We start from the raw sequence: 212144 nt of genomic DNA, 5'->3' as shown, positions 1-212144 counted from the left end.
TGATGATCTGGAAAGATGAGGTTCTGGAGCACAGAGTTGTAGGAAGAGGTTTTAGTAAGGTGCAGCGACTGTTTCAACGTAAATCTGAAAGTCTTCATGAGAGTGAGAAGAGGCAGAGGTGGTGCTGATGTTTAAGATGCCTGTGCCCAGCCAACGGCTGCCTCTCGTAGGGTGAACCGGTTCTGGGCGACCAATGCCATACTGTCACAGCACATGTCAGAAGAATATTATGAAAACTATCAAACTCACTAGGAAACATCATACAATCACAAAAGACACAACGGATTAACGTCTCAGAACCGTCACAGAAAACAATAAATAAATTAAATGAACTTCTTCATTTACAGGGTCTATGTGTGAGAATTGGCCTGACTGTCAAATTCATTCTCCGAACAACTAGGGGGCAGCGTATAACCAGAAAGTTGGGGCGTCCACCCCTGTCATAAGAAACAAGGAAATGCACTCTTTGGTCCCTCCTCCCCCCGTCCCCTTCCCCTGCGCCGAGGTCAGACCGGCCCTCGGCCAAACCAGGACAAGTCCCGGTGGGCCGCCGCCGCGTCAGAGGACTGTCCGAAAATCCATGAAGTTTTTACCGGGCCTCTCTGCGTCCCTGTCAGTCAGTGTAGTCCGGGCCTGGGCTCACTGGCCCATCACAGCCAGGTTTCAACCCTCGCCCTCACGTTGAGCTAACGTTAGCCTGAATGAACCTGACCTCAGCACAGGGCAGCTGTTGACATGTTGCCAACCCTACCTTCCAGTCTGATTATGTAGCCGGTAGGCTGTTTCCTTTGGTTACTGTTAGTCTGACGACACCCGGTCTGCCCAGTCAGAGAACCAGGAAGATGTGGTGGTGGCAGGAGTAGCGGAGGAGCCGCGAGAGGTGGAGGAAGGCGAGGGAGAGGGAAGAGCAGCTGGAGCAGCGGCATCAGTAGCCGAGCTCGAGGAAAGACGGAGGAATGTCGCGAGAGAGGACGACTGCAACGCGGGTTTACAGTCCGCTCACAGTTACTACTTCTTCGTCCTTTCACGTTGGACTGAGGGCAGACTGGACGCTGCAGTGACTCACTATCGCCTCTTGAGGCAGAAAGTGGTATTAGGAGACGGGACGGGCCGCGGCTAGCTGCTTAGCATGCTAACTTCAGTAGATACCTCTGCACCACGGTACACAGACGTCTCTGACATAATGTCAAAAGTGTTATTTCAACACTTTTTGTTGATATTTTTAGTTGATTGTTGAATATTTTAAACTAAAATACCTACATATGGCCCCTTTAAAAAATTCTGAACATTACCCAGCCCTGTTCTGTTTTGTTTTTTAGTGGCCCACTAGCTTCTGGTCAAATTAATCTCACATTGAAAGCTTCTGGTGTGACCGGGACCTTAAACATGGTGTGGCATTTTTCAGGAATGACTGCACGCACCAATCAAACTACTCATCAAACTACATGACTTAACAAAACTTACAGAGGGCACGGTGCAGTCTGCAGGTTCCTGAACTCTTTTTAAAAAAAATTTTCACAACATTTTTTAGATACAAATTCAAGCTTGGATTTAATCTAAACTGATATTACTGGAATAGCTTTGAAGCAGTTATTCTAATCTTATTAATAATACAGGGCAACTAGAGAATGGCTATGGATAAGGTTAGACTCATTAAAATACTTTGTTAATGCTTAGAGAAAGAGATGCAAAATATTAGCACTGGGAATGTACGGCATGTAGTTCAGAGACCCCAGATCACGCTTCATGTTTGGCTGCTAGTTTTCCAGTGGGGTCCTCGCCGCCCTGCTGGATCGTCCCACTACAGGGGCAAGAGGACGGGCTCTCTGTAGCAGACGGGATGGGCGGCCTTGCAGCAGTCCTCGTCACTCCACCCAAAGTCCTCGCCACTTCCCAGACTCATGATGGCACACTGGCCGTCGTGCACTGTGCCGGGCTCCCCCTCCTCCCAGTTGGTGTCGGTGACTGGGTCGTTGTTCAGCCAGTACCATTCTCCGGTCTGGGCGCTCCGGCGCATGCCGATCCACACCTCCTGCACACTGTCGTTCTTGGCCTGGATAATTTTTTTGTAGACCTGTGTCCCGTGTTGGGCCTCGGAGATGCTGATCAGCTCCAGGTTCTTGTCTTTGCAGTACTTCAGAGATTCACGCCAGCCGCCCGCCACTTCTCCGATTTCTACGACCTCTGGAGTCAAGGCGCAACCCCTTGAATCTGTGAAACAGATGGGAGACAATCTGAAATTAGCTTTGTTTTGATAAGTAACAATTCTTGGAAATCAGCGCTTTCGTTGTGTTTTGTGCTGGTGGGCTGGTAACAACAACTTGCCAAACCGCTTAACAATCAGGGCTGAGCAACCATAACTAGGCATGGCGGAGTTCAAGCTCGGGGTTTCTCCGCATGTTGCAGCAGTGTGCATGAGGCTCTAGGCTAACGCTTTATTTAAGCCCCCTTATTTAGCTTTTATAAGCAGTAGACAAAGATTCAGTCAATTCTTTATAACAGACTCGTAAGCAGATATAAGGGCATTTTAAGTGTTTATTAATGTTCAGTATTTGTTCTATATTCTATTATTCCAGCTGTTGTTCATTATCTGTTTATCCAGCAGCCCCGGGTGGACAGCGGGCATACAAAGTACACCAGAGACCAGGTTCGCATCCAGAGTTTACGCAACAAAAGCGTTTTGGTTCAGGTTCAGGAAAGATGGCGGTTTTTCCTTAAACGTAAATAAACAGGTTGTGTCTGAAGTCACTGAACTTTTTCTGTATTAAACCAGACCCGGATCTTTCCCGAACCTGAACCAGGTGCCCGAGAGTCTGAACAGAACCGTAAATCAATTTAATGATGCCGGAGTCACTACAGGTGGATGTTGTTCTGCGGGATCAGATTGTCTATGAACATTTTACTGAAATGTTTAGTATCAACGTATTTGTGACTTGCCATGTACGTCAATTAACAACTTATCTTCATGATGTTATGAGAAAACGAAATCCGGTCGCAATTACGTTTCCTACGAAAACGTATTTGTTGTTGCAGTTTTGTCGTATATGAACGTCATTTTTAGGAGACGGGTTTGAGCAGCCTCCACTAATGGGTGTCAGCAGGAGGAGTGAGAGTTGTTAACAAACATATTTTAAGAGATTCCCATTTTAAAATGAGTCAGATTGAAACGGGAGCAGTCAGCTGCAGACGGCATTTCGACCAACTCATGGAGCTAACGTTAGCTGAATTAGTTGAGCGACAGTCCTCGTTTCAGCTGCAAAATCGATAATCGCCGGTTAAAAAAAAGAGGCTGCTTTTGTAATCGAGCACTTGTTTCAAAAAATTGCCGTGAATTTTCTAAATCTGCCACCGTTATCAGCGTAAACTGTGTCTGTGCCAAGCGAGATGAGTAACTATGAGGGAGCTAGTTTTAGAGCTAAAATCCAACAACTTGTTTAAAAGTCAGAAGTGACACGGCCTTTATTTCTAGGAGTTTCTCCGGACTCGGTCAACCGCAGTTTTAAGGTGGAGGTCCGACTGTAAACACGATGTGGCTCATGTTCACGGTCAACGTATCCGCAGGTTTGAAAAGTCTCTAAACTTCAGTTCCCTCCAAAAAAGGCCTTAGAGGGTATTAAATCAATGAAATTTCATTGACAAAGGTCTTGAATAGTTTTTGTGACCAGACGAAGACAGTTTCAATTTTAGCAAAGCCCAAAATGAACAAATCAATTTTTTATTTTTGAATTGTTTAATCCATCCATCAATTTTCTGCTGCTTATCTGGGACCAGGTATGGACTGTTTATGAGATTTATAAAAAAAGGTGCTGAATTACATTCTATACAGTGTTAAATAAAAAATAGTTGCAGGTCCATACCTGGGGCTTTACTGATGATGGGTGCTGGGTTCCCAAACAGAGCCTCTCCCTTGTTTCCCCCAAAGTAGACAGCCATTTTAAAGGAAGTGTGCCAGACGACGTTCTTTTCCAGAACCACATCCACTCTGGTTGAGACGTACTCGGTCCCTTTCAGTTCCTGCCACTCTGGACTCTGCAGAGGAAGATTTCCAATCCGAACCCCGTCAGTGAAATCCTTGTGGACTATGATCACAGCAAAGCTCTGCATATGCGAGATGTGGCTGACTACAAAGCAGGAGGCGAAGTCCGTCTCTGGGATCAGAGTGAGCAGTAAGCCCGGGCGGTAGAGGATGGCTGTACCGGCTGTCTGGACCAGCGGCGAGTCTGGATCAAAAGCCTCTATTTTGGCGGATTGTTTCTCTGACAGAAGAAGAAATGTTTCCCCATGAGCATCCTTGGCCAGGACAGGAGGAATGAAGAACCTCAGCTTCTCTTCTCTGGCGGGCGGCAGCATGGCGTACAGCAGCCCACAGGTACAGTTGTGCCGGAGAGCACAAGAGTGAGCGAAGAGGACCGCCACCGGCCGGTCGGCTTTCACGGCTCGCAAGTTATCCCCTTCCTGTACCCACATCTGAACGATCTGCTGGGGCTGAAGCGTAACTTCTTTGGCCTCTGCACCTTCAACAGTCACCTTGGTTTCTTGGTCCGCACCGATGATGACAAGCTTGAACGGGCTTCCCTCATTTACATTTAACGTGACTTGGTCAGTGGTTCCTTGGATTTTGGGTATAGGCGGGATGAGGTACTCTTTGCCCAGCTTGTCAGTAGGTATCACCAGAGCAGTCTGCACACTGTTGTGTTTAAGGCTGATGGCTTGGACAGTGATATTCTTGGTGCTGGTAATTACAAGCGTTTTGTTGGAGATTTCTGCCTTCCTGAGCTCCAGGTTTGCTTCAAGAACGAACTTCCCAGACTGTCCGGCGTGCATTATCACTGTTCTTGTAGAGTACGTATGCGTTTTGATGGTGACCTTTGTGTTATCGTGCAAGGCAGTGATTTGGACCCGGTTTTGGGGCTGAACCGGATGATAATAGGCGATGTTCTCCGGAAAAGCAACAGCGAATTTCCGACCAGTGTTGTCATCTGGTAGATTGGCAGCGGATTCTGGAGAAAGAGAGAAAAAACTGCTAAAGCCAAAAAAAAAAAAAAAATCGGTCATACTTTTCAAAAGGTAAAACTGCACCAGCCATGGGGAGGAGGTCAGGCACAGGTCAGTGAGCAGCGGTCTGGAATCCATGACGACTGAATTCACGCTTTTGCTGTTCCTCACAGCGTCACTGTGTGACGAAGTTAAACAAAGTGCTTGTTCTGCCGTGACATGGACTTGAGGGTAACTAACAGATGCCGCTGTTCCTCTGCTCCGCGCAGTTGTACTGTACAGCGGGAGTTTACCCAAATACAAATACATTCAAATTTAAAAATAACTACAGACATTTTTGTGACACAAACAGAAAGTAGCTTTGCGTTACCCTTAAACTGACTGAACTGATTTAGCCAAACAGCAAAAACAGCTGCTAACTCATTAGCTTTGTAGGGCAGTTCTGGATCTGCACTTGTAACTTGTGTGGTTAGAAGAACCGTGTTTACATTTGTCTCATTTACATTTTTTGTGGCCATTAACCTCCTAAATTTGTTGTTGGGCCCCTACGGACCCCAACTACACATGTCAGTTTCATTATTTCCCCGGACGCCAACTGGTACTCTACAGCAGAAATGATAAATTGATTAAATGATTCTTCCATTGACAGAAAATTAACTGGCAACAATTTTGATCATTTATTACTCACTTAAGTCAGTTCAAGAAAAAAAATGCTCAAATTTACTGGTACCAGTTTCTCAAATGTGAATATTTGCTGTTTTTCCCACTTTTCTACGACAGTAAACTCGACATTTTCTGGTGTTTTGACTGTTGGTCAGAGAAGACAAAAACAATTGGAATAATGAGGCATTTTCCACTATTTGGTGACATTTTATACAGTGAATAATCAATAAGTTATTGAAGAAAATAACTGCCAGATGTATAGATAATGAAATAATTGTTGGTTGCAGCCTGACAGTTCGAGTGATACGACTTTACCAGAGGCTTTCTGTCTGTTAAATTACTTGACAGACAGAAGAAAATGAAGCAGTTTGATTAAAAGAAAAACAAAACACTTTACACCAAACGACCAGAATAGAAACTGAAACAGTTCAGGTCTTAAAACCAGATCCTGATTCCTTCTACAAGATGGAGGACGGACGACCTGTCAGAGTTGATGTTCTACTTCATTAGTGCAAATTTCTAACAAATTTGTGAATGATCAAAATATCTAGAGCCAAATAAGATGTAACAACCCCGGGGGCCTGGGCCCCTGAGCAGCTGCACACTTCAACCGGTTGATAATCCAGAATTGTTTGTGTCATTGGCAACAATAGAAGATTCTTTCAGAACTTTGGACGTGTTTTCAAAAACACAATAATTTCAGCATTTTACCGCCAGCAGGTGGCGTTTTCCGACTGGTGTCCAGTCCAATGGACCTTATTTTGTTTTACGAAGGTTTCTCCAGGTTTTTATGGCCTGGTTTGTTTATGTGAGTTTAAATGTGAGGCGTGAGATTAAACTGTGCTTTACCTGAGTTCAGTGCGGCCGGCAGCAGGAACAGAAGCAGAACGGGACACATGGTGACACCGGGATCCCCAGTGATGGGTCTTCTAAACTTGGAGCCAGCACCTGGAATGAACTGACTGTGTTTAAAAGGAGTCTTCATGGACTCAGATGTCTGATGCCGCTTTACGTCACCATGAGTGTGATTCTTTCGTCGACCGACGCCACCAGATGCTGCTGTGATCAAACTCTGACTGTAATGAAGTGAATGGGAAAACCCCCCAACTTCTCTCTGCACTAGGTAAAGCACTTTCTACACAAGTTCAGCTTCCAGATGAAATAAACATGGTCACTGGTCATTTTCTTTAAATAAAAAATTCAGTAATAAAAGTAAACGTTAGTGTCAGTCCCAAACACTTTGAGCCAAAAATGAAAATTCATAAATGTGAGTTTTTGCACTAAATTTAAAAGCTGTTTGACCAGAGGCTTTGTCTGTATTAAATATGATGATTCAAACTTATCAACCCTTAAAATGAGTTTCAGACTGAGTAAGTAGATCGAATTCATTCACAACACTAAATAATGTGAGCTCCACATTCAGTTTCTGAGCCATTTTCACCAAATTAGTGATCAATAATCATGTAAATAGAAGAAATGCATCTATAAAAGTAATTAAAATAAAGAATCAGACATAATCCGACATCGTGAATGAAATGGTTTTTTATTTTTTCATTTTAAAAATATCTTGTATATCTGTGCAGCTCAAAGTCTGAGGGAATCCACGTTAGGTTTTATGGAAATGAAGAGGAAGGTGTTCAGCCCAACATCTGATGCCGTTGCTTAAAGATTTCAATCTTCATCTGAGAATTTCACACAGCGTCATTTGTTTTCCTGATGCGTTGGCATCGTCCTCTATGACCCCGACGAAGCCCCCACCAGAAGTCATTCTCTGACCTGCAGCCAACATCAAAATAAATGAGCATTTTCTCATCTCTGCGGTAAAATCTCACCTGTCTCACCTGCAGTCGAGTCTTCTCCAGAGTCACGTCCTTCTCCTCTGCTTCAGACATGGAAACGCACATTTGTCAGTCAAACACGAGGCGATTTGGAAGGTGTTTGCATAAGATGCACCTCAGTGTTCGTGTGGCGGGGGCCAGAGGTGCCACAGTCTGCGTTTTCAACATGCAGGGGTCTGTTTTTTCGTTTCTGGGGGGCTTTCCAGTTGAATAAGGGACTGAAGTGAAGTACAGGTGAACTGATCTGTTGCAGGTTGGTTGTTTTGATGTTTCCTGATCTGATCTGGTGTCACTTTGACAGTCAAATTAGTTTGAGCCGCACAAACACCGAGCTCGTGTTCGTGGTTTTCGCTTTTATTTGTGTTTAAAGTGCATTTCCGTGTGAAACGTGCGAGTAAATGGTGTTTGGTTCGAAGGCAAAACGGAGCGGAATCCACGCGAGCCACAGCTTTTTTTTTTTTTGCTCACTCTTATGTGCAATGTTTCGATCAGTCGTGGATCCATTTCCGCGGGAAATATTTTCTGAGATCAGACCAAGACTTTAGAAGAACAAATGCGACATTTTGAAATCCCGGAGATTTTCTCTGAGCAGCTCTGACATTGAACGTGGATCTCACATTCCCAGATGACGTTCCAGCATTAGGACAGAATTCATTGGAGTAAATGATTTCATTAATACATCTAAATCAATACATTTCTCAAAACGCAGGCAATGAGAAACAACTATTTTTGGTTATCATTCACAGGAGTGATCGTTAGCAGCATGTGAGTGGAGTGTGTTATTTTTTGATGACCCGATCTTGGGTGAACAAGCATTTCTTCATTCATTTTTTAAGCCCACTTTGACGCCCGATGTTCAGGATTCACACCCTGAAATTCCTCTCTATATTTCAGGGTGAACGCATCCTGACTCGAGGGCCTTTACTACTACAGGACTTTTTTTTTTTACTAAAAACCAATTATGGCTGACAGGAAATGTGGAAGTGTAAACTTACAGTTATAATTTGTGTGTTAATACAAGAAGCATGAACAACATCATAGACAAAGTCATAAAAAGACGTTTAAAATAAATGTCCTCTGTCAAACCCTGTAACTCATCTGCAGGAGAAGCAGCTCAGCTCGTCTCCTCCAGCTGCTGAGATGTTGGTTTCCACATGTCAGACACAAGATGGCGCTACAGACACGGACACGGCGGTCAGCACCTCCGGTTCCCTCATTTACCACAGTGTGGGACAAAAACCTGAAAATGTTGGCTTGTATTATTAGAATTTGACATCACAAAAGAACCGATCAGCATTGAAATGTGAATGAATGCGTGACTTATGGTGTTTCTAGTCTCGCACTACATGACAAAAGTATGTGGACAGTCAGACGCCCCCTCTATATAATGTCAGGTGGAACATGTGATCTCTCGAACCCTCAGTGATCAGTCCCCTCACCACTGTCTGTTTCACACACACACACACACACACACACACACTCACACACACACGTCCTTGTTTTACTATATTCACAGGGAGCCATCATTGACATCGTGCATTCCCTAGGCCCTTACCCTGACCCTGATCTAACCTGAATCCTGGTGGGTCCAGCACTTTGGTCCCCACAAAGCCGCCGGACCACACAAGTAAATAGGAGTAAGTAATAAATGGGCTCCCGGTTTTCGGACGCCACAAATGCAGTAAAACAAGCCCCCCGACACACACACACACACACTGTAATCCTGCTCACACACCAAACCTCCGTTTATTAATTCTGGTCGTTGCAGTTGTGTAACTGTCAGAGCCAGACTTTCCAAGTAAATGTTTTAGACCACGACAGACATTTTGTAAGAAGTGAGGGCATTTTGGTACATTTTTGTTTATTATTTGATCTCGTTTTATTTTGTTTTATGTGGTTTAGACGTTTTGGAAAATTAGCAAACTTCAGTAAAGTGAGGACATTTTTTTGGGTGGCGAGGACATTTCGTAAAATTGGGACATTTTCGGAAACTAAGAACATTTTTGAGAAAGAGGCGGCATTTTGTCTGATTCTGACTTCTTTGTGTTCAGGGGTTTAAGGTTAGAATTAGACTCAGATTAGGGTCTAAGGAATGTGGGTCCTCACATTCAAGTATTGGATTTCAAATAAATGTGTGTGTGATTATTGTCCTTATTGTCAATATATATATATATACACACTGAATGTGTGTGCGTGTGTTTCTTTGTCTCCGCTAATCTTTAATCTGGCACCGGATTACAAGTCTGAAGTCTGAAATCATGACATCATTGTGCAGTCACGCAGATCGAGGACAGAGGGGGGACGGAGACAGGGGCTTGTTTTAGAGCTCAGACTCTCACACTCTTGATGTCTCTCTGGTAACAACAGTCAACAGCTGCAACATGGCAACATTCGTCTCAGTGAGTAGCTCGACTTCTGTTGTTTTTCCTCCCTCGTTTCATGTGAAAGCATCTGATGTGTTCTGTTCTGGTTTGATGGGGACCGAGAAGTGCACGTGGACTTGATTTGGAAATGCGGCAGAGAGGAGCTGATCTGCAGTGGTGGAAGAAGTACTCGCATCCCTTAGGTTAGGAAAAGGACGTAGGAATACTCCATTAAGAGTAAAAGACCTGCATGAAAATCTGAATTAAGTGAAAGGGCAAAGTGTCGTTTAAAGTAGAGCTGAAAGGGTCAGACGATTAATTGATCGGCGGATTAGTCGATCGATTAGAAGATTAATCACCAACTATTTAAATAATCAGATCGATTTTCTGAAGCAAAAATGCCAGATATTTTCTGTCTCCAGCATCTGAAATATGAGGATTTGATGTCGTATGTGACAGTAAACCGAAAACCTTCGGGTTTGGACGGTTGGTCAAACGAAACAAAGACGACACCTCTGTCCGTGGGAAAATATAACGAGCTTTCTTCACTATTTTCTGGCATTTTATAAACAAAACAAACAGAAAAAAACACTAGGAAAAACTCATTAGTCGTTTAATTTACAGGATCCAAAGTAAAAGCTCTGCAGTGACTGACAGATCATTTATACAGGATTATTACAAGATCAGATCATTGATCCTGAGTCACGGAGGGTTCAGCAGCGTTTTACTGCTGGAGCTGCTCCAGGTGGAGCTGCCTTTAGCTACGTCAGAGACAGGGAGAGGGTTTAGTCCACTGGTTCCCAACCTCAGGGTCGGGCCCCTCCACAGGGTCACCAGGTGAACCCGAGGGGTCGTCAGATGATTCATGGGAGGGAGAGGAAAGAAGAAGAAACTGATCTGTCTCACTTCTTTTAGCCTAAAAACAGACTTGTAAATGACCCCAGTCAGAGAACGTTAGAGCTGAAATGTCTCTGTTGTAGAACTGCTAACAACTCACAGGCACCTGAAATGTGAAAGGGCCCCCAGCTGCCTTTTGTCCGGGGCCAAGAGCCAAAGAGGTTGCGAACCGCTGGTTAAATCTTGGAACAGTGAATTTCATAAGCTTATCTTTGTTTTTAAAATCATATCTGAAAAGTAACTCGTAATTAAGGATCTTCAATAAATGGAGTGGAATAATACTCAAGTACTCAAAGTACAGCACTCAAGTAAATCTACTTTGTTACTTTCCACCACTGTGGGGAATATTTATCTGGTTTTAGTGTAGGATTTATTAGACAATGAAAATGAATGCAAGAAAATGTTCAGTTATCACCAGGAAACTCATGAAGGTTAAAAAGGAAACGAGTCGGTTAATTAAACGTTCAATTCTGACGGTGTTTAAATCAACTCTGTATTTGTTCACCTGCCTGATTTAAACTGGTTACCTGTTGTATCACGGTACAGGAGTGGACGTAAAGGATAGCGACACCTATAGAGTCCAATACAGCATCTCTGTGATAAACACGACCTCCGTCAAGTTTATAATGTCCACTTATTCAACCCCATATAAAGCTATCGATATCGTTGGTGTTATTTTCTCCCCCACTAGTACATCTCACAAACGCAGGCATCTCACGCAGCCTCTGTTTACCTCGTAAGCAGAGTTTCGATTATTGTGGGAAACTAAAACTTTCCACAGGGAGTCTGAAGCAAAACGATTCCAACAGTAACCAGATTAATCATCAGAAATACAACATTCGAGTGCGAAAGTTCATCCGTCACGTCTTCAGAAGTAGGAGTCTGCTCGGTATCATCATGACAAATAGGTCAAAAAGATAGTAAGTGGCCCTTGAGCCGAGATTGTTTTGTGACACAATTACAAGAAGTCAACTTATTTTGTCTGTTCTTGTGTGGACTGTCACTGAGGTTAGAAAAAAGGGGTGTTTTAGCTGGTAGCTATGGTGGTGGAAAGTAACTGAGTACATTTACTCGAGTACTGTACTTCGGAACACATTTGAGGTATTTGTACCTTACTTAAACATTTAAATTGTCTGCTACTTTTATACTTTACACTTAAGTAAACTTCCCTACAATTCAGAGGCAGACATTGTACTTTCTTCTCCCTTATTTTTATCTTTTAACTTTAGATACTTTACAGATTCTGATTTACAAAACAAAGTATAATACAATTTACAAGGTGTTATTAGAGGTTAAAATGAAACTGCCCGGCAGTAAATAAAATAATTCAAATTAGCTCCACCTTTACCTGCTGGAAAATTAAAGTGACGTGAACATTAATGCATCAATCATTATAATCCGGTAATATAATACATACCAATCTGAAATGGGTCGTTCTGCACGACGAGTACTTTTACCTGGGGTACTTTAGGTATATTTGATGCTAATACTTTTCGCCTTAATATTTCTACACGGTGGTATTACTACTTTTACTCAGGTAGATCGCCGGAATACTTCTTCCACCGCTGCCCGCTGGTTGTTAGATTAAACTTCTACTTGCGATGAGTGTGATCAAACAATCAGTTCAGTTTCCACGATCATTGATTCTGGTTTCAGAAACATCGGTGATCAACCGTGATCAAACAAACCGACATAAATAATGGATCACTTGAGATATAAGACAGAATAGAATATGCTGAACTTTAAAACGGGAGTCAGTCAGGCTCATCGGAGTCTTTCTGTGTGCAGCTGGTGCCGAAGGAGGCGGAGGTCTAATTAAAGCAGAAGTAGGTCTGTATCGGCGGCGGGGCCCCTGGGAGCCGCCCTGCAGCCAGAAAGCTCGATTTAGATTCAGCGCCCTGAACAGCTGAAGCTCCTCTGAGATCTGCTGACAGGAAACCGATTCAACGGCAGTTTGTCCTTGACTGTCTGAATATTTACTGCACGTCCTAAACCTGAGGAGCAGTCGGGAGTTATTCTGTCTTCTTCCTGTGCAGACTTAAGTAGTCCGTCTCTCAACACCTTCCCTCCTCTGTCTGTGGCTCTCAGCTCGGATCCCATTGGTTCCTGCGGAAGACGTGACTCTTTAAAATCACCTCACAAATATATAGTTTGATTTTTATAAAAGTCTCAGTGATTTTCCTCAAACAGCCGCTCACTGTAGTTGTTATCAAACAGGAGGAAACCGAGCTTTTGTTGGGGACTATTTGCAGCGGCGCATTAATCCACATTTGGTGCTGTAGTGAGTATTTGGGGCAGCAGGACGGTGTGTGTGTGTGCGTGTGTGTGCATGGTGATAAAGGAACATGTCAACCGGTGCAACAGTCTGGGTCCCTGATGTGTGGAAACGTTCCCTCACGTAAAAGTCGTATCACCATATGTCTCAGTTATTCTCCTCTGTTATTATGCCAACGGTGTTTGTGTCACTTGAAAATATCATTTAGCAGCAGAACAAACTGACCGACGCTCTGCTGAGGCAACGGTGACAGTGGGTTTTTTCTTCGTTTGACACGAGCTCCAACACAATGCGTAGAGACAGTGCGTTTGACAGAAGGCGGTATGGTACGCCCATCCCTGGTCCTGATGTCTGTTCAGTCTAACAGAAAGCATATATATAACCGCACATCCTACAACAGAGACCAAAACCGTCATCCCGTCGCCGTAAACGATCTGTGTCTCTGTGCACTCCAGCTGGCGACCTGTAACCCCTGTCCCGTCGTGTCGTCCCGTCGTGGTCTGGTCTACAGGGACTCTCTGTCGGCTCTGTCCCGGAACCTGAGGACCCCGGGGTGCCCCCATCTGCCCCTTGGCCCCCGGCTCCAGGTCCTCGGCCTCCACAGCAACCACCACTGCAGACTCACTAGGTAACATTCACTGAAAAATGAGATGAACCGTTTGTGATCAAACTGTGAACTGGTCCAGTCTGAGATGACCTGAATGAGTTTATGTTACATTGGAACCAAATGCCAACTGTATATAAAGCAGTTAAATCAGCTCCACATCCACTGGCAACAGTAAAATATCTCACATTAATGCATCGATAATAATAACGATCCAAAAAACAATGACACAGCCCTTCTACCTGCATGAGTACGTCGATACCGCATGTACATTTAGCTCATAATACTCATATACCTTTACTTAATACAACTCTGAATGCAGGACCTTTACTTATAATTGAGTACTTTTACACCGTAGCAGTATTCTACTGTTTTAATTTGACTGACTGTAAGTAAAGGATGTAAAAGCTTCCCCCAATCCTTGCAGCAGTAGACTACCAACAGAGGCAGCAGCAGTAGCTGTAGTAAAAGTAATCAGAGACATAGTTGAAGCAGGGACAGCAGTTGAACGGGGGTTGTGGTAGTCAGAGTGGTAAAGTAGTAGTAATATAGTAGTAGCAGCTGCACAAACAGAAGTACCAGCACCAAAGTAATGACATTAGCAGTAGCAGTAGCATCAGTAGTAGTAGTAGTAGTAGTAGTAGTAGTAGTAGTAGCAGTAGTAGCAGCAGTAGTAGCAGTAGCAGTAGTAGTAGTAGTAGCAGTAGTAGCAGCAGTAGCAGTAGCAGTAGTAGTAGCAGTAGCAGCAGTAGCAGTAGCAGCAGTAGCATCAGTAGTAGTAGTAGTAGTAGCATTAGTAGCAGCAGTAGCAGTAGTAGCAGTAGCAGTAGTAGTAGTAGCAGTAGCAGTAGCAGCAGTAGTAGTAGTAGCAGTAGCAGTAGTAGCAGTAGCATCAGTAGCAGTAGCAGTAATAGTAGCAGGAGTACTAATACTACTAATAGTACTACAGCAGTATTCTAGTTGCAGTATCGGTGAGTTGGTTCCCTCAGACTTGTCAGTGTCAGAAACAAACTGCTCAAATTAACATCCACATTAAACCAGGTTACTTCCACTTTTACCCTTCAACCATACAGCTCTCTTCCCTCTCCACCGCACAGACCTGACCTCCCAGAGTCCATTGCTCTGGCTCGCTCTAAGCCGTCAGGCAGCATGAAGCACGTGGTCCTGGCTCACCTGAGGAAGCTGCTGACCCTGAGCCCCGCCCAGCAGCGAGGCCTCCACCTGCCGGTCTGACTTCGGACCAGCTGCAGGGGAGTCGGCGACGACGATGGTGATGAGCTGGACCGAACTGAGAGCTGCTGGACACCAGAGGGCGAAGCAGGGTTCAGATAGACGGGAGGAGGACTCAGACTGATCCCGAGTCCAAACACAGGTTTAGAGAGAGGGTTTTTATTCTGAGGGTGAAGAGAAACACAAGCCGGAGGACTGAGGGTGGAAGGGAACTTTATTGAGGTAAATGTTCTTATATCCCCCACCGACTGTCAGCCAGACCATCATCAGACCAACATCAGTGTCGGACGTCACTGAGGCTTCTCTGAACAGGATCGGATTCCCGCAGCGGGTTCGGCATCTGCGGGACAGACTGGAGCCAGGAGCGTGGAGGCTGTTAGAGCAGAACTTTAACGTTCAAATGCCACAAGTGGCTGCAATGTTTAGCTGTCCGCATACTTTTGGCCACGTGATGTATTTTAGAAGCTTGCAATTGAAAGGAAAGAATTTTAAGCGTAGATTTATTTTACAGTCATTTAATAAAGGTTTGGATTTGAATTGACAGATTTTTAATATTTAATTCACAGTTAAATTGTATTATTTTATGAGGGCGGCACTAAACTGTAAAAAGTGTCTTTTTGATTGTTATTTTAGTGTTGATAGAAGTAAATAAGATGATTTTCTCAGCAGTTTCAATAGTAATATTATGAACAGTATTTGCAACAATATCACTAAGTTGTTTGTGATTGGAAGATAATTAGCAGAGCTGCGGTTTCTTCTGCTGCTGGTCGTATTTCATGCTTTTTTTTTTTTCTGTTCTTGTTTTACTGTAAGTTTCTTTATCCCTCGATGTTATTGCTACAGTAAATGAGCAACGTGGAACCTGAAGCCTGAAGCTTAGAGATGCAGGGCACGCTCTGCAGAAACACAACAGCTTCTCAGCTGAATCCAGCATTTTGTAGACTCACTGTATTAAAATTGGACTCCTTAGGGGTCAATAAATCAATTTAGAAAAAAACAAAGAAAGGGATTCAGTATTTCACCATCAAGAAATATTGAAAGTCACTCCCCCTAAAACCAAAACCGCCCAACCAACCAGACAAACATCCGGACTCCACCTCTGTTTTTACCACACAGGCATGAGACTGATGTGTCACTCTCAGGAAGAAGGAGAAGAAACTCCTTTAAGTTACCTGTAAAAAATGTGGAAAGCCAAACGATGAGGAATGTTGGTGCTCATGTAAACAGAAGTAAAGTGGATAAACACAGAGGACCTGGTGTAAAACAACCTGCCAGCGTCCACACACCTGACGAAGAACAGTCGGTGTGTGTGAGCGCGTGGTGACTTGAGTGGGCAAACAGCCTGAGTAGGCTGAAGAACACAGGACTGACTGGAAATGATCAGTCTCCCGCTGAACTGATGGTGAAAACGTTAAATACCGTCAAAACTCTGAAATAAATACAGAAAACCATTTCATTTGTCCCGTAAGTGACATCCGCTGGCATGTTTCCAAAGCATCATGGGAGCTGTAGTTGTTGAATATTGACAGAGTCTTGTCCCGGTTTCACACGACATTCATTGTTTGCAGTGCACTGTACACACTAGGTGCTGCTGTTAATACCAGTTTACCATTACTTTACCATTTCCTAATCGATAAAACATGTGCAGCGATGGGTGTCGCTGTGGTTCTGGAGAACATCTGCCGCACTTCTCGCCGTCCTGTACATTTAACGCTTTCTGCTTTGTGACAATGCAGTTTTTTTGGATGATGCAGTGGGTTTTTTAATTCTTTTATTTGTCTTGAGAAGTGAATATACATAGTTTCTTTCAATGTATCTGTAAGGAAATGAATCAAAGCAAGTTCTCATTGGACAGTGATAACCGCTTTTCTTTGTTTTCCTAGATCTTTGTGGAGTTGTGTCACCGCCATTCATGGTTTATTTATCTTCCTCCATTGCCAGCATGGTACGTCACATGTGACACACTCAAAATCGAGCAGATTGTTGTGAGCGTGCTTCGTTTCGTCACTTTAACTCACCACAGACTCAAAGCCTGGTTGGAATGAAGGACGCGTAGGCTGCTAACATCTTATCCGCGCTTGGAGGCGTTTTCTCGCCAGTATTTCTGGCATTGTTTTCCGGCTCCGTTCACAGGTCTGGAACCAGTCTTCTGTAAAACCGGCTTCTGCTCGTCTGCCCTTTGTTTCACTGTGTGTTTCCGGATAGAAATGTTCTCTTCCAGCCGAAACACGTTCTAAACTAATACTTATCTACAGGTGTACCTGTAAAAAATACAGCACCTCGTGAATTTTAAAAGAAGACATGTTAATTATTTTTCCAGTTTCCATCTGGCATTTTGATCAGCAGGTACAGGCCACTGCAACATCTTAATCTAGATGCTGTGGACTGAACAATAAAGTGGACGGTGTTATATAATGCACGGCAGGTCAAAGGTCACCTGAAACATTAATTAGAGAGCCGCGCAGGGCCTCGTCCCCTGCTGACGGCTCACCGTTTAATCTGCTCTGTTAATGAAAAGCAGAGCGGGTGGAGCTGTTTTTAACTTCAGATCAGCAGGAAAACACCTGAAACTCTTTTATTTACTGGTATCAACACATCACACACACATACACATCAGACCGCACACGCCCAACTTTTCCTTCATAGACAATTACTTTATTTTCTCATAATTATCAGACAATAATAAATTATAGTGGATGTTTAATTGAATGAGATAGTGATTCCTAATTGCGATTTAGTTTCTCATGATTCTGAGATTGTTTTATGTTGTAAGTCTTTCTCTCTTATAATCATTTGATACTAAGAAATACTGATGAGAAACTTTCTCAACTTTGTCAGTGGTTTCTCATAACGAATTAAAATAGAGTTTCTTGCTTGATTTGAAAATGATGCGACTGTTTCTGTCTTTCCTTCTTGTTTTTTATTAATACTTGACATCAGGTCATAATTACGACATCCTCTCATCATGAGAATCATTCTCACAAATTTGAATTTTATCTCATTTTTCTCGTAGATATGAGTTTCTCCTTGTTATAATTACTAGACATTGAGTGCTTATTATCAGAAACTAGCGAGTCATAATGAATCTTTATCGGAGGTTTGTCGTAATTACGATAAAGTTTGTCATAAATGTGAGATCCTACGTCGTAATTATGAGAATGTTTTTTGGAGCATGAGACTGTTTCTCTTTCTTACTTTCCAATAACAGTCACAAGATAATCAGTCGAAATTGTGAGATACCTTTTTATGACTTCTTCATCTTTGTAACTTTAACAAACTTCCTCTTCGGTTTCTCATGACCATGATAAAGATTTTTATGATGTGAGAGAGTGCTTCTTTCTTTCTCTCTTACTTTTCGACTTTCTTTCTGACTTAATCTGTCATAATTATAAGAGGTTTTTCCAGTTATGAGAGTTTTTGTCTCTGTTTTAGGATAAGAGACACTATCTCATAATGAGAATTTGTCTCACAACTGTTTTCTCGTGATTCATTTTCTCATAAGTGTGCGAATGTTTTCTTTCCTCCTTCCTTTTCTCTTTTCGTTACCTGGTTTTAAGTCATAATTATGAGATTTGAGCACTAATGAGATCTCATAATGGGAAACGTCATCACAATGTTTCTCATAGTTATGAGATGAGTTTCTCTTCTTTTTTTTCTCATAACAAAGGGAAAGTCATGATAATTAGGCAGTTTCTCAAAATTATGAAAGTGTTTCTTAATTTGTAATAATAGCTACAGGACACACAGCCATAATTGTGAGACTTTTGCATAATCATTAGTACATCTAGATGCAGTAATTATGTAATCGTGAGAACCTTGCCCATAATTATGAGGTGATATTTATCAAGAAAAAAAAACCAGACTACCGCACAACTACAGAACAATAACGGAAGAAGAATAAAATCCAAACCAAAATGAAAATCTGTGATTACAAATATTTTATTTCCTCCACACTTTAAAAAGTAAAAAAATGAAGACTTTTTATTAGAGATTTTAAACATTGAACGTATTCTTTCCTTCCCCTCTGTATACGTAACACCTCGGAAACACTTTGGATAAAGGACTCTGAGGGCTGCCAGAGGCTGCTTTGTGGGAACAACAATGACTTTTCTGTAATGAAATAATCTGTCAGGATTACAGCGGCCGACAGGAGCAGCAGGAGGGAAACGCCACACAAACATGAAGCTGCTAATCACAGATAAGCTCTTCAAAGGGCCACTTTACTGAGAAACTGTCAGAGCTGATCCCGTCGATTTCTTGTGGCTCCTCCAGCACGATTTAGGCAGATTTCAACAATTATAATTTTGTTTTTCACCGTCAGTTGAACTTCATCATTATAATCTCTCAGTGTTTCCCACAGGAGAAGGAGGACTGGTGCATTCATGGGCTGTCTTTCAGACTGGGAAAAATGACTTCCCTGCTGTTATTCATCTTTTTCACAATGTCTGTGTTTGTTTAGCTTTTTTTTTTCTGTCTTCCAGGTGTGATTGTCCTTTCACCCCGCCTCATCTACATCTGCTTCACTGTGTCATTCCCTATATTTATCTAGTTTACTGCGTTGTACTAGCAGGGGACCATGACACGTGTGCAATCAACAGACATCATTAAAGCGACTAAAATCAATATTTTTATAATAACACTGTATGAAATGACAAAGTGAAAGGTGACTCTGGTTGCGATGAACCTACAGAGAATTATCTGCAGCCGCCCTCGGCTTTACTGAGATTTATAATGAGTTTCAGCCAGTGGTGGAACAATTACTCGTTTCCTTTACTCGAGTAAAAGTACTCAATTACAAGCCAAAGTCCTGCATTGAAAATGTTCCTAAAGTATATATATGAAAGGTTTTTAAGTATTAAAAGTAAAAACAGCAGACAGACGCAGTCAGAGAGCAGCTGAAGAGCCAGATGTTTCCCTCAGGAGCTGGTGGAGACCAAAACCAGAGCTAAAAGAGAGGGAGTACTGGACTTAGATTCATCAGGTGGACTCAGACACCAGATGCAGATGAAGGATCATGCTGCTCTGTAACAGCTGGATGCAGTAAGAGGCAGCTGGTTGATAACAAGTTCAACATATCAACTTAAAAGGTAATGATACTGGATGTCGATGCTGTGTTCCCAACTTGTTTTTGTTGAAAACAAGTGGATAATAAAATCAGTTAGTGCAGGTTTAAAGCACCTCTGTAAGATTACAGACAGTCTCTGATCTGATGAAAACACAAATATCAACTAAAACGTATTCCGTAAAGAATTTACTGTACTTTGTCAACGGTCATTTTCTCTTTTTTCAAGTGCAGTGCGAGAGCAGTTATTTAATTTCTGTCGAGCTGCTTTGCATAGTGAGACATCAATATGCATTAAGGCCACTGTCTAAAATCCAGTGGTTTTGATCTGCATGCTGTGCGCCACTTTATTTCGTCATTTTTCTCTTCATACCTGGTGAATCAGTTTGTAATTCGAGCCCATCAGGATTTTTTAACAGAGCTGTGTCTCTTTTTGGATAAATTCGTAAGCTCTGCAGTAAATATGATATTGTGCTCAACATGTCCATGCTCACAATTCAGCACCCAGTTCATGGTTTTTGAAAAATCACACAGTACACAAAGCAAAAAGCTAACTATAGGGCTGAGCTGATCTGGAACACAGCTGCAGTTCCTCTGAAGACCACTCACTGCTGATTCACGAAAAACTGTCACTTCTATCCTCTCGCAGGATCAGGACTTAAAACTTGCCCCATAGTACATACAAGGGTGTAATGCCGGTAATTAAGATCCAGGTATTTAATGAGATTTCATGCCAATATGTAGTCCTGTTAAAAATACTACTATGTGCGCTTGTGTGTTGCTTGTTAAGACACCTTCTCCAAACATAGTTAACACAGTCACACAACTGCTGTAGGTAAATACTCAGTTTAGTTTTCTCCCGGGTACTTTTCATGCGAAAATGGCACCTCGCAGTGTTTTTAGATGAAAAGAGTGGAGCGCAACATCCGCAAAAGAAAAAGCAGGTGGACCTCCGTCCCTAAATCAGAGCGCGAGACAACATTCAACAGGCGGAGTATCGAGTGAGGAAGAGCCCTGACGCTCCAGCAACGATCCACACCACCCAGACAACGCTCGGAAACACCTGCACAGTGATATCCGTGGGTCAGCTCCCATACAACCGTCAGACGTAATAAAACTGGTAAAGACAGATACTCTGCTAGACTGTGTGGACAGTAACGCAGTTTTAAAAGCAGTTGTTCTAAATATTCACTAGAAACAGAAGCACACAATCAAAAGATGAGAATAATCACCAATTTATGATTGGTTATCTGCAGTGCTTAAATGTTTAAAACCATAATCATACATTGGTATCACGGTGAACATTCAGCGCCAGTAAATTCTGTATTGAAAGCTGTAAAAGAGCAGAAACTACGTGTCCTCTCTGGGCCTCTGTGCCCTGCTGCCTGAAGGTTAGTGGCAGATGGACGGGCTACCAGAGCAACTGGTGCTGCAGCACCTGCATCTTTATCAGCAGCAGTTAGAATACGAAAACAAAAATACAGACCGTTCACAGCCATTCCTGATGTCGAAGCAGCAGTTTCTCCACACGCCATCACATTCACCAACGAATCAAATCAGTCACTTACAGTGGTGGAAAGTAACTAAATACATTTACTCAAGTACTATACTGAAGTGCTCTGACTTTGGAGGTACTTGTACATCATTTACGTGAGTGTTTCCATTTCATGCTAATCGATACTTCTACTCCACCACATTTCAGGGAGGAATATTGTACTTTTTATTACACTACATTTTTTTAAAAGCCGTTCTTACTCATTACTTTTCAGATTATGATTTTCCATGTAAAGCATGATCAGTTAATAAAACTATGATGCACTGTCATAGATTAAACCACAAAAAAGTCTAAAAACGACTACTTTTGCTGTTGATACTTTAAGTAAATGTTAAGGCAAATGGTTTGTACTTTTACTTAAGTAACATTTCGAACTCAAGGCCTTTACATGTGATACAATATTTTTACAGCGTGGTGTTTTTCCTTTTCCTTAAGTAAATAATTTAAATTATTATTCCGCCACTGCTTATGTAATGTCTGTTTAATAGCCCCGCAAGTGCTACCGAAGCCTACAAATTATACACGATACAGTTAAACGTATGGATGTATATTAAAGGTACATATCATTGTCAAATATAACACAAAGCATAATGTATAATGCTGATTCTGAAAAAGAAAGTCACCACCTGTCATGTTTTGCCAGAAGCCCATCAGCTTCAGAGATAATCCAGTAACGCTGTTTAAAGATATGGGACTGCATCAGTTGCCCGACTCCTGCACGGACCAAAGTTCTTATTAATGGCATGTTATTTAACACATACACAAACAGTTTGTACGATGAAATGCAGCGTGCTGTCGAGGACTAAAATGGATCAGAATTCAAGATTGACAAAAGGATTTAATATCGCTGACAAAAAAAGTTAACGTAAAATGTACGTGCAGACGTCCTATACGATGTTGGTGTTGAAATCAGCGATATTTGATCCGGTATCATGGGATTAATCAGAAAGTTCTGAACCGACAGATTGAAGTGAATGAGAAAAGACTCCCATGCTTTGTTACTGCCATGACCCCGCCCATTCCGCTCTCCCGCTCGGTGATTGGTGGAAGCAAAACGGCCGCCGCCGCCGTCAACGGAGCACCGCGCTGTCAATCGCAAGGAGGCGGGCTCTACAGCTGGAGTTAATATATTCCAGGCGGTTGTGAAGAAGTGGCGGAGAGCAGCGTCCTCAGGAGAAAGCGAGCCGGCGGCGGTCAGCTCACCTCGGATGAATTATCGGCTCCGCGGGGCCAGAAAGAGGAGTTTCCGTAACGGTCGGTGGCAATGGACGAGGACCACAGCGAACAGATGAGACCGCTCCTCACATCTGTAAGTTCCCACTTTCCTCTCCGGCGTACCTGTTAGCCGGCGGCTAGCGACTCCTCCGCGGACTGCGAATTATCTCAGAAAGGGGGACCGGGAAGAAAGCGGAGGCTTTTACCTAAGACGTTGCCTGCCGTTAGGAAAAGCTCCGCGTAAACGGAATCGTTCAAAACGTCCGGGTGCTAACGGAGAAATTGGCAGCCCGGTGGGAAGCAACGGTTGGCAGCCGACTGCTTTTGTTTTTAAGAGACCACGCTTCTGGCAGGAAGTGAAGTAATGATGCGTGCCGTTTTCTCGTTAGAAGAAAAACTTTGCAGACTCCCCCTTCTGAAATGTTCCGATTCTCGGTACTGAGGGATTCCGTCAGAATCAGTGCAGGTTATACAATGGTCTGAGATATGGGTTCGACCCCGACTGAAGTGCCCTTAGGTTCGGCGTGGATCGCATCCACCCAGCTGTAAACATTTTGGTAAATTTCACCCCTTTTCATCACCGACATACACCCTCCTAGGGGTTTGTGGCGAGTAGTTCAGCCAGTGAACAAGGTTCAAATCTGTCTTGTAATGTGAGTAGGAACTCTTTTTATATGCAGAATACGAGAGTGCCTTTTAATGATTCGTCTTTCATTTTGTATGATGTATGTAGTTCTGCCCTCAGGCATAAATGCTTAAAACTGACAGTTGAACTAATAGTCTGGTGTGAACGCCGTCCCCTCTATCCCCTTGTTTAAGTGGAAGGACAGACTGGCGTTTAACCAGAAAACCTGGGCTTCAGCCACTTCGTTATTAACTTGTGGAAACGTCACTGAGCGGGACAGTGAATAAGAGCCTCCGAGGCCGTAAAACTGTTCTCAGAACACGTGGCGATCTGTGTGTTGTGGTGAGATGGGAGGCAGTGATTCATGGTACGCTTGGATGAAACCAGGACCTAGTCATCAGGGAGAGGGTGGTTTGAAGCTCAGCCTAAGGGCCCACGAGCAAGGCACAGAATCCCTACTTGTTCTAATGATGCCGTTCTGCAGCTGACCTCTGACCTCTGGCCTCGGGTGGACGTAGGATGGAGTTTGTGGTGAAGATTAGTGAAAGAGTTATTTAACACACGCACACACACACACACACACAGACCCTCAACCCGCGGAGGTGTTATTTCCTCAACACAGGAGGGTCCTCGCCGTCCCGCTGGATGCTGCTCTGCCGTTACCATGGAGACAGAATCAGTAATAAAGCTGTGTGAGGCGTTCGAATGAAAACCTCAGTGAGTGATGCCTGCTGACTGTCTGCTGGAAACCGTGAGCTCTGCAGGTTGATGCCAGCACTCTGACTGGTTTGCCCCTGTCCCGCTGGAACAGCTCGTTGATCTGTTGGATCCTTGCAGAAACGGCATTGCGAACAACAGGTCCACTTTGATTTCAGCGTCACGACATCTTCGGTGGCTTTTGGTTAGCTGAAAGTGAGGCTTCAGTTCATCCCACTGATGGAGACTGTGCAAACAGCAGTCGTGGATGGAAAGCCACCAGGACTGCTGAGGCTGTACATCTTTGCATACTCACAGCGGCGAAGAGCACTGTGTGAAAACCAGTTGTTAGAGGGAGGAACCGGGAGTGGGAGTGTCTCGACTGCCTTGCTTACACAAAGCATGGGGGTACACAGGAATGACACACTCCCTTGAACAGCTGAGTTATTTTTGTGTTTTGTTTTTCTGGAGCAGGTGTGTGTACACCGAATCCCCCTTCCCCACCATGACACTGCGGCCATCCATAGGGAACCCAGTGCACTTTTTGATGTCCCGCTCGGTCAGAGCAGAGGCAGTGGCCTCTGCCGTTTCACCGTGCAGGCCGATCAATCCCAAAAAGGTAGACGCGATTTTGTTGAGTGTCATACTGAAGTAGCGGACTACCGCACACAGTTGCTAGACAGATGTGATATCTGTGCTTTCTTGGGCAATATCCCCCTGGAGTTCTTTGAACACGCACGGTGCAACTGAACGGTCGATTAACCCTGCGTGATCAGTCCTTACAGGGTTAATCAGCGGATGTGTGGCAGGCTACGTAGGTTGCTACCTTCAGCTCACTTCTCTGCCTTGTCTCGTTTTGCTTTGAGACTTCAATGCCTGTGACCCTCATTGACAAGAACACGCTGCGTTTCTTTAATGTTTATCGGTGCCGGCGTGTTGAACAAGATCTGCGCTGAGCACGTATTTCACACTCAGAGTCTGCAAACTGCTAGACGTTACTGGTGTGACCAGAAAATTGACTTGGGCGCACATGCAGACAGGAAGCCAACATGTGAACTTGTCATAAAATTTCTGTAAGGAAGTTCACGCCTGAAAGAGAACCAGAGACAGAAAGAAGGAGGCAAGTGGAAGTGGATGTTTGGAGGTATAGCTGTTAATTTTGGCACCTGATTTTGACTTTAGTCTTTTGATGTTAACGTGTTTTGGTTTTATTCCAAATTTTTGTCATTTAATTTTTCTTAGTTTTCCTCAACAAGAACTGATGACATTTTAGTCTCATTTTTGTTCTGTATTTTTAAGCAGCTGATCATTCGGAAGCTGGTTCGCTGACCTGTTCACTACCTGGGTGTCCTTAGGAAACATCCAGAGGAAGATTTAGATGGCTGACTGTCGACATTAGCCCTTACTCATTCCTCCTGATCGCAGCCTGAAAGATATCCGATGGAAAATAACCTTAACATTACATCCACATTCAGTACTTTTACGTTAGTTTACCTTTTTATAAATGTTGGCGTGCATTTTTTCATAGTTTATATTGGCTATATTTGGAAACTTTTTTTTTCTTTGCAGCTGCTTGTCTAATTCTCAGTAGATTAATTTAATCCTTAAATCTGGTTCTTCAGAGAACGTCAGAACGTCACTGACAGAGACAGAACTTTAAGAATGTAAGATGCTTCTTATTAACAGCAGAGAAACTGGTCAAACAGATAAATCAGCTTCTGAACAACATATTATTGGCTACAAACTTTTACTAATCTGCAGCTACAGCCTGTGATTCTGCATCTCATTGAGAAGACTTTACATTAAAACAGTAATTATTTCATTTGTCCTTTTGTCCGTCTTTCACATTATCATTTAGTTTTTATTTATTGAGGAAAAATGTGATATATATTTACAGCTTTTGTTTTCAATGGTTGCTTTTTTAGTTTTAGTCTCATTTTTCGTCTTGAAAAATAGGTCATCAATGATTATTTTTTTGTCAAGGGTTTCAGTGACGAAATTAAAACTGAGGAATGGACAAATATTAGATTATAGATAGATAGTTATTGTTATGCTGTTTTTACTGTTTGCTATCATATATCTGTTTCCAGCAGAGCTCTCATGTGTGATTTATCTCTAATAACAGTGGCGAGTGTTGTCTCAGGCTGTGATAAAACGCTGGTCTGATGACCCAGGCTCCGGCAACCAGGCTCAACTTCTGCTGCAACGCAACATCCTAGGACAAGGCGCTGCACTGGCCAGTCAAATACATACAAGTGCACACTCCAGATTCCTGTTATGGTGTAACATAAACACAGTTTTTCTTTGGTTTACCTTGCAATTATCGAAACAAAAGATAAAGTAAATGCTTTCCAGAGTTGTAAAACCCTGTCTCAGAGTATTATAAACTTCCGTTCCGTTTTTTGCTTCTGATAATACTTGTGGATCTGTGTCTCGGACTGGACTTCTTGAGTCGGATCTCATGTCTCACAGGTACGTGAGGCAGCACACCCCCCCCCACCAAAACAGCCATTTGTTTTACTCTAAACCACTCAGTGGTGGAAGAAGTGCTCAGACCTTTTACTTAAGTAGAAGTAGTAATACCACAATGTAGAAATATTGTTACAAGTAAAAGTCCTGCATTCAGAACTACCCATATATCATTCTGAAATAATTCTTTTTCTTTTGGTATTTTAAGTATATTTTTTTTTTATATAAGTATAAAAGTCTAAATATGCTTAAAGTACCAAAAGCAAATTATTTTTGCAGAATGGCCCATTTCAGAATGACATTATTGGGTTAAACTCACTGATGAATTACCATTTAAGCATGACTAATGTTGCAACTGGTAAAGGTTGGACTAATCTTAACTACTTAAGCTTAATCAAGAATATTACATCGTAATTTATAAACTGATAGTACTTTGTATTGATAATATCCATCTACAAAGTAACCAGTAACTAAAGCTGTCAAATAAATGTTGTGCAGTAAAAAGTACAATATCTCCATGTGAAATGTAGTTGAGTAGAAGTATCAGAGAATGGAAATGCTAGAGTACAAGTTCCTCAAAATTGCACTTAAACAGAGTACTTGAGTAAATCTATTTACTTTCCACCACTGACTATACTTCAGTACAGTTCTGAGTTACTTTTACTTTACTTGAATATTTTAGCTTTATACTACTTATACTTAGTCGCCAGCGCTATCGGAGTCCAAAAAACTGAAAACAGATTTGTTTATGAGAACTTTGTTTCCGCCACTCTGCAGTTTGTACTTTTTATAATTAGTTTATAACATTTGGAGTCACACAAAGTTAAATAAAAAATGAAGGAGAATCTTTGACGGTATGAAAGAAAACTGTGGTTGTGCAAGATTAGAGTCTAAATTTGAGGGTGCTTGAGACACCCTCGAAGGGATTTACTACATACATTTTTTTTCCAGTTTTCTCTCTTCTGGCCTCTAACAGTTATTCAAATGAGCCAGTCTGAGGAGGAGGAGGAGGAGGAGGGGGGCTAGGAGAATTGGGGGGGGTCAGAGGGAAAAGACTGTCAAGTGGAGCTGCTCACAATTCATAAACATATGCAACGTGTTATGAGAGAACTATACACTGCTATGTTTTACAGGCCAAAAGGCCCACTCTCAACTGCAAGCATATTAGTAAGACTAAGACAGCATGACCCAGATTGGGCAGAAAAACAACAGAATTTTTCTTCTAAGCAGCTTTTGGCAGTTGCACCGAAATATTAGACCTGCACTCTGACTTGCGGCAGAGTGTTTGTGTTTCTGTGCAGGCCTCTGACTGTCCTCCTGCTTCTTGTTTGTTGGTGTTGTTGCTGCTCTGCAGTCAGTTTTATCACAAGCAGATGTGTCTCTGTGAGCAGTCAGGATTTCTCTCTAACACCACTCACTGTGTCCTAACGCTTAATCTGCTGCTTCCTGTCTGTACATGCTCCATGGAAACTGAGGTGAAACTTCTCTCTCTCTCCATTCAAATCGCCCGGAGCTGTGAACAATGTCTGCACTGCGAAGCTGTGAAGCAGACACACTGGCTGCAGAGCTCTGATTGAGCAGCTTATTGTTTGTTGCAGATGGAGGCGGAAGTGGCAGCTCCCTGAAGATTTTCGGCGCTACAATAAAACCACATTTATTAGCCTGTTTGATCCAGAGCAGCAGCAGGAGGTCAGACACGGTCCAAACAGGTGGTCCTAATGGGAACCCCGGCAGGGTTAGTGCCAGGTGAGAGGTCAGTCACGGTAAAAGTAGAGCTGAGTTGATTCAGTTGTTACAAAAATAATGAGCAGCAATTCTGATGATTTACATTTACATATACAGTGAGTTCAGAAAGTCTTCAGACCCCGTCGCTTTTTTCACATTTTGTTACCCATTTTTTCCCCTCATCAATATAAACTCAATATCCCTGAATGAAAAAAGAGAAAACAGAATTTTAGACATTTTTGCAGATTTATTAATACGGAAAAACTCAAATATCACATTGACATAAGCTCTCAGACCCTGTACTCAGTAGTTAGTTGAAGCACCTTTAGCAGTGTTTACTGCCTGGAGGCTTCTCGGGTCTGACTTGACAAGTTCTGCACATCTGGATTTGGGGACTTTCTGCCCTTCTTCTCTGCAGATCCTCTCGGGCTTTGTCAGGTTGGATGGGGACCGTCGGTAGACAGCCATTTTCAGTCAGGGTTCTGGCTGGGCCACTCAGGGACATTCACAGAGTTGTCCCAGAGTCACTCCTGTGTTGTCTTGGATCTGTGCTTAGGGTCATTGTCCTGTTGGAAGATGAACCTTCAGCCCAGTCTGAGATCCTGAGCTCTGGACCAGGTTTTCATTAAGATATCCCTGTACTTTGCTCCGTTCAGGTTTCCCTCAACCCTGACCAGTCTCCCTGTCCCTGCTGCTGAAAAAACGCCCCCACAACATGAGGCTGCCACCACCACGCTTCACTGTTGGGATGTTGTGGAACAGGTGATGATTGGGGCCTGATTCCCTCCAGATGTGACGCTTAAACAGTTCAGTCTTGCTTTCATCAGACCAGAGATCGTTATTTCTCACAGTCTGAGTCCTTTAAGTGCTTTTTTGCAGACTTGATTCTTCCGTCTTGCCACTCTGCCATAAAGTCCAGATCGGTGGAGTGCTGCAGTGTTGTTTGTCCTTCTGGGAGTTTCTTCCATCTCCTCACAAAATCTCTGGAGCTCAGCCAGAGTGACCATCGAGTTCTTGGTCTCCTCTCTTACCAGGCCCCTCTCCCACCGATTGCTCAGTTTGGCCAAGTGGCCAGTTTTAGGAAGAGTCCTGGTTGTTCGAGACTTCTTCCAATGAAGAATTATGGAGACCACTGTTCTCCTGGGAACCTCCAATGCATCAGACATTTTTTTGTAGCCTTTCCCAGATCTGTGCCTCGACACCATCCTGTCTCTGAGCTCTGCAGGCAGGTCCTTCGACCTCACGGTTTGCTTTTTGCTCCGATATGCTTTGTCAGCTGTGAGACCTATTTACATGGAAAGGTGTTTGACTTTCCACATCACGTCCAATCAGTTGAATTTACCACAGGTGGACTTTAGTCCAACAAAACTGTTTCACCACAAACTGAACATTATGACCTTTATGGAGGAGGATTTATTACAGGTCTCCTGGATTATTGCCTTAGTTTTGGCTGGCTGGACGTAATAAACTGGACACTGAGTGTGTATTCAGCCCTCACAGTGGCTCCATGCGTCATTCTGGTTCACCAGTGGAAATGTTGTCATGATGGTGATGCGAGGGGGAAGATGAGGTGGTCACCATCAGAGATCACGCTCTGAAAACCACGATCATCATGTTTAACATGCTCCTCACTCTGATCCATGAGCTCTTTGTACCCGCCCACAGTGCTGGATTGACAGATGGTCTCTAAACTGCAGAATCAGCAAATATATAGACTAAAGTAACAAGGAATGTGCTTATGCTGCTTCAACACACAGACACACACGCAGTTGCAGTGTGTACAGGTTAGTGTTGTTGCAGCATCTCTGGTGACTTGTGTTGACGTCAGCAGACTCTTCCTCCAGTGGCTCCTCGTTCTCCGGTGGGCTCTTATGCTGGATCCTGTAAGGATGGAAATCTAGTCTGCAGGGAAACGGAGGAAGAAACTGTACTGAAAGGATGGGTCTGGGTGGGTTTTCAGTTGTTTTCATTGTTGTTTTAGTGTTTTGTTTGTGTGTTTGTGTGGGGAACACTTAAACTTTAAACTTTCAGTTTTTTTCTCATGGTCAGAAACTGGAGGTGTGTCAACACTTCATCATTTTACTGCTGAAGGCTGAGTTCTGTCTGCTTGTACAGAGTCGTTCACGTTTGATTAGAGTGATATTCCTTTACTGAACATCTAGAGAGGGTCTAGATAATGGACAGATAAAACTAGGCCATGTTCAGACTGACTTTATCCCTGCATGAAAAGATACTGTTACGTACATACAATGTCATCCCGCCGTGGCCAGTCTAATACGTGCAAGCTCACATTCCCAGTGGCTTATTTTATAACATGAATGCTCTATTTCTGCTGTTTTACCTCGCGATTGTTGCAACTAAAGATAATGAACTTTCCAGTTGTAAAATCCTTCCTTTATAATTTGTGATCTGCCTTGCAGTGTTGTGGCGTCTGATAAACCTTCAAATTCAAAGATCTGTTACTCAAACTGAACCAACCAGATTGAATTTCATGTCTCACCTGTCTGGTTAGACAAGGTCTATTTAAATCTGCTCTCATTCCTGCTGATAGCCTAAAACAGTGTTACCTTAATGTTACTCTACCTTTTTATAAATGTCAGCATACTGCCTGCATGCGTCAGAGTTCCTCAGCGGTTTTGTTGCTGCTTATTGTCTCATTCTCAGTGGGATCGTAGATCAATTTAATCCATAAATCTTTTTTTCATCCCTAAAATTTCATGCACAAGAAATATCAAAATCTAATCAGGCAGTTTACCATTAAAATTTCTTATCCCATTCCTGCACCTCAGAAGATGGACCGTGAAGAACCCTTTCCTGTAGCGCCACCCTCACAAACTAAAACCACCGGTATACCCTGTTCACCCTGCTGCCTTATTGTTGCAGAGTACTTAAACTTGTACCTGTCGTTGTCTGGAACAGTGAGAGTGGTGTGAATCTGTTCTATCCTCCTGCATGTGTGTTACACTCAGTTTATCTCATGTATTCATGTGTATTTTTTAAGATATTTACAGCCGCTGCCTCAGTTAAGAGACTGAAAATGAGAAAAGACAGAAAATACACAAGAAATGCTAATTTGTGCAGGTAAGATAGATTTGTGCGGCTGAAGGCAAACGGTGAAGACAGAGAAATCACAAAGAGAAAGAGGCTGACAGTGAAAAACCAAAACCTCAGCAGGGAGAAGACTCTGGAAACAGAGTACTGGAAATATTTACTCGTTTTTCCTTACACTCCAACTTCTTTGCAAATAATCTGTGTGAAATTAATTCAGTAAGTGCAAGTATTTTAGCCGCACCTTCAGTGAAAATAACTGATTTAGCACTAAAATGTCCCCGTTATGAATGCTGGTCTGGTAGTTTTGTACTGACAGTCCTATGCCCAAATCTCAAACTGTCAAATTAGATAGACCTGAAATGAATAGTTTATTCATCGATTAGTCAATCAATGTAAGACTCTAATAATCAATTGTTTGGCATTTTTTCTTCAACCAAAATGCCCTAAGCTTTCACAGCTTCTCAAGGGTGAATTTTTGATGAGTGTTTTTCATTTTCTGTCACTTCATAGACTAAAAAAGTAATTGATTACTCAGGAAAATAATCTACAGATTAACTGACACTGACAATTATCGTGTTCAATTCATGCTTATGCAGCAAAGAAATGTGTCAAATAAAATGCTCTTGCTCCTTTTGCTTATGCAGTGATATCGGACATTTTGAGTGAAGTATGTCCAAAATAATGTCTGGTATCCATCACAAGTCAACAGAACTTAGACTTTTATATTAGGTTAATTTAGGGGTGCAACTAACAATTAGTTTCATTATTGTTTAATCTGCCACAATATTCTCAATTTATTTTTTTATCTAAAATACATCAGAGAATAGTGAAGCATTTCTATGAATCTGAATCTGCTGATATTACGTTTACTTTGACTAAATACAAACGTCTGCACATGCCACAATATCCTTTTTTTTCTCTCCATTTTTTAACTTATCGACTGACACATCTTGATAGTGTCACCAGCTTTAAACCCACCTAAAGGGCTTTGATTGGCTCAGTTGTTTCTCCAACTGGGGAAACATTCACCAGAACAACAGCAGACCTTTGAATCACTGATTATTGACAAAAGTGGAGAGGTGGGCGATGATTCAGAGGTCTGGAAACAGATTGAGTGTGTGTGTGTGTGCGCGCGTGTGTGTGTGTGTGTGCGTGTGTGTGTGCGTGCGTGCGTGCGCTGAATCACAGGAGAGGTGGTGTGTCATGTGGAGGCTGTTTGCCTGCAGCCAGCCTGCTGTATCCCGTGATCCAACACCACTGCTGTCTGATGCAGCCAGTATAAAACAGTTTTATCCTCCTGCAGTTGCCACGACGACAGAAACACAAAGATGTTGATGACAACAGCTGGACTCTAAAAAAACAAATCCCACAAAATCCAGAGGCAGAAAGTTTGCCTCTAACTGTTGCTGGAAGTAGTAGTAGTGGGGGACATGGTCTTCTTCTGTCTTATTCTGCCTCTGTTAGCGATTTCCTACAGTTCCCAGAATGCTTTTCTGCAGCCTCCACAAAAGGTTTAGAACCTGTTATAAAGAAACATACAAACATACCCCAGCAAAGGTTGCTTTAGGGGGACTTTTCCTTTCTTTCTTTGGCTGAGGTCCTCTTTTTTTGCTATTTCTTTTAGAGCTGCAACGATTGATAGAAAATTGGCAACTAGTTTGATAATCGATTTAAATGTTTCCAGGCAAAAATTGCAAAACAGTCTCCTGTTCCAGCTTCTCAAAGTTTTCTTTGCCATATATGACAGTAAATAGAATATCTTTAAAGTTTCATCCTGTTAGTCCGACAAAACAAGCACATCGAAGACGTTTCTTAGGCCATTTTTTAGCTATTTTTTGACATTTCATAGACTAAACAATCGAGAAAATATTCTGCAGAAAATAATGTAGGTTGCAGCCCTCTGAAATCTGAGTTCTGATTTCCTCCTATACAAGCCATACTGTAATAAGAGGAAGGAGAAGGAGAGGGGCCTGGTCTCATTATACATCTGATCAACATTATTTATGCATTCCTAAACAAAGACACATGTTGAAGGCTAACACAATCAGGTCATACAGTACGCCTACACTCTGTAGAACAGTTTAACTTATCTTAGCCAGCTGGAAATTTGCTCCTTTCTTTCACAAGACAATGGGCCTCATGCAAGAATTTTTTTTTTTTCCTAAAATCTTTTTACTTTTTTTTTTTTTTTTTTTTTCTTTCAAGTGTTCGAAATCAGATTCACTAAACTTCTCTGAACTGCACAAAGTTGTCTTAAGTAACTTGTTTCAGGCTGATGAATGCCACCTTTACATGAGGAGGTGTATGTTGGTGAGATGTCGTCCTTAGCGTTACCCCAACCTCCTTTTTGCCATTTAAGGCTTCCTGTTTATGGACAGAGTAAAAAGAGGAATTAAACACTGCAGAGCTTGAAGTTTCACTATCAGAAATCAGCAATCAAAAAAATGATAATTTTATCAGTGAGTGGTTGTATTAGATGATCCAAAACAATTATAAAATATTAATAATATAGCAGCTGCCAGTGACATGTCATCAGAGTAGCACTGTACTGTGTCAGAAATGAAGAGTCTGACATGAAGTTAGACGCTAAAAGCCTCTTTTTAAAGCAAAGCAGTCTCCGACTAAGATTCGAGGTCGTGTGACAGACACTGGAACATCCATCCATCCGTCCATTAGCTATGACGCTTCTCCTGTGAGGGTCACGGGGGGGGGGGGCTGGAGCCAATCCCAGCTGACATTGGGTGAGAGGTGGGGTAAACCCTGGACAGGTCACCAGTCCTTCACAGGACTGACACACAGGAGACACTCAAGAATTTAAAAGCTACTGTACTGTAGAAACTGCTGAGCCACAACATGCCAGTGAAAAGCATAAAACCAAGAAAAAGCAAAACTCAGTCACGATGACGATATGGTGAACACAATCTTAAATTTTGTTTTAGTCATATCTTTTATTTTGGATGATTTTGGTTTCATTTTTAAACTCGTGATTGGTTTAGATGAAGGCATTAGGATTTAAGGTTAGGGGAGGGTTTTTTCCCACCGCGGAGAAATCTCGACGTGTTCATGACCAGGTACGACAGGTCAGGGTTACTCGACAGAAGGGAAAATTCAAAGCACAAGAATGTTGGTGAATACCTCAGTTACTCTGAAAACACTCGCATGTGCCACTTAAGATCCAGTCTGAGACTGGGTGGGTCACCTGTGACCAGAAGTTTGAATATCAGCAGGCAAAATATTGATTTGTCGTGCCCTTGAGCAAGGCACGGTATCTCTTCTTTTTGATTGTCCAGTGTAAATAGAAAAGCACTTAGTCTTAAGACAAGAATAAAAATTTTAATGTGTTCTCTCTTTATATATTCAAATTTTAATTTGCAGCTCTATATAGTATATCCACCTGACTTGCACTAATGTACAGTGTATTATAGTATATTATATTTGCGCCAATGTACAGAATATATTCAGCACACAGTATCACTATGGGTCTATCTTCAGTCTCTCTTTTTTTTTTTTTTTTCTATTATTTATTTTTTCTATATACTTTATTTAGTCAATTTAGTTATTGTGAAGAATTTAGCCTCTAAGAGTTGGACAGGACCAGCTGATGATGAATGAATTCAAGGAGTCTTTCCTGAGGGTGGCGCTAGAGGAAATATCATGGGGTAGGGGGATAGGTTGAGAACATTTCATGAAAATCTGACCGGTAGATTTGATTTTTAGGTAAAGTCACGTGGGCCACCAAATTCACTAGGATTCAGCCTCTGGGAACCACGATCTCCTGTGTATTTGATCTCTGACTGTTGAGGTGGTAAGCGGTTTGAACTGAATGCTGAGAGCCCGTCGCTTCTTTCCGACTGTGACATCAGCCAATCAGAAGGTCTATTCTTTACAGGGACTTGACCTCTGTCTGTAACTCTGTGTGGGTGTGTGTTGGCTGGTGTGAATTTTCCCACAGTTCCCGGTGTGTTTAGTAAACGTGGCTCCAGCCCAGATGTGGTTTCATGTGGTTTTTCCTCCTAATATGGGAGCGACGGCAAAAACTGGAGAATACATCTCTCCCCTCTGGGGAGCCCTGGGAGAAAATCTGGTGTTATTGTGACTACGTGACTGGGGGGGGGGGGTTATTTCAATAATTTTAAATTCTTGTAATGGCAAATCTTGTATGCTCTGATGTACCACTTTGTCTTACGGACAACAGTCAGTAACTGTAAATATAAAAAGAATACAAGAATGAATAAAAATGGCAATTAATACACTACATACATGTAATGCACGCACAAATAAACTAGTAGTATTAAGAGTACACAGGTTAATGCCAGTGTCGCTGTTGTCATTGTCACTTGTCACCAAATTATCAGAAGCAGTGAAAGAAACGTCACCAGACACCAGAAGACGCCGTATCACGTCCACAGCCAGAAAGACGCCAGATCGCCGTCCTTTAAAATCCCGACAGCTGATGGAATAAAATGCCTCGTGTGTCTGTCAGTTCCCCTCGATGGAAGCAAATTAAACCCACTGCATAAAGGCTGCTGGGGCTCCGCTTAAATGACCTGTGTTATTTACATTATCAGGTAATCTGCTGATTCTGAAAAAAAGGCTGAACCGAATAATTCCTTATAAAACTAAATAGCAGATTAGCTTTCATTCCGTTACCTTCATATTGCATATTTGGAAGTGGGCATGTCAGTGCATCGTCTGTTTGTGATGAAGACCCAGGGGCTGAAGTGCCTCTGAGCCAAACACTGAACCCTGTCCAGCTCCGGCTCCAGCCCTCACAGGAGGTTGTTTGACGTTACAAAGAGTTTTAGATATTTACTTGCCAACTAGTCTTTTGTCGTATTGTGTTTTCACTATCTGACATCAGTCTGCCCTCTTTCACCTGTCACCTGTGGAGGTGCAGGCTGCACTTTGACATCACATCTCGTGCGGAAGTCTGTGGTTCAGGCTGCAGACTGTCGTCTTCCTGTGGTTGTTCTCTCTCTAGCGCCGGCAGCACACTGATACAAAAGATCAAAACGCGGCTACAAAACTCTCTCACCGTCGGTTGAGTTGGACACGAGCTGTCAGTGTTTGCTTTTAACTCACTGTACTCCAATCTGCACTGGGTTTGAATGTGCAGTTTATCAGACAGAGCTGTCTGCCTGAACTAGAATCTTCAAACATTATTAAACCAAACCACATAAATGTCATTCGGAAGGCTTTTTTACCTTTTCACAAACTCTGTAGCTATGACAATCCTTTGCAGCGGTGCCTGGAGTTTGAGCATTTGCTGCTTTTCTCTGTTTTATCACGGTAAATTATCAGACATTGTTCAGAGAAAATGAGCAATTTGATTTTCAGACATTTTTATAGGCCAAGAAAATTAATAAGATTAATGGATAATGAAAACAGTTGCTGGTTGCAGCCCTGTATTGTATCAAATCTGGTTTATAGTGTCAGTTAAAGTTATGTCACATTACAGAGGCTGAAGATGGTCTAATTGCCCTGTCACTTGGACTTTTAGGAACGTCCTCAAACTTGGAAGCAGGTCGCCATGTTGGGCCGTCAGGATGGATTTCCACGACCGATACAGTCTGAATTGGACTGGATGAGATGGGTCTGGTGGTGGAAAGTTTTAAAAATCTGAGTGTTTATATTGGTTTCTTGACTTTTCTGTACATCTTACTGAAGAAGGGTGACCACCACTAACCACTGCTGTGTGTTGCGAGCATTGAGCACACACGTACTTCCTCTGTAAGTTGACCTTATGTTTAGTTTCAGTTATGTGGAGTCTGTGAACTTGCTGTCAGTTTCTTTGTTGAACCCCCTCGTGCTTTTTTTTTTTTTTTTTTGTCACCTGCATAGACGTGATTTTGTTCTTTTATTTGCACCAATACAATCAAAGCAGACTACAAGAGCTCTACATGCTCCCAATATTGCATTATTAATACTGAACCGCATGAATGTCTGATTCTTCGTTCAAAACCTTGCCCTGTTCCAATGAACTCTGCAGCAGGTTGCAAAGATCCTTGTCCTCCTGCAGTGTGCACAGTGCGTCACAGTATACACAGCAACACAAGAGTGTCACTGTGTTACAGAATTATATTTTCACAGCAGCTCTGTAGTTTCTGAATCATTTAATTTTTGATCACTTTACTGTATACTTTCATGTAATACTTACTGTTCTTTTTCTGAGAAGAAATGTATTTCTCATGTATTTAGACTACTCTCTACTAGATGCCATTATAAGCTTCTTCTGTCAAACATTTACCCTGATGAAGGTGTAGTGGCTGAAACTGGGCTTCATTGTTTAATTTTATAAGATCTGCAGTGAACCTCAGTTTTCAGAAGCTTCCTTTCTTCATAGTTGAACTGCACAACCACATTGAAGTGAAAATAAAGCTGATCTTGACTTTAAACCAACAATGTTGACATACCTTTTAAGTTGATATGTGGAACTTGTTATCAGTTTGCTATTTCCACATCCAGCAGTTACAGAGCAACACGATGATCCTTCATCTGGATCTGGTGTCTAGGTTCAGTACTCCCTCTCTTTTATCTCTGGTTTTGGTCTCCACCAGCTCCTGAGGGAAATGTCTGGCTCTTTAGCTGCTAAATGCTCGACTGTGTTCACCAGCTGGTTTCTGACTGAGTCTGTCTGCTGTTTGCTGCTGAGCGGGTAGTGGGCGTCGGCTTTTTACAGCTGTTTCTCTGAAAACATCTGCTTGCTGCGGCCGAAAACGACGCTATGAGAGCGGTGAGAGTGAACCAGAGCGTAAAGCTCCGTTAAGCCGAGGGGAGCTGCGGGTTCAGCTGGTAACTCTCTGTAGGTTCATCGCTACCAGAGACTGTCACACTGTTTTTCAAATTTTCATCTCATACATGCACGTGCAGGTCGAAAGTTTTAGAACACGTCCATTTTTCCAGCTCTTATTTGAATTTGCATAATTCAAATTCAAGTCAATAAATAAAGATTTTTTGTTAGGAATCAATCATGGAGTCTTAAATCCTAAATTTAATGTAAATTGTTGACTCGTCCAGCAGCTGAACACACCCGTGATGTTTTTTCTCCAATGAAAATCAAATATTGTTCAAACATGTTTTAAATGGGGTCCAGGTCTGGAGACTGCGCTGGTCTTCCATCATGTGAAGCCTCCGTCTGGTCCTGTTCTTCTAACGTTCTGGGTCATTATCTCGTTGTAGGATGAAGCCCCGACCATCCGGTCTCGTTCTCCTCTGTTACTTGTCTTTCTCTCTCCAGTCTGACACCAGTAAACCAGTGACTGCTTCCTGCAGAACAGTGTTGACCTGATAATGTGTCAGAGGGTGTAGTAACACAGTTTGCTGCAGGGTTTGGACGTGACCAACTAAAGTTGGGGAACCAGTAGGAATTGTTTGGATCAACTTTCAAGGCTTCATTTCCTTCCACTGCTGCAGGACAAAGCTGGAAGTGAACCAGCTTCTAATCCCTGAAAATTGCCTGTTTTCTATGAATTTAACATGATTTTTAACATTTAAGGTTATACACTGGACTTGAGCTGCTGACATTTCAATAAAAACTGAAAAAATGGGGATGTCCTAAAACCTTTGACTGGCAATGTAATGTATGTATCCTTTTAAAATATCCATTTAAAGCTGCTTTAAAGAATTATGACCATGATATTTACTGACTGGGACATTTTAAAGTGTAGAAGTAAATGGAGAATTGTCTATAGTTTGTCCAACTCCCTGGAGGACAGACTGTAATGGAGACACTGTTTCTACATAAACTTAAACATGTCTTTGACACTTCTCCACTGACATTTATAGTCACAGATACCGATATATATCTGATGAGCTAATACCAGCCAATATTTTGACCTGTCCAATTAATCGGTCCAGATCTAGTTGAAAGCTCCATAAAGCTAGTAAGTGGCATTTTGAGCTAGGTTATTTTTGTTACATGTAGGATTGAAACGATTGGTTGATGAATTGATTTGCTGACTATTTTGATAATCAAATAATTGTTATGGTAATTTTTAAGCAAAAAGGATTTTAAGCTTATTTCTGATTTTTTTGTAACATTGTAAATTTAATATTTTTGAGTTTTGGATAGGGAGGAAGTAATCAAAGTGCTGCTGCTAGTGAAAATTTGATTGAATATTTGTCAGATGACATTTAAAGTTCCTCTTCTTCCTTTTTATGAGCATGTGGCACAGTCAAGTTCTGTGCCTGTATTTGGTCATTTGTTTTTGGTTTTAGTAGCCCAGAGGAGTGTGTTTGAGTCTGTGTCTCTGGTTGTGTGTGCGCTGAAAAAGAAGAAGAAATGTAAAACCATGTCTGTCATGTGTTTATATGGATTTTTGCTCTTTGCTCATGTAGCGGCTTGTTGCTGTTTCCTATTAGAATTCCTGAGCTGAGTGGAAAAGAGCTGTTATTAACTGTGAGGAACGCACACGAAGGGAAAAGGATTTCTAAAGTATTGTTGTTCCGAAATGGAAATCATCTATTGTTTACAAATGCAAAATGTAAAACTGGTTACTTTCAAATGTTTCAGCTACTCCTTCAGGCAAACATTTTAGCTCCCGTGATTTAATTCATTTATTTCTACTAGTGCTGCCGATGTGCCTCTTTGCGCAAATCGCACTAAGTCAGCATAATTCTCACACGGAGATTCTCAGTCAACAGGAGAATCAGCTTTTTTACAGCAAGATTAAAAAGCAACCATGGTGTAAGGTCAAAGGTCAGAAGACAATAGATGGAACAACAAATAGCCGAGGCTAAAAGGAAAAGAAATCCGAAGAATTAATGGACAGGTTCAGATTTTTCCGGTCCTTCTTAATACCACACCTACATGCTCATATGAACGTTGAGAGAGTTACTGGTGTCTGTAATCATTCCTCCTGTCCATACTCCTCCTGTAGCATGTCTTGAACTGGGACTTCACTTGAGACTCGTTGGTCTTGACTTGGGATTCTTGATTTAGTAGTTGTTGCTCTTGACCTGGGAATTGTTGGCTTTTGGATGGGGACTTGTTGGTCTTGACTTGGAACTTGACATTGGGCTTCACATGAGACCTGTTGGTCTTGACTTGGGACTTGACATTGGGCTTCACATGAGACCTGTTGGTCTTGACTTGGGACTTGACATTGGGCTTCACATGAGACCTGTTGCTCTTGACTTGGGACTTGACATTGGGCTTCACATGAGACCTGTTGCTCTTGACTTGGGACTTGACATTGGGCTTCACATGAGACCTGTTGCTCTTGACTTGGGACCTGTTGCTCTTGACTTGGGACCTGTTGCCCTTGACTTGGGACCTGTTGCCCTTGACTTGGGACTTGACATTGGGCTTCACATGAGACCAGTTGCTCTTGACTTGGGACCTGTTGGCCTCTGTAAACCAATACACAGCGAGTTACTGTTGATCGGAGTGGAGAAACTAAATTAACAGAAGTACCAGTGGGGAAATGGAGTTTCAGTTTGGGCTGCTCTCTTTGTCTTTTTCCTGCTCAGAAATGTGGACATCCGTCAGCAGACACCCCGCCCCGTTTTTTCTTTTTTTTCCTTTTTTTTTTCTTTTTTAATCTTGCTGTGCCTGCAGACTTCCAGGCTTGCTCTGACAGGGGCTCAGTGAAGCAACACACTCGGCTATAAATACATGAATCATAATCGAGGCTCTGCTGGCAGCACGGCATCTGAATTTACTCCTCAAACGTTGATGACTTGCAGCTCCACACGCTGCTGTTGACAGTCAGTTTGTGTCTGAGCTGCTGGATTTCTCTTTTTAAACAGCTTTTCACACTCTGGCGAGTTCACTACCAGAAAGTTTCTCGCTTGTTTTTGGAACTTTTCTGTTTTCCCCGAGTGCTTTTAGGAATCTGAGGAGTTCATTTGACAGTCGGCTGTCTTGGACAGAGCAGCTATGGGAGACTTCTGGGGAGATATTGCCAGTCAGAGGGTGGCCAGAGCCATGTCACTGGTATGTATGTGCTTTTTAGCACCGTCAAAAGCCATAGTTTGTGTCTCATGTCGTCAGATTGAAAACAGTGCATGAAGTTTTTGGTCGGGGCTCATGTGGATTCACTGCACACACAGATAGTTTCACAGAAGTGACGGATTGTTTTGACGTTGTAGCTGCACACTTTGCCCATAAAGTGACAGATGGTTTTTCAGCAGAGGATAATTGATGTGGTTGACTTCATCAGTCTCATAAAACATTTGAGGAAATGAGAGAGTTAAACAGGAAAAGAGCTCGCTGACAGATCAAAAGTGAACCCAAAGCGTGCAGTGACAGTACAAATCAGTTTTATGGCTGCAACTAACAATTATTTTCAGGCTTATTAATGGATCAATCGTTTGGTCTTTTGTGAAAAATGCCTGTCATTTTCCCAGAGCCCAAACAGTCCGAAACCTGTAGAAATTCAGGTTTACTGTCCTAGAGGATGACAGAGAAAACCAGTGAAAATTTACATTTTTCATTCTTCGTCGACAATCAGTTCAGCCCCACACAAACTTGTCGGGTGGCTTTACAGTCCATACAACATGTGACACCCTTCTCACGTTAGACCCTCGATTTCAGAAAAGGAAAAACTCCATAAAAAGTCTAATTGCTTGCAATTGTATGTGTGGTATATACAGAGCAAACAGACGTTGCGATTGTAGAATTACAATATGGAGAAACTGAACAACAGTATTAGATGAAGCACACAAAACACATAGTTAAATAATGTAAAAAGTTAAGTTTTTAAGTGTTTTGAGTATTAAAATCATTTTATATATTATCGTAAATTTCCGAGCTCCAGTGATAAACCACATTTATTTATTTATTTTCTGTATTAAATTTAAAATCCACAGTTATAAATCCACTAGTGATCAATCAACACAAGCAGTACACGGATACCCATGGAAAAATTATGTCAGTATACTATTAAATACCCCATAATACAAATTCCTTTGTAATCCTGGACCACGTTATTGCAAATCATTGTGAGTATCACATACACTCAAAAGAAGTCACACAGCAACGAGTCCACAAAGAAGCAAATAACACAGTGTCTAGAGAACAAAACAAGGAGCAAGTTTAGGTCAAAGGATTTATTCAGACCACGTGGCCCGAAACTACAGAGCACCTGGTCATATGGTAGAAAAAAAACACATAAAAACAGATCAGTAAATCGTGCACATGGATTGATAAACTGTGTATATATAAAAAAAAAAAAAAAAAGAAAAGTATTTGGGGCTCTCAGTCAACTGTTGCGTTCATGGGAACCATATTTCTGATATGGACCTCAGACCCGCAGCATTAAAAGTTAAGGCGATGTAATTAGACATTTCAGGGTATCTGTAGGTCTCGAAAAGCCTTAAAAAAATCCAAACTCAAACTTATTTGACAACTGTCTTAAATGTGGTTGTAGCCTGGCAGAGACAGCAATGTTAGTTATAAAATATATAAACTGGCTCAAAAATCCCCAGTACTGTTCTCCCTGACCTCTGACCTCATGTGAAATATGTAAAGTAATCAGTAGGTTTTTACTAGTGAATCTACCCGTTTTCTACTGCTTATCCAGGTCTTGTTTAAAGATATTATTAGTACTTTCCAGCAGCATATAACAATAATTCCCGACTAAAGTGTGGTTCAAATGTCACTTTGGTCGATATGTGGTCTGAAAAAGTCTTAAATTTAACTTGATGGACCTGCAGAAACCCGGTATTTATACCTACTGAATGGAAGCACAGATACATAAACTGTGTCAAAAAATAGAAAACTATTACACATTTGCTCTTCTGTACACTGCACATAACAGAGCGGCCATCAGGCATCAGGCACTATGAACGTCTTGATTCATTATAAGTGTTTAATTTAGATGTGAGGATAAAAGTATAATTAACTTAAATTCACACCATAACTTAAGAACTCATTCAGTGCTGGTATTAGAAGTTAGGCACCTAAAAACAGGGTTGAGGTCATAGCAAGTGAAAATAGTATCAGCTCCTACACTCGTAGCAGATGTTGCTCTTCTGCACACTGTAAATCTGAAACCAGAGCCATCATCAGATTCCTTCAAGGCGAATTTTATTTTTAGAAACCTCAAACTGAATGTTTTCACTAGATAATCTATTCTGGTCTTTTCCCCTTCACCGGTCATTACCTGCTTTGTTTTATCACACATGTAATGCTGAATGCCGTCTGCTTGAAATGTTCGGATTTCACTCCTCGCTGCAGCGCCGTCCTTGTATGTCGGTGACGTTTCCAATGTGTAACCAACCAGTTAGATGTCAGCCGTCCGTGGCGAATTCAACGCTGCATTTATAACGTAACGGGGGTATGTAATTAATTGTTTGTGACTTGACTTCACATCAGTTTCCGAGTTGTAATCGACTGCACACTTGTAAAATACACACACTCAGTTGCCAGTTTATTAGGTCCAGCCAGCTAAAACTAAGTCAGTCTGATCCAGCAGTCCTGCAGTAAATCTTCCTTCATGAAGGTTCTAATGTTCAGTTTGTGTTGAACCCGTTTCAGAGGTGTTGATTCATGATCATTTTAGAGGCTGCAGGTCGTGCTGCTGTTGAACTGTGCTGCGTTGTACTGAGAGGTGTTTCTGTTCTTTCCAAAAAAAAAAAAGTTGGCCGAAGGTCTTAAACTGCAGATCTGAAACCGAACTGTGCTGTGCGTGAAAACACACTCTGTAGTGCTGGATATTTCAGAGCTGAACTGGGAACAGTTCCCACCGTGGTCACTGAACACTGTAGCAGAAGCAGCGGAGCCCACATCTCTCCACTTCCTGTTGGCCAGCGTGGCGTTGGGTTCGTATGATAACACACATTGTGATGACAGGAAGGGAGGAATCCTCTCAGCTCTGTGTGTCCATCGGAGCGTGAAATCTATATTTAATCCTGATGGACCGGATGGATCCGTCGCCCAGAGGCAATCGCAGCTTATTTGGACTTGCGCAACACTTCAGTCATCTACACCTTCACCACATCAGCAGAAAGTGCCGGGCGGCGCTGTTTCTTCCTCGTGCGTTCTGTTCTCTGAAGACCTGCGTAAATCTTTTTGAAAGTTTGATTGCTCCTGAAGTGTGGGGAAGTAGTATACATCACACTTTCATCACAGCTGCAATAAACTAAAGACATTAAACAGTTTCGTTTGCTGTTTCTGGGCATCGGACGCTAAGTCACTTCAACTGGAAAAGTTTGCACAAAGTGTAACTAGGGCTGCAGCCAACGATTATTCTCATTATCGATTAATCTGGCAATTATTTTCTCTGTTATTCAGATGTCTATGAAGAGATTCCCAGCCCCCAAGGTGACGCCTTCAAATGTTGTTTTTCCAACCTACAGTCCAAAACTCAAAAATATTTACCACGACATAAAACAGAAATACGCGTCAAATCCTCAAACTGGAGAACCTGGAACCAGTTGATTGGCATTTCTGCTTGAAAAAGGACTAAAACAAGTATTCAAATGTCAAAATAGTTGCTGACTAATTATTTGTCGATGGAATGATCAATTCAGCCCCACGTGTAACAAAAATAATCTAGCTCAAAATGCCACTTACTAGCTTTATGGAGCTTTCAACTAGATCTGGACCGATTAATTGGACAGGTCAAAATATTGGCTGGTATTAGCTCATCAGATATATATCGGTATGTACATGTTTAAGTTTATGTAGAAACAGTGTCTCCATTACAGTCTGTCCTCCAGGGAGTTGGACAAACTATAGACAATTCTCCATTTACTTCTACACTTTAAAATGTCCCACTCAGTAAATATCACGGTCATAATTCTTTAAAGCAGCTTTAATCGATATTTTAAATGATACCTGTGTATGAGATGACAACATTTTCTGACATTTTATAGATCGAATGATTTTTAAAGTGGATATGGAAGATGACATTTCCCCAAAGTCACTGATAAAACCACTGACTGTGTGTGAGAGAAAACATGAGACAAGGTGGGTTTCCATATAGTTGTTTTTTTTTTTTTCTATGCGTTTTCAAGTTGTGTGTTATATTTAAAAAAAAAAAAAGAAAAAGAAAAATCCTCAAATATTTCAAAGGTAGAAAAGTTGGTATCGATAAAAGCAAAATGCAACAACAGAACAATAATAGAAAAACAGCCTTAGCGAACTCGCCCTCTTCTTCTGTGATGATTTAGTGGCACCATCTATTTAACAATCCATGAACCAACTTCTAATATTCAAACAGCACTACAGGAGGGAAAAACACATTCATGCACATTTTCTTTTTTTTTTTTTTTTGAAATTCAGTTCAAATTTGAGCAATATTTGAATGCAAAGTTGTCTACGATCATGTTGAATATTTAGCTGTGATGCGATTTCACCTCTGAATCACAACCAGCTGTTTCTCTGCAGTGAAGAAACCGTGTTAAATCTTTCGTCATGGTTTGTAACAATGTTAAACTGTGCAGTTCAGGGCCTAAAGTTCTCCTGACTTCCATCAGTCTCCAGAGAGTCCAGGAGTGAGATCATTGCAGATCCGAAGGGGGGAAAAAAGGGAAGGGAAGGGGCTGTTACGGGACTTAGAAATCACTCTACCAGGTGATGCAGGTCAGGTTAGGTCCCTGGAATCCAACTGACTGAAATCCATCGTAGCGACGGAGAACTTTAATCGCTGAATGCTGGTTTACATGGTTTTTGGTTTACGTGTGTGCAGTCACGGTTCCAGTGAGTGGAAGTGTTTCTTTAAGCCGTCCTCTGTGTGTGGGGGGTTTGTCAGCATGTTGCTATACAAACACACAGCAGGCTGTAAGCTCAGAGTCACCGAAGAGCTACAATCACCCAGTGTGGAGCTGCACTTCCTGCCTGACACACGCGGGGGGGGGGGGCTTGTTTCAGTGGAACATTTCCACGTGGGGGGGCGATCACTGTCATTGAATCAGCTAATTCCCCACAAAGAAAATGTCACAAACCAAATCTTCATCCAGACTTGCCAGGGGAGGAGGCTCATACACACAGTCTACATCCGATGAGTCGGGGCTAGGGAATGCATTATGTCACTGAGGGTCCTCACAAAGATAGAAAAACAAACGCGCGTGTGTGTGTGTGTGTGTCATCCTCCTCAATTTCATAGTTATAGTAAACACTCTCAGATGATCTTCACTCTGTCATGTTTGTTTAATTTATTTGCTCCTTCTGTGCAACTTCCCCCTGCGCTGTCTCAGTCCCACCGGCTGCAGGATCTGTCCCTGCTGCGACGGTCCTCGTCCAGCTATCAGACACTTCCTGTTCACATAAGCAACGGCAGTTTGACGAGTCCCAGCGGTTCCCACTGGCCCCGGGCAGTCAGACGGTGTGAGGGTGTCAACGCTTGCACAGTTTGGAAAAATAAATAACAGGAATAGCAATAGCAGGAAACATCAGTCATTTGGTGGATGCTTTTGTCCCAAGTGACACATGGGGACCAAATTTGGGGTTCGGCTCAAACTTTGACTGCACTTTGACATGTGAGCAGGAGGAGCTGGCATTGTGTTGTGCTTATTAAAGAGCAGGCAGTAGAGAGATGACGGGGAATGAGAGAGGAGAGAAAGATAAGGAGCCAAGATGCAACAAAGGTCTCTGGCCAGACTCTAGCTGGGGACGCTGAGGGTCATGGTCAGTTAAGACAACTTAAAAACTAGAATGGCACTCAGTACAGTGCATACCTCCGCCAAGGCCAATGTCAAACAACATAAACCAGACTTCAGAGAAAAAACATTCACCTTCATAGTAAATTACCCGGATCTGACCCGAAATGTAATCGGTTCTTCTCTGGGCCGGACCCCATCCCTCCAGCAAATTCGGTGCAAACCGGTTCGGTACCTTTTGCGTAATCCTGCTAAAATGGATACAAACAAACCACCAGACAGACAGACGGATGCAAACATAACCTCTTTGGTGGAGGTAATAAGTTCAATTTAGGGCAATAAGTCAATCCACAGTAAATTCATGGGCAACCATTTTGTTAATCAATTAATCATTTCATTAAGTTATTTTTAAAGCAAAATGCCCAACATTTGCTGGCTGGTTTCAGCTTCTGCAGAATTTTGAGGATTTAAATGACTGTAAACTGAATATTTTGGGTTTTGGGCTGTTGTTTGGAGACGTCACTTTAATCGGAAATGAAAATAATCATTAGTTGCAGCTCTAGTTAAATTGTAATCAAGAATATAAAGCCCTGAAAAGTGTGAAGCCAGCGGCGCTTCATCGTGTGTCCATACAATCAAAACGGCAACTCACTCATAAAAAAACTGCTCTATAGCAATACTAGTGGTTCAAAAAAAAAAGGTCCACCCCAAACCTTTAAGTTTACCACACTGGCTTCAGTTTTTCATGGTCACGAGAGGAGTGACTCTTTAACATGTTTACATGAAACACTTCGCATAGTAACGTAGTTGCTGTCACTTAACTGGATTAACGTCACGGGGACCAGAGAAATCGTGCTGTGAGCTGGAACCACAGACTGGTACCCAAACCAAAAGTTGATCACCGGCCTGGAACTTTCTCAACATGGTTTTCTCGTCTGTCTTTCCTTTTATTTTGGACAGAGCAGAGGCAAGAGACTGACGAGCCAGTTCACAAGCAGGATGCAACTTTTCTTTAACAAACTTGACATAATCTAAGACGTTGTGTGAGCGGGTCATTTACTTTTAAACATCATGGGCCACGCGCCTGAAGATGAGCCTGGCTGGACTGAAACCCGGTGGTTCCTTCTTGGGTCCTGCGTGGGTCCTGTGCGGCTAACCCTCGTCCATCTCTCTGTTGGACTCGAGAGAGCATGGACTTCAGTGTGCTGAAATCTCCCTGGGGTGGACTTTGACAGACAGCGAGGACATTACCTGAGCGCTTTTAGGATGGCCTTGACTTTAACGCCGTAAAATGATTATAAAAGTATCCGGGAGCACTTCCAATTAAAAACCTGAAAATTGTGTTGTGATGAGATATGAGCTATTACTTTCAGCAGCAACTAAATGCTTCTATTGACCATTATGATGCACATGTACATCAGCACATGCAATATTCTGGTTTTGCTGTGTTTTTTTTGTTTTTTTCCTCCTCTGCACTTTTCCTTTAATGTTGTAAAACTGTTAGATGTTACTGGCGGTCCTCAAAAGTATAGAAGGACAAATGCTGTGTGTCTGAGGACTTAGGGCCTCCTGACAAATAAAACCACTTTTGTTCTTATTGATGTGTGTGTGTGTGTGTGTGTGTGTGTGTGTGTGTGTGTGTGTGTGTGTGTGTGTGTGTGTGTGTGTGTGTGTGTGTGTGTGTGTGTGTGTGCTGCAGGGGAACGACGATGAGGCGGTGTTGGACCAGGGGAAGACCAGCTCCACCCTCCACACCAACTTTGAGAAGGAAGAACTGGAGAGTGAGTCCTCAGTGTTTACATACACAAACACACACACACACACACACACACTGTTGCAAAATAGCCTCTGTCCGTATTTACAGTCAAACAGAAAGTAGCAAAAACGACTCAACCATATTTATACATGTTTTCTGTTGCTACAGAGAGTCAGTCAGAGTTCTGCATTTTTAAGCAGGGGAAGCCAAGAGAGATTTACAGATCCAAATCTGGAACTTTGGCTTAGTTTAGACACACATCCTGTTCAGATGGCATAAATAAAGGAAAGGAAATGAAAAAGTGTCGTATTTCTAAAAGTAAAGTACTAGAAAAATGATCATTTTGCTTTTGATACTGAAACTCCTATTGGCACCAGTATGGATGTTGTTCAGAGAATACCAAAACCCTAACCCTGATCAGGACAGAGATACAGTTCAGGGTTAATACTGTCTGAGCAGACGATTCTCAGTAAGTCTAGAGCAGGTTTGTTAGGTTGTCTTTATTTTTCCCTGGACACTAAGCGCGTCTCCATCCGCATCCTTTTATGTGCATTTTCAACCTGACTGGAAACACTTGAAAATTAAAAAATAAATTAAAAAAAAAGGTAATAAAATGTCTCCTGTCGTCTCAGGTGTAAAAGTTTTGTGGATAAAAATCAAAGAGACTTAGTGAATAAACGCTGACGTCCATGAATCATGTGACTTAAACGTCACTCGTCGCCTCCAGCGAAGAGAGGAAACCATCAGGTCTGTGAGGAGCCGCGAGGAGCCTGGAACCTTCCTCACATCAACACATGGAACCAGCAGAAACGTCAGATTTCCATCATGGTTTTCCATCGTCTGAGCTCTGACTGCAGCTCTTTTAGGGACCTCGTCTCGCCGTGTCCTCTTCTTCTCTGGTGTTAAACCACCAGAGAAGAGGACAAAAATACTGGAGGTGGAGCTTATTGTCCAGTTGGCAGCGACTGGAGAATAAGCTCCACCTTTTATCCTGGATCTCTTACAGTAAAATCACTTTAGGAAATCGGTATTATAGTAGCGCTAAAAAAACGCTAAACTTTTTGACTTACGTATGTGAGTATTTTTGTTAAAACAGGTTCCGATTTTTTCAATTCTATCCTGTAGCATCAAAACTGGCTTGGGACATAATTTGAACCATACATTTTTTTGTAGATCAAAGTGTTAGAGAACTATTTCCGCACCTCCTGTTCATTTTCATATGCATGGGGAAGATGGAAAAATGAGCACTTATGGTCACTGTTTGTTTCATTTGTTTTTGATATCGTCTACATCAGAAGTTAAAGTATCAACATGCACCTGTATTTCGATGGGTTTTATGGGTTTGTTTTTTCCCCCCCCTCCCTCCGTCAGGTCACAGGGCGGTGTACGTCGGGGTTCACGTTCCTCTGGGCCGTCAGAGCCGGAGGCGACACCGTCATCGAGGACACAGACACCACCGGAAACGACGGGACCGCTCAGACCGGGAGGACGGACGAGAGTCGCCCACAAACGGTCCGGCTCCGACTCGGATACAGTACTTAACACCGAGGATGAGACGCAGAGGATACGATGATGAGTGTGTTTTGTCCCCGCAGACACGCCGTCTCAGAGAGTCCAGTTCATCCTTGGGACGGAGGACGACGATGAGGAACACATCCCCCACGACCTGTTCACCGAGCTGGATGAGCTGGCCTTCAGAGACGGAGACATCCAGGAGTGGAAGGAGACAGCCAGGCGAGGACACACTCCGAATTCTGTTTAGTTTATTGAGGACGACGCTCCAGCCTTCGTCTTATTGTATAATCCTCCAACCTTTATTTTTATTTTATGATTTGAAAACGTTATGTTTAGATGCCGATAAAATGTTGGCTCAGTTTTGTCCTACGTGATCTTTACGCCTGTTCTTCTGTTTAGAATAACACACCACTTCATCTTTATGTTCATTCACTTTTATGTTTTCTTTTCATCATAACACCTGTGTGGCCGAACTGGATTTGCACACACTTCTTTGCTCTTTATTTTTTTCACGCCTGGTCCTTTTCAGATCAGGAGCCAGGCTCCGGTGACGAGGAGAAACGTGTGAGAAACATGACCCAACGTTTCACATCGTGTTTAACCTCTAGAGTAGATAGGACCTGAAACTCCAGTCTGGAACAGCAAGTGTTGCCGAATGTAGTATACCTAAATAAATTCCCCTTTCGTCAGTCGGAACATCCGACGCAAAGGAAATCTGGCTGAAGAAGTCTCTAAAGCCTGGAAATGTCTGATTGATTCCTCAACTTTGTCCTGTACTCATTATTTAAACGTGTGTGTTGTGCGTTCAGGTGGTTGAAGTTTGAGGAGGACGTAGAGGACGGTGGCGAGCGTTGGAGTAAACCCTACGTGGCCACGCTGTCTCTGCACAGTCTGTTTGAGCTGCGTTCCTGCATCCTGAACGGCACCGTGCTGCTCGACATGAGAGCCAACACCATCGAGGAGATCGCAGGTCAGCGCGCTAACCGGCACCGGTCGCGTCTCTGAAGAGGGGCCGCATCAGCACCGAACTGCCGCAGCTGATGTGCTCCTGTGTGCGAAATGTGTAAAGAGTGCTAATGAAGTTTGTGCCATTTTTAAGACGTACCTCATCAGCTAACCTCGTGTCCCCCTCCCGTGCAGACATGGTGATCGACAGCATGCTGGCGTCGGGTCAGCTGGAGGAGGACGTTCGAGAGAAGGTGAGGGAGGCCATGTTGAGACGTCACCACCACCAGAACGAGAAGAAGCTGAGCAACCGGATCCCGCTGGTTCGATCCTTCGCAGACATAGGCAAGAAACACTCCGACCCCCATTTACTGGAACGTAATGGTGAGACCGCGGCGCTCTTGTCATTCTGAGGTTGAGTTTTTAAACACTTGCCTGCAGATGTGTAGGACGGTCTGATTCATTGACTCCCAGGTGGATGATGTCCTCCTTTCCAAGGAAGCACTCTGATGTGTCTGCTGAGCATTGTGACATATCGTGACCTTGTGATTTTCTATACACAAAAGGACAGTTCAGTCTGACTTTGTTCTAATACATAAAATCAGTGTGTTCATCGCTGCCGGGAATTAGGACGTCGCATATTTGAGCGCAAACAATGATTCAGTGACGCTTAAAAGTTCGTATTTATGCTGATTCTCTCTCTCTTTCTTCATTTTTTCTGTTTGTTACTGTCCCTCTGTCTGCTCTACGTTATGAACAGTCCCAACTCAAGTCCCACTTACTAGCTTTTACCGGGGCTTCCAACATGTTGGAGCTATAAACAGTTACAAACCCACTTAGGAGCAGGGGTAAGTTAGCATTAAGTCATTAAAAGGTTCGGTGTTAAAAAATATAAATAAATGTTAATAACTTGTAAGAATAATGTCAGGAATAACTTTTTTTGGGTCAATTTTCAGATAGAACCTGATCATTCTCAGGTCACAATATTTTCACATTTCTATGAAAACATGTAACTGATGTGTGACAATTTGTCTCCTATGATTTTGACAAATTTTCTGAAACATTTTTATGTTCCATCCAGATGTCTGGGTGCGATTTCCCTCTTTCCCACGTTGCTGTGCGTTCTGCCGTTTTTGCTTTCAAGAACTTCTTCAGTGGTATTTGTTTCAGTCATCTGTTGTCGGGCAGAGTTCAGAGTTTACTCGTCCTGATTGGTTGAGGTAACGGAGTGAAAAGAGGGCAGCTCTCTCATCGGCGCCGGGCTTCGTGTCGGCGTGCCGTCGAGCTCCTAGACCCTAGTGTTTTTGCGAATGACACGTGAAGGAGGTCGTTGATTTGAGTTTTGACCCAAACTTCATCTTCTCCGACAGTTGGTGATTAGTTTTATTGTCGTCGTTTGGTCGAATTAAATGTTTTCTAAGTAGAGAGTTGCCTGCTGCCGCTGCATGAGTGTGTTTCGGTTTTATTCCACTAAAGAAAACCTTGTGTTGTGAATGACTGTTGCAGTTCAAAAAGGAATGTGACCTGAACAGCTATCTAATAAAGGTTAATACTCACCGGGAGTCCGGAAGCCTGTCGCTGCCCTGTGCAGTACTTTGGTCTGTTTCCTGCCGGTCAGCGCTAACCTGACCCGACCTGCCGAGTCTGCGGGCTAATAACCAGCTAATGCCATGTGACACGTCAGCGTTTTAATATCTGGACTCATAGATCCTGTTTGTGAGTGAGTGATGTTTTAATTGTGCTGCTGGAGGGGATGTAACCTGGAGCTCCATCCTGTTGAAACCTGCAGGTCAGTCTGCAGAGACCAGACATGAAACCCCTCAGATAGAAGACGTGTGTGTGTGTGTGTGTGTGTGTGTGTGTGTGAGCGATATGGCAGTTAATGCTTCAGATTTCTAAATCTCTAACAGCAGTGCTTCATCGCTAACACCTGCCTGCACCTCAGGAAGTCACGACAAACGTACTTAGTTCTGTCTCAGGAAAGACTAGTTTTTCACAAGTTCCCATAAGACCCAGTAAATATCGGTGAATAACTTCACACCGTTTGATCAGAGTTCAGAGGAAATGATATGAAAAAATGGAGCCATCTGATAATGAAAAGCAGAAAGCAAATGCACAGAGGGACCTGTTTTATATGAATCCGGCAAAATTTAATTTGAAAAATCACGTTTCATTGACAAAAAAGAACACAACAGTAACAGCGCATAGACACATAGATAGACATGCACACACTGAACAGCTATCAGTTCTAAAAAAACAAATTATTAAAATAATTTACTGATTTGATTGCAGCTAAATCTGATGAAACAAGCAGAAGAAACAGTAACATTGTCAGTGTGATGTTGTCTTGTTTTTCGTTTATTATTTGACATAAACACGTAACAAAGACTTTTGATAAGGATCCGTTAAACCCGTCTTTCAAAGAATAGTGACTTGGATATTCAGTCTTTTCAGTGTGAAAATAACCTTGATCAGCGCTCTCTGGTGGACAAACTCTGTAATGAGACCTCGTACATCTTTGTCTTTTCTCTGCCGAGGTTTACTGTTACTGATCATATACACTGATATTGATACATCTGTGAGAAGGTTCAATTGTCAGGTATATCCATGGACGGATTAATGACTGGGCCAACCGGGCATAGGCCCCTGACCCTTGGGGCCCCTGGACCACAGCCTCAGTTTGGAGTTTCTGTCCATGCTTCTGGGTGGAAAGTCAAACCGCTACAAAGTGAGACATACAAAAACTACAAAGAGACGCAAAACGTCCCCAAGGTGTCATTTGTCCCTCTCAGTCTGGGGGTCTTGCTCTCATGTAGGAGGGGTTGGGGGCCTTTTGCACGTCTTTTCCCTGGGGCCCATTGTTTCATAATCGCTCCATGGGTGTATCCTCGATGATCCATCGACCAGGCTCCTATAAATAAGTGCTTGGAACTGAGTGACTGGTCCGTCAGGGGTCTCCTGAGTCTGACCGGTATCTGAATGTTGACATGAGGTTCTGGTGTATTCTCTCTGTCGGTCAGTCCGAGCATCAATCAGTCTTTCTGCTGATGTTTCTGTCCCGTCACTTTCTCCTTCCTTCTCTTCTCTTCAGGGGAGGGTCTCTCCTCCTCTCGCCTCTCCCTCTTCCGTCGCTCCTCCGTCACCTCGTGCGACACCTCCACCTCTCCTCCGTCCCCTCGTATCTCCGACCTGTTCGGACGCCTCCTCCCCAGCCTCACCTCTTCACGTCAGACCGCTTCCGCTCTGGGTGGTTACGGCCGCCACCTCTCCCAGCGCTCCCCTCGCAGCCTGACCCACTCCCTCCTCGACGCTCCTTCCCCCGGCCGCTCCGCTCCGGAGGGGGTGTGGGGAGGGATTCCTGAGGTGTGGGTTCACCCCCCTGAAGAGGAGGAAGAGAAGGCGGAAGCGTTCAGGATGGAGGACAAACGGGACCACCTCTCCAGTCAGGACCTGCTGTTTCCTCATAGTCACACAGGCAAATACCGGCATGGCGCGGCGTGAACCGCTTCCCCCCCGAGCTCCATACTAAACACTAATCTGCTGAGTCTGCACTTTGAAATGAAAGCATGTCAACTAAAATTACTCCCTTTTTGAGTGAGGTCTTGAGGAGCAGCTGGAAAACAACTACAGATGGTTTTCTTTTCCTTTTTTTTCATTTTTATGCCTCAGAAAAGCACCAAACAAACGCCGAACAACCAGAGTGAGGTTTTATAAGCACTTTTAGGAGCCAGTCAGCTGTCAACGGTTCCAGTTGTCTGTGAACTAAAACCTTCTGATTTATTAAGCCACACCGTCATGAGACGGGATGCCACGCCGCAGAGACATGAGAAAGGAGAACACAAGTTTATATCCTAACAACTTCAGGCAAAGGCGGTAACAGAACCCGCTTAACCGAGATTTATATACATGAAAAATGACAGTGCTTCGGTTTGCCTGAAGACAATAATAAAGGAATCTGGTTGCAAGGTAGTAGAACAATAACTATTCAAAGCAAAGTCTGTGCCTCCTCTGTGAAAAATGCTAATAAAACCCCCTTTTTTTATTTTTAGTAGTAGTATGATTGTTAAAATTTTGCAATGAAATAGCTGAAAAAAGGAGCATCTGTCCGGTCTAAAGGGCCCAAGTGACAGTAGCTGAAGTTACAAGGATACAGCATCGTCCTGTTTCCCAGAATCAATGCGTGTCTCCAGAAAAGCAGCAGTTTTATTGCATTCACTCCCCAGATCGACACATCTCGACTACCCTGACAAGGCAGTTTCTCATTTAGGAAACTGCTAAGAAGCCCAGAGTGACCTGTTGCATATCAGAGGTAAAGCCTTCCTTTTCATAATGGATATGGAAACCATCTGACCCGTTCTCTGCTCTGCGGATCGTCATCATCCTCCGTGCCGTAAACAGAGATGATCTTCACCTTCGGACTATTGATGATGTGTAGAGGTGAACGAAGCTGACGCGTCACTGAGTTACCGTTCATGTGAAGTTGACAGGTTTAAAAAAGTCCAAATAAAGAGGAACAACCAGCGAGTGTGATGACTAACAGAGCAGAGAGACATGCTGACTCCAGTGGAACAAGGCGAGAAGACCTCGAGAATCATTTATGTCAAGATTCAGTCAGATACCGAGAGGACAAATGCATCTCAGCAGGAAAGACCGGACGATGGAAAATGAACTGCTGGAGGCGTAAATGGGAAACGTTAAACCGAAATAAAAAACATCTAGAATGATTTTATTCCTCAGTAATTCTTTGCTAATATCGGTTTATTAACTTAATTCATTGTTCAGCCAAATCAGTAAAAGTCACATTATAACAATATTTTACTTAAACATCTTTAAAAATTGATGTTCAGAAATAAGCAGGATTTACATCTGTATGACAGTAAACCTCTCAAGTACTTTCCAGTGGTTCCATCTTTACTGCCCCACATTATTTGGACTAACCTTATTCAATAGAATAGAGTATATGCAGAATGTCACACTGTCAGACTGAGTGGGATCATTTCTACAATTAAAGATTTGAGGGGGAATTTAAGGGGAAGCTCAGAAGGTTGAAGTCAGATAGAGTTTCTGTTGGTACGCAGAGTGACATTTAGCGTTGGGTTTGGATGTCCGGACTGTTGGACTGTAACTGGAAACGCGGCTGTCTAACTGTGTGTGAGAGAAACGGTAACACGTGTCCGACGGTGTCTCCTCGGTCTCGTGTGTTCTCAGGTTCAAGTGTCGTCTGTTCTGCAGTCGTGGGCTTTCAGTCAGCAGCTTCAGCTCCGACTCCCAGCTGTGAAACCTCCTTTAACCCGGCCTCAACAATCAATCAGCCCATGTCTCTTTTAAAGCTGCACCAGGACACATTATAATAAAAAAAATCCCTGTGATGAAATTTACACTCCTGTTGTCACAATTTTATTTATAAAGGCCAAATCACAAAATTTGTCCCAGACGCATTATAACATATACAACAAAGAAACACCACAATAAAAACATTAAGGATAATTCCAGTTTATTTCAACCTCATGTATTTCCCATAAATGTCAGGCTAACTTTGAGCTCGTCACCTCCGTTTAAGAGCTTCGGGGAAACGGCGCACATCAGGGCACGCTGCACGAGCCTCCTCCAGCTCTCCACATAATCAGCACGTCGACATGAATCCTTCCAACACTCGTCTCTGAGTCTGACTGAAAGTAAACACGGAGAGCAGGCGCCGGGAGCGGCCGTTATGCCGATCTAATCACCCTGCACAACACAACGCCGACATGTCACATTCTCTTTACCACCTGGGGATAACTTTTCTAACTTTTTCTCTCTGCTACCTATAAATTCAGCTCACAGTGGTTATTGGGACAAATGGATTTTCCAGTCAATATTCAGTCCAAACACAGGATGTCCCCACCCGCAGTTCAAATGAGGACGTAAGCATACAAAACTCCAAGAAATACATTACTGACTGTCAGCCGGTCGTGGGTGAAAGAATCAGGCCTGGAGATGCCTGAAGACGACTGGGACCACCAACTGCAGGTCTCAGAGAGAGCTCAGGTGGAAGAATTTGATATAACATTGTGTGACTCCAAAACTGAAATTTATTCACTGAGGTTATCAGGATGAATGCTGGAGGCGGTCTGGCTTTTAGGAAAAGAAATATTTATTTATATTTTATATTTATATTTTCTGGGCTTGCTTTTTAATTTTCCATATCATCAAAAGATTACAAAAGAAACAAGCATTTTTGGAATAGCCGTTGATTTGCTCTATTGTCAAGTTGAATGAATAAATATTTTAAAATAGTGTCGTCACATGGAAATGGCTGCAGCCGGGCCGTCCAACAAGGACGACTGGACTGCTCTTGTTAATGAAATAAAGCGTAAGGAAAAAGGAGGCTTTAGCGTAGGACTGAACACTTTGATCAACATGTTAGAAACTGGAGAAAATTGACTGTATATACTGTATGTGGCTACAAGATGGAACTCCTTCCACACGTCCCTGAAAGACCCTTTTTCTGTAGTAGCACGGTTCCCAAGTCAACACCTTCTTACTTCCTGAAAATATCAATGAAAATGAAGTAGATAAAAACAAAGGAATGAAAGGGGGGAGCTAGAAACTCCGTGTAGATGCGTTAATGTCCGTTGTGTAAACGGACCGTGTCTCCATGTCTGGCAGGTCTGCTGGCGTCCCCTCACTCGGCTCCAGGAAACCTCGACATCAGCAAAAACGGCGAGAGTCGCATCCACAGCGGCAACGGAGGCAGCCGGGAAAACAGCACCGCGGGCTTCAGCAAGGTAACGATACAACATTTCATCAAGGGTCACTAAAAGGTCTCACTGACCGCTTATTTTACAGTTGCACAAAGGTAAAGTCAATATTGCATCTGCTGCTGAAGTGAGTTGAAAACATTACAGTACAGGCTGACGCTCACACCATGTGGTGACACTGTGTCTTAACTCCTGCCCATCTGTTTCAACAACTACAGCTCCCACGAGGCACTGCTCTCGTTGGGTTTGTTGTATTAATAAACACTATATCAATTATCTTTCCATGGGACCCGAGTTTATCGGTTGACGTGCAACATTGTCCTCCTTGCACTGTCGGCAGATTTCAGTCTGCAGGTGGAGGGTTTGTCTGACACAGTCCGGTCCAGAGTCTTGCTCCAGAGCTGCTGTTCCCTGACACAGTAAAAAGACCTTAACGAACTACTGCCACTGAATCGGAGCCGTAAAACAAGTGAAATCAGACAGGACGCTGAGGAAATCCTCTGCGGGGTAGAGCTGTTGGTGCAGCAGTAGTCCGCAGTAAGACCAAGAAGATGTACACACAGTTTTACTGTGAAGGAGCTCCAGTTAAATTTAAAATAATTGTGTTGCACTGCTGAAAGCTATTATACCTTAGAGAAAAGGGGAAAAAGCCTGATTCAGGTTTCTCTTGTTAAACCCTTCTGTGTAAGGCTGAGGAAGACAGTTCGGAAAGTAAGGTGTCTCTGTTCTCCTCTGTTAGTGGATAAATGATTTAGGCGCTAAAGAAACCCTGGGACCGGGGTTATTTAGCTTCGACCGATCAGCAGCAACTGACACATCCATCCTGTCATTTTCAGCTTTTCAGATGGACATTTCCGTTTAACTCAGTTTCCTTTATCTAACCGGGGAAACTCCCACCGAGATCCCGGATTTCCTTTTCAACAGAGACATGGCCAAAACAGCAGCATCGATACACAAAATTGAAGACAATAGAGAACACAATCTCACATTTACATTCAATTTGCATTACCGAGCAAAATAATTATGGTTAAGTAAGATAAGGAAGGCACCGGTGGAGCGGTTCTCTAGAAGCTAAGATCTCTCTAAGTTATTTTCTCCTTCAGTTTGAAATCTTTCAGAAGTTCCTCCCCAGGCAGCAGGAGCAGCAAACCTGAGCGCCTTTTTCCAGTTTTCAAGTTCAGTCTGAGTCTTTGGGACAGTGACTAGGAAAGAGTTCTGAGGTGTCCGATAACAAACTGGCCTCGTAAAGAACCACCAGTGGGATGGCAGCATCGCTCGCATGTGCACAGTGTCGCAGTGGTTTCCCGCATTAAAAGATTTCCGAGGTAAAATCCAACTTCCTGTCTGTTTTTATTTTTGACGAGGTTGTCAACAAAAGAATCTTCAGTTAAAACACCAAGGTACGTAAGAGGAAACCACTTCAAGCGACTAAAAGCTGCTGATGATGTCGAGGCTGTGACTTTTTGTAAGGGACAGCGTTTAAAGTCCGACTAAGCTCACTGAGCTCAGACTGCAGACAGTCACATGCTTCGTCTACAGTAGGAGCTGATGAGCACGTGACTTAATCACCAGCATTGAGATGACAAGTCACCTTTCGAAGTGGTTTGGCCAATTTCATTAATATGAACACTAAATAAGAGAGGCCTCAGAGATTGTTAGGAGCAGTTAACGCCACGCTTGTCACCGCTGTTATTTTTGTAAGTTGACGTGTAACAACTTCTACGGCTGCAAACATCTCATCCACGCTGGCGAGCGTTTCTGTCTCGCTGGCGCAGGAAGACCACGTCCCCGTGCTTAGTCCCGTCTACGAAGCTCAGACTGGCCAGTTGTTTTTCAACCAGGAAACGGCCGTCGGTCAGCACAACACCAGACTCATCCGGATCTCTGAACAGATCTGAGCGTGGCCAGTGATTCAGAGGTCTGGTCTGGTCCAAATCCCCAACCCTTACAAAATACAAGCCAATATAAAGTCTGGTTAGACTGTGGTTATTGGTCAGTGTGAACCTGCAGGAACCAATCAGGGGCTTTGTTTGTGTTTTGGAGGATGACCGGTTTGTCTCTCAGCAGGACTGCGACTGTGTATGTTTGCTGCCAGCGGCCGGCAGAAAACCCGCCGTAAGTCCCGTCAATCACCGGCTGTCGACCAATCAGTGGCCTGTGTTGTGACTCATCGTGGTGGTGCGCTGTGTACGTCTGTGTTTGGACTCTGTTGTTGTGGTTTTGTGGTGTTGAGTGAAGTGTTTAAGGCTGGTCTCTGACTTCAGTGTGACTCATCAGACGTATTGTTTCAGTGTTTGATGTAAAAGGTTGTCGTGTGAAGGAGAATCAGAATCCCGGTGGATGTGTTGGCTCTTGATTTTCATTTGAACGTTACTGGATAATAAAGCAAATATCGATATCAGTTTAAAAATCTGATTAGAGTGTATCAGAAATAACAAATTAATCTCACCACAAGGTCCGTTTTTAGTAGCTGTTCTGGAGTTTTAGGTCGTATCACATGGAGATGACGGACAAGTCCCTAAAGTGCCCACGGAAATAGAAATTTGAATATCTACAACTTTTAGACTTATCCTTTAAACTGAAAAAGACCAGATAAGCAGTTCTGGTGTTGTGGCTTCAATCCTGCAGGGTTAGACGCTGTTTGAGGTTAGCCCCACAGAGTGGTCAAAGTCATTCAAATGTGTTGTCAGATCCATCATCTAAACTGAACTAGAGCTGCAGTGATTCATTGATTAAAGTATCTGCAACTATTTTCATCACCAGTTAATCATCTCGGTGCCTTTTTAAGGCAAAAATACCAAATATTGTCTCGTTTTGAAACTGTGATGTGCAGCTTTCACCGTTTTCTCACATTTCATAGACAAAACAATAATAATGGATAATAAATAATGGTTAGTCACGGCTCTGGACACCAGACTGAAACAAACATGAGAGAAAATCGGTGACTTTAGTCTGATCCGATCTCCGTATCAGATCAGCAGAAACTCGCACCGAGGCTCAACCTGCTGCTGTTACCTGAAACCAAGACCCGCAGCTGCCCGCTCTTAGTAACCATAGAAACCGTTTCCAGTCCTGCTACTGCCCCCCACAGGCTGCCGTGTGCATTACAGCCACATTGTGAAAAACCAGCGTCCTGGTGACTAAATCCTGTGGCCACAGTGCGGTTGATCCTGTGTGTTGGTCTGTTTCAGGTGGACATGAACTTCATGAAGAAGATTCCTCCCGGCGCCGAGGCCTCAAACGTCCTGGTGGGTGAAGTCGACTTCCTGGAGCGACCGATCATCGCCTTCGTTCGTTTATCCCCCGCCGTGCTGCTGACCGGCCTCACCGAGGTCCCTGTACCCACCAGGTAAACGGCACACGCACAGGGGCTGGTCCTGGATCAGAACCCGTGCTCGTACGCAGGGTCAGAGGTCAAAGATCAAGGAGGGCACTCTCTTGAATAGAGACGGGGGGGTTAAGGTTCAGGTCATGTGATGCAGCTGAAGGCTCCAAATCCTCAGTGTTTGCTTATTTATTTGGATCCACATCAGCAGCTGCTTTCCCGCCAGAAAACCCCGGCGGAGCCAGTTCATTCGTATCCCTGTTCACATCTGTGCAGATGTGAACACCAACGCCCCCGACTTCTGTGGTGACAAATCACCTGATTTTTCTTTTTCAGATCTGAGAGTCGGTGGGTCTTTGGAGCGACTGTTCAGTTATGCTTCTTCACACTAATACATCTTTGTCATTTGAACACAACCGAATCTATCACACCTATGACACGAGAAACTGGAATCATATGATCTGAGAAATACGGACTAAACTAAAACAGTGTTTCACTTCCTTCCGTGGCTTTTTCCGGACTAAATACAAAATCCTGTTTCTTTGTCACTCGTAGTGCTCTGCTCTGTGAGCTTTTAAATTATAAAAGTAATAAACAAATTGTGGTCATGGACAGGGGACTTCAAAAAATCGTTGTCAGATACATAATACTCATAAGATATGATCAGACAGCGGATTCTCCAAAAACTGGTCATAAACCATGTGAATGTACTCGGTGATTTGTCCAAAAAGTATGTGAGAGGAGACTTTCACCCTGTAACTCCTCCCTGTGTGGTCTGCCTGTTTTACACACATACGAGTTTGATTTCTTTCTAAATCAGATTCCTTTCTTTGGCACAGCCAATGTTGACGAGTCTGTCTTTTCCACGTCACAGGTTTGAGAACTGAAACTTTTACACGTTGCAGTCAGATTTGGACCGTGAATGCGTATGTGTGTGTGTCTGTTCAGGTTTCTCTTCCTGCTGCTCGGCCCGTTTGGAAAAGGTCCACAGTACCACGAGATCGGACGCTCCATCGCCACTCTGATGACGGATGAGGTGAGAAGAGGGAAAAATATTTTAAACCACGAGATTCAAGGCTTCACAATCACTTTTAAGCTTCAACCTAATAAAAAAAAAAAAAGCCCTCAGACTGAAAGCTGAAGGTTTATTATGACAATTCCATGATAAGACCAAGGAGGGAAACAGGACGTGTTTGTTAGATGTTTGGAATAGACGGGTTTCCGAGCAGCGTCGTCGGTGTGATGTGTTCGCTGAAAACGACCCAAAAGGACTGAGAGCTCAGGAGGAGATCGACAAGAAAAGTTGTTTTTGTGCCTTGAACTGCACAAATGAAATTGTTCATTATCTGAAAAGCTCAGAGAGCAGAATCAGCTGTTAGCTGCCGGGATCTGCTCAGAGCTCTGCACGTTTTACGCCACTTTTAATGTCAGACAGCTTAAGGCGGATTCGCTCAGCGCTTCGGTTTGGGAATCGCTGACCGATGGCGACGTTGCGAGTTACGAGTCTCCCTTCATGATCTGTGTGGCTGATCAATAAACCTGATTAAATCCTGTTTTGACTCAGTTTGTCAGGAGTGACGCTCTGCCTGTTCATCTCCACTGTCAGCTTTTTGCTACGTATCATGTAGTTTATCTGGCAGATGTCCAGTGTCTGGCGTGTTCTGGGGAATCGGCTGGATTTTCATACAAACATAAAAACCAGAATGAGTGAGTCTGAGCTTAAGTTTTAAGTTGAACCTGCTGCTGTCAGTTGATGTGGAGTCACTGAGTGAACGACCTCGTTTAGTTGCTGTTTCTCACTGGAATATGAGCCACGTCAGTTAACCAGAGCTTGTTTTTTTGGTTTGAAAAACACAAACAAAAAGAAAAAGGGATCCCATGCAAGGATTTTCTGTCCCATACAAATTCACCTCCAAACAGTAATTCAGCGCTTTATTTCTAAATAGTGAAAATGTGCCAATATCGGCTGTAGGGACATTGTGGAGACACGTTTTCTAATCCAATGCTGCGCTAACATCCTCGACGGTGCGTAAAAAGGAAACCCGTCTATGGAGGATCCGGGACAGACCCGATATCTGTCTCTCTCTCTCTCTTTTGTAGATTTTCCACGACGTCGCCTACAAAGCGAAAGACAGGAACGACCTGCTGTCCGGGATTGACGAGTTCCTGGATCAGGTCACCGTGCTGCCTCCAGGCGAATGGGACCCCAGCATCCGCATCGAACCCCCGAAGAGCGTCCCGTCACAGGTAAGAGCTCTGCACCGACACCACGGGACCGGAACCTGCAGCCTGTCCGACAGCGACGATTTCTGATGTCCCCGTCTCTCCTGAGGTCATCTCTGCCTTCTCCTCTGTCTCTGCAGGAGAAGAGGAAGATGGCGTCTGTGCCTAATGGCTCCGCCCACAGCTCTGACACGGGGAAGGAGGCGGAGCATCACACCGGACCGGAGCTGCAGAGGACGGGGAGGTCTGTTTGACTTAACAGTGGGACTGGGTGTTGGTGCTGATTTTGAGTCACAAAATCCTGATTCAGATTGTTTCAGTTCAGTTCTGGATGGTTCATTTAGATCAGATAAAAACCAGCGTTAAATGCTTCTCAGACTTTATCCTGGGAACTCACTCTTCTTCCTTATTCCACAAGTAAGCAACACAGTTTTCTTTGAATGGAAACTAGAGTAAAGTGCAGGTTACGGGTTAAATTGTAAACACATTTTTATTTTTTATTACAACGTTTTTCATCTTCGCTGCCAACACACAAAGTCAAAACTGAGGGAAGGAGAGAAGTGTGTGTGTGTGTGTGACGGTGAATCCCTCCTCCGTCCGTCAGGATTTTCGGTGGTTTGGTGAACGACGTTCGGAGGAAAGCTCCCTTCCTGTGGAGTGACATCAGAGACGCCGTCAGTCTGCAGTGTTTGGCGTCCGTCCTCTTCCTCTACTGCGCTTGCATGTCTCCCGTCATCACGTTCGGAGGTCTGCTGGGAGAAGCCACCAAAGGAAACATAGTAAGGACCGGGCTGGTGGAGAAACCCTCACACTGATATTTTTACAGTAACCCACGGTCTGACTGCGGGAAAGTTTCGATGCGGTCTTCTTAAAGGAAACGCTCTGACAGTTTGGCAAGTCCTCGTGTTCTCCGTCGTCCCCAAAATCAGATGAGAACATAGATGATCAGTTTCATCACTTTGCCTTCAGCGGGGCTGAACTTTTTTTCATACCTCATTTAGGAAAATACATAGAAACATAATTCTTTTTTAACTAAACAAAAGAAGCCAACGTTCTCAAAACTGTCTAATAATAGTTTAAAATAAGGAAAATTGATGTAATTAGTCATCAAGGAATACATGAACACGATAGTGAATTATTAGTTGGTTTACCCTTCTGTTATCATCCATTTTATTTTATGCCCTCAAATTATAAAAAGCACGTTGTACCAGGATTTTTTTTAGCTGAAGTTAAATAAGAATTGTGGTGGATCAGTGAGGACACTGACTTCATTGTTTATTGACTATTTTTAGAAATATTTTAAATGTGGATTTTCATCTAAAAAGACGGTTGAGTAATTTTAAGGTATTAAAGAAATTATCTTTTCTGAGTCTTCAGGGTGTTTCTTGTATTTTTGGACATTTTTTCATAGTTGGGTCCTTTCAAATGAATCTCTGTCCTTGTCTCTCTCTCTCCGGTAGAGTGCCATAGAGTCTCTGTTTGGGGCGTCTCTGACAGGCGTGGCCTACTCTCTGTTTGCCGGTCAGCCTCTCACGATCCTGGGCAGCACCGGTCCAGTTCTGGTCTTTGAGAAGATCCTCTACAAGTTCTGCAGGTGAGTCAGCTCCAGGCTTTTTAATGTGGCTTACGTGAAGCCCGCAGCAGGAGGCGCTGTCTGCTGAACATTAGTCCTCTTGGTCACCACGTGAAGAAAAATTCAGCCACGGGGCTTAAGTTTGCGGACAGAGCGTCGTGTGGTTCACGCCACGTGTCTGGACGAGGTCGGTAAATTAGAAAGGAAACTGTCTAATACAGTTGATTTATTATTGCTGTTTTCAGCGTCTGTGGTTAGTTCAAGTGTCTGTAATAACAGCGGGACAGAGGAGACTGAAGTCTGAACCGTGTGGAAGTTTTTAGTTTTACTCTTGTGGACAAGTTGCAGTGACGAAGTACCGGCACTGCTGTGCTGGTAAACTCTCATGGGATCTGTAGTTTTTGGATTTTGCTAACAAATGCAATTTTGTTTTACTTCGACTTAAGATGGTTTCTGATAGTGAGGGCCATACTAGATGGACAGAAAACCCCAGGAACACGTGGTGGAACAGAAGTTAGATGAGAATTGATGTCAGGTTTCCAGCTCTCAGTGGATGAGAGCTGACAACCTTTATTAACCTTTACTACCTCAGCAGTGACGGTCAGGTGACTGTTCACCGGGTCACTAACATCGAATCTACCTGTCCCCACATTTGAGCTGAGGCCTCATGTGGACGCATGTTACTAGTGTATTTTTTGACATGTGAACAGCCGGGCAGGGACGGTATTGAATGTCAGTTTCGTGGGTTTTTTTATTTTTTTAAATCTTTACTTTTAAGCAATCAATTAACCTATAACAAGACAGTTCATCAATAAATGAAAATAAAGAGACAAACACACATTGGGACACTTTTAATCTTGGATAATTAGATCTGGAATAGCCTGTAAAAGCGGCGCCATCTCCACAGAAACATTTGTATTTTCAGCTGAAGCCTTGTTCCATGATAGACGCCATCTCAACCCTTTCTCTCTGCTGCTCAATACTTTAACCAGGAGACTTTAATCATTTTCTTTGCTATGAGGAACAAAATCCTTAATAAGTAGCATAAATTATTTTTAGTTAAGATACCAAGAATGAAAAGTGCTGGATTCAGAGTCATATCTCAGAATGAACTTAATCTCTCCTTCAATATTTTGCGGGAGTTTGGGGCACTCTCAGAATATATGAGTGCCATCGCTTCCACTCTTTAATGTGCCACTCAGCTCCAGATGGTGGCATCTCTGCCCTCACTGGGTCTGCGTATCGAGGGCTGACTCCTTTTCTGTGATCACTGACGTCATTAAGGACCCTGAATATGAGATGGATGTGCTTCTTATGAATTTAGTTAAATAACAGCTAAAGCCAGCCGATGAGCGGAATCAGGCTTCTGTGTTTAGGCTTTATTGAGCCAAAGACGTCACAGATTATCATGATTTATGGGATTTTGGATCAGCTGTGTAATTGGCTTTAGAGGGTTTGTGCATTTGAGCTTTCAGAGCGGTGGAGGAGTTTTCTATTGTCTTTTTATATATATATATATAAAAAGACACAAACACACATATATATATATATATATATATATATATATATATATATATATATTTATATATAATTTTTTTTTTTTTTTTTTTTTTTTTTTTGTCTGAGGATTAAAAAGGCTTTTTCTGATTTAAAAAAAAAAAAAAAAAAAAAAAAAAAAAATCTTTTGTAACATTTACATAAAATCCTTATTTTTTAACCTGCTCCATTTCCCAGTAGATTATATTACTGTTTTTTGGGTCTGCATTTTAAAACTCAAATACTTCCAGGAAAATTCATCAGAGACCATGACTGTAGTTATTCAAAAAAGATAATAGAAATACAATTTCTGATGTTGCTTTAAATGTTTCTCATCTGAAACAACTGGTTCATCAACAGAAAATGTATTATTTACTGTCAAAGTAAAAAATACCAAATATTCCCTTGTTTTAGCCTCACAGATGTGATTGTCTCCTACGATGGTAAACTGAAAATCTTTGGCTTTCGGACTGTTAGACAAGGAAGCTGTCAATCTGGCCTTTAGGAAACTGTAACGGGAATTTTATAGACCAAACGATTTATCGATGGACTTAGAAATAATAAGTACATTAGTCAATAATGAGAATATTTGTTAGTTTCAACCCGAATCTTATTCACTGAACATCTTTGAGTCTTTTTTCCCAACAGTGGAATCAGCTTCAGGTTTTAAATCACCAGCAAGTGAAGCAACCAGGACCGACAAGGTCAAAGGTCAAGAGAAATGAAGGGAAAAGTTCATTTCTGGTTAACTGCAGACAGCAACCAGTGAAAGTAAAAATGAGTTTTCCTGTGAAAGTCTGTAAGTGTAAGTTGTTTTGGTTTTTGGTTTTTTTCACTTCATCTGGAGATTTAAAAAGATGAGCTGGACCAACTGCAAGAAGTCAAAGAAAAATAAATCAATATTGACTGAGCTGAAAAACTTCGATTCAGATGATGATGATTGAAGGAGATTTGAGATTAACACTTAAAGCAGCAGTGTCAGGCGGGAGAGAGTCCAAAGACCAGTTCTGGTTCAGTATGGACAGATGAGCGTGGATCGTTCGGTCGCCTTCATCCTCACATGGGGAACAGCAGGAAGCCGCTGAAGGTGCTGTGGTGGTTGCTGTTGTCCCAGATCTGAGTGTTGTGCCACAGCTGCATGGAGAGAGTGTCGCCCTGCTCCAGCAGCAGGGCGGCGCCGTTGGACGCCGTGTCGCTGCCCTCGCCGGACGGCTGCTCGTGGGCGATCAGCTGGATTGCAGCGTTGTTTTTGTAAAGAACAGCGCTCATGGGGAAGTTGGTGGGAGCGTTGGCTGTGAAGCGGATGTAGTAGACTCCACGAACAGGTGCTGTGAACACACCTGGAAGAGGATGGGTAAATAAACAGAAGTATGGCAGATGAGAGGGGACAAAATAACTGAAGCACAAGAAAAACACAAGTTACGCAACACAGCTCTGTCCATTCGTATTCTGGAGAGGCTGCTGTTGTTTGCTGTTGGGTTTTTCCCTTCTATAATCTGTTACTGTGCTTTAACGCTGCATTCTTTGATTTTCTTTGGCTGCTTGACGGCAGCAGAGCAAACTGTAACCACAACATCCGACATGATCCTTCATCTGGATCTGGTGTCTGATTCCACCTCATGGATCTAGGTCCAGTTCTCCCTCTCTTTTAGCTCAGGTTTTGGTCTCCACCAGCTCCAGAGGGAAACATCTGGCTCTTTAGCTGCTAAATGCTCCACCGTGTTCCCCAGCTGGTCTCTGACTGGGTCTGTCTGCTGTTTGCTGCTGAGCAGGTGGTGGACGGTGGCTTTTTACAGCTGTTTCTCTGAAAACATCTGCCTGCTGCGGCTGCTACAAAACTAGAGCTCGAAGCTAAAAGAGGCTGAAAATGTGATAGTTCCCTGTTGGTTCATCAATACCAGAAACAACTTTTACTATCCAGTCATTTGATCTATTTCCAATGTCAAATAATTGATTAGTGCAGCTTTAAATTTAGTTTTTTTTGACAATTAACAGACTGAAACAGCATAAAACAAAAAACAGCAACAGCAAAAAAACCAAACAGCAGGTCAAATGAATGGCGGTGTTAAGGTGAAGCCGATCTGACAGGAAATTCAAACTTAATAAGGAGATGATGAACTGTGACTCAACCACTGAGACTTTTGATATTAAAATCACTGAAAAGCTGAACCAAGCCTGAACCTGGCCCCTCAACAGCTCCATGTTAAATTAGTAATCTGATCAATCATTAATATAAACGTATCGATCAGGGTAGCTTTGAATGGAAGGGATACAAGACTTCACTCACTTTTCTTTAGACCCTGCTCTATAAATTTGGTTAAAATTTGCTGTAAGTTTGTCGGATGCTTGACTTTTTAATTTGCCCCAGGTTTAAAAAGTATCCATCTGCCTAATCTAAAATCAGTTAAACTCTGAGTAAAACCTGAACCAGCTAAAGTCTCAAATTTCAAATTGCGAAGTTAAAACATAATGAAGCAGGTTTTTTCATCATATTCTTTTCTGGTTTTAAAAAAACAGTTTCGGAGTGTTTGTATACAAATATAAAGTGTTGTTAGTCCAGACAGGCACAGGTGTGATGGCTAATATGTTGGAAGGTGTGTGTCAGTTTGTGGTCACCGACCTGTCTCGGAGTTGTATGCCTGTCCGATGTTGGTCAGGATGTCTTTGTAGACGAGCGTTTTGCTTCCTGACGTCGTCTTCTGAAGACCGTTGCCTCCGAGAGACACTGCGAACGCCACCTTCGGTGCGTCTGACATAAAAAAAAACAAAGAAAGAAAGAAAATCCTTGAAGTTAAATTTAAAAAAGTAACATCCGGTTTTCACATGTTGTTGGTACCGAAATATTGAAGGGGATGTGTTTTGGAATATGCTGATTTCTAAGATGATGCTTTTTTGAAGAAGAAGAAGAAGAGGTTTGTTGTCAGTCAGCTGTTGGTAAATGTTAATGTTGATACTGTGGTTTAAAATCAGATTCTGTTGAAAAGAAGTGACTGACTTCTCATTGCCTGCAGCTCCTTCTCTGTGGCCTCCAGTCTCTCTTTCACACCTACAAACACACAGATACAGAAAGGTTTGGTTACGGATGAAAAAAATCTGAGTGTGTGAAATTCATTTATTTCTTTGCTGTTCTTCATATCATGACCTGTGACAAACGTTGTTTTAAAAAGTTCCAGATTTAGATTTGTTTAGACGTGAGGATGGCACTGTAGTTGAATCCCTTTTTGATAATGTTTTTGCATTTTCTGAATGTATTTCTGAAGCGTGGAACTGAGAAGTAAGTTACGACGGATAAAACCATCTAAAAAAGAAAAAGACTTTTTAAAAAAAATTTAAAACTAACATTGGCCTCAACCATAACAAATGGTAGAGTCTTGTTGAGCTTGACCAGTAACCAAATCCAAAACAATAATCTGTTCTTATATCGCATTGTTACGTTATTGTTGCACGGTATGTGGCAGCTGTAAGAACAGCAAACAACAGACCAGAAATATAAAGAAAAATAAAGAAGCGATCACAAAAAGCACTTCGACAAACGAGTGGAGCTTGTGTTTCAAGTGATATCGTGTGTGTGTGTGTGTGTGTTTTTAGTTACACTACTCAGCCCCAACATTTAAACCAGGTCTTAATGTTGGGGCAGATCTGTGAATAACCTTGAAGGTAAATGTGTGAAATAACCGGTGATTGAGTCTCACCCAGGTTTTCAGTCCGAAGCTCTGTCACTGAATCCTGAAGAGATTTCAGCTCAGCCTCAACGTCGAACTCTGTCGGAGGTTCGTCGACCCTTTTTAACACACACAAAAAACAAAGTCTATCTTTAAGAGTCTGTGTGGGTTTTACATGTGATAAATGTTGCTGCTGATAATGAGGAAGGGTGGAGGTAAAGATAGGAGGTCACTGTGGCTGGAATTATTTCTGGGGTGGGGGTGAAAAATTACCCACATTTACACTCCAGATGGGATTGAAATCACTGATTAGTGCAGGTAATGTTAAAATCCCCCCACGTCTCCTAGTAAACAAATTCAGTCTTAATGGTGCTCAAGAGACATCGTAGGAGTTGGAGACACTGCTCTCAGGCAGTTTACGGTTACTTTTAACAATTTCACATCATGTACTGCCCCTCTATTCTGCCGGAGTACCTCAAGACTCTGTCCCGAGTCCCCTTCTGTTTTACATCCTCCTCCTCCTCCTCCTCCTCCCACTTGGCCGAATAGTCACTACATTTCTTTTCGTTGCCGTGCAGATGTCCAGCAACCTTATAGTGTCAAGAACCACCAGCAGTCTGACACCCTTAAAAACTGTCTAGCTGACATCAAATGTTGGATGTTTTCAAAACTTCCTCCAACTCCGGTGAAGCAAAGTTTAGTGGTCTTGTTCAGTTCATTAAACTCATCACAACTGATGATAGATTTGATAACGGGGCCCCGTCAGTTAAGCCTAGAGCCAGAAATTAGGGCTTCTTTGGTCCTAATTTTGCTTTTTATTTAGGGGCTGACGGTAGTCTAATAGTGCTGTTTTCGTAGCAGTAGTGGTGGTGGAGTTGGTGCTGTTGGTGATGATGATGGTGGTTGTGGTAGAATAAACCATTTGCAATTCATCCTCACATGGGGAACAGCAGGAAGCCGCTGAAGGTGCTGTGGTGGTTGCTGTTGTCCCAGATCTGAGTGTCGTGCCACAGCACCATCTTCAGCTCGTCGCCTTGCTCCAGCAGCAGGGCGGCGGCGTTGGACGCCGTGTCGCTGCCCTCGCCGGACGGCTGCTCGTGGGCGATCAGCTGGATTGCAGCGTTGTTTTTGTACAGCACGGCGCTCATGGGGAAGTTGGTGGGAGCGTTGGCTGTGAAGCGGATGTAGTAGACTCCACGAACGGGTGCTGTGAACACACCTGGAGGGAAAACGAAGGGTAGTGAGGACAGTTAAGACGAGTAACTGAAGGTGAAGACACAGTGTCAAGTGTCCCGTTCTCCTGAAATGGAAAACAATGGACTTATCTCTACCATGAACAAAGAAGGTTTGTGTGGATAGAAACCAAATGGAAACAGACAGATGATTAGTGCAGCAAACACAAAAAGCAGACGGTGACTTTCAAAAAAGGAGAAAAGCAAACGGTAGGTCAAACGCATGAGTGTGTTAAGGTGAAGTTGATCTTAGAAGAAAATTATGTATTTTTCTAGTGCTTCGATTTCCATAAGAATGTTTGTCCCTCTTTGGGTTTATTCTGTATTGTGCTGCTTTAATGGCGTTTCCATTCCCAACAGGAGGGGATGGAAACAGGCTTTACTGTAAGTTTCACTTTCTTTTGAATTTGACTGTTGCATCTCACCTGTCGCATCATTGTAAGCCCCTCCCACGTTGGTCAGGACGTCCCTGTATATGAGGTCTTTGTTGCCGTCCGTTGTCTTCACGAGGCCGTCTCCTCCCAGCGAGGCAGCGAAGGCAACTTTAGGTGTTTCTGCACAAAAGAAATTCCTCTAGTCATCTCTTTAGGTGAATTCTAAATTCCAGAATCATTCAAAATGTGTTATTGGTATTTAGGTTTTCAGGATGTTTCATAGTCATATATATATTCTACAGATGTATGAATATTTTATCACGATCACTTTTTTCACCAAATCCAGAAAATCTGCAAAGATTTGTCCTTTTTTTTTTTTTTAACATTTAAAAAATGTGTTTGAGATGGTGACACTTAACTTTCAGTCTCCCATTTTAGCATTTATGATCAGTGTCAGGGCTGCAGTTAATGTGGATTTTCATTATCGATTTAATCTTTCTTTTCTGATTTTTAAATGAAATGTCAAAAAATGTCCATCACAACTATGCAGAGTCGTCAAATGTCTAATTTTGTTCAACCAAATGTCCAAAAAACCAAAAATATTCATCTTACAGTGACATATGACAAATAAAAGCAGGAAGTCTTCTCATTTGAGAGGCTGGCATCAGAGAATATTCGGCAGTGTGGCACTTTTTTTTTTTTCCTTGAAAATTACTGAAATAAATAATTGGTTATAAAAATAGTTGCAGATTATTTTTCTGTTTGTCAAATAATTGATTAATCAACCGATTGTTACAGTACATATAAACAGTTGAAAACACACTATAGTTCAGCTGTAAGTAGATATTAGGACATTTTTAAGTGTGTATCAATGTTCAGTGTTTGTTCTACACATTTTATATTATTCCATCCTGTGTTTCACTACGTCGTCCTTCAACTTCTTTTCATCCAGCAGCTGACACGTGTCCACAGGTGGAGTTACACATTGATAGACTCTGAGGTCTTGCATCTACATTACAGTCTCTTAGAAATCATTAACTGAATGTTTCGATAGTCTCTGTACATACTGGGTTCAGGTAAAACGTAACCTTTGTAACTTCTCACCTTGGACTCTTTTCAGTTCCCTCTCAGCCGCCTCCAGGCGCTCAGTCATCGCTGTTGACATAAAAAGAGAAGCAACATTAAAAACATAGTGGAACATAATGATAATTATCCAGCAGTCAGTGAACCTCTGCTGGGCCTTGCGGTCAAACTGCACTTAAATTGATTTACGCTTGGATCGATATGGCAACTGTGAAGCTGTGTTTTGTTCCCAACCGTAAGCTAGTGTTTTAGCAACAGTGGCCAAGGGTCATGGGTGTTGAAGTATTTAGAGCTGTCAACCAAAGTGACAGAAAAAAACCTGATTAGTCAGAACCAAAGTGTAAATTATTCAAAATGTGCGATGGTTACATGATTCATTGAGTCCATTGTTTCCATGGTCAGAACCATTGAGAATATTGGTAAAAGAGAAAATCTGAAATGCTAATACAGATATCTTTATCAGATCTCTAAAACTGGAGCTGTCCACACTTTCAAAAAAGGATGTTTCAGTTTCAGAAAAGCTCTACAAAACAGTCTGTTTCCATCAGCTTCAGCTCTGGGAATATTCTCAAGAGGCGACAGTAACTCTTCTCTTGATGGGGAAAACTAAAAGTCGACCTGGAAGCAGGTTCTGCGGCCTCACCATTTTATGAAGGAGATATTCTGTCCTTTTATTTTTTTCACGTCACCGAAGAGGAAAAACTTCCTCAGATCTTTTTTTTTTTCCTTTCACATCTAAAAATTAATACTATGCATTAAAATATAAAATAATAATAAAATAATAAATAATGAAAAACCATCTGATTCAATTATCACTATTGCTTATTACGACACTACTGTGTCCCTTGATGCCCCAAAGAGCCTTTATCACTGCCTGAAGGAGAACTGTAGGAAACTTCTTTATACTTTCGGTTTTCTGGATTTTTAATTAATGAATGTAATTATTCAGCAAAAAAATATCAGCTTCAGTCCAAAACGGTTGATCTGTTAACGGTTAATCTTTAAAGGGTTGATTTATCTAAATTACCAAAAAAATAAAAATTTGGTTTGTGGATTATCCAGGGTGGAGGGGCTGCTGTTTCTGGGAAGATGTGTTGGTGTTGAATTTTTAGTCAAACCAAAACTCTCTGCAAGGATAGTTCGAGGTTAAGTGAGAATACGTTTTATTGTAAATTGGGCAAACTGAGCCTTTAAGAATATGTTTTGCTTTTTAGTAAATTTCCAACAGATTGTTCCTGTTGGTTCATGTTGGAGAAATAAAACTCAGAGGTCATCCAGGTACGAGCAGAGATGCAGTCTTACCTCGTCTCTCGGCCTTCAGCTCCTCCAGGGCGGCCTGGACTTTCTTCAGCTCGGTCCGGCTGTCGACAGGCAGAGCCGAGCTGAACCGGGCCAGGCAGGCCAGGGCCAACAGCAGCAGGGCGGGGAGACACCGAGACATTGTGTCTGTTGAGTCAGAGCTGCAGGAGAGACAGGATGAGACAGGACGAGCTTCTTGTTATAGAGGCATCAGCTGAGGACATTGACCAGAGTGTGAACAGTTTTTCCTGAGTCAGTGTTCACTTGAGTATTGATCAGGTCAGTGTTAAACATGATTCTGCTTTCTGGTTATTTCAGTGGTCAGGACATCTTATCTGTAACCTACTAACAGAACAACAGGCACTGGACTCTCTGAAGATATTGTATAAACTGTATGTGTGATAAGGCCAATGCTAATACAGCTACATGCCCTCTAAAGTCTCCGCTCACTGAGTCCAGTTAAAAAATCTTCAGTTAAAAAGAAGCACTTTTAGAGAAAACTAGTGCAACAACAGGAAACGGAAACAGCTTTGAGGTTGATCGATCAAAAGAAATCAATTAAGTTACCAGCCTTTTGCATGTTTTATTATATTATCTTCAAATCCTGTAAACTTCATATTCCTGCTGATCATGTTCCAATTCATCCATCAGTTTTTAGATTTCATCCCCTGCAGACAACCAAGTCTGCCGCCTCCAGTCAAGGCGTAGTTCACTTTTTTTTGGTCAGTTATTTTATCATTGCATGTCATTGTAGTTGTGAGCTGGGACTGTTCTGGAAGAAACCCTCACTAGTGATGGATTAAAGCAGCGATTCCCAACCTGGGAGTCAGGATCCTCCGGGGGTTCCGGGATTGATCGGAGAGCTCATTGGATGTTGAACGGGACAGGAAAGAGAGGACAAAAAATTGTTCTGCTCCATACATTTGATTCATTTTTTTCCAACAGTTGCTTTTCTCTCGTGGAACACTGGATAGTTTTAGGACGTTGAACATTTATTCACATGAACCAGTCTGAGGGGTTTAGCGGCGAAAATGACTCTCTGGTGGAACTTCTCACAGTTCGTAGACGTACTGTATTTAATCTGTAACGAGAGGGTGCAGCTCCGAGCCCGTTGGTTCCTACTGAAGATGTAAACCTTTCAAAACTCCTCACAAATATATCGTCCCTGAAGACACCAGCAGGCAGAGTTCTGAGAACAAACCGCTCTTCACAACTCCATCACCACGTGACGACAACGGAAATGTTGCAGGCAACTTCCTGCAGTTTGATTTTTTTATTAGAAGGAAGTGAAAACAGCGGTTGCCTGGAAGGGAAGGAATCGATGTAAAAGCTAACGGACGACGGGGAAAATAACTTGTGATTGTGTTTGTAGGTAATGAGTTGATAGATTTTTAAATTACATTGATATAACCCGTCTTGTCTTCTCTGGTTGTCCCCCTCCTGTCTGTCCTCAGTGACTACGGTCTGTCCTACCTGTCTCTGAGGACCAGTATCGGGCTCTGGACGGCCTTCCTCTGCCTGCTGCTGGTCGCCACCGACGCCAGCTCTCTGGTCTGCTACATCACCCGCTTCACCGAGGAGGCTTTCGCCGCCCTCATCTGCATCATCTTCATCTACGAGGCTCTGGAGAAGCTGTTCCACCTGGCGGAAGTGTTCCCCATCAACATGCACAACCAGCTGGACAACCTCACCTTCTACACGTAAGGCAGAACCAGCACCACTGGTCCGTCCGTCAGAGGACTGAAAGACTTTAATCTTTTATTCGAGTGTTTTATTTAAATTGAGGTTATTTCGGATAAGTTAAAGCCCAGTATTGTATCGGTGATCTGTATGATATCAAACGGGATAAGATCCTACCAACAAAAATCACTAACTTATTTCTACATGAAAAGAAAGGGAAAGCTAAAACAGCGGTGTCATGAAAACCTAAAGGGTCCGATGAATCAAGTCGGCAAGAACCATCAAAATCTAAAGCGGTTGGGGATAAACGTTTCCCATCACGCTGCCTATGCTTTTACTGCGTACCTGACTCACCTGTTCTTTCTGTTTCAGGTGTCAGTGTTCTCCACCAGCCAACGCCTCCGCTAATGTCCAACAAATCTGGATCCACAAAAACTTAACCTCAGAAAACATCCAGTGGGAGCAGCTGAGCGTGAAGGTCTGACATGAATCTGCCGGGAGCTCGTTACTCTCCGGCAAACAGCATGGGTGGTGTTTATGTAGAAGCTTGGCTGATGTGGCACACGGGCCGTTTAAAAGTATTGACCTCCACCAGTTTATTATGTCAGTGTTGGGATTTCTGTGGCTTTCATCAGTAAGAAGATGCTTGTTTTATCTTTTGTCTTCTGCTACAGTGAAGTATAATATTCATACTGTCTGTACTTTAGTTACCTTCAGGTCTTATGTATTTTCTTTCCAAAGGTGATGTTTATACAGGAAAAGAATATGTGTTGTTATAATAAGGTCCACTGGCATACGATTGGCAGGTTCAGGGGGGCTTCAACGACCAAGATGTAGAGTCGTGTTAAATAGTTTGCGCCTACCCTGTAAACAAAAGTCCATTCCCACAGGAAACATTACGAGCCAAAGTTGGCAAATGTTCGATCCACAGTCAATTAACCAGCAACTGTTTTAGTAAGCGAATAACTCATTCATTTTAGAAATTTTTCAAACAAAAATAGTGGGAAAAAATGCCAAGAATTTTCCGATTCCAGGTTCTAAAATGAGAGGATTTCCTGCTTTTTAAGAAATATCGCATTAACCATTTAGGAATTTTTTTTGGTTATTTGGCTTTAGTCAAACAATCATTTTTGAAGACATCTCGGGCATTTTTTGACAGTTTTTTTGACATTTCATAACGATTAATGGAAAATGAAATTAATCATTAGTTGCTGCCTTAATAAGTCTTATCTTCTGACATTAATATAGCGATGTCTGTCCGCTGTTTTGTGGCTAAGAGAGAAAAGTGAAATGATCACAGAGGATTTTAAGATCAGAGTTTGGGTTTTTTCACTCTCCGCCGTCTTTGTCAGTCACTGGAGCCAGAAAATTCTAGTTTGAACAAAGACGTGTAGACAGGAAGTGCTGCAACCACCACTGATGACTGTAATAGGCAGAGACACCTGTCAATCAAGGGAAACATACCTTTAATTATGCTTCCATTTCACCTCAATTGAAAACGAATGCAAGCACCTTCCCTGGGGTGAACCTGGGAAGAGGCTCAGTGAATCTGCTGAGAGCTGAACTTGTGTAAAAGCGTTCCTGACGTTGTATTGGTAGCGAGACGTCGGAGGTTTTTCTCATTCACTTCAACACAGTCAGAGTTTGATCACAGCAGCATCCAGTGGACGTTAAAGGAACTGCAGCTCATCACTCTTGAGCGCCGGCATTGACGATCTCTCTCCGCCTGTCTCCAGGACTGTCTGGATTTACACGGGGAGTTCGTTGGCCCGGCTTGCGGCCACGAGGGTCCCTACGTCCCCGACGTCCTCTTCTGGTCCGTCATCCTCTTCTTCACCACCTTCTTCCTCTCCGCCTTCCTCAAACAGTTCAAGACCAAGAGATACTTCCCCACCAAGGTGCGTTCGTCTGTCCGTCCTTCACACACAGATCAGAACAACTGACGGAGATGAGACAAATACTGACAACTTCTAAACACACTTCACACTTCACGGCTTCGGCTGGTCACTGCAACGTCCATTTGCTTGTCGGATTTTGTCAAAACTTTTCTTAAGTTTTCTTTAGTGACTCACAGCCCTGTGCGGATGGTCTAGGCTCTAAAAGCCATGGATAGTTTTTATTTGCCAGTGAACGTCATCCAAAGAACAGTAAAGAGAAATAATATGCATAAAAAATGTGTTTTTAAATATTTAAACTCAAGCTTCATGTTGTGGCTGAATAATCTTGTCTACAGAATCCCAGGAATCCTGGAAGATGATTTTTTTTTTTTTTTTAATCTCATGCACACACGTTATGATCTCGAACACAAAAATAAAATTTACAGTATGTAATATTTAAATACTCGGGGGCACTTAAAAATTACAAGTTGAATCTTAAAATGCGGAAAAATGTTTTTGATATAACCTGAATTTTTATAAAATTTATTTTAGTGGTTATTTATTTTTTTATCTAAACAAAACTTTGTGGAATTAAACTACACGTGACATTTAACATCTGACATCAATTTAGAGCCACAGAAAGTAGTTGATTAATCAATCAATCGAAATAACAATTGGAGACTTCTTTGATCAAAAAAGAGGATTTGATGCTTTTTTTTTGGTCATACATGATGTTAAATTGAATATCTTCAGGTTTTGGACTGATGGTTGGAAAAAACAAGACATCACCTTTGACTCTGGGAAATTAAAAAGCAATCTTTCATTATTTTCTGGCATTTTATCTGCAAACAGGTTAATCAATAATGAAATCAATCGTTAGTTGCAGCCCACTCAAACTGCTTAAAACAGGTATCTGAAAGAAAAAGTGATTAAAAATTGTTTAAAACGTATATGACATTATCACAATGTACATTATTCTGTATCAGATTTTTAAACTTTTATTGAACCAACTTTTCTTATGGCTGAACCATTCCAGCGTATAGAAAAATGCGCTTTTCCCTGAAAGTCAGCCTAATGGTTTTTGGTCTCTTTGAAATTTCGGAGTTCGGAAAGTTCTGAGTTTGAACAACGAGTTTGTAACAAGAGGGAAGCACTGGTGGGTCCAGAAGCAACTGAAGCTCATCTGAAACAGTGTTTCAAACGTTCTTCCGTAGTTAGATTTTCACAGGAACAATCGAAATTCGCTGACGCCCAAACAAAGACCTCAGTCGGAGGGACTGGGTGGAAATGATCCCACTTTATTGGGTGAAGAAAATATGAGCACTGAAGAATGTTTTGTCTGTTGCAGGTTCGATCGACCATCAGTGACTTTGCCGTCTTCCTGACCATCATGATCATGGTGCTGGTGGATTACCTGGTGGGAGTTCCTTCACCCAAACTCAACGTACCCGACCGCTTCGAGGTAACGCCTGACTCCCATATCCACTGTGTGTTTTTATCACGGGTCAAAGTATCCTTCAGGGGGTTTCGGTTTCCCTCGGTTTGTAATCTGTTCATTGGTTTCCAGCACGTTGATGATAATCCCATTGCTGTGTCAGAACTACGAAGATGTAAAATACGAACATCAAATAATACTGCAGCTGTTCCTGTTGCACTACAAGGGTCATAATAGTAGATTTTGTTGTCTGATCACACAGTGGTTTGTTGAATGAGAAGCCTCCTTGTTGGCTCAGTGTGATAACAGGTCACAGGATGCTGCTGATCACCGGCTTTATTTGAGTTTTAGGGTTCAGTGGTGTGTGACATAACACTACTTGCTCATACCTGTAATCTGCTAAAACTTCAATCCATTCAATTGCATCCTGGTGTTTATACACTTGGATATTTTTATATAGTTCTTAACTGCCCAAATGTTAATAACCGTTTTCTCTTTTTAATCATAGTTATTCATTTTCTTTATCCACATAAATCTGCACTTTATTCTCATCTGTCAGGTCTATTTATTGTGTCTGTCTGTCTGTCTGTCTTATCAAAGACAAATCACTGACCAGACACAGACGGAGAACTGACCCGTTCCAGTTATACACGCCTCTATCAGTAGTTTATGAAAGGTCTTCTTCTCGAATTTTTAATTTGGGCTGCTGGAGATTTAAGATTCTCCCTGAAGCTTCCTGAGTTTATAATAACCGTTCAAATCAGTGAAATAAAACTGATATAAACACATGCTGCATGATTAATGCTTAGTGTAAATCAAGAAAAAAAAACTCCTCTGCAGCCACACAGGCGCCCCCATGAGGCTGTAAAGCTCATTACACAGAAAGTAGAATCACTGGGTGAATAAAAAATGGAAATGTTAAATATCAAAACCACATCAGCGAGTCTCACTGCTGCTCTGGGTGACAAGTTCCTCCATCACCATCAACACACACACACTGTGGTTTATTTTGACTCAGTCCCACACACACACACACACACACACACACACACCATCCTGCTCCTGGAAATACTCACAACAGCACCAAATGAATCCGCAGTCCCCAGCACATGCACTGTATTCTCCTGTTTGTTTGATTAAAAACTAAAGTAAGCAGCTGTATTAGCAAAATTACTGAGACGTTTTAAAAAATGAAACGATATATTTGTGACCTGTAGGTGGTGCTAAAGGAAAAGTTAAAGAAGTCATTGGCGTCTGGTAAAGATGAAGACCTTTTGACAAATTTCAGGAAAATGAATTGAACTGTTGTTGAGATGTTTCAGGCCGACAGAACACACGACATTACTGTCATTAGAGCCACACAGCTAACATTGCTATGAACAAGTCAACAACAAGTCTTGTGTCTCCTACAAGCTGAAGTCTTCATTTCAGCCACAAAATGTAACTGTTGGACAGAACAAACATACGGACTACTGCTAATAACAGAGCCAAAAATTGGCTGGTACACTGGTACCATCCTTTCGATTTGTTGGCAATAAATCTGTAATATATCTATTGTTGTTTAAATACAGACCACGATAGTAGCTAGGACTGCAATTAATGTTTATTTTCATCATTGATTAATAAGGGCACTTATTATTTGCATTGTCTATAAAATGGCACTGAATTGTGAAAAAATGCTCATTATAATTTCCCCCAGAAAAAAGTGACATCTCGAAATGTCTTGTTTTTTCTGACCAAAAGTTAAAAAAAATCAAAGATACTCAGTTTACTATCGTGTGTGACAAAGAAAAGCATGAAGTCTTCATAATTGAGACGCTAAAAAAAGGTAAATATCTGATATTAATGCTTAAAAAATCACTAAAACGATTAGAAAATAGGGGCAGATTCATTTTCTGTCTCTTGACTAATTGATTATTTGACCAATCGTCACAGCTGTAATAGCAACACGATGGATGACTGAGATAAAAGTCGGCAGTCGGCAGTGTATGATGCTGCTTGTCAGATTCTATGGATCCAGTTTCACAGGAATCACAGAAACATCTGTCGGTTGGGATGCAAATAGTAACGGAGCGACTCCACATAAATCTGGCAAAAGCCTCCGTCTTTACAAGCTTTTTTCAAAGGACCCTGTGTCTGTTTGTCCGTTCAGCCCACATCAAACACTCGAGGGTGGCTGATCTCCCCACTGGGACCCAACCCCTGGTGGACGCTGCTGGCTGCCGCCGTCCCCGCTCTGCTCTGCACCATCCTCATCTTCATGGACCAACAGATCACCGCCGTCATCGTCAACAGGAAGGAAAACAAGCTCAAGGTCAGGACGCCTGCCTGTTTGAGCTGACAGGTTTGTCTCTGACAGAGCGGCCGGATGATGAACTTCGCCTCCCTGTGTGTGTTTTGGTTGCAGAAGGGCTGTGGCTACCACCTGGACCTTCTGGTGGTGGCGGTGATGCTGGGCGTGTGCTCCATCATGGGCCTGCCGTGGTTCGTGGCAGCAACCGTGCTCTCCATCTCCCACGTCAACAGTCTGAAGCTGGAGTCGGAGTGCGCGGCGCCCGGCGAGCAGCCGAAGTTCCTGGGCATCAGAGAGCAGAGGGTCACCGGCTTCATGATCTTCGTCCTGATGGGCTGCTCCGTCTTCATGACCTCAGCCCTCAAGGTGAACATCCCACCTGGGGTCCTCACAGAGATAGGCCCCGGGTGTTCATGCTTGTCTGAGGGTCTGCTGGAGAATTCGACTGCCGCCATCACTTGCATTTCGACTAATATTACAGTATTTACACTCGAATGAACTTTTCAGCATTTGAACCTCGACTAACTTTACACTCACGTCTACTCCTTTCGTCACCTCATCTGACACTCCATAGTGTTCATACTGCACCTGAAACTTCATCTTCCTCCAGTGCTTCTTCTTAGATTGAGCCATGTAGACAGTATTAACGCTCACACCGACAGACTTCAGTTCTTTCTCGCACCTCGGCTGACACTTCAGTTTAATTCAGTGCACTTCAACTTCTTCCGTTGCTTCTTCTCCGGCTCCTACCTCAGTTCTCTGGAGAAGAGCGGAAAGATGTTTCCATCGAACTGTAAAGTACCTTTTCATGCTCGCGTTGAATTTTTCCTTCTGTCCTACAGTTCATCCCGATGCCCGTCCTGTACGGAGTCTTCCTCTACATGGGAGTGTCCTCGCTCAAAGGCATTCAGGTCCGTTTCGGTGTCTGTCCGTTTGTCCTGCTGCAGCTTCATCGCTGTGTTTCGGTGTCTTTAATCTCTCGTCCGTCTGTCCCATTTTCTGCCCCTCTGCAGCTGTTCGATAGGATCAAACTGTTCGGCATGCCGGCCAAACACCAGCCGGACCTGATCTACCTGCGCTACGTCCCGCTGTGGAAGGTCCACGTCTTCACGGTGGTGCAGCTGTCCTGCCTCATAGTCCTCTGGGCCATCAAGGCCTCAGCCGCCGCTGTCATCTTCCCCATGATGGTGAGACAAGCAAAGACTAAACAACATGTTTTATATTATTAATACATGATTAACAATTAACACCGTCATCTGCAGGTTCTGGCTCTGGTGTTCATCAGGAAACTTCTGGATTTCTGCTTCACCAAGAGAGAGCTGAGCTGGCTGGACGACCTGATACCAGAGAGCAAGAAGAAGAAGGACGATGACAAGAAGAAGGAGAAGGAGGTGAGACGCTAAAACTGGGCACTTGAAAAAAATGTAACTCGGCTTCAGGGTCTTCACTGACAATACTGTGCTTGTGTTGTTTTTGTTGTTGTTGTTGTTTTCCCCAGGACGCTCAGCGGATGCTGGAGGAGGTGGAGGACGATCCGCCATACGACGGAGGAGATGTCATCAAGTTCCCAATCAAAAACCTCAAAGGACGGTGAGTCAGTAAACAAACACCCTGATCCTTGTGAACACTGAGCTCCTGCAGCAGAGAGTAATGTGTGTTTGTGTGTGTTTTGTGCAGCATGGACCCATCGGAGGTGAACATCTCCGACGAAATGGCGAAAAGCGGCATTTGGAAATCAGTTTCCATGAACTCTGACAGCTGCAAAGCTCTGAAACGCAGCAACAGGTAAAATCACCAAGAGGAACGGTAAACCCCGAAATCGCCTGCTTAGGCTCATTGTGGTTGAAGGGAAATACACAAGACTGTTGTAAACTGTTGTGTTATGTGAAGATAAAGGGTCCAATGCGTACACCTCGTCATGATTTTTCAACAGAAAACGTCGTTGCATGCAGGAGAGGGTTCTACATCAGGAGGTCTAACTTTTTCCCTTTTTCGGGTGGTTGCTAAAAGGTGGTTGCTCGGCTCCTGGGGGGTTAGGAGGCAATTGCCCTGGGGTTTTCTGAGGGTTACCAAGGTGTTGGAGGTGGTTGATAGAGGATAACATCTGGGTTGCTAAGATGTTGAAGGTGGTTGCTAGGGGGTTAGTAGATGACTGCTACGGTATTAATGTTTGCAATGTGTTCCTTGGTGATTGTTAAGGTGGGTGGGAATTCATTACCGTGTGTGTGTTAGGCTATTGAAGGTGGTGTTGCTCTGTGGTGTTTATCTCTGATCAGTAAACCCCTAGGATGTCTAAGCCCAGTCTCCTTCTGACGATGCTTGATGATGGGGATGTTGTTGTTTTCCAGCCTGGAGAAGCTGCCGAGCGTCCAGATAAACGTGGAAAACGAGGACGGTCGGAGAGTTGTGGACGCTGAGACGTCTCTATGATCCACCGCCGCTCTCCACCACCAGGCAGCGCTACTCGGGGGCGAGGAGGGCTGCTGTTACTGATGGGACCCTGGCGCCCTCCGTCTTCTATGAACTGAGGTGAAAGGTCATTGGAGGACCAATCGGGCTTCACCCCGTCGTGCCGTACTTCTCATCCTGCGCTTTCTCGGACGAAGGTGAACGTTTTATTTTTCTCATCGTTTTATGGTGAAACATGGAGACTCCGCCAACGGGAGCAAATATGGCCGTCGCTTATGGAAACAGCTTCCTCAGGTTTCTTTGGTTGGTTTTCACTTGGGCGGTCCACTGACGCGCCGTGACTGGCTGCCGAGGCATCGAACCGAAACGCAGACTCAACGGACGCCTGATTTTTCCAGACTGATGATCTGAAAAACACCTGAAGCTTAATTTTAACAATTTTAAATTTTCTGTTTCTGCTTTCATGAAGCAGACGGGGTTCTTCACCTCCGGCAGGTCCAACGCAGGACACGGTTTTTATTTAATCATCATGCTGATTTAAGCTGTATATGTGTCAGTGAGTGTTTATTTTTATGTATCTGTGCGTGTGCGGGAGCGTGTGTGTGTGTGCGCGATCACTGTTGTACCTCACCTTGTTGCCTACAGTGGCCGACTGAATGACGTCACAGTCGCTGTCATCGTTCCTTCCTGAAGCTTTAATAAAATCAGTTTGGTGACGACGATCAGAGTCTGCCGGATCTGACGCTTTCACGAACAATAAAAACGATTTCAGGCAGTTGAGACCGCCAAAAGAATCTGTCCCAGACCGCGCTCACTTTTTGGGGTGCTCTAAGGCCAGGCCGGACCAGCGGAGTTGCGGTGGGGATCTTCCGCTCAGTTCGGCAGCTTCTTCTGTAATTGGAAGGGAAAAAGTGATTTGGGCGGGGTTTTTTTTATAATTTGAGCTACCTCTTCTATCGTTAGGTCGGTTTCCACCTATGAAAAGTTCATCTATACTACAGAGGTTTAAACTGTGAGGGAGGTAAAGAGAGTTATCATAGTTTAGCTCCTGATGAACACGATCAACGGCAGCAGCAGTGACGGTTAAGGTTTAACAGACACCACTTTAAAACCCGTAGCGCTCGATTGCTGCAAATTGTGCCGAAAGTCGGACTCATAACTCAAATCTGAACACACAGACATGATACACACATTTTTAGATTCAGTGCGACTTTCGCTTTGCCTCTCATGTCCGTCACAAATAAACGTCCGTGAACATTCTTAGAAATCATAGAGATTTGTTCCATGTAACTGCAGAACATGTTTTTAAGTTTTCTTCGGTATCTCGGTACCCGGCTGCTGGCTGTAGCCTCATATTTAGCGTGGGATCAGGAAGGGGGTTGGCATAGTTCCCATAATGTGGAAATCTTCCTTTAGACACTTCTGTCCATTGAGTCAGGGGGAAACTTGATTTCATTTAAAAAAACAAACAAAAAAAAAAACATGCAAATCAAAAAGCCTTCAAATTTATTTCAGAAATCTGCATAAAACCAGAACTAACAAGGGAAACACATGCATCAACTGCACCGGCATGAACCAGAAAAATTCACCAACTTTACTAGTAAAATAGAAAAGAAAAGCATATAATCATGAGTTAGTATCGTGTATAAATGTAACCAATAATAATTCACCGAGATATAATGTTATGAAGTCACAACACAGTGATGTTACCAAGATTAAAACCCATAAAACCACATGGTTCAGATCCTGGATCTGCAGATCTGGTCCTGGATCTGTTAAAGCACATTGAACACGAGCAGCATCAGCATCAGCAGAGCCACAGACGCTCCGGCTCTCTGTGATCCACCTGAAAACCAGCAGAAACAGTCCACTGTTAACTCTGCAACACGCCAGGTACTCTGACAAAGTAGTAGTGCTCTGATTACTGCTGCTGCTACAGAATGAACACGGGTTCTTTCATGAGTCTGAGGAAATGAAGTGTGCTCCCATATTCTGAGATAAATAAATACAGTCTTCGACAACCAATGATTCATTTGTTAATATTCAAAGGACTACAGCTCTCGTAAAGTTTTGCCAGTGCACCATCCTCTCCATGTTATCTTCCCACACTTACTTCATATAATCTTCCCAGCTCTCTAGCTGTAATCTCTACCTTCTAAAATCTTCTAATTTACCCAACAGTAAATAAGAGTAGAGCTGAAACAAAACGCTTTGGTACTTTTACATGAAAAATGGCATATTTCATGATTTGCTGCTTTTCCTTTTAATTGTTTAATTTAATTTAAATCATTTTGAGATTTGGACGGTTGGTTGGACTAAACAAGTGCTGTGAAGGTTTCACAGTTCACAGGTTTTGAGCTCTATGTACTCGTTCTCTTCCTCACCACTGTGCAGCAGCATCTTCTCGGTCACGGTCAGCGATCCGTTGTGCGGCGCCGGTTCGATCTGCAGCAGTTTGCACATCAGAGGGTAGATGTGGATGCTGTCGAACGGCTCAGACAGGAAGTTCCTCTTGAAGTCGGGTCCAAAGGCCCTGAAGATTGTTTTCATGTCCATCTCTCCGTTATGGAAGCCGTGATCGCCTTTGTTGACGTAGACGATGAATCTCTGGTGAGAAACAAAAAGAGGAAGTGGCGGAATTACAAGATGTCAGAGCTCGTCTCAGTCAGCTGCTGGTTCCTCTCATCACATCCTGCCCTCCTGACCTCTGGGCCCATATTTATCAATCTGCTCAAATTACATTTGGACTAAAGATAAAAGTAAAATAAAATAAAGTAAAAGAATAAATAAAAGTGTCTTCATGGGTGCCGCTGTGCTGACGGTAAATGGCCAGACAGTGAAAACTCACAGCAAGTCGTCCTGTTACCTCAGCACTTCCGAAATTATTCTGTGATTCGCATCACGACGCAGAGGCAACAGGTAAAAAAAAAAAAATCACCAGAATTCGAGTTTAACTTGAAATTCCCACGATGCTCATGTTGTAACCTCTTCCACTGAAGTTTAAAGGAGGTTACGTTTTAACTGTGTTTTCAGAAGATTAATAATAATAATCTGGTGGAGGGATTAGATTAATATGGACTTCTGAATTCGTTTTAAGCACTGTGCTGTGTCTGGGGTGTCTTGCGTCGTCAATCATGGGTTCGAGTCTGGTCTGGGACAGTTGTAGTGTGTCGTCCCACGTCTCTCTCTCATAAAATGCCCAGAAATCTTCTCTAAAAAAGAATCAACCTGAGAGGATGAGTGCAAAAGGTAAGAAAGTGATCTGATTAAAACTGAAGGTTTGAGGTAAAACTCACGGAGTTAAGGTTGAATCCCAGATCTGCCACGACCACGATGGGAGGCAACCGCTTGCTTTTGGCGAGATGGAAGCTCTCCGGAATCTCGTTTTTCTTGTAGACCGTCAGATTGGGTGCGTTGGACAGAGCGTCATAAACCTCTTGCTCCTTCCCTGGCCGCGGTGTCAGGATGCCGAACCCGCCGTAGTCGAGGATCTCGAAGCTGGCGAGCTTGAGTAAATTCAGGTACTTGTTGAGTATGATCTCGTCCACCTGCGGTCGCTTCTTGACGGTGGTCATGCCGTGGTCGGAGGTGATGATGACGTTCAGGCTGTGGGTCAGGTGATGCCGATCGATGGCCTCCCTCAGGTAGCCGATGGTGCGGTCGATCTGCCGGATGATCTTCTTCCTGTCTGGGTGATCCGGGCCCTTGGCGTGGCCCACGTTGTCGGGCTCGCCGTAGTACAGCGTCACCAGGTGGAAGTCCTCCTCAGAGAACCAGCTCATCACCCTGTCGATGTTCTGACGCCACTCGGTCTCGTTGTCGTCCGGGTGGTTGAACGTCTCCACCAGCACTCGATTCACTGCCTGGCCGCTGTAGTTGGCACCACCTCCCGGGTAGTAGAAGGAAGCAGTTTTCAGACCCTGGCACAACAAGAGACACAAACGGCCAAAGATCAGTTTGGTTCTTTCCTCGGCTGACATGAGGTCTGACATGGTGTTCAACTTGGGATCTATAGAGAGCCGAACCAGAACTTCCAGGTTCTGTTCCAGAAGTAAGAGAACCACATTAAAATCCAACTGAAACTTAAAGGTCTTCTTTAGTTTCTCATAAATCATCATTGGTGGATCGGTAATGTTTCCTCTGTTAAAGTCAGTTCCTCTTGTTATCAGTCGTCCTGATCGTTGACTCACCTGGTTCTGAGCCGTGATCCACAACGGCAGGGCTCCGTTGTCCCACCACTCTGATCTGGTCATTGTCTGTTTGTGAGGAACTTTTAGGTTCGTCTTGGCGTTAAACATAATGTTGTGGACGACTTCATGGTCTTCCACCCACCTGCCTAACACACAGGAAAACCTCAAAATGAACAGAAAAATTGGCAAAAAACAAAACAAAAATCGTTCTGTCAGATTTTTTCCATCACTCATACAGTCCTGTCATAGGAATTCCATTCTGATTTCTTTAGTTTTAAGATATATCGGTTTTTCCATTAAGAAGATTTCTCCAGTGATTCTTTGTCGGTGGCTTTGTCTTCCACCAGTTCCTTGCTTTTGTGTTTGCTACGGTATTTTTTAATGTTTGTCAGGTCCCATTCTACTTTCCTCAGAGAAATGCCAGAGATAAAGTACCAAACAACTCACAGGCAGCTTACTCTACATCCCAGTGTCTGTTGTAGCACCTTACACACCATTTCCCAAAACAGTTATTTTGTGATAATCCTCAGACAACATGTGAGTGGTGATATCCGAGGCCAGGTGGACGTTTGACGTCTCTTTCTCATGTTTTGCCAGTCATCTTCGGAAAGGTCAACATTAAGCTCCTTTTCCCATTTCTCTTTAGTATATCTCGTGTGTTCGATCCTCGGTATAACACTGAAATTATTCTGTAGGTACTTTCCTTATATTCTTTGAGTATGATTTGAAAAACAGTGTAGCATTCCTGTGTCCCCACATCTAAGATAGAAGAAGTAATAGAAGTTACGGTATCCGATTACATATACTATTATAACTACAGACATGTAGTAAAGGGGGTTTCAGGTCTGTGTACCAGTCCTGACCAGGAAAGGTGCACTTTGTACTAAGGGGTATCTACCTCCACCTGTGAGGGTGAATATATTCTATGTAAAGTTAATCATTTTTAATATCCAAGGACAATCCTGCATCATAATGTAGAGCAGATATCATTAGGAAGATTGTGGAAGGAAATGACGGCCATAAAGATTTTAATTATGTACACTAATGAACAGCACTGAAGTCTTCAGGTGCTTTTTACCGCGCTACATTTATCTAACAGTTGTAGCCACGAGTTACTTTATTTTGCGTCAAACACACGAAGAGTTTATAAAATATGACACAACCAACCAACAGTAAATGAAAGTAGAGCTGAAACAATTAGATGATTGACATCGATCCCTGGAGTCTTTTTTCATGTAAAAATCCCAAATATTTCATGACTTCAGTTTCTCAAATGTGAGGCTTTGCTGCGTTTCCTTGTGATATTTTTAATCATTTTGGATTTTGGACCGTCGGTAGGACGAGGTGTCCCTTTGGGTTCTGGGTAATTGTGAGGACATGTCTCGCTGTTTCCAAAATTTTCACCAACCAAACAGTCGGTCGATTAAATTGAGAAAACAGTCAGGACATGAATCCATAATGAACATAATCAGTAGTTTCAGCTCCACACATCCAGCTGCAACGTGAAACGCTGTTTATGAGATAACGTAGAAGAGTGTAACTGTCACAGGGGACATTTTTCTGCATGGAGGACGTAACGGAGTATTTTTATAGAGCGGTATTAGTACTTTTACCTGAGTAAAAGTCTGAGTACTTTCTCCACCAGTTGTCGTAGTGCTACTGCCTATGCTACTGTTACTACAGCGCTACCAGGGATTGACTTGTAGCATGTAGTGAACTGCAGGTGCAGCAGGTGTAGCTTCAACAACAATAATAAAGTTGTAATAGTAATAATGATGCAGTCGCGTGTTACCGGTGATGGTGGTGAAGTGGGATGGGGAGGTCATGGTCAGCATTGGGGGGGTGATGTATTCGGCCTTGACCCCGTCCACAGCCAGCTGGTCCAGGTTCGGCGTGTCCACGTCCTGGTCGTAGTCCCACCTGAAGCCATCGAAGGAGATGAGCAGCAGCTTGTTCCCGGACGCCGCCTTGCTCAGCGGCTTGCCGGCAGAGCAGGTCAACGCCGTGACGACCAGGAAGAGCTCCAGCCTCGTCTTCATCTTCACACCGACTGACTACAGATCCGCCGCACACCTGTAGCTCCCTGCCAGTTTAATGTGTAACCGTGGTTCTCTGATAGAGATCTGCTTATCTGCTGGGATGAACTAGACCTTCGACTGGAAGCAGAGCTCCGATGGAGTCTTATCAGGGGTGACTTCATCCATCGCCATCAGTAATCCGTGGACCCGACCGCCGGCTGCTCATATGTCTGAGGCCAGCATTTTGTAAATGTGACACAGTAATAAACAAAAGTACAGTATTCACATCCTGTAAAAATACTCAATTAAAAGCCCTGTATTCAAAATAAAAGAGCAAAAGTATCATCAGCTACATGTATTTTCAGTAACAAATGTAAAGGTTCTGCAGTAAAAGGACTCTTGACTGACAGATTATTATCTGACCAGGTCAGATGATAAATCCTGAGTCATGGAGGCTTCAGCAGCATTTGACTGTTGGAGCTGCTCTAGGGGGAGCTGCTCCGGGGGGAGCTGGGGAGCTGCTCCGGGGGGAGCTTCAGTGCAGTACTTGTGATAAAGTAAATGTACTTCATTATTTTGTGTTTCTATTGACACAAGTCAGTTTGAAGTTCTCTCACAATAGTTGTGAGCTGCGTTTGGATGAAAAGTAAAGTGCATGGTCATAAACGGGCGAGTTGAAAAAATTCATTCAGCTAGGAGCTCAATGTCCACTCACCAACTGGTTCAAGGACTTTCAACCACATCTGATGGTCTTCATCAGTGTGTGCTGAACTCAGCGGTTCTCATGGGACCGAAGTAAAAGAAAACTGCCAGAAAACCCAGTAAAAGGACAAAAATAGCGGAGGTTTTTTATTTCTCAGGCAAAGGTGGTCGCACAGTGTCTCGGAAATGGTTTGTTTTTCTCTTTTGCCAAAATGTACAAACTTTTTCAGAGAGTTTGTGCTTTAGCAAACAGCGAGAAAATACAGGTACAAACACTGACAGTGTGAATCAAAGAAATAAGACGACTGCGTGTCCCTGCCGTGCTTTTACCTGCGGTTTCACACCTGCTGGTTTATCGGGTCGTAATATGACATTAATCAAACTTGATGCCAGATGAACGACTCATGAAACTGATCACACAGCTCGTCAGTCGCATTCCTCTTGTTCCATGAAACGGTCACACCTTGCACATTTATTTTGATTATTCACCTGAAGAACAGCCTCAGCTGAGAACCAGTTTTACTCTTCTAATTCAAACTTGAACAGTCGCCTCCTTTCGTTGTCAGGTTATTTGCCTTCCTCCTTCACAAGAAAACCGGGTTTAAAAATTTAGACAAACAGCAAAACCCATAACGGCAACATCGGGTGAGGAGAGAGACAGACAGCCGGCTGGCAACATCTGGATTTTATGCTCGAGATAAACCCAACAAGTCTTTTGATTCAAAATGGTCCTTTCTGATCCACCTGATGGATCCTGTGCAGGATTTACTTCTCAGGGCATTTGCTCTTCCTCAGGATCAGCCTTGTCATCAGCCTCTGTCCCAAAGGTTCCGAAATTCTCCGAGAACACGTCTTTACAGAGTTTGGGGCAGATGTTGTATCCTGTTCCCAGGACGTCTGTGGTAGGACAGACCAACCCCACTGGGATTCTTTGATTTCCCAGCGCAGACTGGAAAACTCAGTGTTTGCATCGCTGGCATCAGACCAGACGAACAGTTTGAGCCCCGACTCTGACGTTTTTCATACACAGACTCAAGCCGGGTTTGTCCCTCGGTGCCACCGTCCTCTCATCTATGATCCGGTCCTTTTTATTATTCAAACGACAGCTGCTGTTTTGCTTTGTTATTGACTCGGCCTCAGTTTAAGGTGTGTGTGTGTGTGTGTGTGTGTGTGTGTGTGTGTGTGTGTGTGTGTGTGTGTGTGTGTGTGTGTGTGGAACAATCATCTCTGAACCCTGACTACACTGTCGTGTACAACCCTGGTGTGTTTTAGTCCAAATCCAGCTGCTGTGTCTCGTAGAAACCATCAGTGCAGATGGCTGCAGTTACCCTCCCTCCTCTTCTCTATTTTATATACATATCTGTCTGTGTGTGTAAATTGTGTGTCTGTTTTTATTGTAACCCTTTTTTCTCATGATGTTTTGGAAGCTTTTTCTTTGTTTTATAAAAAGGCTGAATCAGGTAGAGGCACTAGCATGTCGCCGTACAACTGAGTGACACGGAGGATATGGAGCCCGACAGGTGTCAAGGAGGAAGAACGACAAATTTGTGCACACTGACAAATTGCTCCCAAATTAAGACTTTACGTGAACACGTGACACTAATTTTTGTTCTGGCATTATTTAATTCATGCTCTCAAATGAGTTTGTAGGCACGATTTAGCAGCACAGCATTAAACATACAATGTTGACGTCTCTTATTTTGGTGGGAGACGAAATCCGGAAGCACTTGTGTTGACGGAACAACTTCCGGTTGGCGGGGTCACGTCGCCCGCGCTGGGATGTGAAGTCTTTGGCTGAATTTTAGTCGAAAGATGCGGTAAAAAGCTTCGGATTCACTGACGATAAGTTCCGTTTTTTCCTGCCCGCATATTCTCCGATACTCTGACGGGGCTTGTCCGCGACTCTGAGCAGGTCAGTGGGTAAAATCACACATAACCTCTGTGGTGTGTCCTGTCAGCTAGCTCACCTTAGCCGTTAGCCAGGTTGTATGGAAGTACAAGCACAGGTTAGCATTAGCCCGTAGACAGAAGTGTAACAATAGCTTCATATGGACTGCAGCTTTCAGCATCTCCGTTTATTCCGTCCTCATTAGTGCAACCGGCGGAACACCAGACTCCGTTTACAAAATCTGGCATTTTAGAGTTTCCGGCTCATCAGAAATACGTACACGAGTAACCAAATGATCACGGGTGACTTTTCACTGCGGCATTCACGTGTTAAGCCCAGAACAGCTTAGTTCAAGTCACTGTCAGGTCTTAGCAAGGGATCACCTGCTGACCCCGCTAACCTCCGTGTAGAGAAGGGGGTTAAGCCCGGGCTTTTAGTCTTTAGTGGTTTGACAATGCGTCTGTTCTCATAAACATTTGAGTCGCTCAGAGTTAAGTAAGTAATGTACGAGCATCTGCGACAGTAATTCTCAGCTGTTGGGTGAAAACACGTTTCCCTCTTAGTGTCCTCACATTAGCCTGAGCTGTACACTCTCCTCTGGTCTGTTTCAGCAATGTCTTCATTGTGGAGCCTGAGGCCAGTGCTCACATCACTGTTCCAAGGTAAGTTCACACACCTGCACTCTGTCCAAGAGTCTGCTTCGGGGGCAGAATTCACCAGACTTTGCTGGTGTTTTGATTTTGTTGTTTGTTTTTAGTAATTTGTCTGCGGTGATGCCGATATATCAGCCAGTGATCAGTATCGGCGTGTCTGTCAGCCCATAAATGAGAAGAAACTGAAGCACAGAGAGGCCAAAGATACATTCTGAAACACTGTCACCACCTCAGTTTGTCCATCAGAGAGCAGTGGCAAGTTCATTTTTCAACAGTGAAATGTCCTGCCTAGTACCAAAAAAAAATTAAAGTAATAATAATCAAAAATGTTTATGTATGTTATGGATTATTATCAGATTTTTTTAAATTGGTATTGGCCTAAAACGTCCTGCATCGGTTGGGCTTCAGTGTTGAGTTTGCATTAACAGCACACGACGGCAACAGTAAGTGAATATAAACAGGAACAGGTCAGAGAACAGGGAGACTTCTCACTAACACATGACTGAATATATTCATGAGACACGGTCTGTTCAGAGTAAAGGTCTCTAAGAACAGCCTCTGTCCTGTGTCTCTTTTCAGCTCTTGTAAATAAAGCCCTCCACACTATCTCACAATCTACGGTGCCAAACAATAAATCTAACAGAGACGCACATTTTATTTTATTTTATTTTTTTTGGAAGTTTTATATCAAAATCTCTTTCCTTTAAATTTTCAGCGTGTATATGGCTTTTCCTTCTCTCTGCAGCCTCCCAGCATGCCTCTGCCTGGACCGGTCCCCTCCTCTCCAGGACAATGGCCACCCTCAACCAGATGCACCGGCAAGGGAAGCCCAAACCAACTCCTAAGTCTGTTGGCGCAACGTTTGGCCGCCCCCAGCTGAAAGCGGTGATCCTGAAGACCATGATCCGAAAGCCCAAGAAGCCCAACTCCGCGAACAGAAAGTGCGCTCGGGTGCGGCTGTCTAATGGGAAGGAGGCGGTGGTGTTCATCCCCGGGGAGGGACACAACCTGCAGGAGCACAACGTGGTGCTGGTGCAGGGTGGGAGGACGCAGGACCTGCCCGGAGTCAAACTCACCGTGGTCAGAGGCAAATATGACTGCGCTCACGTGGTGAAGAGGAAACAGTAGACTGAGAGACGGACGCTAGTGTGATGCAGGTGTTTGCCAGTGGCTGTTTAATAAATATGTGTGCTCTTAATTATGCCATCATCTGGGTGACTGTCTCAAAGAGATGCAGATAGAGGCATCAGATACACTGCAGGGCCAAAAATATGTGGACACAAAGATTGCATGTGATTCCCACGCCATGTTCGTCAGATGTGGAAGGCTGCTGCATTAGTGAGGTCCAACACTGATGTTGGTGTCTTAAGGAAGTGTTCATGTCATATGGGAGTTATCGTAATCACCAATCTCCAACTTGTAAATAACATTCATTTCGACTTCTAAGGAAAACTCATATCCGTATACTTGGCAGTGTAGTGGTGTGGAGCGAATTCAACACACTGGAAACAGTTTTCACTGGAACTGTGAAGTGGCTCCAGTGAAAGCAGTCTCCAGTGTGTCCTGTTGATTAACCAGAGCTGTAGCTGTTACATTTTTTTAAAAGTCACTTTCCATTCCTGTGAGCAGCACAAACTAAATTCCATTCACCTCAATAGTTTGATGCTGGAGGCAGAAATCTCAGAGGCAGAAATCTTAAAACCTGCCATAGGGAAAACAAAACTGTGTCCCGGATCTTAAAAAGTAATTAGTGATTCTCCACCCACAATGAGCTTTTTTTTGTAAGACCGATTTAACGGCATATCAGTGTTATTTGACAGTTGACCGTAGAAACAGACAGTAAATATGGGGCGAGAGTGATCGGGGACCCTCCTGGAATCGAACCAGGGACGATGCTTCTATATGGTGTTTACCTTCGACCGCAAGGCTGCAGAGAGGCCTCTAAAATGTATCTATTGAATACTGAATACTCACATCCTGTTACCCGACAGGTGGCTTCTACAGGAATCAGTGGTCAGCTCCGATTCATGCCAGTTGCAATAACACCATGGTGGAAAAAGTATCAGAATATAAATAAATAGTAGACAAATAGCCAAATCTGGCCCTTCGCAGAAAAGGTTTTGGTTCTCCTTTATTGTAGTTTTGATCAAAATGTGCATCATTTTCACAAATCTACTGCAGGTAACGTGCAGTAGAGTCAAGGCTCCGGTAGATCCTGATAAACATGACCTTGTAACATCTGATAAGCAAGGATTGGCATCTCAGACCCGAATAGGTTGCGTCCTGAAAACAAAGTCTTTTAAGCCAACAACAAAAACAGTTCTTTCATTTAACCAACAGGTGACTGTCTGTTAACCTGTTAATCACATTTCAAGTCTCGTAGCGCCACAGAAAGCATACATTTGCATTCATGAGTCGTTTTGTGCAGAATGAGCGGCTGTTATTGTCTCACCTAGTAACTCTTGTCTCACCTGAATCCTGCTCCGCGGCAGGATCAGCGTGTCCTGCCCCAGTGTTGTTGCAGTACGTCTGCCAGCCACCAGTGGCAGCACTGAGCTGCTGCTCTACAAGGAGGACGTGTGCGCCATGTTCGATTTTACGTGGGACTCACCTGCACTTTATCGGAGTAAGTCGTGTTTTCGCTCATTTACCAGCGCCTGACATCGGCGTGAATTCACCTGACAGGCCGTAGAGAAGCTCCGCTTTCCGCCCATGGGTCAGTGCTTTTAACATGAGTCCGATACGAGACGAAATTGGCAGTAAACGACAGAGATGGACGTCTTCGCCCGGGCAGCTGTCCAGGAAGGGGTTACGGAGAATGACGCCTGTATCGATCGGCGCTAGCAAACGTTAGCTATGGTCAGTCACACCAAAGTCAAAACGGCCGTCCGCCCTTGGAGGATTTCCGTGCTTAGGAGGCGGTAATATTTTTGGGACGTCTTTGCCGTCCCGGTTCGCTTCGGCCCCTCTACGGAAAACTACGGCAATGGTACGTGTTGCCGTGTCTCGGTGAGCGTTGACGCTGTAGCTCAGGGTTTGCGGGCTAACTGTTAGCTTCAAAGGTGGAAGAGCTGCCTGCTGTGTCTCAGCGCTGCGATACGCGGATTAACACATCGCAGTCATTCCCAATAACTTCGATTAAATCAGCACTGTGTGATAATTAATGGTTCGTGTCACACATTAATGCGTAACACACAGCTGGGGCTGCAACTAACGATCACTTCCATTAATCTGCCGTTAATCGATTAATTGAAAAATAGTGAAACACGTCTGCTATAATTTCCAACACTTCCAATGTCTTCTTTTAACAAACTTGTACGACAGAGACCAAGCGCCGAATCCTCACATTTTTCATTTTAGAAATGACTGAAACGCTTATTCAGTAATCAAAGTAGTTGCTGATTAATTTTCTGTCAGTCGACTAATCGGTCTACACAGCTGTGAGAAGACGATAATAAACAGTTAAAGCGGAGTTTGAGTCCTAGAGAAATGAAATGTAACCATCTTAAAGCGTCTGTGTCGCCAGAACCACCCAGCTGTAAACTGTGAAGTCCTCTGTACTACATGGCCAGTAAAGCCCCCCCCCGTTATGCGAACTTGAGTCCTCTGGCTCTGGGTCTGGTTTTCCTGGTTTGTTTTAGGCCCCTTAGATCCAATGAAAGGAAATCTTAAAGCATACAATATTTTAGACAAAACTCTGCTTTGTGGCAACAGTTTTTTACTAGGAAAAATGATTTGTATAGCACCTTTTAACAAAAAGAAAACTTAAAATGCTTTACATAAGACATAAAACGCATTAAGAGAAGAAACAAGACAGTATAAACAGACACATTTAATAGGGTTTAAAGGAGTAAAATAAAATATTAGATCAAAATAAGCTAAAATAGAATAGAACATAAAACAAGGAAATAAAAATAACAGTGCAGTGCAAGAGGTGAATAGATCGTCTCAAATTTAATTTAATAACACAGTGGCAAACAGAGACGTCTTAGGCCCTGATTTAAAAGACCTGAGTTTTTGCAGATCTCAGACTTTCTGGGAGTTTGTTCAGATTTGTGGAGCATCTGAGAGGTTTGGACTCTGGGCCCAGTAAGCAGACCTGTCCCAGACCACCTGAGAGATCTGGATGGTTCGGATCGGAGCAGCAGATCAGAAATAAACCATTCAGGTCTTTACAAACCACCAGAAGTACACATAAAGCCAGTGTAAAGATCTGAGAACTGGACTGATGTGGTCTCTTCTGGTCTTACGGAGGACTCTGTATCAGCTGCAGCCAACAGCGTTACAGTTGTTGAGCCTACTGAAGATAATTGCATGGTTTTTCCTAAATCCTACAACAAGATCTTGACCTGGCTCGTGGCTTCTTTAATGTTAGCGTCTGAAGCTGAGCTTTGACTTTCAGTCTTTGGCTCCAAAAACAATAATTTCAGTTTAATCTTTGTTTAACCGGAGGACATCTTGTGCCACATCTTGTAGCCTTCTTCTACGGCTGGAGTTTACTCAGTTGCCGCCACTTTTTATTTGAATTTCAAACATTGGTTCCAACGCGGAATCCGACACCTTCGGGATGTGAACTGAAACAGGCCTTATCTACATTTTTTACTGACATTGGTAAAACTCCCAGATCCCCAGAAAAACAATACCAAAAACATGAGCTCGGTGGTAGCCATAGGCCTGCTCAGGACATGAGGATCAAGTGCTGGCTGTTTAACTCTTTCTGTTTCAGAGGCCTTGAGGAGAGCCGTCCAGCTTTAGAAGGAGCACAGGATGAGGAGATGAATGGAGTGAAGGTGGATGCAGAGCAAAGAGGAGAGGACTGTCAGCAGCTTCCTGCTCAAGGTCAGGGATTCATTCTTGCACCTTTTATCAAAAAATGTCGAGTTAAGATTTAACAAGGGCTGGTGCTACGTTTTACCTCAATGTTCCAATTCATCAGTGTACAAGTGCTGTGGTTTCCCTTGCAATAGACGAAAGGAAATGTATTTCAAGGAGAAGGTTACCATCTTCACAATGGGTCTCGTAGATTAGGTTAAATACCTGACAACAGATTTTTCCTTTAACAGTAGTCCAACAACACAGATTGTCCTACAACTTCTCAGATGCTGCCGCACATCAGGGAGGGTTTCTTTTTTTTTTTTTTTTTTTACAAAGGGTTTGGTTACTGTCTCACAAAAAAGTCTCGCCGCTGCTGGGAGTCTAACCAAATTTCAGCCACCTCTCTTGCTGCGGCACAGGAAGATGGCCGATTTGAATCACGGACCGAGGAACTGCTCACACTGCAGACAGCCAAACAAACCTTCTGACCTGCCAGAAATCCAACCGGTTGTCTGGCAGGACAAACGTTGATTCGGGTTACTTGAGCGCTGGGACCCTGCTCAAACTGCACGTCACACGACAACCCATCAGGCCAAAATTCAGCCTGGGTCTCAAATTAGCCGGGGGTGACCAATTCGGGCCTGAAATCGGGCTGAATCTGCGCAGTGTCTGCCCGGCATTATATAGATAATTCTTTGAGATATTAACGTCAGTATCATTTCCTACAGGAGAGGGGGCTATTCCAGACATTGAGACACCATGTACACCAGAGGAACCTGCTTTCAAACAAAGCAGCCGTCTGTCAAAACACTGTCACCGCTGTTCAGTATGCAGCAGGGAGTTTTCTCGTCCATCTCGGCTGGCGGACCACATGATCACGCACTCTGGCGACAAACCGCACAGCTGCTCCGTGTGTGGGAAGCGCTTCACAAAGAAGATAAACGTGGTGGTGCATCAGCGGGTTCACACCGGTGAGAAGCCGTACTCCTGTCCAGACTGCGGGGTCAGCTATGCCCAGCTGGGCTGCCTGAGGAGGCACCGGCTCCGCCATGCCGCTGAGAAGCCCCACCACTGCTCGGTGTGTGGGCGAGGATTCATTCAGCGGCGGCATCTCGTGCAACACGAACGGACGCACACCGGAGAGAGGCCTTTCTCCTGCCCGCTGTGCCCCAAACGCTTCGCCTCCAGGACCGGCCTCACCGATCACCAGAAAACCCACAAAGAGGAGAACTTGCACTCCTGCTCGTTCTGTGAAAAGGTTTTCTCCACACCGTCGTCCTTCAGGGATCATGTGAGGCTCCACACGGGGCAGAAGCCCCACCCCTGCTCACTGTGCTGCAAGAGCTTCAACCGGCCAGGCCTGCTGAAAAAACACCTGCAAAAACATGCAGAGGAAAAAAATGTGGCCAAAGCTGAAGATGCTGCGAGAAGGGTGAGTGAAGGTTTTATCAGTCGGTGTTGGATGATGTGTCAAAATGTCCTTGTTTGTGTTTTAAGAAGTCTGTTTCCCCCCTGACCTCAGGTGTGTGTGGTCGAGAACTGGTGTAAGGTTCTCACTTATTGCTTGCAGCTTCTGGTCTTGCCCGAATCTTTGCGAACCGGTACAGTTCACCGAGAGTCTTCAAATCCACGCACACTTTACGCATAGATGCACAGAATAGACATGAAAGCAGCCTGCTGTCATGATGTGTAGAAATACGCTGCACATGTTCAGACCACTCGTGTCATGTCTGTTAGTGACAAAGGTAAAGTCAGCCACACTGACCAGTGCAGAACTGCACACATTTTAAACTACAGCTGATGGGACACCGGAGTTTAATTTGATTTGAATTATTTCTTAAGGGCTAGAATTTACCGTAGCCGTAGAAATGCTGTAAGAAAAGCTTGATAATTTATCCTTTTAGATCCCTCTAGCCTCCAACTTTTGTCGTTTTCCAGCGCTCAGAGCTCAGGTCTCTTTCAGGTCTTCTTCCCAGCTCCTCCGCAATTCGAACACTGTCCTAACCCCAACCTAACTTTACCCTAACCACAATCACAGAGGACAGCAGTACAGGAAACACTATGTCAGGGGGTAACAGACTCACGAAAGTGAGATGTGCGCCGTAACCAGTTGTTTTAGATGTTGAAATGAAAGTTATATGTGTGTCCATTCTGGATGACAGCAGGATGTAATATCTAGGCACTAACATGCCTGGGAAGCCTCTGGAACATGTCAGTGTTCAGACTGGAATGGGGGTTGGAAGGTGTGTGTCTGGGTTTGAATGCCTTTATTGACTTTGTGAAGGTGCCGTGTTCAAGCTACACCAGGGTGTTAAGTTGCCCTTTGAAACAGTCTGTAAAAAGTTGCTGAATCAAATGAAACTTATTTTTAATCCTCTCCGTTGGAATTACATTTTTTCCAGCTGGAGATGTTGCATCACTTATTTTAACAGGGCTACGTGGGTTGGTGGGTTCCTCGGCTTCCAGTTTAGCAGGGTCAGTCTAACAACAGACCAAACAATATTTGACAGCTCTATAATAGAATCTTTAACACCAAAAACAAGTAGAACTGGATCTGGTTTGAGTGGTTTCTCTATGACCTCAGACAGAGTTTGGAAGATTTTTATCCCGTAGTCAAAATGTTTGGGCAGTTCCACTACATTTTTTTAAAGAAGCTGGTGTCTGTCCACATCGGTCAGAAGTCGGGTTTACTAAGAGTTCCTGTTGGATCTGACACATACAGCCTGTGTAATATTTTAAACTGTAATAACCCATGTCTGCTACATACAGAAGAACAATTGACACGTTCTCGTGCTTTTTGACAAGTTGGTTTTAAAAATGTCATCTCTGTAATTACACAACCAAATGATCGGACGTTGTCTTAAACATCAGGGGGAAACGCCTCATCGCTGCTTCCTGTGCCACAAAGATTTCTCCAACGCTGAGAAGCTGCAGCAGCACAAGCAGCTCCACCAGGGGGCGCTGCAGTTTGTCTGCGATATCTGCGGCCGAGGTTTCACCAGAGCGTCCCGGCTGAAGGAGCATGTGAGATCTCACACGGGAGAAAGACCGTTTCAGTGTGACGTCTGCAAGAAACGGTTCTCCATGCAGAGAGTGTTCAGGAAGCACCAGGAGATCCACAGCAGGCAGGGACACAGCACCACCCTGACTCCAGACAACAAGTCAGCTCTGTCAGGAGGCGACCGCCAGGTGAGCATCCCGACAGAGCCAAAACAATGAAGTCGAATAAACTATTAGTTGATCAGCAGAAAATGACTCTGCAAATATTCTGATCCTCAAATTATCGCTTGATTTACTGGGAATTTGAAGGTTCCAGATTTCTTTGTTTTGTGTCACTGTAAACTGAATACCTCTGGGCTTTGGATTGTTGAGCAGATAAAACGACATTGGAAGACGTTACAAGGGGGTCAGAGAAATTTTTCGCCACATTGGCGATGAGAAGGTGATGAGAGACGGACTAACACACTGCTGGGTTGGATCTGCATGAGATTTGATGACAAGAAGAAAAATATAGAATAACACCAGACTCCTGTTTTAACGTTCCTGAATGTCATGAAAATCATTTACAGCCCGTGTCATCAGCTACAAAGTCAAGTTTTCAATCTTACTCTTAAGTCGAAGGTATTTGTAATGTCATGTACAGTTCCCCAGTGAGGTTTACAGGCCTACAACAGCAACAGGTCACAGCCCATCATGAGAAAAAGGTGACTACAGAAAGCAAATGAAACCGGTCCATTACATGGATTTGCGTGAGCTGAAGAACAGGTTTACACTAAAAGACCACTGACACAGTTTAACCGATCTCACTGCTGGTCTTTGTTACAGAAACCAAACGAGCAGCTCAGGGACTGCAGCATGGAGGTGGTCTCAGCAGGTAGCGATGGTCTGATCGGGCTGCAGGAGCTGAGGGTCGAGTACAGAAGCAACCGAGAGGGAGAGGAGGCAGTGCATTCCCCGCCTGGTAAGAAACTCCTTACAGCAATTCGTGACTTTCCTGTGACGACACAGAACCACACGCATTTCAAAAGACGTTATTGACTGACTCAATTACAGAATAACATTTATTCAAATCACAGAGTAGCACTACACAAATGGGTTTACAGCTCTGCCGTCTCTCCCTCAGTCACATTACTGTTTTAGTCACAGCACATTTAAACCCTGATAAACCAGAGATAGTGTGCAAGAAAGAATTTAAATTCACCTTTTTCCTCATAATGTGTTTAGTAAGTTTTTCAAATTTCTATTCAACAAAGATAAACAATAGCGGGAGAACATAGCACAGTACAGGTACAACATAAAGATGTATAATTATAATGAGACTAATAACATAACAATAGGGTGAATAATAAGACTGATAAAACTAAAAATAATAATAGTAATGATCATCATAATAACTGAACCAGTGGGTGTTGAGCAGGATCACGGGGGGGTCACAGATCCCGACTCTGCAGCACCAGGGACAGAAACACCTGCAGAGAGCGACAGGAAGAGAAAGGAGAGAGACGAGAAAGAACAGAGAGAGAAGAAGACGAGTTAGTAATGAGCACTGATGGGATATGAACCAACAATAAAGAGAAAACAAGGCTACACGTTAAAGCTACTCAGCTCAGCCTACAGAACAATATCAAATATGCACCAGCCAGTTACAAAAAGTATGACTTCAATAATGACTTTAAACAAATGGAATAAAGCATATCTGAGCGTTACAGCTGAAATCAGCAATGTGGAACATAAAACTCCTGCCCTAACATCCATTACGGAACCAAATCCTGTCTGAGTCCTGCTGATCCTGAACTTGAATCCTCTGTTGACATCTCTTTCCTCTCCATCCTGCAGACGGGAGACCCGGTGACCTGAAGAAGCTTCACAGCTGCTCCGTCTGTGGGAAGAGCTACCCAAGGCCATCCAGACTCAAAGAGCACTTCAAGATCCACGCGACAGAGAAGCTGCACCGCTGCTCGGTGTGCGGGAAGGCCTTCACCAACACCACCAACCTGAGAGCACACGAGAAGATCCACATGGCCGACAAACCCCACCCCTGCAGCGTCTGCCCCAAGAGCTTCCTGAGGCCCTGCCTGCTCCGCAAACACATGAGGATCCACATCAGGGACGGAATAATCGCCGACCCTGCCGACAAGGTGAGACCACAGCCAGGGCAGATTTCACAAAATAAGGAAATAAGGCAGGTTTTTTTTTTTTTGTACAGCTCATTTCAAGAAGCTCTACAACAGATATAAAAAGTCATTAGGACAAGACAGAAAAGAAACACAAATGTAGAAAAAGGGTGAAGTCGCTCAATGATTGTATAAGACAGACGACAGATATATGAATGAAACCTGCAGTTGAGATTGTCTGTTTGGACTGCTGATGCTTGGGAGGGTCACGTCTCTGAGGTCGAGGTAGATGAGTTTTAAACTGATGAGAGGATGGGGTCTGTTTCAGGAGTTCTGGCTGAAGATGCAGGCTATGGAGGACGAGAAGGGAGGGATGAGGATGATGATGATGAAGGAGGAGGAGGAAGAAGGACTGGATGAGCAGGTAAGAAATGTAGCTGCGAGGGAAAGCCGCTGCCTTCAGACGGAGCTCGTTAGCTTGTGTTTTTTTAAACTGGTGGTTCCTTGATGTCAACGTGGCGCCTGAGGTCACGTTACATGTTTGGCAGCAAAGTAAAGAACCTCTGCACAGTGAGACATAAAGGAAAATCCTTTTTTATTAGGCTGTTTCTAATGGTTGTCTATCTAAAAATCCTCCAGGACTCAGAAGACCTTTTTTCCACCACGGAGCCCTTCGTCCCGAAATCCAGACCCCTACCTGGTAACCATGGTGATCATGACGGCTCACCTTTGAGGGAGGACAACAGGGAAGAGAATGAAGAAGGACACGTCAGCGGTTTGATAAACTCTGACGGAGAGGAAGAGGACTGGAGACCAGCGCTCATCAGTATGTCTCCGCTTTAATAACAAATGCCAGTCACTTACTTCTCACTTCATTCACGTTAGTTTCTCTGTTCTTCTTCCTTTACTTACTTAAATTTACTCTTTATTTATTCACATTTGGCCGGAGAGGTTTTTTTTTTTTTTTTTTTTTAGGTGTTGGCCATTCAACGATTGCCTCATGTTGATTTAGAGAGGTAGGTAGCCGGCAGCCCCACAACTTCATGAAAATGCTTGGAACAGATTGGTGAGAAAGGTCACAGCTGCGAGCTCATGGTGGGAGCTGTTGGGTTTCTCTCTGCAGAGGAATGACAGGACCTGGTGCCCTGAGATAATGTATGTTAGGATCTGGTGTAATAGAACTTAGAAGCTTTCCACAGTCCTTCATCCCCAAACTGAAAGCGTTAACAGAAGAATAAAACTGCACTGATTTGCATTTTGTTGTTTCCCGTAACCCTCATCGCGTCACCCCCCTCTGACAGAACCAGATGGCTGCTCGGAGAAGCAGGCAGACGGCGGCGGGGACGGTAAAAGGAAACACTGCTGTCCAGTGTGCAGTCGTGACTGCTTCAAAGCATCGGCGCTGCAGAAACACCTGAGGATCCACTCTGGCGAGCGTCCGTTCCAGTGCCCCACCTGCAGGAAGAGCTTCACCCAGCAGGTCCACATGACGGAGCACCAGAGGATCCACACCGGAGAGAAGCCCTACACCTGCACCGACTGCGGCAAGAGCTTCACCTTCTCCAGCGCTCTGCGCCGACACCAGCGGCTGCACACCGACGCCCGGCCGTACCAGTGCTCCGTCTGCCAGAAGACCTTCAAACAGCAGAGCTCGCTCAAGAGCCACCAGCTGACGCACTCGGGAGTCCGCTACCAGTGTCCGCTCTGCAGCAAGAGCTTCAGCCGCGCCCTTGAGCTCACCTACCACGTGGACGTGCACTCGGATGCCCGACCCTACTTCTGCGACATCTGCAAGAAGAACCTGAGCGGAGCCAGGATCTTCCGCAACCACATGAAGAAACACGAGTCACCGACCTCCCCGCTGTCGCCGATGCAGCTGTCACGAGAAGGACCGAAGGAAGCCGAGACCATCTCGGAAGGTCGGACAGCCCCCGAGCGTCTTTAAAGGAAAGGTTCGCGGTTTTCCGAGACTGTCGCAAAACAACAGCCAGGCGCCCACGTGAACGTAGAAACGGGTTTTACTTTCTGTAATCATTCCTCCTGTTCACAGCGGACATGAGGAGATCCTGTCATACAGCACTTCCAGTGTACGTGATGGAGGACAAAATGTGCAGTGCTTGCTTTGTGCAAAATTCCATAGTTTACCTGAAGCTGCTATGAGAGGATTCCTCCCACAGTGACGGCCTGTTTCTGTCACTGTCCCTCCACTGCAGCTCAGCAGGGAAACTACTAGAAAGGCTGTACCTCTGGAAGATTTCCACTCTGCCGAATCCTCGGATTAACTTCAGGTAAACTCGTGAATGCTGTGGATTCAGTCCCCATCACTTCAAAGAGTCTTAGGAAGAAATCTCTTAATGGTCAGTATGAACAGGAGGAAAGATCACAGCAAGCAAAACCCCTTTCACTGCACATGTGGGCACACCAGTGTCGTTTTAAGACAGTTGACCAAAAAAAAAAAATCTGAACCTGTCCTTTAACAGGCAGAGAAGTGCTAAGACTCTTTGAGGAAAACCACAGGTCACCGAAAAGGCCTTTGACTTCTCGGCAGCCAGTCGTGTTTGGGCCAAAAGTCACGTAGGAACCAGTGATGCCAGTAGGAGCTTTAGGCTGACGGACCAATGGACAGACACTGACAGAACTGAGTGTCCTTCGTTATGATTCAGATATTATCAGTTCAGTTCAATAAAAGAAAAACTGAAGGACTGTAAAGGATAGGTCTGGGTTTTTTAAAAGGAATAGTTGAACACTTTGGTAAATAGTCTCGTTCTCTTTGTCTTTGTGAGCGAGATGTTCAGATGGATTCCAGTTTCGTGCCTGTGAGTAAAGTAGAAACCTGGAGTCAGGATGTGGTGAACCTAGCTTAGCATTAAGACTGAACACAGGGAGACACAGCCAGCCCGGCTCGGTCCAAAGCCGTTTCATCTTTACACAAACAGGAGTCCGAACACCACAGTTTGTGGATTTAGTGACGAGTTACATGCTCCACCTCCAAGAAGTCACTGCACCGGATCAAGAAATAGTTCCGGCATGCAACTCTCTCCCTGAACTGTGGACAGAATAAATAAACAAGATGCAGCATGATAATCCTTCATCTTTAGACACGTTGGTGGGAGCCAGGTCAGCTAACCTCCCCCCCGCTTATGCTAAGCTAAGCTAACCACATCCTGACACCGCATGAAATTGATCTCCATCTGAGAACAAGAGCATTTCCTCAACTTTTCTCCTCTTCGTAGCACGACTGCACCTAAGAGACGGAGGACAAAATCAGCAGTGGACATCCTCCACAGTTAAAGTGGTTTTGTTACTACTTTCCCTCTTTGAGTTTCCCGAATGAATAGTTTCTGATCTCATTTAAAACAAGCGATTAGATGATGAAGAAACTGATGATCTCTAGCGAACAAAATGAAAACACTGATATTGACCCAGACGTCCTCTCTGGCCCTCTGTGGTAAATATCTTGATGTACAATAACTGTGTGTGTGTGTGTGTGTGTGTGTGTGTCGGGTCACAGTAGATAGCCTGGTCCATCCTATTTCAGAAATCAACCTGGAAGAAATATCACTAATCACTGCAAAGTTTTAACTCTGTAAGCCGCTAAAAGCGTAAAAATGAACATCAGGCTTTGGTTCAGCTGCTCTCTGCTCATACACATGTAATAGATTCACCTGCACAGACTAGAGCTGCAACGCTTAGTCGACTAATAGGTCGATCGACAGCTATTCTGACGATCAAATAATGGTTTTAGTCATTTAAGCAGCAATTTCAAACAGGATAAACTGAACATCAGTGAATCGAATATGAAAATATTTGTTAGATGCGGCCCTGCTCACAGCCCAGTACAACCGTTCCACAGTAACGTCAACTTCCATGTGGTCCGGTACAACAGCAGCTTTAACTATGAGCCCAGTAATAAACAAGCAATGCAGTCTACACTTTTCTGACAGTGGCACCAAGAGCCGAGCGTTAGAAACCTCGTAAAGGTCGAATTTATGGCAGAGCTGTTGTATTACGTTGCGGCAGATGGTACGGGTGTACCTAATAAAGTGGCCGCTGAGTGTATGTAACCGGTAACGACGAGTAGCGGTAGATGTGGCTTCTCTAGAAAGGATCAAAAGCCAAAATCAATCTGGGATGGCCAAAGTTTTTCTGAGTCCGAACCCGGGGTCACTTCAGTCAGTAAAACCAGCAGGAGGCGGTTCACACAACAAACAGCTCTTTATCCAAACACGCAGGTTTATTTTCAAGCCGCTCTTTTAAGTTCCTGGTGCTTTTTAATGTTTGGTGCCATGAACACAACTCAGTCACCGCTCAGATTATCACGAGAGTGTAAGCGTGATTTAAAAACAAAGCCAGCTGACACACACACACACACACGGGCCGGATGTCGCCTTTCCACGTGAGGGTCAAAGGTCAGCGCCTTGCTCGAGGACACCTTCTAAGGTCGATCGGTCGACCCAAAGACGGTTAGTGTTTACCCAGGAGGCCGTTCTGCTTCATTACACCCCTGTAGGTGTAACCAAAGGGCGGGAACGTGTCCGTGTATTTATGGTAGAAATCACTGAAAGTCCGCGGCGGCTGTCGTCGTCTCTCTAAAGCTCAATGTTCAATAAAGTCACTCAGACACTAAACCTCTGTCATGGAGTCTTTTCACACGTCAGCTGAAATGATCTGAGCTTAGAACTAAGAAAATGGCCGAAATGCCTTTAATCCAGTTTGTACAAGATTAGCGTTTGTCGTATGATGTTCCTTTGACCTTCAGGTTAATTGGCGATCGTGGACCTGCTGGTGAGACGTGGCGTTTTCTCCGGCGATGGTGTAGCTTGCTGATATTTAGCCGGTGCCCTTCGACCATCCAGGTCCTGCTCCTCTTTTTCCGGTTCTGCACATTTAGGATTCAACTTTTTATCAGTGGGGTTCAATCACAGGTTTTACGGCTGGAATTACTGTTAATTTCACTTTCAGGCTTCAACAACCAGGTCTCAGTCGAAACTGACGAAGACCTGGATCACGTGGAGGCCCGTTTCCACCAGGAAAAGATTTTTCTTTTCCTTGTTTTAAAAAGTGTGAAAAACTAAAAATACTCACCGAAAGCTGAAATTGTGAGATGTTAGGTCGTTTCCCGATTTTGACCAGGAGTCAAACTACAGAGGTTTTGAGATCTAAAGTTCGTTCTTGACCTTTGACACAAAAGTCGAGAGCAGACTCTCACCACAAAGTCCCGGTACTAGCTTTCTGCGAGCAGGTCACCTGTGGAATCTGCCCGGTAACGAGGTCACCGGCTGCTCGTCCACCGCATTTCAGAGAAATCGGTCTGGGAGAAATATTGATAATCACTTTTTGACTCAACAAAATTATCTGAGAGTGAGAAAATCTGAAGAGCGCGTCCCACACTGTTTGACTCCAATGACAACTGCTGAATAAACTGTATTTTGTGGGACTGACAATTTGCTTATTGCAGAAAATTTCTCACATTTGGTTTAAGTCCTGATTAAAGACAGTGACTCGAGTCAATTAGTTGATCGACAGACAATTAAGCCGTAACCATTTTGATAATTGATGGTTTATTTTTGAAAGCAAAAATCCTGATTTTCTTTATTTTCTATAGGAGTAAAATGGAGGGGGGGGGCAACATGTAACTTGACATTTGGTCAAATTGAGCTGATTTTGGGGGTAAAATAAGCGAATCCACCTCCTGCAGCAAACAGACGCGAAAACGATTCTTTCTTCAAATGTCATTGATCTGCTACTTTTCATTTCATCGACTGAACCAGAAGGAAAAGGGAAAGTCTTCCGGGGCTCGACCTGAGGGTGGCACTAGAGGGACAGCTACTGGGGCTGCTCCGGTCTGACTCCGGTCGGACTCCCGCCTCCCGACCCGGGTCCCGCAGGGGGCGGGCTCGGGCTGAGACAGTAGGTGGAGCCGGCGGGAATAAATGGAGCCCGTCCGAGCTGCCGCGGGTCTGTCTGACAGCTTCGGGTCCGGGCCGCACCCCGACCTTCACCTCTCACTTGGGCTGCACGGAGACTGCAGGAGATGTTCCCCAACGGCTCGGAGAAAAACACCACCGGAGCCCAGGACTGGACTGAGGTGAGAGTCTCCGGTTCCGCGGTCTCAGCGTGAAAGTCGCCCGCACTTGACTGAAGTTGAAGGAAGAAGCAACTGTCCACCGGTTGTGCGTCAGGCAGCCAAAGCAAAACTCCCATTATTCTATTCTTTAAATGGTTATTCACTGTATAGGAGGAGGAGGAGGAGGAGGAGGATGATGATGATGATGATCATTCCCGCATTAACGTGCAGGCAGCAGTTTCATGTCGGAGCTCATTGTTTCTACTTTCTAATCTGTTGGGTGGTTTTTAGTCCAGTGGTTCTGACCCTGAGGGTCTGGATCCACCGGGAGGTCGCGAGATAATCAATAAACAAACCGGTAATGAAGGGAAATCGATAAAGGGTCGATAAACGCAGGTTCTCAAGAGACAGAAGAAGCGCGAGCTTCTTTCGTCCGAACCACGTCCGGCTTTAATCTTCGCTTTTTTAAAAATTGTGCACGAAAGTTTGACAGCGTGAAAAAAAAGAGCGCTCGCGTGCTGCTCAGAGTCGTATCGACCGATGACGAGGGACAATGCGTCACGAACCGTTAGCGTCGTTAATCGACCACCGGATCGACTCCGCCGGTCTACGGAGAAGGTCCAAACCGGACCAGGTCATCAGGAGTCGACAAAGGCGGTTCACGCGTCTTTGCACCTGTGCTGAGGTTTGTTGATCGATGCTCGATCAGCCGTCGAACCTTTCAGCTCGGGTGCTCAGGTCGGAGAAGGGGGGGAGGGGTCCGTCGAGTCCAGCGACGCGGAACCCGTCCGCTGAGAAAGGTCCGAGAAAACCCCCCGACCAGGTCAAGGGTTTCCCGCCGCGTGCGTTCCTCTCCGCTTTCCACACTGCGCACGCCCCTGGATTTAGAGGGCGGCAACACGCGGGATCCCGGATCCCGGCGGCAACACGCGGGATCCCGCGGAGCTCCACGGTTCCCTGACGCGTCATTTCACAAGTCCCGGCAGAAGCTCCGGTTTCTCCCCTCAAGCTCGGGGACTTCCGCTCTGGCGATTTGCATGTTTCTAGCCTGACTGTGGCGCTCTTGTCTCCCGTCTGCAGGTGTACGAGGCAGTCAGGTGGATCCAGCTGGCCATGGCCCTGCTCAGGTCAGTGCCTTCCAGGTTTTCCTCGTGTGTCTGAGTGCCCGTCTTTTGTCCAAACCGGAGACCCCTCGGTACGTTAAGCCTTGGTCTCTGGGGGGAGCTGAAAGGTCAGAGGTCACGGCGTTCGGGCAAAGGGAGGAGGAAATGTTCCGTGTCACCTCTCCCAGTTCGCTTTCAGAAGCGGCCGACAGCAAGAGTTAGTCACCGGATCCAGACCTTGTTGCCGCGACGTCCTTTTTGAGATGAAATCAGCTGTGAAAACGTTTCACTGTTAATAAACTCATAATATTTCCCTCAGTGTGTGAAATAGATGTGTGCTGTCTGTTTTAACACCCGCCTGGGATCTGATCTGCAGTATTCTGGGCTCGGGCTCCATCATCGCCTGCGTGACGCTGCGGAGACTCAGCCGGACGCCGGAGGTCAGTCGTGGCCCCCCCCCCGTGCTCCTTCCGAAGCGATGTCGGACATCATTTTAAAGCCTGCGGCTGCACTGGATGCACGTGCCCTCTTTAAAACTGTGACACATCAGCTTTGTGAACGTGATGGAGAGACAGATTCAAAGCAAACTGAAATACAGAATTCATACCTGTACCTTCTCTGCGCGACCTCACCTTTTTATTTAATGTCACTCTGACAGTCTCAGACTTTATCGGGTCTGCAAAAGCTGATATACGAGCACAGGCTTTAAATTGATTTCTGAACATCTTTTCACGAAGGCTCAATCTCGTTGACCCTCACTGAAGCCCATGTGTTTCATGACAATGCTGTGAACTGCATCGCAACTCAAACTGTACCGTGACTCTGTGCGTGTGTGTGTGTGTGTGTGTGTGTGTGTGCGCGTGTGTGTGTGCGCACAGCTGCAGCCTCTGTTCCTGCTCAGTCTGTCCGACCTGCTGCTCGCCCTCTGCTGGTTGATCGGAGGCGTTCTGTTCTCTAAACACTGCAACAGCCTCAACACACACTGTTACAACCTGCACACCGTGGAACAGGTAACACAACACAACACAACACAACACAACACAACACAACACAACACAACACAACACAACACAACACAACACAACACAACACAACACAGCACAGCACAGCACAGCACAGCACAGCACAGCACAGCACAGCACAGCACAGCACAACACAACACCACACTCCACATATCCTGAGCCTCTGAGCTGCACTGTTTCCAGAAACCACCAAAAACACATCAGTGAGTCACACCGTTGCTCCCATCAACACACACACCGAAGTTTATTTAGACTCGGTCACACACACACACACACACACACACACACACACCGTCCTGCCGCCATAAATAGTCACTACAGCACCAGGCGTGGATTAATGCGCCGCTGAAAATAGTCCCCAACACCTGCTTTATATATCTGCTCCTGTTTGTTTGGTAAAAGCCACGGTGAGCAGAACGAAACCACCTGTTTCTGAGGAGTTTTCCAAAGATTTTCGTTTTCAGCAGGAACCGATGGGCCTGTTCAATCCCTGCGGCTAATTCCATCTGCGCCTTCGATGCAGCCCTGAGCTGCCATCTTTCCGCCGGTCAAGAAACACGACGATAACTATCTGTTTCTATTCATAAAGTTATTTGTAGGCGCTGGTTTCCGTGCTTTCGCCGCCATTTTCTGTTGTTTCTGACCTATTGGTTTTATTTCTGTGAACGTGGGCCTCTGCAGTTAAATGCGTCATTTTTCTTTACTTAATTGTTCCCGCCTTCTTACTTTGAAACTTCCCGGTGCGTCGGTTCTCCCGTGTGTGGATGTGAATTTTGTCTGAGCTCTTTGCTCTGGTACAAACGTGGCCTCAGCGAGTCTGACTTGCCTGCTCAGTCTCAGGTTTTTCCTGCAGTAATAGTTCCCGTGTGAAACCAAGATTTCGGGTCAGACAACTCGGACAAACGACCAGTCCTTCAAACTGGTATTCGGGGTTTTTCGTGCTGGTGTTCTGGGGTAACGTTTTGAGTTTTTCCAGTGCTGTTGGAAGAGGTTGAGGGATTTCCACAAACCGCTGTACATTTCCTCAAAAGTCAGACAGAATAAGGAACCTTGACATAAAGCGTGCTCTTAATCCTTCTGACCCAAAGTGACGGTTTTCAACTGGAAACTCTCAACTTCCTGCTTAGAAATGCACCTGAAAACACAGCCTCAGTGTGTTTCACTCCAAAAAAAACAGCAAACCAAACTGCGGAATAGACAACCTGCAATTAGCAAACTTATCGACTGAACCTGATTTGAAAATGATTTCAGACACACTTTACACAAGAACATCACTTTAAATGACTTTGAAACACTAAAGATATTGTCGACTTACCTGCGGGAAACTGCAGCTCTACTGTTGTTGTCAATCTTCTCTCTCCTGGTGATTCCGTTTCACGGTGAAGTCAGATTGTTGTAGATTTAACGCTTATTTTGTGTTAAGCTCGAGAAAGTCACCATTAGGAAACGGCAGCTGATCTGAGGACGTTTTTACAGACTGGGAGCTGAGCTCCAGCCCCCCGGGTGAAAACCAGGAATCCTCACCGTTAGACCTGTGACATGCAACAGGACTGGGAGCAGGTTTCTTGATAGGCCTGTTGTCTTATGAGGGTGATTTAATTGTCTTTTGGAAGCCATGGTCACTGTCCTTACCGGTGTAGGAAACCGTGGGCTACGGTCAAGCAGTCGGGGACCCTGGTTCAGCTTCTTCACAACTACACCGTGACCTTTAATCTTTTAATACAGTAGGACAAATCTTAACTAGTGAAATCCATAAGAGGCTCAAGCAAAGTCTCAAGCTATGTCTGCAAGCAAGTTGCCTAACTGCCTTTTTAAATATGTCCTGTTATAATTTCCTCCTGTAGTCCTGCTCTAGGAGAAACACAAAGTCTTCTGTTCCCATACCGGGAGTCGAACCCGGGCCGCCTGGGTGAAAACCAGGAATCCTGACCGCTAGACCATATGGGACACAAACAGTAAAGATGGCTGCCGTATTCATTAAATTATGGTCATCAGAATGATAGGCTGACCAAGTCGTTAGCAACCGAACGAAGCTGTTCTCTTCCATTGGGAACATGTCCCATATGGTCTAGCGGTCAGGATTCCTGGTTTTCACCCAGGCGGCCCGGGTTCGACTCCCGGTATGGGAATCTATACGGATCTGCATCGTCTAATCTAGTTGAGTCAGCTAGATCGCAGGAGGACACGTTGTTGATATCTCTCAGTTAAGTCAAACCTTGTTGGTTTGGTCGTGCGTCCTTTACCACAGCAGAAACTTTCAAAGTTTCCATGAAAACACGCGTTAGAAAAGTGAAAATATCTCTGGACGACTAAACCTGCTGTGGAAGACGATGGATGGACTTTTCCTGATCACGTTGATACAGACAATTTTTTTTAGCGGCCGTCAGTGAAATTTCAGATTCAAGGGCTTCAGTAAATGAATTATGATGTGCTGAATTTTTCATGCGCACCAATAGAAAGTATTCATTCTAATACCAGGAGTCGAACACAGGCCGCATGGGTGAAAACCAGGAATCCTGACCGCAAAGTTACTATGTTGTTTTCCACATCACGTACATACTCTTTCATGAAAGGCACAGTCTGGTCCAGCCATATATAACATTAAGCCCGACCCAGGCCTGACCAAGTCAGGTGGCCTTGGTTGCCCTCGGGGTCTGGAAATGCATGTTTACTGTAAAGGCTAATTCTTGTAGCTGGATCTTTGGAGGGACATGCCCAACCACTGACAAGAATTAGAAGTGAGAAATGAGGCAGCCTGAAACCCTCAAACTAAACGGAGCTTTGTTTGAGGTAACCTCAGAAACTGAGAGCAGTGGTTATCTTTGTATCATGCCTCAATAATCTCCTGGCAGCTGTCCCTAGCTTTCACATGCACCATCAACCCAACCCAAGACAACATTCAGTATCTTATCTACTGAAATCAGACTAAGATCTGTCAACACTTTAATGTCATAATTAATTTCCCATATCCGGAGTTGGGACCCAGGCGGCCCGGGTTCGACTCCCGGTATTAGAATGAATACTTTCTTAACTGAGAGATATCAACAACTTGTCCTCCTGCGATCTAGCTGACTCAACTAGATTAGACGATGCAGGTCCATTTTGATTCCCATACCGGGAGTCGAACCCGGGCCACCTGGGTGAAAACCAGGAATCCTGACCGCTAGACCATATGGGACATGAAAGGCTTGGGCTTAATGTTATTTATGGCTGGACCAGAATGTACCTTTCATGACAGAGTACTTTTCACCATTTCCATAAAACAGCACATTAGAGAAGTCTGAGCGTGATGTGGAAAACAATGTAGTAACTTTATATCTGCAGGTGTTGAGTTTTCCTGTTAGAGCTGGTGTAGATCAGAGGAACTGCAGTTTAACAGAGCACCGAACTCTAGAGTAGCTGAGTCAGCACCGAAGACGACGCAGATCCGTATACATTCCCATACCGGGAGTCGAACCCGGGCCACCTGGGTGAAAACCAGGAATCCTGACCGCTAGACCATATGGGACATGTTCCCAACGGAAGAGAACAGCTTCGTTCGTTTGCTAACGACTTGGTCAGCTTATCATTCTGATGACCATAATTTAATGAATACGGCAGCCATCTTTACTGTTTGTGTCCCATATGGTCTAGCGGTCAGGATTCCTGGTTTTCACCCACGCGGCCTGTGTTCGACTCTGGTATTAGAATGAATGCTTTCTATTGGTGCGCATGAAAAATTCAGCACATCATAATTCATTTACTGAAGCCCTTGAATCTGAAATTTCACTGACGGCCGCTAAAAAAAATTGTCTGTCTGTCTGAAAAAGTCCATCCATCGTCTTCCACAGCAGGTTTAGTCGTCCAGAGATATTTTCACTTTTCTAACGCGTGTTTTCATGGAAACTTTGAAAGTTGCTGCTGTGGTAAAGGACGCACGACCAAACCAACAAGGTTTGACTTAACTGAGAGATATCAACAACTTGTCCTCCTGCGATCTAGCTGACTCAACTAGATTAGATGATGCAGGTCCATTGTGATTCCCATACCAGAAGTCGAACCCGGGCCACCTGGGTGAAAACCAGGAATCCTGACCGCTAGACCATATGGGACATGTTCCCAAAGGAAGAGAACAGCCTTTTTCGTTTGCTAACAACTCGATCAGCCTCTCATTCTGATGACCATAATTTGATGCATACGGCAGCCGTTTTCACCCACGCGGCCTGTGTTCGACTCCCGGTATTAGAATGAATGCTTTCTATTGGTGCTCATGAAAAATTCAGCACATCATAATTCATTCACTGAATCCCTTTAATCTGCAATTTCACTGACGGCCGCTAAAAAAATGTCTGTATCAACGTGATCAGGGAAAAGTCCATCCATCGTCGTCCAGCGATATTTTCACTTTTCTAACGCGTGTTTTCATGGAAACTTTGAAAGTTACTGCTGTGGTAAAGGACGCACGACCAAACCAACAAGGTTTGACTTAACTGAGAGATATCAACAACTTGTCCTCCTGCGATCTAGCTGACTCAACTAGATTAGACGATGCAGATCCGTATAGATTCCCATACCGGGAGTCGAACCCGGGCCACCTGGGTGAAAACCAGGAATCCTGACCGCTAGACCATATGGGACATGTTCCCAAACAAAGAGAACAGCCTTGTTGGGTTGCGGTCAACAATTCGGTCAGCCTATCATTCTGATGACCATAATTTAATGAATATGGCAGCCAGCTTTCCTGTTCATGTCCCATATGGTCTAGCGGTCAGGATTCCTGGTTTTCACCCAGGCAGCCCGGATTCGACTCCCGGTATGGGAATCTATGAAGTCTTTAGATGAGTTACTAGTGACACTCAGATGTTTAAATATCTATTGACAGGCCTTAGTTGGTCTGGTATGTTGGTCTAGAGCAGGATAGCTCCTCATATTTGTCACAGGAACACCAAAGACCAGAGCCGATTGTTTCCGAAGTCCTGCACCGGGGGAAATAATTATGTAAGGTGCTTGTTCCCATACCGGGAACGCAGGCCACCTGGGCGAAGACCAGGAACCCAGACTGCTGGACCATATGGGACATGAGACTGACCTTTGAGGTTTCTCAACACAATGGGAAGAGTCAGCTGAGTATTTTCCAGAGCATCCCATCAGTTGACCTTTTCGTATCTTCAGTAGGCGGGGTTCTCTACTGCTCAGGATGTCCTGGCGAATGCGCTGTTAAGGTTTAGGTAGAAAACATGTAAAGTAACTCACAGAGAAAGTTGGAAGAAAGTCTGTGCTGCATATCCATCACTCTAGAGTGCTCCTGCTTGCTTTGCAAGTCACTGCAGTCGTTGTTTTCATCAAACATCAGTCGTATTCAAGTGGCTAAATGTGCAAAAAGACCGGAACTGTCCTCTAAAGTCATTTTGAAAATGCTGTTAATCGACAGTGTCTTATTCAGAGTGTTGGTGAATTATTGAGTGGACAGTAAACAGATTGACTGACTGAAGTGACCCCGTCCTGTCCCGGTGTTTTGGGCAGTTTGTCCCAGACGACCCGGTCCAGAACTGATCTTGAACTGGGTCAGTCGGGGATGAAATAGAGCAGCAGAACCAGGACAGGGAAAACAGATAAACTCCACGAAACATTCCTGACCTACATCTATTGTTCTGAAGCATCGACCCCGGGTCAGCTGCTGGTTTTATCCCCGGGGGACGTTCGCTGTTCAGAAAGTGTGAGCGTGAATGTGACAGGAAGGTTCTGGTTCAGAAAGTTCAGTGAAAGTGAGCGAACGTGAAGCTCCATTCACTAAGTTCCTACCAGCTCCGGTTTGGCTGAGATTTTACCCAACGACACACCCTGTTTATGTTCTGTCAGGTTCTGTACATGGCCTCCTTCTTCTACACACTCAACTACATGTGGAACCTCTACAAGGGGATCAGAGAGAAGTTCTACAGCTGCCTGGATGGATACCCTGTACAGGTAGATACAGACCACCGCCACTCAGCAACACAGACCTTACGCCAAGGAGTCTGAAGAGGCTCCTCGTCTTGATCCGTATTAGTGCACCTGTGTGCAAAATTTAAAAAAATCTGCAAAAGGAAGTTTCCGTTCATGAAAACTCTCAGCGCCAAGTTGACTTAAAATGCAACATTTCAATCAAAGACGTGTGTCGGGCAACGATCTCACAAAATGAAACGTCTTCATACTTGATCCACAGGGTCCAGTGAAAAAGGAGTCAAAATCGCCAACAATCGCCGATCAAAGAAAATCATCCTTAAGATCAGAAGTTAAACATCCACGGAGCAAAATAGAAACGTGGAAATATTCTGCTAAGAGAGACCAATAAAAACACGACATCCAGCAATTCATTCCTAATAAGGACGTGTGAAGTAGAGTCAGCGGCTGAGCACATTGCTGGCGTCTGTCTCGTCCCTCCTAAGTAACATGTTATCCCTCTTCCTGTTTTTTCCCTCCCCAGTTTTCCAACAGAGTGAGCACAGCTGGAAAAACCACCGCTCTGCTCTCAGGGTGAGCTCTGAGGTGTTTATGTTCCTGTTTGGGAATTTGAAAGAAAACGGGCAATGGTGATTCAGACGTGTTTTCGCTCCTTTTCAGTCTGATTCCTCTGCTGCTGATGACGCCCGTCTTCATCCAAGGGAACGTCAGCCAATGTCAGGCCAACTTCAGTGAACCCTACAGGTGAGGAGGAATCCTGTTTGGAGATGTCCAGATGCTTTTATTTCACTCTGCACGACTTTTAAAAAATAGATTTAACTCTTCCAACCTTTTTACATCGACGGTGAATTATTACAGCTGCGAAAATCAGTAAGCTGTGAAGGAAGAGAGGGAAAACGTGATGTGAAGTTGTTGAACTCTGCTTCACGTTCCCGGTCTTTGTTTTTGTGACGATGAAACCGTGTGTGATGTTGGATTTTTTTGCACCGTACCAAACCAGGTGTCTGCTACTGGACACCGGAGCTCTGTACCTGACCTCAGAGCACGAGCAGCCGATCCCAACCTGCCGCCTGCTGCACACCTACGGCATCGCCGTCTTCCTCGCCACCTTCATCCTCACACTTCTCAGCATCACGGTGAGTTTACGCGACCGGGGCTTATTTACGGAGGCAGTTCGGACCACGGAACAAACGGGGGCCTCACTTTATGCAAACCTCCTCTCCCGCGCCAGGTGTTCCTGGCGAAAGCCCGCCGCATCTACAGGCGGGTCGTGACGTCCAACGGTTACCTAGGCAACCAGCAGCGGACCTCCTTCCGTGTGATGGACCGACGGATGCTCCTGTACCCACTGGTCTTCGTCCTCTGCTGGGGCCCAGGTGGGTTTCTTCATCCTCATTCAAATCACCACGGTTGCTGAACGGACGCGACAGGGTTCCGGAGATCGGAAACATCTGATTGGCTGCTGTGGCTCCAGCGATGGAAGCAGCAGAGTCTTTTTCAAATGTTCATCAGTATCTGTCTGTGTGTCGTTCCCTCAGCGGTGGGTCTGGCTTTTCTGCGGGTGGTGAGGCCCTCAGCGTGTCAGGGCAAGGCCGGGGTCGTCCTCTACATATCACAGGTCAGTCTCCTGGAGGACTGCTGGTTGTAGTCCAGGGGCCTCCTGAGCCCTTTGGCCCCTGAGCCTGGGCCCGGTAAGCCTGTTCAGTTGACCATGGACGGAGCACTGAACAGGCTTACCGGGCCCAGGCTCAGGGGCCCACAAGCAGGGTATCTGCTAGGTTCAATACTGTTTAGACACTGCTGTATGGGGCCATATTTGTGACTTACGCGTGTGTGTGTGCATTCGGTTTGGTAAATTCCCAACCGGGAGGTCGGGTCCCAAGATAAATCTGAGGGTTTTACCTGATGATAAACACGTTGACGAAGAAGGACAAAAAGTTTGAGATAAAATAAAACCCTAACCTGTTATTAGGGTGATTTTGGTGACGCCTCTGAAGCTCATTCAAAAGAAGCAAAGTGAGAAGGAGCAGCACTCTGAGCTCAGGCGAACTCTATGTAACCTGTGATGAGGGTCTGAAGGGGAGTGGCTGGACTACAAAGGCTCACGAGCCAGAACGGTCATGGATAAAACTGTGTTTGTCCACTTTCTCTGTCACAGCAGTGACTCGAGTTCATCTTCTGTCCTCAGGCTTTCACCTCGGCCTCTCAGGGCTTCCTCAACTGTCTGGTCTACGGATGGACGCACGCACGTCTCCGCCAGGCCGGCAGGGCGGTTTTGTCTCGAGACGTGGACACTCAGACGCCTCTGCTGCGGTCGCAGAAGAAGAGAAGCTACCAAACGCTCCCCACCGTCAGCTGAACGACAGAAGTGACAAACTGAGGCCGAGCAGGTGTTTTTCTGTCGCCTGCAGCAAAGACAGGAGGGGAAGGTCTGAACTTTCACTTTCGCTGAGGGGGAAAGCACCGTGAGCGTTACTCTGCAGAGGACAAAGACTTCCACCGCTGATCCTGAACCACTGGGGCGAGAAAAAGGGAAGAAGGAGGAGGAGGGGGAGTTTGCGGCTAGAGGAAGAACGACAAAGAAAACAGGATTTGAAAGAGACGTTGCCGCTCACAGCTGGATTGTTTTATTGTTTGTATCCAGGTCACACGACCCCTTGAGGTCAGTCTCAATATGATGGATGACGCTTTTTATGAATCTGGCATCATTTTAGCAGATTTGACATAAAAGAAATCTGACCAAAAACTTGTCCACTGATTTCACCTCCTCAGTCTGTCAACAGCAGCAGAGAAGCTCCAGAACGAAGGAATGCGACTTTACGTCGTTTTAGCCCGAAAACAAACTGAAAACTGAAAATTAATGTCACGCGTTAGAAGTAGAAATGAGACACGTGCACCAGAGAATAGACCCATCGAATAAGTCACTGTGAGACGCAAATCGGTTTGATACCGAAGCCCAGTAACTCGCACGTTTGGGAAGTTTGAGTGAGAGAGCAGTAGAGAGTTTCACCTCAGGACGTTGGTGTCGAGATTTTGGGATAATCGGAGCGTCCTTTTTTTTTAAGCAGTGTTTGTTAGTGATATTTGTTTACATCCTAAAACGTGTTTTCTGGTTCATCACGGTGGTTTCAGCTTCCCAAAGACCAAAGTGAAACATTTTAAAGGAGCATTCTGATTGGTTGAAGCTCTGCATTTTCAGCCAATTATAATTCAACATCTACAATTATAAAAGCGTCTTTGTCTGTGTGTATGACGGAAGGTCAGAGTGAACCTGTCGAACATCACGGATATGATGAGGAACTGATGAGGCCTCGGTGGGTTTTACAGTCCCCCGCTCCGACCTGAGCTCTTCCCTCGGCGGCGGCGTCCCGCGTAGCTGCCGACCAACCGTGCAGAAACTCTCTGAGGCCGCTGCACCACATGACCGCGGCTTCAGTCACAGGGATGCCGCCCGACGCAGGGATTCGGCGCTCGGAGGGGGGAGTAGGCCGCCCCCACCCCCCGATCCTCCCCTCCCCCCCGGCCCAGGGAGTTCCGCCAGAATCTGCAGAACAATGAGTTTCCTCTTCAGTCAGGCCTCAACTTCTACTGACGTTTACTGCGAACCGCGACTGAAATCGACGAAACGAAACGTCAACTTTCTCCGTTGTCGCGACACTTATTTGAAAATAGAACCATCGTCTGTGTAGTTTGATTTTTTTTTTGACTGCGGCAAAGTCCTGCTACTCTCTACTTCTACTCCGCCACATTTCAGAGGGAAATATTGTCCTTTTCACGCCGCTACATTTATTTGATAACTTGAGTGACGTTGTCAATTATGATGTAATTTAATACATTTGAATGAAGATTAAACTTAGCTGCAACATCAGTCGATGCTGACATCTTAATTCCTTAATAGTTATATGCATAGCAAATATAAGCAAGAGCAGAAGGTCACCCTCAGATATAAAGGACCTGCAGACAGAGCAAAACACGCAGGGACGTTAACCGAAGTTTTCCTAAACATCATTGATTTTCCTCATGTTTTTATGCCACAGTTAAGTTTGTGCGTCGCTGCTTTAATTTCATTCAACAGTCACTGTAATAACTGAAAAGACGATTGCCTTTTATTCTAATTTCATTTTTAGTGCATTTGTCATTGAAAAAAGACATTAATCAGCAGAAGCCCGAAGCTGCTGAAGCGGCTAAACGGAATCCAGCCGTCGCTCCTTTGACTTTTGTTCTTAACAGTTTCTCTCAGGCTCGCTATCTGTGGAAAATCCAAAGAGTCTGAAAAGATGTAGGGACCATTTATGGACTTCCTGAAGAAGAGTCCCGTAGAGGATCGTATTTATCTCAAAGCACAAAGTTGTGACTCCAGTAGGTTTGGAAAAAAAAAAAGTTGAATTCTTGAATTTTAAAAAACGTCAGTTTGTTAGACCAGTGAGTGAAGACTGGGATCCACCTCCAGTGGAGAAACCTGGTCTTTCTCCTAAAATCCAAGGGAACCAAAGGAGAAAACGCACCCATCGGTGATTATGTTTGCTCAGTCAGTCCCCGACCAGGATTCCCTACACACAGAGGAACATTCATCTCTGCCCAGTGACAAAGACTCACGCGAATTGCATAATCTTTGCGTAATGTGTGGCACGCTCTGTAATGACACGTCCCAGCGTGGTGACATAATCTCCGTCAGCGTGTCATCGCAGCCGATTACACGCCTTCAACCGGCCGTCTGTTCTTGTGCATAAACATTCCTGATGGGAGGTGAATGAAGCGCGACGTCACGGCGGAAAAGAAGCACGGAACAGCCGACAGAAGGGAGACAGCGGAGAGCTGCTCTCAGACGGGTCGCTTGGCAAAGACCTGGAGGGTACTATCAGTCAGCACAAAACAGAGATGGGTCAGGATAGCAGAAAAGATCTTATTATTGGGAGCAGCAGGAAGATGCCCGAAAAATGGGTGTTAAAAAAGCTCAATTAGACTGAGGGAAAGGAGACCTCTAAAAAATGTAAAGTGAAATTTAAAAAAAAAGGACATAGAAGCAGTAAAAGGAACAGGAGAACCAGGTTTGACCAAACCGGTCATGTTTCTCATGGTTTTGGTTTCATTTGTCCAGGTCTGTCTGAGATTTGGACTGAAACCGAGACTTATTCAAATTAAACAGCGACGTGTCTTTGCGGGTTCCCGGTGACTCTGGAGAATCCACAGGTCACACTGCAGACAGTCTCTGCGTGGTCAGATACCAGTATGCATGACTGAGAAAACCAGGTTCTGAAATTGTGTGTGAGCTGAAAACAAAAAGACCTGAGTGCAACAGCTGAAGAATCGGAGGATTCATCCTGGGAAGAGCATTTCAGGAGGAAACGCAGCAGCTTCGCTACAAAGAGGTCCGGTGGGTCAGAAACACAAGCAAAAGGAGAAAAACTTTATTCATGTGAAAATACCGCAGAACTGTGCTGTAGAAAGAGGAGAATATCTAGACATAACATTTTCATTTAATCATGGGAAGTTTCAGTAAATCTCCCACTGAAAATCTGAAAGCGAAGTAGGTTTGTGAGTAATCGAAGACACATTTATGTTCATGGAGCAGAGTCTGGAGCCCTCTGGTGGAACGAGGAGCACGGGACACTTTCACCTTCTCAGAAAAACAGAGGAGCTGATGGTCACCGAAGCCTCGTGAGACCAGAGGCCACGTGACGGCTGAACAGCAGCTTGTGGGTGGCTCCTCCAGTCTTCACGCAGTCGGCGACCCTCGTCCTCCCGTGAAAATTCTTGGTCACCAGCACCTGCAGAGAGAAAACACGAAGAGAGGAGCGTTGGAAAAACACATGGAGCTGGTTGTCCGGCTTGTATTGGTTTGCGTCGGCGGAGAGAGGCAGGTCTTGATTTGAAAGCAGCTTGTTTTAGAGTCTGGCCTCCATTTCTAGTTTCACCTTATTGGATCATATTTTAGCAAGAAGCCTCCGTGTTTTCTGATCCGCTCCTGTTTTACAAACTCACCACCTCCTCCGTGTTTACTTGTCGTCCTTCACCAATTCAGCATCATGTTCATTTCCACTGGTTCATCGACGCTCTACGAAAAACCTCCCTCAGTTAAACCACGACACTGTTGACGCGGGTCGCTTCTGCTTCGCTGTTAAGTCAGTGAGACTCAACGCTTCAGATTAAAAGCCTTTTAGCTGCGCAGATGGCATAATTCTGTTCTGGTCTTGGTCTTTTAATTTGAAAAGTTTGAAAGCTAATGAATAACAGAATATAGAAATGACGGTGAACTTTTACAGTAGAAGTTCAAATATGACATCTGAAGCTTTTTTCTTGCATGTCTCAATGTGCTGAAGCAACCAGTAGAAGATGACGCAGCTCCGACACGTCACTTGGAGGCCTGCTATTGGCTGATTGGACTACAAAGAGCAGTGCCAACTTCACAACAGTGAGGAGTCACAGCCAAGCTTTAAGTTTGAGCTTCTTTCCTAAAACACCTGGCCCGATCTCCGTCTTACCTTCCAGTGAGCGCTGGTCACCACCGTCTGAGAGTCGATGCCGTAGTTGCCTCCTTTATGGAGAGTCGTCACCCGGGGTCACCCTGGGAAACAAGCAGCAGTTTGTGGAAAGTTGTGCACGTTGAGACTAAGAGTATCTAGACCAATGCTAGCTGATTGCCCGAATCGGATTCCGGTCCCGTACTTGTTAATCATCTCAGAATCTGGGAAGCGAGGCGAGAACTAAAAATCCGCACCGGTGCAGTTATTTACGAACCGTTCCAGACTTTCAGCAAGGAGGAGAAGATTTGATTTGATTTCTTTTGGCTTCTCGGTCGTTAATGGTACGTCTTTGACGGTAGACTGACTGACGGACTGTGGAAGAAACAAAATTGAATGCAGAAACAGTGAATGCATTCTGTGGTAAAGCGACGGACAGTGATCCAGGTTTGGTCCACACGGACTCCTCTTTCCCGACATTTTGAAGGCAAACATGATGGATCTTAATCTGGAGGAAGTCTTTGTGTCCCGGTTTTAGCTCAGGGAGACGGCGGGGTATTTTATAGAGTCCCGATGCTCCTCCCAGTTTGCACACAGTTACCATTCATCTCTCCCAGTCAAGGTCAGTGCTCGTGGCCTGGCAGGCTGCATCTGTAATTTCCAGACCGCTGACGGTAAAAGGACTGGAGGGGTGACAGCAGCGGGAGAATCGGTTCCAAGAAGCAAACGGGTCTCAGTAAAGTGGGTTTTAAGAACCTGCATCAGAGCAGGTGAGAGCTGAACGCGTCTGGAACGCGTTCTGACGTCACGTCACTGGTGGACCACCCCCAGTCCCCACCACTGGTCACTCTACACCTGATGCTGCCTGGGGTCTCTAAAGGGGGGCACGCTGGTGAAGGCTGCCACCCCGTGTCGGTCAGCGTCACGTCATCTCCCGAAACTGCTGGCTGCCGTTTATCTCGCCGTGATTCACGTGCTCACGCTCCTCACTTTGCACTTTGGACTCATCAGGCGGACACAAACACCAGTCCAGTGGTTTAATCTGTTAATCAGTCAGGTTACACAAATAACAGAACTCAAGTGTGTTTATGTCGTGTAGTCGATGTTTCACATGGTTATAGACGGGACGTTAAATGGTGAAGACAGGATGCTCTGAGAAGATGTGCACCTGCACAATACAGGTGGAATTTCCCTTTAAATACAGTCAACAGCCTCCGGTGGAATAAAAGCACACGACACTTTCTGTGAGGTTTCACCTTTATTTTCTGTTCAGCAGAGAGGAAGAGGGTTAGGGACAAAATTCTATTTATTCACGTGTCCCTAATCCTCCTCCGCAGGAAACAAATTGTGACTCAAACTTCAAAGGGCAGGGGGAAGTCTGCGTTTACTGATTAATCATTCGACGAGAGCCCAGGTGGCAGTTATCCAGCAAGAGGTTGTAGCCGGAGCCTCCGGCTCTCACGAAGTCGGAGACTGTCTTCGTACCGTGGAACTCTCTGGAACTGACAGGCTGCAAAGAGAAAACACCCGGAACGGAGAGGAGGAGGGTTAAAACAAACTGCCGCAGGACACGAATCATCATACGACGCTCGTCACTCATTGTCCCTGAAACAAGCTCCGCTCTGTGCAAAGTGGCACAGTCTGCCGTAGGCCTGAACCATCCGTGTCTGGATTTTTGTCACCAACGTCTCCAATTTCACACAACAGAAGAAGAATCAAACTGACACTGGAAATATCTGCTGTGGATTTTGAGCCACAAAACAAAACTGAGTGTTGGAGATTTTTGCTTTGTTTTAAAAACACCAATGATTTGTTGTCCTGTGAAAATGAGAATTAAGCGCCGATGAAAGAAAACAACTGCAGCCAAGGTCTCTCTGGTCTTTGAGACTACATCCTCATCGCCAACATCACATTCTGAGAAACAACTGACTTCTGACTGACTTCCCCAAACTGTTTTTATTTAAACGATATTCTTATAATCTTCTCAACGCAAACAGCAAACAGCCTGTTAAATGGCTGGTTTATTAATACCGAGGCGCCAATGTGGACCCAGTTTCAACTGCTGTAGAAAGTAGCACAGAATGTACCCAAGCCGTACTTAAATATTTGAGTAAATGTACTTAGTTACTTTCCACCACTGTCTGAACCCGAGCTCCCGCCCCAGATGAGACCGTCTCTCCTCAGAGATCTCAACCAATGGTTTGCCTTCAGGCGCCTAACAGTGTTGTTGTTGGACGTGTTTGCACGTTGACCTGTCTGATTCCTGCTCTCTGATTGGTAGCTCACCGTCCAGTCTGAGCTCATGTGTTGAGCATCGGTCACCACCGTCTGAGAGGATCTTCCGTATCCATCTCCTTTATGCACGAGCCACTTAGTGCCGTCTTCCAGCGTCACTCTGGGAAACAAAACAGAGGTTGGAGAAGGTTTGTTTCATTTCCACATTATTCTAATTAGTGTCGGCTGGTCACTGAATAACAATCTGTCAAATAAGTCGCAATAACTGTATAACCCAAATCATCACTATTATAACTGCATTTCTTTGTTCTCAATTAAGCGACTATTAAAGTGGCGGAGCAGCATGAGCCATCATCTAGGTCTGGTGTCCTTGTCCACCAGATGAATATAAGTCCAGTGCTCCCTCTCTTTTAGCTCAGGTTTTGGTCTCCACCAGCTCCAGAGGGAAACATCTGGCTCTTTAGCTGCTAAATGCGCCGCTAGGTTCACCAGCTGGTTTCTGACTGGGTCTGTCTGCTGTTTGCTGCTGAGCAGGTAGCGGACCGCGGCTTTTTACAGCTGTTTCTCTGAAAAAACATCTGCCTGCTGCGGCAGAAAAGCGACGCCATGAGAGCGGCGAGACTGAACTCGGTGTGTAGACTGACCGAACTCCAGAGTGGCTGATTGGTCCGAACCAAGATGAAGTCCCTTCCAACGGCCTCTTCATCCTCTCAGCGTGATGCACTGGAGAGTTATAGAGCCTCGTCAGGGCTGAGCCCGACAGGTCGAAGTTGTGGTTTGCAGGGGCACCTGTCAGCGCAAAAGAGGGGCCACATTTATTTAAACGGTGCTCTCCACAAACAGGGCTGTCACAGCCCTGTCACAATTTTAAAGAAAACAAACAACAATCTAAATGACTCACCACCAGACGAAGACTCCACAGAAGCAGCCAACAGAGTCAGAGCCAGAACGGAGAGGAGCATTTTGAAGGCAAACATGATGGATCTTAGTCTGGAGGAAGTCTTTGTCTCCCGGTTTTAGCTCAGGGAGACAGCGGGGTGATTTTATAAAGACCTGACGCTCCTCCCAGTTTGCACGCAGTTATCATTCATCCCTCCCAGTCAAGGTCAGTGCTCGTGGCCTGGCAGGCTGCATCTGTAATTTCCAGACTGTTGACGGTAAAAGGACCAGATTTCATCACTTCAGTGGTGACAGCAGTGAAGAATCAAGCAGAGATGTCTCAGTAAAGGGGATTTTAAAGACTAGTAGGTGGCTGGAAAAAACTGCTGCTGAAGCCACAGTTTCCCAACACTGAAGTCATTGTCAAGACCAATCAGCAGGCAGTGGTTGAGGAAGCGTTTGGATCCTTTACTTCAGTAAAAGTAGCACTGTGAAAATACTCCACTACAAGTACAAGTCCTGCATTCGCAACCTTGAGTTAAAGCAAAATCAGCAAAATGTACTTCAGGCATCGTCCTGATGCAGTGAAATGGTTCTACTGTCACTGCTGCGTTTTGCATTTTAATTCCCTTGCGTCGTGTTGGAAAGCTTCCTCCACAGCCACGCATCGTACTCTATAAGACCATCATGTCCTGTCGGGACCACGCATCTATAAAAAGTCCATTCTTCATGAGCTAAAAACCCCAGACCTGCCATCTCCAGCTGTACCCAGGAGGTTTTGAAATCCTTTATTTGGCTTGAGAAGTGGGGGAGTTTTATACTTTTTCATATACTTTTGAAACAAGAAAACACAGTTTTCTTCTCATACAAATGTCTGTTTCAATCACCCTCATCTATCCAGTTTATCCTGAATTACAGCCCAGTGGCTGACGTTAGCTGTTGTGTCCTTCTGCTCCTGTCTCGCATGAGCATCTCAGTGCTTTTAACACAGCAGTAGAAGAAGAAATGAACACACCGGAAGACACCGTGTTCTCGGCCTTTGTTCCCCTTCAACTGGCTGCCAGGCAGGACGCCCGGAGGCCCGGTCACAACAGCAAAAGCGGTCCACCATCAGTGGACCTGCTGTAGAGCTTTTGCAAAAGTTTAACTTTGGTGGACTCAAACCTTTGGGGGAACGGAGAACTACCCGGTCCACAATGGAGGAAGCTCTCCCATCGCATGAACTCTGCGTCACCTCTGAATTTTACTTGAAGCTGCCCTGTGGAGTTCTCGGCAAAAGAAACGGAAGTTTCTGTTCACGTTCAGAGTTTCTCACCGAGACGCGTCGTGTGCACTTTGTCGTTGAATGTGTCGCTTGTTGCTGCCACGGTTTCTCGTGTATCACCACGGCCGACTGTCCGTCAGGGGAACGGAGTGTTTGTTCGTCCCGATCGCCTCGTTTCCAAGCCGTCATGGCAGAGTCGTTCTGAGAATGGAATTCAGTTACAGGTAGTTTACTAGCTATGTGTCATACCTCTATTTCTAAGGGGATTGTCTGAACCAGATGTTGGGTTTTCTTATGTCGTCCTTTCCTGTTTATATGAATAAGAAAATGATTAGAAGCATTACAGTGAAAACATGTATGACTGAGGATCAATGTCACTTCTGAGCCGAATGCTGCCTCGGGAATCTTTCCGCGATCTGATCCGACTCAACGCGGCATCAAAAAACGAACGGTTGAAAGAGACAAATAAGAATAATAATGATAATGATGAAATTATTACGAGCTGCGGCTGCATTCATTCAGGGCAGCATGTTCAGAACGAGCGAGGCACAAATCCAGTGGTACAGGGATCAGAACCTCAGTCTACAGTGCCACGCGTCCACGGTAACTGAAGCTGTAAACAATAGGACGTATGAGCCTGCAGTGATTGGTCAGTCATCTACAGTGGGCCCACATCTCCAAACAGTCTAAATCCGTTATGAGGGTTTTTCTTCATTTGCACAACACGACAGCAACTGAAGAGCTTTATTCTGTAAACACCTCTGATTCACAGAAAGTGAAACCAGATGGAGTCACAGTCGTCCTCTGTTTGAGCAGCTCCCGGACTAAACCGCAGCTTCAGCCAGGTCAAAGCTCGTGTTTGGCCGGATTTCGTCATTTCAGAAATTCCCCGATCTGCTAAAACCTTGATGTGCTGCAAGAGCAAACAGACGAGTGTGAAAACACTCCTTCCGTCTCTGGCCGCTGTTTTGTATTTGGATTTCCTGCTCAAAGGTTTGAACAGGGGTAACTGCAGGAGGTTCAGTTCACCGGCCGTCTTCTTCTTCTTTGTTTTTTTTATTTTTCTAACAAACCAAATCAACAACCAGCAACAGTGTCACAGTTTTCTATTCGAGTAGAACTTCGGTAGCAGCTCGCTTCTGTTATTCCGGGTGAGAAAATGTGTAACAGATGTTAGAAACAGACTTGTATTTCTTTTCGTGTGTGATAATATGTATAAGAATTTGATTTGGGACCGAAATCCTCAGTTGAAACTGTGCGGTCGCACAGTTTCAAGGCCACAGCTGCCCTCCGATCGGTTCAGCGGTGAGTCGCCTCCAGGTGCGTGCCGGCGGGCGACGTCGTCGTGGCGAACGAAGGCCTCCAGGCTGGAGCTGCTGGAGCTGACGCCGCCGACGACAGGCAGGTAGGAGTGGTGGAGGATCGGCAGCTGCACGGACAGACGCCGCCGCACGCTGACGGAGACCACAGACAGAAAGAGTCGCTCAAAAAACAGCAAGCGCACACGTTGATGAAACAACTGACTTCCTACCTGAACAAAATCCCTTCTTTACCTGCCGTTCACTATACAATATTGTTGTGTTGTAGCTGCGGGAAATTGATATTTCATCTAATTCAATCCAAACGAATGTAAGGTTTGCCTTTTTTATTTGACAACAACGGAAGAAAACCGGGCTGCATTTTCAAAAGTATTCAGCTGCAAAAAGAATTGATGCTCCAATGTGAATTCACCTGTTGCTTACATGTTAAAAAATACAGATTGGGCTTTAAAATCCTTAAGAATCTGACCATTAAAAACATTATTTTCTTTTCATTAATGAGTAAAAAACTAAGAGTGAAATAGAGGAAGTGAGTCACAACTGACTAATGTTGCTCAATATTATCTCAGAGAGAAGAAAACGGAGACTAGTGAGTGAAACGAATGAGCTGAAGTCAATGAGGTCTCCACTGTGACTGCGCCTTTATTAAACGGTTTTTAAATCGAGAATTTTCAGGTTTATTCTGCCGGTTTCGTGTGTTGATGTGAGGACGGTTCCAGTCTCCTCGTGGCTCCTCACAGACCTGATGGTTTCCTCTCCTCACGCTTCATGGGCGTGTTCGTTTCACGTTGGCTTTTATCCACACAGCTACTTTTCCACCTCAGACAACGTCCAACGCATTCAACTGTTTTTTTCAAATTTTCCAGCGTTTCCTCTCTGTTTTGTTTTTTTTTCCTTTTTTGTATGTGCAGATTGAAATTAGAAATAAAAACGGGTGACTGGAAACACAAGAGGGGAAAAATGTGGAAAACAAAAGACGCTGCCAGTGCGGTGACATCATTGGGAAAATCAAGGAAATGTGTTTGACTCCAGTTGGTGTGTCTCGAACTCACTGTTCAGGGGAGTTGACGTCGTCTGGACTAGAGTTTCCCTCCTCAGCCGAGACCTGGGCTTCATGAGTCCAAGTCCCAGGTCCTACTTCATCTGCAGCGAGGAAAAAAAAAAAAAAACAGTTAGAAAGAGGTTGCTATGGTGATATTACGTAGCGTCCTGGCTTCATCTCAAAGCAACACTGAAGAACTGCTCCATAATAATGTGTAAAGATCAAGTGGTGAGGCTGGGAACAGCGGAAGCAGCTTGTTGTGTCTGTAAATCCTCTCTCTAAAACCGACCAGTCTGGTCACAGAGATTTGTTTCCAGATTTGAGCAACGCTGACACAGTAGTGGTGCGTTTCCTTTCACAGCTGCAGTTCCTTTATTCCCGGTTGTTTGCGTTTACCGTCGCTGGTTCTCGTCACATGCTGAAGCATCTCAGGCTCTGACGCCTCCGAAAGTTGCACGGTGACGGTTTCTATTTCCACACTGAGCTGCAAAAGACGACAACAAACCGCGATGCAGTATTATGTCTCCATTATTGAAAAAACCTGTCATGTATTTTTTCTGGTGTAACGATGCAGGTGGACCGAGCAGGTAAGGAGTCACGGAGCACAAAGCACCAAGCGACGCGCAGCTGAAGGTTTTCGCTCTCAGCGCGGTCGGACAGTAAAAGTGTAAATGCTGGTGTTCCCGCCGTTGTCTGTGGTCGGTCCACCTGTCCACCAAGACCTCTCAACATCTGTCTGCATCAGTCCTGAAGGTTTTACCCCCCTTTCCTCTAACGCCGACATCGGGACAAAATTCATTTTTGAGTTTCACTTCAGGTTTCTGCGTCCTCACCTGCGCAGCTCGAGTCTTTAGCCGCTGGTTCATCCTGCTCAGCTGCTCTTCATCTTCCTCCTCCGCAGCTTCGCCCGGCAGCTCCGACGGCTGCGGCCGCTCGTTGCCGTGCAACCACAGGTACGAAATCTACAAACGAGTTCAAAACCAGTTACAGGCCTCGCACTTTCCCGTAGTTTTGTTCTCTCTCGTCCCTCTCCTCTCTCCTCCTGTCGCTTTCTGCAGGTGTCTCTGCCCCTGGAGCAGAAGAGTCTGGATCTGAGACGGTAAACCACCTACTGGCCCCGTGATCCTGCTCAACACCCGCTGGTCCAGTTATGTTAGTCTTATTATCGTTATTCATCTTTATGTGGAAGCTGCATTCAAAACTGAACAACAAAGAAAAGCAGAGAGCGCGACACTGACCGTTGGCCCGAACGACCAGCTCAGGACGCAGATGTTGCAGCAGAGGACGAGGACGCTGCTCAGACAGAACTGGACGGGAGGACTGTGGGACGCCAGCAGCGATCCCGACGCTCCCGACACACTGAACACCGTCACAGCAAACACGCTCAGAGTCAGGTGTCTGCTGCTGACAGCAGGATGGTCCACCTGGACAGACCTGATGTCCCAGGCCAGGAAACATCCAAGACCCTGAAGAAAAAACACGGGGCTTTATTAAGGCCAGACAGTGTCCCCTAGTCCCTGACTTAATCCCAGTGTCGATTTGTCTCGGACCTCAGCGCGGTTGAGTGTTCCCTGTGCGGTTTCTGACTGCTTTTCCTAAGAGCGCGTCCCCGTTTCGGTTTTCTTGCCTGCTCAGACCGGAGCTGTGGTACACACTCCTGCCAATGGCTTCACACCGTCCCACTGATCTGCAGGTTCACATTTGTTCCAGGATACACTCGATGCACTCGGGTGAGTTAACAGCTCAGACTAGAGCCTGAGCTATTCTGCATTTTTGGGGCTGATGCCAGTGTAAATGTTCGATTACCTGATTACGGTAAATCAGCCATTATTAGTTGTTGGGGGTTTTTTTGTTCCCTAAATGTGGGAATAAGTAAGCGTTTGGGACATTTTACAGTGTAAAATTCTTCAGGGTTCAACATTTGATAGGAAATGCAGGGCGACACCAGACGAAATGAACTGCACAGTCCTCGTTGTGTCAGTACTGACCAGCAGAGGTCCTTTATATCCGTAGACGGCGGTGAGCCACAGCTCCATGTTGACGCTGCTGCAGCGCTCAGAGTGCGGCCGGATGATAACGTCCGGATCAGCGGGGTCACTCTGACAAACAACAACACGTTTAAAAAAAACAGAAGAAAACACAGAATCAGCGCATCTGATCATTAACAAGGATGTCACCTCTGCTCCAGTTGCTGGAACCAAATGGGACCATGTTGGAGATGAACACTTGTGGTATTGTCAGTGTTTGTGTCTCACCACCCTAAAACCACATTTCCCATCAGCCCTTTCACCTTCTATTCCCCCAAAAGGACGAACATGTCACAGGTGACTTATAGCTCTGTTTACTCGGAAAGAACGGCACCCTCCTCCCGTTTTGTGCTGTGAATCGGTTCGGCGGGACTTGAGATCTTCCTGGTCTTTGTTACCTCTAAGGGATGCTGCAGCACCACCCGTCTGAGGGGGTCCAGGATTTGCCAGGAGCTTAAAACAAACACATCCAGCAGGAACATCCAGAGCACAACGCGGCCTGCTCGCTGCAGACGACTCTGCTGCTGGGAACACAGAGAGACACCCCGGCAACAGCAGGACAGAATGTCAAACAGTTCAACTGAAAGGAAACTCCCGGGTTTGCAGAGCCCGGGTCCTGTCCTCGTATCTTTGCCCATTAGTTAGGGACTAAAATCAGGCACCGGTAGGTGGGATTTACCTTCTGTTTGATACTGCAGAGCGAATAGATGCTCCATGTTTTGGTGAAGAGCACGGCGAAGCCCACGGTGTGTCCCACGGAGAGAGTCCACAGACGAACCTGCAAGACCACATAAGTCCGAAAAGGGTAAACAAGCGTGCAACAAAACGGTACAGGCAGTCGACTTCCTCCAGAATGCAGACGGGGAAACCCTTCTGGCAGGTAGAGCACGTCAATTAAAGCCACCATGCCTGGATTTTTTATGATCGTAGCATCTTTAAAGTCCCCGGCCAGAGTTCGGACCTCAGGTCCGGGGGAGGTATCGCTGCCTGCCACGCTGCCTTTCCCAGTCCCGCAGCCCCCTGGTTACCTGTTTTCTAAAGCCACGGCAACAACAAAACCAATGCGGCCGGCCCGATTATCTCAGTGATACCGGTTCATGTCAGGATAGAATAGAATTAACGGAGAAAACCTTGACTTTGTTGACTTTCTATGTGCATTTCGACCTGTATGCAGCTGTATATGCAGAAACCGCTCTAGCCTGTGTCTTTGTGTGTGTGTCTGTGCGGTCATGCATTACGTCGTTTGGGAATAAATACACATTTTTTAAGGACGCAGCCGGGTGAACTCACAGAGCAGAGAATCTCGAACGTCCAGTCAGACACCGAGGCTCCGTCCAGACCAGAGATCGGGACTGAGGAGGAGGAGAGCAGGATGCCCAGCAGGAGTAGCCCGTCCTGGGATCCCCCGCTGGATCTCAGCCGCCTGCAGGCAGACAACCGCAAGGCAGCCGTTTCTGTGACAGTTCACCGTGTGACACTAGAGCTGACGGTGCAGGTCGATGCACAGAGGCCGTACCAGCGTTTGCGGGGGACGGCGACGAAGCAGAGGACGATCAGAGCGACGACGAAGGTCACAGCCGCAGCCGATGAGACGATGCTGTACAGAAGGAGGTTCACGCGACGATGCTGCAGGCGCACCAGGGTCCGGTCTCTGGCTGGTCCTGGACCTGCAGGACCGCGGCGACAACACTCATCTAAACCTTATCAGTATGACTGATCTAGTGCTGCAACTAACGAGTATTCTCAGTAACGAGAATATTCGTCATGTAGGAAAACGGTGAAAAAGTCCAAGGTCCAAGGCGCCAACCGCTTAAAACTCAAAACAATCAAACTTCAAATAATATAAAATAACAGGAAAGCAGCGAGTCATCACTCTGGAGACAAATTTCAAATTAAAGTCAACAGCACGTGATGTTTTCAGTTATGGTTTATAATTTATTTCAGGATAAAATGTGTGAAGAATGTGAGTTGAGTTTGGTTTCTGACCTTTAAACTGCAGCAGGTGGTTCAGCAGCCGGAGCTGGTGGGTGGCTGTACTGAACTCACCCACCAACACAGCACCGCTGCCTGAGGACGGACACACACACACATTCTGTACTGTACATTCGCTGAATAACATGAATATCTGAATATGAGCATTACAGTTTTACAGAGCCGCTACGTGCGGTTTCCTTCACCTTGAGACTGGATCAGCTCGATCGCCGCCACTCTCTCCCCGTTTCGAAAGAGAACTGGTCCCTGAGAAGACACGGCGGTTCGAAACCATAAGAACATCTGTGGCGTGTCGATAAATGTACAGGCAACCTGCTGGTGGAACAGCAGCGGTTCCTGTACGTCCTCACTAAAAGCACAGGCGATACCGCCGCCAAAGTACTACGGCGCCAGCACCACTGGTCACCATCACTACAGGACCGGTACCGATGGACGTTTAGTTACACTGACACCAGGAGCACCGCCACTGTTCTGAGTACCAGCACCTCTTCAAGTAGGACTGCAGCAGTACCAGTGCGGATCGCAGACGCAGTATCACCACCGGTTCGGGTTAAGGTGGTTGTACAGTACCAGTACCACTTTCGGTACCAGTACAAGTAACATTTGAAGTAGTTCAAATGCCACTAATCGTATTAGTACTAGTGTGGTTACGGTACCAGAACCACAACACCACTTACACTACAAATATCACCGCTGATATTAGTACTGGTACCAGTTGAAGAGCCGATATTACCAATTTCAGCACCAGTTACACTATCGCTACTAGTACTGGTGTTGGCCTGGTACTATGACCGGTTAAAGCACCAGTACTACAGTCCCAGTAAGAGTGAAAGTGCAGTACAGATCCCCACTACCACTACAGTACCACGTTCAGTACCAGCAGAATAAATAGTGACCGTCCTGGTACCAGTAGCCGTCTCCGCTCCAGACCCTCAGTGTGTAGACGTTCTCACCGTGACTCCTTCAAACTGCGTCTTCTTCACGGCCTCGAGCAGCATCCCCTGAACCTCCGCCTCGCTGGCCGCCACATTTCTCCGGACGCCGTATTTCTCTCGGTGTTTCACGGCCTCCGTCACCCGGCTCAGCGCTACGGCAGCGACCCAAACCGCGTCGTAGGCGAAGGCGTGCAGGGGGCTGAACGGTGACCCCTCCCGGGTCAGCTGTCTGAGGTAGGAGTCCTGGTAGTCCCGAGGAGTCTGCGGGACAAGGTCACTGTGAAGACACGGTACTGTGAAGTATTTATGCTGATGAACGTTAACAAGGTGAGCGGAACTCCTTCCTTGTCTGCCACTTGAATAGAGCTAATATTGTCTGACCCGTCCGGAGACTCCCGTTGCGTTTGTGCCGCCGAGCCGTCTGATCTGCAGCCTGATGGATCCGTCCGCAGCCGCCCGGAGGCTGTCGGCCGTACAGCCCGAGGCCCGCCGCCCCGGCCCCCGTCCTGCGGTTCCTCCGCCGACGACGATCCACTGGTAGCGAGCCCCGAACAGGTTCAGTCTGTGCGCCTGAGAGCCACGCAGAGAAAAACCCATCACGGCTGCTGCACTGCGGACAGTTACCACCTGTCCTTCTGGATCTAGTCCAGGGGCTTTGTTTTTTAATGACATTCATCAACCGACACGCACGTTGCATAGAGAAACACTGCTCAACCCCGCAGAACTCCATTTAATCCTCACGGACGCTTAAAGGTTTCCAAATAATTATGTGTTTTTCTGCAACGTGATATTGTTTTAGAAATCTCAAAATGGCGGCACCAATGTGTCTGACCCACGATGGAGAGTGTTTTTAAGAACTATTGATCAAAAATCGATGCAGCAGAACCAGAGCTAACGCCCGTTCTGTTCCGCACAACGGTCGTCCATGTAAAAACCCGGCGCCTCCCTTTCCCACAATGCTCCTGGACCTCCAACAGTTGGGTCGGAGGCGCTAATGAGCCTGTAGCCTGCAGCGGAGATGGGTGGGGCTGCAGAGGCCCGGTCAGCAACACTTCTCTCCACCTCCACACCCCCAGATCCCTTTACTGTTCAGGCCCTGCCGGCGCCGACTCGGGTGACATCACCTGAGGACGTCTGTCGGGCTCCACGCAGCGCCCTCTGCCGGCGGCAGGAGGAAGCACAGTCTACCCGGCGGCCCCCGCTGAAGCGGTGGATGGATACACTGTTGTTCGTCGAGAAGTAGTTCCGGCCCCCGAAACCACAAACTGTTTTATTTACATTTACTTTTGTGTGACTTTTAAACGAACGAGGAGCAGAGGCCTAATTACCGAGTCTCTACAAATGTCAGTGTACCGGTGAATTTCCGGAACGGAAAGTGTTGAACTATTTCTCTCTTACTTCCGTGATGACGTTAAAAAAACCAAACAAACCCCGACCTGGACCCGAGTCACCGTTTACGTCGAGACATCTGGCAGGATACTTACACAGCAGAAGACCTCCGAGGCAGAGTCTTCTTCAAACTGTCCGATGAAGATCCGAACGTCAAGAGCCTGCAGCAAATACACCGGCGGTTAGTATTCAATGCCTGAGCGGATCGTAACGACCCCGACGAGTCTCGATCGAGTTCAGTTCTGGGGGAGCGCGGCCGACTGGACTCAGACGTGTTCGAGTTCGGGGTCAATTAAAAGTCTCCGTCCTGGAAGCGAAGTCCTGCAGTCGCCCGCTACCGGCCTCCTGTTCTCCACCGCACCGTGGTCGCGCAGATCTGCTCTGCTGCGGTTGAAGGGTTATTTTGATGTGTTTCTATATATTATCTTGTTGTGAGACTGAAAGAAACCTGATGATTGTGCTTATTAAACTCAGGTGCTTGAACTGAACAGGTGTTATTCTGCAAAGAATGAACCCAAAGACACATGGTTGTCTCTATGAGACAAACGACCCCTTATATGGAGACACAGGACAGTTTGAGAAACCGTCCCGTGTCTCGTCTTTTTCTACAGGTAAGTCGTTAAATGGGGAGAGTCCATCACGTCCAGAGGGAAACGTCCGTACGAGGGAGGCGCGTACCTGAGGAGCGACGGAGGTCTCAGCCAATAAGAAGATGACTGTGTTATTTACTATGTTTACACCTGATACCTGCTGGACCAGGGAGAGACTAGTCTCTCAGACCCCGTGAACCGATGTGGATGCTGTAGGCTTGTCAGGGACGCAGAGTCTGGTCCAGAGCTCCGTGAGCAGCCTCAGTCTTTAAGACTCTGCCGTATTTTAATAAACAGACGTGAGTTTAACCTTTTGCGTCCTGCGTACTTCACTAAACGAATGCGCGAGTCCCGATGTTTTGAAGGATGGACTCAACACGGTCTACTGAAGTCTACCGTACTCTACCGGTCCCTCGGTACCTTCAGCTTCTCCAGGCTGCTGCAGACGTCGTCGGAGAGACTCTCCGTGGAAACGACCTGAACGTCGGCCTTCAGCAGCTGCCTGATCAGATCCTCCTTCATCTGGAGAAACACACACACAGAAAAACGGGAACTGGTTTCTTAGAGCCTTATCAGCACAGACGACCCGATGGAGGTCGCCTTCAGCATCAGTATCGGGACTTTGCGCCACCTGAGAGAGTCTGGGCGTCTCCCGCCAGACGACGCCGACCCTGGTCCACCTGTGGCGCTGCAGCAGCTTGACCGCGGCCTGGTTCAGAGCCCGGTCCGACGGCATCGTGCTGAACAGGTTCCCGTACCACCTCCTGTTGGCCAGGCCGGGGGACGCGGCTGCAAAGGAGACCTGCGACACCAGAGCACACGCGAAACTACTGGGCCCTGTCAAACGAACACCTGACGGTGGCCTGTGGGGTTATTGTGTTTATCATCATTGTGATGTGAATCGGTTCGAATCCCACATTGTCTACACCCATGGTCGCGGGCTTCCCCTTCCCTGCCTTTGCTTGCTACCCCCCCCGCGGGTCAGTGGAGTCCCCTGAAACCAGAGATGCCTGTCCCACGGCCTCAGGGATCCGCCGCTGCAACCGCTGGTGGTCCCGAGCTCCGCGGGGCACCTTCAGCTCAGAGTATTAACCCCCCCCCCCCCCCCCCCACAGCCACGGCATATCAGGTGGTGTTTCCCACATCACACTGAGTCGGGCCGGATCCGTACCTGCACCAGGTGGAGAGCTGGCAGAGAGCGGGCGACGAGCGCCGTCACAGCCGGACACACCCCTCCAAGCACCAGCCGGTACCTCGGCCCCGCCCACAGGGAGTCAAACAGAGCCTTGAGCGATGAAGCGGGATCGCACTGCGGAACAAGACGAGAACACGGAGTGGTCACGAAACGGTGCTCCGATCGGGATCACGGCCGGCGGACTCACTGAGGTCGGAGTTCGCCGCGCCGCCATCTCAATGTGGAGTTAAATATCCTGGAGCGGCCGAGACCTTGAGCCGCATGTTGACATATGTAGAGCTGTGTTTACATAGAGGCCCCAGGTCAAAGGTCGTCAGAGGGGGCTCACGGTTTGGAGGAGGAAGTTAATGCATTGTGACTGAAACAGTACGTTAGTGACAGTTTTCAGGAAGACCACGGCCTCATTTAAGAGTCGGTGACCGAGGCCGGTTTCCAGCGGTTCATGGGCTTCGCACCCTCTCACGAGCAGACCTGCGGGTGCTGGACTCGACGCTGCGCTTCTTCGTTATAAACCTTTATATGCAATCGAGACGGTGTCGGCGGAGTCTCCTTCACATCATCACCACCTTCTACTAGACTACAACCTACAACCTGCAGCCTGTGACTGCAGTGTCCTCTGAACCGGTCCAGCCAGGGACCGTTGCTACCTGTCCTCTCCCCCCTGTCCCCAACGTAAACTCCCTAATGGGGGCAAAATGCAAAGGTTCTGTTCAGTTTGCAGGAAGTAGGTTTCCCAGCAGCGGTGCTGGCAGAGGGACGGTCGGGGGTCGCGACCGCAGCCTGGCAAACTCTCCGCTCACACGGCTACTGCTATTGGCCGTCGCGTTGCTGCGGAGAACCCGGACCGAAGGGCTTCGCTTCGCCCCGAGCCCACGACCCCGGCGGTGGCCCTCTGCCGTTCGGACAAGTCACAAGATGCCCCCTGAAAACGTACACTTGGGGAACGACTTCCACCTGCGGCAGGTCGCCGGTCCTCCGTCACACGAATCCCTAACTTTAAATTCATTTGATAATCGGTTTTCTTTGGTCCTCTCTCGCCGCAAGACGCTCCCGAGGAACGTGCGTGGCGCTGTCCTACTGCGGGTCCGCGCGTTTCCCCGGGGGAACCGGCTGATGCAGGCCCACGACCACCGTGCCGGGAGTCGGTTTCTTCCCGGAATCCAAAGCGAGCTTCGTCTTTCTCGGGCTTTTGCTCCGGAGTAACCGACAGCTCAGACCAAACTATGCGAGAGGAGAAAATACCTCGTGTGCTTGAACCGCGCACAGTAGTGAGACACATTGAACCCGTGACCCCCCCGACTTAGAGGACCAGTCTATCGCGGAGACCGACCTGCGAATCCAGCAGCTGGAGCTGGATCTCATAGTTCCCCAGCGGTGGCGGCTGTTTCTTCAGGTCCTGCAGAGCCAGCCGGACAGCCGGACCCACGCCGGCCGTCAGGTTCTCCCTCCCCGACCCGGAGCTGAGCGGCATCATCCACAGCACAGGCAGAGGGTGGCGGACCTGGGGCAGCACCGGCCCGACCGCCAGCCAGCAGACCAGCAGCAGCGGCAGCGAGCCGAACGCCTCCGGCCGCCCGCGCCGCTCCATTCTCGGCTTCGCTCTCTGCCCGATGCTCCGCTCTGATCCTCCCGCGGGGAAACTAATCCTCTTGCGCCGTAAGCAGCTGAGAGCCCGAGGAGATAAAAGGATCGACATCAACGCCAGATGCCACCGGGATCCGCTCCCTGAAAGCCCGACCAGGAGGTGACCTTTCCCGAGTAATGCGCTGCCACTACTTAAACCCGTCGGCGTCTTCAGCTCAGCGGGACTTCGTGGAGGAACTCCACCTGTGCCGAAAAGACCAGTTCTCCGGCCGTTTGGGAGATCCAGCTCCTCCAGAGTCACGATTTGCAGCTGTAATGAATGTGATATGTTGGGTGTTGGACAAATAAAAACGCAATCTGAAGACATCGTGTTGGGCTCTGGTCATTTCCCCCCGTTTTTCAATGGTTTATTGAGAAAACTGGAACAATGGGCTGATAAGTTGATTGTGTAAATAACTCCTAGTCGCAGCCCAGGAACCAGAGTAATGAAAGCGGGCGAGACCCGTCGGGAGAGAGGTGCCGATAACAAGGCCAGGTGACGCCTAAAACCCCAGCGGCCCCGCAGGATGCAGACTTCATCTCACTCCTTGGATGGATGGGACAAAGTCTGCAAGGGGGGTATAAAGACACCGAGGCTTGTCCTAGAGAGGTCACGCTTATGTCCTGTACGCTGGCTGTTTTAAGACATCTCGGACTCAAGTCTACACTAGTCAGACCCGGCTCAGCTCTGATCAGGCTAAGCCAGACTTTGTCAGACTTTGTCAGACTCTGCTTTAAGCTAGCGATTCCCAACCTTTATGTCCTGGGACCCCTCAGAAAAAATGATGTCTGCCCGTTACCACAGGTTAAGGCCTCGGCGTGGACATAAACCGTGAGCGATTTTATTTATTTTTTTTCCCCCCTTTTCTGATCGTTGCATTTGGAAGATTCTTAGAGGCCTGTCGGTTAAACAAGCTTGTTTTTATTCACTTAAAATCAACAACAACAAAAAAACACACACTCATTTTCAGAGCTCAGAATTCAGGCACCGACACAGCGCGTTCATACTGTAATAAGCTTATTTCAGTGCACAGAAAACGAAATATAATGCCCGTCTCCTCAAAGATTCGCATTGGGTGAAACCCCTTAAGCACTAAAAGCATTCCCCAGGAAAAACAAAAGCTGATGGGAGTTGTACTTTGGTGGAGAACACATCAAAACGCAGACCGCTGTCTTGAGAGCGCTGGAACTGGTGGTTTAGACTCTAGGTCACACGCGGCCGATCCATCACAGTCAACTTCTGGATGCCGTCGGTTGTTTGCCACAGTCACTGACTATGGTTGTCGCGTGTTTATGTACGTTCTGTAAAAACTCTCGCTATTCACACGCTGACAAAAGCTTCGGCATCTCAGATTTCACGATTGGCTGGAAGAAACAACTGAATTCAGGTTTCTCTTTACACCAGTGTTTGGCTTCTGCATTTGATTTTAATTTTTTTTTTTCTTTAATTTAAAGACGAAACCCTCAGTAGCCAGAGTGTTTCCGCTGCACCTCGGTAACCTGGCTACTGTCGGCTCTCTGCAGTACAGGAGAGATCATTACAGGGTGAGTTGCGCTCGGTTACTCAAACGTGATCCAACACTACAACCCAAACTTACATCGAGCGGCCGACAGAACAACCTCGACTCAAGGTCCGCTCGCTCACTTGACCTGGACCTGTCACCACATTACTCGGTCCCTGTCAGCAGGGCGAGTTCGCTCAGGTGCCATGGAAGTGGGATTTTTAAGCATCACCAGGTCTTCTCGTCCATGTCTAACGGGTTGTTTGGGACTTTGGAAACAGCTGTTGACAAAAACAATCTCAACTCAAAGGTTTACTTACTCATGAAGACTGTGTGATACAGTTAAAAGCTCCTGAACAAGTAAGTGGACCTTGAGTTGAGATGGTTTTGTCAGCTTCTGCTTCCAAGAATAGTAAAGATGAAAGAAGCCTCTGCAATAATAATAATAATAATTGGAATTATAATAATGGCTAAATGAAATGAAACGAACAAACAGTGGAGTAAATGCTGACTTTGATGGATTATCTCTCGGCAACGAATTTCAAGTCTCTTTACGCAGATTTTCTCAGAAACTGAAACTAATCAAACCGCAGCTCCCGTCCTTTACGTGTCCACCGAGCGTTGGCTTCGCGCTCCCTCACAGCGTTCCAGTCTTCTTCATGTCCATGCAGTTAGTAAAAATCGAAATCCACTCCGTCATTTAGCTGCCTCTCTGGACCGTCCAGTCTGACGGCCGGGTCCCTTTCCTCTGCCGCCGCCGCCGCCTCCTCCTCTCTTCCTCCTTCCTGGTCTCTGTCCAGGGAACCCTCCACCCTCTTCCCTGCTAGTGGACTGAGCCCACAGGGCGTCGTATCGGCCTGGCGCCTGGTATCCGGGCTGGCTGGAGTCCAGCGGCTCTCTGGAGAGGAGGATCCAGATGGCGGGCAGGTTCCTGCTGACCGTCAGGCTGTCGAGGCCGGCGGCGGGCTCCAGCGGCTCCCACACCTCCACCACAGTGCCGTACTGCAGCCTGGTGAGCTGGTGGAGCCCCTTCACGCGCCGCTTCACGATCTCAGCGCAGGTGATGGCTTTGGAGATGCCCTTACCGCTCGCGGTGAAGATGATCTGTTTGCAGAGCGTGCGGCCCGGCGCGTCCTGTTGTCCCTCCACAGCCGTGCCTCCCTCCTCAGGCGTGGGTCGTGCCTCCTCTTCAGCTGCTCGGGGCTTGGCCTCCACGCGGCTCAGCGTGTAGCGCAGCAGGTTGCGGATCTTGCTGCCGTCTTTGACGCGGACCTCCGGCGTCTCGGGGGGGAGGCCGGGGAAGGGACAGACAGATGGCTGCTCCACCGTCCGAGCCTTACTGTAGTTCTCCATCTGCAGACACAGAGGACAGACGGATGTGACTGATGCGGAGCCAAAACCCACCAGCTTTTGTCCTGCTGCAGCAGCAGCTCTGGGAATTGTTATATTAATAGTCGGTAAATCAATTTATTAGTGCCAGGTTGGTACGATGGGATCTTCGTTGGACAGTTTGTGTCACAGATCGTGACACCTTAATAAACCCAGAATCAGGACCGGACTGGAAACGCAGACACCAGTGAATGAAGACAATTTCTGAGATTAACAAACTGACATTTGCGTGACATGTTTTTTTTTTGGTTTGTTTGTTTGTTTAAAAAACAAAAATTAAACAGACGTTAAATGGTCTTTTAAATGTAGTCAATCTGGAGCTTCCTCTCCACACTGAAAAACTTATCACTATTATTATTATTATTATTATTACATAAGAATAAGAAAGTTGATTTACATAGCACTTAAGCAGCGATTACGAAGTGCTTTACAAGGCAGACATGAAAGTAAAAATGCACACACATTCCCACAGATACAGTATATTATTAAAAACAAATCTAAATAAATACATTTAAAAAAGACTAAGAAAGCCTTACGATAAAGCTGAGTTTTCAGAAGTGACTTAACAGATGATGCTGAGTCTGTCGGCCTAAGATCCTCAGGCAGGTCCTTCCATAACGGTGGTGCCCTTTAGTTCGCCACGTTGCATTAGGAGCAACCATCTAACTTCTGAGGAAGTCGGGATCTAAAGTTTCACAGCCCAGAAAAAGGTCTCAGGTCCCAGGAAATGATGCCTGAGTAAAGTAGTGGCTTTCTGTCAGTTCTCCTTTGAGAAGCTGAAAAAAGTCTCAATTGGTAACAACTAAAACCAGTCACAAAAGGAGCCAAGTTGAATTTATTTGAACAACACTATCGTGAACATGAACTGCGTGGGGTTTTTTTGTGCGTGTCTTCAAATTCACACAAAGCTTTGGTTGTATTTTTCATGTGTACAACAGAATCAAGACGGTACCACTACACCGGCACTGCGCTCGGGAAGTCAAGTCACATTTTGAATTCGTCGATGGGAATTGCCTGTTTTTCTTTTCTCTCGTATCTTGTCCATCTCTACGTGACTGAATTGGTCTTCTTAACCCTAATCTTGATTTACGTGCGGCATCAGAGCACTGTCTCTCGACTGTTATTCTATCATAAATCGGACCGACTGACCTTTTTCATGTCAGACATTTTGGCTTGTCATAGCGGGAGAAACCCAGGTAAAACTAATAACCACCATGGTGCCGATTTCAGCAATGCAATTCGGTGATTACTCTGTGTTTGACATGTCCAAATGGCAAAAAGGCTCTGATTCAGCCATAGTTTTTCTCCATAATTCTCTCCCCGTCTCGTGTGTTACTTATGACCCAGTCTGGGAGCCACTCAGCTCCTGAAACCTGCAGCTTCCCAGAAAAAAAACCCCAACTGTCGTTCTGCCACAAGGTGGCGCCACAGCACCTCATTAGAAATCACCAGACGGGGTTTTTCTGCAGCAGGTGTGCTCACGGTGGAGGTGTGTGTGTGTTGATCCTGAATGATGACATTAGACAGGACAAGGCGAGCTGTTATTTAAAACTAACAGAGGGCTAATTAACTGGACCATCTGGCTTCCCTCTTACCTCACAGCGCACGCAATTCAATGGATAAATACTGTAAAACCCGACCATGTACATTTTGTCTGCAGGTTCTCATCACCTCTCTCACTGAACCGTTTCGCCGTCAACCTGACCTGACAGGGACCATGCATGTACTGCCAAAGTGCTGCAGACCTCCACAGTAAACACGCACACCAAACTCCATACGAATACTACAAGACACATACAATATCCCTTGCATATCGCAAAGTAGTTAAACACGAATGAACGAACGAACAATAAGATTTTTAAAGAATTTTTTAGCCTCCAAACACTTTCGGGATATAAATGATTTTGCTTCTCGGTGAAAAAAAAAACATGTAAACGTTTACAGTCAGCTTCACGTTTTTAACATCTATTATTCAGACGTCTGGTTAAGACTACCGTTAGTCAGCAAGCCGATCATCTGTACAATTTAACGGAAACCAATGGTGTTTGGTCTACTGGGTGCATGCCGAATTAAGGAAGACATCGTATTGATTCAACCGCTCGTTTTGTAATGTTCTGCCGCGAGTGTCGCTTCACCTGTGGAAAAGAACGTTTTAAATCTACGGTGTTTTAAACGGAGATCGGCGCTATCACTTTTCTGACTGTTACAGGCGTCCCGAGGCTCGACACACGCTAGACTGTTGCAGGAGGGTGAAACTAAACTTTAGTCACTGAAGTCACTCACTGATCTAACAGACACTTTGTATTATTTGACTGAAAACTGTACCGAATTCGTTATTAGCTATGCTAGCAAGTGCGGCTAACTACAGGCTAACAGCCGTAGTTTATGTTCACGTAAATGTGCTGAATGCAAAAACACACGAGTGGTGATAAAGTGTGCTTCTACGTTACAGTATGGGCTATAATATATTAATTAAAACCTCAGATTCTTACCAGGGTTTTTGTTTTTTTTTGTTTTCTTTCGGCTGCTAAACTCACCACGTTTACCTCACATGCCGCACTTTACGTTACGTTACGTTACGGTACGGTACGGTACGGCACGGCACAACGATGAGAAGTGTCGTAACCTGTCGTGCTTTTCTGTAGTTCTTGATGTATCTATGCTTTTGGAGGTCGGTTGTGTCTGAGCAGCAGCTTTTAGCTAAACTCAATTCAGAACAACTGAGCGGGAAGTGAGCAGAGAGAAGGCACGAAACTTGCACGGTTACCGCTCTAGTTTCCCCCTTTGCGTTTAATTTAGTTTATATTATATTATATATTATATATTATATTATTTGAGACCATTTCGTCTGTAAATGCCCCGACTTTGCGGTTTCAAACAGTTATTAGTATAGAGTGTTTCCCTCCTTCAGCCCCAGGGGGCAGCAGTGAACCCGTTCCTGCTCAGAGAAAATACCGAAGAAGACGCCGCGCTCGAAAACTTAATTGGACGCGTCGAACAAAGGTGAGATTTATGCTTAATTGGAAGCGTTTTCAAACCGTATTTTTTCACTTTAACAAGAGAAAAGACTTAAAAAAAATGAGACTAAACACCGAAACTTTGCATGGGAATTCACCCGGTACTGAAACAAAGCCCCAGACAGAGCCGCTATAGTGGATTAGCTGAATGTATTTCAGGAATTCACCTGTACCGGCCAGCGACACCCCCACACCATCATGGCTCCTCTCCTTCGGTTTACGCAGTTGCTTTACTGTTTTCGGTCGGAACCGGGACTGCAGCAAACGATCATTTTTCAGCCGTCAAATGTATTTATTTTTAAAATTTAATCGGTTAATCATTTGGTCCAAAAAATGACAGAAAGTAAGCTAATGGAAAAATCTTACTTAGTAGCTAGAACCACAAAATATTGGGGGGTTTTGCACGACGAGGGACTTGACAGACGATCGGTCGATTATCAAAATAGCCGATTTATTTTAGTTTTACCGACTAATTGATTGATCGTTGCAGCTCCAGTCATAAGCCCCTTTAATTCAGTAAGAACATATTGATGCTTTTCTTCTGGTCATTTTTTTCCCCATGCTTATGTTCTTGCTGCGTTTAGGTACAAGATGGTGAGTTATTATCTGGCAGACCGTCAAGTAAAAGTTACACATTCAGTGTAAAAATAACTTAAACACAATAACTGAATCAATCATTTCAATTTTGCGGGCAGTCCACTGATAGATAATTAAGTGGCGATGATTTTTCAGTGCAAAAAAGCCAAAAGTTCTCTCGTTGCAGCTTCTCCACAGAAGATTTGTCGCCTGTCTTTGTCTTAAACCCAGCGTAAACTCAGTATCTTTGGGTTTTGGACCTTTGGTTGGACAAAACAAAGCAAGTCAATGTCAGCGGTCAAATGCGGTGTTGGAAGAAGTACTGAGATATTTTACTTCAGTAAAATTACCAATACAACAGTGTAAAAATATGCCATTACAGGCAAAAGTCCTGCATGAAGAATCCTAGTTAAGTTGAAAGTACTCCTTCCACTGCTCTGTTATAATAAATGACAATATTAGATTGTGAATACTGATGCATCATTGTGTATTTTAGCCTTTTTAGCTGGTCATATTTGAGCTAGTGGTAATCAACCTAGGGGTTGGGCCCCCTCCAAAGCGTCACCAGAGAGATCTGAGATGAGATCTGCAGATTTATCAGTAATGAAGATAATACACTGTTATTGTCACGGCAGGAAAAGCACAGGTGGAATAAACAACGTTAACGGTGGCTCTGTTCCATCAGGTGTCCCATTGAACCACGACAGTGAGCCAGGACCACCTCTAAGTGGAATGTGGCCATCATTAATGTTATTTAATTCACCTTTGGTTTTTCCTTCTGTGACATGTCAAAACTTCTGCCTAACTTCAGCCCAAATTTAAACACGACTTACGTACATACTATAATTAAATATAAAGTATATATTGGAATTTAATAAATGCACTAAACATTCTACTTGATTTATAAATGTATTTATTCATTTATATTTAGTCCAATAACATAGTTCTGACATTTAGTGGAAAAATATTTACTTATTTTTTGTTAATATTTCAGAATCTTTGTTTTATGTTTTTAGTTTTTTTAGTTTGTTTGTCACAATTAATTTATCAACAGAAAAAAGTGTAAATGAGCTGGAGTTGGATTTTATAAAGCAGAATCCTGAGGCCAACAGTAGAATAAAGTTCAGCTACTAAATTGGTGACGGTGAGACAGTCGAAGGTTACAAAAAACAAATCACATAATGAAGAGCTGAAACAATTGACTGATTGAATAGTATTGGGTAACAATAATAATAATCTTTAAGAAAATAATCGCTTTTTTTAAGCCCACAATATTGCGGTGCTGGGAAAGGAATAACGAGAACAACAGTGTAAAGTGCTGCTGGTGTTCATTACGGCCACAGTAAGGCAGTGTTAGACATAGCAAACAACATCCTGATGACTAATCTATTCTTAAAACCTGACCAGTAGTAAAGCTGAGAATGTAAAGTTTGTCCTCAGGGTGGCGCTAGAGTAAAGGTCATGGAGTCATTCAAATCTAAAGAGATGTTTGTGTGGGGAGAAGGAATATACACAACAAGCTCCATGACAGTCTGGTCCATATCTAGATATGGCAACAACTGCTGAACACAGTGTTGGACAGAGTAAGGGACTACAGGACGAATGTGCGAAAGCGCCTCATAAAGTAACGACTACAGTATATAATTAACAAATCTTGAATAAAGCTGCCAAAACACACAGTAAAGTCCCTCCTGAAATCAGCAGCGTAATGGCTGATTCAACCTCTGCTGTGTGAGAGAGTGAACGTTCAGAGGAACATAAGATAAAAAGGGACACGTCACACCATTTCTCTAAGTTTTAGTCCATAACCTCCAAATCACTGATAACTTTCAAATACTACAGATTGTTTTCCAAAGCATAGTTTTTTTGTTTTTTTTCACATTAGGCAGACAGCCATCGCTCTCAGCCTTCAGAGACCTGTAACTCCCTGCAGATAGAGAGTCTAGAACGCGTCACCCTTTTCAGCCTTAATCAGTCTGTTGAACAGAAAGGGGACGTGCAGAAAGAGACGGCAAAGGTGTGGGAAATGTCCCAGTTAAATTCAAACCCGGGCAGAAGTTTTTTATACTGATAGCAAGATCTGTCTTTTCAAGTAAAAACGGAGCTTAAATTAATGTTGATATGCACGTAACATTACATTTTAATTAAGCATCTGATAGAGTTTTAATGATGATCTCTGATAATGCTGCAAGTAACAATTATTTTAATTGTTCATTCATTCCCTACTTATTCTCCATTGATTGTTTTATCAGATATGTTGATGAAAATTCTGAGAAGTGGCTCAAGGTGAAGTATTCAGAAATCTTCTTTTGTCCAACAAACAGTCTAAACCCCAAAGATACTCCTTTTTCTATCACTTATGATGGAGAAAGCAGAAAATCCTCATATTTGAGAAGCTGGAACAAGAGATTTTCGGTATTTTTCCTTGATAAATTACCTACATTTTGTGACCACCAACTAATTGATTAATCAACTCATTGTTTTAGTTCTAATCTCTGAGCCTATTATGTTAAAGAAAGAAAAATAAAAAAATTAAATCTCCGGTAACACGTCATTTAAATGAGCGTTTCATGTTTTGGTGGTTAAAGCTTAATCTACAAAGTGACGGCAGCTGGGAAATGCATTAGTGCAGAAATATAAAGTCCCACAAATTGGAAATTTTCAATGTACCAGGAACTATACGTGTGCTAAAGTACAGCAGATGAATTAATGCACTGTTACTTTACACCTCTGGAGACATTTGTCTATTTAAAGGTGCTACATGTAAGTTATTGCTATTGCCAACATTAGCATTAGCAGCTGTTTACTTTCCAGTCTAGAAGAAAGGTTGTGAGTTCAGCATCAAACTTGATTCCTTTACTGGGCAAGAGCTGCCTCCAGCGGTGGAAAACAACGCCAATGTTACCTCGGGTTTTGCTTCTACTTCCATCACTTCTTTTCTTCTACTGAAGTTAGCATGCTAACCAACAATGGCTGCAGCTCTCGGCGAGCAACAGTCGTCACCACCTGCTTCCGGTAAGAAAAACTGCTTTCGGCGGCAGAGCAAACTTGGATATAGAAGCTTTTAAAGGTGTAAAAGAAGCTTTAGTCTGATTCCAGAACAAATACCATTCACATCTCAGTTCATCCAGTATGTGACCATTATGGGAAAAATAAACTAAAACTTGGTGATGTCCTTTAAACTGTTACACTGTGTAGAGTTAATGTTCTTAGTCCAGTAATGTTTTTGTCAGAGTGTGTTTGGTTTTCATGCTGCCTCCTTTACTTTGTCCTTTATTTCAGAGAGGACAGAGTAGGAAGCCGCCCCAGAGGCCTCCGACAAAAAAAACAATGGCAGCGCATTGGCCAGCTGGCCAAACAAACGTGTAAGTAGACAAATCGGATAAGATGGCGTGCAGGCTGTAGCTTGTAACATTGTGCTCATTTGTTGTTTATCTCAAAAACATTGCAACAGAAGTTATTATTGCAGAATCTTTAAAATTCTAACCTGGTTTATAAACCACAGTGTCTTGACTTATCATCTGATAAGCCTTCAGACTGGCCTTGGGCCTGACCAATGCTGTGTTTTTCAGGTGTGCACTGACACGGATATGTGAGAGTTTTGAAACAACTTGGCACAAGCTCGACTGCCTTCGAGACCAGTACAACGTCTACTGGGGCTCTTACTGGGTAGGTTGTGCCAGAAAAATAGGCAGAATCATCAGAGATGCTTTCCTAATAGTTTACGAACAGACTTCCCAGAAGAAAATCTCTCTTCAAATCCGCTGGAAGTCTGGACCACATAGTTCTTCATTTGGTCAGAGCTTCCCAAATGGGGCCGGGGATTTATACCCTTTCCTGCTTCTCCCTGTGCGGTTAGCTGATGCGTCAAGACTAAAATGCAAAAAGGATAGCTTTAAACAAAACAATGACAAGCCATGCTAGCAGCTCTGTCCTTTGAGCAGGATGCTGAGGTAGACATGTTCACAGTGACAATGCTCACATGCTGATGTTTAGCAGGTATAACGTTGGCCATCTCAGTTTAGCTTGTTCGAATGCTCACATCTGCTAATTAGCATTAAACACAAAGTCCAACCGAGGCCTGATGGGAGTCTCATTAGTTCTGCAGATATTTGGTCATAAACCAAAAGTATTGGACAAATTAAAATGTTGACCTGATCAGCAAAGTTCTTACAGTTCATCCTGAGGGGAACATGAACGTCTGAACCACATCTCATCTCAGTCCAATAGTCTTCATGCTGTAGCACTCCTTTACTTTGTCCTTTATTTCAGAGAGGACAGAGTAGGAAGCCGCCCCAGAGGCCTCCGACAAAAAAAACAATGGCAGCGCATTGGCCAGCTGGCCAAACAAACGTGTAAGTAGACAAATCGGATAAGATGGCGTGCAGGCTGTAGCTTGTAACATTGTGCTCATTTGTTGTTTATCTCAAAAACATTGCAACAGAAGTTATTATTGCAGAATCTTTAAAATTCTAACCTGGTTTATAAACCACAGTGTCTTGACTTATCATCTGATAAGCCTTCAGACTGGCCTTGGGCCTGACCAATGCTGTGTTTTTCAGGTGTGCACTGACACGGATATGTGAGAGTTTTGAAACAACTTGGCACAAGCTCGACTGCCTTCGAGACCAGTACAACGTCTACTGGGGCTCTTACTGGGTAGGTTGTGCCAGAAAAATAGGCAGAATCATCAGAGATGCTTTCCTAATAGTTTACGAACAGACTTCCCAGAAGAAAATCTCTCTTCAAATCCGCTGGAAGTCTGGACCACATAGTTCTTCATTTGGTCAGAGCTTCCCAAATGGGGCCGGGGATTTATACCCTTTCCTGCTTCTCCCTGTGCTGTTAGCTGATGCGTCAAGACTAAAATGCAAAAAGGATAGCTTTAAACAAAACAATGACAAGCCATGCTAGCAGCTCTGTCCTTTGAGCAGGATGCTGAGGTAGACATGTTCACAGTGACAATGCTCACATGCTGATGTTTAGCAGGTATAACGTTGGCCATCTCAGTTTAGCTTGTTCGAATGCTCACATCTGCTAATTAGCATTAAACACAAAGTCCAACCGAGGCCTGATGGGAGTCTCATTAGTTCTGCAGATATTTGGTCATAAACCAAAAGTATTGGACAAATTAAAATGTTGACCTGATCAGCAAAGTTCTTACAGTTCATCCTGAGGGGAACATGAACGTCTGAACCACATCTCATCTCAGTCCAATAGTTTGTAAGATATCTAGGTCAAAACCACAAATGTCAACCGCGTGGTGAAAAATTTAGGATTATCAAAGTCAGTATGATTCATGATTTGAGTCTCTCAGCTGACAGTTTTTATTAGCTGTAAACCTTCTTTTCACAGTACAATCCTCCTGATTTGAGGGAGAAGACTTTTTCCCTTATAAGTAGAGACTAGGAGAATTACTGTGTTTTCTTTGGAACAGACGTAGTTGCAAGTCTAAACGATGAGCTGATAAAACGAGATGTTAATCCCTGACTGAGCCCTTGTCTCTTTTCATGGTTTTTTAGCACCAGCTGGGACCTCTTTCAACATCTCTATGATACTGGCATCTATAACATCTGTAACAGTGAAGAGGAAGTTTGGATTTATCTGTAGCCCTCAGCTGTGCTCATGAGACCTGGGTAGTGGCTAAAATGAGGAGGTGCTTGACACAAGTAACTGAAATAAATGTCCATGGCTGGATTTCTGGGCTCAGCCTTAGAAATGGTGACAAAAATAACAATAATAATAATAAGAAGAATTATAATAATGATGATGATGATAATTGAAGCAGTGGGTGTTGAGCAGGATCATTAGGGGCAGCCTATGGTTTACAGTCACAGATCCAGACTCTGCGGTTAGTAACAAGCATTGATGGGATATGAATACCTATGGATGGAGAGAGAGAGGAGCTTGGTGCATCATGGGAAGTCCCCCAGCAGTCTACGCCTATAGAAGCATAACTAGGGTCTGGTTCAAGACCAGCCTGAGCAGCCCTGACTGTAGGCCTTATCATAGAGGAAGGTTTTAAGCCTACTCTTAAACCTGGAGAGGGCGTCTGCCTCCTGGACCCAGACTGGAAGATGGTTCCACAGTAGAGGATCCTGATAACTGAAGGATCAGCCTCGGAGTCTACTTTTGGAGACTCTAAGAACCGCAAGCAAGCCTTCGTTCTGGGAGCACAGTGTTCTACTGGGGTAATAGGGTTCTATATGACGGTTCCTGACCATTAAGGGCTTTGTAGGTGAGGAGGAGGATTTTTAAATCTAATCTGGATTTTACAGGGAGCCTTGATGGGAAAAGAGATTATATTTCACCTAGGTTAGCACAGGGTGAAAGGTTTTTAAAAAAGTAAACTGATTTATTTGCTGCTCGAGGCAGACGTATTACTCTTAAACTCAAAATCAAGTAAAATAAGTGATAGCTCCCACATTCTTTAAAAACGAAAGAAAGAATTAAAAGAAAAGAGTTTATTCAGTGGGATGTTATTCTGCAATAACACATAGATTTCCTTTTTATTTAAAAGTTTTTTTATTTTTGTGAAATCTTTATATCTCCAGTTATAAATAACAGCAATCTAATGTATGTATAATGTATAAATATAGAAACAGGGAAAACAGCAAAATGCTGCTGGTAGACGAGGTTCATCAGAGAAATTGGATGATGAAGAGACTTTAATTCCACGCTGATGAGAGCAGACGGAGAAGAATGTTCAGAGACTGCGAATCACATCAGGGTCACGATTAGTCTCCGGGTTTGTTTTCAGCTGATAAATGATCAAAAAAGAGAGACAGAGAAATGATGTAACATCCTGTCAAATGTTCAAATGCTAATCGACTAAAACTAAGTTCTCAACGGACAGAAAATCGTGGGCGTGCTCGCCTTTGTTTCTGTACTGCAGTCCTTAAGGATATACCCTGGACCAACTTCACAGACCTCTCCAGTTTTCTGACGTTTAAGAGACTTTCAAGTCAAAAATTAAGAATTGAAAAAATATCGTTTTTTTTTAATTAAGTTTGTGAGTAAAAGTGAAGGATTTTTACTTTTATCTCCCACTTAGTTCCAAAATTATACTTGTAGCAGTTAAAGGATTAAAATAAGAAAAAAAAAAGGTTAAATATCCAAAAAATATCCACATTCATTGTTGTATCCATTGAGACAGAATGACTTGAGCCACACACGCTCTACGTGACAGAGTCGTAGAGTCCGTTAAGCCCTTTTCTTCTGAGTTTCTGCAGAACTCTCCCCTCTCCTCTCTCTCTCTTCTGTGGCCAAAATGCACTGCTGCCCACTTTCATTAAATTAATTACTTTTCTTCAGAAATTCCGCAGAGTCTCCCAAACTGGATGCTTCTCAGCAGAAAGCCCTCCTTTCACTCTCGACACACGTATTTCTGCTAGTTGTGTGCAGGGCCAGACCAAAGACCTCTGTTTTATTTCTTTTCTTGGCAGAGTAAATTTAGAAATTGGAAGAAGAATAAAGTCATTGAATGTTGACAATATATCATACTTTTCTTTATTTCTCACGAAGAGAAAGAGACTTCAAATTTTAGTTCCCCTCTAAGAAAGTTCAAAAGTATCATTATCCCATAACTACAGAGCCGATGAGGATGCGCTAATTTAACAGGCACATGAGATTGGTATCGATGTTCTCATCTAATTCTCAGCAGCACTTAATTAGCAAACTAGTTAGTGTTTAATAGTGAAACATGAAGTAGTAAATCCCTGGTTTAGAACTAGCTAGTAGTTGCTAAGAACTTTGGAAGGACTTTATAAGTTGAAAAGAAGCTGAGTTAAGGTAAAATATCCATAACAATTATGTCATCGTGAGAAGACCAAAGCCTCTTGTCTGTGGCGCCGAGGTGGTCAGAAACAGCTGCTTTGATTCACGTACAAGTACAATCTCTCTTGCAGAACGTGGTTGGAGGAGGAGGAGTCCGTTAACTGGATCGTCCACCTCCTCCTCCTCCTCCTCCTCCTCTTCATTATCCTCCAGAAAAAAGCCTGCAGCCCTCTACATGACAGGTGGACTCCTGCGTTTGTATGCAGAGGGAGCTGATGCATCAGCAGCAGCAGCAGCGGATCTGTAAGTGACTTTGAACGTTTTTTTGCTCGTGTAGTCGCAGAAAATGTACAAAAATGCTGAATTTAACGGCTCTACCTCGAAAATAAATGAGGAGAAATTAAACTTAGTGGACTCGCCTGCAGATCTGCAGAAGGCAGTCTCTTAAAAGTTCCTTGCAGGTGTCGTGGATGTTCGGAAGGACTGACTTTTGGAATACATCGTTTTACCCTGTAAGGTTACTTCTTGCATGCACATTTCACCCTTTATCTTCTGTTTTATTTAATGTCTAAGGGGCTGTTAGCATATTAGACCGTTGTGGGTACTCTTAATTACTTATCTTAATTCACTGTTTCTATGCAAAGACAAGAAACTGTGAGTTACAAAACAAAATTGACTAAAAATGTTGAAATACGGCCATGTGTTATATAGACTATTGATTGGACCTAATGTTTTTAACCAATCTTTAAAGTTGTAATTTATATTTTTGGCTTGTTAAATTTTAAAATTTAAAGAACGGTGTGCGTATCACAGCCTGATTTATCTGATTCCTCTGAGCCATTTAGTTCCACTGTCCTCAGAAACTATTAAAACACATCAGTGAGTCACACTGTTGCACTGGGTGAAATGTTCCTTCATCACCACACACTGAAGTTTATTTGGAAACAGTCTCACAAACACACACACACACAAATACACACACACCGTCCTGCTGCCACAAATACTCAGTACAGCACCAAATGTGGATTCATCTGCCGCCGAAAATACTCCCAAACAAACACTCTATTTCCTCCTGTTTGTTTGATTTAAAAACTACAGTGAGCGGCTGTTTTAGGAAAATTACTGAGACTTTTTGAAAAAGTGAAACTATAAATTTTCTACAGGGACCAATGGGCTTAGAGCTGAGAGCCACAGACAGAGGAGGGGAGTCAGAAAGTGTTGAGAGATGGACTAACACACTGTTGGTTTGGATCTGCACTTGGGATTTGATGATAAGAAAAGCAACCGATAAAACCAGAATGATCCTTCAAGTGAGTTGAGTACTGTGTTGGGAGCAATCAACCACAGCTCTAAGCAGATGGATTGTTTTTTTAGTTGTTTCAGAAATCCAAAGCAACTAGCTGAAGGTGATTAAATCCCACTCAGAGCCTCATAAGGGGATGCTGATTCTCAGTTAAATAAACAGAAATCGCAGACCTTGAATATAGAAAAGGTCTAATAGTGTTTAATACAGAAATATATAGAACATTTTGCCTGATGCAGCTTTAACTATAGCAAAGGTGTTAATAAGCTGTACTCTGCTTTGCTTGGCATGACTTGAATGTCTTAACACCACATTCATGACCAGAGACTGAAGTTAGTCTGGAACCAAACACCTTCAGTACATCTGTTCATCTGTTTCCCCAAACAATAGCGGAATTCTCCAACAGGAAACTGAAGCATCTCTGTGTTGTTAATGGACAAAAATTAATTACTTTGACAGTGTTCGCCAACAGTTCACAGGGAGATGTAAAACTGTTCCCACAGCAACGTAAAGCATGAAACTAGGGGTTACTTTTTAAAATGTATTATTGTTTCAGTTTGATGTAACATTTTGATTCTCTTGGTCTTTTATTTATTTTTGAACATCTCTTTGAATATTCTCCAACATGCTTCTAATATTTCTACCAGTTCTTTTAGTTTTTTGTCTTTTATGAAGTACATTGCATTGCCTTCATTTGTATGAAAGTTTATATTTTTGAAGTTTAAGGTTTATTAACTTTAGTGTGAGTTGCAGTACTAGTCACAGTGGCAATAGCAGTAGCCGTACTGATAGCTCAGTATATTAGTGGTTAATAGTGCTTTTATTTTATTTATTTATTTTTTGTTGGATCCAGGATCATCAGATCTCTAGGCGTCCTGTCCTCCTGCGGAGGTGTCTTTGGGCAACATTTAGTTATTGGATCGATCAAGGCCATTGTCTCTTTTATTCAAAATTCATAACATAAATGTCTCTCTTGTGTCTGAAAAAGTGCCTTTGCTTCTTGTGGCAAAAAAGTTCTATTTTAACTTCATCATTCCACAGGACTTATTTTTCCAAAATGCATCAGGCTCGTTGAGATGTTCCTTTGCAAACTTCTAATGCTGAATTTAGTGGTGAAGGCGCAGGAAATGTTTTCTTCCGATGACTCCTCCATGAAGGTCATATCTGTGCAGGTGTCGCTGCCCAGTAGAACAGTGCACCACCGCTCCAGAGTCTGATCAATCTTCCTGAAGGTCTTTCCCAGTCAAACGGGGGTTTGGATTTGCCTCTCTAACAATCCTACCAGCAGTTCTCTCTGAAAGTTTTCTTGGTCTTCCAGCATCAACTTGACCTCCACTGTTCCCGTTTGCTTCTATTACTTAATTACTTTAGGAACTGAGAAAACGGCTTCCTGAAAACACTTTGCTATCTTCTCCTGCTTTGTGGGCATCAGTTATTCTAATTTCCAGAGCTAGGCAGCTGGTTAGAGGAGCCCACGGCTGCTGATTGTTGGGACAAGGTTTGAGGAGCCAGAGTATTTATAAAGCTTTGACATTTGCATCACTTGGCCTTCCCCAATGATGACTGTGAACAAGCCACAGACCAAACAAGCTAATTAAGGTCTGAGACCTTGGTAAAAGTTATGAGAGCACAAATCTCTTGGTTCTCTTTCGTATGGTGCTCCTTTCCTCTTTTTCACTCTAAAATTGTACAAAAACTAAAATAGTACACTAACCTTGCTTAAAATGTAGTAAAGAATGTTTCACCTTTAACTTGATGCCTTTTGGAGATCAGTTCATATCCTACTTACTTAACCATTCACAGTAACAGACATTTTGACCGGGGGGGCCAAACTTTTTTTTCATGTCACTGTAAAACTTGCACATCTTGTTCTGCTTTTTTAAGATCACTTGTAATTAATTCATCATTTTATTATTGGGAAAATTAAAAATATCAATTAGAACTGAAACAAAGATTAATTAGAAGATTAATCAGTTGATTTTGTTTTTGATAATCAATTAACCATTACACTTCGTTTCAAGCAAAAATTCCAAACAAGTTGGTTAAATCTTTAACCTTTATTTAATGATTTGGTGCCAATCACAAACTGAATGTTTTTGGGTTTTGACTGTTTTTTTAAGACAAAACAATTAGGAATTAATCAGAAGACAATCCATAGTTGCAGCCCAAATATCACTAAGTAAAATCAATTTTTAATGAACCATGAAGTGTGAATGAACATTTTTTTTCCTTTGCTTTGTATGGGGGGAAAAAAAACAAAAAAAGACCTCATACAGCCACAGTGGTCATTAGACCAGCTGTGCTTTCCTCTATCTTCTGTTTTCCGTAATGCAAACTACATGGATAGACAGACAAAAATGACAGAATCCATCAATTTAATGGATAAATGAAGCCAACAGTGTCACTTTACGTATTTCCTGTCTCAAAAGGGCTTTACAGTCACACATCTGAGTCCTCGACCAATGCGGTTGTAAATGTCTCACAGTTGTTTGGTTACTGCTGTAGGTCCCTTCTTTCAAATTTATGGGTTTTCACTTTATGGGCCTTGGGTTTTGTTTGTTTTTTTTAAGTTTTTTTCTTTACTTAGACAATAGAGGCCAATGCGTTGGTCTGAAGATTCGGTCAGATAACATTAAACATTATTATTCTTGAGAATTGGCCATGAGGTTCTCTGTGGCTCAAAATAGTACGCTTGGGTTAGGACACTGGTTCCAAACATTAGTGCTTGTGACCCCTTTAAGCAAAACTAACTAGAGCCCATGTCATGTTGGGATCACAGCAGCTGCGACGCAGGTCAACATTTGACGTTTCGACCCATGAGTACTCAGTAGTCATTACCAAATTACCACATGGGTACTCATGAGTTGGACCACATCCATCTTCAAACTCGGCCTTCATGTTGATCTCAACTACACACCTGTAAAGTTTCATGACTGTATCTTGCACAGTTATGATGCTGTCTTGGTGACAAAATCAGTCCACACACACATCCTTGTTTTACGGCATTCTTGGGGAGCTGTCATTGACGTAATGCATTCCCTAGCCCCTTACCCTAACCTTAACCATCACAACTAAATGTCTAACCCCAACCCTTCACCCTAGCCGCACACACACACACGCGCGCACACACACACACACTCACTAGGTTTGTGATTGGTGATTCAGATTTGGAATTCATTCTAGTCGTCTGAGTCAAATGAGATGCGGAGCAACAACTTTGCTGATATTTGAAAACATACATACACGTTTCTGAAATAACAAAAGCTGGAGGTGGTAATTCCACTGACGCAACAGTGTGGACTACCTTTCACCAGTTGTTCAGATGGCCAAGCCTATATCGGGATTTGAGCTTTGGACCTCCGCCACATATTGAAGTGTGTACAGTTAATCATTGTCACCCTCGTGTGGCCTGTTGTCCCATCAGTAAACTAGGCTGTTGCTTGCTACATTAATGCAAAATGGGAAAAATTAGCGAGCTGTGAAGAGCAGATACTCGTGACACTAAACCATCTGAGAAAGAATTTGCAGAAGCATTTTGGATTCTACACCACAGATGAAAGAGTTGGGGGTAAAGTTAACATTTTCTGGCCTTTTTAAAAACACAAATACCTGCAGTAATATAATCATGACAGCAAATCTGAAGTCATCTGTTAGCTTGTCACTCAGTGAATCCTGCAGCATATTTTATGACGAGACAAGTTGAACAATTGAACGTTAATTTGAACTTGATTTTTTTTTTTTGGTGATGGCCTCTTACCGATGGGACAACTGGTCATACGATCACTGTGTATTTTAAGTGTCCCTTGGTGGACGACAAGGTAGGCAAATTAAAATTGTCCATGGAAATTAAAAGCTTTGAATTCATGAATGTTTTTTCAGCACAATTGAACAATACTCAGAGTTAAAAAAAAAAAAAAAATTACATCTTTAATATGGTTCAGCAAAAGTTATTTTTTTGCTTTTCATATCGTTAGTAAGTGTTGAAGCTGAAGACAATTTTCCACAATGTGAAAAATGGAGTTCCAAACCAACTCTGTTATATCGGTGTTATAGGAAGAGAAAAACTCATGACTGGTCCCAAAATGAAGGGAAGAACGGTTCTTCTCGTCAGTCTCATCATAGCAGCATATTCCTATGGCATCGCTGCTCAGAAATCAGGTGAGTTGTGTTTATTGAAATGAGAGATCGAGTACATTATATGCTTGGTATTCATGTGGTTTACGTCACAAAAATACAGGAACAATGAAGTACATTGGTTGGGTTCTCTTTTTTTTTTTTTTAAAGTTTTTTTTTTTTTTTTAGCATTTCAACATCATGTTTACAAGTAAAGAAAGGAGAAAAACAAAAGAAAATATATTTAGTGTTTTAAAAAGTAAATTCCATGGGATCTGAAATTTAAAAAAATGTTAGTGTGCATCACAGCTGGTGAAATTGGAGCTATGCAAGGCTATTTGTTCAATAACATTTCATTAGCTCATCACAATTAAGAGGCTTTGTGACCTGTAATGTTACTCTGTATCTTGGTAACTTTTCCCCAGAATAGTTATTTTGGGAATTGTTGTAATGACTGAACTCTTCCCTTGTCCAGAGTGTGAAAATGCTGCTCTGGCCGACATCGTCTTCCTTTTCGATGGCTCCTCCAGCATTACCTCTCAAAACTTTAATGAGTACCGGCATTATCTCCGCAACATCATCAGGGCTCTCGACATTGGCCCCAACAAAGTTCGGATCGGCTTGGCACAGTACAGTGACGATTTTCACCAGGAGTTCCTGCTAAAAGATCACATGGACAGGAAATCACTGCTGGCCGCAGTAGAAGCATTTTCTCAACATGGAGGGGGGAAGAAAACAGGTCAGGCCATCAATTTCCTCAAGACAAACTACTTCACCAAAGAGGCGGGCAGCCGGATCGGCCAACGGGTGCCTCAGATTGCTGTGGTCATCACAGATGGGGAGTCCACAGACGATGTGGTTGCACCTGCCCGGGACCTGAGGAGGCACGGAGTCTTTGTGTTTGCCATCGGGGTGGGACGAGTCCACCATAAGCAGCTTGTGTCCATTGCCAACTGGCCCCCAGAGCGCTTCCACCTCACCTCTCAAAGCTACCAGTCTCCTGAGGATCTATCGCGGAATCTGCTGAAAAGTCTTTGCCTCTCCATGGAGGAGCAGAAGAAAGGTAAGGCAAACCATCGGATGAAATATATAGCTGTCCATTTGTTAATGTAGCTATAAAATATAAAAAATAACTGAAAGAAAAACAACTAGCCAGAGTCTGTCTTTTGAAATATAGAAAAGCTAAGAGCATCTGTGGATGCTAATAAGGTTTTCGTCCTTTAGGTTAAGGTCATACTGAACTTTTTGTTTAATTCTTAATCAGAGATTGATCGTCCTACCCTGCCTCTAACCCTTACGATATACTTTATAATTGTTTACTACTGTTCTAATCTGTAATCCTCTTCAGTAGTCATTTTGTGATAAATTTCACACTTTGAGAACACCCTCTTTTTTTGAGCAGAGTGACACTTTAAACCGGATAATCAGATTGTACTTTATTGTAATAAAACACAATAATTTTTTGTTTTGTCTTCTTTCAGCTTTGGCGGACAGGTTTGCAGATATTTTCTTCTTGGTGGACAGTGGAATAACTCAATCATACTTCTCCATGTTTAAGTCAGACCTTAACAAATTGATCAATCAGCTCAACGTTGGAGTATTAACCTACCGCATTGGTTTGGCTCAGTATGATCAAGATACCAAGGTTGAATTCCTTCTCAATGCTCATCCAAACAAGCAGGATACCCTGGGCGCTGTCCGACGGTTCCGCCTGCGCCCGCAACCCCACAGATCACGTCATCTGGGCAACGCTCTGCAGTACGCCAGCGCTCACTTTTTCACCCCTGAGGCGGGTGGCCGTGCACACCTGGGCTCCCGACAGTTCCTCGTTGTTGTGACTGGAAGAGAGTCAGATGATCATGTGTCTAGGATAGCTCAAAAGATCAAGTCAGAAGGGATAACTATTGTGGGGATGAGTGCAGGTGCATCAAAGGCGGCATTAGAACGTTTTGCCAGTGATGGCTATGCATTTTTATCTTTCAAACTAACTCTCCTCAAGGATTCTTTCATGACTGAGAGAGAGGACAGTATTATTACAGGTGAGAAAGATTTTATTGATACCATTATCATTATCTCATTTTCTGCATAAATTACCATAGAGTAGATTGTGGTCTAATACTCAATTCTGGGTTGACTAGACAGACTAGCATATTTGTTTGTTGACCATTTGGTAGACAGTTTTATCTGTAGTTGGTCAATATTTTATTGGGACCCATGGAACATTCGGGATTTAACAGCAGTCTGCGAAACTAAAACTCTGCAGCATCAAGTTCGACATGTTCACCAAGAAATACGTTCAAAACATTACTTCTCTAAAACCACAAATTTGTTGTTTACGTTTCTTTTTCTGTGCACATTAAATTAATGAGTTACAATATCTTGATAGTGAGCTTTAGAGGTTTTGGCACGTGCATTTTGAACTTTGGACAGACTTAGGTTAGCTTTTCCCCCTGCTTCAGGTCTTTTTGATACACTGGGCTAACCATGTCCTGACTCCAGCTCTGCACTTAACATATCGATCTGACCCTCAAATAACCACTTCCAAATGAGAGTAATTCACAAACTAATTAATGATTCCTTTAAGGCTAGTGGCGCTAAGCTCAGCAGTTACTTTGTATAGCTTACTTAGCTTGCTACCTGCTAGCAGGAATGTTTCAACTAATACCTTTGTTAATTTTCTGACTGCAGGCTTGTCCACATTGGTGAGCGTTTTCAGGACATCATATAAAATACAGACAAAGTTCTTTAGTAATTAATTTTACTGTTTGGTGCAAATGAAAAGGCATTTATTATATTTTGCAAAAGTTAACGTCATCCATCATCCCTTTAGGCACTATCCACCTAACCAGCAGTTGTATTTCTTGTTTGTTTTTTGGCTTTTTTGCCAGTTAGCGTATGGAAGTTGACATTGTACAGCTACTTCATAGGCATATTCTCAGATCTATAAAATTCATTCTAATCCCTACAAAATTTTAAAGTTATCAAATGCTGTTGAAGTGTCATATGCAAAGTAGAATACTCACTATATAACACAATCTCTAACATTCTCTAACATGTTAGAGACTGTGTTACATAGTGAGTATTCCTGTTATTTCTTTCATCTTCAAGTATATTTGAATGGGTAAGTAGCAGATGGCCCAAGTTAACTATTTGCACTCCTTTCACAGATTGCAAAGGAGCCAATGTGGCAGACATTGTGTTCATCATTGATGAGTCGGGAACCATTGGAACCGACAACTTCCAGCTGATAGTGAAATTCCTGGACTCATTTGTCAGTGACCTGGATGTCAAGCCGACCAGGGTCCGAGTAGGCATTGTTACGTACAGCAGCAGGCCCATAGCACGCGTCTACCTTGACACGTTCAAAGACAAGGCTGAACTCCTGCAGTACATCAAAATCCTTCCTTACAGTGAAGGTGGTAGAGTCACTGGCGCTGCCCTAAACTTCACACGGGACGAAATCTTCATTGAAACAAAGGGCAGCAGGAAAGCTGTTCAGCAGGCGGTGGTGGTGATCACAGACGGTAAATCCGAGGATACTGTGTGGGAAGCGGCAACCAGTCTCCGACGGCATGGAGTCACCATTTACGCTGTAGGATTGGATACCAACAAAGCTGAACTAGAGATGATGGCATCTCACCCCCATTATAAACATGTTTTTACCATAGAAAGTTTCAACAAGCTGAAGCCCCTGAAGCGGGACCTGCAGAGATTCCTGTGCAGTAACTTAATTGAACAAGCGATCAATTTCAATAAATGGACAATCGACATCAAAGAAGGTTGGAACAATTTTTTTTGATAGTTTTGATTGGTTAAATGAATATTGACATCTATAAACACAGAGTCGAAGTTTAAAGATTTTATTCGCATTTATGTTGTAGCACACAAATTAGTGTAAAGAGAAAGTAAAGATGAAAATGGAATGTGTGTATTAATTAGTAATTTTGAACTAACCTAAAAACAAAACCTTAAAAGTTTTGTTTCCCAGAATGAACAATGAAGGCCAGAAATCCTGACCACCCCGTTGGGTGGGGGTGTGAAACTGTACTTGTTGCCTTAAGTAGCTGTTCTTTAAATTTAGTCTTCACTCAAATATTTCCCAGTGTTTGAATGTTCATTTTTAACCTTCCCTCTTTTTCACTATGTGAAAAGAACTAACTCCTGTTGTTTCTTTTCCTCTCCAGCGTGTGCACAAAAGGAAGAAGCAGATATCTACTTCTTGATCGACGACTCAGAAAGCATTGGTGACCAAGACTTCGAAGACATGAAGACTTTCATCATTGAGTTTTTTCACATCTTCCAAATTGGACCAAACAATATACGTGTGGGGCTTGTGAAATACTCAGATGATATAACTTTGGAATTTGACCTGACAATTTACTCGGATGCTAAAAGGCTGGAGGCGGCCGTGAAGGGTTTAAGGCATGAGAAGGGTGGGACAAAGACAGGAGCTGCGCTATCATTCATGAGCGGTCGCTTTAAGAAAGGACTGGAAACTCGTGGTAAAAAAGTCCCAAATTACCTGATTGTCATCACAGATGGGAAATCCAACGATGATGTCAGGGTTTCTGCAAAAGAATTAAGGGGACAAGATATCATCATCTATGCCATCGGAGTGAAAGATTCAGAGAAGAATGAGCTGATAGAAATTGCCGGCGATACCGGGAAGACTTTCTATGTCAGTGATTTTGATGCCTTGCAATCCATCAAAAATGAAATCTTTAGAGAAATCTGTTATCCATATGGTAAGGACAACTGGACTCAACTGCACATCTTGCATATTTATAGTCTAGTTTAAACCAGAACTAATGGGTTTTGTTCTAGAAGTAACACAGCTTTATTAAAATCACAAAATCACACAAAACTATGGCCTTGAAACATAACCATAGTCAATTGTGTGTCAAGTGGTTCAATTTCATGTCTTGATGAGGATGGTAAAAAAAAAAAAGCAAATATTATTTTTTATTTAATACTTCTGTTTTTGGTGGCTTTTACTGAACACCATCTTCCATAAGCCCTATACCGTCACAGGTTAAATGTCACCAGCTCAACAGAAGAGGCTAATCAGGGGGCTGAGGCTAGTTCAGATATGGCTGTACTCAATAGGTGAGTTGTTTGTTGTTTTTTGTTTTTTTTAAAAAGGGGTGATGCCCCAATGGGAGCATCCCCATGCTCCCACACCACCAACCAACACAAACGCCCATGTACACCTCCCAAAGGACATTGTTGCAGGACGCCTTAACCATGACTAGGACATTTCTAAAACTACAATTCCATTTTATCCAGTTATCTTCCGTCTCTCCCTACTACAGTTGCCTTTTTATAACTGTGAATTAAAGTAATGAGTAAATACATCTTTAAATTGTATCCAGTGGACTGAGTTTATTCAGTCAGGGTTGTCTCATGTTTCTCGTAATACACTACAAGGATGGCCATTGTAAATTACATTACCCAAATTATCCCTTGGAATTTTTTACCATCTGAATTCCTTGAAGAACACAAAATCAACACTATGCAAAATAGAAAAGAGAACATGATAGCTTAATATAGCCAGTTAAAATTGGTTAATGATGAATAAAATCATCTCAGAAAAAACTTGAACATTGCTGAAAATAGACATGAAATATTTGCACCACTGAAATAACCAGCGAAGAGAGTTTAAAGAGTTAAAAATTGAAGTTTAAAAAGTTTATGATCATTCAAGGGCAGTTTTGCTCCAAGCTCTGTTAACTTCTGACCAGACCTCTGTCGTACTTTCCCTTTCCCCCAATCTGCTGCCGTTCTCCTCTACATGAGAGAGCAAGAGGGACCTGCACCCATCCGAGCCTGCTTCTGTATGGCTACTTTACATCAGGACTGCATATATATTATCATATAGGCCTAGCATAATTCTTGATATTATAATTGCGATTATAATTTCGATTAAATAGAACTATTTAATCGAAATTATAAATACATATATTCACATACATATTTAGGCTATTAGCCTAAATTAGGTCAGTGCAGGCAAATTTTCCCGGTCACATTACCTGCTCCACTCCCAGGTTACACCAAACATCTATAATAAAACTATCTGTAGTCATGTTTCCCCTAAAATATTTTGTTACAAAGGTGTCTTGGTCTGATGTTTGCTTTCAGCAGGACAGATGCTACTGAATGATCATAGAAATGTTAAAGGAATATATACAGGAATTCCTCAGGCAGCGGTGTGTGTCTCCATGATCATCTTGCTCTTCTGCGACTACATGTTGCTATGTTTCACCTTTATCGTGAAGGTGACACTGGAGTATACAGGCTACATTATAGTATAGAACTGAGTATTTTAGCGATTATTATAGATCCAAGACAAAACAGACAATTACAAATCCGTCTGCTACTTCGGCACCATGGACAGCGCCGTGGATTTATCAATACACAGTTAGGCTGCTGATATTTCAGAGCAATGGTTGGGGCCATAGATTGTAACTTGCAAAGACCTTAGTCGGATAAAGGATGAGACAAGCCAAATAGACTTACATGTTCAATTACACAACCCTCTGCCCCTGCACTCTCTCTGCAACTAGCAAATGGAGAGGGGGGATGGCATTTTGGCAATTTTGCTAACAAGGGGGATGGCATCCCCCCTCAAATAGACTGGGTACTGGCTGTACTAATAGCAAGAAAGAGAAGACTGAACATTACAGTAGTTTTTCAGACAGCAGAGATTAAAGCTAAAAGGTTGTAAAAAATGTCTGAAGAGAGCATCTTAAATATCATGAACATGGGAGAAACCAAGTTACCCTGATGTATGTACGCGCTGTACCACAATGGTACATGTTCATGGGAGCTGTGGTTTAAAAAATTAAGTGTTTAATTTTGATGAAAAAGCTTTCAACTTTTAACATTAATTTCTTTAGTAGATGCTCATTATTTATCTTTTATGCGTCATTTGGGGGAATTTTAACGACCTTACCTCAATATAGGTTGCTCTGGGTGAATTCATGTCCCCTCACATCTGTCCATAAACTAAGGCCATCAAAAACCATAAACCATTACCAACCTTGTCTAGACAAATGAACCAAATGACATATTGTTGAGTAGGGTTATGTTGTTGGGCCGGATTTTGTTAGTAATTTTTGGTATTTCAAATGGAAAATTGATTTAGAATGATGTTTTATCACTTTTGAAACAGAGCCTTGAAGTTCCAGTTTCACAGGCTCTCTGTGTGTGTATATCGTGGAGATATAGTGGCAAGACTGAGCCTAGACTAGCTAGGCCCTTGAGTTATTTGTGGACCCTTTCTCTTTCACTGTACAAATGGATCCTCACTAATTTAGGAACAGGGTTCATTTGGGAAGTGGGGGGGCACCTCACTAACATTTTTGTGTTCTTTGTCCACAGCTTGCAGAGACGTACCACTCGACATTTTTTTCTTGGTTGACAGCTCTGAGAGCATCCCCACGGAAGGCTACCAGGAAATAAAAAATTTCATGAAATCTTTTATTAGCAAACAAGCCATTCTGGAGAACTACGTGAACATTGGTGTCATGCAGTTCAGTACTAATCAAAACTTGACGTTTCACCTCAGCCAATACCGCAAAACAAATGAAATGTTAAAAGCCATCGATGCTATGGTGCAAATGAGTGAAGGCACTCATACAGGAGAGGCCCTCAAAGTGGTGTCACAGTATTTTGATGCAGCCAGAGGAGGGCGTCCTCATATCGTTCAGAGCCTGGTAGTGATAACAGATGGCGAAGCCAAGGATGATGTCGTTGGCCCTACTGCAGCTCTTACAAATAAGGGAGTGGATATCTACGCCATTGGAGTGGGGGAAGCTAAAAGGAACCACCTGATAGAGCTCAGTGGTTCAACAGACAGGGTCTTTTATGTGAATAAGTATGAACGTATCAAGGATTTGGAGAACAAGTTGATCTTTGCACTCTGCCCTACAGGTAAGAGTAATACAGGACTATACCAAAAAGTACTTTGGATTAACTGGACTATGAGCGTGTAAAAGCACTGAGTCATTAGGTTATTTTTTTTTTTTGTTTGTTTAGTTTTTACTCTAAATGAGTCTGCACCTCAAATAAACATTGAAATATTTTATAGTTTGTCAAACAACATATGTTTCTATTACAGCCATTAATATCTCAACACAAATGCTGTCTGAAAGCTGTATGATTTACATGTTACACAGTTGTATGCAAAAGTTTGGGCACTCCTTCAGCAAATTACATATTTTGTTTTTTTTATAGTGAAAAGAAGCACATACAACCCCTACAGCAAAGCAGACACTAAAAATGAGCCTTTCTTTGGAAGTTATTCTTTGTTACTTTTTATTTTATGAACATAAAAAAAGAAAGAATCTTAAAGAAAGAGTCTTAGTGGCGAGAGAGTGTTTGCAAGCTGTCATATCTGAAAAAAGGGGGAGTTACTAAGTACTGACGACTGATTCTCCCAGTGGTGGCCAAATTTTGCATGCACTGCATCTTGACTACTGAACAGGTGACATAGAAAGGTACGAAAGGAGTCTGTGGTTTTAGTAGGTAGCATTGGAGCTATTTGTTGACCGGCAGGGGCTGGACACAGTTTCTTTTCACAGCATCTTCAAAGTCCTGTGTAGTGGGGCTGCCAGGTTTGAGCTCTATCTTAACTGTACTGTCAACAAAACCAGCTGACTGCAGGATGAGTTTGTGACTAGGTTGGCAGCTAAAAAGATCCAACATACAAATAAGACAGCCTAGTCTTCTTGGTAAGGTGGGCTAAACACATCCTAGTCATAACATTGTAAGCAAATGCTTGGGCACCCATGGGCAAACTGCACATTTTATACTGATTACACAAAGGTTAAATTGATTTTATTTAGTCATCTGACTTTTCAATTTGCAGTTATTAAGGTATTTCCTACAATATTTGATCGAGCTTTCTGAGTTACCATGTTTATATTTGTCTTTTCTCTTCAAACAGATTGTAAGCTGATTAACAGAGCTGACATTATTTTCCTTGTGGACAGCTCCAGAAGCACATTTTCAGAGTTTGAAAACACGAAGAATTTTATGAAATCAGTTGTGAACAAAAGCAAATTTGGCAAGGACTTCACTCGTTTTGGGGTCCTTGTCTACTCCAATGGCCTGAAGTCCATTTTTACTCTTAAAGACTATTACTCCAAACAACCTATTCTCAACGAAATTACAAATATTGAGTTACAAAACGGAGAGACCTACACTGGCCTTGCCTTGGAATACACGAAATTTTTCTTTAGTGCTGAATATGGCGGCCGAAAAGAACTCATGGTGCCTCAGATTCTCATCGTGATCACAGACGGGGGAGCCACCGACCCTGGAGATCTGAAGCCTGCATTTGATGAACTGCGTGAAAAAGGGGTCGCTGTCTTCAGTGTTGGAACGGAGGAGGCAATCGAGGAACAGCTTGAAACCATGGCCAGTGGCATCAAATCCAGAGTTTTCAAAGTGGACAATTTTGCGGACCCAAAAACATGGGCCAAGATAACTTATGATGTCTGCAGTTTTGCTAACAGAGGTAAGAGGTGTCATGGCACATTTGTTGTTCTGACACACAGTAGTTATAAATCCTCATAGTTAAGAAGTAAAGGCTTATAAAGCCAAAAGTTTGCCTCAAGATTTAATGGATCGATTCAGCAAATTCACAAAAATACATTTTTTACACTTAAAGTCACTGGCATATGAACATGCTGAAAGTTATAATTTTCATTGTTTGACTCTTGAATTCCAAAAAGCCATGAATTGTAGAACAATTGTTGAAACTTCTCAAGTGTTATCTCCTTATGGAGCCCAGTAAGTGTCGGAGTATCTTTCGATAATCAAACTCACATTAATAATTTTAGTGCACGATGTACTTACTGTGTTCCGTCAGTTTAATAGTTCATTGCCCACTCTCCTTTCTTGTGGAAAGCAGCACACTTACGGCACATCCTTTTGTAGCAGTGAAGAGTTCCAGATCTTCCAGAGGTTTTTATGAACTGGATTACATTCATATTGCCATCAAAAATAATGTTATCCTGTAAAGGGATGTCAGAAAAACAATGTTGTTTGTATTTAAACCATAAAGTAAAGGTGAAGTTTAAAAAAAAAAAAAAAAAAAAAAGCCAAAACCTTAGTATATCCATGCCTACAGATGTGCCAGGGACAAATGAAGGTGGGAACTTACTGCTGTTAGTCAGAGGGAATTTTTTTATTTTTTTATTTTATTTATTTTTTCTAGGTATGAATTACTAGACTGAAGGGACCAGTAATGAAGTACACAGTTTATTGATGTGGTGGCATAAACTACTGCGTTACAGGAGTGATTTATTGAAATTTCCACCCTGACACCAGGTTCCTTTCTGGCATGATGGTACTTCATAAACATATGAATGTGTACTTAAACAAAATTTATGTTCAGTCCGTCAGTGCACTCAGCAGGTAAGGGGTGTTTTTTGTTTTTGAACTAAAAAGGTGCCTTTCCTTTCTTGATTGGCTGAAAACATCTCATCAAGTTAATGAGTTTTACTTATTAGTGGATCGGTGGAAATATGGAAAAAAATCCTTGCATGTCAGATTAACTGCAGACCGCACAAGGTACATATTGGTCACATTTTGTCTCTGCTGAGACCATTCAGAGCCCATACGCTAATCTGGTGCAAGTTTAAAAGAATATTTTCCAAGCTCTACCAGCTAAAACTTCCTTAAGCAGTAGGAATCACTAGTACGGCGAAAATGACATCCCTCACTGACTTTCCACCAGTGAACATTGCTAATTTAGCTTATTGGAATACATGACCAAGCTGGAGATGCTGCTAATGGTCTGAGCGCTGGGTGAGAATTTTTCACCTGTCCTACTTGTGTGTGCAAAATGATCAGTATTCATCAACATCAAAGTAAAGTGAGATCTCAGACTAGAGTAGCTCAGGGAGTTGAGTGTGGGTGGCCGAGCATAAATTTTGCTAAACAGAGATGATTTCACTGCACAGTTGTTTATTAGTAGTTTGGTGACTGATGCGTTTTTCTTGCTTTGCTTTGGCAGTTTGTCTGAAAGAGAAGGCTGATGTGGTCTTTCTACTTGATGAGTCTGGCAGCATCACCTCAGAGAATTACATGACTATGAAAAATTTCACTATGGAACTAGTGAAGAGCATTAACATAGGTGAAGAGTTCTGGCATGTGGGACTTTTACAGTTCAGTCAAGATCCTAAGGATGAGTTTTACCTCAACCGGTACTTGAAGAAGGAGGATATGATCGCACACATCAACAGAATGGATCAAACGGGTGGAGAAACATATATTGGAAAGGCCTTGGATCACACTAGCAAGTACTTCATGGCTTCACAGGGTAGCCGTACATCTGACCAGATCCCCAAGACTCTGGTGTTGGTCACAGATGGCGATTCTCAAGATGACGTGGAGGACGCGGCCAAACATCTCAGGGACAGCGGGGTTGAGGTGATTGTCATCGGCGTTGGAGACGTCCATGACCTGGTGCTCCTGCAGATCTCTGGCACCCCAGAGAGGCTGTTCAATGTGCGTGACTTCAAGAACTTGATAAAGATCAAGCAAAAGTTGGTCGAAACCATGTGTAAAACTGAGCCAAGCCTTGGTGAGTTGAAAAGTGTGGCTGTGCCTCTTTGTCTGTTTTTTTTTTTTTTTTTTTTGTCTCTCTCACTATGTCTATGACTGTCAAAGGTAAAGACATGTTTCCCTTTGCTGCAGGCTGTTCCATTGATATCGTCATGGGATTTGATATTTCTCAAAGATTCAGAGCTCCTGGTGATACGCTGACCAGTGGCCACCCCAAGCTCCAAAAACTCCTGCCAGAGATTGCCCATTATATTTCCTCATTCAAAACCCTTTGCTGCGTCCCCCCCAATTATGTCAACACCAGAATCGCCTACCAAGTGGTAAGTCATGATGGACGTTATTTGTATGACGCAGACTTTGAAGGGTACAGCGAAGAAATTTTGAGGAAAGTCATGAACCATCTGATTATGGAGCCTACCTACTTCAACTCCGCCCTGCTGAAAGCCTCCCAACAGACATTCAGGACCAAGTCCCAGGGCAATGTGAAGGTAAGAATGATGCGCCGCAAAATCCTAAGTTACATTTCCATTCAGTCATCGCGAAATTATGTTAGGGGGACGAATTCTCCCTCATTCGCTGGCTATGGGGTATGTTACGCATGCAACTTTGCAAGAAGCAGGTATAATGTTCACAATCCTGATTTAGTCTGTTTGCATGCTAAAATTTGCTAATTAGCAATAAACACAAAGTAAAACTGAGGCTGATAGAGATGTCATTGGTTTTGCAGGTATTTGGTCATAAACCAAACTATAGGATAAATACTTGACCTGATGATGGTGCTATGCCGAAAAGTCAGGTTATCACTAAAGTTATGATATTTCATGTTGAGGAATGTCTGTAAAAAAAAATGTCATGCTATTCCCTCCAATAGTTAAGTTATTTCACTCAAAACCACAAATGTAATCCTTATCGTGGTGCTAGAGCAGGGGATCATTAAAATTATTACTATTTATCCTCTGGGAACCATGAACATCTGTACAAAATTTTATGGCATCCCATCAAATAGTTGTTGAAATACATCAGTCTGGTTGAAAGTGGTGGTTCAGTTTAGTTACTAATCATCTCCCCGCTCTAAAATACTATAGTGTTAAGAATAGTTCGCAGACCTGTCAGAAAGAGGTTATTCTTACCCAGGACTTTAAAAAATAAAAGCAGTCTAACATGTGACTAACCTTATCTTTCAGGTGCTGTTGATCTTCTCAGACGGACTCGACGAAGACGTAAAGTCACTGAAGGTCGCTTCAGAGGATCTGCGACAGTCTGGTAAAAACTGGGACGCAGAGTTGTTTCCTATGTTCTGATATGTAGAAAAACAGATGAATTGATCCTCTTCTCCAATAATTTCTTTTTATAAGAGTCATTCCAAAACTCTAACACTTTTTCCTCTGCTTCCATTTTTCCATTCTGTCTTCTCATTCATCTTCTTTCTGCTCCCCTGTAGTTGTTGTCTTTCGTCCATGTCTTCACCCGCTCTTTCTTTGGTTCTTATATTCCTCCCTTATCCTTACATCCTTTCCACGTAAAATCTTCCCTACGTAACATCTTCGAATTAATGTGTATATACCCCCGCAAGTCACACTCCTGTCGTTGTAGTAGTTACCATTGCTCTCTGACACTGCAAAGGACATTGTGGACAAATCAGCAGCAAGCACATGGGACAGCGGTATTTGTAGTGTTGATGAATCCGTCAAAAAAAATGCTTGGATCCTAATCCTGCAAATTTACTCGGGACATCCCTAAAATCCACCGCTAAATCCTTGCATTCAGCCAGTTTTAGGGCTTTATTTAAAATCTGATCTTTCATTTTCTGGAGTACCTTATGGCATGTATGTGGAGAGATGATATATAAGTTTCTTCAAGCCAGTAAACCTACAATCTGTGGTTTCATTCATTGTCTGCAGGCGTCAGCGCTTTGCTGACTGTGGCTTTGGAGGGAGTGCGTGACCCCACCCAGCTGCAGGGGGTGGAGTTTGGCCGAGGATTCGACTACCAACTTCCCCTGAGCATCGGCATGCCGAGTGTCGGCAGCACTGTCCTCAAACACATTGTAAGTCATTCATGTTACTGCCGAGCACAGGTAAACGCCCTCAAGGCCTCAGTCTGTTTCTACCTGTTCTGAGTGGCCCCACTGGAAGCCGGGGTGAAAAGTCTGCTGTCATAACCTCCTCTTGGATGATCAGGCATGTTTCACATTTTATCTACAAAAGTGGAGATCCTGATCCTGATCCTGATTTTCAGAAAATTTTGAAATAGTGTGGTTTGCGTTGAAGGTGAAATAATCTCATAGTATTGGCGTATTTCATTATTATATATGGTTTGCAATTATAAATGAAAAGAAAATTGTGTCATGTACCGTGATATACTTGAAACACTACACCTTGCAGCAGTTCCAAAGCTGTCGGATTTACATGTTGTCTGTTACTCCTTGTGGTTAGAAATAAGGACCTCAGAAAGAAATCAGAAAATGTGCATTGTTTTGGTTTTCTCCTCTGATCTCTGTCTCTCTGCAGAACGATGTTTCAGATAAGGAGTGCTGCGACGTCACGTGCAAATGTACAGGTCATGAAGGCCCTCGCGGTTCTCCAGGCACACAGGGGCAAAAGGTGACTGGAATATACAAACCCTTAAACTTTACACCTTATGCTAACAACATTTTCAGAAAACATGTCAAAAGCAATGAGAAGGCTGATCCGGGCTGAGAGCAAGCAGACACTTACACTGATTTCATCAAGCAAGTAACGGGCCTAGTTCAACTTTTGATATTTCACTTTAAGCCCATTTTCCATGCATTCCATAGTTAACCTTCCTGCATCTTTTTACTCTTCTGTAATGTTGGAAAATATTTTATGTATTCAGAAAGTAATAGTAGACGAGGTTAACAGTCAACCTCATTATCCTCAAGGACACTGGTTGCTCAGATGCAGTTCTAGAAGATAGACAGTCTGCTTTACTTATTTTTGACCTTTTAAGCATAACCTTTTTTTCTGTTAATGTTTCTGCCTCTGAAACTGTGTGTGTGTGTTTTATAAACAGGGTCAGTCTGGACAGAAGGGTCATCATGGTTTCCTTGGAGAGGAGGGACTCATTGTAAGTGCCTCAGTTAATCCACACAGTGTATTCCAACCTTGATCAAGATGGGATGAAATTAGGAGGAGGGGTGAAAAAACCTGAGGCCTCATGCAGCTGGAAAGGCAATAAGCCGGTGGTTTTGAAACACTAAATACGGATGTATATCAGTTTAATATGATCTGCTTCTTTTAAAAGTCTGGGTATTTTTATGGTTGAAAAAAATTAAAATGATCTGCCAAATTCTTTACCAAATTTCTTTCAAAATTTGTTAACATGTTCTTGAGATATCTTGCTATCTAACTGACGCAGATGGGCAGAACCGTGCAGAAGCGTTTAGTTTAGTTTAGTTTTTTTTAGTTTTTGGTTTTTGATGATCATGGATGATTTCCAGTCTGCTGCTGAAATTTGTCCTGAGGTTTTGAAATTGTCGGTGTACACACAGGAAAGTACACACATATTTGAGATTTGCAAGATGAAATGGTGTTATCTGCACCTGTTCTGGACTCAGATGTAGTCTGCTGTTTCATTGCTCGCTTTGTTCGGTTGTTGCAGGGCGAGCGAGGGCTTCCTGGACCAATTGGACATCAGGGCATCCAGGGCTGCCCTGGAGTCAGAGGACTGAAGGTACAGTACGGCTCAATACTACTGAGAAGAGCGTGGTCCTTCGTCTGCCGAATGATCAAATGACCGCAATTGGAGACTCCAGTGCTGCGGTCTGTTGTCTTTGTGTTTGTGTCAGTGAAATTCAGGTTCTTTGCTTCAGACAGTGCCAGTGCCAGTTACAGATATTGGTGCCTGCTCATAGTGAAAAGCTTACCTGTGTTATTTGTGAGCTCACTCTATATGTTACCCAACGATTTGGTGACAACAAAGTTTTTGGGTTTCTATTTGTTGGTATTTTTAACCCCCTATTATCCAGCACTGGGTTGTGTCTTGAAGGGTATTTTCATTATGGGACATTTTATCTTTCTGGGCAGACAGAAGACATCTGTGGGATCATGAGAGTATCTTTGTTGATACCACACAGTGCTGGATAACAGGTCAAAAATCATTTTTTGTAGGGAACGCTATGTGCCCAAATCAAGGGTTAATGTTATGGCATGCGGAGGTCACAAATGGCTGCTCTGTGCTCTGAAATTTGATTTGATTTAAAGAATGTTGAAAATTGAGTCTTTGATCAAGATTTATATACAGTATCCTAACCTTTTGCTTTTATTTAATTGGTATTAATTGGTATTAAAATATGTTTTAGTAAAGTAACATTACAGTCAAGGTTTCGCTTGTTTCGAAGTTTCCTGTGAAACCCAGAAAATTGTTTATAATGGTGATAAAATACAAAAAATTTGCTTGTCAGGTGTTGCTGATGTGTTTAAATCCTTTTGTTTGTATCTGCAGGGCCACCGAGGTCACTGGGGCCAAAGGGTGAGTTACTCAGGCCCGCTGGAATGTAAAGTCGAAAGTCAGATAAGCAAATTAGTAATGCGAAGGGCTGCATTTACTGAGGATGAAGATGTTTAGACATTTTTGTTTAGATGGAGCCTTACTAACAGCTGATTGTCTTCCAACGCTGCAGGGTGGTAATGGAGAAGATGGACTGGACGGAGTCGTCGGAGAGCAGGTACGACTGTCAGCATCTGTATCTGTTCAGCATATCGTTAGATACATGATTAAAGGTCACGATGTCGTCTTCTCGTTTTTGATGAATCCACTCTTTTTTTTTTTAAGCTTTTTAATTCCTTAAAGAGGGCTGCAACCTGAGAAAACATTTCAGCAATTAATCGATCATCACAGTTGTTGCTGTTTTAATTTTCTGTCAACCAAAAAATACATGAAATCTCTTTATTAGAGAAACAAAAACTATCGTGCGTTGGCAGAAAATCGCCAAAGTTCATGTAGGACACTTTTGCTCAGAGTCAGGTGCAGATTGAGAGAGTATGTTTTCTTGGCATTTAAACCATGTTACTCACTCTCAGTATTTAACAAGATAGAAAGCCATTAAATAGAGTGACAGAAAAAGCAATAAGATGTCAATTTCAAAAATGAATATTAGATACATTTGTAGATAAATATTAGTTGTGAACTAAAAAGTGGTAATAAGCTATGGCAGTATGTTTCTCCTCTGAAGAGGGGCAAGCAACAGGCTAGTAGAGTGAGAGGATGTGAAGGTACTTGTTTCGTTTCTTGGGCTCTCAGCGCTGAGCGGTTTCTGTGTTTGTGTTTGCAGGGAATGACAGGACTAGACGGAGCTCGAGGAGAGAAAGGAAACCCAGGAAACTCAGTAAAAAAAACTAAAAACTTACTATTTTCATATTTATTTTAATTTCCCTGCATGGTGGTGCTGATATCTGTAAGGTTTTTGGCCTTTGTGTTTTATCTTTGTCGCCATATTCATTGAAAAAAAATCTCATTCCATTTGTAGTGTGACACTTATGTAATGATATATGTTCACAAAAATAATTTAAACAATGGACATTTTGTGGTAGTTTTGTTATTGCTTGTAGTAGCATTTAGTAAAAATGATATTTTGCTCACTTTCTTCTACTATTATTATTTCAGATACTATTGTTGTGTTTAGTTATATTTTAACTTTTGTGTCCTTGAAAGAAAGTGTCCCGCTCTAATTCAGTGGAATCCCCCTTTAGACATCCAGACTGATCATCTCGTCACACGACGATGACGGAGTGAAGCTCGGAGGCACTGACCTCTGACCAGCGGCGCGTTGATTGACATTTTGAACTGTCGTCCTTAGGGTGTTCCAGGTATCAGAGGGGAGCCGGGGCTGAAAGGACAGCGAGGACTGAGAGGAGATCCGGTGAGTACCAACATTTTCTCTCTCTGAATTTGTCAGTTGGGAAAAAAGGCTTAGATTATCCTTCCATGTCCTGTCTCAACCGCCGCAGACACATTGACCAACCAGGGGGTGTCACTCGTCACAATAGCATGATCCCTCACTGGCTTTGTTATTTTTATTTGTGTTCAGTGGAATGAACATGTACAGAATTCCATGCTATTATTATTATTATTATTATTATCATCATCATCATCATCATCATCATTGCTGCTCGTTTCCTTTTGCAGCTGTTTGTTAATTGATTAAAAATAATTGATCAATTGATGATTGATTGATCTCTCTCTGTTCGGGTCTGTTTGGGTCGACCACAGTTTGGATCGGGTCTATACTCGTTTCTATTCAGGTCGGACCTGGCTGTTCTAGAGTCCCCCTCAGATCAATTGAAAATTAATGCATGCAAATTGGGTTCGGGTGGGTTTTCCACTGGTCGGTTTAGGGTCAGGTCCAAAGTTTTGCCTACGAAGACCTCTATGGTCTGCATCTGTTCGAGGATCAAAGCTGGAGGTGTTGGAGTGACAATTGAACACCAAGCCTTAAGAATTTTTCCCTTGCACCACCCGTGTTTCCCCAGGAGTAAATCTTTTAACGAAAAAAAATGATGGTACATGTTTTAATCTTGGTCATTCATCTTGTCCCAGGGCCTGTCCTCTTTTTCTGAGCTGGGAATAATTACTCTCGAACCCAGTTTGAGAAATTACTAATGTTGCTGTTGGATTTATGTTTAACCAGTGGTTAGAGGCTCTCTGTCATCGCCAACACACCAAACAAGACTCCAGAATTATATAAATGTGCATCTAAGGCTTACCTGGATTCACAGTTGTTTACCAAGATGATGACAATCCACAGGCCGGTGTTCATTATGCAAGCATCCTGGCTTGAAGGCTAACAGGCTTCAGGCACAGCATTTCAGCACCAAATACCGCTCCAGATAAATTAAAGGATAACCAAACGAATAAGATGGTTCAAGACTTAAACCACACCATAAATCAGCCACAAAGATTTAATAAGGGATTGAGAGCTATGACGACGGTTGTTGGCCCAGACCTCAGCAGAGATGGGATTAGATCACGAATGGCAGATCTGGGGTGAGTTTTCTGTTACACATTGACAGTTAATTTGCGATTAATAATCAGGCTGGTTCCGTATCGACTCCACACCATTTCACTATAATGGAAAAATATGTGACATGTAGAAATTCCTTTACGTTAGGAATTTTTTAGGATTATGCAGATGTGTGTGGTTTAAGTGTTCGTGTTTGTGTGAAGGATGTGAAAACGGCCAGCTTGTTTTATTAAACAGTATTCGGACTGAAATAAATATAGTTTTATGTGATGTATTTAATCAGCAAAGCCCTGAACTAAGAGCAAAGTCCTTCAATTTCCAGCGAAATCCTTTTGTAAACTCTTGAGAAAATCCGCCAACAGGCAAACAAAGAGATGGGGGCCAAAACAAAACCTCCCTCAAATTTTAATTTTGGCAGGCTCTCCATATCAGCCCTTCACAGACACATTTGCTTCATTGCTTCTTTCTGAGTCTCTTTGGTCCTTCCATCGTGTCTGCAGTCACATCACAATGCCAACCTGTTCACAAAAGCTCATTATTAACTGGCTTTAAATCCAGAAAGTTCTCTGTCCTCTGTTAGAAAGCAGTACAGCAAGTCATAGCAGGAACATAGCTGGAAGCTTCACTTGAGGAAACTAAACTCTGTGTGGAGTTTATCTTTTCAAACTGACTGAGTTAAGGCTGCGTCTTTGTGTTTTGGCTGACAGGGTGAATCCGGCACTGACAACACCACTCCAGGAGCCCCAGGAGAAGCCGGCTACCCAGGTTTACCGGTAAGAAAACCTCAAAGAATGCACAGTTATGAAGCAGCAATGAATTGGAGCCATAGAATACGAGATTATCAGATTTTTTTCCATTAACAGTGTCAGGTTGCATTCAGGGTTTGGAATATTACAAAAACATCTCAATTTTAAGAAAATGTTCAATTTATCATGAGTCCAAAATCATATTTTGTCAGTGAAAGTGCATTCATGCTTTATCACGACGTATTCAAATCCACAGGGTGAAGAGGGACCAAATGGGCGGCCGGGTGTGGCAGGGCTTGCTGGACACTCGGTTAGATTTCTGACCTCCATTTTGTCCTATCAAATACACGTGTACTGTATTATATATGTCTGTACCCATGAACAGTATATTTCTTTGTTTATATATGTCTACATATGTACAGTATATCTATATATGATCTTATCTTCTATAAATGATAACAAACATATGTAAATACTGTATCTCGTAGCTGTGATCAGTGGTGGAAAGTAACAATGTACATGCACTCAAGTGCAATTTCAGAGATGCTTGTACAAGAGTATTTCAGTTTTATGCTACTTATTGCTGCTGCTCCTTCTTCACTACTTTTCAGGACACTTCAGGTATTTTGTGCTGATGATACTTCTGTTTTTATAATGCAAAATGCAGAATACTGAATACTTCTTCCACCACTGGCTATGGGGATTTTAGGCAGTCTGTTACTGTGAAGCAGCTGCAGGGATAAATTTATAAAGTGCATTAAAAGATGTATTTGAATATATGAGTTACAGATAAAGCCTTTTTTTGTTATACTCATCCGATTAAGAACTGACCACACAGACATCAGCTGCCTCCAGAACTTGTTTTGCATTTTGTGTGACAACACAGATGCTAAGTGCTAAAAGACCTGTCAATAAATTTCAGAATGATAACAGGTTGCAGTCTCGTTTTTAGATAGATAGTAAAGGCGCTGTTGTTTTGTTAAACTTGGATCATGCTTTGTGCATTTAAACCATCAAATGAGAATTTTGCAAAAGCAGAGCAGACTGTTAAAATTGTCATAGCGAATGATACATTATATATCGAATATCCCTCTAATCCTTCAGATTTAATGTTGTTTTTTGTTTCTTTTTTTTTGTTCAGGGTCCAGAAGGAAGAAGAGGCCCTCCTGGTCAGAAGGTAGGGGAGGAAATCAAACAACACTTAGTGCTGTTAGCGAAAGTTTATATACTGTGTTTGTTATATTACCCTGAAACACCCTTGTTGTTCTTTCACCCTCTTTTTGTAGGGTGAATCCGGTAAATCAGGAGCTAAAGGACTCGAGGGCAACCCAGGCGATGCTGGTAGACAGGTAATTGATCAGACAGCTGCCTTCAGTGCTACGTTTGGAAGTTCCCCTCCTTCTAATGAAGTTCTCTCTCCTCCAGCTCTCTGTTGAGTTTACAGACCGTTACCTCATTTCTGCATCTTGTCCCTCCATTTTCTTCTTTCTTCTATGGATTTCAGTTAAAAAATTGACAAGCCAAACTTTTTTATAATATTTTTTTTTTGTATGGTGGCACAGGGAGCACAACAAACTTCAACTTAAGAAAAGGGAAATAGACAAAACACAAGAATGCACTGCCAATACAAAAAAACGCAAATACAGGAACACTGCTAAGCTGAAAGGCACTTATACAAAAGTTACAACGCAATAAAAGTTTCCAAGGGACACCATAAACTGATGAACACGCTAGTCCTTAGTGAAAGGATTTTGCCAGTAGTGCGTAGCCAATATGTCCAATAATATTGGGACCATGCAAACATATTGTTCAGAATAAGATAAAACATTGGCCGGCTCACTTTTGAATATCATCGATAGGTTGTTGACATATTCGCCACCCAGGAATTCCTGTTGTGAACGACTTGCAACATTTTCTGACTGTGATCTACTTTTGTGAGATTGGCGAAGCTGTTTTCTTCGTTTCATTTTGTCTTCTATTTCCATGTATTTTCTTAAGTGTGTTGAACTCTCTTGGCTGCTATAGTTGTAGTACAGGCCCATGTGAGAATTTGTTTTTGTTTTTTTTGTTTGTTTTTTTTGCAGGGTTTTGGGGGTTTGTGAGAGACAGAATTGTTACTGCAGCCTACCTTTTGCCCATTGTGTTGCCTGTGTATATACTCCGTCATTCAATTTGTGCCTGTTTCTACTGTCAAGACTAGGAGTCTAAGGCTCTGTGAGAGTGTACTTAGACACAGTGGCGCTTTGAGCTAAATCCTAACGTCAGCATGATAACATGCTCACAATGATAATGTTTACATCCTGATGATTAGCAGGTAGAATGTTTACCATGTTCACCATCTAACTCTAGTGTGTTAGCATAGTAATGTTTGCCAATTAGCACTTAAAACAAAATATAGTTGAGGCTGATGGGAATATTATTTGTTTTGCAGTTATTTTGTCATATAGTCTGATTATATATTATAGAACAAATTAAAATGTTGACCTGGTGATGCCGCTAGATGAAAAGTCAGAGGATCACCAAACTTATTACAAATCGTCCTGGGGGGAATGTGAATGTCTGAGCCACTTTTCATCACAATCCTGCCAATAGTTGTTTAGGTCATTTCAGTCAAAACCTCAAATGTGAACCTCACGGTGGCCTTCGATTACAAGTCAGCAGATGACCAAAATCCGGGGGATTAATCCAATGGATCCATGAATGTTTGTACTAAATGTCATGGCCAGCCATTCTGTAGTTGCTAGACCGCAGCAGCTGGTGTGGCTAAATTCTATTAATGTTAGTGTAAACAGACATTCAAACATTGCATGCACATTTCTCTTTGTTGACATTCACATCCATGTTTGGGTATCGATCAAGGAATTGTAGCCCATTTAATACCCAGTCCTCTAAACTCCAGCAGATGCTGAGGTAGAACAGAACTAATTAGGCTAAAACTGTGTAAATGTCCAAATATAGACTGCACTTCGTTTGATTCCGCAAGGACCCAATGCAATTCCTAAAAAACTAAACTGCGGCAGCTGCAGAGAAACTGTTGTTCTTCTGCCTGCCGTACAGATGAGTCATACATGGGAAAATGAATCAGAACTAATAATGTTGAGTTAGTCAGGTCAGAGCGTTTCAGTATCTCTCTGGTCAACATTTGCTGTTCAGGAAGGGGTGGCTTAGGCAGGTTTTGGCTTGGCTAATTTTAAGACTTCCATGGAAATTCAGTGGTCCTGTTTATTGAGAGGGAAACCATCTGTCTATGTGAGGCTTTTTGAATAAGGAGAAAAGACAAATATGACAATGATGCAAATGAAATTAAGCAGTTCTGCTTAATTTCACTCAATTCTCCTGCTGTTAGATCATTGCTTTCCTCAGAATAACTACTAAACGGCCCAGCAGCCAAAATGATCTGGCAGCCCACCGGGATTTGCCCGCTGGCCAGTCTTACTCTGGCTATATGTGTGAAAACATTTCAGTGATCTTACAGTGATCTCGTGAGACATGGAAAATAATCCACTATCTAAAATTTAATGTAAAAGCCAGTAAAGATTTAACTATCTCTCCTGAGCTAGTTAAATCAAGGAAATAATAGTCTGTGGTCGTGGAGCTGTCACAATGAATATGAAAACACTTATTGTAGCGTTATAAAACAAAATTAAGAGTCTACAGCCAAGCTAGCTCTGTGAAGCTCTACAGGGGCACAAGGGTGCTTTGGGCTAAATGCTAGCATCAGCATGCTAATATGCTCACAATTGCAATGCTGAGCAGGTATAATGTTTACCATGTTCAAAATCTTAGTTCAGTGTGTTAGCATGATAATTAGCAGATGAAAAGTCTTCACCAAAGGATCATCAAAGTCAGTAGGATTCATCCTCTGGGGACCATGAATATGTCGAGCAAATCTTGTGACAACCCATCTAATAGATCTCAAGATATATGACTCTGAATCACAAATGTCAACCCCATGGGGGCGCTATAGATATTTAAATCTTGATCAAATTGGTGGACTGACTGACACTCCGACCAACGTTCCCATCCACGGGGCCATGTCACCGTCATATCGAAGTCTGCAGACGTCTTAAGAACCACAACGCCTGAACTATAAAGGTCAAATTAAAGACAGACATCAGCTGGTGAGCCATGGCGAGAGAGATACGCTCTTCAGGCAGGGTTTCCCACAGCATTTGATAGTGGAGGCGTCCTGCCTCACCTGAGCTATAAAGTGGCTTCACTAATAATAATATATTTTTATGAAATATACTGATCTCTAGGAAAATGAGCAGAGGAGCTAATTAACAGAGGATTAGAGAAAACTGATTTCCTCAGCTAGATTTCACTTGGGGAATGCAGATTTCTCTTCTATGTATGAATGTTACCGGCTTTCTAATCAGGCTTTTACAAGTGCACATTTACAGATGTAAAGAACCGGGGCAGTGGGATGAACGGGGAGATGATTAAATGTTAGCGATGAATTCTCATGTTTAAGATAATTCCATCTTTAGTCCAACTGACACTGAAACTTACGCAAAGTCGCCCCTAGAAGTCTAAATAGGTTTGTTCCCATCGCACCTCTGAACATTTGACTGTTTATTGAATTCAGACATAAAAGCTGTGAGGAAAAGTTGTGTGTCTGTCCTCGTCCATGTACCATCAGTCTGCCCCAACATAGACACCAAAAAAAGTCAGGAGGAAGGAATCGGGGAAAGGAAGTCAAAGGTGAAATCTCTTTACTGACCCGCTGCATCTATACGCATGAAGACACATTCCGAGTACTTGCGTAACCTGGTTACTTAAGCATATGTAAACATACTGAATGATTGTGAGAAGAGATGTATCAGGGTCTATCTGATTTAACTCAGGAAATGACAATGACTGATCAGTCAGCACATATCTTTGCTTGGCTCAAATTCATTAGAGCAGCACGGTGCAGTGTTGGGGAAAAAAGAAAGTATCTGCGTTTTTACAAGGTGTGAATAGTTGGGATGAACAGCCAGCCCCAATTAGATGGGGATGATTACCAGCAATTTTTTTTTTCTTTTTTTAATGGAATAAACCTGTCCATGTTGTCTCTGCAGGGAAAAAGAGGGGACAAAGGTGACAGAGGACCGAAAGGAATCTCTGGATTTCCTGGACCTCAGGTCAGTACATCATCTCAACATTGTCCTACTTTGTCTAACTTGGACAGCTGGAACCTCTTACTATCTCCAGCTGATCTTTATAAATGGATTTTTACACAGAACAAGGGCTGTGGATTTTGTTGTTTTACACTGAAATTGCTTTAGGAAGGGATTACGGCAACCAACATCCCTTTTAATGTACATATTGGCTTGTCAGTGCTGTTTTTAAGAAAGATTTAAGAAAATTGTGACCTATCCTTTAATATCCCAGTTTTACAAACCAAACAAAAGAGCAGGAGAAAAGCATGACATAGCACAATGCAGGTTCTACAGAAGGATATACAATGATAATAAGAGATTAGTATTAAAACTAATAATTCTAATAATAGGGCTAATAATAAGACTATTAATGATAAATGTAGCAGTGGGTGTTGAGCAGGATCACGGGGCGGTAGGTGGTTTAAAGTCACAGATCCAGACTCTGCAGCACCAGGGGCAGAAAAACCTGCAGAAAGCGACGAGAGGAGAGAGACGAGGAAGCTCAAAACTAGGGGTGAGGGAAGAAGACGAGTTAGTAACGAGCATTGATGGGATATGAATACCTATGGATGGAGAGAGAGAGGAGCTTGGTGCATCATGGGAAGTCCCCCGGCAGTCTAGGCCTATAGCAGCATAACTATGGGCTGGTTCAAAAACAACAACAAACGAATGGACTAGTTTTTCTGCGTCTTTTTGAGACAGGATTTTTCTGATTTTTCCAATGTTACGTCCTTGAAGTTTGTTTTTAGGTGAGAGTTAAAGGACGTGTCCTGATCAAAGAGAACTCCCAGATTCCCAACAGTGGTGCTGGAGGCCAGGGCAAGGGTGGAATTTGTGGATTTATCTTTATGGTGCCCAAACTGAAATCGATATGATAAATAGGACATAAACCATCTTAGAGCGGTTCCTTTAAAGCCAATGAAATGTTCCAGTCTCTGTAACAGGATGTGATGGTCAGTGGTATCAAATGCAGCACTAAGGTCTAACAAGACAAGTGCAGAGACAAGTCCTTTGTCTGATGCAGTAAGAAGGTCATTTGTACCTTTCACCAGTGCCGTCTCTTTGCTATGATGCTCTATAAATCCTGACTGAAAATCCTCTAATAAACTTATTATTTAGAAAATCACACAACTGGTTGGCGACAGCTTTCTCAAGGATCTTAGAGAGAAAGGGAAGGTTAGATTTTGTCTCTAATAGTTTGAATTTTATCATTAAAGAAGCTGATGAAGTCGTCTCTACTGAGAGCTGTAGAAATACGTGGATCAATGGAGCTATGACTCTGTCAGCCGGATTTCAGTGCTGACATACAGTTTTAATTTGCTGTGTTTGTCACTACTTCATACTTCTTCCATTGAAAACAGAAACCAGAAAACATGTAAATGAGAACAGCTTAAAAATTAAATGACTGTATGTGTGAGCACAGAGAGGAGGAGAGAAGCCAACAGATAAATAACGGCCCGGCAACATACTAGGATTTGACCTAGTCTTGTTTTCTTATTGTCAATAATTTGCAGGAAAAGACCAAAAGAACACTGAATGTGTCTGACTAACAAGCGTTGTTTGCGTATCCCAAACCTGATCTAGCTTATTCTTCTGTGCCATAGAGCTTGATTGTTGTCAAACTTCACATCAGTGAGCCACATTGTTGCCCTGGGTGACATGTTTCACTCGTTACGAGAGGTGACTCAGAGGTCTCTGCACATGCTCGGAAAACGTAGGTTGTAGTTCGTATGGTAAACAGTTGCCGTTGTTTCTGCGCCTTTTCAACATGTACGAAATTACAATTAAAAAATGAAGTGTTTTGTACCTGGCTGTGGGAATGTCCGGGCCACACAGTTATCCCCTATCCACTTCAGATCATGTGTTATTCCGTCAGTTTATTTTGTCCGACCTGAAGAAAGTCTGTATCTCTCTGTACCTCGGGTGGTGTATGAAACCTTTCCACTCCCGCAGTACCAGATTGTTCCATTCATGGCAGAATCTACATTCTGTCTAGGTTGACATTGCTTAGCACTGACCACAGCTGCACCACCAGTCTGCTGTAGTTCTGTTCAGGGTGCTCAGAGCCTCGCTGTCAGTCGATGTGGTGACCTTAGCGTCGGCTGTTGCCCTCAGCTTCTCCCCTGGGCAAGTCCCTGTTGTATTTCCTCTGCATTCCCTCCTGTGCATCAGACGTATATTCTTACTTGCCGTGTTGATCACACCTTGTCCCAGATATTGTAAATTTCTCGAACGGCTTTTGTTCAAGGACATTGTGATATGTAGCACAACGAGCCCTACAAAGCAAGTAAACATAACGGCGTTCCCTAGCATGCTTAGTGGCCTCTGACATACAGGAACTATGGTCCAGAGACATCAATGACTTAATAGTTTTTTGGTAACAGTGGAGCTGTATGGCACCGAGGAATAAGCTAAATCAGCTTTTGGGTACACAGACAATACTTATTAGTAGGAGTGATATCCTTTTAAAGAAGAACGAAATTGTGGGTGACAGGGACAGGAGAGGTGGGCTGTAACAGGACAGAAAAAAAAAAAATGCAATAACACAAATTTACGTAAGTATTTTGGAGATGGGTCCCAGGTCAGGTCTCTGTTAAAAGGAACCTAGTAGACTAGCGAAGACCTCTAGTCTTTAATTGTGAGATATTTTGCTCCGGACCAAAATGTTGGACGGAAAAAACTAATAATAAAACATCATAAAGCTCTGTAAGTATAATCATAAAACATGATTAAGAAATGCCCCATATCCAGTAACAACAAAACACAACTGATCACACAGGTCATCATGTGGCCTGCCAGGAAGAAAAGCTGTTTTCATGAACTGGGATGTGGTAATAGTAAAGTTTATTTTCCAATGAGCAGTCACCGCTAAATTGTTTTTTCCCTTTTTCTGGCAGCATGATCTCATGTTGGGTATGTTTACAATTACAGCACTGCAGTTTAGTTCTGGTGCAGTAACCTGACTGCACAGAACCAGCATCTTTTATTTATTAACAGAGTAAGGGAATTACTGGCAGTACTATTAGTAATGAGCATTATTTACGAATAGACACTTGGGATCAATTATCTGCTTATGCATATTACCAATCGCAATTTTTAGAACGCCTCCATTTTTCCTGTTTTTATTGAAATGTCAACAGTTCAAGTCCAGTGTATAACCTTAAATGTTAAAAATCATCTTAAATTCATAGAAAACAGGCATTTTTCAGGGATTAGAAGCTGGTTCACTTCCAGCTTTTTCCTGCAGCAGTGGAAGGAAATGAAGCCTTGAAAGTTGATGCAAACACTTCCTACTGGTTCCCCAACTTTAGTTGGTTACGTCCAAACCCTGCAGCAAACTGTGTTACTACAGCCTCTGACGGATTATCAGGTCAACACTGTGCTGCAGGAAGCAGTCACTGGTTTACTGGTTTACTGGTGTCAGACTGGAGAGAGAAAGACAGAAAACATGTAAATGAGAACAGCTTAAAAATTAAATGACTGTATGTGTGAGCACAGAGAGGAGGAGAGAAGCCAACAGATAAATAACGGCCCGGCAACATACTAGGATTTGACCTAGTCTTGTTTTCTTATTGTCAATAATTTGCAGGAAAAGACCAAAAGAACACTGAATGTGTCTGACTAACAAGCGTTGTTTGCGTATCCCAAACCTGATCTAGCTTATTCTTCTGTGCCATAGAGCTTGATTGTTGTCAAACTTCACATCAGTGAGCCACATTGTTGCCCTGGGTGACATGTTTCACTCGTTACGAGAGGTGACTCAGAGGTCTCTGCACATGCTCGGAAAACGTAGGTTGTAGTTCGTATGGTAAACAGTTGCCGTTGTTTCTGCGCCTTTTCAACTTGTTCGAAATTACTATTTAAAAATGAAGTGTTTTGTACCTGGCTGTGGGAATGTCCGGGCCACACAGTTATCCCTATCCACTTCAGATCATGTGTTATTCCGTCAGTTTATTTTGTCCGACCTGAAGAAAGTCTGTATCTCTCTGTACCTCGGGTGGTGTATGAAACCTTTCACTCCCGCAGTACCAGATTGTTCCATTCATGGCAGAATCTACATTCTGTCTAGGTTGACATTGCTTAGCACTGACCACAGCTGCACCACCAGTCTGCTGTAGTTCTGTTCAGGGTGCTCAGAGCCTCGCTGTCAGTCGATGTGGTGACCTTAGCGTCGGCTGTTGCCCTCAGTTTCTCCCCTGGGCAAGTCCCTGTTGTACATTCCCTCTCCACGTGCATTCTTCGGTGTCAGGTTGATGACACCTTGTCCCAGATATTGTATATTTTAAACGGCTTTTGTTTTTTGTTCACAGATGTGTGAGTATGTAGTAGTACAAACCAAATAAAAATAAAGCAATAAAATAACATGCCTCTCCCATGGCTGACATACAGGAACAACGGTCCAGAACATCAATGAATTACTTAATAGTTTTTTGTTTTTGTAACAGTGTGCATGTATGGCAAATAAGCTAAAAGCTAAATCAGCTACACAGACACAGACAATACTTATTTGAGTGATATCCTTTAAAGAAGAACGTGACAGGGGGGGACAGGACAGGAGAGCTGTAACAGGAAAAAAAAAAAAAAAAAAAAAACACAACAAATTCGTTAAATTTTTTGATGGATGGGTCAGGGGGTCCTCTCTAAAAAGGAACCCTAGTAGACTAGCGAAGACCTCTCCTCTTTTAATTGTGAGATATTTTTTTGCCACCAAAAAAATGTTGGGAAAAAACTAATAATAAAACATCATAAAACAGTAACAAAAACACAACAACAACACACACAGGTCATCATGTGGCCAGGTGGCCAAAAAACTGTTTTCATGAACTTGGGATGTGGTAATAGTAAAGTTTATTTTCATGAGCAGTCAGCACCTTCAATTGTTTTTCCTTTTTCTGGCAGCATGATCTCTCATATGGGTATATGTTTACAATTACAGCACTGCAGTTTAGTTCTGTGCAGTAAAGTGCAGCTGCCTAGAACCATCTTTTATTTATTAACATAGTAAAGGAATTACTGGCAGTACTATTAATGTGTATTAGTAATGAGCATTATATAGAATAGATCAATGGGATCAATTATTATGTTATTTAATTTTCGAGGCATAATTTTTTTTCCTTTTTTTTTTTTTTATTAGAAATGTCAACAGTTCCAAGTCCAGTGTATAACTTAAATGTTAAAAAAATTCTTTAAATTCATAGAAAACAGGCATTTTTTCAGATTAGAAGCTGGTTCACTTCCAGCTTTTTTCCTGCAGCAGTGGGAGAAATGAAGCCTTGAAAGTTGATGCAAACACTTCCTACTGGTTCCCCAACTTTAGTTGGTTACGTCCAAACCCTGCAGCAAACTGTGTTACTACAGCCTCTGACGGATTATCAGGTCAACACTGTGCTGCAGGAAGCAGTCACTGGTTTACTGGTTTACTGGTGTCAGACTGGAGAGAGAGAGACAACTAACAGAGGAAGACAGAACAGTTGGCCGGGGCTTCGTCCTCCTGCAAAATAATGACCCAGAACGTTAGAAGAACAGAACCAGACGGAGGCTTCACATGATGGAAGACCAGCGCAGTCTCCAGACCGGAACCCCATGGAGCTGGTTTGGGATGAACTGGACAGAAGGCGGAAGCAAAGCAACCTGCAGGTGCAACACGCTGATGGGAACTTCTGCAACAGAGTTGGGACCAACTTTCTGGACAATGTTTGATTTCCAATGTAGAAAGAAATGTCAGGAGTAGAAACGTTAGATTAAATTTAGTTCAATGATTCCTTGTTAAAATCTGTAATTGTTTATTTGTTTTATGCTTTAATTTTGGAAGCACTGAGAGATGGAATTATGTAAATTTAAATAAAAGCTGGAAAAATGGCGACGTACTAAATCTTTTGGCTTATGGCTGGTAGTGTACTTAATTTAATTTGATCATGTTCTGCTTCTTTAACTACTCAAGAGTTGTAGACTTGAGTTTTGCCTTAAATAACAAACGGACATAAATCCAAATGCATGAAAAGGATTTACATGATTGGAATGTTTGTCCTCAGTTTAAAGGCTTCAGTGTGCCTCAAACAAACTACACTACTTCTAAAGGTCAAAGGGTTTATACCTGTTCTGAGTACTGAGCTGTCCCCCAGACAACTGCCAGCCAGTCAGAAACAGGTATTGTTTCATTGGCTGGGGTATAAACAGTGATACTGACCTTCAGGTTCTGTGTTTGTACAGTGTAACCATAATAACCAGTTTGATTGTTCTGACTCTGACTCTGTCGGTTTCCTTGCAGGGTGGACATGGGTCACCTGGAAACCCGGGAATTGATGGACGTCGCGGCCATAACGGACAGAAGGTGTGCGACATCATTTCCTGTGCCTCATCTCTGAATCATGAAAGAAGTCATGTTAAGAATAGATAAAATTAAGTTAGGATTTAATGGGGCAGTGACAGCTCTTGACATCGAGTTCGAGGACCATTAAGTGTCCTTGTGTTTTTAAAATACTGAGTCTTTATTTATTTTTTTTAAATTTCTTTACGCAAACTAGACCTCTGCAAATATTTGGTCATGAACCAAAGTATTGGACAAATTAAATGTTAAGCTCATGGCACACTAGAGGAAAAGTCAAGGGATCACCAAATTCAGTAAGATTCAGCACTTCATCACTGAATGAATGCCTGTACAAAATTGCTTAACAATCTAACCAGTTGTTGTTTAAATATTTCATTGGTGGACCGACTTGCTGACAGGTATTGCCGTCCTTACCGCACTGGAAGTGTGGCGAATAGAAAACAAAATAAATTGAAATAAAGAGGAATCATACAACATTTAGACTATAATGTAGGAAGGTAAAATTCACAGAAAACATTCAAATGAATGATTAAAATGTGATTATTATTATTTTTATTTTTTTAAATACCGAAATTTAATAGTTTTGTTGGTGGATAATCAAAAATGTCTGACATGGGTTGGGTTCTGCTGGGGGAACTAATGATCTTATACCTACTATTTTTTTAAAAAAAAATCCTGGTTATGGCCCTGAGTTCTGTCCAGAGAAGTTTTAAACTTTTTTTGTTGTTTAAGGGTCAACCAGGAGAGCTGGGGATAAAAGGTTCTCCAGGATCAAAGGGTTCCAGAGGGATACCGGTAGGGAGCCGAACATTTGTTGTGTTTGTAAAAGATGTTTAATATAAACTGTACATTTATAGTCCAGTCAGTGACTCAGACTGACTGTGCTCTGTTTCAGGGTCAGGATGGTAGAGACGGTCATGGACCTCCAGGTACCAAAGGTGCAAAGGTAGAGCTGACCTTAATAACTTAAAATATCCCGTCAAGTTTCCAAATTTTAACCAACTTTTCAGAAAATGGTCACAAAAGGTGTGGGCGAATGCTTGTTTCCCTCCACTCCTACTGTGTGAATATGAGCTGACTGGTTGATGGAGATAAACAGCTGGCGGAGCCAATTCTCCAGTCGCTGCCATTAAACCACTACAGAAGAAGAGGACACGGCGAGACGAGGTCATTAAAAGAGCTGCAGTCAGAGCTCAGACGATGGAAAACCATGATGGAAATCTGACGTTTCTGCTGGTTCCATGTGTTGATGTGAGGAAGGTTCCAGTCTCCTCAAGGCTCCTCACTGATCTGATGGTTTCCTCTCGTCACTGGAAGCGACGAGTGACGTTTAAGTCACTAAGTCTGTTTCCATTGCACTTTTCCATATTTTGCTTTTATCAAAATTCAACTTTTTTTTTTTTTTTTTTTTTTTTTTTTTTAATTTCTGGTATTTCTACTCAGGTTTTTAATACACAAATTGAAAATGCAAACACAGGTGGATAATAGCACACTTACTATCTGTCAATTTAGAATCCTCTCGTTAGCTGTATTATTATATAGAGACAGATTTTTAACGCTTTGTTTCTCTATACAGGGTGATCCTGGTTTTCCTGGATACCCTGGTCAAGTGGTGAGTCCATCCATTCTCTAAGAATTGAGATCTGAATGATACCCAACCCTGAAGTCAAAACATGAAAAACGACGAGCATGTTGAGTCCAAACTGTTCAGGCATCTGTGACAAGTATCTGTTTTTTTTTTGTTTTTTTTTTCTGTTTTCTTGTGCTCAGGGTGAGATAGGTCTGAATGGAGCCAAAGGATATCCAGGACACAGAGGGAACCAAGGTCGAGGGGTGAGTGACAACAGACCTTTTTATTTTTACAATTTTTTTTAATCATGTTTTTGCATCACAAGTGACTTTTATATGTGGTCTGATCGATCCAGGGAAGCTCAGGCAGGTCAGGAAAAACAGGCGAGCCTGGAGACCCGGGAAATCCGGGACACAGGGTAAGAGTGGAATCAAACCCTTCCTCCTTCAGATCAGCAGGAAGCATCAGTCAGTAATGATTTGGTAACTCGTGATCTCATAATCATAATGGCAGTTGAATCTGAGATATCAGGTTACTAATATGTTGTCAGAAGGTGCCTGAACTGAAATCCTTCTGTGTAGAATCACTGAAAAGAGGAGTTGAGTTCACCACCTCTCAGTATCTCTCCTTTCTCTCCATCCAGGGTCTCCAAGGTCCCCGTGGGGGAAAAGACTTATCTGTAAGTCCACCTTAAATTCACTTCCCCTGTCAACACTGAGGGAATTATTTTACTGTATATATTACAAAACATCTTTTCTGTTGTCCCAGGAGTGTGAGCTGATCACCTTAATCAGAGACAACTGTGGTAAGTAGCAAGAAGTGGTTGAATGTATTTGTTTTTTTTACTAAAGAAGATACAAAACTTTTAAGCCCAGGGAACATTTGTTTTTGAGTGTCTTCAAGTATTTGTTAATCACTTATTCTATTTTTAAGATACAAAAAGTGTGAATTTGACTTGGTGAAAGGTTCATATTGTTTACTTAAAGTGTTGTGTCTAGGAAACCCATATTTATGCAGAGTCAAGGTGTGAAAACAAACTCCACAATGTACTGACCCATGTCATTCAATAACTCTGAACACTCCAGCTGAACACTAAATATTATTTTCTCTTCCGCACAGCATGTTCTTCTGGTATGTATGTCTCCATTTTGGCACTCAGAACAATATGGTGAGTGCAGTACAAAATTTAAGTTGTAATATTTACTCTTGAAATGCGAAAGGAGGGTGATCATCAGGTAAATATCAACACCTTTTACCCTTTTTTGTTTAACTGCTTTGGTGTCATTTCTCATGTCTGTAACTGCTCATTTTGAATGTAGATTGGCAGTTACATCATGCTCTCCTATCATTTATAAAAGGGAAGTCCTTGTTGACAAGTCACCGTTAGCGTCAGTTGTTTATGTGCAGTATATTGTGCAGATTTCATTGATGTAAGAAGGGCTTGATTATTCATATACAGTGAGTTTCTGCCACAGAGAAATTACAAATTAAAAGTTGGATGTTATTAGTCTTATGATCAATGTCTTAAAATTATGTCAGAAGAATTCCTACAAGGGCTTTTAGAAAAGTGGTTGAACTGTGTTTTTTAAACCATGTTTTTCAATTATGTAAGAAGAATATATATTAAATATATAAGTATGAGGCCCCAATTCAACTTGTCATATAAAGTGACCTATAATTAGATCAAATCCAGATGCAGTTTGATAAACTGTTGTTTGTACATCTGGTCAACACATCACAAAAGGAACAGTTTAGCGAGGTCGCTATGCAACTGTCCATAAACAAACACAAACGGCTCTCACTCTCCTCCTCCATTCAGGTCACTGCTCGTTCAACCACAAAGCGGTTAAACTGGTCAGGGACCAGAAAACACTACAACACCTTGTTGTGTCTTCTGCATGATGTGTTTAATTTGGTAGAGCTGCTTTCCTGTTGTTTTTATGACACGAGAAATAACACCACCAGGGGTGCTTTGAGCAGTTGGGTTTCAGTCCCTCTCCAATGCTTCTTGGATACATTTTACACTCTCACAGATAGCTATGTGATCCACCCCAGATGCATGAAGGGGCTATGTGCTAACAGGGTATTTGCAAACTTTCGTAGCTTCACTCCAAACACTGTTAAATTATTATTTGGAGCCAGATGAAGGGTCCGTTAGGGTAGGTGAGGTCACAATAGAAGGAAGCACAAGAGTGCTTGCACACTACTTTAAAGATGATAGTGATTTGGGCTAGCATTGTGGTGCATCCAGACTGAACTTAAAAGTGAAATTTCAATAATGTGTTTCTGAATTCTCTGCTTATTCACTACAAACAGCCTGGTAACGTATGGGTCTCTATGCAGGGTATCAGTTTGAAATGCACTGATTTCGGTTAAAGTCTTAAATATTTTTTCTTGCCTGCTGTAGACGGTTTCATTTGTTTTTCATATATATATATATATATATATATATAATCCATCAATCAGTTCTCTGCCTCTTATCTGGATCATGGTCACATTATGTCTTTAATTATAGAACAAGGAAATATTGTTATACAGCTGGGGAGTGCTGATAAAATGTTACCTAAAATGACTAAAAATTAAAAAAATAATTGTAGGCCCTTTAGTCCCTACTGGCTTTCTGTCATTCTTGACCTGTATGAACGTGAAAAAGGTATTAAATTGTGTTCTATGTTGTATTAAAAAGGTCTTAAAAAGTCTTAAATTTAATGTGGTTAACACTGCAGACCTCAATTGGCAGCTCACTTTGAATAAAACTGTGTGCCCTCTGAACTTGGTCATGTGTTCAGTCTGAAAACAGCTTTACCAGTTTTGGGATTTAGTGTTTTATTTGCAGAAGAATTTTACTTTTTTTCTCCATTTTTCTCAACACGAACTCCGCCAGGTCAATCAATGTGCCCAGCCTACCCCACCGAGCTGGTGTTTGGTCTGGACATGTCAAAGGATGTGACCCCCGTCGCTTTTGAGAGGCAGCGTACCGCTCTCCTCTCTTTGCTGGAGGACATCACCATCGCTGAGAGCAACTGTCCAACAGGTGCCCGGGTTGCTGTGGTGGCATACAGCACAGACACCAAGTTACTGATCCGCTTCCACGATTACCGCACAAAGAAACAACTGATCGAATCCGTGAAAAACATCTCCCTGAAGAAGATGTCCGACCAACGCGACCTAGGGACCGCCATGCTCTTTGTGGGCCGGAATGTCTTCAAACGTGGTCGAGCAGGATTTAAGATTATGAAGGTGGCGGTCTTTTTCTCCAATGGGCCATCCCACGAAATATCCAACATTGTTACTGCCATGATGGAGTACAATGCTCTTAACATTGGATTGGCAGTCATCTCTCTGCGAAATGCTCATGACATTGGTCAAGCAATTGAGGTAGGTCTGACCCCATTTACACTCAGCCACTGTCTTTTGCACATCTGATAGCTATCCAATGTCAAAAAAGGCAAGGGTAAATGTAACAAGGAAGCATTCAAGATCGAATGAAATCTGTTCGCTCAAACCACCTCGGTAGGGGATTGAACTGTAACTATGTCAATTAGCTCTGGACTAGAGTAGGGCTGACTTTGATTTGCATGTAGTCCAGTAAAAAGCAAGACGATACCAATCAGATTTGTGAGCTCGCCAACAGAGAGAGACCTACGTGGCTCAGTGTTTTAAATGAGATACTTGAATTGACAATTTTAAGTGGGGCCTTTGTGAAATCACATTTGAACCAAACTTTGCCGCTTCAGTTCCACAAAGTGCTGGAGTGGTTACTTTGGACTGACCTGTGAGTGCATTGTAAATAAAATGTCAGGACTGCGCCTATTTGGCGATCTAACTACACAATATTCTGCCCTTGGAGATGGTCACTTTATTAGGTTAGACGGTCATAGAGTACATTCTTGCTGTGACTTGGCTGAGAGTCATAGGAACATGGGCAATCAGGCAGGGGGTTCCAGGGATGGACCTCACTGTTCAGCCTGACAGCACCAACAAGACTGTTCCTTTCTGGCTTCTCCATGTTTACAGTTGAAGAGCTCTCTGTGCGCCTATTGCTCAACTTCGTAGAAGTTGTCAAACTACTCAATAAGGCAAAAAAAAGTTGTTGTTTTTTTTTTTTTTCGTGGGGGCGCTGAGAGCCATCCCAGATGTTGCATCGTTTGCCCTCCACTATGACACTATGGTACATGGGATAAAAACAGCAGTTATTACGTTCGACGCTTATTTTTATTCCTGATGACCCACATGTGCCACGTCAGGCAATTATCAGGCTGCTACCATGGAGTCTGATCCTGTCCTTAAGGATCTGTCTCATTTCAGGTTTGGTATTTACTGGATGTCAGAACAGTGTTTGTTCTGTAAAAGAATTGTCTGTGCTTTTCTTCATATATTACTTTTCTGTTTCGGACTGTTTCAAACAATTGTGCTCCCCATAATCCACACCTCACTACCTCCCCATTTGCATTCATACCAATATTGTGTCTAAATTTTTCTCACCAGGTATCACAAATTTAGTGCATCAAAAGGGAGTAGTTTTTTTTTTCTTTAGCCCTAATTCCAACTCCCTTCGCACTTGGTCTTCCTTTTCAACTTGCGATTACATTTACCACTTGACTGCAGAGATTTGTCTACTTACTGGAATAATTGGGTGGAAAATTGTGACAGCCTCTGTTTTATCCCAGGTTGATGAGTCAGGGCGCTCCCTCTACATAGTGCTGGGGAGAAACATGGCTGCTGACTTGAGGAAGATCAAGAACTGTGTGATCTGTTATGGTAAGCACTCAGTCTTGGATTGACTGCTGTATATCAATCATTGGTAATATTAACAAAAATGCGCTTCATCCTTCATTTTTTTGCATTTTTGGCTTTTGTAGGTTGTGCTAACAAAGTTTGAGATTAATGTGAAAAGAAGGTTCAGCCCAGACACCCAGCTAAGGAGAGTCATATCACCCATTTTTATGCACAATCTAATTCTAACTGTCGCTATCCCCAAAATTTGGGGTCATGGTTTAGGGTTGAAATGTAGATACCGAAAGTTTTGCTTTCAGCTCCTGTGTCACAGTGACGGTCCGGTACAACACACGTATCCTTGATCAGACCAACTCAGCTGTAGAAAATACTGCTGCAGTTTACACTTATTTTTTTAAGCAAGACCCAAAGATACTTTGACTCCTTCACTTGGGCAGCAACTAGTTTGAAATTTGAAGGAGGCAATCAACCATTCTAGCCAGTTACCACAGCCTCAGATCTGGAGATGCTGACTGTATTGGGATCAGTATGCTTTGAGCCAAATGCTTGTTGGATCATCAAACACCATTTGAAACCTCCTTCACCACATTTCTCCAGGGGCGGCTGCATATGACAATTTTTGTAACTTTCTGACACCAACAATCTTAAAAAGAAAGCAAGTTTCACACAGGGTTTGGCCAGGTATACAGGGGTGATAAAGCAAGCAGGGTTTGAACGTTTGTTTCTAAGAATTCCAAGGTTTCACAGCTGGCCAGCGTCTTCTTTTGAACACCCCGGCATAAGCTTTGAAGTGAAATCCCCCAATAATTGGAGCACACCCTCCACTGTCCCTTTTCTTAGAAGTGGGTACTACCACCCATGTCTATGTATCTGAACTCCATGACACTGAAAATGCGTCATCAACCAACGCATCCCAACGGTACTCTCAGCGCTCTGTATATTGCAGTGAATCTCATCCAGTCCTGCTGCTTTGTTGCTGTGGAGCTTGTGAACTACCTCCACCATTGAGATGGACAAGGCTTCCCCCAACCTCTCTTACTAACAGGGCATGTTATTTTGGATCACCAGTTCCTCACATTTGTATTTTATACTCTTATATAAAGAAACAGCAGGTTTGGTTTTTCTTTCAATGCAAAATTTTTGATTACAAAAACTTACCTCCAAGACAGATAAGTGCAGTCACATCAGGAGCCATTTTCTGACCAAGCTAGTTGGCTTCTCGATGATATCTCTGTCATTTCTTCAGACCCCTGCATCCATACAGAGGAGTGTGCCTTCGTCCAGCACAAGCGTGCGCCTCAGGAGGTCGATGTGGACCTGGTCATGGTGGTGGACAGCTCCAGGGAGATTCAGTCTGACGAGTACGCGGGCATCCAGCAGCTGCTGGGCTCTGTGGTGGAACAGCTGGCTGTGAGTTCAAAGCCCCACCGAGCCGGCCACCAGGCCCGGGTGGCTCTGGTTCAGCAGGCCAAGGTTCCCAAGGTGGAGTTTCACCTGCAGACCTACCATAACCACAGTGTGATGAAGAGGCACATGATCCAGAACATGAGGCAACAGGGCGGCTCATCTGCACTGGGACACACGCTGGAGTTCACCCTGAAGGAGGTGTTCCTGAAGGCCAGCCAGCCCCGGAAGAGGAGGGTGCTGCTGGCCGTGGTGGCCACCCAGACGGCTTCGGCGGACTTGCACAGGCTGCAGCACATCTCTAAGATGGCCCATTGTGAGGGAGTGGCGCTGTTTGTGGTGGCCGTAGGTGACGGCTACAGCCAGACGGAGGTGGTGAAGCTGGCCAGTCAGCCCTTACAGCAGCACCTGATCCACGTCAGCAGACTGAGGGCCGACGAGCAGGGCTACGTCAGGCGCTTCTTCAGAGTCTTCCTCTCTGCCCTCAACAGTAAGAACAGACTCTGTGATTGAATTGGAGTCACATTGTGTCATTAGCTTTCTCAAATGTTTGTTTTCAACTCCAAATATCATCTAGTTCAAATTCATGGAAAACTTTAAATAGATTTCTTTATATTGTCTCTCAATTCTCTGTTTCTCAACAAAGTACATTAATGTATTTTTCCTCCTGCTTATTTCAGAGGGAATCAACGAGTATCCACCTCCTCCTTTAAAACAGACCTGCGCCCTGCTGCCACCTCTAGACAGAGAACTGATAATCCTAGAAAGGTAACTCTCACTTCCTAAGGATTTACACAGACCTTTACGCGGAACAGACATAATAACGAAGCACCTCCTACCACAATGCAATATTTGGACGTTTTTTGCTCATCTAAGGCCAACAACGCTGAGCAGAAATAGCAGGTCTGTAAAGGTAACTGCATGTGTGAAACAGACGGATACAGAGCTTGTTCATGATTCAAAGTCGGTTCAATGTTTCACCTATAACAACTTCAAGCCATATCTCTGGCTTGTCGTCATGTAGTCCTGCTCTGTGATTTACCAACTGATTCTGATACACAGGCTCAGGTTCGTGGGAGCAGAACAGTCTTTACTGGGTAGATAAAGGCAGAGATGACAATGTCTGTTGGAATTTTAGCTTCGGATGAGAGCAGGAATACAGGGAACATTAATGTGGTGATTTACAGATCGAACTGCATCTAGAACTTCAGGTTAAAACTGGGCTATATTTCTTGGAAATTAGACGATTTTTTCAGATGTCTAGATTATATATAACCTGTGTTTGAACCTGTTTTTCAGTGTAAAACAAGTCTTAACTAGACGCAGGGCCATAAACAAAATTCTAGAAATACTGAGGTCATGGGTCCAAATTTCTCTACTGCAAATCCTAACCATCAAAACAGAACTGTGAAAATTTCTCATGATAAAAATGTTTTCTCATTTTCTTTTTTAATTTAGCTGTTCTCTTATATTCTCTCCTGACTTATATCTCTGTATGTAAGTATTTCAAGATATTGAGTCATAAAAATGTCAGAATCTGCCGTAAATCCTTTCACACTACACATAAACTTTTGATCCAATTTGTCAGTATAAAAATATTGAAGAGTGCAGCTTGAAGAAGATAAGATTTGCGGGTAAAAACATTCAGATACTCTCATACTGTCCTTTAAGTGCTTGTGACTACAGATGTGATTATGTTTGTGGAAGAATGTGACCATGAATGGCAGAAATACTTTTAGTTAACAACAGAATCTGACGGACAGACTTTCATGTACTGTGACTGTGTTGTTCAGAAGAATATGAACATGAATGAGAGAATTTGGCTGCTGTGTGTCCAGTGAGGGGTCGGCAGACCACGTGGACGTGATTGCAGATGAGGTGGTGGAGAGCTTTCAGGCACAGACGGGACGGGAGGCTCAAACCGCACAGCTGCATGTCGGCGACAATTTGACCAGCCAGACTTCGCTCTCAGGACCTGACCGCGAAGGTATTTTATACACACAAATGCACACAATCGGTTCGACGTTTATACTTGAAGCTGTATTTAAAAGTAGATTTCAAAAAATAGAAACAGACAGTGTCAATGGCCGGGTCCTGTGAAGCAGGCACTAAGCGCCTGACTGGCCACACAACAACAGGTCAGGTGGCCAGCTTCCCCCCAACGGGACCAAGCTTAGGGCAGAGAGTACTAAAGGAAATTGATGCCTATCACTGCCTGGGATCAGGATAGGGATATCAAAAAGTCTGTGTAAACACAAACCTATTCAGGTTCTCTTTACTGTGATTTTGAATTTGTCTCCATTAAATAAGCCTGTTGATGCTCTATATATTTTCTTTTTTATAGTCGTGAAGTCTCATGCACAGACTCAAACCAACACTGACTGTGTCCTGTTGTGATGCATCTTATCTCTGGGAGACATGTCCCTTCATCACCACGAACACACACACACACACACACACACACACACTGTAGGTTATTTAGACTCAGTCACACGCTCACGCACACACCGTCCTGCTGCCACGAGTACTCACTACAGCACCAAATGTGGATTAATCCGCCGCTGAAAACAGTCCCCAACAAATGCACCGTTTCCTCCTGTTTGTTTGATTAAAAACTACGGTGAGCGGCTGTTTTAGGAAAATGACTGAGACAAATGAAAATGAAATGATATATTTTACCTAGGAACCAGTTTAGGAATCAGCAGGCTCGGAGCTGAGAGCCACAGACAAGAGGAAGGAGCTCGGACAGTGTTCGGAGACGGACTAACACACTTGGTTTGGGTCTGCACATGGGATTTGATGATAAGAAGAAAAAGATGGAATAAAACCAGATTACAGTGTATCTGTAAGATGTTGACTGGAGGAGACTTGTTTTAACCAAGTCAATGTGTCAAATGAAATCACTTGTCAGTTGATTGTAATGATCCCGTAATGCATTACTTTAAAATAATTGGAATTTCAATCTCATCTTTAAAAGCCATTGTAAGAGCACTCACAGTGGGTGTGTGCGCTGGGACATGACCTTTTACACTTTATGATAACTGGTGTTAGATCAGTTTCTGCTTTAATTTAATTCCCATAATAAAAATGTCGGAGGAACGAGCAGCAGCTCAACGTAGCATTTACACGATAAACGTCCACAGACACTGCAGTGTGTGTGTGTGTGTGTGTGTGTGTGTGTGTGTGATGATGTGTTGTTGATTAAGTTCCCGCAGCTTGTGGTTGACTGTGTTTTCTCTGACAGGTCTGGACATCCTGCTAAGTCCACAGCTGGACAGCCTTGTCTCCAAAGGTAAAGACCGAGCCCCACACCAGATGCCTATTCTGGACATTACGAATGATATCGTTAGGATGGAAAGAAAAACTTTTTTTTATTCAAGTGACCCAAGTATCATGAAGGTGTAGCCAAACAGTCTGGTTCTATTTATGAAGTTCTGTTGGTTTATTACGCATTTTGCTTCTTATGGGTCGTCTGTTGCAAGTTCTTCAACCTGGAGTAGCCCGATAAAAAGCGTATTTTAAAAAATAATAAGGTTTAAAAAATGAATGAAGGAAGTCACATTGTGCGAGCTGCAAAATGAGAGAAAACTCAGATACGGGCACGAAGCGGGTGTGTGTGTGTGTGTGCTTGTGTGTGTGTGTGTGTGTGTGTGTGTGTGTGTGTGTGTGTGTGTGTGTGTGTGTGTAAGACAACCATATACATCCACATGCTGCTCCAGGTCTTTTAGCAGTAGCAACATACACTAACATTCTCTGATAAACGTGACCTGTCTGACAGAGGTTGAAGTTATTCAACCAATTAACCATAAGGGTCGACTGTGAGCAGGATACCCTTAACAAGCCTGACCTTTCAGCTGCCAACTGCCGCAGTGATTTATTATTATAATATAGTCATTTATGTTAAAGGGGCCCCGTGGAGTTTTCATGTAAGCGAACAAAAGGAATGTTTCCATGCAGTATTTCTCACTACAACTCACAATCAACTGTGCAATCTTGAGCGCTAACAAATGTCTTGAGTGCGTTTCCTTCCTCAAAACACGTTTCCAGCATAGTCTACGTCCATGTTCACCAGTTACGGGTCCTCTTCTTCCCTGCCTTTGTCAGCACATTGCAGCACATCCTGGCGTGTTACCGCCACCTGTTGATCGGTGGAATAGCGTGAAACCATTGGCAGGACTGTGGATGAATTAAAAATAAATAAATAAATCTGACTGTAGATCCAAACCTCCCTCTGGCACAATGAAGACTGGCTGTCTTTATTATCACTGAAGGGAGCCAGAGTCAGGAATGTTCAGGTCCTAGTGACGTAAAAGAGATTTTGATTTACCGGGACACATGGAACCCGAACGTGATCGGGCCTTATGTTGACTGCGATGGATTATCCATCTGCAGCAAGTTTCATGTCTCATGGAATGAAAAAGAAACTGAATGATAATAGATATGATTTGTAGCAATAACACCCAGCGCGGTCTCTTAAATTCAGTGAACGAATCTGTAAAGTGTTAAACCAAAGAGATGAAAGACATGCCGAGTATAACACAACAATCGCTCTCTCCTTCCTTCATCCAGATGCTTGTTTGCTCAGGAGCGACCCCGGCAGCTGCGAGAACTACATCGTAATGTGGTTCTTTGACAACGAGAAGGGTAGCTGTACTCGCTTCTGGTACGGCGGCTGCGGCGGCAACCAGAACCGCTTCAAAACGCAGGAGGACTGCGAGAACCTCTGTCTGACGAAGACACCAGAATGAAGTCGAGATTTCACAAGAGGTGTGGTTGAAGAAAACCACCATTCTGGTCCAAACAGCCATCAGTTCAAAGCTGAGTCTTCTCTGTTACAACTGAACTGAAAAATCAAGAAGTTTGAAAGTGGGAAAGTGGGAAATGTTCCGAAACTCGGCCCTTTGTCAGGTTTTTTTTTTTGACATGTATGTTTTGTTTTTCCCAAAACCGAGCAAGTTATTTTTGTGGATTGGAGTTTTTTTTTGTTTTTTTGTTTTTTTTTTGCAGTTGAAAACTTTCTGTTGGATGTTGATTCCACCATCCATCTGACTCGACAGAGACTTGAGCTGTGAATGCTTCTTTCGGGATTTTTTATTTTCACTTTATTTTTTAAATTGGTTTAAAAGATCAGGTGCTATTAGATATTTTGTACACGTTAAAATTTAAAGCATTGAAATTACTCCAAAACTCAACATTGTCTGTCACTGTCTACCCCTATCTACAGTATATATGCCACAAAAAATAGCAGTTGGGAGAGATGCAACCTAAACAGGTGGCTGATGTGATGATGTAAAGGTGTGGTGCTCTGTCAGTCTCTCAGCGCCAAAAATTTTAAAAAACCATTTACAGAAAATAAAGGAATGACTTTTCAGTCTGGCTTCTTCAGTGTTTCCTGATCTTTTTGGCCTTTGACCCCTTCAAATGAAAGACTACCCAATGTTGACCCTTCATCCCGGGTTATGGCCTTAGTCCAGGTTGGGATTTGTTTCATTTGAAGGATTTTCAGTTTTGTTTTTCTTTTTTTCTGTGTCCTTTAAATGATCCGGTTACCCCTTGGGGTTTCATGAACCACTGCTCTAGCCGGAGCATTTTTTTGTTTTTGGTTTGTTTTTGTTTTTTTGCCCACTTCTCCCTGAGACGGTTGGCTAATTGATGTCGGTCCTGTGCACCTCTGCGTGGAGTTTTGGATATTTGTGTATATTGTTGACGCATGCGGTGTTTTCAGATGAAGGTCACAAGACGGAAATGTCATGCTTTCTTTTGAGGATTGCGTGGCCTGAGGGGAGACTTGAGCTCTCGTTAGGTTTCGTCCAATTCGGTGAGTTAAAGGGTCGTGTTCGAGATAGCCGGTCCTCCCTGCATGTGAGTAGGAAGAACTAAAACTCTTGATGCTTCACCTAAGTGTTGATTACACTGCATCAGGCTAAAGACAGTGTAATCCAGTAATATACGGCAGACTTAAAATGACGTGTAACCGAAGTGGCAGCTTTCAGCAGAGCCAAGCAGTACTCCCCTTCTGCCACAAGGTGGCGTCAAATAGCTTGATTAGAAGTCCCCCAACCTGAGCTCAGTCTGCTGCAGGTCTCCTCCCGGTGGAGGAGGGTATGCAGACAGCCAGGCGATAATATTCCATAATCTTACTACAGCGGAGTTTTGACACTGCACGGTTATTTCAGAGCCACTTCACTGGCTGAGCTCAATGTTTTTTGAAAAGCTGCCGTGATGTCTGTGTAAAACGGTTGAACGTAACTAAGTACATTTACTCAAGTGCTGTGCTTAAATACTAATTCGAGGTACTCGCACTTTACTTGAGATGTTCAATTCTAGGATTTTACTTGTTGCTTCTGCTCCATTTTACACACATTTAAATTTTTCAGCCGGAAATATTGTACTTTTTACTCGACAGCTGTAGTTACTTTACAAATAAAGATTTTGCTCACACAACACATGAAGCTTATAAAAGGACGCTGTGTTATAGAGCAAACTGCCCGACAGTATGTGCATGTACAGCTGCAACAGTTCATCGATTTATCAGTTAGTCGACTGACAGGAAATTATCTGGAAACCATTTTGATAAATATTCATGTAAGAATACCAAACATTTTATGTTTTCAGCTTTTCGGATGTGACTAATTCCTGCTTTTCCTTTTGAATTTATTTTTAATAATTTTGAGGTGTGGACTGTTGGTTGGACAAAATTTATAAATCAAACAGTCAATCCACTAGTTGAGAAAATAATCAGAAGATTGATCCATGATGGCAATAATCATTGGTTGTTGTCCCATATAACCGGCTACAACAGTAAAATGCTGCTGTAAAGATGTGCATTAATGCATGAGTAATAATAATCTGGTGGCTTTAAGTATATTTTCCTGAGTGTACTGTACATATTGATATATACTTTTTCTCAAGTAACAGTTTCAATGAGCGGCCTTGACTTGTATTGGAGTACTTCTACAGTGCGGTATCAGTACTTTTACCCAAGTAAAGGACCCGAGTAGTACTTTCAGCACTGGAGTAAAATATGCAGACAGACAACTGACAGCTGTTTAAATATCTCTGCAGACAACATACACACCAAACCTCATGCAAAAGCAAAGCCACTGAAAATATTTAGAGTATGTATTAGAAAGCAGTCAAATCTTAAGACCTTTAACTATTAGCGCCTTGTAGTAAATTGAGGTCAAAAAAAGAAAAAAGGCTAACCTATGCTACGGGCTAACAGACGTCATTTATGTTTATGCAAACTGCAGAACGGAAAAAACGAACTAGCCAGTTAGCTTTTGGTCAACGGTTGAAAGTTGTGAATCAAAGTCTAAACTCGACCAGGACTCCCGTGAACCATCGTTTTCCTTTTCAGTTCGTCAGTTGATTATTTTTTTGATCGTGAGCTACAGCCTCCCCAGAATCTGTCTCTTCATTTATAGAAGGAAGAATGAATGGTTGATTAATGGTAAAAGTCATTAATCAATCAAAACCCAAATGATTTTTTTGTTGTAGTTCTCTCCAATGTGACGATGTGCTGCTTTTCTGTGTTTTATATCATTTTAAACGGTAAAATGTCTGAAAATAATGGGGGGGAAAAAAACAAATTTTTTACAATTACCATTTCCTAAAGCCCAAAGTTAAGTTTGAAATGGTTTGTTTTTACACAAACAGCAGTAAAAAATATAAAACAATATTTAGTTCGACACAACATCCGACAAAGACGAGCAGCGAATCGTCACTGCTGAGCAGTTGGAGCCGCAGAACGTCTAAAGCGATTAATCGATCATCAACATATTTGCTGATTAATTTTCTCTTGATCGACCCACTGATTAATTGATTAGTCGTTGCAGCTCTGAGCTCTGCTCGCCAACATGCCTCTGGGAGAAGTTTTCATCTCTACGATTTAAATTTGTAAGGTGTGTAAGTTACAGGCTGATACCAGTATTTATGATGCAATTTAAATGTTATTACACTACGGACGACAGAGCGAAATAAGCTCCAGGGGCCCCGAAAGCCAGGTTTACTACATTTTTCATCATTCTTTGATCAATCACAACTTTGTTTGAAATTTGCTCCACTGAAGTAGAATATCCACTATAACAGGTCCTCCATCCTCCATCTTGTGGACCCGGTATCATAGAGGGATGGAAATAGAAGAAAAACAAGAGCGAACATTAGCGTCGCTTTCCACCGCTGGAGAAAGCGCCTCGTGTGCAAAGGGATGAACCTTGATGCTGAACTCATAACGTTTCTTCTAGACCGGTGAGTAAACAGCAGTCAGTGCTAACGTTGGCTACGTAGCCATAGCAAAAAGTTACACACAGCACCTTTTAACTAACCGCCAACCTGCCGTATATTGTAGTTGTTTGTTTCAAAGTGTTTTATCACATTGCTTCATTTTCTTCTGTGAGTCAAGTAATTTAACAGACAGAAAACCCCAGGTAAGGTCGCATCACTCCATCACAGGAGGACTGTCAGGCTGCAACCAACAGTTATTTTCATTACCAATACATCTGACAATGGGTCCATTGAATATCTGATTGATTGTTCCCGCAGCCCAAGTTAACACATTCAAATAGTTTTTTTCTCTGACCAACAGTAAAAAAAAAACCCAAATACTGAGTTTGCTGTCGTAGAAAACTGGGAAACTAGTGAATATTCACACATGAGAAACTGGCACCAGTGAATTTTTTTTTTCTTTTCATTTTTGCTTAAAAAGACTAAGTTGTCAGAATGTTTTCCATTTAATTAGTTGATGAACTAATCATGTCATCTGGTTGGTTTTCTGGATGCCAGTAGGGGCCCCCTAGAAAGTCGATCATGCTCCGGTGTTGACAGGGTTTTGAAACACCACGTTCATATGGGCGAATGGAATTTTTATCAATTTACATTTATACAGAACATCCGTAATTTGTAAAATCCTGGCTCTGGTGACACACTGATTCTATTTCGGTCTGATATCTGGAGAGACCATGTACTTTGGCTAAAAGTAGCTGAACTACCAGTCAATAATCTCTTGTGGATTTTCCCCGGAAAGCGTCGTGGACACTGGACACCATTTTATTTTACTCCCTTCTTCCCGATGCTCGCCAGGAGCTTGTGCCAGAAACGTCCTTCAGCTTTCCACATTTTTGGGCCCACAGAGCTGCTGACACACCAACGGAACAAAAGTACCGTACTGATCCAACTCTCTGTGACTTTGTGTTGGTCCCAAAGTTTCGAAGAATTCTTTGAGTCTTTTTGTGACACTCACTCATTTTTTATTTTAATTTTTTTTCACTGTGTCACAGCTGTCCTCTGAATACCTGACTGTGGCCGATATGTCAAAACTGCTCCAAGCTGGTCTTCAGGCAGACCCGGGGAACCTTCTGTGAACCAATGACAAGCCACGAGGCTCCCAGGAGGGAGGGAGGTCGCTTTCATTGGTTGTCCTTTTTGGGCTGGGTGGAGAAGACTTCTGACAAACAATAATTTCTCACTTCAGTCTTGAAAGACTCTTCCACATGTTGATCTGTTTAAAGTTCAGGATCCTTCTTTATTATTTTGTGGGAATTTGAGCTTCGGATTTCCAAAGAAGTACGAAAACCTTTGAGGTTTTATTGAGAAGAGGGGGGAAGAGTGCTCCAAATGAAATCCACACAGACTCCAGCCGATTCTGCCAGCAAGGCTTGGTTTGGCAGTTAGACGACAGTTTTATAATACCGAAGAAATTCAGCTTATACTGGGGGGTGAGACTAACTTACCAAATCGTCAGCAGTACTGGCATCTGCTGGTAAAGAGGATAAGAGTTCACCGGAACAGTAGTAGGTGGAATAAAGATTCAACCGTCTCACCCAGGACTTGGTTTATGTGGGGAAAGAATATATCCTCTGTTCTTGCCTCTGTGTTGTGCACTAGTGTCACTGACCGTGCACCGATATCTGAAGCTGCACTGACTCTGCCACGTTGTTGGCAGTGCACTTCGTACGTCAGTCGGCTGCGATTGATTGCCCCGTCTCCCACCTCAGGACACTGTACGTTACTCTGTGATGTGGTCACTCGGCGTTGTCACCCGGCAGTGGGTTGCATCTTCCGAACCCTTTTTCCGTCCTCTCACCTGTGTCCGCTGTGCGCTCGGACCGACAAAATGTTTGCCTGAGGCGAAATAAGCTGCACCGTAGATCGCTTGTCCTGTGTTCTCTCCTCTGAGGAGAAGAAATCAGAAACCAGAAGGGGGAAAATATTTGACATTTTTGGTTGTCATGATGGCGCCCCCTGGCCTAGACGTACCCGTCTACGTAGACGGAGACCTCATTTTCAGCTCAGGTCAGACCCTGACTGATCTCTGAACTCTTTCTGTTATTCCCCTCCGGTCTCTCCCGTCTCCTCTCTTCTCTGTACATGCACGAAGATTCCTAAAGCCACGGGACAAGTGATCGTTTTTCGATCGCGTTGAAACATTTTCAACTTGCACGGTCTCATCTTAACTTCCCTGACTTCCACTGACTTTGTATGCAAATGCACCGCGTCTAAACTTTGCTAGAGGTCAGGAGGTCATAAGAGAACATTAAGTTTCATCCTCTATGGATTATCAATGTCCACAGAAAGTTTGACGACAGTCCGGCCCGTCGTCGTTGGGCTGTCCTGATCTTGTTGAACAGATTTTCTTTTATTTTTATTATTTTTTTTTAACGGCCACATCGGTAGGACCAAGCTCTAATCAGGCAGAGTGAACAACGTTAGCAACCACGTCCTAATCATCAGTTTAAAGGTGCCTAAACACACCATCAGCTGCTTTAACTCTCAGAGAAAACGATTCTGACCCCAACAGTCTGACAGCAGAGAGTGAGAGTCTGTGGCTGAGGAACAAGATACAGTGACACCCAAACCCACATCAGCTTATTTCATGTTTCACTTCTACCGGAGAAAAGATGAAAAAAAATCTGTGTATGTCGGTGGAAATAGCCGTAAGGTGAGGTGTCTAATCTTCGTAGGTTTCAGTGACGCTGATGTCCGTTCCCAGCTTTGTGTGGTCATAGATTTTAATCTCGGTGGTTGCGGTTCAGTTAACGCTGAAAGAAGAGCTCTAGACTCTGCAGTCCGATGAGTATCAGCCAGCTGGGCTGACAGCAGCTACAGGGGGTGATCCACTTTAAATCAGTCACACAGCAAAGCCCGGAGTGTTTCCTGCTGCGCTGTGTGAGTCCGCACCGAGCGAACGGCTCATCCATCTCGGAGCTGCCGCGGGCCTTCGGGTGCTCAGGGAGAGCCGGCGCACAACACCAGGAACATCTACTCGTGTGGGATTTTTACAGTCGGTGTTCACCGGAAGGAGCATTTTCACCATACATAGTCATTTAGGTTCTGTGGAGGCGTTGCATAATGCGAAGTCGCAGCGTAAGCCTGTTATCTGTCAGATATAGTGATAGCCAGAGCAAGTGGTTTACATTCACCCTCAGTCATGGCAATGTTCAGGTGTTAGAGAGTGAACAAGCCGTTGACGGCCTCCTCGGTCTTTAAACCTCATGCTGATTTGGGTTTTCTATTCCAGGTTGAGGACCGGCTGGGAGACTTTTAAGATCTGCTAAATATTCCAACAGCTGTTCTGGGCCGACAGTGTGCAGTTTCAGTACCAAACAACTGTTGGAAATGGACACAGAGAGCAGCCGTGGTCGATGGTAATTTTCTGAGGTTCACTGTCGGCGTGTGTTATGGTTTTACACCGTGGCCACTTGGCCACAGGCAAAAACTGCTCAGTTAGATCAGGTCATTAGTTTCTTCATTGCGCTTTGTTGGAAGCAATGGGAAGCCAGTGAAGAGATGCTAAAATTGGGGCAATGTGTCCTCTTCTTCCATGTGAAAGCTGAGTAGGTGAATTCTGGACCAAGTGCAGAAGATTCGGTGCCTACAGTCATCTAGACAGAAATGAATGACAGCATGAATCGCTTTCTCCACGCCGACAGCAGGCAGAACCTACTTAAATCCAAAAAAAAAAAAAAGCCTGTCAGAGAGAGCCAAGCCATTTAGTCCAACACGATTAGGATAAATCAATTCGTTGCATGGGAATCATGCGTGAAAATAATTCTGAGTTGCAGCTGCAATAACCTTCCATGAATGGTCCCTTTGCAACCGTTTTTTTTTTTTTTTTTTTTTTTAATTTTGCATAACAAAAGTAGAGTCAGTCAGTAAAGTAAAATTAACCTCAGTGGATGCAAAGGGATTCCTTGGAGGAGACCTTTGTCTGTGGGGACTTCAGGAAATGACGGTTGCCACAGACTGGTCGTCGTCATCAGTGGGAGCAGCCGGCGGTTCGCTCTTCCAGTGAATCCGGCATGACTGACCTTAACACTACGCTCTTTGTGATGAAAAGTTTTAATCTTCCAGTTTCACCTTAACTCCCCTGAAAGAACATCTGGATTGTTATGACTGTAACAGAAGTGATTCAGGGCAGAAGCAAACAGTCAGCTGTGGCTTGTTATTGCAATAGGCTATAGTCTGGTTTGTCGACCAGACTGTTGCAGAGTCCAGCAGGTGTCATGGAGAAAATTTTAAAAGTAGTTTACGCGGAATCGCTAATAAATACTCAGGTCTCACGCTGCCAAAGGAATACTCTGTGCTTCAGAATACTAATGTGTGCTTTCAAATGAAGAAATTGTGCCCTCTAATGAATACGTTACGCACACAGATCACTAAGTCGTTGAATTACGAAATTGCAGTCTAAAACGATTAAATCCTCACAAATGAGAAATTCCTGCTCTAGAATTAACGTTCATGCTCTCAGACTAAAACTTCTGCTGCACAAACTGCTAATTCATGCGCGCGAATTAATACTTTGCGTGCACGAATTAACAGAACCCAACATTAAACGATAGCACAACACCGTTTAACAGCTAAATTTGTTTTCATGTCCCCGGATGTTTTTAGACAGTTTATTTATATCAGTTAAGTTTGGACAGACTCGCGTAGTATTTTTGATTTAGAGACACGGAAATTGCAAATTTCTGCTAAAGCTCAAATTCTTTATATGTATTTTGAATATTGTATCGTATTCTACACGGTCAAAAAATTGCTGATCGGATCCAACTTTATGGCCAAAACAAATAAATAGACCGTTCCCTCCATCACACACACACACACACACACACACACACACACAGTCTCCAGCTTAGTGCTGAAACATCTGCTTTATCCTTAAAAGCCATTTAAACAGTGTCATAGCTCTGAGGGAAACTTTCCAGATATTCAGGGTTATTTCCTGATTATACCATGACTGACGAAAACCTTGTTAACGTTTTGATTGGCTGGCAAGTATCCGTGCATTTTATATTTGGGGACGCCTTAAACGGAGATCTGGTCAGCAGCTAAACCTCTGATGTGAATTAGTGCTCGGGGTATGTTAACCTGCAGGTAGCCATAGCAACAGTACTGATGCCTCGACAGTTAAACCTAACCGGGGGTTAAAACGCAGACTGCAAGCACACCTCGGTACATGAAAGAGAATTTAAAGATTTACAGCCGACCTTTGTTCCTTTGGTCAGGGGACGTGGTAAAAAAAAGAAGAGGAAAAAAAGACAGAATGCACTGTGATGTGTCCTGATAATCAAGATAATGGACTCTGCTTCCGCTTCACTTGTTACTTTGGTACGACTTTCTGATAAGGCTGTAATTAATGGATTTGTTGCATCTCCAGAGGCTCTTCCAAGTTTTATGTCAGTGTGCAGGTATGGTACCTGATACTTCTTGAGATGCCTGGATTCAGATTTGAAACTTGTCCCAAAGCCAAATGCAGTGGAAGAAAATAGAGGGTC

General features: G+C 43.5%; 10 protein-coding genes, 1 long non-coding RNA gene and 7 other non-coding genes across 30 annotated transcripts; 8 read left to right on the top strand and 10 right to left on the bottom strand.

Moving 5' to 3' along the window:
- The first annotated feature begins 22575 nt into the window (after window positions 1-22575).
- On the top strand, window positions 22576-84488 carry slc4a7 (solute carrier family 4 member 7). Of its 5 annotated transcripts, none has more exons than XM_040116805.1 (25): window positions 40861-41200; window positions 48509-48590; window positions 49937-50077; window positions 50161-50299; window positions 50890-51050; window positions 51221-51409; window positions 57674-57792; window positions 60957-61114; window positions 62039-62126; window positions 63191-63337; window positions 63454-63557; window positions 63918-64092; window positions 64774-64907; window positions 75527-75772; window positions 76125-76230; window positions 77489-77650; window positions 78978-79091; window positions 81217-81378; window positions 81472-81723; window positions 82200-82268; window positions 82371-82544; window positions 82620-82748; window positions 82856-82947; window positions 83035-83142; window positions 83706-84488. In XM_040116805.1, the coding sequence occupies exons 1-25, from the start codon at window positions 41144-41146 to the stop codon at window positions 83785-83787; spliced, it is 3390 nt and encodes a 1129-aa protein (XP_039972739.1). In that variant the 5' UTR covers window positions 40861-41143; the 3' UTR covers window positions 83788-84488. The 5 variants fall into 5 exon arrangements, with proteins under 5 accessions (XP_039972736.1, XP_039972738.1, XP_039972735.1 ...); XM_040116806.1 differs by having other exon boundaries at window positions 40862-41200; window positions 51221-51370; XM_040116802.1 differs by lacking the exon at window positions 40861-41200 and adding an exon at window positions 22576-22791 and having other exon boundaries at window positions 82200-82544.
- On the bottom strand, window positions 66621-71116 carry LOC120783680 (complement C1q-like protein 2). Its single transcript, XM_040116810.1, has 5 exons — window positions 71024-71116; window positions 70115-70203; window positions 69418-69468; window positions 69043-69171; window positions 66621-67762 (listed from the first exon to the last, which is right to left on the bottom strand). Exons 1-5 carry the CDS (start codon window positions 71101-71103, stop codon window positions 67479-67481), a joined length of 633 nt encoding a protein of 210 aa, XP_039972744.1. The 5' UTR covers window positions 71104-71116; the 3' UTR covers window positions 66621-67478.
- Window positions 84489-85282: 794 nt separating the features above from the next.
- Window positions 85283-89995, bottom strand: zgc:153896 (uncharacterized protein LOC569930 homolog). The gene is made up of 5 exons (XM_040117650.1): window positions 89749-89995; window positions 87957-88102; window positions 87063-87686; window positions 86151-86373; window positions 85283-85612 (listed from the first exon to the last, which is right to left on the bottom strand). The coding sequence occupies exons 1-5, from the start codon at window positions 89993-89995 to the stop codon at window positions 85542-85544; spliced, it is 1311 nt and encodes a 436-aa protein (XP_039973584.1). The 3' UTR covers window positions 85283-85541.
- Window positions 89996-92376: 2381 nt separating this feature from the next.
- Window positions 92377-94418, top strand: mrps12 (mitochondrial ribosomal protein S12). 2 transcript variants are annotated; one of them, XM_040116811.1, is made up of 3 exons: window positions 92377-92588; window positions 93176-93226; window positions 93963-94418. In XM_040116811.1, exons 2-3 carry the CDS (start codon window positions 93178-93180, stop codon window positions 94343-94345), a joined length of 432 nt encoding a protein of 143 aa, XP_039972745.1. In that variant the 5' UTR covers window positions 92377-92588; window positions 93176-93177; the 3' UTR covers window positions 94346-94418. The 2 variants fall into 2 exon arrangements, with proteins under 2 accessions (XP_039972745.1, XP_039972746.1); XM_040116812.1 differs by lacking the exon at window positions 92377-92588 and adding an exon at window positions 92627-93059.
- A 1282-nt stretch (window positions 94419-95700) lies between these two features.
- Window positions 95701-107774, top strand: LOC120783679 (zinc finger protein 189-like). Of its 3 annotated transcripts, none has more exons than XM_040116807.1 (9): window positions 95701-95843; window positions 97944-98056; window positions 98761-99464; window positions 100904-101221; window positions 101858-101993; window positions 102869-103170; window positions 103475-103570; window positions 103786-103972; window positions 104448-107774. In XM_040116807.1, exons 2-9 carry the CDS (start codon window positions 97993-97995, stop codon window positions 105089-105091), a joined length of 2451 nt encoding a protein of 816 aa, XP_039972741.1. In that variant the 5' UTR covers window positions 95701-95843; window positions 97944-97992; the 3' UTR covers window positions 105092-107774. The 3 variants fall into 3 exon arrangements, with proteins under 3 accessions (XP_039972741.1, XP_039972743.1, XP_039972742.1); XM_040116809.1 differs by lacking the exon at window positions 95701-95843 and adding an exon at window positions 95853-96076; XM_040116808.1 differs by lacking the exon at window positions 95701-95843 and adding an exon at window positions 95853-96206.
- A 1344-nt stretch (window positions 107775-109118) lies between these two features.
- tmem116 (transmembrane protein 116) lies at window positions 109119-120234 on the top strand. Of its 2 annotated transcripts, XM_040118245.1 has the most exons (11): window positions 109119-109234; window positions 110294-110340; window positions 110693-110756; window positions 111195-111326; window positions 117177-117281; window positions 117781-117830; window positions 117918-118001; window positions 118258-118393; window positions 118489-118633; window positions 118796-118875; window positions 119446-120234. In XM_040118245.1, the coding sequence occupies exons 1-11, from the start codon at window positions 109181-109183 to the stop codon at window positions 119614-119616; spliced, it is 1068 nt and encodes a 355-aa protein (XP_039974179.1). In that variant the 5' UTR covers window positions 109119-109180; the 3' UTR covers window positions 119617-120234. The 2 variants fall into 2 exon arrangements, with proteins under 2 accessions (XP_039974179.1, XP_039974180.1); XM_040118246.1 differs by lacking the exon at window positions 117177-117281.
- Window positions 113214-113285, bottom strand: trnae-uuc. Its single transcript has one exon. It is a non-coding gene; the product is annotated as a tRNA-Glu (tRNA).
- Window positions 113396-113467, top strand: trnae-uuc. The gene has a single exon. It is a non-coding gene; the product is annotated as a tRNA-Glu (tRNA).
- trnae-uuc lies at window positions 114445-114516 on the bottom strand. The gene has a single exon. It is a non-coding gene; the product is annotated as a tRNA-Glu (tRNA).
- trnae-uuc lies at window positions 114775-114846 on the bottom strand. Its single transcript has one exon. It is a non-coding gene; the product is annotated as a tRNA-Glu (tRNA).
- Window positions 115358-115429, bottom strand: trnae-uuc. Its single transcript has one exon. It is a non-coding gene; the product is annotated as a tRNA-Glu (tRNA).
- Window positions 115883-115954, bottom strand: trnae-uuc. Its single transcript has one exon. It is a non-coding gene; the product is annotated as a tRNA-Glu (tRNA).
- trnae-uuc lies at window positions 116068-116139 on the top strand. Its single transcript has one exon. It is a non-coding gene; the product is annotated as a tRNA-Glu (tRNA).
- Window positions 120235-124736: 4502 nt separating the features above from the next.
- On the bottom strand, window positions 124737-129295 carry LOC120783829. Its single transcript, XM_040117114.1, has 4 exons — window positions 126855-129295; window positions 126598-126742; window positions 126005-126113; window positions 124737-125228 (listed from the first exon to the last, which is right to left on the bottom strand). Exons 1-4 carry the CDS (start codon window positions 126928-126930, stop codon window positions 125103-125105), a joined length of 456 nt encoding a protein of 151 aa, XP_039973048.1. The 5' UTR covers window positions 126931-129295; the 3' UTR covers window positions 124737-125102.
- A 22-nt stretch (window positions 129296-129317) lies between these two features.
- On the bottom strand, window positions 129318-140173 carry LOC120783830 (gamma-aminobutyric acid type B receptor subunit 2-like). The gene is made up of 19 exons (XM_040117115.1): window positions 139916-140173; window positions 138562-138699; window positions 138022-138192; window positions 137811-137912; window positions 136896-136961; window positions 135793-135981; window positions 135430-135672; window positions 134662-134722; window positions 134471-134551; window positions 134001-134151; window positions 133775-133907; window positions 133164-133262; window positions 132883-133008; window positions 132446-132556; window positions 131696-131923; window positions 131291-131419; window positions 130854-130941; window positions 130468-130558; window positions 129318-129550 (listed from the first exon to the last, which is right to left on the bottom strand). Exons 1-19 carry the CDS (start codon window positions 140171-140173, stop codon window positions 129340-129342), a joined length of 2676 nt encoding a protein of 891 aa, XP_039973049.1. The 3' UTR covers window positions 129318-129339.
- Window positions 140174-141116: 943 nt separating this feature from the next.
- rpp25l (ribonuclease P/MRP 25 subunit-like) lies at window positions 141117-145859 on the bottom strand. Of its 5 annotated transcripts, none has more exons than XM_040117110.1 (3): window positions 145592-145857; window positions 143636-143833; window positions 141117-143063 (listed from the first exon to the last, which is right to left on the bottom strand). In XM_040117110.1, exon 3 carries the CDS (start codon window positions 143061-143063, stop codon window positions 142407-142409), a length of 657 nt encoding a protein of 218 aa, XP_039973044.1. In that variant the 5' UTR covers window positions 143636-143833; window positions 145592-145857; the 3' UTR covers window positions 141117-142406. The 5 variants fall into 5 exon arrangements, with proteins under 5 accessions (XP_039973044.1, XP_039973042.1, XP_039973045.1 ...); XM_040117108.1 differs by having other exon boundaries at window positions 143636-143784; XM_040117111.1 differs by having other exon boundaries at window positions 143636-143784; window positions 145637-145857.
- On the top strand, window positions 145716-150369 carry LOC120783831. The gene is made up of 4 exons (XR_005706383.1): window positions 145716-146102; window positions 149507-149707; window positions 149975-150057; window positions 150265-150369. It is a non-coding gene; the product is annotated as an uncharacterized LOC120783831 (long non-coding RNA).
- A 619-nt stretch (window positions 150370-150988) lies between these two features.
- Window positions 150989-205043, top strand: LOC120783917 (collagen alpha-6(VI) chain-like). The gene is made up of 42 exons (XM_040117321.1): window positions 150989-151047; window positions 151255-151351; window positions 154600-154771; window positions 159825-159929; window positions 160360-160947; window positions 161366-161923; window positions 163052-163663; window positions 164069-164629; window positions 167265-167816; window positions 168832-169404; window positions 170908-171477; window positions 171591-171946; window positions 172643-172721; window positions 173360-173505; window positions 173969-174061; window positions 174492-174545; window positions 175080-175151; window positions 175923-175949; window positions 176101-176145; window positions 176752-176805; window positions 177277-177339; window positions 179148-179213; window positions 179443-179496; window positions 180328-180363; window positions 180473-180535; window positions 184250-184312; window positions 190599-190661; window positions 191391-191453; window positions 191554-191604; window positions 192235-192270; window positions 192429-192491; window positions 192584-192646; window positions 192872-192907; window positions 192997-193033; window positions 193348-193359; window positions 195113-195606; window positions 196899-196989; window positions 198212-198859; window positions 199050-199137; window positions 200208-200356; window positions 201614-201661; window positions 202939-205043. Exons 4-42 carry the CDS (start codon window positions 159839-159841, stop codon window positions 203115-203117), a joined length of 7497 nt encoding a protein of 2498 aa, XP_039973255.1. The 5' UTR covers window positions 150989-151047; window positions 151255-151351; window positions 154600-154771; window positions 159825-159838; the 3' UTR covers window positions 203118-205043.
- Window positions 205044-212144: the final 7101 nt, after the last annotated feature.

Source organism: Xiphias gladius, chromosome 22, assembly GCF_016859285.1.
Source record: "Xiphias gladius isolate SHS-SW01 ecotype Sanya breed wild chromosome 22, ASM1685928v1, whole genome shotgun sequence".
NCBI classification, from domain to species: Eukaryota; Metazoa; Chordata; class Actinopteri; order Istiophoriformes; family Xiphiidae; genus Xiphias; species Xiphias gladius.
Note: the sequence above shows the minus strand (reverse complement) of the source record. Positions and strands in the feature narration are given on the sequence as shown.

Coding starts and splice junctions, on each gene's coding strand:
- LOC120783917 (XM_040117321.1), top strand. CDS start 159,839: ATGACTGGTCCCAAAATGAAGGGAAGAACGGTTCTTCTCGTCAGTCTC. Junction 171,478..171,590: donor TAAAACTGAGCCAAGCCTTG/GTGAGTTGAAAA, acceptor CCTTTGCTGCAG/GCTGTTCCATTGATATCGTC. Junction 198,860..199,049: donor CTTCCTCTCTGCCCTCAACA/GTAAGAACAGAC, acceptor TGCTTATTTCAG/AGGGAATCAACGAGTATCCA.
- slc4a7 (XM_040116801.1), top strand. CDS start 41,144: ATGGGAGACTTCTGGGGAGATATTGCCAGTCAGAGGGTGGCCAGAGCC. Junction 64,908..75,526: donor ATCCTCTACAAGTTCTGCAG/GTGAGTCAGCTC, acceptor GTCTGTCCTCAG/TGACTACGGTCTGTCCTACC. Junction 75,773..76,124: donor GACAACCTCACCTTCTACAC/GTAAGGCAGAAC, acceptor TTTCTGTTTCAG/GTGTCAGTGTTCTCCACCAG.
- LOC120783679 (XM_040116807.1), top strand. CDS start 97,993: ATGAATGGAGTGAAGGTGGATGCAGAGCAAAGAGGAGAGGACTGTCAG. Junction 103,571..103,785: donor AAGAAGGACTGGATGAGCAG/GTAAGAAATGTA, acceptor AAAATCCTCCAG/GACTCAGAAGACCTTTTTTC. Junction 103,973..104,447: donor CTGGAGACCAGCGCTCATCA/GTATGTCTCCGC, acceptor CCCCTCTGACAG/AACCAGATGGCTGCTCGGAG.
- zgc:153896 (XM_040117650.1), bottom strand. CDS start 89,995: ATGAAGACGAGGCTGGAGCTCTTCCTGGTCGTCACGGCGTTGACCTGC. Junction 88,103..89,748: donor CCACTTCACCACCATCACCG/GTAACACGCGAC, acceptor CCTGTGTGTTAG/GCAGGTGGGTGGAAGACCAT. Junction 85,613..86,150: donor GAAGATGCTGCTGCACAGTG/GTGAGGAAGAGA, acceptor GCTGGTTTTCAG/GTGGATCACAGAGAGCCGGA.
- mrps12 (XM_040116811.1), top strand. CDS start 93,178: ATGTCTTCATTGTGGAGCCTGAGGCCAGTGCTCACATCACTGTTCCAA. Junction 93,227..93,962: donor GCTCACATCACTGTTCCAAG/GTAAGTTCACAC, acceptor TTCTCTCTGCAG/CCTCCCAGCATGCCTCTGCC.
- LOC120783829 (XM_040117114.1), bottom strand. CDS start 126,930: ATGTTTGCCTTCAAAATGCTCCTCTCCGTTCTGGCTCTGACTCTGTTG. Junction 126,743..126,854: donor TGTGGAGTCTTCGTCTGGTG/GTGAGTCATTTA, acceptor TTGCGCTGACAG/GTGCCCCTGCAAACCACAAC. Junction 126,114..126,597: donor ATCAGCCACTCTGGAGTTCG/GTCAGTCTACAC, acceptor TTTGTTTCCCAG/AGTGACGCTGGAAGACGGCA.
- LOC120783680 (XM_040116810.1), bottom strand. CDS start 71,103: ATGGTGCTGTGGCACGACACTCAGATCTGGGACAACAGCAACCACCAC. Junction 70,204..71,023: donor GGCTTCCTGCTGTTCCCCAT/GTGAGGATGAAT, acceptor TGTGTTAAAAAG/GGTCGACGAACCTCCGACAG. Junction 69,172..69,417: donor GGAGCTGCAGGCAATGAGAA/GTCAGTCACTTC, acceptor TTTTTATGTCAG/ACGCACCGAAGGTGGCGTTC.
- rpp25l (XM_040117112.1), bottom strand. CDS start 143,063: ATGGAGAACTACAGTAAGGCTCGGACGGTGGAGCAGCCATCTGTCTGT.
- LOC120783830 (XM_040117115.1), bottom strand. CDS start 140,173: ATGGAGCGGCGCGGGCGGCCGGAGGCGTTCGGCTCGCTGCCGCTGCTG. Junction 138,193..138,561: donor CAGCTCTCCACCTGGTGCAG/GTACGGATCCGG, acceptor CTGGTGTCGCAG/GTCTCCTTTGCAGCCGCGTC. Junction 134,723..135,429: donor CGCAGTTTGAAGGAGTCACG/GTGAGAACGTCT, acceptor GTGTCTTCTCAG/GGACCAGTTCTCTTTCGAAA.
- tmem116 (XM_040118245.1), top strand. CDS start 109,181: ATGTTCCCCAACGGCTCGGAGAAAAACACCACCGGAGCCCAGGACTGG. Junction 111,327..117,176: donor ACCTGCACACCGTGGAACAG/GTAACACAACAC, acceptor ATGTTCTGTCAG/GTTCTGTACATGGCCTCCTT. Junction 118,394..118,488: donor TCACACTTCTCAGCATCACG/GTGAGTTTACGC, acceptor CTCCCGCGCCAG/GTGTTCCTGGCGAAAGCCCG.